Source organism: Eublepharis macularius, chromosome 4 (assembly GCF_028583425.1).
Source record: "Eublepharis macularius isolate TG4126 chromosome 4, MPM_Emac_v1.0, whole genome shotgun sequence".
In the NCBI taxonomy this organism is placed as follows: Eukaryota; Metazoa; Chordata; class Lepidosauria; order Squamata; family Eublepharidae; genus Eublepharis; species Eublepharis macularius.
The window spans coordinates 6,896,063-7,184,420 of NC_072793.1; the positions used below are offsets into that span (position 1 = coordinate 6,896,063).

General features: G+C 44.4%; 6 protein-coding genes across 13 annotated transcripts; all 6 read left to right on the forward strand.

Moving 5' to 3' along the window:
* Positions 1-16,067: 16,067 nt before the first annotated feature.
* Positions 16,068-150,873, forward strand: SCN8A (sodium voltage-gated channel alpha subunit 8). 6 transcript variants are annotated; one of them, XM_054975346.1, is made up of 26 exons: positions 16,068-16,364; positions 44,667-44,785; positions 54,150-54,239; positions 54,830-54,958; positions 56,974-57,065; positions 69,682-69,903; positions 72,903-72,966; positions 74,112-74,253; positions 86,971-87,177; positions 97,535-97,822; positions 99,564-99,923; positions 103,405-103,540; positions 104,406-104,644; positions 105,056-105,229; positions 106,435-106,791; positions 109,467-109,937; positions 116,536-116,653; positions 117,321-117,475; positions 118,980-119,153; positions 125,817-125,939; positions 137,659-137,943; positions 142,425-142,478; positions 143,924-144,061; positions 145,963-146,067; positions 147,988-148,258; positions 149,729-150,873. In XM_054975346.1, the coding sequence occupies exons 1-26, from the start codon at positions 16,089-16,091 to the stop codon at positions 150,871-150,873; spliced, it is 5,934 nt and encodes a 1,977-aa protein (XP_054831321.1). In that variant the 5' UTR covers positions 16,068-16,088. The 6 variants fall into 6 exon arrangements, with proteins under 6 accessions (XP_054831321.1, XP_054831317.1, XP_054831318.1 ...); XM_054975342.1 differs by lacking the exon at positions 56,974-57,065 and adding an exon at positions 56,735-56,826 and having other exon boundaries at positions 16,089-16,364; positions 99,564-99,956; XM_054975343.1 differs by lacking the exon at positions 56,974-57,065 and adding an exon at positions 56,735-56,826 and having other exon boundaries at positions 16,089-16,364.
* Positions 150,874-184,310: 33,437 nt separating this feature from the next.
* LOC129327226 (putative methyltransferase-like protein 7A) lies at positions 184,311-190,317 on the forward strand. Of its 2 annotated transcripts, none has more exons than XM_054975712.1 (2): positions 184,311-184,902; positions 189,981-190,317. In XM_054975712.1, the coding sequence occupies exons 1-2, from the start codon at positions 184,381-184,383 to the stop codon at positions 190,215-190,217; spliced, it is 759 nt and encodes a 252-aa protein (XP_054831687.1). In that variant the 5' UTR covers positions 184,311-184,380; the 3' UTR covers positions 190,218-190,317. The 2 variants fall into 2 exon arrangements, with proteins under 2 accessions (XP_054831687.1, XP_054831688.1); XM_054975713.1 differs by having other exon boundaries at positions 190,003-190,317.
* An 87-nt stretch (positions 190,318-190,404) lies between these two features.
* LOC129327227 (putative methyltransferase-like protein 7A) lies at positions 190,405-200,147 on the forward strand. The gene is made up of 2 exons (XM_054975714.1): positions 190,405-191,915; positions 198,908-200,147. The coding sequence occupies exons 1-2, from the start codon at positions 191,412-191,414 to the stop codon at positions 199,142-199,144; spliced, it is 741 nt and encodes a 246-aa protein (XP_054831689.1). The 5' UTR covers positions 190,405-191,411; the 3' UTR covers positions 199,145-200,147.
* Positions 200,148-218,178: 18,031 nt separating this feature from the next.
* Positions 218,179-223,739, forward strand: LOC129326911 (putative methyltransferase-like protein 7A). Of its 2 annotated transcripts, XM_054975234.1 has the most exons (3): positions 218,179-219,027; positions 222,155-222,345; positions 223,112-223,330. In XM_054975234.1, the coding sequence occupies exons 1-3, from the start codon at positions 218,524-218,526 to the stop codon at positions 223,227-223,229; spliced, it is 813 nt and encodes a 270-aa protein (XP_054831209.1). In that variant the 5' UTR covers positions 218,179-218,523; the 3' UTR covers positions 223,230-223,330. The 2 variants fall into 2 exon arrangements, with proteins under 2 accessions (XP_054831209.1, XP_054831210.1); XM_054975235.1 differs by lacking the exon at positions 222,155-222,345 and having other exon boundaries at positions 218,180-219,027; positions 223,112-223,739.
* A 26,901-nt stretch (positions 223,740-250,640) lies between these two features.
* Positions 250,641-254,914, forward strand: LOC129326913 (putative methyltransferase-like protein 7A). Its single transcript, XM_054975237.1, has 2 exons — positions 250,641-251,452; positions 254,288-254,914. Exons 1-2 carry the CDS (start codon positions 250,949-250,951, stop codon positions 254,522-254,524), a joined length of 741 nt encoding a protein of 246 aa, XP_054831212.1. The 5' UTR covers positions 250,641-250,948; the 3' UTR covers positions 254,525-254,914.
* A 25,627-nt stretch (positions 254,915-280,541) lies between these two features.
* On the forward strand, positions 280,542-284,540 carry LOC129326956 (putative methyltransferase-like protein 7A). The gene is made up of 2 exons (XM_054975288.1): positions 280,542-281,370; positions 284,208-284,540. The coding sequence occupies exons 1-2, from the start codon at positions 280,867-280,869 to the stop codon at positions 284,442-284,444; spliced, it is 741 nt and encodes a 246-aa protein (XP_054831263.1). The 5' UTR covers positions 280,542-280,866; the 3' UTR covers positions 284,445-284,540.
* Positions 284,541-288,358: the final 3,818 nt, after the last annotated feature.

The following is a 288,358-nucleotide window of genomic DNA, read 5'->3' on the forward strand; positions in this document are numbered from 1 at the left end:
TGCTCCGTGCCTGATCTCCGCTGGGGAGGTGGGCATTGCTGCCTGCCCTGCACCTGTCTGGTGGGTTGAAGGGGGGTGGGCATTGCCACCTGCTCCACTCCTGCTCCCAGCTGGGTGAAGGCGGGAGCAGGCATTGCCTCCTATTCTCGCCTGATCCCGGCTAGGTAAAGGCAGGAATGGGCATTGCCACCTGCTCTGCTCCTTAAGCCAGCTGCGTGATGGCGGGGGTGGGTGGGCGGCATCACTACCTACTCCGCTCCTGATCCTAGCTGGATGAAGGTGGGAGAAGGGCATCACCTCCTGCTCTGTGTCATGTCTGTCACCCATCCATGCCATTATTTCCAGCTGATGTGCTGCTATGAACCAATGTTTTGTGCTGAACCATTATTCTATGCTGTGTCTTGATATCATATTGCTGATGCCATAACTTGCCTTGAATTCACAGGCTTGCGGTATTCAGAGTGTCTTATCTCTTATGCTTTGAAGCTCAGTGTCTCTGACCTTGCAAACCTGCTAGTTCTCAGGGGACAGAAGAATACTGTTTCATTCTTAATCTGATGCTTCTCTCCTTTTGTCTAAACGAAGCATGTAAACTATACAGGGAGTTCTCCGAACTTCGCGCCAAAAGTTACTTTTTCCTGTTGGGAGGGGGGGATGTGTACTTGGGACCTATAAGAACTATAACTTTTACAGATCTTGTTATTCCTGTCAACCTTCTTATCAACTTGTGGACATATCTACAAACATGATTTGATTCCTTGAATAAAGCCCTTTCACCTAAGACTATGGAGTGCTTGCTGTGAGGGTACAGGTATAGCCTGTCATCCATAGACTTGACATTTTGACAGGAATCCTTTCTTCATTCCTCTGTACCTTTTACCTTGGAGGATGGCTACTGGCTTCACGTCGTCAGAGCCAGTCCTGGGGTCCACAGAGCTAGAGGACTCAACTAACCACCCAGACCTTCGGCTGGGACCAAGTGCAACTCCTGGAGGAAATTCTAGAGAACTGGTGCCTGTGACTCAAACAAAACTGGACTACCTGATGAACTCCAATAGAGTGGAGATGAAGTGACTTGGAGCCACGGGGTCTCTCCCAATGTACCGAGAATTGGGAGCAATCCCTAAAAAGGGAGCCACTCACCTTACATGGACCACTGTCCCAACCACTAGGCAATGGGCACCCAGATCCCGGGAGGAGAAAGCAAGGTGCAGAGGAGTACTGTTTGAATGCTGCCCGGAATCGATGGGGCTGTCAAATGTCTTGCTGGAGCCTCAGCTGCCCTCAATCATCAAGGATGAGTCGGGGATAGAGCCCATGGGGAACTTCTCATTTGGAACTTCCCAAAACACCTTGGGAGCAAGCAGTTGCCGGGACAAGAGTGAAACAGACTTGTGGTGGGATGATGAGCTGGGATACCATGTAAGCTCCCCACTACTGATGGACAGTTATTTACCATGGGGACTTGAACCCCCTCCGGACATTCCATTAAAAGCGGGGGAGACCCTATGTTAATCCGAAAGGATCATAAACAATGGAAGAGCCTTTGCCAAGGAAGGCTGTTCCTCACCCGAGATTCACCAGAGCTGGAGGACGGGGCTGATCTTCAAGGAGAGGATCGTTTAGATTACCTCAGTGAAAAACTTCAGGTGATGAGATACGACCTACTGGCATTAACGGGACTCACGAGGGGCTATGGATACCCAATATACTCTAACCCAAGTGGATTTACAAATACCGGGGGCGGGGCTGGATTACCCCCGGGCAATGGGCAGGACTTATTGGATTTTCCAGGTGATGATAGCACCTAGATCGAGGACTTGTGCAAGCCAGGCACCACTGCCGGGCTAGTAAACCCATCTGAGGGCCAGACCCAGCGAGATGCACCTTTCGAGACGTACACAGTTCTACCAATAATGGCAGGACAAACTTCCCAGTTAGTACCAGAAATGATGAACCTGCCAGGAGGACTGGCTATGAGACCCCACGAGGAATCCGTGGGGTTAAAGCCAGAGATTTTCATGCAGCTGTGGCTGCCCAGGGAGCGAGAGAGAGCTCTACAGATTGGTCAGGGACCAAGGGATGTTATGGGATTAACACCTTACAGGAGGGGAAGTCCGATCCTGGTGTCTTCGGCACTTCCAGTAGGAGCGCAAAGGATAACCCCGACTACACAGTTTCCTAGAATGACTGGAGTGGGAAGAGGGAGACTAGCTCAAAGTCCCATAATTGTGACTGCCTCTAATGTGCCATCCCAAGGATCAGGGGTCGGTCAAGCTGAGGGAGCTCAGCTGTTAATCATCCCAACAGCAGCTACTAGTGCAGGGGCAGCAGTCACCACAACAAGGATGAGAGTATTGCAGGACCTACGGGTTCCAGTTCAACCCCCCCTGTAATAACAGCGCCCAATTTACCACCACAAGGAGGAGCAGGTGGCCTGCAATGGGAAACACCACCAGTGAACATCCCACCTGCTGGAATAAGCACAGGAGCATCAGTTGCCACAACAGGGATGAGAGTACCCAAGGAGCTCTCAGGCACAAAGAGCCCCTAGCGTAGTCCCAATGGGGGCAGGATTACAAATGGGCCGTCTACCACTCGGAGGCCCCCTAGTATACCCCCATCAGAGAGTAACAGGGGGCCAAGCACCAGCACCGCCGCTTCAACCACCTCACAGGGTAGTGGCTCAACCTGCCCCTATTGTGTATGGAGTAAATGTGGCATAACAAATTCCCTACCTGGTGTAGGGACCTGTTCAGCCACTCCCCAGAGCGGCCCCAATCCAGCAACCAGTAGGAAATCAGAGAATAGGAGTTCCTGCCGTGGGGCTGCTGCAAGGGTGGTTTAAGTTAGAAGCCAGGTTTGATGGAAACCCAGAAGACTTGAGATTTTTTATAGTACAAGCAATGGAATTTTTCCAGGACTGGGGACATTTATTCCCAACCAAACATAGTTGGGTGACCCATTTAGGCTCACGGTTGGTGGGGCCCGCAGCCGCATGTGGTATGTGACTTTACACCAGGATTAATCCGCCCTGCCAGCTCCCCCCATGCCATGCCTGTGTTGTTCCGCAAAAAGAAGGATGGGGGGCTAAGGCTGTGTATGGACTATCATGGAATAAATGCTGTGTCTATGTCCAATGCGTACCCCCTCCCTTTGATTAAAGACTTGTTCATTGTGCTGGCGCAAGGAAAATTTTTCTTGAAGCTGGACTTAAAAGATACTTACTTCAGAGTAAGAATAAGGGAGGGGGATGAATGGAAAACTGCATTCAATACCCTCCTGGGGCAATTCGAATATCTCGTGATGCTGTTCGGATTGCAAGGGGCTCCAGGGATCTTCATGAATTTAATTAATAAAGTATTGCATGAATACCTGTACAAAGGGGTGGTTGTTTACCTAGATGACGTGTTGATTTATTCTCCGGATAAAGAATCTCATGTTGAATTGGTCAGGAAGGTGCCGACCACTTTAAAGAACCACAAACTGCAGGTAAAATTATCTAAATGTGAGTTCCACAAAGAGGAGCTAGATTTTGGGGGGTGCCAAGGGACTTAAAATAGACCCAGCAAAAGTTCAAGCCATAGTGAGGTGGGAACCCCCCAAAACAAGAAGGCAATTGCAATCATTCCTAGGTCTTGCTAACTTTTACCGACCATTCATAAAGAACTTTGCTCAAATCTCTCTCCCCTTAACGGACTTGTTGAAAACAAAGGGGAGGGGTCTGCAAGGCAAAAAGCCTAGTGCTAAGTTAGATTGGACTGTAGAGTGCCAAGAGGCTTTTGAAAAGTTGATGACTGCAGTACCCAAATGAGAACTGGAAATTTGTGGTCCAGGTAGACTCTAGTGACGTTGCTGTAGTGGGGGCCTCCTACAACTGAATGAGGAGGGAAAGTTATATCCCTGTGCATATATTTCCAAGAAATTCTCTGAAACTGAACACAATTGGGAAAAGGAAGCTTTTGCTATTAGTTAATTCTACGTTTATAATATTTTGACATTTTGATTTTTAATGAATCCCCTCTAGCGAGCTTTGTGTAGATTTTAAAAAATACTATAAATTTAATAAATAAAATACCCATTTAGAAGATTATAGCACCATATAGTGAGTTAAAATAGTCCCTACCTTCTTAAAGACAGCCATTACAAGCCTTCCCATGGAAAATGTTAAGTGAGACTGTAGAGGAATGGAATTTCTCAGCTGTAGGATGGCCACCAAGAGTGCCACTATGTAGTTTTGTAGAACAGACTTGGTACAATCCATTAGGATGTTCTTTTGAGCAGGCTTCTTCAGAATGATCAGGAGATGTGCAAAAACTCATTTACACATCTTTGTTTCATTCTTATTTGCTTTAGGCAGGAGATGTTTTCTAGCTGATTCTGCCACTGGAGCATAAATTCTGTATTGAGGAATATTTTGGAATGTCCTTCAAAATTATTGTGGCTCAGTTCAAACATAACACGAGACCATGATTTAATTAAACTCTGATTGATGTGCCTAACCAAATGCAGGCCTCTCTACTACTTAATTAGTGTCCATCAAACCAGGATTTGAAACTATGGCTTGAAGGTGGATGTCTTAACTATGGTTGTGTGCAGTGTATGAATGAAGACATCTTGACTTAATCCTGGTTTGTTTCTTAGCACTACTCTCACTCACACCCTGAGTACAGAGATGCCTGGCTAGAGCAAAGGGGATGAAACCACATTTGCTAAGGAAAACCAGGATTTGAGTTATCATCTGCAAGCCAAACCCAGTATTCATAAGCTAACTATGGCTTTGAATCTCAACTGAGCCAATGAGAGGTTCACTCTTGAAGTTAGAGATGGCCCAATGCTTTAAAGATTCTACATGGGCTCCCTTATATTATACCTAAACAGCATGGGAGCCACTTCCCTATGCCTTTTTTCCCATACAACAACTAATTCTACCACCACGATTCTACCACCAACCAGCAATCATGAAAATATGTAATGGATATAGTTGTTTGTTGACTGGAATCCTTTGTGACATATGCATTAGTTAGATTTTTCCTCTGAAAGAATTTTGGATTTCACTGTCCTGAAAATTGCTTTATCTTTTGAGCTCTCCACGTATGCCTTTTTGTTAGTTGCTATACAGCCATTCTTCTAGTCACACAATTAGAAGTCTGAAATTTTCAGTTACCATTTTGAAAAGTTTTTTTTAATTCTCAAAAAGAAACTTAGACACAATGAGTTTATGTCTTCTGGTGTCTGTGTAAGCAAAGATCGTGGGGGAATGTATTAGAGATGCAGGTGAACTTGAACAAAGTTTTATGGCTACTAATACAGAGGGTTGTCAAGTGGCCTGGAAAAAAATATCCTTTCCCTTTAATAGATGCTCACTAGGATGTTGTTTACCTCCATGTCATGAAAATGTCAGCTGCCCGTTTCCACACTTTAAACATTTATTCGGGGAATGTGACAATTTTCTTTTCTGAACTGTTTTGACAACTGATTACAGGATTAATCCCCACCCTCTCATATCATGTGACACTGAACATCTCAGATGGTGGAATGATCAGTTGACTTGATACTTTTACTAACATTGCCATGGACAAATCACTTGTCTTTTTCAGCTTTAGTGGATGATGCCTTGCTCTGCTGGCTTTATAAAGTCAGAGATGAGAATTCATCAAGACCCTGAAATGGTGGTTGAAATGGCCAAAACAACTGAACTGGTTGAACTAGGCTTGCACGAAAATAATCTTTAGGGCGCCTCATGGTTAGGCTGCCAAACAATGAAAAACTTTAGAGTTTAATCATTTGCTTTTAAACTGACAAATTAATTGAAACTCGTGTACCTCAACCAAAATATCAGTAGAAGTGCTTTGTTAAAATGCTGAAGAAACAATAAAGGTTGGCTCCCATCAGAAAGATCTGTGTGTGCAAGGAGGGGGGGGGGATTCCCAGAGCAGTAACATTTTCAGGGACATTTGGGGCTTACAATTTAACAAAGTAGTAAAGAGTAGAGATGGGCACAAACAGAAAAAAAAACCGAACATGATGTTGGTTGTTCATTGCCATCCACGAACAAGGACTTACAAACAACCACAAACATGGCCCTGTTCACAAACATGTTCATGGTTGGCTGTTTGTGGGGGCCAGCAGGCTCTCCTCCAGCCATCATCCAAGTTTGGTCAAGATCACCACTCCCAGAAAGCTGACCTGAGCAGGCACCAGGAAAGGTGCCAATAATAAATAACAGCTTGGCCCCAGAGCCTGAGAGCAGCCGTGGAACTTGAATGGGTTGTATCAAAATGCCAACAGCAACTGTCTCTCCCTCTCCACTGTCTGCAAAGTCAGAGCTGGGAGCCCTCCCTCCCCCCTGGTCTTTGCTCCCTTGTAACAAATTTGGAGCTCCACACTTGAAAGGAAGACCTGCCTATCAAGTTAAATTGGGTTTCCAGGGCAACAGCAGGAGTTCAGACAGAGTTCAGACAATTCCTGTCTAAGTTGCCAAGGGAATTGATTGCAGGTGCCAGACTGTCTGGCTTGACGAACAGCAAGATGAACAGCAATGAACGAGGCCTGCAGCGACCACCTGTTCATTTAGAATGGGGCCTCACGAACAGCTTGTTCGCGAACAGCAGATTGGGCTGTTCATGGCTTTTTTTTGTTCATATTGCTGTTCGTGTCCATCTCTAGTTAAGAATCCAGTAGCACCTTTAAGACTAACCAACTTTATTGTAGCATAAGCTTTTGAGAACCACAGCTCTCGTCAGATCCATCTTCGTCAGATGCATCATCATGCATCTGACGAAAAGAGCTGTGGTTCCTGAAAGCTTTAAGCTGCAATAAAGTTGATTAGTCTTAAAGGTGCTACTGGTCTCTTAACTATTTTACGACTACAGACTAACATGGCTAACCCCTCTGAGTTTAACAAAGAAAAGCTACCTCTAGTTTGATGGCTAGACTCTCATTCGCTTTTATTATCTTCTATTGGGGAAATGCCAGAACCAGAAGGAATTGCCAGCTCCAGACTGGGGCATTCCTGGAGATTTGGGGGGCAGGGAGCTGGGGAGGTCAAGTTTTGGGGGGGAAGGAACCTCAATGGGGTATATTGCCATAGAGTCCATCCTCCAAAGCAGCCATGTTCTTCACAGGAACTATAATTGTAGGAGACTTACCACCCCCAGAATTTGACAACCCTAGAAGCAGAAAAGACTCAGACAAGGAAGATGTGTCTTTCCTGTCTTACCTACATGAAACTGGCCCCTCAGTTGACTAATAAAACTATGGAGGATCAGCTTCTGCCTTAGGGTGAACTTGGTGGCAGAAAATCATCCCAAGGTCTGCTGGGATCCCTACACAGCCTGATATGCCACCCTTCCTTTTAGGAATTAAAACATTTCCTCCAAGTGAGCAGTAAATCTCTTGCCAAGGTTATGTTGATCTCAGGTCTCATTGGTGCTGCTGCTCAGAGAAGGAGGCAATGCAGGCTGGATATCCTAGTGAAGGTGATGACTGACGGGCTGCATACAGGAACAGCTGCATCATAATGATTTGGCCCTGTAGGGGTTCATTGGCTTCAAGGAATGTGTTGAGTCATCATTCCTTACTCAAGAGCGCTTGCAGTTCAGCTTTATACTGTAAGGTGTGCATATATGTGCGTGTGATTATTTGAGTTACAAGGTGTGTGATTTGCTGCTGTTTTTCTTTAATAAAACGCAAGCTGATGCATTTCATTTTTTGTTACTCCATCTGTGTCTAGTGTGCAGCAATGTCATTCTTTCTGCATCTAAAACACTCTGCCTGTCCAGTTGCTAGACTGCTCCCTTAAGTTCCAGAGCCCGTAGCTTTCTGTTGTATTTCAGTCTGCAATGCTGCAGTGCTGTTGCATCAGAGCACAGCTTCTAGAATTCCACTCCCCTTCCTTCAGTGTAGAAAGCTCAAGCAGGCAGCCCTCATGCCGGAAATCAAAAGATGTTCTCCTTCGTCTTTCCTCTGCAAAGGTGTCAGTCTGCAGAGAGGTGGGGGTGTCTTTGTGTGTGTGTGTGTGTGTGTGTTTCACGTAGGAGCATTATATGCAGACAAACTCCTCTTTTTTTTACTCATGCTTATTATTCAGTCTGAGAGCACGTCATACTTGGTTGGCGCCCTCTTTGTTGAGGACACTCTGCAATCCCTGATGAATGCAAACTTACTTCTACAGACTTATCCTTAAGTCATGTCTCTGGTGTTTTTCCTTTATGCTTGCAACTCCCTTTTAAGTCATATATTCTTCTTACTTAAAATGGAGGCAAACTGTCTTTAGAGGGGAATTTTTTCATTACATTTAGTTTGGCACAAGAAAAGCAAGTATGGCCTTATTGGGAAAAGCAGCTCAGCCTACTTTTGTGCCTTGAACAGCATCTTGATTGCCAAAATCAGCCAGGGAAGCCTTTCAAGAGAAGTATTATCACTTGGACATGTCTGCTGATAAAGTTGCTGTTAAAGGCATAGGAGCAGAGGTTAATAAAAAACTGACGACAACTAGTTGGCTAAAGAGATTAATTTCTTGCTCCGTGCCACACAGGACTTCAGGAAAGCAGTTCCACAGAAAGAGAAGGGAAAAGGGAAAATCTACTAGGCTGTATTAAAAATACACATTTGACAGTTAGACTTACTTACTATATTTTATTTTTACTTTATTTATACCCCTTTCTCCCCATGGGTACCCAGAGTGGCTGACATTGTTCCCCTCCATTTCACACTCAGAGGAACCCTGTGAGCAAGGTTACCAGCTCTAGGTTGGGAAATTAATGAAGATTTGAACGTAAAGCTTGGGGAGGGGAGAGGCTTCAGCAGGGTCTGATGTCAGAGTCCACCTTCCAAAATGGCCTTTTTCTCCGGCGGCACTGATCTGTGTAGCCTGAAGATCAGTTGTAATTCTGGGGGCTTTCCATCCCTCACATGGAAGTTGGGACTGTGAGATCGGTTAGGCTGAGAGTGTGTGACTGGCCCAAGGTCACCCAGCAGGTGTCCATGGCAGAGCAAGGATTCAAACCTGGGCCTCCCAGATCCTACTGCAACACTCCCAACTTCACACCACTGGCTTAATGGTCTTTTGCTTGGGCTGCTTCTTAAACCGAGCCAGTTCACTGTGTGGGGAATCATTCGTGTGTCAGACTAGGGTTGCCTCTGCAGCTTTTATTTTTGCTCTCCCATCCCAAACTGCAGCTGTTTTTTATTTTGGCTTCTGCATGACATTGTCATGCTTCCACAGATCTTTTGAGTTTCCCAGGCTCCATTGTGGGTTTCCCCCGAGTTGTTTTGGTAGGACTTTCCTGAAAGACCATATTGGAAGGCGTTTTTGGAAAGTGAGGCTTTCTACACCTCCTCACCTACATCTGGCACTATTTGCCCTCCTGCTCATCATTTCCTTTCCCCTACCTCTGGCAGACATTTTGTCAGTTTTAAAAAAAATATTTCTTGTAGGTATATCTGATTGCTCTTTCATGGTATAGAGAACCAATATTAAACAATCCCATGAGATACTAATGGGGTACAAGCAAATTTGGTAGAGTTAGTTGGTGGCATCTCATTAGAGATGATGCTGAGCCAGGCTGTGTCATTCTCCTGTTCAAAAATACACACCTGTCACCATTGTTTTATCTGTGATTGACTTGAGAAATGAGAAAAACCAATGGAATATGGTTATCCTTTGATATAAGCTCTATATAAAGGAAAGGTAAAGCCATGTTGTAGGTGGTAGTATTCTCTACCTGAAAGAGGGAAGTTAGAATGTATAGGAGGAACGAACTCCTCCGTGAAATTAGCGTGGATGAAAATACTAGGCCTGAAAAGTAACTCACAGTGCCATCCTAAGCAGAGCTAAAGCCTACTAACTGCATTTACATCCTTTGACTTAGAAGGGTGCAACTCTGTGTACCATCCCATGGGATTGCTCGTGCTTGGAAGGCATTTTCACCACCCTGATCTCACACTTTTGATCAAATGTCTGCCCAAATCTCAACAAAGCAGAAGTTTCTAGTCAAATAACCATGCCCTAGGACAGTTAGTCGTGGAGCTGACTAGAGAGGATGTTACCTTGGATTTGATCCTAAGTGGAACCTAGATCTGTTTTAGGAGGTAACAGCATGGTTTCTAAAAAAGGAAGTTGTTGTCTCATCAGTCTGTTAGAATACTTTGAAAATATCAAAATGCATTTAGACAAGGGTGACCCAGTATACTTCCAGTAAACGAAGCTGAACTTGGTTCCCAGTTCCCAGTTCCTTATTCGCAGTTCCTAGTTCCTTATTCGCAAAGCCAAAGAAAAATATTGTGGGGAAACTGAAAAGCTCTGAACCCCAAAATGAAGTTTGGAGGGGCACATATTATACACCCACAGATTTAGCAGACTCAGCCCTCGAAGTGGACCGATACTGGGTCATCCTACAAAACCCAGATCTAGAGTTAACATCTTCAAAATAGGGTGCCCCCAGAACAATTCAATAAGAAGAAAGGGGCGGAAGCTGCAGCAGAAAAAAACTTTGGATCACCTGAAATCACATAGCCCTCAACTCCAGAGACTGTCCCCTACAAGAGGACATGTGCTGGTTCTGATCCAGTCTCTACTTATGGAGCCGAGGCCTCCTATTTCACCTTTCTCCCAGAACCTTGCATTAGACATTGCTGTGAATAAGGAACTGGGAAATATGAGAGGCCTCTGCACCCCCAAATAATCTTTGGATCACCACAAATCAAACAGACCTGAGTTCCAGAGATTGTCCTCCACAGCAGGACATGTGCTGGTGCTGATCAAGTCTCTGGTTCCGGATGTAGGATTGATGTAGGATTATGTTAATGTAATGAAAGTGACTATGTATGGCTATGTAAACAAAGACATCAGTACAATTTTTTAAAAAAGGAACTGGGGACCAACTTCAGCTTCCTCCAGGAACCAAAAAAAAAAAAAGTCTGGTTCCTGAGCTGAGGCCTCTTATTTGGCCTGCCTCCCAGATCCTTCTATCAGACATTGCTGTGAATAAGAAACTGGGGGAAATAAAACCCTTCTACATAGGGTTTCCAGCTCCAAGTCCCATTTTCTCCAGCTGAACTGATCTCTGTGGCATGGAGATCAGTTGAAATTCTGGGAGATCTCCAGCCACCACCTGGAGGCTGGCAACCCTACCTCTATGCCTCAAAACAATCTTTGGATCACCCCAACTCACACAGACCCCAGCTCCAGAGACTGTCCCCTACAAGAGGACATGTGCTGGATCAGATCCAGTCTCTGGTTCCGGAGTTGAGGTCTCCTATTTGGACTGCCTTCAAGAACCTTGTTTCAGAACAGCTGTGAATAAGGAACTGGGGAAAATAAAAGACCTCTGTGCCCCAAAACAATCTGGATCACCCCAAATCACACAGCCCTGAACTCGAGACTACCCTCTGCAAGAGGACATGTGCTGGTTCTGATCCAATCTCTACTTCTGGAGCTGAGGCCTCCTATTTGGACTGCCTCCCAGAACCTTCTATTAGACATTGCTGTGCATTAGGTACTGGGGAAAATAAAAAGCCCTCTGAGCCCCAAAACATGCGCTGAGGCAAAACTGCACCTTCTGCTCATAAACAGTGGCTTAATGGTTGTCTCTGGTGGAGACAGTCAAACTGTCTTTGAGGTGGGACAAGGATGTAGGAATGTTTGATTGTGGCTTCCTATGGGGAACTACAGGTGTAAAAAGATTATCTGATGACCGATGTCTGGATGTGTGAGGCTATAGTAGGAAAAGGGTAAAGATAGATTTCTAAAGGTGTGTGAATGAATTCATTCAAGTTCTTCTGGAGGCCTCCATTGTTCTATGGTTATGCATAAGTGCGTGGTGTGGGGCTCAGTTAGTCTGACCTCTTCGCTAACATCTCATGTCTAGCAAAGCAGCTAGTCTGTTTTAAACACATAAGGGGCTTATTATGATATTGCCATATTCATAAGCCTTCTTAACATCGTGAGGGCAAATGTGACCACTTATAATAAGGCACTCAAATGGATAAGTTAACACTCTAATCCAGGCTCCAAATCTGTGGAGGTCCAAGACTAGGACTATTTTGAGACAGAAGCTGTTCCCAATATGAGCTACAGGGAGGAGACCCAAATAGGAAGTCATAGCACCAGAACCAATGTTTAGATGAGCACCACCACTTGCCATCTTGTAGGGCAGAGTCTCTGGAGGGCGGAGCTGTGTGAGTTGAGGTGATCCAAAGATTGTTTTGAGATGTAGAGGGCTTTTATTTCCCCCAGTTCCTTACTCACAGCAATGTCTGATAGAAGGTTTCAGGAGACAGCCCAAATAGGAGGCCTCAGCTCCGGAACCAGAGACTGGATCAGCACCAGCACATGTCCCATTGTGGGGGACAGTCTTTGAAACTCAGGTATGTTTGATTTGGAGTGATCCAAAGATTATTCGGGGGGTGCAGAGGCCTCTTATATTTCCCAGTTCCTTATTCACAGCAATGTCTAATACAATTTTTTGGGAGCAGGGTGAAATAATAGGCCTCAGGTCCAGAAGTAGAGACTGGATCAGCATCAGCACATTTCCTCTTGTAGGGGACAGTCTCTGGAGTTCTGGGCTGTGTGATTTGGGGTGATCAAAAGATTATTTGGGGGTGCAGAGGCCTCTTGTATTTCCCAGTTCCTTATTCACAGCAATGTCTAATGCAAAGTTCTAGGAGAAAAGTGACATAGTAGGCCTCAGCTCCGGAACCAGTGACTGGATCAGCACCAGCACATGTCCTGTTGTGGGGGACAGTCTCTGAAACTCAGGTCTCTTTGATTTGGAGTGATCCAAAGATTATTCGGGGGGTGCAGAGGCCTCTTATATTTCCCAGTTCCTTATTCACAGCAATGTCTAATGCAAGGTTCTGGGAGAAAGGTGAAATAGGAGGCCTCAGCTTCAGAAGTAGAGACTGGATCAGAACCAGCACATGTCCTCTTGTAGGGGACAGTCTCTGGAGTTCAGGTCTGTGTGATTTGGTGTGATCCAAAGGTTTTTTTTCCACTGCAGCTGCCACCTCGTCTTATTGAATTGTTCTGGGGGCACCCTATTTTGAAGATGTTAACTCTAGATCTGGGTTTTGTAGGATGACCCAGTATCGGTCCACTTAGAGGGCTGAGTCTGCTGAATCTGCGGGTGTATAATATGTGCCCCTCCAAACTTCATTTTGGGGTTCAGAGCTTTTCAGTTTCCCCACAATATTTTTCTTTGGCTTTGCGAATAAGGAAGTAGGAACTGCGAATAAGGAACTGGGAACCAAGTTCAGCTTCATTTCCAACAAGCATTTGATGAGGTGCCTCACTGAAGGCTTTTGAGTAAGCTTTTTGAGTAAGTCATGATATGATATTTTATTTATTCTGTTTTCTTCATGTGTACCCTACCTTTATCCCCAATGGGGACCCATAGCAGTTCACATTGTTCTCCTCCAATTTATAAGATGATGTGCTTTTCATGGACTGGTAACTGGTCAAAGAGGAGGAGCAGGGAGGGGGAATAAATAGACAGGTTTTCCAGAAAAGAGGGGAGCATTGGGGTCCTCCAGGGGTTTGCGCTGGGACCAATGTTATTTAATTTATTCATGAAGGAACTTGTAGTGGCAGGTGAACTGGGGTGAACTGGGATGTTTTTTTATTGTTTGGGGGGTGTTTTTTACTTCATTTATGCCCTGCCTTCTCCCCAATGGGGATCCAAAGTGGCCTATATTATTAGCCTGTCCTCCATTTTTGCCTCACAACAAATCCTGTGAGATGAGTTAGGCTGAGAGTTTGTGACTGGCCCAAGGTCAGCCAGCGAACTTCCATGGCCGAGCAGGGAATCAAACCTGGATTGCCCAGATCCTAGTCCATTGCGCTAGTCACTAGGATGTTGAAAACACAAGGGAATGTGAGGTATTCCTAAAGCAATATTTGAAGGACTGTCTCCTTCCCATATGTCCCTGTGCGCCAGCTATTTACTTTAGGCAGCCATCTGCTGGCAATCCCACCTCTTCGGGTAGCCTGTCTGGCATCTACCAAAGCTCAGGCCTTTTCCATAATTGCCCCTGCTTTGTGGAATGGACTCCCTGAAAAAGGGAGGGGAGCTCCCACCTTGGAGATCTTTAGGAGGACCTCCAAGGCCTTTCTGTTTGAGGAGGTATGACTGGCACACATCTTTTAAGGGGGAGGGAGTGATTTGGGGATTATGTTGATTTTAACAGCAGATGTTTTTAATCTATTATTGTAAGTCATCTTGAACCACAAGAAAAGGTGTGATAAAAATATTTTAATAAATAAAAATCTCTTCAAATCGGGTGAATGGGCAACAATTTAGCAAATGAAATTCAATTCAGTGTGAGAAAAATACAATGTAATGTGCTTTGGGGCAAAACATCTTAATTTCACATACACATTGGCCGTTTTCACACTGCTTACCGGCCACAGAACATCACGCCAAGCTCCTGGAATGACAGCATCTTCTTGGTGCAATTTTGCACGAGAATGCAGTTCTCGCACAATCGCACCCGGAATACGCTGTTGTTCCGAGAGCTTGGCGCAATGTTCGGTGGCCAGTAAGCAGTGTGAAAATGACCATTGATGGAGACTGAGCTGGAACTGATAGATCAAGAAAAAGACTTTGGGGTTGTGTAGGTTAGTTTGCTGAAAAGTTGACTAAATTAACAAAGGTTAAAGAAAAGTAAATTTCATGCTAGAGACCATTGGGAAAGGAACTGAGAATAAAACTGTCAGGATATAATACCCATATACAAATTGGCGCAGCCTCATTTGGAATACAATTTTGGTTGTTGACCCTCAATGTGTTGAACAGCTGGAGAAAGTGCAGAGAAGGGCAGCCAAAAGGATCACAGGGTTGAAGTGCCTGCCCTATCAGACAAGGCTAAGACATCTGGAGATTTTTACTTTAGGGGGAAAAAGGTGCCTGAAGGTGTACAAAATTACACATGGTATAGAGAGAGCTTTGTCTCTCTCCTATAAATATTAGAACCCCAGGATCACCCTACAAACCTGGGCCGATTCCAGATGGCCCTCCCCGTCCCGAAATGTCGCGCATCATCGCGCAGAAAACGCGAAATACCGCGTTTTCTCGCACGAGTTTTGCGCAACGTTGCGCAAAACTCGCGTGAGAAAACGCGATATTTCACGTTTTCCGTGCGACGACGCGCGACGTTTCGGGATGGAGAGGGCCGTCTGGAATCGGCCCTGTTTTGAAGTAGACTCAGAGCAAAAACAAAAAACAAACAAGGGGGCTCCACCCTCCAGCAACCACAAAGCAGTCGTAAGATTTACTATCTTGAAGAATCCTGGAGTATATATGTTTGTACTTGTAAAAGAAAAAAAAAACAGCAGTGAAAAAACTTGTGATAAGCTACTCACCTGTAAAGTCTACTTGGAAGTATTTCTTCTTCAGTCGGATCTGCAACATTGCGCTCTGGGTCAAGTCCAGACTCTAGTAGTATATTTAATGCATCTAGTGGTGTTTTGTAATATGATAATTCTGACAGCATATTCATTACTATTTATTATAAGGATCCAAAATTTTGTATTTATTCTGTTTATTGTATTTCAATGTTTATTGCACTCATATTGCACTTTTAGCACTTCTGCACTTTTCAAAAAATAAATCAAACAAAAATTAATTAAATATTTAGAGATAGTGAAAGCATTCTCTATCCTCTGATAAGTTTGTTTCTGTTCCTTTAACTGCATAGGCTCAGAGCAAACAAAAGGAAAGGACTACTTCACACAATGAGCAGGTGACTTCTAGAACTCACCGTAATGACTGCTGGCTTAGACGGATTTAAAAGTGGATTGAACAGATTTATGGAGGATAGGTCTATTGTTGGTTATTAACCATGATAGACAAATGTAAATGTCAGAGGCTGGGAGCAGTCAGCAGGTGAGAGCTGTTGTCAGTGGACCTGCGTGTGAGTGTCCCTGTAGCATCTGACTGGCCACCACTAGAAACATGATGTTGGACTAGAGGGGGCCCTTGGTTGTCCACCTTGATTCTGATGTGACTTGTGTCTTGTTCTCTTCCATACAGAGCTGGCCTATCCTTGGTGCAACATAACTAAAGAAGCTTCTGCAGGATGAAAAGATGGCAGCACGGCTGCTTGCACCACCAGGCCCTGATAGTTTTAGACCTTTCACTCCGGAGTCTCTGGCTAACATCGAGAAGCGCGTTGCAGAAGAAAAGAAGAAGAAGCGACCTAAACAAGACAGCAGTCACAGAGAGGACGACGAAGAGAGCAAACCAAAACCAAACAGTGACCTGGAGGCAGGGAAGAATCTGCCTTTCATCTATGGGGACATCCCAAAAGGCTTGGTTGCTGTACCACTGGAGGACTTTGACCCTTACTATATGACGCAGAAAGTGAGTCGGCAAGACCCAGCCCTTTCAAGTGCAGTCCCTTTTCTCCCTAAAGGAATTACAGGTTTGGGTGGCTGGAGTCTCGCCTTTGTGTCTCCAGTCCCATATGAAAGGGAACAAAAGTGACATGATTGAAGAAGGGCTTTTAAAATATGGATTTTGCCTTCTATTTTTGTTTATTTTTTTAAAGTTGGGTTTTGGTTGGTTTTGAAAAAAGTAAAGGAGAGATTGCTGGGTGAGCTGATAGCGCTGTAAAATGAACACACAGCTTGGTGCATAGATTAAGCCATTTTGGAAGGCAGTAAATCTAGCATGGAGGCAGAAGGAACGTGAGACAGAAGTGCTAAGAACAGGGACAATTCTCATTTGTAGGAAACATAATTAGTCTATGTCATTCAGGAGGGGGAAATGCCATAGTGTTGTTGAGTTAGTTCATTCACTTGTTTCCCATCCATAATAACTGTAATATTGCCAGTAAGAGATTAAACGGGGGCATGATGAAGGGGCTGTGAGTGCCTACCATATCTCCTGGACCATGTTTAGAGCAGCACTTCAGACACTTCACAAACATCATTTGATCTGGATGTGTGATGGAACACTTTGTCAGCCACTTCAGCCACCCAGGGTACCATCTGGAGTGACGAAAGAAGGTTCTAAAGAAGTTATGTACTTAGTTTCGCTCTAAAGCAGGAAGCCTTAAACTTTGCTGTAATAGGTGGGAAATGAATGGTTCACCTTTCTAAGATTCTAAATATGACACCTTTTTTGATCCATTTTAACACCCCTGTAATAATCAGCAGTAGGACTATTGTCAAACCCAGCTCTACTATTGGTAGCCAGCAGTTAATACAAGCCACTGGTTCCATAAATCAGTAGTTTTTAAACCACTGGTTGGGACCCTCAGATGGGTGGCAGGGTTCTACCACCTGGGTTGCAAGACCCTCTGGAGTAATCATCCTCACTTTTCCAGGCCCAGAACCTACTTTTAACCCCAGGCAGCAGAATGGTGTCCCCCGAGCTGCAAGCGTATGACAGGAAGCCTCGTGATATCTCAGTCATTTGAAGAGGAAAGGAAAAAAGGAGGATCCAGTCTCTGAACTTGCCTGTACGAAAAACGAATTCTCTCCATTGCTGAGTGACCTTGCCTCATCAGAGAGAGGCAGGAGGGATGGTGGCATTCGCTCTGTTTATGCACAGTAGTAGCAAGTCCTTCCAAAAAGTAGCAGAAAAATGACAGCCCTGTAGTGGCTCATAATGTAACAGGTAGGGGGGCTCTGAGGGTCCCAACGTACGAGTTCAAGACTCCTTGTCTAGAGCCACCATATTTTGCCATCTTTTGACAGAGCCTGCTACTAGAGAACAAGAGTACATTAGCTCCTGCTTCTCTGTACATAAAAGCTGAGATGACTAACAGAACAGTGAGATAAAATGACCCAATGGAGGAGGAGATTCCTCCTGACCTTTGGCTTGTGCTTCTAGAGTACACTTCAGCATGTGTTTCCTGTCCTTGGTTATTTTATTCTGCTGTCCCCAATCCTGACCTTGGCACTGCTGGGATCATATCTATAGATCCACCTCTTCTGTCACATGACTGTAATGTCATGAACTTGTAGCTGAGGGAGTCTGGTACCTGGAAAGGTTGAAGACTGCCACAAATGGAGGTGAAGTAATAAAGAGTCCAGTAGCACCTTTAAGACTAACCAACTTTACTGTAGCATAAGCTTTCAAGAACCACAGTTCTCTTCGTCAGATGCAGAACTGTGGTTTTCGAAAGCTTATGCTACAGTAAAGTTGGTTAGTCTTAAAGGTGCTACTGGGCTCTTTACTATTTTGCTACTACAGACTAACACGGCTAACTCCTCTGGACAAATGAAAGTGGTTCTATGAAAATTCTCAACAGTGTACATCATGTAGACACTGTACACTGCACACTCCTTCAAATGGCCAGAAAGCCACATTAGTAGTAGTGTGTTATACCTCGGAGTGCACAAAGTTCTGAGCATGCTGAGCCATCACATGACATATTCTGCTTATGGCACTCACAGTTGACAGTCAATGCAAACAATGACTCATCTGTGAGAGCTGGTCATTAAAATGGACTCAGCCAAGGATACGAGTGGGCTTTTCCTATTCTTTCATGGGATTCCGAAGGGTAAAATCAGAATACCAATTTGCAGTAGTGACTATGAGTACAGAATGGGAGAGTTGAAGGTTATTATTTCTGGTTTAAGTATTTAGAGTGAAAAACATGGAGCTTGGGGGCCCATTCACCAGCAACAGAGCCTGAGGAAGGAGTGGTTTGAAGGGGAGATGCAGCAGGCAAGCAGGTTACTTAATTCTTCCCTCTCACACACTCATTTTCCCCTGTAATATGACAACCAGAGGGAATTCTAGATGAGGGGGTAGCAAGTGGTTGGGGCAGTTGTGAGAGGGGGGAGGGGCAAAATGAACAAAAAAGGATTAACGCATTGTGTATCTTCCACATCCCCCTTACCAATTGGGCCCTCCACTACGCCATTGCAACCAGATAGCAGCAGCTTGAGCTCTCAGATATCTTACTGTGGCAATAGCTTTGGTGCATACATGGGCCAGACGTAGAGTTGCCAGTGGCCCCAGAGGCCCAAGAGGGGGTTCATGAGGCTGAGGGGAGGGGGACAATGGGGTACCCACCTCCCATGTACACGCATAGCATGCGTGCACTCCTACACTCCCTCGTTGTGCTAGAAAATGGCAGAGGAGTCATGATGCGTGCTGAAGAAGACAATGCAATCCTATGCAGAGCTACCCCGGTCTAAACGTGTTGAAATGAATGGGTTAGACCACATTAAATCTCTATAGAATTGTACTATCAATGTCCCCACTACTACTACCAAGATGCTGTCAGCTCCTGCAGGGGAGTTTTAGATCATGAACACTGGACATTAAATATCTGCTTCCCTAATCAGCAAACGCATGCAATTGCTTTGAAATTTTTAAAAAATACAGGAGGTTCTTATTAGCAGTCCCCCGCCCCATATTATATTTTGTTTGGCTCTGAGATTCAATTTAGAACGGAAGAAGTGACCGTAATAGACAGCATAAAGTGCAGCAGTGTGCAAAGGGTAACAAAAGTTGGGTAGAAATTAGTACCAACTCAACCAGAGGCTCCCCAGGGAGATGAAACTGCACAAGGAACCACAATGTCTCCCTTCGTAGATCTACAGTAACTCACAAATAATTATACTAGTTGTAAACAATTTAATACATAAAGTGCTGACAGTGAACAGAGTGCAAAATGTATCTAATAAATATCACAAATATCAACAATATTTAAAATATTTCAATAAATATTCAAGTATAAATATTACAATCAGTCAATAAATAACCCCATCAATAAATACCTGACTTGGATTTATTGAAATATTGTTGATATTTGTGATATTTATTAGAGACATTGACTGTTATTTATTAGTATAATTATTTGTGAGCTACTGTAAATCTACGAAGGGAGACATTGTGGTTCCTTGGGTAGAAATTAGTGCCAGTTCCAAAGGCACAAGTTTCTACATCAGTAAGATGAAACTTGGGAAACTTGTCTCTGAATTCTGTTGCTCCGGCTGCTCAGAGCAGAGGGTGTTTCTGTAAATAAATTATTTTTGAATGGAAAATGGTGTTACAGCTTCATATAGGGAAGCTGCAGTCCGATGGAGATAACTGTCGTCTTTCGGTGACTCTATGTAGTTTTAGTGTGGTGATTTGATTTTCCAGCATTTAAAATAAATACACATGTGGACCCATGGATCAAAATGAGTAGGCACATCAGGGACTGGGTCAGATGGATAAAGGAAGCATGTAGATGTAACCACATACACTTCTCTGTTTTCATTCCAACAAAATTCTTCAGTTTTTTTTTCTTTTTTGTACTTGCAGTGTTGAATCTTGCAGCATGCCTCAAGATGTTGCAGAGAATCCATTTAAATGTGGAAACATTTCTTACACATAGATTTGTTTTAAAAAAGAAGTCTAGATTTTTTTCTTTTAATTCTGTTCTTCTAATTCTGTAATTCCTATTCGCTAGCTATGTCATCTTTTGACTAGACTCTTCTGTTAACTATTTAGTGACTAAGTAAGAAAGATGGAGAGAGTCTGTGTCATATATGTCTGTCTACATATCTGGCACGAGTATTTTTCAGTATTCTGCGCTCTGTACTGATCCTCTGCAAGTATATGAAGTTGTATATCAGGGGCCTGTTTGGCTGGGAGTTGCTTATCTTACAAGTGCCTACTGTGATGTGTACTTTTGTTTTCGCAGCCGCTTGAGAAATGTGTCCTTGAGGGCTGGCTTGAGCCTGGGAACTAAAAATGACTTCATTTTTTGCTTCTCTCCTCCAGTCCTTCCTTGCTCCTATTTCAAAGCCCCTTCCCTCCCCATTCCTGGCTTTTTCGCACCAGAATCCTAACCGTTCATATCCTATAGGCGGGTACTTGCCCTATAACTAACCCCTCCAAAACTTTACACGTCACTTCTGCTAATACCCTTGTCTGCGTTTGCTGATACTGATGGATCTCTAATAAAGTAACTTTAACTCATACACTGGAGTGTGTGCAGTGGAGTACTATGGGAATCTAACTGCCAGGACCTGACATTTTGGCAGAAGACACCCCAGTACTTCTGGAACCGGGACCCTGACCGAGACTGCTTGCGCAATGGCGGGATTCCTTGAGAAGCCAGAAGGGACCAAACCTAAAGCCCCCACAGAGCTGTGTGGGCTTGGTGCAACCGTGCCGACAGGAAGTGAACTGGGCTTGTGGTGGACCGCTGGCTTCAAATGCTGGGTCAGCTCACCGTTGAGGAGAGGTAGTTTTCTATCATGGAGAGACATTACACACACACACACCCCGAATTGCGCCTTGTTGGAGCTGAGAACCCTGAAGAGGGGAGGTGCAGACGGAGCCATTGGAGAAGCATCTGCCGAGGGAGTTTGTTTCTCGACAGAGAATCCCTGGTAGGGGAAGGTGAACTGACGGTCATAGAAGAAGGGGAAGATTCATTAACCACCCTCCGTGAGGAGTTACACGCAATGAAATGTGACCTGCTAGCCCTGACCAGGCTCATGCGGGAATGGATGAGAGCAGCCCTACAGACCACCCCCCCCCCCGAGAGTTGAAAGGCTGATCCCCACCGAAGGAGCCTCTGGGGAAGCCCGCTGAGATGGAGGGAACCCTCCTCAAATTTGGACAAGGAATTGGACCCCGAGGACACAAATCCATTCGAGGACTTGCAGAACGTACACCTCGATAAGCAAACTGGGGAGAGTTGGGCAACCTCAAGACCAACGTGAAGCAAGTGATGGGAGGCTTACAGGAGCTAATGCCCATCCCCGGACCACCAACTGGACAGGGGCCGTAAGGAGTGCCCATCGCGCCACCTGTGATACCTCCCACTGCAGCTCCCAGGAGGGCTGAGGGCCCCACTAGGGGCTCCCCCACCTGTAGGATGGTGTAAATTAGATGCCTGCTTTGAAGGATATCCCAAAGAATCCTAGAACTAGTACAAGTGATGGAATTCTTCCACGAGTGGGGCCACACCTTCCCGAATGAACACAGCCAAGTAAGCCACTTGTCCTCGCAACTGGGTGGCCCAGCAGCCAAGTGGTATGTCACCTGGAGCTAAATGATTTGGAAGCATTCATAAGGGCTCTCCAGGCTCAGTTCAAGGATCCTTTGGAAGAAGAGCGGGCCAGAACAAAGGTGAAATTAATAAGACAAGGCAGCCAGGGTATATGAGAGTCTGCAGTGGAGTTCCGGCAGTATGCAGTCAAAGTGCGAGACTGGATGGAACGGATCAAGATCGAGTTCTTCCGGGCCAGCCTGAACCCCGACCTGGTGGCCAAAGCCCTGATACAAGATGACCCCAGAACCTTGCTGGGATGGATCCAACTCACGTGTGAGGTGGAGAACTGGGAGCAAGTAGTTAAACTTCTGAAACTGCAACACCAAGTGGGGATGCAGAGAACCCACCCGGAGGGGGCCCTGAGAGAGAAGAGGCTCCCGTAAATGCAGTCTCCAAAGATGGAGAAGGCCATCCATATGAGAAGGGTGCTTTGTCTTCAGTGCGGGGGAACTGGCCACTTTGCTGCCAACTGCCCCGGGGGGAAGAGAGAACCACCAGAGAAACCTACGGCCGTGCAGAAGGCTGGAGCATCAACAAGTAAGAACTCACGTAAACCCTCTAAGAGACAGGGTGAAGCCGCGACCAGCCTGGATGCAGGAGGAAACCTGGAACTCTCAAGCGGAGATCCTTCCGAGGAGGAAGAAAACCCCCCTGTGTGGGGGGAAATGCCACCGACTTGCCATGAGGAGGGCAGGTCATAGAGGAATCACACCCACAGTGGTGAGATCAAAAGGGGCTTTGCTTTACATGCCAGTGACTCTAGTTAATCCCTGGAGGGGGACTCACATTCAAGTGCGTGCTCTAATTGACTCTGGGTGCACTCGAGACTTGATTGCCCCTGCACTACTTACAGGCTTGGGGCTAAATGTGTGTAAATTTTTGAGCAAATGGATGGGTCTCGAATGAAAGGGGCTCCCCCCAGCTACGAGACTGTACTAACCACCCATGAGAAAGGGGAGTCATTGGGAAGCCAGGAGCTTTATAGTTAGTGAAACTACCAAATTTCCCATGATGCTGGGGATACGATGGCTATGGGGTCATGACCCATATGTAAGGTGGAAGACGGGCGAACAATGTTTTGCGGGAGGGAGCTGCCAAGACCATGTATGGAACAAAGAGTTGGGACTGACTGACCCCATCTCCCGGAGGTGGCGTTATTAAGCCGGGAGAACCAGGGGCAGATCCCTCCAGAATACCGTGACTTGAGGCAAGTGTCCGATGAGAAGGAAGCGGATAAACATCCCACCCATAGGGCTACGGACTGAGCCATTGAACTCATCCCAGGACAGAAAGTGCCCAAAGGGAAGCTGTACTCTATAAGCCCTATCGAGCTGGAGGAGCTACAGAAGTTCCTCAAAAAGAACTTGGCTAGAGGCTTTATCTGTCCCGCCAATTCCCTGCATGCCACCCCTGTACTGTTCTGAAAGAAAAAGGATGGGGGGGTTGAGACTTTGTACCGATTACAGGGGGATCAATGCAGTGTCGATGTTCAATGCCTACCCCCTTCCCCTCAACAAGGACCTTTTGTGTGTGGTTGCCGAAGGGAAGATCTTTTCTAAATTGTACTTAAGGGATGCCTACTTTTGAGTAAGAATCAAATAGGAGGATGAATGGAAAAACACCTTCAACACCTTGTTTGGACAGTTTGAATACTGGGTTGCAAGGGGCACCAGGGTTTTTTATGAATTTAATTAATGAGGGTTTGCATAAATACTTGTACAAAGGTGTGGTGGTTTATCTTGATGACGTGTTCATCTATTCACAAGATTATGAATCCCATGTCAGAATGGTGCGAAATGTATTGAAAGCTCTATTGAACAATAATTTACCTGTAAAGCTATCCAAATGCGAATTTCACAAAGAAGAACTGGATTTCCTAGGGTACAGAATATTGGGGCAGGGGCTGAAGATGGACTCCGCTAAGATAAAACCTGTAGTGGAATGGGAACCTCCCAAAGCAAGGAGACAATTACAATCGTTTCTGGGCTTTGCTAACTTTTACCGACCTTTTATAAGGAACTTTGGCCAGGTCTCTCTGCCCCTGATAGACTTGCTGAAAACTAATGGGAAGGGGAAGCAGGAAGTAAAGCCGAATGCTAACCTGAACTGGACACAAGACTGTCAGGATGCGTTTGAGCTCCTGAAAACCTTATTTACGTCCGAGCCCGCCCTTCGGCACCCCAATGAAAATCGCAAGTTCATTGTGCAAGTAGACGCGACGTAGCCATGGGAGGGTCCTATTACAAGAGGATGATGAAGGCAAATTACATCCCTGTGCTTATGTCTCAAAAAAATTCTCGGAGGCTGAATGCCACTGGGCTGTGTGGGATAAAGAGGCTCTTAAATTAGCCCTAAATACCTGGAGGCACTGGTTAGATGGGGCTGAGCCATTTGAAGTATGGACAGATCATGAGAATTTAGAAGCACTATGGACCCCGCACAGATTGAATGCCAAACAGTTGCGCTGGGCAGAGTTCTTCTCCAAGTTCAATTTTGTGTTAAAGCACCTCCCTGGAAAATCTAGTTTTCTAGCAGACACCCTTTCCCGCATGCTTAAACATGACAGCACGAGGGAGGAAAGAGTGGACACCATGTTTTCACCAGTGCAGTTGGGGGGAGTGGGGACTACTCAGGGCCAGGCAAAGTCCACAAAATCTAATACTGACCAGAAGGTGTGGGAGGAAAAGGTAAAAAGAGAGACAGAAAAAAAGGGGGGAAGAACTGCCAAAGAATGAACTGGAAAAAGGTGAAAACGGCAGCTGGTACAGACATGGTAAAATGTACATCCCAGCTAGCTTGGGGGGGAGGGTCTTAAAGACTTGTCATGATTATAAGCTAGCTGGACATTTTGGGTATGTGAAAACATTGCACCTACTGCAGAGACAGTTTTGGTAGCCCAATATGAGGCGGGACATTTTTCAGTTTGTATCTTCTTTCCAAGTGTGCTTGATGGGGGGGGGGGGAGACGAGGGAAACTACCCGGGCTACTACGACCTTTGGAAACCCCCTCCTGACTGTGAGCAACAATATCAATGGATATATTGTCGAGGGCTTTCACTGAGACTGTGACACTGAGAGATCTCTTTTTTTTGGTGCTACACCTCTGAAGATGCCAGCCACAGCTGCTGGCAAAACGTCAGGAACTACAATGCCAAGACCATGGCTATACAGCCCAGAAAATCCACAACAACGATCAGTATCAATAGATTTTATTACTGATCTTCCCCCTTCTAAGGGGAAAACTGTGATACTGGTGGTGGTGGATTTATTTTCCAAGCAAGCCCATTTCATCCCATGCTCCAAAATCCTGACTGCCCCAAAACTGGCCAACCTCTTCATGCGGCACGTAGTCAGGATGCACTCTTTTTCCGGAGAAAGTAATTTCTGACCAAGGAGTACAGTTTGTTGCCAACTTTTGGCGGGAGGTAATGAAAATGGCGGGGATTGAACAGGGAATTAGCTCCGCCCATCATCCCAAGACTGATGGTGAAACCGAAAGGGTTAATTAAGTGTTGAAACAGTTCTTACGTTGCTATATCAATTACCAACAGGACAACTGGATGGACTTCCTAGTTTGTGCAGAATATTGTTACAATAATTCAGTGCATAGTTCAACAGGGGCTTCCCCTTTCATGATCACTCAGGGCTATGAGGGCACCGCAGTGCCGTTTGTCAAGAACCCCCCTAACACAAAACCTGGGGACTTTTCAGAATGGTTGACCAAACTAACAAATCAATGGAGGTAATAAAGGAAACTCTGGATAAAGCAAAAGAGGACTTTAAAAAACAGGTGGACAAAAAGAGGTCTAATACATGGACTTTGCAAGTAGGGGACTATGTATATATCTCTACAAAGAATCTGAGGGAGAGCAACCGAGTAAGAAACTGGGCTAGAAATTCTTGGGACATTTCCCAGTAAAGCGAGAAATTAATGAGGTAACCGTAGAGGTACAATTACCAAAGAACCTGAGAAAAGTTCACCCTGTATTTCATTTCAGCCTCCTGAAGAAAGCTCCTCCTCCTGACAAATGGCACCCGAACTGGGGAGTCCCCCCCCCTCCTGGTGGACGGACAGCCACATTATGAAGTCGAAGATATTCTGGACTCTAAACTGAAATGTGGAGAACTTTTTACTTGATTCAATGGGTCCACTTTGATAAAAGTAATGTAGAATGGATAAAAGCCTTCAATGTAAAAGTCCCTAATCTTGTACGCAGATTTCATAAAGCCTACCCCAAAAAATCCGGCCCCGCATGAGGTGGGGGGCCATCTTGGGGAGCATAGGGTTAGGGTATCTGTCTGTCTACATATCTGCCATGAGTATTTTTCTGTATTCTGTGCTCTGTACTGATTCTCTGTGAGTATATGAAGTTGCATATCAGGGGCATGTTTGGCTGGGAGTTGCTTATCTTACAAGCGCCTACTGTGGACCCAAAGTGGACCCATACTTTCATTTTCGCAGCCGCTTGAGAAATGTGTCCTTGAGGGCCGGCTTGAGCCTGGGAACTAAAAATGACTTCATTTTTTTGCTTCCCTCCTCCAGTTCTTCTTTGCTCCTATCTCAAAACCCCTCCCCACCCCTTCCTGGCTCTTTCATGCCAGAATCCTAACCATTCATATCCTATAGGCAGAAACTTGCCCTATAACTAACCCCTCCAAACCTTTACATGTCACTTCTGCCAATACCCTTGTCTGTGTTTGCTGATACTGATGGATCTCTAATAAAGTAACTTTAACTCATACATATGGGGATCTAACTGCCAAGACCTGACAATCTGAATGTTCAGAGGAAACAGACACTTTGGTCCTGAAGTGATTGACCTTAAGTTTTATCAAATTATCTAGAATTGCTGTAGAGCTTCGTTGCTTGTCACTTTTTCCCTTCTGCGAAGTAATCCTGCAAGTCTTTATTTTCATCTCATTTCCTGTTTCCTTACACCAAATTGCAAAATGTATGCATTTTTAACGTTATCGTTGCATCAGTTGCATATTAGTCATGTAACATGTATAAATTATGCAAAAGTGATATCAAAATGTTAGAAGAGAAACTAATGGATCAGGAACATCAGCAATGAAAATGGGTGAAATGAAAATAGGTATGTACTTGTACATCCCTAAAGGTAACCTTGAGGAACAGAAATGAATGGCCCCTCAGCCATTATAACTTAATATGCAAATGAAAAACACACCCAAGTGACTTAAAATCCATCCCCTCAGCTTCTATGTTCTCTCACTAACATATCTTGCAGCTATCACCACATTTGTCACCAAGGTTAAGTTCCATATTCAAGTATGTGACTTGGATATCACATAAATATGATTTCTCAGTGTGTCTGTCTTTGGGACCCACATGGGACTGTATGAGTTCTTTTGGTTGCTGAAATAAAGGTGATGAGGTCCTAGGGCTATCTCCCTTTTTATCAGAGGATGTCCTAGCTACCCCTACCCTATGCTAAGGAGCCATCTGCTTAGGTGGTGTAGGACAGGTATTTACATAGTGTCTCTTTCTCCCATACCCATAGCACACACTCTCTCTCCTATGTACAGTCTAGTTTCCCTCCTTTTTGCTGGAGTGACTCACTCCTCTGGTAAAATGGTTGTTCTCAGATACCTCTTTTCTCTGTTCTTCTCTCGTACTCAAATTTGAAAAATGGCTTAAAGGAATACGGTTTTTTATTTCCATTGTCAAACCCTTCCCTGTTAGCCATCAGTCTGTCTGTCCGCTCTGAGGTAACTTGTCCTTGACAAGAATTTTGATATTGGGGGGAAATTGGTCTAGTATTGTCATATGCTCACTTTCTTTGCTGTATCTGCTTTTGCTGAGGTGATCCATTTGTTAAAAATATTTCCCAGCTTTGCCCCATATCACTCACTTTCTTTGTCCGATATGACTTCCTAGGCTGGGGTTCTGAATCTCTTTCTAAAATTATCAGGCCCTAACTTGAACCTGTATATACTGCCCATTTAAAATCTTTGTATTTTACCACTTTGTCTGAGGGGAAACTTTCATATACCTCTGCCATTTCGTCTTTTATGAGGCTAGATAGGTGTTTTATTAACTGTGTGGTAGGAATGTTCCAATTTGGGGCAGCTTTCTCAAAAGTAGCCAAGAAAATCTGGAAATCTTCCCCTATCATATATGAAGTAAAATTTTAAGCTGTCATCCTTGGACAATTTAGGCCCTCTTCTTTGATTCTCTCTCTTGTTCCAGCTGTTTTTCCTACCAAATGCCTTCATATTTCAGTTTTTCCCTCCTAAAGTTAATTTTGTTGCCTCGGGAAGACCAATAGTCTCTTTTTCTGTTTTTATCTGTTGCTCCTTATCATATTCCAACTTCTTTTCTTCAAGTCTAAGTTGCTTTGCTTCCATTCTAAATCTCTCTCATAGTTCCAGAGCTATTTATTCTGCTTTTTCAGAACTTCTGTGTACTCTGGGGATGTAGAAATTACTTCAGAACTGGCTGAGATTTCTACTTTACCACCTCCCATTGTCTGATGCTGTATTAGGGATGTGCCCTTATCCATCTGCACAGGTTTTCCTTCATGAGGGATTTCCTATTTATTTATTTATTTATTTATTTATTTATTTATTTATTTATTTATTTATTTATTTATTTTATTTGTTGGACTTATGTCCCACCCTCCCTGTGAGCAGGCTCAGGGCAGATTAAAATATCATAAGACCACAATTTCAAGAGGATATATATACAATAAATTACAGTTTTAAATCATATAAAACAAAATATCAATACATATTCTGGGTAGGTATAAGAGAACTCATTAGACAATGGAGTCGAACAAAACAGTTTTATAAACTTAGAGAGTCTCTTTACATTCCCATAAACTCTGCCATTTCTTTCTTGTATCTGTTTTCTTCTCAGCTATCAGTAAAGTATATTTCTATTTCTTTTTCCATCACGTCATTGTCCTACCTCTACCACCACCTGCAATGTTCTTTTTGTTTTTTTAACCTGCCTTGGACCTTTATTACAGCTCCTCCTTAGGTTACTTTACATTTTTACATCAGGAGCGCCTTGGCCACAACCAACACTCCTTCTTTCCCCTCACACACAGAGCTTCAAGTATTCTCTACCTTAACCAGGCCTTTTAACTTCAAGTACCCCTTCCCTTTGGGGTTTGAATCCCACTGCTAACACCACCTGTGGCATTTTGTCCCCTGTGTGTGACCTATATATGGCTGCCTCCCTGACTACTTCAGTGTTCCCAAAAATTTTTTGCTACCACCAAAGGTTATTAAAGGCTTTTGCCTTAGGTTTCTTCCATTTAACAGATATTATAGGAAAGCTTAGTTATAGATGGTAGTATGACAGAATAGTCAGTATGTGGGAGGTGGCTTGAGGGGAAAAAAGGGTTCCTATGAAATAGACAATTTGCTTAATCAGAAGTAGAATATATTTATAAGTACATAAACATGATGGCTGTACAGTATTGACAAGCATATTGGTTTCAGAAGAGGCTCATAAACTTAGGCCGTTTCCAGACGGCTTACCTGCCTCTGGAACGTCATGCCATCTTGCAGGGAAAACGCGAAATATCGCGTTTTCTTGTGCGAGTTTTGTGCGATGTCATGCAAAACTCGTGCGAGAAAACGCGATATTTCGCGTTTTCCCTGCAAGATGGTGCGACGTTCCGGAGGCAGGTAAGCCGTCTGGAAACAGCCCTGGTGGTTTCAAAATAGTTACACTAGTTTGGTGTAGTGGTTAAGAGCATGGGACTCTAATCTGGGGAGCCAGGTTTGATTCTTCACTCCTCCCCTTGAAGCCAGCTGGGTAACCTTGGGCTAGTCACAGCTCTCTGGAGCTCTCTCAGCCCCAACCACCTCACAGGGTGTTTTGTTGTGGAGATAATAATGGCATACTTTGTAAACCGCTCTGAGTGGGCATTCAGTTGTCCTGAAGGGCGGTATATAAATCGAATGATGATGATGATGATGTTGTTGTTGTTATATATTCTTAGAGGTATATCCACAGACCCAGTCACAACAACTAATTTTCCATACAGATCTCCATGAACAGAATAAACACTCCTCTCATCCACACAGCCATAGATTCACTCAGGCTTTTTCAGACAGACTGCCTGTGCAAACCAGACGGAATTAGACTCTCGTCGGCTTCCCCATAGTTTGCCTGACCTAAATAAAATAACCTCTCTCTGAGAGCCAAGCTGCAAGTGACGCCTGACACAGGTTGGACACTTGTCAGCTTCCCTCCTGTTCTTGCAGCTTGGCTCTCCATTTAATTGAAGTTTAGAGAGCAGCAGTTTATGGGAGGGAGAACATGTGGTTTGGAGAGGAGTGCAGGCGTCAGGCTCTCGCCAGGCGACCCCCTTTCCCTCCGCTGGGTGTGTGGGGGGTGTTTCTGTAAACTTCAATTAAATGGAGAGCCAAGCTGAAAGACCAGGACGCCTACATTTCTCATCAGAACTTGAGGTAAGCTGACAAGAGTCCAACCTGTGTCAGGCATCACTTGTAGCTTGGCTCCGAGACATACAGAGACTGTGACTGAAAAACTTCCCCTCCAGATCAGACTAAAAACCGCAGTTCATTCTGCCCCCTGCAGGATGGTACAGCTGCCATCCACAGCACACTTCACCTACCAATCCTCACACCCCATCTCACATCAGAAACTTGGCAAAACATTACAAATACCAACAAGCGAATAAAACAATAAAAAGTCAAGTCAATGAAATACTAAAAGGTCCAAGCTGCTGCTCTGGTGCTCCACAGTTTAAGAAGCACAGCAGTGCAGGAGGTGGCAAAGGGCATGGTTTGCACACGCCATAGTCTCCCAGACCTTCACTGCCAGCACCTAAGACCAAAGCAAGCTGGACTCTCTCCCTTTTCCTGGCTGATGGTGATAACAGAAGCAGACAGCGAGTGTAGGCTTTGCCCATCACTTCCCACGCTCATGTCTCTTGGGACTCGCCTAGGGCAGCAAAATACCTAGAGCTGGCCTTGTGATTACCCATAATCCCTACTCCCAAACCCACATTTTCTCTCTCTCTTATACACTGGACGCTAAGTATCTAATATCCATTGGCCAATAGCAGCACGACAAGCATGATATATGTTTAAACCTGCCTCCACAATAAAGCTACCATTGCAGTTTTGAAAATGATGGGATACACAGGCAGAAGTCTATGAGTGAAATTACCAGGCCCATGATAGATACCGTACTACTACCATCTCAGACATCCAAAGCTGTATATAAGCAAAGTTTGGATGGAGGCTTTTTCCTCTACTTTAAGGAATGCCAATTATGCCATTGAAGAACAACAGTGTATGCAGCGATTTCCCTACCACCCCTGCATCATCATCATCATCATCATCAAGGTTAGAAGCCCCATGTTTGCTTTAAAACATACAGTTCTTCTGGGTACCAGCCTAATTCAATAACCAATTATTAACTATTTCCTCTCTTGTTATTCTAGTGCAACGAGCCTTTGAATTTTAGGATGGATCCAGACCAGATATGGTCTGGTGCTTGAAGGCAACAATACTTAGCATTGAAGATAACACAATGTTCAAAAGGTTTCATATCTGTATGTTATCTTGTCCTAATCCTTCCACCTTAGGCAAGTATTGGACTGGATCCAACCAAATTTAACAGCCCTGTAGTTAAACAGAGTGTTGTTCTGCTATTTCAGTTATTCTTGGTTGAAGCTGGAGGTCTGGAGACTAGCAAAGTCAAGTCAAACCAATGGATAATGCTGGATGAAAATGTGAATACAAATGCTATAGTGACATTTGCTATGCCTTGAGCAAGTGGAAGACAAAGGGCTTGGATCCGGACTAGCTTTGCCACAGGACCTAGGATTTCTGCTTGGGAAGTGTGACTTTCTCACCTCCACTTTGCCTGTGGGAGCCCAAAATTCTCCCCCAAATCCTATTCCTGCGTGTCTGATGTCCCTCAGGAACAGGATTTTGGAGGAAATTTTGTGCTGTCAAGGGAGGAAGGGAGGTGAAAAAAGCGACACTCTTTGGGCAGAAATCCTTGCACCACAGAAGCGCTAATCTGGAACCAAGCCAAGAATTCGGCACAATGGGGATAACTTGGCACAAACTTTTTTCAGCAGTTTGAAAATGAACTTCTGTTTGTGCAAGAACACTTGTGCAAGCAGAAAAGGACTGTAGGATATAGATTGCTATAGGCCTACTTCATGGCCCATTCTCTTATTCGCTACACTACCTAGACTCTGGCCTCATTCAAAAGTGCAGAATTGTGCATGTTACAGTTTCTCTGAACTGTACCACTAAAGTTCCCTCTGTTTGCCAGGCCTGGCAACCTGGAATAAATAAATGTTTGAACTGAGTAGCTGAGCAACAGATCTTTCTCTGACTTCTTTACTGCACTGCACTTGAAATTCAGTTATCATGTCCTCTCTTTACTAACCTGACTTGCCATAGATCCAGAGGAGTTAGCCGTGTTAGTCTGTAGTAGCAAAATAAAAAAGAGTCCAGTAGCACCTTTAAGACTAACCAATTTTATTGTAGCATAAGCTTTCGAGAATCACGTTCTCTTCGTCAGATGCATGGAGGGCAGAAGGAAACTGGTCAAATATAGAGGAGGAGAAGAGGGGAAGGAGGAGAGGGGGGATGTAAACAACTCCTTTGATATGGAGATGCAGACAGCTCCTTTTGATGTGGGGATCAGTTTGCTTGTGTAAAGGTTCAAAGGAGTTTGCCGTGTCAGTCTGTCGCAGCAAAATCAAAAAGAGTTCTAGGTGCTGCTGCTGGACTCTTTTTGATTTTGCTACTACAGACTAACACGGCAAACTCCTTTGAACCTTTACACAAGCAAACTGATCCCCTCACCAAAACCATAAGGAGCTGTTTGCATCTCCATATCAAAGGAGTTGTTTACATCCCCCCTCTCCTCCTCCCCCCCTCCCTTCCCCTCTCCTCCTCTATATTTGACCAGTTTCCTTCTGCCCTCCATGCATCTGACGAAGAGAATGTGATTCTCGAAAGCTTATGCTACAATAAAATTGGTTAGTCTTAAAGGTGCTACTGGACTCTTTTTTATTCTGACTTGCCATAGTTTGCTCCCACTTTGATCACCTTTAATGTAGGCTGCATTTCTAAATCCTATTCAATCTTTAAATGAATAAGAAACTGACTGGCCACAGTTGTACTTGTGGTAGGTAGAATGGTAGGAGAGCCTGGTGAAGATAGGACACTGCCACTTGTCCAGTGAACAAGCAAACTGGCACGGAGGAGTCCAAGAAGAAGAATGCCTGTCTGAAAGTCAGGAATTGCCGCTAGAGAAAATACAGAATTTTAATGTGGAGAATCTGGATTAATGCACTTACTGGGCCAATTTATAATTCATCTCTGCTATGGACTTCAGCACCCTCTTTTGCCATAAGGGGAGCTCGTTGTGTTGAGTTGGAGCAATTGTAGAGCAAGTTGTTTTGCCTGTGATCGATATCAGTGCCACTCACTGGTAGGGACAGAGGCCTCCATTATGAGCGTTAATTGACTATATGGCTGGAATGTTCCCAATGAGGATGCAGATAATGTATAGTCCACTCCATTGAATGGTCTGGGGAACATACGGTGCAATCCTTAGCAGAGTAACCCACTTTTAAGTCCATTATCTTGAATGGGCTTCAAAGGATTTAAACCTTCTCTGTTTAGGACTGCACTGCAAGTTGCCCATCTACCTAATTTCCCTAAATCTATATTCTACTTGCAGAGCTCAGGCGTCACATCGTCCTTTATGTAGCTTACTGTACTATCTGCATTGCCCCTATGCCCAGGAACTGCTGCCAAGTCATGGACAAGTGTGTGCGCGTGTGTACATACATACGTGCACAAGTGTGTGCGCATGTGTACATACATACGTGCACAGGGTCCCAGAGCTCAAAATGTGAAGTTCACTTCACATCTACCCAGGCTGCCACTTAGATCAGATAGAGCCCCCAGGCTGGCCCCCTCAAACTAGGGCTGAACAGCCCAGCCCCATGCTTTCCTCAGCTTCCATTCTCACCGTTGATAGCAGGGACCCCCCCCCCCGATAGATCCTGGGTGAAGGCCTGAATCCCGCCAATCATTCCCATAGATACAAGGATTTCTGTCTGCACAGCATTACTTCCTCGACTCTCCCTCTCGCAGCATCCCAGAATGGTCCCTGAAATGTTGCTCCTGCTGGATGAGAGCTCTTGCCCCCAGAACAACATGAGGAAACCAGCAAAAAACCACTTCCTTTTCTGTCTGCAGAAATCCTCTGCAAGATCCCTTTCACACTAGTTATGAGCTGTGATGGCTGAAGACCCAGGTGACCTCCTACATAAAAAGTCTGTCTGCATCATGGGCTCAGTCCATGAAAGCTTAAGCTGGAATAAATTGTTGTTAGTCTTTAAAGTGCCCCTAGAGTCTGACTGAAATTCCAGCAGATTTGCCATATTAATCCATTGCAGGCAAACCTTAATGACTAAAAGACTCTGGCACAAGCTTTTATGAGCTGGAACGCACTTCCAGCACATTTCATCCCTAATATGTGTGTTAGTCTTTAAGTTACCACTAGACTCTTGCTTATTTTTGCTGCAGCAGACTGCCACAGCTGCCCCTCTGGAATTATAAGCATACCCAAATGGTTTTAGGACAATAGTCTTCTACTAGTCTGTATTCCAGTTCATCTCCAGTTAAAAGATCTCAAACAAGAAGGCTGGAAGACTCAGTCCAGGTTCTTAGAGAGCAAGTGGGATGTGTCACTAAGAAACGGGGTTGCAGCTCCAGCTTGGGAAATTCCTGGAGATTTGGGGGGGGGGGGGGTGGAGCTGGGAGAAGTGGGGTTTGGGAAGGGGAGGGACTTCAGCAGGATATAATGCCATAGAGTCCACCCTCCAAAGCAAGCAATTTTCTCCAGGTGAACTGATCTCTATGTCCTAGAGATCACTTGTAATTTTGGGAGCTCTCCGGCCACCATCTGGAGACTGGAAACTCTACTAAAAAAAACCCTTTATGGCAAAACTGGATTTGTTTCAGGGGTAGTCTTAGCCAACCTAGGCAACTGACCTGGGCCCCTATGTTTGGAAGGCCTGATTGCCCACAGTCCATCCACTCCCAGCACAGGGAAGACTAGAAGAAGCTTCCCACTGCTGCTTGTACCTGCTGTGTTCAGGGCTTAGGCGGCTAGTGGTCCCTTGCGTCAGGCTATGGATGACAGGCTATGGCAGGTAGATCCCTGTACCATTGCTGCAAGAATCCAGGCTCTTGGTTAAATGGCTTTATTCAGAAATCAGATCATTTCCACAGATATGTCCATAGAATTACTCAGAAGCAAGGTAAGCTACTAAGCATTAAGGATCAAGTTGACAGGAATAACAATACAAGAGAAAATCATTCTACTTAAAGACAATCACTCCTCTACCTCCTCCCACCAGCAATTATATTTTTGACGGGAACCATTCCTGAGAACTTCTCGCATATTTCAATTATCAAGTCTAGACAATGAGAAAGCAGGAGATCAAAGTTGAGACACAGTATTCATGGGAGTGAGCAGTGTACAAGGTCAGACACACTGAGAGCTTCTTTGATAAGGCATCTGCAGCTGCTGTGAAAGTCTGTGAACGCAAAGCAAGTCTGTGAAAGCAAAGCAGTTATGGCATGGCAATATGACATCAAGTTATAGCATGAAACACTGGTTCAGTAATACAGGTCAGCATCAAATAATGGCATGGATGGGGCAGACATGACATTTTGAAACAAGTCTAGGTTCATTCATATGGGATTGTTTCACCCATTCTTTATAAGCTTCATCAAAGTCTTTCCACCTGACTAGGTAGAAGAGTTTGTTGTGATCTTAGAGTCTAAGATCTCTTCCATAGTGAATCTGTCCATCTTCTAGTAATGGATGAGGGGCTCCCCTTTCTGGGTGCTGTTGGTGAGGTGGGGGAGGTTTTTTCAGAAGGTAGAAAACAGGATGGATTTGCCTTAAGTTCTTTGGGAGTTCTATTTCAACAGTGACTTCAATGATTAGTTTTTTAATAGGAAATGGCCCTAGGTATTTCCGTCCTATTTTTTTGCTTGGTTGCTCCCCTTTTATATTTTTTGTGGAGATGTACACAAAATCTCCTGTTTGCAGTGTCCATTGTTCAGAACGTTTTCTGTCTGCAAATTTTTTATAGTCCTTTGCTTTGTCCAAAGTTTTTTGTATGATTCTCCATTGGGAGGTTAAATTAGTCCACCATTCACTCAAATCTCCTGGCTGTTGGGATCCAGGTGTTGTAGCGAAAGGCAAGGCATTCCCTTCATATCCATGTACCATTTTGAAAGCAGTAGTTCCTGTAGAGCTGAGTATTGAGTTGTTATATGCATATTCGGCAAAATCAAGAAAATCAATCCAATCATCCTGTTGATAGTTAATGTAGCATCATAAAAACTGTTCTAGTACTTGATTTGTGCATTCTGATTGCCAGTTGCTCTCGGGATGGTAGGCAGAGCTAAGTCCTTGTTCAATTCCCTTGAGTTTGAGAAGCTCCTGCCAGAAGTTGGCAACGAACTGTGGACCTCTGTCAGATATTACCTTATTAGGAAAAGAGTGTAGTTTGACTACGTGCTTTATGAACAGGCTGGCTAGTTTCTTAGCTGTAGAAATTGTAGTACATCGAATAAAATGAGCTTGTTTTGAAAACAAGCCCACCTCTACTAAAATGACTGTATATCCTTTTGAGGGAGGGAGATTTGTGATAAAGTCCATTGAGATCACAGCCCAAGGTCTAGGAGGGTTTTCTAAGGGTTGTAACAGTCCAGGGGCTTTCCCCGCCTAGATTTTCCCATTATACACACTGGACATGAAGTTACATATTGAGAGACATCTTTTCTCATAGCTGGCCACCAAAACTGTCTTTGTACTAAGTGCAAGGTTTTGAGATACCCAAAATGTCCAGCAGTTTTAGCGTCATGGCATTGCTGCAAAATTTCTTAGGTTGGCTGGGATGTATAATTTGCCCATTCTATATCAGTGGCCATCTCCCTCCTGTTTCAGATCGCTTTTGGGCATATTTCCCTCCTCCTTTTCCGTTTCAGCTTTTACCCTCTCTTCCCATTCTGAGAGATTATGTTTTGGGTTGCTCTGTGTTTTCGCAGCTTGGCTGCGTGTTGTCACTGCTCCTCCCAGTTGAGCTGGTGAGAAAACTGTATCAATTATCTCCTCTTTCCGGCTGTTGTGTTGGGGCATGCATAAAAGTGCGTCTGCTAGGAAGTTTGATTGGCTAGGGAGGTACTTCAACATGAAGTTGAACTCAGAAAAGAATTCCGCCCACTTTAACTGTTTGGCGTTCAGTTTGCAGGGGGTGCGTAACGCTTCTAGGTTTTTGTGATCAGTCCATACTTCAAAAGGTAATTTAGCCCCTTCTAACCAGGTGGTAAGTGCAAATTTTACCGCAAAAGCCTCTTTGACCCATACGCTCCAATTGCGTTCCGTTTCAGAGAATTTTTTAGAAATGTATGTGCAGGGATGCAATTTCCCCTCCTTATTGAGTTGTAGGAGCACCCCCTCCTATGGCGTTGTCGCTTACATCTACCTGGACCACAAATTCCCGGTTCTCGTCAGGGTGCTGTAGAACCGGTTCAGAAATAAATAGCTTTTTTAGTTTTTCAAAAGCCTCCTGGCATTCTATAGTCCAATTCAACTTAGCGCTAGGCTTTTTTTCTTGCAGACCCCTCCCCTTTGTTTTTAACAAGTCTGTTAAGGGGAGAGTGATTTGAGCAAAGTTCTTTATGAAGGGTTGGTAAAAGTTAGCGAACCCTAGAAATGACTGCAACTGCCTTCTCATTTTGGGGGGTTCCCACCCCACTACGGCTTGATTTTTTGCTGGGTCCATTTTTAGTCCTTGATGAGAGACTCGGTACCCAAAAAAATCCAGTTCCTCTTTATGGAACTCACATTTAAACCATTTTACTGTCAGCTTGTGCTTCTTTAAAGCGGTCAATACCTTTCTGACCAATTCCACATGGGATTCTTTATCAGCAGAATAAATCAACACATCATCTAGGTAAACAACTACACCTTTGTACAGGTACTCATGTAGCACTTCATTAATCAAATTCATAAACACACCTGGGGCCCCCTGCAGGCCGAAAGGCATTATGAGATATTTGAACTGCCCCAGGCGGGTATTAAAGGCAGTTTTCCATTCGCCCCCCTCTCTTATTCTTACTCGAAAGTAAGCATCTTTTAAATCCCATTTCGAGAAGATTTTCCCTTGCACCACCACACTGAGCAAGTCTCTGATCAAAGGGAGGGGGTACGCATTTAACATAGACAGCATTTATTCCACAATAACCAGTACAAAGTCTCAGGCCCCCGTCCTTTTTTGCGGAATAGCACAGGCACAGCATAAGGGGAGCTGGCAGGGCAGATGAATCCTCACGCCAGGTTTTTATCAGTGAACTCCCTTAGTTCCTTTCTTTCTTCTGGGCTCATGGAGTACAATTTTCCTTTCTGTAACTTCTCCCCTGGGATTAATTCAATGGCACAGTCCATGTGTCTATGAGGGGGAAGTTCATCAGCTTCCTTTTCATCAAACGCTTGTTTTAAATCTCGATATTTGAGGAGAATGGATTTCTCCTCCTCGGTGGTTAATAACACAGTTTCTAACGGGGAGGGTGCTTCTCGTCCCCATACTTTAGTCCATACATGCCTTGCACAACAATCTCCTTTGAAAATTACTTCTCCAGTGGACCATTTGATGTACGGGCCATGGTCCCAAAGCCAGAGGCTTCCCAGTACTAGGTGATATTTGGCCACATTACTAACCACATATCTTCTATTCTCCGAGTGATTTCCCATGCCCATCGGGGTGGGTTCAGTTATGTAAGGGGCTGGAGTCATACTGGACCCATCCATTTGTTTAAATACTATAGGGTTTTTGAGTTCCACGATCTCTAGCCCCAACCCCGTTACTAGGGCTGGTGATATCAAGTCCCGAGTACATCCTGAAACTATTAACACTTGGACTTGCACATGTGTTCCCTTTTTTGGGTTAAGTAAAGTTACTGGCATAAACAGTAAGGCCCCTTTTTCTCTCACTGGTGGCTTGGGCTTTTTTGGGACCTGCCTTCGGGGCCTTTTCACAGCTGATCTGTCTCATTTCCCGATGGTGGCAAGAGGCTATCCTCGGCCTCATTTTTTGTGGGTTCCTCGGTCTCTCCGGGAGTCTCTTTGGCATCCAAGCCAGTCTCAGGCATCCCACATTTTGGAGGCAATTTTTGGCCAGGTGGTTTAGGAGGAGCCGCGGGTTTCAGTGTGCCTTGGCCCCTTCCCCCTCATGCTGGCCATACAGGGCACTGGGCTTGGAAATGTCCAATGCCTCCATATTTCAAACATAGTCTTTATCTCCAGAAGAATTCCCTTCCTGTTCCCAGGATGGGGTGCCTTTGCCCCAGTTGGGTACGTCCCCTTCCTTCAGTCATTGGTCTCCTCGCCCCTGACTGCTGTTGCATTCGAACAAGTTTTACAACTTGGTTTCTATTTTCGACTTCATATGCTAATTGGATCCATCCCAACAGAGTCTGGGGGTCATCTTGCCTCAGTGCTCTGTCTAGCAGATTGGCATTTATTCCGTTACGGAAGAGTTCAATTTTGACTCCTTCATGATAATCTTGAACTTTCGTGGCTAATTGCCTGGATTCGGCAGCGTACTCTTGTATGGGTCTAGACCCCTGCCTTATGTTTCTCAGCTTTGTTTGAGCCCTTTCCTCTTCCAGCGGGTCCTCAAATTGGGCTTTCAAAGCATATACAAAAGCTTTTAAGTCATATAATTTGGGTGCTCCCATTGCATATAAGGTCACATAACATGCGGCTGCTGGGCCCCCTAATCGAGATCCTAAATGGTTCACTCGACTGTGTTCCGTTGGAAACAAATGCCCCCAATCCTGAAAAAATTCCATGGCTCGTACTATGAAAAACCCGAAGTCCTCGGGTTTTACATCAAATCTGGCTTCCAATTTAAACCATTTCTGCGGCAGTCCTGCACCAGGGGCTCAGACTCCCTGATGCCCTGCTGGCTGATTGGGGCCACTCTGGGGGGTGGCTGGAAAGGTCCCTGTACCATGTAGGGTATTTGATGTGCCCGGTTCGCTCCACTGTAGGGGTGACTTGAGGCACCCTCCTGTAGGGTGCTTGAAAGACTTGTGCTTGACCCCCGATATTCTCTGAGGGAGGTATACTATAGGGCCTCCTGGGAGTGGATGGTCCATTTGTAATCTTGTCCCCATTGGGACTCCAACCGCGGCATTTCCCCTGGCAGGGGGCCCGCTCTTCCCTAGGGTGGCAAAATGGGGGCTGTGACTATTGCAGGGGGAGCTTGAACTTGTAAGTTTCCTGATACTCTCTCCCTCGTTGTAACAAGTTGCACCCCTGCACCAATTGTGGCTGTGGGAACAATCAAAGGCCGTGCTCCCCAGACGGATCAACCCCTACTCCTCACAGTGGCATATTCAACCCAGTCACTAATAGGGGGGCTGAACAGGCATTCCTCTCCCCATTCCTGTTATTGTAGGAACGTGGGTGGTCAGGGGAATTACATGAGCTCTTGTGAACTGTGCAGGAGTCATTAAAAGTGCCCTTCCTGTTGCCGAAGGCGCTAGTCCTACAGTGTTTATTGGTCCCTGGCCAATCTGTGAAGCTCTCCCTCGCTCCCCTGGCAGCGGCTGCTGCAGGGAAGTTGTTGGCTCCCGTCGCTCCTTGCGCGGCTCCGCAGCCGATCCCACCAGCAGGATCCTCATCACTTGTACTTTTTAGAAATCTCATTCCCATTCTTGTTAGATCCTAATTGCTTGGTCCTGTTCCTCCAAGAATCGATAATTCTCCGGTTCGTCTGCTGCTTACAGAACTTGTGTGCAGCCCAGTGGAGGGTACCATGTAAAGCAACTTGGTGTGAGTCTCTCCTCTGACCCTATTGACTGCGGCATCTGGCCCCCATTTGAGTTTACTGGCCTGGCCGTAGCTCCTAATTCACTTATATTCAAGGTGTCGGTTTTGTCCTCAAAGGTAAGATCCACAAAATCTTGCCCATTGCCAGGAGGTAATCCAGGGCCCCCCTATATTTGTACATCCTCAAGCACCGATTGTGCTGTTGTCTCCTGTGGCATGGGTAGCTGCAGCATGTGGCCCCAATCCTGGTTGCTCGGCCCGTCTGCAGCTCCGATTTCACACGTGCTTAACGGATCCTCTCCAGGTTCCAGCGCAAGCCCACGATACTCGGTGGCATTGCTGGGGGGTAATCCAGGGTCCCCCACTTTTTCCACACTCCATGAAGTCGATATTCAAGGATCTCGGCAACCCAGCACTCCATCAATGCGGTCTTGGGTGCACTCCTCTCCCCTGACCCCACGGGAGCAATTGCTCTTACTGATGATGGGTCGCTGGGGCCTTCCATTACTCTCAGATCGGCAAAATACTCCTCCATCTTTAGGGAGCACTGAAAATACGCCGTCCTCCCAAGGCATTGGATTTTCTCCTCTGCAGTTATGGATCTGCGAGGAGCCCACTCATGGGTGGGTGGTAAGTTCCACTGTTGGTAGGTAGACCCAGCCTTGGGGATTGCTCCCAGTTCATGATACATCGGGAGGGTCCCTACAGCTCCAAGTCCCCTCATCTCAGATATATTTGAGTCTATTAGGTAGTCCAGTCTCGATTGAGTCACAGGCATCAGCTCTCTAGAAAGTCCTCCAGGAGTTGCACCTGGTCCCAGTTGCAGGTCTGGGTTGCATGCTAAATCCTCTGATTCCGCAGTCCCCGGGTCTGGCTCTGATGACATGAAGTCGGTAGCCATTCTCCAAAGGTTAGAGGTAGAGAGGAATTAAGGAAGGATTCCTGTAAAAATGTCAGACTATGGATGACACGCTATGGCAGATAGATCCCTGTATCATTGCTGCAAGAATCCAGGCTCTTGGTTAAATTGTTTTATTCAGAAAACAAATCATTTCCACAGATATGTCCATAGGGTTACTCAGAAGCAAGGTAAGCTACTAAGCAGTAAGGATCAAATTGACAGGAATAACAATACAAGAGAAAATCATTCTACTTAAAGACAATCACTCCTCTCCCTCCTCCCACCAGCAATTATATTTTTGGTGGGAACCATTCCTGAGAACTTCTCGCATATTTCAGTTATCAAGTCTAGACAACGAGAAAGCAGGAGATCAAAGTTGAGACACAGTATTCATGGGAGTGAGCAGTGTACAAGGTCAGACACACCGAGAGCTTCATTGATAAGGCATCTGCAGCTGCTGTGAAAGTCTGTGAACGCAAAGCAAGTCTGTGAAAGCAAAGCAGTTATGGCATGGCAATATGACATCAAGTTATAGCATGAAACACTGGTTCAGTAATACAGGTCAGCATCAAATAATGGCATAGATGGGGCAGACATGACACCTTGTACCCCCCCCCCCCCCGGTCTGGGCTCAAGTAGCCAGGTCCACAGCAGGGCCTGCTTGTTCCCTCCTGGGACTTAAGCAGCTGGTTCCACAGTGGTGGCAGCTTCCACCCATATCACACAGGGCAAGGGCTGCCCTTTGCTTATCCCTGATGGGTGTAGGAGCAAGGGGTGGCAGTGATTCTTGGGTCCCATCCTGCACTTTTGCCCAGGCCTTAGAATCACTAAGGCTACCCTAGTTGGTTCGGGTTGTTAGCTAGTTGGTCTCAATCTAGTAAAGTTAATGATAAATGGCAGAATATAGCATGGTGTCTGCCAGATCAATTTCTCCACCTCCTTCCATTTTCATTTTCCTCCCATTAATTGATGTTTAACTACCCACAGATTTGGAAGACCCACTGCTTTTCTGATTCAAGAGAAGTTTTGGAGCTCAGTTTCTTTTCCCTGTTTGGGTAGGCTGAAGGTTAATACCGATAGAACACAGTGAGGGCTTTCATCTGCCGTTTCCCCTAATAGTGGCCGCGTTCTCTTCAGAGCCAGTTCTCTGCTCAAGCCTCAGTGAGGTGAGGTGCACCTGGATACAACACAGGGTTTCAGTTTTCTCCCTGCCACAAGTGGCATTGAAGAGGTGATGTGCATAGTTTACTCCCGTTATCATCTTCCAGACTTCTGCCGCTACTGTGAGGGTCTGACCTGAACCCCTGCAGCATTTGGATACATAAACATCCAAACGTCAAACACAAAAATGTCTTTGGAGTGCTTGCAAATATACTGTCAATTGGCGACCATCTGTTCCTTTAGAATGGATTTATTTCGATTCATGGTCACAGAAGTACAAGGTAAGAAGGTAAATCACAAACCAAGCTGCACTTTATGCAACTGGAAAACTCTCTATAGAGAGACCAATTGATATGGCTAATTTCGATTCTTTTTGGTTATGTATGTTGGCATGTCATTGGTTCTCTGCAGGGGAGGTGAGGAAAGAGCTAAAGTGATTAAACCAACATATATTGAGGCAAACCAGGATTTGAATAATCATTTGTGAGCTGAATTCTGGTTTCATAAACTATACATGAAACATGGCACTGTGTCAAGTTTGAACAAAGCCATTGGTTCAATTCTGCATCAATGCCTTCCAGAGCTGTGGAGTTCAGCTGCTATGGGGTATACAAAGGTAAGGCAATCTGAAGGTCTAGGTGTATGTAAATCTTGGTAGTACGGGTTTCTTTGTGAGATTTCTTTGAATCTGGTTTGAGTCGATGCCCTTTTTCATTCTGAAGATTTTTGGTTCAGGAAGCCTGATTGATTCTTCATCCCAAAATGTAGTTACATTCTTAGTTGTATGATCATTAATAGCACATCAGAACAGCAGCAAAAACAAAACACCATGAGAAGGGAATGAAAGAAAAGGAAAGAGTAGTAGTAGTGGTAGGATGATGCTGATGATGATAAAAGAATTCCTTGGCTAGGAAAGAGTAAGACAAGGAAGAGATCTGAAATATTCTTCCAACCAAATGTCTTCAGCAAATTACTGTTACTGGTTAGTTCTGTCCTCCTCTTTGAGATCCATTCTGTATCATATATAGTAGTAGAATTCTGAGATGTATGATTTCAGACTGAAGGTACTCCCCCATGTAGAAATTTCTTTGTCTTTAGTAAGCGAGCACAAAAGAGAAGGTTACATTAAAGCTGCCTCTGATACTCTACACATGGAGAATTTTCAACATTGGAAAGCATTTCAGAATATGACTAGCAGTCTAAAGTGGTAGATTTATTTCTATTACCTCCATCTATCACCTAATTATATTTAGAAACAGCTCTTAAGTTTGAAGATTCTTCAGTTATATCTTTTTTTTTTAAGAATCCTAGCTTTTAAAAATATATCCATATTTCCAACCTAAAGACATGGTCACAACTGTTTACCGTGGCCAATGCAACTGTATTGTAAAATAATATTATTAACCATATATAATGTTGAAAATTGAACCAGAAGCAGGGTTTTTTTTCTGGGAAAAGAGGGAAATGAGGGAGAAACACACGAAATTCTTTGAAATAATATTATATTCACACGCTGTTGCCAAGCATTTTCAAGAGGTGCCTGAACTCCGTTCCACCGTGTTCCCACTGAAAAAAAGCCCTGACCAGAAGAGATTATCAATAGATGGTATTTATAACACTGTATGGATGTTGTTTCTTCTTAGATGTTATGCATATAACTTATCTTTCTTTCTCTCTCTTTTTCTACAGACCTTTGTAGTACTAAACAGAGGCAAAACACTCTTCCGATTTAGTGCCACGCCTGCCTTGTACATTTTAAGTCCTTTTAATCTGCTTAGGAGAATAGCTATTAAAATTTTGATACATTCATATCCTTTTTATATTAGTATAACTTGCCCATTCGATTCTCGTATTCCCTGCTTTTGTTTGCTTGCTGTGCTGACGGAAAAAAAAAACTTACGACGCATTGTATAAATGTCTTTTATCTTATATATAATGTTATAGATACAATTCCAGAAGGATATTCAAAATATCTGGGTAACTAACAGTAAGTACAGTCTGTTGGAGGTTATATTGTTAAAAGTGGCATAGGATATGTGTATGTATGTGCATTTGTGACACGTTAAAATTTTGAGTCTGAGATTTTGTTATTGTATGTTTTATTTAGTGTGTTAGTATAAGGGTCATCATGGCCTCTGCCATAAGCCAAGCTTCATGGTCAGCCCCTGCTGTGCTTTAGACTTAATGTTAACTGTTATGTTGGGGTGTGATATTCATTGACATGCTGTGTAAAATCCTGTGTGTAAAAGATTCTGTTAGCTGACACTGTTCCTTCTCTGCAAGCAGGCAGAGAAACTATGTTGAACTTTTACAAGAAAAGAACCATTGCCATAGATACATAACCTTGGGTTCCTGTAGATATCTACTGTAGCTAGAGTCCTTCCTGTATTCGCAGTAGATAGAAGAGGACCAGAGTACATGGCCGATTCCAGACGACTAACCTGAAGGCGCTGCATGCCGCCATGTTCTGGATCGTGACGGGGAAAATGCGAAATATCACATTTTCTCGCGCGAGTTTGGCACGACATCGCACCAAACTCGCACGAGAAAACGCGATATCTCGCGTTTTCCCCGTTGCGATCCGGAACATGGCGGCATGCAGTGCCTTCAGGTTAGTCGTCTGGAATCAGCCCATATTACTTTTGGTATGAGGAAACCACTGAAAATGGCTTCCCTCTCACCACCATTACATTCCACTACCTCATTCAAACCCATTTAGTCCAGAATTCCTTGCTCCACAGTCCCACTGGTTCTGGGAAGGGGTCATAGAAGCTAGCAATATGGTGGAAGAAATTTCTGACTGTAAAATAAAGGTACTTTGGAAAGGTAATTTGGATTACCTCAGGGCTGGATGTTTTTGAAAACATTGGGTCTACAGGACTTCTTCAGTTTGGAAGAAGTTTGGGAAAGTGTTAAAATATCCAGAACAAAAATCCACCCCCTGCTGCCCCCCAAAAGCTGGTGTCATTATAATTTTTTGCTTTTAAAAAACTACCATACGTCGCTCATGTAAACAGAATCTCCCCTTTGGGGAGATTCTGAACACAACCCTGAAGTACACCTGGCAACCTGTGCAGATCGGGTGCGCTTTCTTTTTTGGTCAGAGATGGACTAGAATCCTCAAGCTCCTGTAATGTAAAAGTCACCCCTATAGTCTGCAAGAGTCAGACACCTTTGCCCTCATCCCTCCCCAGGATTTTTGCCCACTATGAGCTACTCCTGCACATTGTTTTTATCGTAGTCACATACATTGAAGACACAGTATAAATAATGACAAAAATGCTCCATGACGTGGGTCTGATGTTCTGTTTCCTCCAGTGCAAGGTGCTTCAGCAGACAGGATGGGGACAATTCTTGTCAATCCCTCCCTCCTACTGTAGACCCTGACATGTTCTTGGAGGTCTGGACCATGGGCAGAATTTCAGGAGGAGAACAAGGGGACTGAGAATGGAAGTTCTATTTCCTGAGTGGAGTTTCTCTCATGGGCTTCTTCAGGCCATGTATGATTACTCCTCCAGAGCATGTGTATCTCTGACCAGCTCTCTTGACTTCAGAGTGCCTATTGGTTAGGGGAAGACTAGCTATTTAACTTACAGGGAAATTTCTCAGTGGCCCATTACCCCAGCAGGAGAGCCCTGCTACAGCAACTCTGCCAGTGCGTCAGGCGCTACTTAGCTCAGACCCTTCAGAGACCATGGAGGTCAATGGCAGTTTACTAATGGCCTCCTTCTATTAGTGCCAGTTTGGGGGAGAAAGAAATGGATGAGCCAATGCCCCATGGTTGGTACTGCAGGAGCTGATCAGCTGGGTTTGCCCCACAGCCAGTTTCACTTCCCAGTCTGTCCCTGCTATTGTTTTCACAAACATATGTGCCCATGTAGTAATGTGAGGCGAAAGCACAGAACCCCTTTGCTTATTTTTTTTAAAAAGGTGGATGTCTGTGACAGAGCCGTGCTGATGACTCTACTATGTTTCCTGTGATGTATAGAAAAATCATGACGAATATTCTTAATTTTATATTTTTGCAATTGAACTTTGATGCAGCCAGCAGCTGGCCTTTAAACCTATCTTAATCATGTGCCAGAAAAATGCGAATTGCAACCTATGAGGAAATTAAACAAAGACCACAGAAGGAGGATACTATGAATCTAAAGAACCAATGAAGATTTTAAAAAAATTATCTAGGTCATTAGAATAAAATGGCACCGAGAGCAGAGTATTTTAAAAATTATCGAAACAGTGTGATTTCATTGATGAATGGAATACATTAGTAAAATATAATCTCGTCGTAAATCTGTTCTCCCAGAGGTCATCTACAAGTTACATATTGGATGGAATTTAACAACCAGAGAGACCCACAAAGTGTTTAACTTTTTGTAAAAATATCCATGTTTCATGTTCTAGAATTTTATGCAAATCTGGGACGTGCTCAAGTCTATAGATAACACCCCTCCCTTCATCTCACTATGACCTTATTTTTGGATTTTTCAATCCAGTTTTTTCCTGCTGTGTTCAGAATTAGTTACAATTGTTTTCCGAATTTTTTTTAATGAAAAGCAGACTTGAGTGGCTGCAATAGGCATGGCAGTATGGCACTTAACCCATTTATTTCTAGTTTTCTTTCTTACAATTGCCTCCTTTTCTGCATTTTTGAAAAGTACTGTGTACTGGGGGGGGGGGGGGGTTGAGTTTAAACAGAAAAAAATGTATGGAGGGAGAACTGTTAAGCTGCTTATTCCCTGACAATTCCTCCACTCCTTAGTGGCTGCTTTTCATTAATAAAATGTTGTATGTTTATTTCACATTTATTATGTTATCTCCAGGGCTTTTTTTCTGAAAAAAGAGGTGGTAGAACTCAGTGGGTTGCCCTTGGAGAAAATGGTCACATGGCTGGTGGCCCCGCCCCCTGATCTCCAGACAGAGGAGAGTTGAGATTGCCCGAGGGCAATCTCAACTCCCCTCTGTCTGAAGATCAGGGGGAGGGGCCACCAGCCATGTGACCATTTTCAAGAGGTTCTGGAACTCCGTTGCACCGCGTTCCAGCTGAAAAAAAGCCCTGGTTATCTCTATCTCTGCCCTCTGTCTTGCAAAAAATCTTGGGTTCATTTAGGGCCACTATGAGTAAATAAAGCAAGTATCTCTAGGGCAGGAAAAAGAATGATTCAGAATGTCCTTTGAATGCCTGGACAAAATTGTAAGACTCAGGAAACTGGTTCAATATTGATTAGAAATGCGTCTTTTCAGTATGCACTCATCAGTTGTCTCCACAAAAGTCCGGACATCTGTGACTCATGATTATAGTATAATTTCCAAACTGCACAGCATAGACTGGCCTGCTGGAGAACAAGAAAAGGTATGAACTGAGGAAGAGTGTGATATATACACACTTGATTAATTAACCATATGAATTTTGGGATACTGATGATATTTATTTTATAATGTAATGATTTTCATAGACATCTAGTGTATTTTGCATGGTTTACCAAAGTGTATTATGCAGTGGTGAATCTTTTTTGGATCTGTGTTCTTGGGAATTGCTTAGGAAATATCCCTGAATGGATCACTGTAAAGTATTATGAAATAAAATGTGAGAGGACTCTTATTTATACATCAGGTTTTCTTTGCTTATATTTCAGTTTTACAGGCTTGATATTAGGTGCTAACCAGTGATATGTGTCTGATCTTCCCAAGGTGAAAAGTGATATTTTCGTTTTCACTCCTTAATGGTAGATATATTCATATGTGGGGTTGAATCAGTTTGTAGAGTAAATCCCAAAGCCAGAGTCAAATTCCCTTCTACTTTCTATCCTGCCATAGCAATGACATAGCTCAAACATCAAAGAGTCTGCCCCAACGAAAACTACAATACCTAACACAAACAACACTTGGGGATAAATAACCTACAATTACAGTATTTCAAGCTATTAAATAATTATTTTTATAGACAAAGTGTTCAGTGCAATAAATATGAATGAATAGATATTAAATCCATACATAAATACAACAATTCATCCGTCAAGCAAAGAGGTGAATACAAGAATCCTAAACATATAAAATGTATATACTAGACCGTACATCTACAGATAAGTCCCTCGGTGTTGGAAAGCAAAGTCTCTCGTTAACGGTTGTTTGTTCTTTAATTAACCATCCGAACACTGGAGATTCTCATGTTGCTGTTGATTCAAAAGGTACGCGGGTGTTGGGAGCCTTGCAGAGAGTCTAACGGATACCTTCAGTATTAATGAATAAAGGACTCGTCATAGATACAGGGTAGGTACAGAATGTTGCTTCGACCATCAATAACGTTGCTTTCTCTTGTTATTATTATTCTACATAGGTGGAGCCAAGCAGATTGAGTGCAGGATCCCGACCATTCCTGAGGTGCGTTGAATGTCATGCACATGAGAATTACATTTTGATTAAGCTTAAAGTGTCTTTGTACGGATGGACTGATTGTTGGCCCCTGAGGAAGTTTTTGTGGGATAAAACAAGCTGATTAACATAGCTGGCCACTTGTAGGGCCAAGGACCCTTCGGGGTCCCGCACTTCATCTGCCTGGCTCCACCTATATAGAAGAATAAGAGAACAAGTAAAAGCAATGTTATTGTCAGACTATGGACTATGGAATCCCAGTTATCTAGAGTTCGTCTCCCCCCTTCTGCAAGAAGCACAAAGTTCCTTGATTCCAAAAGGTTTATTGAAAGACAATACTCAAGATACAAGTATCCATATTCCATGGATTTCAGGCCTTGGCTGAATGGAAGCTTTGTTGAGAATGACACATAAAATGAAAGTAACAACATTTCAAACACCCCTTCCCAGCCTCCCTTCTTAGTCCTGTCTAGAAGGCCTGGGAGGGCGAGGACATCAAGGTCGGCCGGGCTGATAAGAATTCTTCGTTCCCATGGATATAGGCGGCCTGGGCAGCCTATGTGTTAGAACTGACATTCTGACAGTTATTGATGGTCGAAGCAACATTCTGTACCTACCCTGTGCCTATGACAAGTCCTTTATTCATTAATACTGAAGGTATCCATTGGACTTTCTGCAAGGCTCCCAACATCTGCGTACCTTTTGAATCAACATCAATATGGGAATCTCCAGTGTTCGGATGGTTAATTAAAGAACAAACAACCATTAACTTGAGAGACTTTGCTTTCCGACACCGAGGGACTTATCTGTAGATGTACGGTCTAGTATATACATTTTATATGTTTAGGATTCTTGTATTCACCTCTTTGCTTGACGGATGAATGAATTGTTGTATTTATGTATGAATTGTATTTTTGGGTTTAATATCTATTCATTCATATTTATTGCACTAAGCACTTTGTCTATAAAAAATAATTATTTAATAGCTTGAAATACTGTAATTGTAGATTATTTATCCCCAAGTGTTGTTTGTGTTAGGTATTTTAGTGATGACATAAGCAATATAAAATTGGTTCAGAGATGATTTACAGTGCAGTCCTAGGAAAAGTCACACCTGTTAAGAATGTTGAAATCAATAGTCTTAGAAGGGTATACCTCTGCTTAGGATTGCTCTATGAATCTTTGTGTATGATACTCCCTCAGTGTATATATGTGTGTGCATGTTTTAATTTTTAACTGAAGACTTGCATTTTTTTCTTCTTCTCAGAAGAATACTAGTTCCACCTAATAGTACCCAATCTATTCAAGACTCCCAGGATTTAACACAGGATGCTGTCATGTGACTTTAAAACTGGAGCCTGAAATATTCCCCCCCCCTTAAAGCTGTTGGTAGAATTCTAAAGAAATCAAAAGCTTACACAATATTTTGTGTTATTTTGGTTAGTCCTCATAAAAGTTATTACCTGGCTTTGGGGGACGAGATTTTGCTTTGTATCAAAATGGCTACCTGCAATATTATATGTTATATAATTAATACCTAGAGGTTCCAATGGATGCTTTCAAAAGTTCTTTTTGAGTTCTCTTCCTGTGTATCTTGAGTTTTGATTGCAGGGAATATTGTTAATTAATATCAGTTTCCTTCAGGGCTTTTTTTGAGCCAGAACACCCCAGAATGGCATTCCGGCGGCTCTTTAAAATACTGACGTGACTGGTGTCAAGTGGGCATTTTTAAAAAGGCCTATTTTGGCCCCGATCAGGCCCCTGCCAGGTGGGGAAGTGTTCCCCTGCCTGGCAGCAGCCTGATCCTGGCCGTTTGAGCCCCAATCCAGGCCATTTTGGGCCCTAAATAGGCCCCAAAATGCCAAAACGGCCCAGATGAGGGCCAAAACAGGCAGGATCAGGCTTTTGCTGGGCGGGGGGAGGGTTTCCCCACCCAGCAGCGACCCAATCCAGGCCACTTCAGCCACGATCCATGCCATTTCAGCCATTTTGGGCCCATTTAGGGCACAAAACAGCCCGAATTGGGCCAGAAACGGCCAGGATAGGACCAGTGCTGAGCAAGGGAGGGTTCCTGCACCTAACAGTAACCCGATCCAGGCTGTTTTGGGACCATTCTGGCCATTTTGGGCCCATTTAGGGCCCAAAATGGCCAAGATTGGGGCCGAAACAGCCAGTATCAGGGCTGAAATGGCCAGGATCGTGCTGCTGCTGGGCAAGGAAACCCTCCCCCCCCCCCCAGCAGTGGCCCAATCCTGGCTTTTTCCGGCCCATTCCTGGTCATTTGGGGCCTGAATTGGGCCCAAAATGGCCAAAAGGGGCCCAAAACTGCCAGGATTGGGCCTCTGTCAGGTGGGGGAACACTCTCCCACCCAGCAGCATCCTGATCCAGGCCGTTTTGGGGCTGTTCTGGCCATTTTGGGCCCAAAATGGCCAAGATCGGGGCTGAAATGGCCCGTATCAGGGCCGAAATGGGCAGGATCGGGCCGCTGCCGGGCAAGGAAACCGTCCCCCACTCAGCAGTGGCCCAATCCTGGCCATTTCGGGCCTGAATTGGGCCCAAAATGGCAAAAAGGGGCCCCAAACGGCCAGGATCGGGCCCAAAACAGCCAGGATTGGGCCTCTGTCAGGTGGGAGAACACTCCCCCACCCGGCAGCATCCTGATCCTAGCCTTTTGAGCTCCTTTTGGCCATTTTGGGCCCAATTCAGGCCCAAAATGGCCAAGATCGAGCCTGAAATGGCCAGCATCAGGCCCCTGCCAGTTGGAGGAAGACTGCCCCGCATGATAGCAGCCCGATCCTGGTCATTTGGGGCCCCTTTGGGCCATTTTGGGACCAATGTGGCCAAAATGGCCAGGGTTGGGTCTGAAATGGCCAGGATGGGGCCAGAAACAGCCAGGATCTGTTCTGTGCCGGGTGTTCCCCTGCCTGGCAGCGACCCAATTTTGGCTATTTTGAGCCCCTTTTGGCCATTTTGGACCCAAAATGGCCTGGATTGGGCCTGAGACGGCCAGGATTGGGCCTCTGCTGGGTGGAGGAATGCCCCCTGCCCAGCAGATGCCCAATCCTGGCCATTTGGGGCCCAATTCAGGTCAAAATGGCCAGGATCAGGCCCCCAAAGGCCAAGATCAGGCTGCTGCCTGGTGGGGGAGTGCTCTCCCATGTGACAGCAGCCCGTTCCAGGCTGATCCGGGCCATTTCTGGCCTGTTTTGGCCCGGATCAGGCTCTAAACGGCCAGGTTCAGGCTGCTACCCTGTGGGGGAGTCCTCTCCTATGTGTCAGCAGCCTGTTCCAGGCTGATCTGGGCCGTTTGGGGCCCGTTTTGGCCCAGTTTGGTCCTGAAATGGTCCAGATTCAGCCACTGCCAAGCAGGGGAGTGCTCCCATGCACCAGAGCGGCCCGTTGCAGGCCAAATTGGGGACCCCCCCCACATGGAGCACAGGAGGGCTCCCAGGGTGGCCATGCCTGCATGATGACATCACTTCCCGGAAGTGACATCATCATGCAGTCCCAGGAGCGCGCACATGTATTGAGAGGTACACCACCTCCTTCCAGGAGTTACCCTGGGTGAGAGTTCCCCTGCCTCTTTTCCTGGAAAAAAAGCCCTGGTTTCATTCATTCACTATGTATAGAGTTGCCAATAGATCTAGAGAAAAATGTCTTGTCCCTTTAGTAGAGAATTCATGGATGTTATTTACCCAGTGATGTTTATGTCCATACCACAAAAAGCTTCTACTGTCCATTTCCACACAGTAAAGGTACAGGGTGCTTTTCTCCAGGGCCGTTCCCACACGGCTTACCTGAATCCAGAATGCTGCGCAGCATGGCGAAAAAAACGCGGAAGATCGCATTTTCTCTCGCGAGTTTTACGCAATGTTGCACAACATTGTGCAAAACTCGCGAGAGAAAACGCGATCTTCCGCAGTTTTTTTGGCATGCTGCGCAGCGTTCCGGGTTCAGGTAAGCCGTGTGGGAACGGCCCAGGACTTTTATTACCCCTTACTGTGAGTTTGCATACTTTGGCAACTTTGGAAATCTATCATCTGTATCCAGTAGGGGGAGCCTGTGGCTCAAATAGACAAAAGTTTTTTAAAAAAATACAAAAAGGTATGGCTCATCAAGAACAGAGCTGCGTGATTCTTTGGATTGCGTGTTTCAGCTGTAATTAAACATCAGCAGAAGGTCTAGAAGGAACGGTATAGCTGGTATAGCCTGAAGTGACTGTAATTTCAGAAGAGCACAATTTTGTGCCTTTTTTGTTGGTACTTCTTTAGGAATTCTAGTGTAATATTGCAGCTCAAAGTCAGCTTAGTCCAAGACTGGCCCACAGCATGCCAGATATGTATTTTGGGGCATCCCTAGGGGTTTTGTGGTGGATTGCTTCCCCCCCCCCCCCCCGACCACAAGAGAAGGCATTAGTATTACCTATAGTAGTTATCTACAAAGCCTTGATGTAATCTACTCTGTTGCAGAGGTGGGGCTGTAGCTAGCTGCTAGAGCATCTGTTTTGATTCAGAAGGTCCCAGCACCTCCAGTTCAAAGGATCAGGTCGTAGGCCATGTGGAAGACCTTTAGGTGGGAGCCTGGAGAGCTGCTGCCAGTAGGCAGGAGATAAAAATATTGACCTTAATCGATTAAGGGTTGTACTCAATATAAAAGCAGCTTCGTGTGTCCGTCTGCCAGCTGAAAATACTGGGTTTTTCTAACAGGTGTAATAAAGAGAGCTTTAGTAGGGGACTTGCCTTAATTTCGGGCTAAATATGCAATCTGTTATCTTTCCTTCTTCCTTGACTTTCCTCTACAGTATTTAGCATGATCATTATGTGCACTATTTTGACGAACTGTGTGTTCATGACTTTTAGTAACCCACCGGACTGGTCGAAGCAGGTGGAGTAAGTAACAGGATTGATTTTGTTTTGAATTTCTTAAAATGTCTTCATTCAAAGCAGCAGTAGTCAATTGTTGAGAGGGAGGCAAGTATGTCAACTCCATGGTATTAGTTAATGCCACTCTCTGCCCTTGATGTAGTTTTGTCTCTGAGCTATGGCACAACAAGAGTCTAACTTTATTCCATAGCCAGGCCGAAAGGTCCTCCTGATACCATCCAAATGTGCCCAGAAACCCACTGACTGGCCTTTACCACATACAATAGCTATGTGTCAGACTGGCCAGCCATGCTTTAAAAGTTATGGCCTATATTAAGCAATTTCTGGTGAAATCTGCCAAAACCCCATGAAAACATTGCCTAGTCAAAATTGTAGAAACCAAGGGACAAAGGCCTACTTAAAATCAAGTTTTTAAACTGCATCCACTCCAAATACCGTTTTTGTTCTTGTTGGTAGAAAGGCCACCAGCCGTAGAGAATTTCAGATTTAAAATTTTGATGTGTGTGTTTGGCCATTTCTGAGGGCGGGGAAGGGAAGCTAGGAAATACCTTGTAAAGTTGTGCTCTATTCTGCCCCACCATTCTTTGTTCTGACAGGTATACATTCACTGGTATTTATACATTTGAATCACTTGTGAAAATTATTGCAAGAGGCTTCTGCATAGACGGTTTTACTTTTCTCCGTGACCCATGGAACTGGCTAGACTTCAGTGTCATCATGATGGCGTAAGTTACATCTTTGGCTCTCTTTGTGTAGAAAGGAGCAGGCAGTTGAGGAAGTCAGGAAATCTGAAAGTGACAAATCCACCAATCCCTCCTATAATTCCAAACTAATCAGTACGAACTTCCATATATCTCAAAGTCTCATATTAAGATGCAGGAGTGAGATCATTCCCCACGCATCTGTTGCGTATTTCAGACCAATCTCATACAGTTAGTTTTAGATCATTCTCAATCAAGGTCAGTTCTAGATGGTTATTCGGTTCTAGAATATTCGTTGGTTCTGTATTATTCTTGACTCAAATGGAAAGTAAGAATAACCTTCATAAACTCCAGCTCTGCCGCGGAAATCTCTTTTAGTTTAGTTTTTAATCCCCATCAGAGGAGTAAAAATGCAATGAAATTATAGCTGAAGATGCAGCCTTATGTAGGAAGACGATTCAGCAAGCTTTTAAAATTCCTTTTGCTTAGTTTATATTTGCTTTTTTCAGCTTTTTAAATTTTTTTTAATTTTTTTTTAAAATTTAAATGTTTTAAATATTATAAACAATGAACAACCCCCAAACCTGTGAAGCACATAGATCTCTGGCTTCTTAGATACAGACACTAGATTTCTAGTGTGTTTCAAGCATTGATGAATTTGTCTGCTGTTGGCATTGGCTACTGCTGAACTGAATGTAGCATTTAAACTGAGTTTTGAAAAATCAAATTTGAAGATGTTCCTAAATTATCATTTGCTACCCTTAGGAGTTTTGAGATTGCACATCCCAATTCTGGCTTTTAAAAGCCAAAGGGAAGGTTTGACAGCTTTGGAAGGATGATTTTTTTCAACCTTTGTACTGAGTATAAGGGGGAGTGGAATCCAGGATGCCAATATAAATAGATCACTGCATCATTCTAAACCACAAAAAGTCTTGTGGCTTCTGAATGACTAGCCCATCCATTGTGCTTTAATGAAAAGTTGTTGATCTTTAAGGTGCCACGAGACACCATTTCCATCATTTGAGGGTGATAATTCATCTTATGCTATGCAACAGGATCAGGAAATACATTTATTTGTAAATATTTGAAGCTTCATGGTTTCACGCTATGCATCAGAAATTGATGAAAACTCATACAAGTTACCAAATTCTGGTCCTGCTTGCCCATCTTAGTATTCCAGGCTGGGTTTGTTGGGGTTTTTTTTTGGTAATCTCCTGATTTCCTGGTACAACAGTCCTAGTTTGTTAACATTGTCCATGGGTGAGTTTTGGCTCGGTCTTAAAGAGGGCCTCACCCAGTAAGGCCAGAGTCCATAGGTTCTGCCACAGGCAGTCATGGGACCTAGTGGTGGGCAAGAGAGCCTTCGCAGTGCAGTCGTAAGCTGAGTTATACCCTTTTAAGTCTACTGACGTCAATGAACTTAGAAAGGTGCAGCTAGAGTGGACAACTTTTAAACTGGCATTTACTATCCATTTGACCTGTAGCAATTATCAGGTGATGTTATTTAGCTCTATGCCATGAAAGTTTCAACTTCAAATTTCTGCAAATTAAACTTCTATTAAAGGGATAGGATTTTTTTCCCTGGCCAGTTGATAATCTTAGGTACAACTCTGCTTAGGAATTCAATGTTGTTATTTGCATCCTTGTTTCACTTACTTTTTAAATTCTGTTTTAAAATGCCACTTCCAAATCAATTTAAATTTTGAAAGCTGTTTTTTCCTGCAAATGATCATGAGAGTTAAGAGAAAAAAAAGACAGGTGACCCCAACTGGTGCCATTAACTCTGATTTAATTCTGCAGGTATATAACAGAGTTTGTAAACCTAGGCAATGTTTCAGCTCTGCGCACCTTCAGGGTACTGAGAGCTTTGAAAACTATTTCTGTAATTCCAGGTAAGGCAGTTGGTGTTAGGTGTCGGGTTGCAGCTCCCTGTGAGTGATGTATTGCTTTGTCTGTAGTTGTTGTTTTATTCCCCACTCCCATTTCTGGTGTGTGTTTTTGTCATTGTGTCTCTTTGTGTGTGACCTCCCTTGTTGCAGATATGTCACAGAGTTTGTGGACCTTGGGAATGTGTCAGCCTTGAGAACTTTCAGAGTTCTCCGAGCTTTGAAAACTATCTCTGTCATTCCAGGTGAGAAATGCTTCTAACCACTAAAGGCGACTTTGTCTTGCACTTCCAGTTTGTGTATTTTGCCTTCCTTGCTCACGCCTTTTCAAAAATGGCATTGCCACATTTTTGACAGGCCTTGCATTCTGCAAGAAGAAGCCCTTCAGACAACCAACTTACATTCCACTGCTGATCAAAAATCAAAGTCTCTTTGAACTTCACTGAAAAATTTCCTCCATGTTGTCATTTTAGCAATTGGAAACAATTATGCTAAGTGTTATGTTTTCGACAGGTAAATGGATTTTTAAAAAGGATTTTTTTTAAAATTGAGAAAAACCACATCTATGAGAAAACAAAACTACAGGTGTTATGAAAAGGAGCCTTTAAGAATGCAAAATAGTCACTTTTTCAAAATATGAATTTTTTTTTTTGCTTAAATTTTGCCTCTCTGAAAAATCTCAAACCCAGCTCTAGTTAACAATGACTATTAATAGCATCTTTCTCCGGTGTAGAGCTAGAGTCTGAACCTCTGGGTTTCAGATGGGAACCAATTGCAACAGTGAAGGCAGATGAATATTCTCACGGAGGTCCTGGGGTGCACGGAGGCCAGGGAGTCATGGGGACCACAGGGGGTCTTTCCCGTCATGAGGGCGATGGGCTAGTTTAGCCCCTGACAGCCCAGTCCCATGTGAGCAGTGTGGCATTTGAGCTGACAACTCACAGAATTGAAAGCAGCAATTTCTGTGACTTAATAGAACACAAAAATGCATTCCACAGTTGTTGCTGCTATACTGTATGAGTTGCTAGATCACAATGGCCGCTTAAATAAGTGTTTTAAAATGTATGGGATAGTAACATGAGCGCTTTGCTTAGCCTTGGGATTTGCTTAGCCTGTGCATGATGTAAAGTGATGGTGCTTGGGCCTGGCTCGTATAATCCAGCTTGCTTCACGTTTATGTAATGCCTGCTATATTCTGTACGATTAGCCTTTCACGCAGTCCAAAAGAAAACTTTGCAATCCCTGTGAATGCAGTAGAGTTCTAACCACCACCACCCGCAGCAGTCCTTCTGTCCCTCAACCCATGATCCTTCTGAAACAGTAGATTTTTCAACTTTTCATCTCGAGTATGTAAGGCAATCACACACTACTGCTATGATTAAAACAAGATTGACCTCTATATTGATGATGGCCTTGGCCTCCATATATTATTTAGTTATTTGAAATATTTATATGCCTCCATTTCTTCTTGAGCAAACCTCCAAACTGATTTACAATCAGAATTTTTTTAAAAAATGAACATAACACAGTAAATCCACAGAAAAGCGGTGGCGGCCTCACTCCAGCTCCAAAGGGACAACTCCCCAGTTTCCTTCGGAATTGCCCGTGTTGGACACGGGTGGAGGTGCCACGCCTCATCCCTCTTCCCCACATGCTGTTGTGTATAGTGGTTAGAGCATCAGACCAGGATATGGGCGACTCGGCTTCAGGTCCCCCGTCGGTCGTGGAAGCTGGCTGGGTAACCTTTAGCCGTTCACCCCCTTTCAACCTAACCTGCCTCTCGGAGTTCGTTGTGAGGACACAATGGAAAAGGGGAGGCTGTTTCAAGGCACTTTGGGTCCCCGTAGGGAACAAAGCAGGGCCCAAATGGAGCAAAATAAAAAAACACAAAACAGACAACGAAGGGTTTAGTTGAGCTCAGCACCAAGACGCTCCGTCCCCAGCCCATTCCACTGGACGGCTGTCAGAACAGGCCTTCATGGTATGATGTTCCGGTGTGCTTGCCAGTTCACAGCTACCTGTTCTATTCCTGCCATCCCTAGTCATTGCCTAACCAGATCAACCAAACCACTCCTCAAAAACAACACGAAGCACATGAAAAATGCCTCCCTCAAAAGCTAATCACAGGAGATCCAGACTGGCTCCCCCACCCCCACCCCACACACATTGGTGCACAGCAGGGACAGCCAGTCAACAGCACACAGCAGTTTCCTGGCTGGGCAAGGCAGAGACCCTTCACAAGGCTTCTTTCAGCCCTCCCTATAGGTTGGGCAATTAACAGCCCAGCCAGGAATGTTTCGTGCCTCCTTCGAACTCAGAGGGGCCACGATGAAAACAGCTTCCCTAGGCCTAACAGTCATGAATGTGCTTCTCTGGTCCACACCCCCAAAAGTACATCCGCCTTTTGACGGCTTAATTGCTGTACAGCTGACTGCGCTCACAGGCAGATAATGTGCTGCTGTGGAATGGTCCGGCCCTGTGAGTGCTCCGGGTGCACCTGAGGCTGTGGCAGTGCTGGAATTCAGGGGGATGCGAACCCAGTCTGTGTTCTGGATGGGAGCTGAGAACAGCTCTCAGCTTTCCAAGGAACAACAGAGTAAGTAAGGAAATAAAACAGATGAGCTGTCGATTCGAACTCATGGCAGTTGCAGGGCCACCCGTGCCCATCTCCTATAGCATGGTACCTCACAAGTGAACAGAAGTGGTGAATCAAGCGTATAACATGAATGTAAAACCCACTCAGATATAGCACTTAAATCAGTTATAAATGGCGGATTGCAATATACTATATTTGGATTTGCACTTCAATGCTACAAGAAGAGGTGTGGTGAGAGATGCTCTTATTGCCACTTGTGGAAATCCCTCTAGGAGGAAAAACCACTCTAATTGAAATGGTTTTAAAACAGAGAACACTGTTCCAAAGCTTTTTAAACTGGACCCTTCTGGGAATGCGGTGAAAGCAGCAATAAGGGGGACATTAAGTATCAATTATAGCTGCATGGAAGCTCTGAGGGACTGGAGAGGAAAAGGCTCGGAGGACGGAGGCAGTTCAAGAACTGGGACTAATAAAATGTATCTGCAAATGTTTGGAACGCTAGGTAGCTAGAGGGGGATGGAGAAACTGACATCGCAAAATGCTTAATGGTTTATTAAATGCCTTTAATTTGTATAAATTGGAGCAAAGGACAGTGAATAAAAAGAGATGGGTTATAATGGCACAACTGCTGGAGGAAAAGCATCGTAGTTGATTACTTTGATTGGGAAAATGTTTGCTATTTTGGCTGTACCAAATTTTAATGTTAATTTCAAAATTCATACAATCTGAATAGCAATTGTGTTTGGCAGTTAATTTGCTGAGTTGATTGGGGAAAATACATAGGTGGAAAGGAATAGACAAATTTTAAACAAAAGACAGATTTGAGAAATCTGATGTGTGCTCGTGGGTGCATTCAGAGGACCAGTTTTACCAAGATGTATTGATGTTTGGTTCCACAGGCAATGCTTCTTGGTGAAAATGTTAAAGTCTAGCTTATCAAACAACCATTATCCATGGAGTCCATCCAGGATTCCTTCAGGCAAATTACTTCTCCTTTGTTCATAAAACATGGTGATTGCAAATACCATGAATGGAAGAAACACTCTTAATCTGAATTAGTCCTTAAACCATGTAGTGGAACATTCAAAAACATATATTAGAACCTTTATTTTTAAAACATTTATATCCTGCCTTTCCCCATTGCTCAAAGAGGTATGCAAAACATAATTAAAACATCCAATAACAATTTAAAAAACCAATTCCAAAACCAATCTAAGAAAATGTCAGCAACTTGTGTGTGTCAAGTGCCATCTAGAAACAGCTGATTTATGGCAACCCCATAGGGTTATCAAGGCAAGCGTCTGAGGGAGGTGGTGTGCCATTGCCTGCCTCTGCATAGCAATCCTGAGCTGCTTTGGTGGTCTCCGATCCAAGCACTAAGCAGGACCAACCCTGCTTAGCTTCCAAGATCTGACAAGGCCAAGTTAACCTGGCCCATCCAGGTCAGGGCAGCAGTAATTTACATGCCATGAAAAGCAGTCATGAATAAAATAGCCTTACAGTTTCCAAGGATGTCCCCCTCATCTGTATTAAAAGTGCTGGTGAATGAAATAGCCTTACAACACCCCCTAAAAGTTTGCACTGATGCGCCCCCCCCCCATCTCCTAGAGAAGCCTGTTCCATTATGGTAGAAGCAACCACCAAGAAAGCTTGGGTCCCCGTCAATGCCAGGCAAGCCAACTTTAAGGAGGGAATACCCAGCAGATGGCAAGCTGAAGATTATAGCTGGTGCACCAGAAATTGCAGGAAGAGATTGTCCCTTAAATATGTGGGGCCCAGTTATAAGAGCTTTAAAGGACCTAATAAGCACCTAGAATTGAACTTCGAAATAATAACAACAACATTTGATTTATATACTGCTCTTCAGGATGACTTAACACTCACTCAGAGTGGCTTACAAAGTATGCCATTATTATTCACACAACAAAATGCCCTGTAAGGTCGGTGGGGCTGAGAGAGCTAGAAGCTGTGACTGACCCAAGGTCACCCAGCTGGCTTCAAGTGGAGGAGTGAGGAATCAAATCCGGTTCTCCAGATTATAGTCCTGTGCTCTTAACCACTACACCAAACTTTGTCTGTTTTAAATGGTTTTAAAACAGGCAAAATATTAATGTTGCTGCATTCTGGATGAGCTACAATCCAGTGCTGCATTCTGGATGAGCTACAATTCTGGATGAGCTACTGCCTGAACTCTGTCTGCACTCCTTCTGTTGCCCTGGAAACCCCAATCAAAGCCCAACTTAGCTTGATAGGCAGGTCTTCCTTCCAAGTGTGGAGCTCCAAATTGGTTACAATTGGTTACATGGGAGCAGAGAAGTGGGGGCGGTGTTCTGTAGCCATGGGCACTCCAATCTCATCTCTGCAAACCCTGTTAGGCAGTTCTGACTGCTAACCACAGACCTCCTGCTTTTCTCCATGGGACCTCTGGTTATAAAAGGAAGCATGCTCCAAGCTCTGGCTTTCAGTTTCAGCAAGCAGTGGAGTGGGAGAGAGCTGTTGCTAGCATTTTGGGAGAGAGACAGGGAGAGTGCATTGGAGCTTGAACTTTTTGTGTTTGTGGTGGGATAGGGATGAGCACTGGAATGAGCTACAGACCTCCATCCCGGCCGCGCTCGTCTGCACCCGGACTTGTTGGACATGTTGACCTTCATTAAGGTCAACCTCAACCTGCTGGGATATCCCTCCGTGGACCATAACCTAGCTGGGCTCTGAGCCAGCCCGGTCTACTGTGGTTCTAGGCCAAGCCCCTCTGCAGCGTGCTCAAGATCTCTGGCCTGCTGCCTGGCTCCGGGGCCAAAGATACTTACTGATATCACCTGCCCCGCAGCAGCTCAGGTCAGGTTTTTGTGAGTGGTTGGATACTGCTCTAGCCCCCCTCAGTTCTCTGGGCCGCTTCTAAGGTCCAGTGCTAAGCTCTGTGGGTTTCTCGGCTCATGGCTCGCAAATGAAGGGGTCTTCCTGGTCCTGCTCCTCGATGCACCCGGTAACCCTTTGTCCTCCTCTCCCTGGCAAGTTCCCAGTCCCTCTTTCAACCTCTCCCTCTCCGGAACTGCTCAGACACCTCCCGACCTCTCCTTTCCTGACCATCTCATCCTTTCTGCGAAGGCAGGAAAGTGGGTCATGTCAGCTGCCACCACTGTCCCACAACTCAGTGGGTTTCTCAGCTCACGGCTCGCAAATGAAGGGGTCTTCCTGGTCCTGCTCCGCAATGTGGCTGGTAACCCTTTGTCCTCGTCTCCCTGACAAGTTCTCAGTCCCTCTTTCAACTTCTCCCTCTCTGGATGGTGCCAAAACGACCCTTCCCCATGACTTGTCATTCCCATCGCATCCTCTCCCTGACAAGTTCCCGGTCCCTCTTTCAACCTTGCCCTCTCTGGATGGAACCACTATGACCCTTCCTGACAACTTCTCCTGCCCATCCCGCCCTTTACGCAAAGGTGGGAAGGTGAGTCATGTCTGCAGCCGCCGCTTTTTGGCAAGAGGGGCAGCTCAAAAGCTGTTGCAGATATGGTTGTACCACACAGTGCCCCCTATCCATGGCACCTGCTGTCCCCTCTGAGCAGGCTGGAATGGGTCCCACAACTCCCACCCTTTCCGTGAAGGCAGTAAGGTGGGTGCTGTCTGCTGCTGCTCTTGGGCACAAAGGGCAGCTCAGGAGCTGTTACACATATGGTCACAGCATGCTGCCCCCTATCCATGGCAGCTGCTGTCCCCTCTGAGCAGGGGGGAATGGGTCCCGCAACTCCCATCCTTTCCGCGGAGGCAGGAAGGTGGGTACTGTCTGCTGCTGCTTTTGGGCACAAGGGGCAGCTCAGGAGCTGTTGCACATATGGTTGCATAGCATGGTGCCCCCTATCCATGGCATCTGCTGTCCCCTCTGAGCAGGGGGAAATGGATCCCACAACTCCCGTCCTTTCCGCGAAGGCAGGAAGGTGGGTGATGCTCGCGGCAGCCTACACTACTTGTTAGTAATGCCTGTACTGCCTGCTCAGGTGCGGTGTCTCTGAGTGATGTGGATTCTGTGGAAATGCTCTAGCCTCCCTCAGTTCTCGGGGCTGCTGGACCCTCTTTCAACCACTCCCTGTCCGGAACCACTCCGACCCTTCCCAGCGACCTCACCTGTCCTGTACATCCCGTCCTTTCCGTGAAGGCAAGCAGGTGGGTCATGTCTGCAGCTGCCGCTGTTGGGCATGAGGGACTACCACGGCATTGCCACCACCTTTGGGTCCTCCCGGTCCTGCTCCGCAATGCGGCTGCTAACCCTTCGTCCTTGTTTCCTTGACAAGTTCCCTGACGGTCCCTCTTTCAACCTCTCCCTCTCTGGATGGAACCACTCCAACCCTTCCCAACCTCTCCTGTCCTGCCCATCCCACCTTTTTTGTGAAAGCAGGAAGGTGGGTCATGTCTGCAGCTGCCGCTTTTGGGCACAAGGGACAGCTCAAAAGCTGTTGCAGATATGGTTGTGCCACACGGTGCCCCCTATCCAGGGCACCTGCTGTCACCTCTGAGTAGGGGGGAATGGGTCCTGGCTGCGACACCCATCCTTTCCACGAAGGCAGGAAGGTGGGTCATGTCTGCAGCCACTGCTTTTGGGCACGAGGGACACCTCAGCTGCTGTTGCGCATATGGTTGTACAGCACGGTGCCCCCTATCCATGGGCACCTGCTGTCCCCTCTGAGCAGGGGGGAATGAGTCCCGGCCACGATTCCCATCCTTTCCGTGAAGGCAGGAAGGTGGGTGATGTTGCCAGCAGCCTCAACTTCGACACAGGAGGGCTAGGGTTAGGGTTGTGGTTAGGGTTAGGCTGGTGGGTGATGCTGGGCACATGGGGTTGTATAGCACAATGTACCTGATCCAAGGCACCCTCTGAGCAGGGGGAAATGGGTCCTGTGACCCCCGTCATTTCGTGAAGGCAGGGTGGGTGATGCTGGCAGCACTTATTAGTAGTGCCTGTACTGCCTGCACAGCCTCTGGGAGGCCTCGTGGGCAGGCACATGGGGGGGGTACCGCCAGCGAGCCGACATAACACACATTAAGGCCTTGACGGAAAGTAGCCTCTAGGAGGCCTGGTGGGCAGGCACATGGGGGGGGGTACCGCCAGCAAGCGGCCAAACCCCCACCCCCTAGAGGGGAGGCAGCCTGCCTTCAAGTCCACCGCTTGTACACTGGGCCAAAGTCAACTGGTGGTGCCAATTATATTGAATGGGAGTTTCCTGGGGGCATCGGATTTGGGAATGTATAACTCCAAGATCCGTATTGCAATCTTGACTAAACTTGAGTGATGGCTGGAGGAGAGCCTGCAGAACACTCCCTGTGAAAATGGGCTCTCTAAGTCTGAAGGGGGCTGTTCTGGCCCCATGAACAACGAACAACGAACATGTTCATTAACAGGACATGTTTTGTTACTGTGCCTCTGTTCGTGTTCGTCGATGGCAACAAACAACAAACAGCGTGTTCAGTTTCTTTCCTGTTTGTGCCCATGTCTAATTCAAACCACCCCAAGCATCAGCTTTCCTGACCATCATAACCTCTGTTTTCTCTGGATTCAACTTTATTTTGTTATGTCATAGCCACTTAAACGTGGTATTAAAACATTGGTTCAGAGCCAGGGTGTCTGTGTAATGATGACATCCAACATCAAAGCTTCGGACAATCTTTTTCAGCAGCCTTCTGTAAATATTGAAGAGCATAGGTGACAAAATGGTACCTGAGATACCCCACAAGACAAGAACCATGTTGTTCTGTGTTTGCCAAAGCTCTGATTGTAGAACATTTGTAGTAGTGTTTCTGATTGTCATATGCAACCATGTAGTCATTCCAGAAAAGGAGGAGAAAGGAGAGCTGTAAATAAGTAAAATGGACATTTGTTCTGAATGTGATTCTACGGAGAGTTTAGCCATGGCTTCTAGTTTTCAGTTGTCCTACGGGACAAAGTAAACTTCTGATTCTGGCATGGAGAGTGGAGCTTGTATTCAGAACCAAAAAGAGTCCAGTAGCACCTTTAAGACTAACCAATTTTATTGCAGCATAAGCTTTCGAGAATCAAGTTCTCTTCGTCAGGTGCATGATACAAACATGCATCTGACGAAGAGAACTTGATTCTCGAAAGCTTATGCTGCAATAAAATTGGTTAGTCTTAAAGGTGCTACTGGACTCTTTTTGATTTTGCTACTACAGACTAACACGGCTAACTCCTCTGTATTCAGAACAAGTGTCAACCAAATAAAAATGTATGAAAGTATTCTCAGTTCATATGGTGGTGGTATGTATGATAGACAATAAGACAGCACATCCCTGGGTCTGGTTTCAGGTTGTCTTAGAATCAAACCAGATATGATGGGGGCAGATCCATCTCTTTAAATTCATGTCTGCCTCCATCTCAAATCCATTGAAGACAAGAGTGAAATTTAAAGAGGTAAAGGGACCAGAGAAAAAGCAGACAGGCTTAATGACTTTTTTGCCTCTGTTTTCTCCCTGAAGAACTCAGGCACATCTAGAGAGAGTAGAAAATGTGACAGGACACCTGAGTGGCTAGTTGACATTGACAGAGAGGTTGTGGAGAGGCGCCTGGCTGCACTGGACAAATACAAATCCCCTGGGCGGGATGGTGTTCACCCAAGAGTGCTCAAAGAACTTTCTAGAGAACTTGCAGAACCCTTGTCCATCATCTTCAAGGCCTCCTGGAGGACTGGGGATGTGCCACAAGATTGGAGAAGAGCAAATGTTATCCCAATCTTTAAGAAAGGGAAGAAGGATGACCTAGGAAACTACAGGCCAGACTCTGACTTCTGTTGCTGGGAAGATATTAGAGCAGATTTTAAAGGGATCGATCTGTAAGCATCTGAAGGACCGCTCAGTGATCCGGGGAAGTCAACATGGTTTTGTCCCGAACAGATGTTGTCAGACCAACCTGGTTTCCTTCTTTGATTGAGTGACGAGCTTACTGGATCTTGAGAACTCTGTCGATGTGATTTACCTGGATTTCAGTAAAGCTGTTGATAAGGTCCCCCATGGCATTCTAATGGGTAAACTGGAAAACTGCAGACTAGACTATATGACAGTTCGGTGGATAGGGAACTGTTTAGAGGACTGCACCCAAAGAGTGGTGGTCAATGGCATTTCATCAGATGTATCAAAGGGGCCATTGCATCGAAATCGCAGGAGGTCACAGTCCCTCTCTATACTGCCTTGGTCAGGAGTACTGTGTGCAGTTCTGGAGGCCTCACTTCAAAAAAGATGTGGACAGAATGGAGAGGGTGCAGAAGAGAGTGACGAGAATGATCAGGGGTCTGGGAAAGGCTGAGGGCCTTGGGAATGCTTAGTTTGGAGAAGAGGAGGTTGAGGGGGGACATGATTGCTCTTTAAATATTTGAAAGGCTGTCACTTGGAGGAGGGCAAGGAGCTGTTCCAGTTGGCAGCAGAGGATAGGACTCGAAGCAACGGGCTTAAATTACATGCAGTAAGGTACCAGCTGGATCTTAGGAAAAACTTTTTCACGGTCAGAGTAGTTCAATGGTGGAATCAGCTGCCTAGGGAGGTGGTGAGCTCCCCCTCACTGGCAGTTTTCAAGAAGAGGCTGGACGAATACTTGCCAGAGATGCTTTAGGCTGATCCTGCACTGGGCAGGGGGTTGGACTAGATGGTCTGTATGGCCCCTTCCAGCTCTGATTCTGTGACCTGTGGCTGAAGATCCCGACCACCGTATCTATAGCTTCTCTCTCTACATCCTGTCCCTCTACATCACTTTTCTTTGCAATGGGATTTCATTTAATGCATGTGTTGTGAATAAGAATCTGTAGCATAGTGGTTAAGTGGCTGAGCTCCAAGCCAGCACTCTGCGGGTTCGACTCCCACTACTTCCCTAAGCTCTGCAGGTGGCCTTGGATAAACTACTCCTTTCAGCCTCAGCTCCCCAGCTATATTGTGGGGATAACAACACTGACTTTATTCACCACTCTGAGTGTGGCATTCATCTGTCTAGAGGAGCGGTATATAAGCACATGGTAACAACAACAACAATATCTTGGAGGATGCTTGATTTGGGAGAGTTCTGTTCCCATCCTTTTCAAAATATATGGCTATTTCATATGCAGCTCCAAGACTTTGTTCTGTATTAACAGGATAAATCTAGCTGGCAGCATCCATTCCTCAGGACAGATGAAATATCTTTTTTAAAGTCTGAAAGAGACTCAGCACAAATGAAAGACTGATTCACCCCAAAACACAAACAGTAAAAATGCCAAACTTACAACAGCTATGCTGCTTCACCTGCAAAGTAATTTGTATGTGGCACATTATGTAACAAGGTAGCATGGAATACAATCAGTATGACCAGGGCTTTTTTTCTGAGAAAAGAGGTGGTGGAACTCAGTGGGTTGCCCTCAGAGAAAATGGTCACCTGGCTGGTGGCCCCGCCCCCTGATCTCCCGACAGAGGGGAGTTGAGATTGCCCTCCGCGCCGCTCAACTCCCCTCTGTCTGGAGATCAGGGGGCGGGGCCACCAGCCATGTTACCATTTTCAAGAGGTTCTGGAACTCCGTTCCACTGCATTCCTGCTGAAAAAAATCCCTGAGTATGACAGAATCATTCCTCAAGAGACCAGACTTCTGCGATGGCAAGGAATAGAATTTGATGTCCATGAACTGAGAGAATACAAGTCAAAGAGCATCAAGATAGGAAAGTTATCTTCCTGTAGGGACTTGCATCTTATTCCAAAGGTTGTGTTTGAGGCTAAGTGGTAACTTCTTTTTATATCCAAAATGTACAAACAGGAATGGATCCTACCAGGTTTTCTGCTTACTGTTGCCCAGTTACCCCCCCCTCCCCACAGCAGCCCCCATCCCATGTGGCTTTTATTCACATGGGTCACAGGATCCTAAGCATAGCCTCTTTCATGGTGAAAAGAACATCTTTTTTGCCAGTAGAAAAGCCAGCAGAATCCAACACAATGGGCATCATGTTTATTTGAAAGAAAGTCTCACCGATTTTGATGACACTCCCACATAATTGCATATAATATGATCTTACATTCCCCTATGATCCTCTATAAAATTATGATCTTAAATTCCATGAACATCTATGATATTAAATTCCCCTAAGAAAGGGGCATTTTACCATGGCTCTGGCCTATATATAATACTCTCTGGTACTATGTCATAGCAAAATACCCTGGAAAAGACACTACTGGTAAAAAAGTCTACCCCGCCCCCCGCGCTTTTCTGGCTGTACATTTTTGCTCTTTCATTCAAGCAGTATCAAACATCTCTTCACTCAGTCATGGGACTCTTGTTCCAAAAAGGTGCTATTTCTTAGAAGCATGGCAATGCAAAAGGGTCAAACAGTTCACTTAGGATCGTGAATATGCACTTTCACATATAAGACCCAAATCAGAAGATTTTCAAGACAGCAAGAGGCTGTGAAACCCTTGGTATCTTTCCCTGCTAACCAGAGAACACTGCAGTCAGCCTTGACAGTGCTGATTGGCTAGGGAGGTGTGAGAGGATGGAGACGATGTCTGCATTCACCCCCGCACACCCGGATGCTAGGATGCTGGAATCCCTGCACAGTCTTTCCATTCATGGATTTGTCTTACTGGATTAGGGCAAGGGTGTTTAGTTGCAGGCACTAATGAATCTGGTCTATTCTCTTTCTTCCTATCAACATACCTTCTCTGCATGAGCATTTTTAAGGATCTCAGAACATTTTGTTAACTATCATCGGTTAATGTGAATAGTTTCCACCGCTCTTAGAATAGCTGAGGGGGTTGGATGGGGGAGGAGGCACAGCTTTTTAATACCATTTTTTTTAAAATAAGGGACAGGAGTTTTTTTTTAATATTTGAAAAGCTTCCAAGTGTTGAAAAAGAAGTTGGGGAAAGAGAGCAAGATTTAAATTGGCTGTTCTTATTGCTTAATCTACTAACAGGGAAGGTCTACCTTGAATGCAGCAGTACAGCGCAGACTGATATTTGCCTACCTTTGAGTTCCTAAAAATGCCTTTTCACAGTTGGCCCATTTGTTTTTGTTTCTTTATGTTAACTTACTAGATGAAAATCTCAAGCCACGCTTGCCTTCACTGGGCTAATCTTGGAATACATGGCTTGAGGACTTTCTTCCATAGGTCAAAATTCTGCCAAAGCCCATGATCAATTCTCCTTGGCTTCACCCTAGTCAGGAGGACAACATAGGTAGCTTATATAATTCTGCCTAAGTATTTTTTTTCCTAAGATTGAGCGGGAGAGTTATAACTGGTTTCCTGTTCTCTAGGTTTGAAGACCATCGTGGGAGCCCTGATTCAGTCTGTGAAGAAGTTGTCAGATGTGATGATTTTGACGGTGTTTTGTCTCAGTGTATTTGCTTTAATCGGGCTGCAGCTGTTCATGGGGAATCTAAGGAACAAGTGTGTCATCTGGCCCATTGACCTCAATGAGACGTACTTGGAAAATGGCACCAAGGGCTTTGACTGGGAAGAATACTCCAACAATGTCTGTAGGTTTTTCCTCCAGCTGTGCATAGTGCATGCATATTATAAGACTCATTTGCTTATCCTTGTAATCACAAATTTCATTGTTATTCTCTTGAGAGAGGGGGGGGAGGGGGTTGACTAACATATTTATCATTGGCAATCCATGTTTGTCTTGAATTAACATTTGATCTCTTTCTTATCCTTGGAAAGTCTACTGTGCCTTAATCCTAAAACTCATTGAGCACAGGGCCATTTCAAGAAAATCCATCCCGTGGGCTGCTCCCCAGTGTTCAGTGTGAATTGGATATCGCTTTAGTAATCATTCATTCAGGACTCCCAAAATGTTCCATTATTTCACAAATAAAAAACATTATTTCAAAAACATTGTTTCAAAAACCATGAAGCTACTTCATACTGAGTCAAAGCATTAATCTTTCACAGTATTGTCTGTGCTGGCTGCCAGTGGTTCTCCATGGTTTCAGGTACTGGTCCTTTCGCTTGGGGATGCTAAGAGCCTGAGCCTGAGACCTTCTGCATGCAGAGCAGATGCTGTAGCAGTGAGCTATAGTCCCACTTTCAAAGTGCTGTCCAAAAAGGGGGGGGAAACTCGGACTTCCGGTTTGGGATCCATGGAGGTCTAACGCAGCTCTAAATGTGGAGCTGACCGGGCTGCCGTTTCAGCGGCCGGCGGGGCAAAAATAGCCCGCGGCCACCTGCTCTCAGGCGGAGAACAGGCAAAGAACGCTCAAGAACCTCAGGGCGCGTTGATCTCAGGCAAGGGGGGGTTCTGCGCTAAGGACTCTCTCCCGACCCTTGAGGTCCCACCCTTTGACAGGTCGGCATAGATCTCTGCGGCAGACCCGGGGCCAGTGCGGCTGGCATAAGACCTTTGTGCCCAAGCTTCAACAGGGGGAAAACAAACGGAAAGAGAACTTAAGATTGAAGCAGTGATTACAACCCAGAAAGACGTTTGAAAAGGTAAAGATCACTATCTCCTGAATTGGGATGGACTGTTAAGAGTAACGAAGTTTTAAAAGGACTTTTTAAACTGCAACAGACTTACTATAAGGAGGGGGAAACCCGGCAAGAAATAGATTGGAAAAAGGACTAAGTAAAAAGAAGTAATTTAAGAAAAGGGACATTTGTTTATCATACCTGTGGTTGAGAATCGATAGCAGGCTGTGGGAAAGCTTCTACCATTGCGAGAGCTGCAGCGGAGAGTCGGGAAACAGGAAGTACGTAATAGTGATAGAGTCGTCAGAAGGAGACGGCCCCTACTGGAAGACAGGAAGAAGGGCATCGCCATTTTTGAACAGGGAAGGGCTTTGGCTTCAGTAAGGGTGGAAGTAGGACATCTTGGATTGCAAAAGGGTACAGAGAAACCATAGAGAAAAGACGCCCGACATTTTGGATTTTCGGAGCGATTTTTGTTTATTTAAAGGACCGGGACTTTTAAATTAGTTAAAAGGATTATCAATTTGGACGCCACGGAGCTAAGAAAACGTGCAGACTCGTGGGAGCAAGGCAAATCAAGCCCCACGATGTCGAAGAAAGAGTGGCAAGCAGCTATAGAGAACTTGGACAAAAAATTTTGTGAAATGTTAAAGGAGCTTAAAGAAACAAAATTGGAGTTGGTGAAAGAAGTCAAAGATGTTAAAGAGACAGTTAAAAATGAGTTGGCAGAAGTAAAAAAGGGAATGGAGACGATACAAACCGACTTGCAGGCAGCGCATCAAAAAGTTAACGATGTGGAGAAGGCGATGGATAATCTTACAGAGACGCAGCGAACGGATATGAGAGTAATGAGGGGAAGAATGGCAGTTGCGGAGAGTAAATATATGGAGAAGCAGCTGAGGTTTCGAGCTTTGCCGGAAGTAGAAGGAAAGACAGCACAAGAACAGGTGACTGAAGTGTTAGCTGAATACCTGGAAAAGGAGGAGGAGGAGGTTGTGGCTTTCCTGGATGTGGTGTACCGAATAAATTCCAGATTTGCGACCCAGAGAAAGGTACCAAGGGATGTGATAGTGCAATTTACGACAAGGAATGTAAGGGAAATGATAGTGACTAAGCAATTTCAAGATCCACTGACAGTTGATGGCAAGACAATTATTATTATGAAGGAGTTACCCAGATCGGTGCTCTTGGACCGGAAAAAATACAAAGTGTTAGTCCAGACTTTGAAAGATATGAAAGTAAGATATAGATGGGAATTACCGGAAGGGATATCTTTTGAATTTGGAGGAGTAAGAAAGCGCATCAGATCTGAATTGGAAATGGAAAGGTTCATGACGGACAATGAAAAAGACTTACCAACAACAAGGCTTTGAATATGGAGTGCAAAGTTTTATCGTGGAATGTAAATGGACTCAACTCACCTAATAAGCGAAAAAGTATTTTCCACTGGCTATTAAAACAGAAATGTGATATAGTTTGCTTACAAGAGACTCATATTAGAAATCAGGACGTAAAATACCTTAAAGTAAGTAAATTGGGCATTGAATTTGTAGCGGCCTCAAAAAAGAAAAAAAGGGGAGTGGTATTATATATAAAAGAAGAGCTGCAGCCAAAGGTGATAATTAGAGATGGGGAAGCCAGATTTATAGCAGTGGAATGTATTTGGAATTTAAAGAAAGTGTTGGTGATTGGAATATATGCACCTAATGGAGCTAAAGAGTGCTTTTTTGAGGATTTAAAGAAGCAACTAGATGAACTTTCATATGATCAGATAATACTTGCAGGAGACTCAGTGACTGTCAAGAGATGTAACCATGCCTATCTTACGTGGAGCTACAACTACACTCTACAGTCCACAGACACAAAGTCATTCAGTCATTTAACACAAACCTCCACCCCAATTGCATTCTGAAATGGTAGAGTTCCAAGACACCTTGTGCCTTTGCCACTAAGATGGTTGAAATGCTAGTTTCTCAACTTACTGATCACATTCTCATTGTTTGTGCTGTTATTCCTTATCGCTTGATCAATTCTTACTTGTTTTTCTCCCTTTCTCTACCCACTCTAGCAAATTTTTACACATTACCTGGGTTTCTTGATCCTTTGTTATGTGGGAACAGCTCAGATGCAGGGTAAGTTCTCAGCTCATAATTAATTTCTTTCTCTCTCTCAAATCTCCAGGAGGCCATTTGACAAGCCTCTGATGGAAGAAAAAAACCAGTACTGATGGATGCCATCCCAAAAGCTCTAAAATGGCTTCATTTGCAAAACCTTGTGGCTTTTCACCTTGGACTGTTTGAAGTTATATCATTTTTTATGGGAAAGCCTGTTGCATTATATTATATAAAGTACTGAGCAAACATGTTTTGAGCCTGCATATGGCACAGACTTGGGCTCACATGTACCATCCAAACACTGTCATGCCTAGTCATTGTGTTTGAATAACAATCTATGCATGTAGTGCCCCTCCCCACGAGTAGACCTTGTCCACACAGTAAATACATATGAAACACAGGGATCAGTCTTGTACATATTGAGCTCTGTGCTCAGAGTTTCCTTCTCAAGTACAAAGTCCTGTTTGCTCAGGGCTGGGGCATAGGACTCCGATTCTAATCGTCTAGCCATGTCTAGCCTCTGTCTATATAGACTTTGTTTATCGAATACGCACTTGCCAGTCTGGCATCCTGACAGCGCCTTCCTAAGCAGAATTGCACCCTTCTAAGCCCATTGACTTCAATGAGTTTAGGAGGATGTAACTTGGTTTAGGATTGCAAATTGTCTTATGTGGTTGATCTTCCAGATGTAGAACTGAATTCTAAAGGAGGTTGATTGGATGTCTTGCTCTGTATTTGGTGGCCGGAGAATATGCCACTCAATCCTTTCTATGGCAATTGTCAGCATTTGATCTCTAGCTTGTCACTCCTGCTGTGAAGTTCATGACATACTTTGTAAACCGTTCTGAGTGGGTGTTAAGTCGTCCTTGAAGGGTGGTATATAAATCGAATGTTGTTGTTGTTGTTGTTACTAATTGAACTCACATGTGGTAAGGGTTCTTTTTGGCATCCAGGGGGTTAATATTGATGCAGTCTGCTTGTGTGTACATGCCCAAAAGATACATAGATGCAATTGTGTAGGTAAAATAATTGTTCTGATCATTCAAATCACTCTGCCAATGTACACATTCCATTAAGACTTATTAAAAGGGGTCCATTTTCCTCTTTGGGGTCTGATGCTCCTGTCATGCCAACATACTGAACTTCTTCCCTCTTGTCTGCAGCCAATGCCCTGAGGGATATACATGCATGAAAGCAGGGAGGAATCCAAACTACGGTTACACCAGCTTCGACACTTTCAGTTGGGCTTTCTTGGCCTTATTTCGCCTTATGACTCAGGATTTTTGGGAAAACTTGTATCAGTTAGTAAGTAATTTACAGCCCCATCCTTTATTATTTGTGATTATTATCTTTTCTCCCAGAGGTCTGAAAAATATGAAAGAATGTCATTGTATACAATTTGTCTGTGAAAAAATATAGCAGCATCTCCTAGCACTAGAAGAGTTAGCAGTAAAACATGGGAAGTAATTCAGCGCTCTTAAACACAAATTATTGCTCACTTGATGCTCTTCATTGTTTATAGACATGGGCACAAACAGAAAAAAACAAACATGGTGTTTGTTGTTCGTTGCCATCCACGAACAATGAACGTTGACAAACATAACCTGTTCACAAATATGTTTGTTTTTCGTTGTTCATGGGGGCCAGCAGGCTCTCTTCCAGCCATCAAGATCCTTACCACGTGGCTCCCAGAAACCCTACCTGAACAGGCAGCAGGAAATGTACCAATATAAATAATAGTTTGGCCCCAGAGCCTGGCAGCAGCCCTGGAACCTGAAGGGCCAGATCCCTACCGCACCACTCCCAGAAACCTTACCTGAGCAGGCAGCAGGAAAGGTTCCAGTAATAAATAATAGCTTGGCCCAGAGCCTGGCAGCAGCCCTGGAACTTGAAGAGGTAGATCTCTGTCCCACCACACACAAAATTCAAGCTCCAAAGCACTCTCCCTGTCTCTCTCTCAAAATGCCAACAGCAACTGTCTCTCTCGCTCCACTGTCTGCAAAACCAGAGCTGGGAGCCCCCCTCCCTCCTGATCTTTTCTTCCTTGTAACAAAGTAGGAGCACCACACTTGAAAGGAAGACCTGCCTATCAAGCTAAATTGAGCTTAGATTGCGGTTTCCAGGGCAACAGCAGGAGTTCAGGCAGAGTTCAGGCAGTCCCGTGCCTCCAGTTGCCAAGGGAATTGATTGCAGGTGCCAGATTGTCTGGCTTGACGAACAGCAACAAACAAGGCTTGCAAGGACCACCTGTTCATTTAGAATGGGGCCTCATGAGCAGCTTGTTCACAAACAGCTGATTGGGCTGTTCGTGGCTTTTTTTAGTTCGTATTGCTGTTTGTGCCCATCTCTAATTGTCTATCACTGAACTGTTTATTGCCTGTTAAGTGGTTAAAAAACTGGCCCTGACCTTGAGAAGTGTGAAATCCTTAGTACTGGTGGGGTCTCCACTTGCTGCTACAGGAACATATGACAGTAAGGGAGATAGGGAGTATGTGCCCTGTTTCCCCCCTCAATTGTGAGAAGAGGCCTTGTGGGGAGAACTGAATAAGAACATCAGTATGATTTGTTAGGAAAGAAGTAGAATGTCATGTATCATTGTAAATACTATTGTAGAGATTATTGAAACTTGTAGTTCTGGGGGATGTGGAATTGTATGGTATAACCCAGTGTTGTCAGATCTTGTAAGCTAAGCAGGGTCAGTACTTGGATGGGAGACCACCAAGGAAGACCCTGCAGATGAAGGCAATATATACAGGGCTTTTTTTCAGCTGGAACACAGTGGAACGGAGTTCCAGAACCTCTTGAAAATGGTCACATGGCTGGTGGCTCCGCCCCCTGATCTCCAGACAGAAGAGAGTTTAGATTGCCCTCTGTGCCATGCGCCATGTGACCATTTTCTTCGCGGGCAACCCACTGAGTTCTACCACCTCTTTTCCCAGAAAAAAGCTGTGTATATATATACATATACATATAGACACAATTAATAATTTAGCAGTAATTGAATATATTCTCCCTCTTTCTCTCCTTGTGTGTGTGTGTAGAATAATAATTATTAATAATATAATATTACAATATTATATATTATAATATTATATAATGATGTTATAATTATTGATATTTTCTAATATTTATTAGATAATAAAATGTATTATCTATTTTTTTTCAAATAACAAAATATCAAACCAAATAAATATTACTTAAACATCAAAATAAAGTTCACATCTAAAGTTTACTTTCAGTGTGATATTTGGGCTTTTTTAGTTTTGCATGAATGTTGAATTCTTGGCCAGGTTCTCACGGGACCTCAGGGTTCCATGGAACCCAGTTGGGAAACGCTCTACTGAGCACACAATTGGTTTAAAATAAAGTTTTGTTGTAGGGCTGTCCATCAGAGTAGAAGTTTCACACATGTATGTGTGCACCCTAAACGCATTCTGATTTAGGGTGCATTTGCACCTGCTCTTTGCAACAATGGGACTTTACTCAAACTAAACAAAAGCCCATGCTGGAATAAATTTTGTTCGTCTTTAAGGTATCACTGGACTCCTGTTTCATTATATTTCATCTTAACATACCAGCGTTAACAGGAATAGTTTACTTCAAACTGCATTGGCAGTATGAATAATACAGAAGTACAGTGTTGCTAAAATTTATTTATTTATTTATTTATTTATATTCTGCCTTTCTCACTGAGACTCAAGGAGGATTACATAGTGTGAGATTAGTACAATTAGTGGCAAAAACAAGGCATTTGCGTACAGTGTCTGTCAGTCCTTGGCCCCAAGTCCCTCACAGCAAGCACTCAGGTGCATTGGTTGAAGAAGACTTAGATCTGTTCTGTTCAAGGCACTATGAAACAGATATTGGCAGAAGTGATTATTCAAACTTGGTCACTTGTTTTCCACTTGATATACAGGTCCCAAAGCCACCTGATTCCCAACACCAGTGGTTATTTGGTGGCAGCACTGACAACAAAAGTTCGGGACTCCCAATGATCCCCCATGCCCTGTGGGACTGGTTCAGTTTGATAGTTAGTGGGTTCCCCTTTCATGCATGACCCATCCATTTGTTCAAACACAATGGGGTGCTCTAGTTAATTTACATTCAGTCCCTATCCTGTGACTAAGGCTGGAGCTATTAAATCTCAAGTGTACCCAGAGTCAATTGGAGTTTGCACTCACATATGGGTTCCCCTCTTGGGGTTAACTAAAGTCACTGGCATAAAAAGTAGGGCCCCTTTTTGTCTCACCTTAGCCGGCGTCGTATCCTTCGGGACCTTCTGTCAGGGCTTTTTAATGGCAGGTCATCGGAGTTTTCTGCTGGTTGGGTGGGCTAGTTCCCCTCTCCCTCTGAGGGGCTCTCATTCCCCAAATCTGGGATCTCGGCAGCTTCAAGGCCCATCTCGGTCCCCACCCCTCAGCTTTGGTGTTGATTTGGGTGCTGCTTTTGCTGGCTGCACAACATTCCTCACGGGACAACTCCTCTCTGTGATTTCTCTCCTTCCTGGACATTCAGATGCAAAGTGGCCCTCTCTTCCACATGTTATGCATAGGTCTTTTCTCCAACGTATGGCACTCTCCGTTACTGGGGAACGAGGCTTGAAAGCTTTTTGGTCTTTTCCATCTGGTTCCAAGTGTGGTTTCTTGGCTCCCCCCTGTTGCTTTATCTTTAGGAGCTTCTCCACTTGGTCTCGGTTTTCGACCTCACACACCAGCTGGATCCATCCCAGCAGAATTCTGGGGTCATCTTGCACTAGGGCTTTCGCTACTAAGTCCGCATTTAGCCCCTCTCGAAAGAATTCGATTTTCATTCCTTCAGTCCAATACCTTACTTTGGCTGCATATTGCCAGAATTCAGCGGCATATTCACACACTGGTCTGTGCCCTTGTCGCAGCATTTTTAACTTTGTTCTGGCCTGGTCCTCTTCCAGAGGATCCTCAAACTGGGCTCGCAGGGCATGTACAAATGCATTGAGGGTCTGGAGCTTGAGTGCGTCTGCTTCATATAGGGTCAGATACCATTTGGCAGCTGGTCCACCCAAACGTGATCCTAGGTGGCTTACCATGCTGTGCTCATTAGAGCAAGTGTGACCTCAGTCCTGGAAAAACTCTTGTGCTTGCACTAGGAAGAATCCTAAGTCTTCTGGGTTCCCGTCAAACCTAGCATCCAGCTTGTGCAATCCTTGGCGCAGTCCCATCGCTGCAAGCTCTTCACCTGGGGCAGCTTGCATCCTGAAAATCGGGGCCGCAGGGGGAGGCTGTGGTAGGTAACCTCCCCAACCTGCAGAGGGTAGCAGTATGGCACAGTGGTGGTGGCAATACGGTGGTTCGTAGAGGGGTGGGGCCACTAGGTACGAGAGCACCAGTGGCTGTTGGAACAACTGTGGTTGCCTTATGGGTGCTCCAGCTGGAGGTTGCAGGATTGGGGTCCCCTGAGGTGGCAGGCCCCTTGGTAGTCCATCTCCTTCTGGAGCGTACTGTATTCCCGCTTGTGGTATTTGATGTGGGGGAAAAGGGGAGAAGGTAGCGGTTGTCCCCCCCTTTGTGGAAGCGGCAGCAGCTCTGCCGCCATTCCCTGCAGTGGCAGCCTGAAGGGGGTCCTCTGGGAGATGATCCCATTGGTATGCCATCCCATGGCTGGCCGACTTGTATTCTGACTGGTATTCCCTGTGGTGGCCTCACAGAGGAGGTATGCACTGGTGGTCCCCCCATACTCATGGCCCGGCGGTTGTGAGTGCTGCTGCCCCGAGGAATGATAGATCAATCGGTTGCTCCCACTGGGGACGCTGTGCTCCCAGCTCCTGTGAAATGGCAGGAATTATTTGTAATCCACACAGTGGCGGCTCCTTGGGGCCGCTCGTAAGAAGGGATCCCTTTAGTGGTCCAACTTGTGAAGGGGTCAAATAGGAAGTTGTTCCTGTGTGGGAGGCTGTGCTCCCAGCCCCTGCGAACTGGCAGGAGCTATTTGTAATCCATGCAGTGGCAGCGCCTTGGGGCCGCTTGGGAGATGGGATCCCTTTGGTAGTCCAAGCTGTGAAGGGATCGACAAAAGTGGTTGCTCGGGTTAGAGTTCTTGTGTCTCTTGGAATTAGTCCACCTCCACCTGATTGTGCTCCCGGAGGGACTCCACATTAAACGCACTGCATATCATTTCCTGTACTCCTTGTATTACTTTTTCCATGTCTCATTGCAGCTCTTCCATCTGGGCTTGCAGGGACTGGCGTTCCTGGGACTCAAACGCCTCCTGGGTCCCTCCAGTGATGCTTTCTCGGGCTCCCAGCCCGGCAGGATCATCACCTCCCTGTTGGGCTTTAGGAGGGTTGCCTAATTTCCCTCCAGATAGGATGATACCTTCCATCAGCATCAATTCCCTAGTATGCTGCTCCAACGTCATCGTCCAAAACTGGTCTACCGGCACTGCCGCTACTGCACCGGGCCCACACAGTCCTGCAGGGTCTTGCACTGTAGCCAACTCTGGTGCGACTTGTGTACTCCCGAATGGTAGCGCCATGCTGCCTAGGGGTTCACGCGAATCACTAGAGGTATCTCCCTCCTTGGTCTCCTCTACCTTGAACTCCTCCAGTTCCACTTTTTGGCAGTAGTTCCATGCCATGATGCCTTAACTTTTTCTCCCTCATACTCCAGGTCAACAACTTTCATGGTGCCCACTCTGGGGGAGTAGTTAAGGTCCAGCTCAGATGAGTAACTCCGCTCTTCAGGATCGCTCCAGGCTCCTGGTACATCGGAACAGCGCCTCCTGCCCCGAGCCCACTCATTGATGTGGGGTCTTGGTTTAAAGTCCAGTCCATTAGGTACGCCACACGAGGCTGGGCTAGAGGTACTAGTTCATTAGAAAATCTCTCAGCCATCCCCCCTCCCTGGTCGGAAAGCAGCTGGGGTTGTAGATTGGTGTGGGGCTCTTCTGGCTCCATCGTCCCTGGTTTCAACTCGGACGGCATGGCACCGGTAGTTGACATTCAGGAATCCTGGGTTGAGAGGAGTAAACGGACTTCTGCCAAAAAGTCAGTCCTTGGCAGTTAGACCCCAAGTCCCTCACAGCAAGCACTCAGGTGCATTGGTTGAAGAAGACTTTATTAGAGATCTATTCAGTTCAAGTCACTATGAAACGGGTATTGGCAGAAGTGATTATTCAAACTTGGTCACTTGTTATTATACAGAAACTTCCTGCCCTTTAGGGTCTGCTGGCATTCTGGCGCGAACCCCAAGGAGTTACATAGGAACGGATTAGTTTAGACTAGACATATTACAGAATGATTCATAGCAGTCTCTGAGAACGAGATACAAATGCTCCGCGCTCCCAGCGTGGTTTCAAGGACACTTGCTGCAGAAGTGAAAGAACGTTCCTTCCTACAGTTAACAGTCACCAGACACCTCACCACCACCAGCAGGGTACATCTGTGAATACATCTGAATACATTTTACACTCTCTCAGATTAACAATACATAACACAGAATACAATTCATGAACAGAGCAAAACATATTAATGGCAGGTATGCAGGAGGCATACATGACAGTGTCAAGACTATTTCCATAAACAATGTCATGGGATAAAAGAATATAAGTTTACAAAGATATAGTATTAGCAAGGATCCAGTATGGGGTTGAGGAATTACTGAAACAGAACATAATCAATTCTAGGACTTACATTGAACAACATAAAGCGCAGGTAGGATGTTTAAAACAACACATAATATGTAAGGCAACATAGTGGTAAAATCTATGGTTTCTAACTCATTAGCTAAACATTTGGGATCCCTTTCCTACAATACCACCCTCTTAGCTGAGAAAAAAGGCCTTTTTGAATAATTCAGTTTTGCATTGTTTGCGGAAACCAGGAGGGTGGGGGCTCTCCTGACCTCCTCAGGCAGGCCGTTCCATAGGGTAGGGGCCACCACAGAGAAAGCCCGTGTACAGCTGCTGTTGATTTCGCCCAAGTACAGGCAGGCACCTGCAAGAGACACTGTTCAGATGAGCGAAGCTGCCGTAGAGGGACATAGGGAGAGAGGCAGTCTCATAGGTATGCTGGACCAAGGCCATGAAGGGCTTTGTATATAATGACCAATACCTTGAACTGAGCATGGTAACTGATAGGTAGCCAATGAAGCGACTGTAGGATGGGAGTGATGTTCATGCTCCTGCTTGTTCCTGATAATAGTCGAGCCACAGCATTTTGCACCAATTGGAGCCTCCTATTTAACTTAGATGGGAGACCAGTGTATAATGCATTACAATAGTGTGGGACCCCACAAGGTAATTCCCATTCTGGAGATAGCTGATCTCCGACGGCAACCTTTTGAGTCCATTCCATGAGAAACGATTTAAACCAGTCCAAGGCACATCCTTTGATGCCCACTTCTGTTTCTAAGCACCTCAAAAGGATGGCATGGTCTGCTGTGCCAAAAGCTGCAGACAGATCCAGGAGGAGCAATAAGGAGGTGTGGCCTTTTGTCTATATTTAGACGGAGATCATCCACTAATGCTACTAGTGCCATCGCTGTCCCATGCCCTGGTCTGAATCCAGACTGGAAAGGGTCTAGAGCACTAGAGTTTTCCAAGAAGATCCTGGAGTTCGTCAGCTACTGCTGTCTCAATCACTTTGCCCAGAAAGGGAAGATTAGAGACTGGACGATAATTGGCCACATCAGTTTTGTCTAGAGATGGCTTTTTAATTAGCGGATGGATAACTGCCTGTTTGAGCAGCCGGGAGAAGGTGCCCTGAGTTAGTGACTGATTTACAATATATCTCAGTGGTTCACTTATGTGATCTTTACTTGATTTTAACAGCTAAGATGGGCAAAGATCAAGTGCGCAAGTAGTGGCTTTCATAGATGCCAGGATCCTGTTAAGGTCTGTCATTGTAATTGGTTCAAAGCAGTCAAAATATAGGTCAGATGGTGTATTAAGCATTTCTTCTATCTCGTTTGTATTGCAGCTAGCATCTAGATCAGAGCGTATTCATGCTATTTTATCAGCAAAAAACTTAGCAAAAGCCTCACAGCTAATTGTCTGTTCTTTGGTCTGTAAAAGTTCAGATTTAGGGGTTAGGTGCAAACATACCGGAAAACCTTAAATGCTAGAAGACTGGAGAATGAATGATAGTAAGTGGACTAATATAACTATATCCTGTGCTTTCAAAAAAATTCTGGGACGTTCAGTTATGACCACTACTAGAACATACCATTCGTTTTACACTATATTTTTTGTGTTTTCTCTTTTCATGATTATTGTGGAAATAGAAACGAACATGACTCATAATAACCTGGAGGACCCAGGTGCTCCAAATCTCATTAGATCTTGGAAGTCAAGCAGGTTTGGCCCTGGTTAGTACTTGGATGGGAAACCACCAAAGAAGTCCAGGGTTGCCACACAGAGGCAGGGAATGGCAAACTGCCTCTGTTCATCTCTTGCCTTGAAAAATCCTGTGAGGCGTTAAAGCCCCCAAGCCAGCTGCAACTTGACCATAAGCCAGGTGCAACTTGACTGTCAGGTTCTGGCAGTTAGATCCCCATAATACTCCACTGCACACACGCCAGTGTATGAATTAAAGTTACTTTATTAGAGATCCATCAGTATCAGCATACTCAGACATGGTCATTGGCAGAAGTCACGTGTATAAGGTCGGTGGGGTTAGTTATAGGGAAAGTTCCCGCCTAGGATAGGAACGGTTATGCTTCTGGTACAAAGGAGCCGGGGGGGAGAGGTTTTGAGACAGGAGGCGAGAAGAACTGTAGGAGAGATGAAGTTATTTTCGGTTCCCAGAGAGAAGCTGGCACTCAAGGACACATTCTCAAGTGGCTGTGAAAACGAAAGTAGACATCATGGCAGGCACCTGTGAGATAATCACCCTCAGCAAGACAGGCCCCAAAATGCCACTTCCCATACCCTCAGAGGTTCAGCACATAATACAGAGCACAAAAAATACTCATGGCAGATATGTAGACAGACATATATGACATACTGCCCCCAAAGATGACCCCCCCACACACACACACCTCATAAGGGGCCAGGTTTCTCAGGATATGTTTTATGAAATTTGCGTACAAGCTTGGGGGCTTTAACATCAGAGGCTTTTACCCATTCCACATTACTTTTATCAAAGTGAACCCATTGGATCAAGTAAAATAGTTCTGCACGTTTCAATTTAGAGTTCAAAATATCTTTGACTTCATAATGTGGCTGTCCATCCACCAGGAACGGGGGGGGGGGGAGTGACTCTGCAATTCGGGTGCCATTCATCAGGAGGGGGAGCTTTCATCAGGAGGCTGAAATGAAATACAGGGTGAACTTTTCTCAGGTTCTTTGGTAATTGTACCTCTACAGTTACCTCATTAATTACTTGCTTTACAGGGAAAGGCCCAAGAATTTCCAACCCAGTTTTTTACTTGGTTGTTCTCCCCTCAGATTCTTTGTAGCGATATACACATAGTCTTCTACTTGCAAAGTCCATGGATTAGACCTCTTTTTGTCAGCCTGTTTTTTATGTCCTCTTTAGCTTTATCCAGAGTTTCCTTTATTACCCCCATTGGTTTGTTAGTTTGGGCCACCATTCTGAAAAGGCTCTGGGTTTTGTGTTAGGGGGGTTCTTGACAAATGGCATTGCGGTGTCCTCATAGCCCTGAGTGATCATGAAAGGGGAAGCCCCTGTTAAGCTATGCACTGAATTATTGTAACAATATTCTGCAAAAACTAAGAAGTCTGTCCAGTTATCCTGTTGGTAATTGATATAACAACGTAAGAACTGTTCCAACACTTGATTAACCCTTTTGGTTTGGCCATCGGTCTTGGGATGATGAGTGGAGCTAATTCCCTGTTCAATTCCTGCCACTTTCATTAGCTCCCACCAAAAGTTGACAATGAACTGTACTCCTCGGTCGGAAATTACTTTCTCTGGAAATGAGTGCAGCCTGACTATGTGCTGCATGAAGAGGGTGGCCAGTTTTTGGGCAGTCGGGACTTTGGAGCATGGGATGAAATGGGCTTGCTTGGAAAATAAATCCACCACCACCAGAATCACAGTTTTCCACTTAGGAGGGGGAAGATCAGTAATAAAATCCATTGATACCGTTGCTCACAGATAGGAGGGGGTTTCCAAGGGTCGTAGTAGCCCAGGTGGTTTCCCCCCTCTTTTTTTCCCCATCAAGCACACTTGGTAAGAAGAAACAAATTGAGAAACGTTCTGTCTCTCATTGGGCCACCAGAACTGTCTGTACTAAGTGCAATGTTTTCACATACCTGAAATGTCCAGCTAGCTTGGAGTCATGACCTTTAAAACTTTCCCTCTAAGGCTAGGTGGGATGTACATTTTACCATGCCTGTACCAACTGCCGTTTTCACCTTTTTCCAGCGCACTTTTTGGCAATTCTTCCCCCTCTTTTTCTGTCTCTCTTTTTACCTTTTCCTCCCACCCCATCTGATCAGTGTTATATTTTGCGGACTTTGCCTGGCTCTGGGTAGTCCCTGCTCCCCCCAACTGCACTAGTGAGAACATGGTGTCCGCTCTTTCCTCCCTCATGCTGTCATGTTGGGGTATGCGGGAAAGGGTGTCTGCTAGGAAATTAGATTTCCCAGGGAGGTGCTTGAACACAAAATTGAACTTGGAGAAGAACTCTGCCCGGCACAGCTGTTTGACATTCAATCTGTGCAGGGTCCCTTCCCATTAGTTTTCAGCAAGTCCATCAGGGGCAGAGAGACCTGGCCGAAGTTCCTTATAAATGGTTGGTAAAAGTTAGCAAAGCCCAGGAACGATTGTAATTGTCTCTTTGTTTTGGGGGTCCCAATCCCACTACCGCTTGTATCTTAGCGGGGTCCATCTTCAGCCCCTGCCCCGATATTCTATACCCCAGGAAATCCAGTTCCTCTTTGTGAAATTCACATTTGGATAGCTTTACAGGTAAATTATTGTTCAATAGAGCTTTCAGGACCTTTCGCACCATTCTGACATGGGATTCATAATCTTGTGAATAGATGAACACGTCATCAAGATAAACCACCACACCTTTGTACAAGTATTTATGCAAACCCTTGTTAAGTAAATTCATAAAAACCCTGGTGCCCCTTCTAATCCGAAAGGCATGACCCAGTATTCAAACTGTCCCAACGGGCTGTTGAAGGCAGTTTTCTATTTGTCCCCCTCTTTCATTCTTACTCAAAAGTATGCATCTCTTTAAGTACAATTTAGAAAAGATCTTCCCTTGGGCAACCACATTCAGAAGATCCTTGATGAGGGGAAGGGGGCAGGCATTGGACATCGACACTGCATTGATCTCCCTATAATTGGTACAAAGTCTCAACCCCCCATTCTTTTTCTTTCAGAGCTTTACAGGGGCAGCATGCGGGGAATTGGTGGGATGGATAAAGCCTCTAGCCAAGTTCTTGCCGATGAACTTCCATAGCTCCTCCTGCTCAATAGGGCTCATACAGTACAGCTTCCCTTTGGGCAGTTTCTGCCCCAGGATGAGTTCAATGGCACAGTCCGTGGCCCTATGGGGGGGGGGGAGCTCATCCGCCTCTTTTTCATCAAACACTTGCCTCTAGTTATGGTATTCTGGAGGGATCTGCCCTTGCTCCTCCCGACTTAATAACGCCACCTCCGGGAGATGGGTGGCAGTTGTCCCCACTCTTTATTCCACACATGGGTCTTGGCAGCTCCCTCTTGCAAAACATAGTTCACCCGTCTTCCACGTTACGTATGGGTCATGATCCCATAGCCATCATATCCCCAGCACCATGGGAATTTTGGTGGTTTCACTAACTATAAAGCTCCTGTCTTCCCAATGACTCCCTATTTCCATTCAGTCTCGTAGCTGGGGGGAGCCCCTTTCTTTGGAGACCCATCCATATCAGTGTACATATTCTGCAAACTTATTTCCACCATTGGAAATGTTCTAGTGGATCCAAGCCATGTCATTCCAATGACAACATATGTACAGTGTATGTAATCTCCTGAGTCCCGACAGTAGGTTCAATTTCTAAAGTAATGTTCACAAATTCAAAATGTAGATCCAATTTATTTAAATATAACAACACAACTGTGAAAAACGTTCCCAAAGCTATCAATAGAGGTTCACTAACCAGTGTCTCCAGAGCAGAGTCCTACTCACAATCCACTTTGTAGAGGGTGCCATTCGGGGCGGTGTGACAATGTCACTTTCCTGGAGTGACATCATTGTGCTGCCTTGAGAGCGCTCCTGCACTTCACAGAGGGCCAATTTGCACAATGACATTGCCCAGAAGTGACACAAAGAAGGTGAGTATTGGGTACCTGTCCTCCCGCCAGGAGGGTAAGGGGACCTGGCAACCCGAGTAAGGAATAGGGGATCCAGTGTCAGCGTAGAGGAGATATTTGTAGTCAAGGCATGCAATACCCTGTGGAAAAGATGATGGAAAAACTCTCTCCATGATATAAAATGGAGGAGGGGAGAACCATAAACTGAGTTTTTCAGGAAAACAGCAGAATATGAATGTGCTGAACTGAAGGATGACATACATACCTGTACTAAGTGGCATGTATCCTGACACTCCACTGAGTAAAAGTCTGAATGAAATCTTCCTCCAACTTAAGGCCATTTCCACATGCTCTTAAAGGGACAGCCTGCTTACCAAATGCTGGCGGCTTTTCTCCAGGAATCCAGATGGCTCCATTTGCAAAATGGCTGCAGGCCATTTGGCTTCCCTTTTTTCGGCACCTTTTCTGGGAATGCATGTTCTGTGTTCCCAGAAAAGCACGCTGAAAAAAAAGGGAAGCCAAACAGCCTGCAACCATTTTGCAAACGGAGCTGTCTGAATTCCTGGAAGGAAAGCCACCTGTATTCAGTGAATGAGCCGTCCCTTTAAGAGTGTGTGGAAATGGCCTAAGTGTCTCTTTTTCCAACAGAAGAGCCTCCTATGTTGTAGGTGGGTTTCTTAAGCTGGTAGGGGGAGTGTTTCTTTTAGCCTAAGGTAGGATGCATGCTAGGATGTGAAGTATCACGTCATAATATTACATCTCTTTGTTCTTCACAGACTTTACGAGCGGCAGGAAAAACGTACATGATATTTTTTGTCCTGGTTATCTTTGTTGGGTCATTCTATCTGGTGAATTTGATTTTGGCTGTGGTGGCCATGGCCTATGAAGAGCAAAACCAGGCCACACTGGAAGAGGCGGAGCAAAAGGAGGCAGAATTCAAGGCCATGTTGGAACAGCTGAAAAAACAGCAGGAGGAAGCCCAGGTTAATTCTTTTTCCTATTATTCAAATGCATTGGTGTCTGTGCATTGTCTTTTTCTCATACAGAGCAAAGGCTGATATAATCTTTACAAATAAGCCATCCTACTAGCCACAGCCTTTAATGGGACAGATTAAAGCTTGAGGTGGAGGCAGTAAATAGAAAGAACTTTATTTCCCTCTTCCATAATACTAGAACTCTGGATCATCCAGTGAAGTTGACTCAAAAGGGACAAAAGGAAGCACTGCTTCACATGGAGAATAATTAAATTTTGAAATCCACTGCCAGTGGCTGTACTGTGGGCTGCTAGCATAGACGGCTTCAAAAAGGGATTCAGGTAATCAGTGTTTACTAGGCCAGACGACTGAAGGGGACCACCACATCTAAAGGCAATGAATGTTAGGTGGCAATATCAGGAGGGGGGAGCCTTGGTCTCTGTGCCTTTTTTTGTGGATGCCCAGGGCAACTGGTTGGCCTTTCTAGGAAACAGGTTGCGGGACTAGATGGACTACTGGTCTGATTCAGCAGTGCTCTGCTTATGATCTTATGAGCTGGAAAGAATTTTCTCCCAAGTGTCAGAAAGGGCTAACCATAGGGATCTTTTGGTCCACCTTGCAGGTTATGGCTTGGATTGTTTGCATAACCTGAGCTGCATGTACCATAAAAACCCTCTGCAGTATGTTGTGGATTCTGTGGATACTCTTGTTTTGTAGCAGAGTTAATAATATTAAGAAGAGGATTGATATTGAATTCAGTGTACTTAGAAGTATATAACTCAAGTTAAGATTGTACTGTTGGGTGCCTTCTAACTCAATGGCCGTTTCCACATGTTGTTAAAGCAAAGGGCTACTTACTCAGTGTTGGCGGGTTTTTTTACAGATTCCAGATGCCTCCAGTTTCAAAGCGGAAGCAGGCAGTTTGTCTTTCATCTGATCAGCGTCTTTTCTGAGACTGGGATTTCCCGCTCTTTCCTGTGCCGGGTCAAGGACGCTGATCAGGCAAAAGACAAACCTGCCTGATATTTCACAAACGTGATTTATGGGAACAAAATTTCCTACTAGATGTTTTGTCTCAGCAAAATAACATTATTTTTCATGTATTTGATATGACTGAAGTTGAACTGTACATACGACCGTCTAAATTATGGCCTTTGCCATCATTTGTGGCTGCATCAACAGAAGTGTCATCTCCAGATCATGAGAAGTAATGATATTACTTTACTCTGCTCTGATTAGACCTCATTTGGAGTACTGTGTTAAATTTTGGGCACCAAAGTTTAAGAAGGGTATTGACAAGCTGGAATATGTCCAAAGGAGGGCTACAAACAAGGTGAGGGGTCTAGTGTCAGGCTATGGATGACAGGATATGGCAGACAGATCCCCGGACCATTGCAGCAAGACACAGGTTCTTGGTCAAATGGCTTTCTGTTCAGAAATCAGATCATGTCCATAGGTTTACTTAGAAGCAAGGAAGCCTCTAAGCAGTACAGTTTCCTTGAAAGGAATAGAAGCTTGAGGAAAGTACAGGACTAAATACTCAAACATCTCCCTCTTCCCTAACTCACCAGTTTTGAGTGGGAAGAAGTCTGGGAACTTCTGCTGGAGTTTATACATCAGCTAGACAAGACAGAAAGAAACGGTAACATTTCAGACACTACAAGGTCATTTCGATGAGCTTCAAAGAAATACACAGATTACACAGCTGTGTTCTCAGGCAGGGAGGAAGAGAAACGAAAGTGATGCACACAGCATTTGCAGTATGAAATCAAAACACAGCAGTAGCAATTAGCATCCCCTGGAACAATGACATGGATGGAGGGGTTACAGACATGACATCTAGAGACCAAGTTCTATGAGGAAATGTTGAAGGAGTTGGGTATGTTTAGCCTGGAGAGGTCATGACAGGGAGGTGATATGACAGCCATCTTCAAATATTTGAAGGGCTATCACATAGAGGATGAATATGAGTTGTTTTCTGTTGCTCCAGAGAGTCAGAGAAGAACCAACATTGAAATTAACGCGAAAAAGTTTTTGGCTAAACATTATAAAGAACTTCCTGATGACTGGAGCAGTTGATCAGTGGAACAGGCTTCCTTGGGAGGTGGTGGGCTCTCCTTTTTAACTCACCACATTTTGTTATATTATGGGGGTTGGACTTCATGAACCTAGAGGTACCTTCCAACCCTATGTTTCTATAATTCTATGATTAAAAATGAAGCAACATTTCTAAATTTTCAACATTTCAAATTCAGATATTGTTGCCAAAATTTTACACTAGCATGTAGTAGCTGTCACATCTAGTCTATATGTGCAGTAGAATGAAGTATGAATGAGGTGCTAGATTCCTGAAGTGGTTGTATGAATTGTACACAGATTGTAGGTGGTAAAGCGTATCATGTTTGAATGCTCCCTGGGTCAAATGCTCCCAGCAAGTAGACCACTCAGCAAATGTGAAACCCTCACAATTTACTGATTTTTTTACTCGGAGGTAAGTTTTTATATGGAGGAACATTCTAAAATGGCACCTGTCACCTGCAGCCTGAATTGTACTGTTCAGTCTACCACCTCCTTCTGCTGCACGTATAGGCTAGGCCTCATCTATCAAATGTTATATTCTAATAGTCAAGTATGGCCCCATCTGTGGGTACTTAAATCCACAGATTGGGCCCACTTGGACAGATTTTTCTCCAAACTTGGGAGGCAGGAGGTTTGCAGAAGAATCTGAAACCTTAAAAAGGTGGGAGGGTTTCCTCATTTGTTTACATACTGGCACAAAATAAGCCCTGGTTTCCTGTATCTACTTTCTTGGGACGGTGTAGGAATGCTGAATTATTGGATGAAGGGAGACTTCAGTTAAGGAAAGAATTAAACCACCGCTTACTACAGAGGGCACCACATCAGGACAAGCTCCCTAAGGGAACCATAACCCCTGGTTATTTATAAAACAGCCTGAGGTCTTGCCATTGAGGAAGAAGCCTGCCTCCATTGGTCAGACCAGGGTTTTTTTTTTTCCAGCTGGAATGCAGTGGAACGGAGTTCCGGCACCTCTTGAAAATGGTCACATGGCCGGTGGCCCCGCCCCCTGTTCTCCAGACAGAGGGGACTTTAGATTACCCTCTGTGCCACAGCATGGAGGGCACTCTAAAATCCCCTTTCTGGAGATCAGGGGGCGGGGCCAACAGCCATGTGACCATTTTTGACTAGGGCAATTTAAACTTTTAAAAACTCCCCCTTTGTTCCAGCTGACCCAAAGTGATGTCACTGTGTGGTCCTGAGTTCCACCACTGAGTTCCACCACCTCTTTTCCCAGAAAAAAAAGCCCTGGGTCGGACCAAGCAGGGATGCAGTAATTGGAGCTTGATCTCTGACCTATACTGCTCCTCAAGAAGCAACGCCTGGTGCTACTTTATCAGGACATGTGGTTATTTTAACTGAACCTGGATTAGACTTTAAAGGCATGTTGAGCTACTTCAGTGGGTTTGAAACCATCTGGTGGTATATATTATCTTGTGCCTCCTCTTTCCCCCTTGGTGAGGTACGATTCCTGTAGCTATCTATAATTCATGTGTAAAGCTCACATCAAAAAGTCTCTAGGTGTGGTTTCTGAACTACTCTTTCTGTTCTGGACTGTATGTCTTTTGTTTGCTGGTTAGAAAATGTGAAAAAGAGCAGCACGGAGGCTCAGCATTTTTTAGGAGGGTTGTCTTTTTTACCTAGTACCATGTTATCTATGAACCCAAGTCCCATGCTGCCTTCTTCTTCCAGGTTGGTGCAGGAAGTGAGATGATTCCAGTGCTCTGAAAATATTCCCCAGCAAATCATCAGAGAACAGTTTTGAAAGCAGATTGGTTTCCTGTCTATTACATCTGTATTTATTTGATAGTGTTTAATCCCTTAAAGGGCTTACTGATAAACGAATGTTCCCCACTATCAAAAACTTCCTGCCTATACAAAGCAAGCAGCTTAGAGAGAAGAGTTTTAACTTAGCCTTCACACTACTGAAAACAGACAAACCTGAAATGGTATATCCTCTTTGACCTAACTAAACAGAGGATTATTATAATTCCATTCCTCTGACAATCAGGATAGATTTATGGGGGTGGAGTGAAGCTCTCAAAAGACATGTGTACCTCACTAATTGGGGTTCTTCATGTAAAGTGACCCTGAGACCCTCCACAGAAGTGAAGGAGTAGCAAAATACTCTTTAAAAACCATTGACTGAACCAGGGACAGGGACTTAACTGTGTTTTAAATCGAAAACTGAACTAAAATGGGAGTGGGGAATAGGCAGTGATGCCAAAGTGGTAATTTGGTGAAGGAAGGGGAAATCCTAACAGCATAGGTTATTCATTAAAAGAACCAAAGTTGAAAGGAAGCGTGGCAGGGCATCCTTCAGTGCCTAAGAACTCAGACTTCCCCCTCAATTTCCTCAGCATGTCAAGCAATAAAATAGACAAGAGAAAAGTCATAATCTCATTTTAATTGCCACTGCTACTCTGCAGCTAACAGGAGCTTGTGGGAGGGGGGATAGAATCATAGAATTAGAGAGTTGGAAGGAGCCATACAGACCATCTAGTCCATCCCCCTGCCCAGTGCAGGATCAGCCTAAAGCATCCCTGACAAATATTCATCCAGCCTCTTCTTGAAAACTGCCAGTGAGGGGGAGCTCACTACCTCCCTAGGCAGCTGATTCCACTTTTGAACTACTCTGACCGTGAAAAAGTTCTTCCTAATATCCAGCCGGTACCTTTGTGCATGTAATTTAAGCCCATTGCTTCGGGTCCTACCCTCTGCTGCCAACTGGAACAGCTCCCTGCCCTCCTCCAAATGACAGTCTTTCAAATACTTAAAGAGAGCAATCATGTCCCCCCTCAACCTCCTTTTCTCCAAACTAAACATTCCCAAGGCCCTCAGCCTTTCCTCGTAGGGCTCAGTCTCCAGACCCCTGATCATCCTCGTCGCTCTCCTCTGCACCCTCTCGATTTTGTCCACATCCTTTTTGAAGTGAGGCCTCCGGAACTGCACACAATACTCCAGGTGTGGCCTGACCAAGGCAGTATAGAGAGGGGCTATGACCTCCTGCGATTTCGACGCTATAGCCCCTTTGATACAACCCAAGATTGAATTAGCCTTTTTTGCCACCGCATCACACTGACGGCTCATATTTAGTTTACAGTCCACTCTTACCCCAAGATCCCTTTCACATATACTACTGCCCAGAAGTGTATCCCCCATCCAGTATTTGTGCTTCCCATTTTTGTGGCCCAGATGTAATACTGTGCACTTGTCTTTGTTGAATTGCATCCTATTTACAGCTGCCCACTTCTCCAGAGTATTCAGATCTTGTTGAATTTTAATTCTATGTTCTTGGGTGTTTTGCTACCCCTTCCACTCCTTCATCCAGATCATTGATAAAAATATTGAAAAGTACCGGGCCCAAAACCGAGCCCTGTGGCACCCCACTGGACACCTCCAATCTGATGTGGGCCTTGGTCACTAATTCAGGTCTCTGTGGTTTGTGTCACATCTGCAGAGAAAATGTTGTCTTATTTGAGTTGTGCCAGTTTCTCTTTCCAGCATTCTGCAAAGGGGACAGTTGTAGGAGGGCTGTACCAAAGGCTTGGATACTCTTGAGTGTTTGCACGGAAAGGATTTTTGCCCATGGCATATGACTTTCTCACCTCCCCCCCCCTCCATTTCAGCCGCAAATGATTCTGGAGATGCTGTTCTAGGGGGACAGGGGCTTCCCCCCACCCAGAACAGTGTTTGGGAGGCTTTTGGGGCTACAGAGAGAAGTGAGGAAGTCTTTTGAGAAAGTACTTTGTAGAGGGTGATTGTGAGTCCTACTCACAATCCACTGTGTAGAGGGTGCAGACAGTACTGTGGGTTCATCCAGAGGCTATGCCTGGAAGAGAGTTCCAGATATCCGGGAGGACTTTTTGCAAGAGCAGAAGCTCTTTTTGTGAAGACGCTGGATCAATCCTCAAGCTTGCTCGTTGCCCGAGGAGCAGCTCCCCTTTCCTCCTGCTAAGATGGAGTGGGGCAGTTCTGTACTAGGGGGTTGACCTCAGGCAATGAAGAGTTCAGCTGTCAGCATTTCTTGATCTTTGCTCTTCCCCACTTCTTCAGCTCTTCCCAGCCACTGCTGCTGTCCCAGGAAGAAGTGTTCAATACTTCCCAGCAGTGTCCTTTTCATATCCAGAAACAATCTTTGCCTTTCAAACAGTATGTCCCCGTTGTCCTCTCTTAGTCATGGTGACCCTTTTCAAAAACACACCCCATGAACCTTTGCTAAGTATGTAAATCAATACAAGCCCATGTACACATCAGCTACCTGCTAGTCAGGTCTGGCGTAAGGTCCAGCTAGGTATCTGCAGTCTACTGCAGTACAGGCCTACACATAGATATTTTTCAACACTGCATTTCTGATTTGTGTGCAGGCTCTCTATGTTGCCCCCCCTAGTCGGAATGAAGAGACAGACACAGGTGTTAGATCTAAGGGCCACTTTATTCAATTAACCTCAACATGAATATTAACCAAAACTGTGGCAAGGGTAGAAGCGGTACAGGTCAAGCCACGAGGACACCCCTAGACCTCCACCTTGACCTGTCTGGGTGAGTCCCGAAGCCCCGGGTGCTAGCCCTCCCTGTAGATGGCTAGGACCCAGCCGGCCGGGCAAATTGGTCCCCCCCCTTCCAAGCTCCTAAGCCTCAGCCATACATCAGTGAGGGAAGGACTTCCACATGGAGTTCCCCCAGGCAGTCTGCCCACGCATGCCGGCAGCCATCACAAGCAGTACCAGCTGCTCCTAGGGAAGCGCCAACGGTGCTCACCGGCCCACTGCCTCTCACCAAACTGTATCCCACCACTGCGAGGGCCAAGCCTCTGCTTAGGCCCTTGTGCCCCACTATTGGCCTAGCACCAACCTAAGCCCTTGCTGCAAATCGTTGAGGAATATCTCATTGCCAGTTTCCAACAGGTGGACCCCGTCACCTCGGTAGAGGCTGGCAAATCCTGGGGTGGGGCAAATATACCCCCAAACCCTCACCTAGGGCCTTCTGAATGGCCCTGTTGGCCTTCATCTTAGCCCACTCAATTGCCTGACTGTCCACCACCTCCCACCAAACCTTACGAGGTAACGTGGCAGACCACGTAATAAGCACTCCAGGCCACCGCTGGAGTATCTCCTGCATGTCCCATTTGGCCTGCAGAGACAGAGCCCTACCATGGACAAACCCAAATTCATTCCCACCCAATTGAATGACCAATATATGGGGTGGAGGGCCCTGCCACTCCATAAACAACAGTGGCAACAAACCAGACCAACAGAGGCCGTGCCGACCTTGCCACTCCACAGAAGCCCATTTGCTCAAACCAAGCTGGGACCCAAAATGCATCCTCCTGGCTTGATGAGCAGTCCAAAATATCATACTGTGCCCGTAGATCAAAATCTGTCGCTTCTCCCAGCAAGACACAGCACCTAGGAAAACACCAATTAGTATAACATTTAAAACCTCTTCAAGGGATGAACATAGGACGGATAGGCGGAAGACTTCCACCTACCCACTCCCTGAATAGCCTGCACTGAATACCGCATAGCTGCAGCCATAGATGCTGCCCCAATCCTAAAGGAACGGTGCCGAATTTGAAGCCTGTCAACCCTAACTTGGCCAGTGCCTGCTCAGTCATGGCCTAAAACTGATAGCGCATCAAGGGAGACCCATCCTCATGACAAAACAAAACCCCTGGATCGTCCCACCGAACCCGCAGGTATTTACGGAGAGCCCGGACTGGACACAACTCCAAGTCAGCGCAGGTCCCCAAACTGATAACCACCTCCGTTTGTGTCTGATCGGTTTTGGACTTTTGAATTGTGAGGGAAACCCGACCATCTACTAACTCAACATCCTGCACCATCAAGGCACAACCAGACTTGTCCATCTTGGACTGGACAACCAGCTCACTAATGCGCAGTGTCCCCGAAAAGGCTACTAATGCAGCCACGTGAAATAATCTAGCCTCAAATCCAGAGCTGCAAACTGTACCCCAAGCCGTGATAAGTCCTTTCAGGACTGTTGGAGAAATAGGCTCCCTAGAGTCAGCACAAGGTACGTTTTCGTGTGACCACCCCTCTAACATTTTTCTAACCCGGAAGTCTCCCCTGGCCTCAGGAAACCCCCGGGCCTTGGTTATAAAAGCCAGTGCCACCAACTGACCCCGAATGGACTTAACCGCTACCCCGCGACCTTTCTGATGCACGCAGAAGCGCTTCAGATGCTCCACAGGGATGGACCATACCTGCTGAAAGCCCACATCCCTCTTAAACTCTGCAAATTGTCCTACTGCTCTTTCGTAGGATCGCTGCGTGCTAGGAGCCACCGTGAGCCTTATGGCCCGGTACGCTTTGGCCTCCCAAGCTGCCATAACTCCAGGGGCATCTGTGCCAGTTCTGGATCGGCCTCCGGGGCAAGCTGCCAAAACCACTCCATCTGTTGGTGAGACAAAGTGTCTGCCACACTAGGCGCTGCCCAGGGGTGCTGGCCTATAGCCAGCCAGGCAGCAGGAAACTCAAGGCTGGTCCCCGAAGCCACCACTTGAGTCCCTTGAGATGTTCCCTGCCCCCAAGGCCAATGGAAACTGGTCTGTGGTGCAGCTTCCTTACCTGCACCCTCCACAGGATCCACTGCCACCACCACAGGCGCGGAATCCACCACTACTTCCTGCTCCGGGTCCACAATCGGCATCTCACTGCTCTGGCCCACCGATGACTTGGTTCCACTGGACTCGGCCACTGCACCTGTGGCTCCCTCCAAGACAGAAAGACGTCTCAGAATCTCCCTATTATCTGCGTCCCTGGAAGCCCCACGAATAGGCCAAGCCCGGCCTTTACTGGACGCAGACCCGATGGCAACCCCTTTGTCCTGCTCAAGGGCAGCCAGACGCTGCAAAATCTTCTGCTGACTGACTTGCTCCTCTTCCTCCTCTGAAGAGGAAAGCACAGGAGCAGGCCTCTTAAGTGGAGCCCACTTAGCAGGCCCCTTGCCCTTAGAAGGGTCAGCACCCATTTTTGGAGGCAGAGTGGAACAAGAATATGCTACCCAAGCACAATAGCAAAATTCCCATAAGTGGGTAACTGTGTGCAGCAGTGCCAATCAAAGGGCTGCCACTAACAGCAGCACACAAGGGCCCAAAATGGCCGCTGGCATGCAGGCAGAGACAAAGCCCCAAAATGGCCACCAACCAATTTAAAATGGTGTCGCAATCTCAAAAAGGGGGGACGGCAAAGGCGTGCAGGACAAAGTAGGCCACCACTAACGTGCAAAGGCGAGAAGGCTGATGGTACCCTCCCCCTACAATTACCACCAAGGATATCCCCTAATAAAGTCTGTTCCCCAAAAAGGGGGGGTAAAGCTATAGCCATGAAGGGGGGGCAACTCACAGGCCCCACGTGCCCTCCTTTTACTACTACACCCCAAGGCCAAAAGAGGAGTAAAACAGGGCACTCTCTGCTCCCCAAGGCCACAACCACTCAGCCTACATGGGGGGGAGCCTAGCCCAACCACCCAGATAACCCCCCCAAGAACCAAGCAGCCATCGCCACCTCGCCAACGAAGCTCCAGCCCCGTGGCCAAGCCTCGCCACTGCCGCACCTCAGCCGCTGCCGCGCCCACGAAGCCCAGGGAAGCCCTGAAGTCTCAATGCTGCCACCGAGGCTTGCTGCCGCCACTCCTTGCTCGCCACTGTGCCTCCACAGGAAGCTGCTGCCATCGCTGCCGAGACGCCACCGCCACCAAGACTCCGCCGCCACTGCCTCGCCACTTGGGAGAAAGGACAGCATGTCTCCTTCTTCCAAGCATTGAAGGCAACTGAAGCCAGGCAAGCGGAGCCGCCTGAAAAGGCTCCTGGCTCCGCCCGCCCAGCAGAGACCCGGATGCCCGGGAAAGTGCACTTCTCTCCCTCCTTCCAGGGGAGCAATGCATGACCCCCTCCTTGAGCAGCTGAAGCTGCCCAGAGGTATGGTCGTATAATCATGGTTTTTCTGTATTTTCAGAAATAGTAAAGAATTCTAAGAAGTTTAACATCTGCTTTCACTCTGCTTCTCATTTTTTCCAAAGGAGTTAGTTGTGTTAGTCTGTAGTTGCAAAATAGTAAAGAGTCTAGTGCACTCTCTCTTGATGAAGAGAGCTGTGGTTCTTGAAAGCTTATGCTGCAATAAAGTTGGTTAGTCTTAAAGGTGCTACTAGACTCTTTACTACTCATTTTTGTTACTTTTAGTTTTATTGTGTTCCTTTGCATGCATTATGTGGAATCCATGCAATGATACATGAGCTAAGTTGTTCCTTCCCTTTTCTTTTTTCACAGGCTGCAGCTATGGCCACTTCGGCAGGGACGGTTTCTGAAGATGCTGTGGAAGATGATGGTGGAGGAAGGATGTCTCAGAGCTCCTCAGAGTTCTCCAAGCTCAGCTCCAAGAGTGCCAAAGAGAGAAGAAACAGGAGGAAGAAACGGAGGCAAAAGGAGCTGTCAGAAGGAGAAGAGAAGGGAGATGTTGAGAAGGTGTTTAAGTCAGAATCAGAAGATGGGATGAGGAGAAAGGTCTTCCGCTTGCCAGACAACAGATTGGGGCGGAAGCTTTCCATCATGAACCAGGTAAATTTTTAATCCTCAGTAAAAGAAACACCATTTTATGACAGGTTGGAAATGTCAAAGGAAAAGATGGGGTGGATTAATTTTAAATCTCTGGCAACATTTCAGCTTTTTTGCATGGTGTATTCTGTCCACATATGGGGTGGGGTCATAGTTCAGTGATGAAGTATTTGCTTTGCATGCAGAAGGTCTCAGGTTTGATCCTTGGCATCTCCTGTTAAAAGGATCAGTGATGTAAAAGATCTCTTCCTGAGACACTGGAGACCAGCTGTCATTCAAACCAGGCAATATTGACCTTGATAGATCAGAGGTCTGCCTGAGTAGAAGGTAGCCTGATATGTGCCTGTGTCAGAGTTTGCTGCAATATGGCCTGGCTGCCTCTGAGCCATAAATCAGTCTACTTATCTCAAAGGAATGCAGTTGGAACTCGTGGTTTTGGTTTCTAATGGGCAGGTTTTCCATAAAATGGAATAAAAACAATGCCATTTTACAGTTTTATTGATATGGTCCCTACTTCATTCAAGCACCAGTTCGGTCCATTCAAAATACAAAGATCATAATTGATCTGATTAGTTTCTATTTAAAAGATTTTTATTAAAATGGCCAAGTGCTGTTGTGCATTGCAGCCTGTTTCAATACAACCAAAGTTCTCAGTTGGGCAACTGTCTGCTCCCTTCATTACTCCAGCTTTGTTTACATTTGAGTGCTGAAAAGCAATCAAGTTTCAGAAGACAAGAGTGGTATCAATTTTTTATTAAACATGTTCAGTGTTCCACCCTCAACTTGCGGAGGAAGAGAAGTGGGGCTATAAGAGGACTGATTTCTTTATCACAATAATCAGTCCTCATGTATCCCCACTTCTGTTACTCTGCAAGCTGGGAGTGGAACACTGAACATGTTTGATAAAAATTTGATTACCTAATGAAACTCATGATATCATGCCCATTGGAAGTGTGGGTGGAACAGTAATGACAGCTGGATGGAAAGAAAAGGAAAGTGTCAATTTGGCTGGGATAACACCTAGGAACAGGAATAGCCTCGTGGGGCGAACTAAGGATTAGGAAGAGGACCCAAGAGGCAAGGAAGTTAAGAGCCAAGCAGCTCAGAGGCAAAGTATTGAAGGCAGCTACAAAATATATGGTAGAGTGAGGGAAGTCTAGGCAGAGGGAAAGGAGGCCAGAGAATAAAACCAGAGGAGACAGGAATTGAGGGAGGGTGGGGGATAATGTGCCAGGAAGAGGAGGCAGGAAGGGGAGATTTACAGTGCCATCCTAAGCAGAGTTGCACCTTTCTAAACCCGTTGAATTCAGTGGACTTAGAAGGGTGTAACCCAGTTTAGGATTACACTGTTAGAGGGATAGGCGAGTTAAGGATAGTATTTTAAGTCTAGGCCTTGGTAGGCCTGATGTGCCTTGCAGAGAAAGAGAATTCTATCCGTAGTGGGTTTTTCTGTGACCTGGCAACTTGGCCGGGGGGGGGGGGTTGGTTGGTTAATGAGACGGAGAAGCAGTGAATGATGGGATGGGGTTCAGCTGCATTTCACATATTGAACAGAAGTAAAGAGACAGTGCCAGGCGGCAGATATCTGATTTATTTCTGATATATTTACATGGGGAATTCAGCCCTCTTTTTCGTGCCTGTTCACTTAGACAAAACTGTTTTTTCCTCTGAGGAGGGTGCTTTGCTATTTCTCCGTGGCCTTGTGCCCTTCCTATTCCGACTCCTTGTTTGCCTTCTCTTCCAGTCATTGCTTAGCATTCCTGGATCCCCCTACCTCTCCCGACATAACAGCAAAAGCAGCATCTTCAGCTTCAAGAGAGGCTTCCGGGACCCGGGTTCAGAAAACGAATTTGCTGATGACGAGCACAGCACTGTGGAGGAGAGTGAGGGCAGGAGGGATTCCCTCTTCATCCCTATCCGTGGTCATGAGCGGAAAAGCAGCTACAGCGGTTACAGCGGCTACAGCCAGGGAAGCAGATCATCCCGCATCTTTCCCAGCATCCGTCGGAGCATAAAGCGGAACAGCACCGTGGACTGCAATGGCGTGGTCTCCCTGATTGGCGGTCCAACCTCCAATATACCCAGCGGACGGCTTCTGCCTGAGGTGAAAATAGATAAGGCAGCTACTGATGACAGCGTAAGGAAGTCAATGAGTAGATAGTCTAGGCATGGCGGTCTGTCCTTCTCTCTGCTTTCCTGTATGCCGCCAAACGGATCCCTGACGGAATGAAAGTTGGTTGGTCTAGCCATAAATGTTACAAATCTGAAACCTTCTCCCAAACTCCTCTGCTTTTAATCTCCTTCACTTCTCCTTGTTTCTTGGATTAACCTACTCACACACTTCCCTCTTCTGGCTTCTAAGAAAAAAAATGGCTTGGAACAATAACAATTAAGGGAGGAAGAAAGAATAGTAATAAACAGGGCTTTTTTCTGGGAAAAGAGGCGGTGGAACTCTGTGGGTTGCCCCCGGATAAAATGGTCACATGGCTGGTGGCCCCGCCCCCTGATCTCCAGACAGAGGGGAGTTGAGATTGCCCTCCGCGCCGCCGAGCGGCGTGGAGGGCAATCTCAACTCCCCTCTGTCTGGAGATGAGGGGGCGGGGCCACCAGCCATGTGACCATTTTCAAGAGGTTCCGGATCTCCATTCCCCCGCGTTCCTGCTGAAAAAAAGCCCTGGTAATAAATATACTTGGCTTGCTTAAATCAAATGCCAGATGTTCCCGTTTCACCTGGCTGTGAATGGGATAAATCAGAATTTTTCTAATCCCACTCACACAGGCACAATTAATTTTGTGTAAATCTTTCTTGGCAGAATATTATCCTCCCTGTTTTTAAGGAGTTCCAGTACATGTCTTAGCAAGGAGATGAATGTGAAAAATTCTAGTATACACAGGTAAAAAATGAAGCTCTGCATAGAAATCAAATATTAAAGGTTTTTCAAGACAGCGAGACGGGGACTTTGTTCTCAGTAAGACCATAAGGCTTCTGAGCTATAACACTTCAGACTGCAGGTGAGGTCTCGGATGACTGATACAAATTCCTATACGTAGAAAACTAGATTTCAGGAACAAGGCTTCTAGCCTATCCTACTCCTACTGTTTTCTTTTGTTAGTAGAGTGCCCCCCCCCCAAAGGAACATTTATTCATGTGAGCCCTTACCTGCTGTCTGAAATGACACTGTCCAGACACAAGCTTACGACATCAGTGAGAACTATACCAGACACTGAAAACAAAGATTGTCAGCCACTAATCCTAAATGTACTTGCCTCTACTGAGATTTAACTAAATTGCTCCGAAGTTAGTATATATAGGAATAGCCTACTTGTCTTTGGCTGAATTGCACAAGAAAAGCTTTGTTCCTCTGTCTGTAAATTCCAAGCTTTTTTTTAAACACCCACCTGTCTTAATTCTTGCAAGCTAATTGAAACTCCCTCACCTGGTCCTTTCCCCTTCCTTAAGAATGTTTTAAATTCCTTCCTAGCTATTTTGAGCTTCAATTATTACCACTTTCTCTAGTTAGCATGTCAGTATACTTTCAGAATTCAGTTCTCTAACAGCATGGAAATATCAGAGATTGTAGCATGATGCATGTATGAAAGACAAGATACTTTTCTGTATTGTATGATTGATAGTTCTTTGCAAGAGCAGCTATACTCTGGTTTTTGAACATTATGAATACCCAGTGAATCTTCACTGGAGGGGCCACATAAACAACACAGCTATTGCTGAAGCAATTTTGTTTCAAATATCTATGTTGAACCCCAAGGCACCCAAAATGTGGTGCACTGGTTAGAGTGTTGGACTAGGATCTGGTCGACCCAGGTTTGATTCCCCACTCTGGCATGGAAGCTTGCTAGGTGACCTTGGGCCAGTTACACTCTCCTAGCCTGACCTACCTCAAGAGCTGGTTGAGGGGATAAAATGGATAAGAGGAGCTACTTTGGGTCCCCATTGGGAAGGAAGGCGGAGTATATGTGAAGTAAATAATAAATAAATGTTTTTGGGTGCTGCAGCCATCACTCATTTCCACATTTATCTGTTCCTGCTTCCCTTGGCAAAGAAAGAGGTAGATTTTCCTTTCCATGGAAAGGGATGCATTTTCTGTTGTTTGCATCCACAAAGAAAAAGGTTACCTGTTTGTTTATTTACTAAAATATTTATGCCCTATCTTTCCCATAGCCCAAGGCTGCTCACACATTCAAACTTTTAAAAATACAAACTGCAGTAAAGTCCCACGTAACCCTCCTAAAAATGCTTGCAGCCTACAGTCTAAGTCATAGCTTATGAAAAGGTAAACTTCAGGAAAACACCGTTGAGTGAAGACCTAGTGCTATATGGGACCAAATTCTGTGCAGGCTGTCTCTCAGTGGTTTTTGTTGTTGCTTCAACGCAGCCTTTGAACGCCACAAATTTGAGTGAAGCAGCAGCTGGAAGAAGAATGTCCCGTCTTCCCCGTAAAAAATGCTGCCCCTACTCTTTCTGAGTTTTTTTTCCCTGCAGTAGGAAAGATATATGGTCCTAGAATCATTTAACCTGCTTGAGAAAGCCTACTTGAGGAAAGGGAATTATTTTGATCAGAAAAACCACCTTTTCTCACCACTGTGTTAATCAGATTTGGAACCCTTTAAAGTAAAAAGCACAACTATTAGGAGACATTCCAGGTGCCTCTTGGAAGATACCTGGTTTGAACTTCCTGGCCCAGTCTACTGAAATGAAAATGTGAGAGTGAAGTGTGGGAAGGACAAATTCTTCTAGCATGAACGTCATTTCCCTTTCTTATGCCTATTTATATGTACATTTTAAAATGTCACTGGTAAAAAAACACAAACACAGTTTAAAAGGTCACGTTGGGACAACTGACAAATCCTAAAGCTATTTCTATTTGTTAATGTAGCTGCCAACATTTGGATTTCATAATTGTCAGCAGTTTTTAGATGCAGAAAAAATTACGTATCAGCAGCAAATGGGTTTCAGTGGGACAAGCATGCACTATGTTCTATAGACACAATTTAATTTTTTCGAATTGGCAAACCCTTCTCCCGGGTTCCAAGCTCTGCAGATGATTGCTTTGTGTCCGTGTGTTCTTAAACAATGAGAGCCGTTGCCCGTGGCACAGACTCTGTGTGCATACTTATAATTGGATCCCAAGCTCAAAGAATTTACAGACTAAATGAACATATTTGATAAATAGCTCACACACAAAAAAAAGTTATCAAAGGAGTGCAGAAAACAAGAAACCTTTCCCAGGAATTCTGTACACTAAACAGGAAACCATTCTTCCACAGCTAGTTCCACAAAAGCTTCAGACAAGTTTCCTTTCATTAAGTTTGAAAATGCTCATTGTAATACCCTCAACATTAAAAAGCCAACCTTACGTAGCATGCACAGCTTTTGATCAAAGCAAAATCCCTCTGCACTTTGAGGAAGGTCAGGTCAGGAAGGTCATCATGTCATCTCTACTGTATTTATAGGGACAGAGATCTGCAAAACAAGCCCTACCTTTGTTTTGCAGCTAAAAGCCTATCACATTTCACTCCACAGACAGTAAAGAGGCTGTACTAACAGGACGTTATGAATTTTGCAGGGAACCACCGAGGTGGAAATTAAAAAGAAACCTGCTGGCTCTCTCTTAGTATCCATGGACCAGCTGAATGCATCCTATGGAAGGAAAGACCGAACCAACAGTATAATGACTGTTATAACAAATACTCTTGTAGAAGGTATGTATGAACTTGAGATTTCGTGTGTTCCTGTTGCTGCTACCCCAGAGCTTCCAAAAGTCAGTATTCTGTTTCTAACTCATGCGATAACTCCGGACACAAAACCACTGCTGCAAAATTGCCCCTTTGCGTTTGCAAAAAGCCTGAAACCCTGGCCTGTTGGTCTCTAAATACTAGGTAAATGCCATGTGTCAGAAAATCTATCACCATTTTGCATTCAGAGGGGCAAAGTCCGTGATTTGTATAAAGCCTGCAGACTAAGCATATATAAAATGGTAAAAGCAACAGACATCATTATAGGCCACTCCACATCTAATTCATTAACACGTGGCTTCAGAATTAGTGTGGTGTACAGAGTGGGACTGGTAAAACATGGATTCAAATCTCAGTGTTTCTGTGAATGTCCTTGAATGGCCTTGGCCATTCACTCTATAAGATTATTATCAGGATGCAATGAATGAGTAGAGAGCCATGTGCTCTCCTCTGAGCTTCTTGGAGGAAGGACAGGCTAAGAGTATAAAAGATAGGTTTAACATTCATACATTATAATCGCACAATATGTAACATATAGTTCATTTTCATTCCATCAAAAATAGTAATTGTATGACTATTTAGATTAATCAGATATACATAACATTTACTCCCATGTCTGATTATTTTTCTGACAGATGATTTGATCCATTTATTTGTAAAATGTGACCAGCATTTGCTCTAAAACAAAATAATCTGCATACCTGAAATTCTGGCCAAAAGAATTAAGTTTGATTTCAACCTAGCATTAAATTTCCAGTCTCTTCTGGATTTTACAGATAACACTTTGAATCCATAAATGATTTCTTTTTCTTATATTGTTGTATTGTTACAGAGCTGGAAGAATCTCAGCGAAAATGCCCCCCTTGCTGGTACAGATTTGCCAATACCTTCCTCATTTGGGAGTGCCACCCACACTGGGTGAAGTTAAAAGAGATTGTCAATTTGATCGTCATGGATCCTTTTGTGGATTTAGCCATTACTATCTGTATTGTTTTGAATACTCTGTTCATGGCAATGGAACACCATCCCATGACCCCACAATTTGAACATGTCTTGTCTGTAGGAAATCTGGTAAGCAGAGTGAGGGTGGAAAAGAAAATGTTTCTCCAAACAGATGAATGATACACTGAATAATTGATAACTGCTTTTTTAATTCTGTGAAACAATTATTCATGTTGCCCAACTACTCATGAATACTAGGAAAAGATTACTGATGCAATCCATATCTAGATTTTTGTGAGGGTTTAAGTAGTATTACTGTCAGTTTTGAAGCACTGAAAAAGAAACATGTTGGGGAATTTGGTGAAATGTTAAGTCAGTGTAATGGACCAAACACTAATAAAAGGATCCTGTCTATCTGTCTAAAGTACTGATGCAATATGGCCCATCCATTTTTTCCCCTTTTCCTCTTTTGATGATGATAATCTGTACACCAAAATTAAAGGGGAGATTTGCACATTCAGTTCCCTTTATTCTCCCCAGGTTTTCACTGGAATATTCACAGCTGAAATGTTCCTGAAGCTCATTGCAATGGACCCCTACTATTATTTTCAAGAAGGTTGGAACATTTTTGATGGATTTATTGTGTCTCTGAGTTTACTGGAACTGATGCTAGCAGATGTAGAAGGGCTTTCCGTGCTGCGATCTTTCCGATTGGTATTGCTAATTTTCTTTGTTTCCTTTCTTTCAGCTATTATAAAGTCTTTGATATATGTTTATTGGGAAAATAATTACATTGTTGGAATAAATTTTGATAGTCTAAGGTGCTACTGGACTATTGTTTTATCATGCTGGTATAGACTAGACATGGGCACGAACAGAAAAAAAACCCGAACATGGTGTTGGTTGTTCATTGCCATCCATGAACAATGAACATTGACGAACATGACCTGTTCACGAACTTGTTTGTTGTTCATGGGGGCCAGCAGGCCCTCCTCCAGCCATCAAGATCCCTACCACACCACTCCCAGAAACCCTACCTGAGCAGGCAGCAGGAAATGTACCAGTAATAAATAATAGCTTGGCCCCAGAGCCTGGCAACAGCCCTGGAACCTGAAGGGGTAGATCCCTACCGCACCACTCCCAGAAACCTTACCTGAGCAGGCAGCAGGAAAGGTACCAGTAATAAATAATAGCTTGGCCCAGAGCCTGGCAGCAGCCCTGGAACTTGAAGAGGTAGATCCCTATCCCACCACACACAAAGAAAATTCAAGCCCCAAAGCACTCTCCCTGTTTCTCTCTCAAAATGCCAACAGTAACGGTCTCTCCCTCACTGTCTGCAAAACCAGAGCTGGGAGCCCCCCTCCCCCCTGCTTTACCCCCCTCCCCCCTGCTCTTTACTTCCTTGTAACAAATTTGGAGCTCCACACTTGAAAGGAAGACCTGCCTATCAAGCTAAATTGGGCTTAGATTGGGGTTTCCGGGGCAACAGCAGGAGTTCAGGCAGAGTTCAGGCAGTCCGTGCCTCCGGTTGCCAAGGGAATTGATTGCAGGTGCCAGATTGTCTGGCTTGACAAACAGCAAGGAACAGCAACGAACAAGGCTTGCAATGGCCTCCTGTTCGTTTAGAATGGGGCCTCACAAACAGCTTGTTTGTGAACAGCTGATTGGGCTGTTCGTGGCTTTTTTTAGTTCATATTGCTGTTCGTGCCCATCTCTAGTATAGTCTAACACGGTCACACTTTTGAAATTATTGAAGATACTAAATTCTGCCCATGGAGGTCCCCTGTTTAGTTCTTGGTTTGTGGGTCATCAGTTAATATATCTGAAAAAATGAGTCAAGTTTTTTAGAAGTGTCCTTCTGCTCTTATTTTTTAATCAAATATACATTATCTCTGTCTCTCTTAACCATCATCTTCTAGTTGAGGGTCTTCAAGCTGGCAAAATCCTGGCCAACTCTGAACATGTTGATCAAAATCATTGGTAATTCAGTGGGCGCCTTGGGTAATCTGACTTTGGTCCTGGCTATCATCGTTTTCATCTTTGCTGTGGTTGGGATGCAGCTTTTTGGCAAAAGCTACAAAGAGTGTGTCTGCAAGATCAACCCTGACTGTGAGCTCCCACGATGGCACATGAACGACTTTTTCCACTCTTTTCTTATCGTCTTCCGGGTACTGTGTGGAGAATGGATTGAAACCATGTGGGACTGTATGGAAGTTGCAGGGCAGGCAATGTGCCTTATTGTCTTCATGATGGTGATGGTCATCGGAAATTTGGTGGTGAGTAAATGCCCGTGGGGTTTATTTTAATGGCTCTCTTGAAGTACAGTGAATAAGAACTCACTCTGTTGCAGATTCTGCAACTAATGTTCTTTGCTGGCTGTGAAACCCAATCCTAAGTATTGTGCATCAGATAAGTAGCAGCTGGAACGAGATGTAATGACTGTTTTACAAGTGCAATATCATAGCTGAGATTGTAAGAACCATCTGGTCCAGCATCCAGTTCCTAGATGCTTAGGTGTCTCCAGGAAGCCCACAAGCCCAGCATAAAGCTAACAGCCCTCCCTTGCTGAATCCCCACTCCGCAGCTGGTGTTCAGAGGCCTTTTCGGCTTCTACCAAGAAGATCCACTCGCAGGCTGGACCTTATGAGGTGAGACTTCCCTGCTTCCCACTCCTGTTGAAGTTTAGTGCCCCCCGCCACACACACACACACACACACACTTTACATTTCTGGAGGACAGTGGACTTTCAGGAACAGCATGGTTGCAAAATGGAGGTCTGCAGTAGGGCTAGCAGGCCTGTTGGCCAATCTTGCTTTTTGGACCTCAGTCTGCACACTACGTGGGATTCTCTATTGCCATGTCTTCACGCCTGAAAAGGAAAAACATAACTTTATTGCTCATCTGGACTATAAAACTTAATTTCTATCAGGTCTGTCAGGAGTCGATTGGTGAATCTTGTTGAAAAGTATGTGATTAACATATGGTTATTTCTAAATATGGTGTGTTAGTTATTGATGGTGAATTTTGTTAAGTTTTTTTAAGTAATGAAAGTAGGAATTTTGTTATTGAAAACTATATAGAGATTTGCACTTAATTTGTAACATGCACTCATAGCGCTTGCACTTTATAGACACAAATTTGTAAAAGGTTTATCTAGTCAATTTATCTAGTCTCCAGTGGAGGCTTCCTCCTATTGTTGTTATTTCATTATTTCCCAGAGACTTCTGTGTAGTTTGTAGCAGGGAGATTGGCATTCCCCACCCCACCCCCCCGCCCACGGCTTCTGAAGACAGAAGTGCTTTCCTTGGGAACCAAGTGGTAGGATACTAAGCCACACACCCTGCTTCCGAGTCGTTAGCTCTGCTCTGGCATTGCAAGCTACTCCGTGGCAGAAACATATGCTAACAGTAGCAATCATCCCCCATTTCTGGCACTGGAACAAGTGTATGGTAAAAGAGTACGGAGTAAGGTAAAACTGGACATCACCTGTCTACATGAAACCTACTTAAGGACATCTTGTTCACGAGGGACTTAGCATGTGCTATCTCAGAGAGGCGGGCGGGAGAGAAAGAAAGAATGATATACATACATTTTTACCAACCTAATATAACAGTGTAAGTGCTGTGGTCCTAGCAGAATAGGTTTGTCCCATTTTTTCATGCAAAATGCCTCTGTTTTATTTATTTTATTTCATTTCATTTATACCCCGCCTTTCTCCCCAGTGGGGACCAAAGCTGTTGACATCATTCCCATCTCCTTCACAACAACCCTGTGAGGTAGCAAAATCAAAAAGAGTCCATTTTGCTACTACAGACTAACACGGCTAACTCCTCTGGACCTGTGAGGTAGATGAGTTGAGAGTAGGAGACTAGCCCAAGGTCACCTAGCAGGTTTCTAGGGCACAGCAAGGAATCAAACCTGAAGTCTTGCGGATCCCAGTTCCTCACTCTAGCCACTGCACTGCACTGGCCCCCTAAACTGCACTGCACTGGCCCCCTGTGTAACTTTGTTGGCTGTAATCACTGCGCAGATCAGATAGCTTCTGCAGGTGAATTCCTTTACTATTGCTTACATTGGAATTATTTTCTCCGAGCTTTGCATAAGCTTTGCATAAGCTTTTTATTTTTTAAAAAAGAATGATTTTTTCCCCGTAAAAAGTTAATTTTCTCACACTAATCCTTTTAGTTGCTCTCTGAAACTCTGATCTTTCTACAAAAGACGAAGACCAGGTCCTTTAAAAACTCCATCTTTTTTCCTTTCAGTAGTGCAAAGGGGTGGGGGTCTCAGTAAGCAAAATCATCCAGAGCTTGATGGCTTCACCCCCCCCCACCCCTCCCCATGCAGTTCTGATCAGAATCCAGGCCACACACTTGCAGTTTCCCTTATCCAGATGACCAGAATTCACTGACCTTTATCATGTCACAGATGTGCTATCAAGTCGCAACAGACTAACAACAACGCCAGGAAGGGGCTTTCAAGGCAAGTGAGAAGCAGAGGTAGTTTGCCAGTGTCTTCCTCTGCAGAGTTTTCCTTGGCGGCTGCCTATCCAAGTACTGACCCTGCTTAGCTTCCCAGCTTTGGTGAAATTAGGCTCTACCAAGCTGCCTTCCCTCCCCATATCACAGATGCACCTCCAATAATCAGCTGCATATAAAGGAAGAACTGCAGACAGGAATAATTCAGAGTGTGCCACCCTGAAGTGGTTAGAAGGAAGGCCAAGATAAAAATGTGATAGGTATACAAGGCGGCAACTATGTGGGGAGGTTTCACATTTCTCCCCAGTAACCAAAATGGACATTCTCTGGGGATGGTTTCCCCTACACTACTGAGGAGGAGAGAATAGAGATGCAGTGTCTCTGTGCTTTTTTAACGCATGAGGTTGCTCTGGGGAACATACTCTGAGCAAAAGTTTTTGGTAAGATTGTCATAGAGGCTTTTCCTCCTCTTTCAGGTACTGAACCTGTTCTTGGCCTTGTTGCTGAGCTCTTTTAGTGCAGACAACCTAGCAGCAACTGACGATGATGGTGAGATGAACAACTTACAGATCTCTGTCATCCGAATCAAGAAGGGCGTTGCCTGGGCAAAGATCAAAGTGCATGATTTTGTGCAAACCCACTTCAAGCAGAGGGAGGCCGATGAAGTCAAGCCCTTGGACGAGCTGTATGACAAGAAGATGAACTGCATTGCCAACCACACTGGGGCTGACATCAACCGGGAGATTGATTACCAGAAAAACGGCAATGGAACCACCAGCGGCATTGGCAGCAGTGTGGAAAAGTACATCATTGATGAAGACCACATGTCTTTCATCAACAACCCCAACCTCACTGTGCGAGTCCCCATAGCTGTGGGTGAGTCTGACTTTGAAAACCTCAACACAGAAGATTTCAGTAGCGACACTGACCCCGATGGCAGCAAAGAGGTAAGCACCCATGTATTGCATTTGCTCACAAACCACGTTCTCACGCCACGGCTTTGAGTAGTCATATGCATTACAAGAGAAGCATACACGGGCTTATGTGTGGGCTTGTTTAATTGTTTATAACACCAGGCCATCAGTTTGTAAGACTAAGGAGGACCAAATTCGATGTGACTGTGTGAAAGAATCGCACACGATTTTGAAAGGAAAATAGCTTCAGGGCTTGAGCAGGATTGAGATCCGTGCTCAGGAGGGGACGGGATGTTTTAACCCTTCCACACATGCAGTTTAATCAGTGGAAACCAACCTTCCCACCAGCAGAGGCTGATCCATGATGGAAAATGGGGTGGTGCCCCACCGACTCCTGCTGCCCTTCCCTCCCTCCTGCCTCTTTAGCAGGCAGCTTAGGAAATGGCAGGCTGTCTGTATTTTGTCTTTATTTAACTCAGCAGGCAAGCTGCTTCTTACAAAGACTGATACTATTTTTCCTGCCTTTAAGCCATAGGCCCACCCACACTAGTGCATTTGTTTTGGACAGAAAGCTTCCTCTGAGTCCATGACTGGTTAGTGGAGCCATAAGAATCCATTGACCAAACCTGTCGATCTTTTGTCTTTCCAAAGGAGGAGGAAAGCAAAAACTGAACCATCCTTCAGATGCAGACTTGTATGACTACCAAAGCGCCAGTGAACTGGAGCACTGTCTCTTTGAAGTATCCATTTTCCTTCCCTATTCAGAATTAGGCCTGCACATTAAAAGGAATCCAGGGAGTGGGCTTCTTTTTTTTTTTACATGGGCCTATTGAAGCCAGGAGATTTGTCTCTGCTTCTTGAGGAGGAAGCAGGTACTTTCTCTTGAGGGGAAAGCCTAGAGAAAAAGAATTTTCCAAACACGTGTTCCACAGTGAAATCTTGCTGCGGCAGCAACTTTTTTCTTAGTGTGACATAGAAAATATGGTTTTTCAGCTAGGGTTGTTAGCCTGTCACTGGCAAACAATGGAGAGTCTGAGAGCCAAACTAGACGAGACGAATTACATGAGGTCATGCAAGTGTCTAGAATCATGTCTGTTCCTACCTGCCCGTGTCCATTTTACCCCTGGTGACACATGTCCTGTAGCCCTAGTCCGGGCACATGTCACGTAACTGGTGTAGTTGCGGTTGTGAGTGTCCATATTCATAATCAGCAAGTCACCACTGCATAGCGTCAATTTTGAGCAGCTTCTGCTTCCCTCTTCGTTCTTTTTGCCCTTAGATCCGGCTTACACTCAAACTGTTTTGCTTTTAATCTGGCAAGTTTTAAATTCTCTCATTTTCTAGTTGATGCCACCGCCTCCCTACTCCTCCTTCCTGCACCCTCCTTCCCTCTTAACTTCCTCCTCCTCTTCATGCAGCATCTTCAGTCGGGATAAGGAGGAGGTGGGAAGAAAGATCGTGGCAACACAATTAAGCATCTGAGCAAAACTTCAGAAACATGCCTGATACATGAACCTGAAAAGGACGGGGTGGGGGATACTCATTCTCCAGTTCAACTCGGCAATACAGAGCAAATTGGGTAAAATTTGGCCCTTGTTTCCAATGGGAAATGTGATATGGGGCTTTCCAGGGGTCTGGGGGGCATTTTAGGACTGGATTTTACCAAATATGCTGGAAACCTACTTAGAGCTGTTCTCTAAAGACTCCTCAAGTTTCATGAAGATTGGACTTTGGGGGGCCATTTTACGGGCCCCAAAAGAAGGTGCCCCCAGCCACTTTCAAACTTCATTATTCCCTGTGGGGAAAACTAGGGGAGCTATCTAGGGGGATAAGGGTGGCATTTTGCAAGCAAAATCCACCAAATTTGCAGGGGAACTAGTCCTATCTATCCCTTAAAGACCCCACCCCCCAAGTTTCAGGGAGAATTGACCCCGGGAAAGGCATTATCTATGGGTTTCTCCAGTTCCTGTCAGTGTTTCTTCACAATAGGAAAAAATGAGGTGACTGATGGTACCTTCTTTAGGGGGCTCTAAAATGACCTTCCCAAGGTCCAGAATCCACCACATTTGCAGGGGAGCTATTCCTGTCTGTCCCCTAAAGACCCCAGAAGTTTCAGGAAGAATTGACCCCAGGAAAGGCACGATCTATGAGTTTCCCCAGTTCCTATCAATTTTTTTCTCACAATAGAATCAAATGGGGAGGAACCTTTTTGGAGGGCCAAAAAATGGCTCCCCAAGGTCCAATCTCCCTGAAACTTGGGGGTCTTTAGAGGACAGTTAGAAGTAGATCCCCTGAAAATGTTGTGGATTTATTTTCCAAAATGCCACCCCCATCCCCCAGGATAGCCCTTTTAGTTTTTCCTATCCTAATATATAAAAGGCTAAGCGTATTCAAGACAACTCACTTCCTACCCTGGTGTGTCTCCAGAGGATGTTGCTGTGGAGGGAAGCTCAGATGAGGCAACCAAACCTACAGAGAGCATGCTGTGGTGGGAAGCCCAGGCTGAAATCAGGCGTGGAGAAGGTGGCAATACCCGACCCTGCCTTTACCCAGCTGGCATCAGGAGCGGAGCAGGTAGCAATGCCTGTCCCCCGCCTTCACCCAGCTTGGATCAGGAGCAGAGCAGGTGACAATGTCCATCCCCCGCCTTCACCCAGCTGGAATCCAGAGTGCAGGAGGTGGCAATGCCTGCCCTCCACCTTCACCCAGCTGGCATCAGGAGCAGAGCAGGGATCAGGAGCATAGCAAGTGACAATGCCCATCCCCTGCCTTCACTCAGCTGGAATCCGGAGCAGAGGAGGTAGCAATACCCACTCCCCGCCTTCATGCAGCTGGGATCAGGAGCGAAGCAGGTGGCAATGCCCACTGTCCGCCTTCACCAAGCTGGGATCAAGAGTGAAGCAGGTGCCAATACCTGCTCCTCATTTTCACCCAGCTGGGATCAGGATCAGAGAGGGAGCAATGCCAACCCTCCACCTTCACCATGCTGGAATCAGGAGCAGAGCAGGTGGTAATGCCCACCCCCTGCCTTCACCCAGGTGGGATGAGGAGCAGAGATGGAGCAATGCCAACCCTCCGCCTTCACCATGCTGGAATCAGGAGCAGAGCAGGAGATAATGCCCTCCCCCTGCCTTCACCCAGCTGGGATAAGGAGTAGAGAGGGGCAATGCTCTCCCCCCACCTTCACCCAGCTGGGATCAGGAGTGGAGCGGGTGGTAATGCCCACCCACCCCTGCCTTCTCTCAGCTGATATCAGGAGTGGAGCAGGTGGCAATGCCTTCCTGCCTTTCACCTGTCCAAGATCAGGAGCAGAGCACGTGGCAATGCCCACCCACTGCTTTCACCCAGGTGGGATCAGGAGCGGAGCAGGTGGAAATGCCCATCCCCTCTTCACCCAGCTTGGATCAGGAGCAAAGCAGGTGTCAATGCCCGCTCCTCCTTCACCTGACCAAAATCAGAAGCAGAACAGGGGGCAATGCCTGCCCCCCCCCTTCACCCAGCTGGGATGAGGAGCAAAGCAGGTGGCTATGCCTGCTTCCGCATTTACCCAGCTGAGATCAGGAGCAGAGCAAGTGGCAATGCCCACCTGCCCTTCACCCAGCTGGGATCTGGAGTGGAGTAGGTGGCAATGCAAGCCACCCGCATTCATCCAGCTCAGATCAGGAGCAAAGAAGGTGGCAATGCTCACTCCCCCTTCACCCGGTCGAAATCAGGAGTGAAGCAGATGGCAGTGCCTACATCCCGCGGTCACCCAGGTGGAATCAAGGGCAGAGAAATTGGCAATGCCCACCCCTGCCTTCACCCAGCTGGGATCAGGTGTGGAGCAGATGGCAGTGCTCACCCCCCGCCTTTACCCAGCTGGTATTAGGAGCGAAGCAGGTGGCAACGGCCACTCCCCTTCACCCAGTTGGGATCAGCTGGGGAACAGGAGGAAATGCCTGCCCCCCTTCATGCAGCCAGGATCATTAGCGGAGCTGGTTGCAATGCCCGCCTCCCTTCACCCGGCCAGGATCAGGTGAGGAGCAGGTGACAATGCCTGCCCACTTCACCCAGCTGGAATCAGGTGCAGAGTAGGAGACAATGCCCGTCCCTTCTTCACCCAGCCAGATCAAGTGCAGAGGGGGTGGCCATGCCCGTCCACCCCTACCTTCATCCTGCTGGGATCAATGACAGAGGAGAGAATGCTTGCCTGCCTATCCTCCCCTTTCTAGAGCCCATTGTATTTTTTCCCACAATGGGCTTTGGTGCTAGCAGGTAATAATGGAGATCGGATATAGCTGGGGACAAACAGGCAGGAAACAGTTGCTTTTGGCTGACGCAAGAAATGCTGCAGCGGCTCCTGAAGTAGGGAGCGGCCACCTCCCTTTGCAAAGATGCTCCTCTATTCCTGGTGGGCCAAGCTGCAAGATCCCAGCAGAGCTGTGGAACTCCCATTTTTAGTACACACACACCCAGGAAACCCAGTGTGTTTTTTCCTCTGATATGTCCAATTGAGTAAACAAGTCTCCCTCTCCAAAAAGCTATAGAGGAAGGTTTGAGCATGCACAAAGAGAAGGTGCATCATGGGATACCATCTCTTGTCTGGGAGGAATGGGGAAGAAACAAGTGCCAGTCCAAGCATGGGATCAAGTACAGATGGAGTGCAGTGTTGCTGCGGTGTGCAAGTGAACAGGAAAGCAACGGGGAAACACGTGTAAGTGCATTCACGTGTTGTACACATGTAATTCATCTCGGGTAGTTTGGCTCTGAGACTGGCATAATAGCGTCTCATGACACCACAGCATCATTTCCAGACCAAACCCCCAGAAGTGAAACTGTGACATCACTTCCAGGTCTTTGATCAGAAACAAAATTATGGTGTTGTTTGACACCATTCCCTTCTTCCTTTTTTGTTCCCACTAACCATTCAGGCAGCAGTGGGGACCTGGAACAATAGGTGAGAGGTTTCCCACCAAAACAGAACCCCTGCCTCTCTCCGTTTTCATCCTTTATCTCTGGCTCTGAGAAGAGTGATGGAAGGTAACTTCTTCAACAATTCAGTTGTTGAACAGAAAGCTCTCCCCGCCCCGCATATAAATTTCCTTGCCTACAGAAAAGCAAACCTTCAATCTGCAATCTTATACATACTTGCTTGAGAGTGAATTCTGCTGAGTCCAATAGAACTTACTTCTGATGCAAAACGTGTAGGATTAGTGGAAAATTAAAGGCACTCTGCCTGTGTTGTCAGTCATTTTATTACCAGAGCTTCTGAAAGGTGTTGCTCCCTCAAAAACAAAGGTGCTGAGGCTCATGGAACTCTTTTTCTAGGACCAACAAGTCTCACTCTGATTTGGGCTGGTTGCATGTAGTTAATTACCCAGCGGTGAGGGGAATGCCTTTGAGTTGTGTGTGTGATCTCGGGGGTCTCGAGTTAGGGTTTTGAGGAGTCCTGAATCAATGAGACCTGCCATGCTCGTAGCCCTCTTTATGTCAAGAACCACTCTCTTCTGATTAGTGTCTTCTGTAGTGGGTTTTGGGGTAGGGGGCACATGGATTTCTCACCTGCATGGGGTGTCCCTACCGTTATTGCAAGCGTAATATCAAAAGGAGAGGTTGCATTAGGGTTGCGTAGAGACCAGGTAGGAATTGTACTTCAGAACTTAAATGTATTCTTGTATCCTTGCAAGGGAGGAGGAGGGGGCAAAATAAAAATTAGATGACTCCACTTACCATTGATGGTTTGCTTCACCAGCCACATTGGTTACTAGCTGCCCCTGCGTCGTCGTCCCCCACACACACACATGTTATTAGACCTGAAAGGGGGGAAAGGCAGGCTATGGAGCTAAAGAAATCCCCGTGAGGACTGGTTTCAGTCAGAGAAACCATAGATGAGGGAAGGTTCAATCTCTCTGCTAGTTCAGGTCTGTGAGGCTACTATTTCTTTTTTAAAACACTAGGAAGATCCATTCACAAGTCTTTTGGGCATCTTATCTAGCTTGGTCATGAGCTGACCAGATACATGGGTGCCTCTGTAGAATAATCACACAGGCCTGGATCCCTGCTAAAATCTCCATGGACAGAATTATTCCAGTCTGGAAAAGCGTGACTTCCCCTCTTCCCTCCTGCCGACTGGAATGTTAAGTCCTGGGGGAATGCTGGTCCAGGAGAGCTTGGGGGAAGCTGGAAGTCTGCTGTAGGAGCAGGGAATCAGCAAAATACGGGTGGGGTCTAACCTAGTGCTGAAAAGTGAAGATATCCCTCACCGCAACTCTTGTATCTTTTAACTTTATCATGCTTGTTTATAGAAACAGTTATTGACTCATGCAGAGCCTTGCTATGCTTCTTGCGGCCAAAGTACTTGCAATAAATCAGGGGGTATGATTGTGGAAAGCTTTAGAATTCTTATTACAGCCTTGTTAAGTCACACATATTTGACACAATGCTGCTATTTGTTCACAGATGTTTCTCCACATTTATAAGGGGAAAAACAAAATATGATTTCATTTCCTTGATAGTTTTTTTAAAGCCTTGTTCAAATGATACAATTTGGAGGAAAGGGTTTTTTCTTTGTTAGGAAGTTGTTCAAAAACTCATTTCATTTCACTTGGTATATAATATCTCTGTTTGTGACTGGCGGTCTTTATTGTTTAAGAAACTGGATGACACCAGCTCATCCGAGGGCAGCACCATTGATATAAAGCCAGAGGCAGAAGAAGTTCCCGTCGAAGCCCCAGAAGAATATCTAGACCCCGATGCATGCTTCACAGAAGGTAATCTTGATCATAGAGGGTGGAAGAGAGCATCAAGGTTAGGCTCTAAAGTTAACTTAGGGCAGCACGGACCCAACTTTAACCCTCGGGGACAGCATGGTGCTCACCGAACTGCAAGATCATGACTGGAAGTTGTGTTACAGAGTCATGTGACAGGAAAAGGAAAAGCTAGGATTATGACGACCTAACTAGAGGAAAAGAGAGGAGGCAAGGGGGAGAGCTTTCACCAGGATTACTTCAGGACTTGCCTGTGTTGAAAAGGAGTCTTCACCTCCACTTTGCCTCGCTGTCCTTTCAGCTTATGTGCAGAGAGAGGCTGGAAGTATTCTTCTCTTGCTCTCTATGCCTGGAGGCTTCTCCAAAAAGCAGCAGGAAATGGTGGGCCGTTAGGGGCTCGTGTGTAGACAGAGTTAAGGCTCTACAACCCACCCAAGAGGCCTAACTTTGCAGCCTACTCGTGCTACTATGACTATGTTTAACCTTAATGTGCCACCAGATTTCTTTGTTTACCTCCAGTAGACAGTCACACAACTGAAAACCATTTTTAGCACAATGATGCTTTTCTGTGATGTTTTGGAATTTAAAGTTTTGTAACAAGTTATTATTTTTCTCTATAGCCAAAACTGTTTCCAGTCTCAAAAAAGGTTATGTTAACTTGTGTTTGCAGGCTGTTTTGAACGGTTTAAGTGCTGCCAAGTCAACATTGAAGAGGGAAGAGGAAAGTCTTGGTGGAATTTAAGAAAAACTTGCTTTCTAATTGTGGAACATAACTGGTTTGAGACATTCATTATCTTCATGATCTTGCTAAGCAGTGGAGCTCTGGTGAGCAACGTTACATTTTTCTTGGATCTTGTTTGGAAGGACATGGTGAGGGTGGGACTTTCCTCCATTATTGGTAGCCTCCCATTGGCAAGTGAGTCTGGATCCCTTGGAAAGTCCACAGCCTCCCTTCTGGGTGTTATTGTTCCAATATAGGAAATGGAAGCAGAGTCAAGCAAGTCAGTTCTAGTAATGATTTTTCAGTATTGACCAGCAGCCGCTCATATGGTTGGTCACTAGGGGGACTTGAACTACCACCACAAAAGGAGGAAGGGGATGTAGCGCCTTTACTGGTACTGTCGGTGCTTTGCTGGAGGATGTCATGAGGAGAGTGACAGGAGCCATGGCTGCAGCATCAAACAGGTGGACAGCGGTTGAGCAGATGTTTATTCCTGGTATGGGTAATGGTAATGGCATCACTTTCCGGTGCCAGGTTTTGTTCTTCACTGGGTCGTGCACCTGAAGTGTCTCAGTGTCTCTGTCACAGCCTCCTGACATCCTCAAGAAAAGATTATCTATAAAACAGATAATCTCGTGGATTTCTTTGGTGCTTTAAGATCATACCAGACATTAAAAGTTTTGTATGAAATGTCTTTCCTAATAGACCCTGTTTGCACAAACATGCTCATTATTTAATGACTGCTTCATCCAAAGATACTTTTAAAAAAAAAAATGTGTATCTTTCTTTTCTCCCTGAGCAGGGATGCAAAACAGCTTTTCACATTGTTCCCCCCCTCCTCCACTTGATCCTCACAACAACCACCTCGTGAGGGTAGGGTAGGCTGACAGATTGTTATGGGCGAAGGTCACCTGCTGAGCTTCCATGGCAGAGTGAGGGGTGTAACTTTTAGTTTGTTAGACTGTTAGACAGCCAACCTATTTGTTTGTTAGATGGGTTTTTTAAATTAGATATGAAATACACTACATGGTATATAAAGAAAATCAGAATCTCAAAGTTAACAAATGGCAAACCGACCAATAAAGAAGATACAATAGCCTTTCTAAAACCAGCAAATTCAAACTCAATGAAGTTAAACCAAAGCCTATCTTAAACAAGGCTGTCTTTCAGCCTTACTAAGAACAGGCAGAGAGGGAGCACTCCTTACTTCAAATAGTGGCTTGATCCAGAGGGTTATCACAGAAAATGCCGTGAAAAAAAGTGCTGCTAACCTCACTTCTCTATGAGAAGGGACAGGAAAGGAAAACTGCTGGTTCCCTTCTATAGACATTACCGGAAAGCCATGAAATCCAGGTTCATGGAAGCAATTTCTGTGCCTTACCAGTAATATCTGAATATCATTTCATCCAATGAGTAATCCAGGGATGAGAGATATTGGCAGCCAATATAAACGCTTGTGTGAACTGGCTTCCAAGGAGCATCCTTTTAAATAATAATACTCTATATCTTCCACAAAGTTTTAAACCCATTTTTTATTTGGGTTTTATTTGTATTTACTGCCAAGTGTAGACAAAGCGCAGTAATGATCATTACCTTATTATTCCTTAGGCTTTTGAAGATATTTATATAGAACAGAGAAAGACCATACGGACTATATTGGAGTATGCCGACAAAGTCTTCACCTATATTTTTATCCTCGAAATGTTGTTGAAATGGTGCGCCTATGGATTTGTGAAGTTCTTCACTAACGCCTGGTGCTGGCTGGATTTCCTCATTGTAGCAGTACGTATTTTTTTTTCCCTTGTTTCCCTTTTTTGAGGAGGCGGTGGCCCTTTTTGCTTCTACCTATCAGTGCATTGCTTTCATGGGAAAAAGTCCTAGCAAGATGATATGTGTTCCTGTTCTAAATCAGGTATTGATTAAGCTTGGAGTTATCAAAGAATTATTCCATGTTCTCTGTACGAGCAATTTATATTGTAGAAAATCAAGGGGTTCTAGAGTTTCCATCCTTGGGCTTTCAGGACTACTTTCCCCTGAGGTCTGAGAACATTCACTGAAACTGGAAAAAAAGAGAGAATTATAAACAAAACAAAAAATCTCACAGGGGAAGGCCATGGCAAACCACCCAGTAACAAAAAGTTTGCCAAGAAAATGATGTGATGCGACGTTCCCCTATAGGTCAGTAATGACTCGGTGCTTGCACAGAGGACGACCTTTACCTTTTAAGCAGCTCTATATGCTCTAGTTCCCAAATATACAAGTTCATTATTCTTGTACAGAGAGCCATTGTTGAATGTTGTAATGAACAATATTGTCTTATTCAGAAAAGCAGTAAAATGTAGAAGGTAAAATTCAACAGATTTGAGCACTTTAACAAGCTAAAACCCAACATTGAAAATTAGCCTGGTTAGCAGAGGATATTGTCACGTTTCATGTTATGCTCCCTGACCTGATTGCTGAAGTCAAGTCTTGATCAAAAAGTAGATTTTGATCTAATTTCACAATTGGACAATGCATTGTACTGAAGTTGCTCTAATTTCACAATTGGACAATGCATTGTACTGAAGTTGCTCTAAAACCTGGGTTCTCAAAGTGTAAGATAGATCTCCACCCTAGTTGCTAAAGGAAGAGTTGAATACATGTTTCCTTGGATGGGTTTTTTCCTGTTCTCACATTCCCCTTCTGCCACCATCACTGTAAAATGCTCGACTGTATGCCTGCATCCATGTGTTACTTGCCACAGGGAATATTTGCTTCCTGTTACTCCTCACAGAGTGGTAAGCTGCAGTACTGCAGCCCAAGCTCTGGTCAAGACCTGAGTTCGATCCTGGCGGAAGCCGGGTTCTAGTAGCCAGCTCAAAGTTGACTCAGCCTTCCATCCTTCCGAGGTTGGTAAAATGAGTACCCAGTTTCCTGGAGGTAATGTGTAGATGACTGGGGAAGGCAACGTCAAACCACCCCGTAACAAAAAGTCTTCCAAGAAAACGTCGTGATGCGACGTCCCCAGTGCTTGCACAGGGGGGACTACCTTTACCTTACCTATTCATCCATATACTATATTTCCTCTCGTTTCATTGTCTTACCTGTCCCACATGAGAGATAAGTAAACATTTATGGCTGCCTGAAGAATACCACCAATACCACCAAAAACAATCTCTCCATTGCAAGTTATTTTTATCTGTCCTATTATGTTTGCAAATGCTCATTAGAAGATAAGTAAAGTAGCAAGTATTTGCAAACATTACAGCTGTGAGCTCATAAGGAATGGTAAGGAGGATTTAAAAAATTGGAAATCCCATCTTGCCCCTCAAAATCTTCACCTCCAATATTCTCCAGTCCCTTAGCAACCTGAGAAGGCTAATATGCCCTCCTCTTCTCTTCCCTTTATCTGATTCTCAGCTACCCTAAACTAGGTTTGCCAACTCCAACTTGAAAAATTCCTGGAGATATAGGAACAGTGCCCAGGGAGGACAGAGTTTGGGAAGAATAAGGAGCTCATTAGGGATGTGATGATGATGATAACAACAACATACGATTTATATACCGCCCTTCAGGACAACTTAATGCCCACTCAGAGTGGTTTACAAAGTATGTCATTATCATCCCCACAACAAAACACCCTGTGAGGTGGGTGGGGCTGAGAGAGCTCCAGAGAGCCGTGAGTCCAGCTGGCTTCAAGTGGAGGAGTGGGGAATCAAACCCAGCTCTCCATATTAGAATCCCGCACTCTTAACCACTACACCAAACTGGCTCCCATAGAACATACCATAGAGTTTCGCTTTTGGAGTTACCATTTTATCTCTGCAGTTTGGAGATCAGTTATAATTCCAGGAGAACTTCAGGTCCCACCTGGAGGCTAGTAATCCTACTATAACCCTACTATAAATGTACTGGGTTGGATCCAGCAATCCATTAGCAAACAGACGACAGGAGGAGGAGGAGGGAGAGATTTCACTCCCTTCCCCTTCCTCACTGTGGCTAATACTCTGGGTGCGTCCTGCAGTCATGGGAGTCAACTTTTCCAGGTTCAGAAATGCCTCCTGCGGGAGGAGGAGGTTGGAAGATCTCCAATCTTTGTGCAAGCACATCACGGGATTCAGCTCACTGTTTCTCAGAGAGCCTATTTCTTCCACACCAGGCTGGGTTTTTTGGAGCAGAAGAGAGGTCTTTTTTCTTTCAGTTACTTTAGAAGGTGGCATACCTGAGCTGTCCCTGAGAAAGAAAAGCCTGTGCCTTGTGCATAGTTAACTGGACTTTGCTGCTTTCTCCGACTACACAGGGGCCGGCCAGCTTACTATTAAATATAGTTCACAACAAGGAGAGCTTTTTGGTGGAATTCTCATGGTCGCCCAATCCTCTTTGCCTTTTTCTTGCACTTAGGGAAGCTAAGACTGTTTAATACTAATGGGGAGGCCCTCCTGACAATATTTGAGAACTCCTGCTGACTGAGATTACAGAAGCATCTTGTAAAATATTTGCCTTTCTTTATGAGGTGGTATTTTAGATAGCTAATGGAGTTTATGGGTAAGACTAGTATGGGAGCGAAAGAAATGAGATGATTTAGCAGAGATAGCTGCTTAAATGTTTTGAAATATTTGGCTTAAATGCAGTCAAGTAATACTGGTCTTATAAAAAAAAAAAAAGACCTTCCCTAGTCATTCTGTCCCAGTAACCAAGGAGGTTTTTGGGGTTTTTTAAAAACTTTAAAACTCTTACTTGAACTTGGGTTATTGATTGGGGGAACAGTACTCATTAATGTTGATTGTTTTCAGGTTTGTGGACAGCTTTGACCTGTAGTCTTTTTCTGATTCCCAAAAATCTCAAATATATTTGTGTGTCTTTTTTCCTGAGTAATAAGAAGTTTGTTTAGTGCAGTTCTGTTATGTTTTGATTGTTTTAAACAAATATGGTTGTTCTAAACTGACTTCTAATACCCACCATTATACATTTTTCTGAGATTATCTTCTGAGAATGAAAATCGTAGCCCCAGTGAAAATGGCCTTTTGAGTTTCGTGCCAAACTTCCAGATTTTAGAGGGAAGCCAGATATGTAGTGCAACTTGTCCTCTTCCTCCCTTGGGTCTTTTTCAGAAGTAATAAGTGTTAAATGTCTGCTTTTGTGTTGAGGAAGTATAATATCTGACATAGCTGCACTTAACAATTCTCGTATCATCTAAAAAGGACATCAAACTTGCAGATTTTTTAAAACTTTCTTTTTGAGTCCTGAATGATGCAATGCATAGGTACACTGAAAGATCATATACTAATTTCAGCGCCTGAAGATGTGCAGTGCCAAGTTCTGTTGCTGCTGCTGTTAAACATCAGTCCATAAAATGGGGATATTGCTTTATTGTCGAGATTGCCTTGACATCATAGGCTGCAGTCATTTTGAGTGATGAAGGGGAATTTCAGATGCCATCTCTGATGGCGTCTCTATTATAAAACGCTGATATAAAACAGTTGTGCTTACCTGTAATTGGTATTCTTCAAGTACTCCTCTTTAGAGTAACAAATCTGGAACTGCCCATGTTCAGCCAAAGTCATGGAAGAGATGAAGAGCTTCAGGCATTCACTTCCAGAGCTGTCAAGAGGGAAGACAACATTCCCAGGGCCAAAGTTACTTTGTCAACCCAGAAGACTAAGCAAGGCACCACTGAAATGCATAGGTTAGCATGCATGTGACATCACATTTGTATTTGCATAGCAGCCCCCCCTGATTGTCTGTTGCTCCTTGATTCACCTCTGGGCAGGAAAGGGAAAGAGGTGGGAAACAAGCTATTGGCAGGGCTTCACCCTGTCCTGTGTCTCTTTTTAAAGCAGGTGTTCTGAGAACGAGTCTGTGGACAGCCTAGCCAAGTAGAGAATAGGAAGTGCTGGCTTCTCTTTTTTTTAACTTTGAGAGGAGGTTAACAGGTTTCTCATGAATCCCCCTCCCCCGCAGTCAAGGTGTAGGTAGGACACTATTTTGCTCAGTCCTCTGACTGTACCTTGGGGAGAGAAGCTCCTCAGATGCCACATTCTGTCCTGAATAGGCCCAGGCTTACACACTGCACACAGGATACAAAGGACATTTATATTTTTAAATCTCTTAAAAAGATGAATATGACCAGGACTTCTTTTCAGGGGGAACGAGGGGAGACGGAGTTCCAGAACCTCTTGAAAATGGTCACATGGCTGGTGGCCCCAACCCCTGATCTCCAGACAGAGGGGAGTTGAGATTGCCCTCCGCACCGCTTGGCGCTCGGTGGCGCGGAGGGCAATCTAAACTCCCCTCTGTCTGGAGATCAGGGGGTGGGGCCACCAGCCATGTGATCATTTTCTCTGAGGGCAACCCACTGAGTTCCACCACCTCTTTTCCCAGAAAAAAAGCCCTGAATATGACTACTTCTCCTTTTAACCAGTTTCTCATTATAAGAGGCCAAATATTAAGTAGGAATGAGCAACTAATATCTGTACTGGAGTTGGAAGACCTCCCGCTAAGGATGGCTAAAATACATATTTTCAGTATACATTGACAAAGTGAAATCCATTTACATTTAGGTGTGGTGATTTAAACATATGCTTAACTCTCTTGTTGAAATTATCGGGGTTTAAAAGTGTTTAACTTTGTTTGGATTATGTCACCTCTGGTTCAAAACACACTATTTACGTATCTATTGCATTATAATCCAACATTCCTTTAGGGAGTTAAGAGTAGTATACATGGTTCTGCCTTCTCCACTATTATTTTTTAAAGCAACATTTTTGAATCTACTAATATATGGACTTTTTTATATTTTTGCTTTGGCAATGAAAAACATGCTGTAATACACTGACAAAAGGCTGTCTCAACATTAAAAAATGTTCTGATAGCATGGATAACATCTCTACAAAAGAAACTATGTTTCTCCATCATTGATGCATTTTGAATCACCTATTCCTAATTTAATCTATTTTTGTAATTTTTAAATGAATCTTTCCACAGTTTTTCAAAAACTTTTCTTTAAAAAACATACCTTTCCCATCCCTGCACATTGAATTCCAATTTGAAAAATGGACAGAAATCTTTAATAATTAGGGAGATGAGGGGTATATAATATTTCGGTTATTAAAGTAGCACATACACCACTTGCACTGTACCTCATAAGAAGGAAACTTGAGCTTTTTATTATGGATATTCTACAGGTATACACTATGGAAAGCTAAAATAGGTCTTAGGTCCCTATTGAATACATAGTTCTAATTCATAGGTTAACGTAACATTGTAGTTGCCATTTTTCTATAATATGCCGGACCTGTAACTGCAGGAACCAAATGGGATGGACAAATGACTGGGTAATCCTCACAAATACATCAACAAAGCCCCTACATAACACTGCTGGTGCAGCATAGGGCCTGTCCACATGGAAACATCAACAACGCTCCTAATGTATGAACTAGGTCATAGTGTACAGACAATGCAAAATTTTCTTCTTTCACATTAGGTTACCTTGGAGATTTTCTAATATGTGAGATGTGATGTACTAACTAATTTAATGAAGCAGCCCTCTATCCCACCATTTTATCCTGTGAAAAATCTCCACTGATGAAAGGATTTTTTGTCAGCGAAGCAAAACTTCTCCATTTCCCCCCTCCTGCTGCGGACCAAAATTTTCCTGGAAATGCTGCTTCTGGGGGACAGGGGAGAATGACATCGGAGTCCAAGACTGAGGGGAATCAGTAGAAATTTTCCTCTGGATTGAACCCATTGCCTCTCAGTGTTACAACAACAATATTAATGATGATGATGATGTTATATTATCATTATAATATAAAGTTTCCATCAGAATAATTGACTGTTTAGCTTCATCACAATCCAGTAAAGAGCTGAATAATTTATCCCATATTCATGCTACTACTCGCGGTTAACTTCTCAGAGGAGAAAAGACCTAGATGTTTATCTTTCTCACTCGTGTCTCTGTGACACCACTGCAGTGGGGATGAGCAAGGCAGGCCCTACCCAAATGAGAGGAGCAAGGCAGTTTGTGCAGTGTGTGTATTTATCTGTATTCTTTTTCATAGGTACCTTTAAAAATTTGTCTGGCTTAATTTAATGGGAGCTGCTGGGATCCTGCAGAGGGTAAGGTTCTTGTCATCCGTTTGGGCTCCTAACCTTCCAACAGACCCCGTTTCCGTCTGTGTGTCTCTGCCTCTCTCTATCTCACTTATTTTTTCCTCTTTTGTTTTATTCTTATGCCTCTCTCAACTGCATTATTTCCTTCCAGGTCGTTTCAGTGAAGTGAAGTAGGCAGCTGGTGGTCATGTCTTCGGTATCACTGTAAACGGGGGCGGGCGGGGGGGTGACCTGGGGCCTGCAGTCCAGTTTGGGGGATGGAAAATGATCAGTGCTAGGGGATTTATTCTAACAGTCTGGAACCTTTTTTTTTTCCTTTTCTTTTTGTTTCTTTCTTTTCTGTTTTCTGTGTAGGTCTCTTTAGTCAGCCTCATAGCTAATGCCCTGGGCTACTCGGAACTAGGTGCCATTAAATCCCTTAGGACACTCAGAGCTTTGAGGCCTTTAAGAGCGTTGTCACGATTTGAGGGGATGAGGGTAAGATGCCATTAGCGAGCTGATCCTTCTGCATGCCTGTGGACTACGGGATTTTTTTTTTAAAAGCATGCTAGAACCGATCAAACTGGTAGAAAGACATAACTACAAACAGAATCATGATGCAGCTGCTGACTTGCTCACCTCCCTCTGTCTATGACTCACCTTCACCCTGCTGCACATTTCTCCCTTTCTTTTTTAAATTACCCACAGCAAAAAAAAAAAAGGGAGACGTATTGAGCTGCCTCATTATTGGCCCAAACCACATGTCATTCATAGATTCTCTGTTGGCACTTGGCTGTTCTTCTTTGGCCTGGCTTCTAATACCTCTAGCATCTGAGGGGGCATTTCTGGCTGTAAGTATTGAATAGGGAGAATCACCAGGTGCAAAGAAGCAGAATTTGAACCACCTCAATTTTCTCCTTTCCTTAAAAGTAATAACCAAAGGAGGATCAAAAGGGTTCTAAATATTTTTTTTAATCTTCATCTTTTGTGGGGTTAATTCAGCATGGTAGGAAAGGGCTGGGCTGTGGGAGGAACTTAGCCACCCCAAAAGAAAACAGTTCTGGTTTAATTCCTCTCATTTGCACCTAGTTGTTCTCAGTCCAGTCCAGTCGTGACTGGCAGCCTTGTATAATAGTTTAGCTTTCCTCCCTACTCTCCGTTCCCCCGTTTACCATGCTTTATGGCCCCCTGGTCCTGTCACTGTAATGTTAACAACAAATCACAGAGCACAAGATATGAACTTTATTGAAATAGCTAAAAGGCACTGTTGCCATGTAACCTTTTTAAAGGAAATTGCCAATTTTTTTTTTAAATGAACTGTTATACTTGAAATAATCTCATGCTAACCAACCCAGGGAAATCTATCCTGGTCTGTATTTATGTAAATGAAACAACACAATGATTTGTTTTAAATTTAGGAACCACGCAATTACAATTAATATTAGGGTAAAACTGAAGGAGGAAATGGAGAGGGTACAGAAAAGAGCTATAGCCATCATTCAAAGACCTGAAAACATGACTGATTTCAAGATCTAAACAATGCAGACTTCCCAAAAGGGCTAATAGGAAGATGAAACTTGGTTCTGTATTGGCTTGTGGCAGGAAAATGTATCCTTACCCCATTTTATTTTCAGGAAATATTGTCAAATTGATTGCAAATATCTGACTGGCTTATTTTATAGTTATTTCCTGTGTGCGATTGATTGTTCAAAATAATTCAAAAATAATTTAGATTTATTGTGTATTTCCAATAAATGCATCTTTTTAATTTTAGGTACTATGGTGATGGTAAAGTAGATTTAGAAGTATCTTACTGGAGTACATAGCTTCTAGTTTGTTTATGAACAAATTCTGACTCTCAGCTTTTCTCATAACCCCTGTGTAATTCACAGTTTCAGCAGAGGTGAATCAAAGCATAAATTAACTGCTCCACAGACTTTGAAAGAAATTGGTAAGGAATTATGCAAGAATTATCTCTGTCATTGAACAAGGCTCCGGGTTAGGGAAAATGTATCTGCTGCCTGAAGGTACCATCAAAATAATGACATAACCAAAGAGTACCTTGTCTTCTTCCAGGAGGATTTCTCTTCCATTACTATTCCACAACTTTCTCCTTCTATATATTTTTGAATGTTTTCAAAAATGTTCATTTTTAAGACATCATGGAAATTCTTCATTGGTGGGCAGCTCTCAAGTCTCTCCATTCCAAAATAGGCGTTACTTTCCTAGGCTTCATATGCCTATTTTATGTTTCTACTCTGAAATAACATGCCCTGCGAAAAGAATTGTCTCTGCTGTGAAGAAAAATCACAGCTTCCTTATCTTTTTCAATCCTTGGTCTGTACACCATTGCATGATAAACATCTGATCTGTCCTTCTGCACCATTTCTCTCATCTGATTTTTGAGTTCTGTCATGAATGATATGATACTTCTTCACTGTAGGAAGACTCTTGATGTACATTTCCAGCACATATTTTTAAAGAAATCTATGGGTTGAATCCCACAGAGCATTTCCTCTTGCTCACAAGGTCTTGCATTGTAAGTAGCCCTTGAATTCACACAAGACATAACACAAGGTATAGTTCCGCAATACACACACACACACACACAATAAGGGCACTCAGTCAAATCCTATCACAGTTCCAAACTGGATTGTAATGACTGCTTCAGATTTTTGTACACAAGAACATTGATCAGAAATGAAATATCGGTGCTTGATCTTGCAGTAGCTGTTGGGCAGTGTCTTGTGTAAATGGAACTACATTAAGTACAACTTCTTTTCTGCTGTTGAATGGCAGGATCTAGCCACGTGTGGTTTTATTTACTGTCGTTTCATAACTTAGGCATAGTGAACATAATTCATATGCAGGGGCCCTGGTTCAAATTTAATAGCAGAGGTTGAGAAGACCTCTTCCGGAGACATTGAAAAGCTGCTATCAGCTGGAGTAAGCAACAGAGGGTTTGATAGATTTCTGTCTGACTCTGTAAGGCATCTTTATCTTCTTACATGCTGTCACCTCATTCATTCAGTCAATAGGAGTGGATCCGGAGAGATTGATGCCAGAGATGAAGTGAAGAGACATTCCACTGAATTATTCCTTTGGTTGCTAAAATATTTCTATAATTCTAATAACCATTGACAACTGCCTATGGGAGGCTGACAGGCAGGCACCTATCAAGTTCACCTTGTTGTGAACAAAACTCCAGAGGGTAGGGCAGCAAGAAGCATGGATCATATTGCAATATGATGCAACTACCAGACGCTTTTCTCAGAGCATGCAGTAAGGTCTGCAAGTCATTTGCAATCATGCCCATATTTAAAATGCTGACAGGTCTCAATGGAGATGATGGAGATGCTCCAAAAATCTGTTCCAAAAGTCTTGTATTTCTAGATGTGGGCTCTGCAGGAAGCTCTCAAAGTCTTTCACTACAAGTTTTTATCCAGCTCAATCACTTAAAACTGTTGAGAACAGTTTTCACTTTTTCCTGCTCTTATCATTCTGGTTCATCTTCAGTGAGGGAATGAACTACATCCAGGGCTTTTTTTCAGCCAGAACGCAGGGGAATAGAGTTCCGGAACCTCTTGAAAATGGTCACGTGGCTGGTGGCCCCGCCCCCTGATCTCCAGACAGAGGGGGGTTCAGATTGCCCTCTGCGCCACCGAGCGGTGCGGAAGGCAATCTCAACTCCCCTCTATCTGGAGATCAGGGGGCGGGGCCACCAGCCATGTGACCATTTTCTCCGAGGGCAACCCTCTGAGTTCCACCACCTCTTTTCTCAGAAAAAAAGCCCTGACTACATCTAAGTGAGTCTCAGTGTCGCTTTCTTACATGACCTAAGCAAGTTGCTATAGCTGAGCAAAGGCCTTGGAGTAAGGAACAATACATTGGCCATCTGAAGGTTCCGGCCATGTACTATCGATATAACGTGACCAAAGAATCCTGCACGGGCTTAGCTGCAGCATTGTACATCTTTGTTGTACTTTCAACAAGTACAGTTACTGCCCCTATTCCTGTTCCAATGAAAAGGTAGGGCAGCCAGAATTAAAGAATTGCCAGGCCATAGCCAATCCCGTGAAATGTTACCACCAGTCAAAGCATGATACATTTCACATTTCACAGCATTGAAACAGCACAGGCAGCCTTTCTTTGGACTGCTCGGTGGTTTCCATTTCATTGGAATACAGAGGTTGATCGATTACCGCTTTTGTTCCCTGCAATTGCGGCAAATGAGATCTGACTGGTGATGCTACTGGGAACAGAGTAGCTTGGCAAGATCCAGTGGCATCCTATAAAACTGTAACCAAGACCTAATATTACAGGGCACAGTATAGCTGGATCTTTTCTGTTTTATTGCATCTGCCCTGCAAACAACCCCTCTCTTCCAATCAATCAACATTCACTTTCTCTCAGTATTCCATTACGGTGCAGTGGCTGTTCGTAGCTATGATCTGCACATTCCGTTTTCTTCACAGTGAATTGTCACAGTGCTCTGCTTCTGTTTCTCAGTGCAAGTAGGGGAGGCTTTGGGAGATGCAGTCCATAGGCTTTGGTTCTATGAAAGGTTTCTATGCCATTCAGAATCTCTCCCAGCCTATCAATTTTTTCCCATGATAGATTTGTGAACATAAGGCTGAATGTTCTTTGGAAGAACAATTCGATTATTCACAGTAGTGTCCAGTTTTTTGGTTATACAAGATTATGCCACTTTCCTCCAGCTATGAATATGAAATACTATGGAATCAGGGCTTTTTTTCAGCTGGAACGCGGTGGAATGGAGTTCCGGTGCCTCTTGAAAATGGTCACATGGTCAGTGACCAGGGGCGGGGCCACCGGCCATGTGACCATTTTCGCCAAGGGCGATTTAAACTTTAAAAAACTCCCCCCTTGTTCCAGCTAACCCAAAGTGATGCCATTGTGTGGTCCTGAGTTCCACCACTGAGTTCCACCATCTCTTTTCCCAGAAAAAAAGCCCTGCTATGGATGATTCAGTGCTGCTAGTAATTGTTGTTTCTATATAGGAGAGTATTAAATATTTGGAATATCAGACACTGAACTCTTCTTGATCAGCATTAAAAGGATAGCAAATCTGTAGTTTTGGTTTTCATTTCATTTCTTACTGCTGCATTTGAGTGTGATAAGTTACATCTGCTTCCGTGATCTTATTGCCATTTGTTTGCTTGGTTTTCCAAACTGCAAGTTCTCTTTTCAAATTGTGGTCTTCTCTGACAATGTTTTGGCAATGAAAAATTATCAGGTGCAGCCAATAATTCCTCTGTGATGCTTCGAGAAGAAATTAAGGTGGTTGCTTACCCCAGATTCCAGTTTGTACAGAGATGCAAGGTTTTCTATTAAAAAGTGGGTTCTGAGTATAGTTCAGGTTTCTCTGTAATGAACGATGTACTCCTAAACCTACTTCATCACCTCCAAGTTACCTAAAAGCAAAAAGAATATACCTCTTCCAGCCTGGCCATAATCTATCTCACAAGCTGAGATGGATTATGGCCAGGCTGAAAGAGATATATTGCCACCACTGACTGGGTAGGGGGGCAACCCTTTCCCTTCTGGAAGATAAAGATGTAGCAGGAGTGCCTTAGAGGGGAAGAGGAGGTGCTGAGGCAAGAAGCAAGGGGAACTCAGTTCTGTGTTGGTATTTAACTTGTTTGAGTTGCCTCAGTCAGGGAAGGAGTGCTGGTCTGAAGCTTTGCCTCCCCTTAACGCCATGAAAGGGTTGGTTATTGTAGTGAACAGAGAAGTATCAGCCATAGACTTCCCAAAGCATCCTTAGACCTTGTAAAAAAAAGAGAATGGAATAAGCAAGCAAGCCAGTGGCCAATCAAATTAAGTGTCTCCATGCAAGCCAGGTGCCTGCCTGATGAGAGATTCATCATCCCTTCCCCCCTACAGGACATCTCACACAGTTTTTACAGCTATCCCACAAATCTAAATTATCTACAAATTAAAATAGATTTGTGAATATGGCAGATGACAGGCACCAATTCGTGTATCAGAATTAATGTGTTATCATTTTAACCAAGCAGAGAGTACATGAAAGGTATTTAGGGTTGGATCATAAGATGTCGTAGAGAGCCACATGACGCAGAGTAGTAAGATACGGTACTGCAGCCCAAGCTCTGCTCACAACCTGAGTTCGATCCTGGCGGAAGCCGGGTTCACGTAGCCGGCTCAAGGTTGACTCAGCCTTCCATCCTTCTGAGGTCGGTAAAATGAGTACCCAGTTTCCTGGGAGTAAAATGTAGATGACTGGGGAAGGCAATGGCAAACCACCCCATAACAAAAAGTCTGCCAAGAAAACGTACTGCGACGTCTCCCCATGGGTCAGTAATGACTCTGTGCTTGCACAGGGGACCACCTTTACCTTTTACATAAGATGTCATTCTGCCACTATAAAGGCACTTAGGCCAGCAATGTGGCCCTTCTGCTGGTGGAAGAGAGGAAGGTGATTTCGGACAATTTGCCTCATCCAGTTGCAAATCATGATGTTTGTGCCCCCCCCCCATCAGAAATTTGGGAGATTCAGTGGGAAGGAGGAGGCAAGGAGGTCCCACTCCATGAGCTTCACTTTGCTGGCAGGATCCAACCAATAAAATAAAATAAAATAAATCTCTTGTGGAAGTATTTGAACTCAGTTTGACAGTCTGACAGTGCAGTTCTAGACAGTGACACCCTACTAAGCCATTGACTTCACTTAATTTAAGAGACTCTGCTTAAGATGGCACTATTAGTGGGCTAATGATACAGCCAGAAAATGGAAGCCAGGATATATTTTCTTATCATAAGCATATTAATACAGCACCAAGAAAACCACACATGGTCTTTCTTTAACCTGGAAACATTACTAAATATACAAATGCATTATAAAAGTAGCTGAGATGTTTGGATTAACTGTAAGCTTGGATTTTCATTTCCAAACAACAATAAGCGAAGGGTTTTTTAAAAGCTGCTAATGGCAAATCAGTGATGGTAACAAAATGTTATTTGTTACACTAGAAAATATATCTTAGCTTAGTTTAAATACTCTGGCTTAACCAATGAGTATTTTAGAGATTAATATAGAGACATGGTATATTTATAGCATTCTATCAGTCAGGAAACTCAGGTATGGTTGAGAATGTGGTGAAAGCACAAAGATGCTGAAGTGTTATCACCTGTTTTCCATATCTCGGGATCCAGAGATTGCCAAAACTAACAATCAGTCTTTCATCCAAGTAGGTGAACACTTGAACTCCTCCTGACTCATGGATAAATTGTTTCAGTGGTATTTTTTAACCTGGTTAACTAATAGTTTGCATCTGTTTGCATTCGCTGCCAAACCATGGGTTTTGATGTGTTACCCTGGGTAGGCAGCTTCTCTGTATATTAGACCTAGTATATATTGATTCAAAAACTTTAACCATCTCAGCAAGAGTATGGAGAGAATCTGCAGAGGATGATGATAATTTATCTTTATAATCAGAGACTTGTGCAGTGAACTGCAGATTTTGAATTACTGAGTGAAATCTAGGGTGCCATCGGGTACAGCATAAATGATTGAATGAATGGCTGAGAGGTTCAGAAGATAAAGACAATAAGCGGGAAAGTTTGAGATCTAAGAATAACAAGATTGGAAAATGATCACTTCCCAGAAAATCACCCACCTCCATAGCCTTCACAAGTGAAGCCAATCTTGTTGATGGAACAAAATAGTCTATGATACTTGCGCCACTTGCACCAATATAAGTATAATTTCCCTTGGACTTAAGACCTGATCAGCCATTTATTGGAATTAAATTTCTCTGAATAGAAAGGTTTGCTAAGTCTAGGCCATTTGAATTAACAACTGTATCTTTAGAAACTCTTATCAACCAGTAAGAATTAAGGATATCTTCGTTACCTGGACCAATTAATTTTGGTTAACTAATAATGCAATCCTATGCAGTTTCTCCAGTCTAAACTCATTGATTTCAATGAGCTTGTGCTTGGGTAATTCTGCACAGAATTTCACTCTAAAATATTAGTAAAGCAGGCATATTTCTTTCTTTCCTGATTAATTACCTGTAAAGCAGTGTACAAGTAAATGAAATTACAAGTAAATGAAAAATGATATAACCAGAGGGAGTAAAAGCTATTCTGAATCTCTTTCAATTAGATATTTTAAAAGAGCCAGAGCAGAAATAGAAACATCCACCAAATTGTTCCCCCACTGCAACCCATGGGCCAAGATAGCAGATCTTGTAAAACAAATGAGAATATGCATTCCTATGGAGTAATGCAGATGAGTTCGCAGTAATGACTCTTCCAGCTCCTCATCAAGATTTGGAGAATCTGCATTTATTTCGGATCTGCACAGGTGATTTCTAATCCAGCGAGAAGTCATGAGGACAAGCCTGTTTCCATGCGTGGATGTTCGTTCCTGAATCAAGGCAAGAATGTTTCAAGGAGGAACTGAGCATTTCTTGTGGGAAATCACTTTTTACCCCTATAACAGAAGTTATTAAATCTCATACATTTCAGTTAACCTGGAACTCCTTCAATTTCCCACTATCTTCATTGCTAGATATTCGGCACTGATGGAGAAAAGTTGATGAACTAAAATGGATTACAGTTCTGATGAAGTCTAGTTGCCTATTTCCTTCTAAAATTTTTGAAGACGACAACAGCCACATATAGTTTGAGTTTGGCAAAACAACACATGAAGAGAATGAATTTTCTGAGCCACACTGCAACTTTTCCTGTTACTTGTAGTAGAGATAGAATAATGCAGTCCAAAAACCAAGTTTACAGGGACAGATGACCAACTGTGGTTTTAATATCCTAGAAAGGTAGAGCAGTGAGGTCACTCTCCCAAAAATTTGAGGAAAATTTGCTAGGTAGGCAATCACTACCCTGAGCTTCTGGGAGGAAGAGTGGGATAAAAATATCCTAAATAAATAAATGTGATGGTTCCTAGCTGCCATTAACTTTAAGATATTTTTTGTTGCAGAAGTTCTTGGAAAAAGCATTTTGGGGATCTAAGTAGAGGCCCATTGGGTTATGAAATCATTTTTTTGAAAATGTAAAACCATCCAGGAAGACTTCTACAGGTTATTGCACGTATTTTTGTCATTGAGATTTTGTAATTTTGTTTTTGTTGCTCATGGTGGTATCATTTATAATGAAATTATTTTTGTTATTCTCAAGGACCTCAGAGTGTCCTGCTACTTTACTCTGCTCAGGGAAGGGTGGATCATTCCCAAAAAGAAGAAGCCTTGCTCCAGAAAAGGGTTCCAACAACCCCGATAACTGGCTTGGGAGGGCACCCAGGCTGGCTGACCATGGGCACCAAAAGCCCCTGGGCTGGCCCTGACCCTGAAGATCAGCACGTGCTTGAGAAATTTTTGTGCAAATTAATCAAATTATATGTCGTATACGATGGTCAAATGAGGCTAATTTCACCAGCCAAAGTGTTCTTCAAACACTTGTCAACTGACTCACCAGAGTCACCACTGATGAATAACTTGTTCAGTAGCTTCCAGGTCTTAGTTTGTCATACATTGTTGTGCTCTAGTTCTTGTGGAAAAGAACTAGACCTTTTGGGCTAATTTTGTTTCCCACTCTTTGTGCCTGAAGTTTGTAAGAAAAGCTGTAGTAGTCCTTAAGCAGACCTGGGAATGTTTTTGTGTCCATTCAAATGTATTCAGCAGACGAGCTTGAAGAACATTTGCTGAATTTCGGCAGATTCTGTCATTGTGCATTCACCCGGCTCTTTGATTACAGTGATAAGTTGTTGCTTGCGACATATATGTTACAATAAAAATATTGTGCGAGATCCTGATTCATGATACAGGCTCAGATGAACCAGATGATGGTGATTTTTTTTTTTAGCATTAGCAACACAAGCAACATTTACCTTGAGCAACACAAATATAAAATTACAGATTACTTCAATGAAAAAATACGTAAAATGAAAAAATTCACAAATGCTCGAAATAAACAAAGGTAGATGCTTAGAAGTCTATGCATGTTTTATGTTGGCAAAACTGATTACCTGACCTGAAATACCAATCGCAGAATCCTTTGACTTCTGTATGGAGAAAAAATATTAAATGTGCTATATGGCAAGACATATTTTAGATTTCTTCATCTAGCCAATTTTCCTCAATTTGGGGGAAGGGTCACCCCAACCAATGTATTCTCCACCCTTATATGGCATCTAACCAGCTGGTGGACTTTTGCACCGTAACTGAACTTCAGAACCCTGTTATTTTGCTTCTACTATATTTCTGATTCACTCTGACATCTCCTCAACAAATCATCTAATATTTTAAAAAGAAATGAAAGAAATGCCAAGAAACATTTAACAATTATATAATATTTTTTCTATGCCCTAATAAGTTGGCATTTTAAGGAATTTATTCTGTCTTTTTTAAAAGGAAGTCAATAAGGAAGTCATGCTCTGGAACATGCATGTACTTCTTGACAATTTCCAATACGCCATCTTCACATAAAAAGCCATGTTCCATCTCTTGTAATAGCTGGGGATGGTTTTAACCATCTGTTTAGATGAAAGTATGTTATTTGTTACATTTATCTAAATGACTGGAAGGGCAGAAAAAAGTTAGGCTTATTAAAGAGCAAAGCAAAATGGCAATATTATTTCAAGTGACAAAAGATGGCGAGTAATTGGTTGGTTTATATATTCTCTAGTGCTCCTGTTTCAAATTCTTTAGGTATCCTGGAGGAGGCGGATTTTTCTGAATTTAAAGGGCTTATGTCATTTCTTGGCACGCCCATACAGAGAATTAATGGACTGTGGGTTGCAGTAATTTTAATGCACTCTGAGGGCAGCCGCACAATTAACCCGTTTTCTGCAGAGTTACGCACTTACATATAGCTTGTCGAGTATGATGCAGCCACCATTTAAATGGTTCCTTTTAGTAGAATTATTTAAAGCAATAGCACCACAGAGCAATACTGCCCAGCTAATCCTAATTCATATGTTGAAAAAGCCTCCGCTGCTGGCTGAGGTGTGAATGCCTTTGGAAGAAATGCAAATGCCTGATAATAGAGCTTTAATTGATATTGCACAGAGAGTGAAAGCAAGCGAATCCAAGAACAACTCCCTTTGCAAGAATGAATGAACTATGGGGTCTTTCTTATACAGATAGGAAGATCTAGATTATTTTAACTCCCTTGGGTTACATTCAACATTAAACACTCCATGTCTTCTGGAATTAAATACACAGAATGATACTGTAGAGTTTCACTTGCAGGATTATAGCAAGAGAATATGCATGTTAACTGCTTTGTCAGTGCTAAGTCAAAAATCATCAAGTAGACCTACATAGTTTTCCATTCAAAATATGTAAAAGGAATGGAGAATATAAAATCTAACTCAAAACAAAAATCTGAATCCAAAATAGCCACAGAAGTCTGAAGAAGTATTTATTTAAAAGGAAGACTGAAGGGGAAGAAGTTTTAAATCTTTTATTAGTTTCTAATATAGACAATTCCAATAAAATATTTAAATGGCAACTAGCCTAGCTATGTTCAAAAAAATTAAAGGAAAGAGGAGGGGAAACCCTATAAACTGCTATCATTTTTGTTTGACATGGTTTAGAGCAGGGAATATGGCTTTTCTTTTTTGAGCTTGCAAACGTGCATGCTCAGCTCTTTGGACATGGTTGGCCTTGCTTACAGAACAATACGTACAACCTTGATCTTCTTTTATGCTAAACCAATGCTTAGTATTAGAAAAACATCTTTAATATCCATCTCTATTCCCATTTAAAATCAATGGCTTAAAATTCCCCATTTATCTTTATGGGACTAGGAGAAACAGGAGGACCCATGTCTGGCTTTAAAGTGGGGAATGGTTGCCAGATTATTTCCCGCTGCCCCCACAGGGTTATTCTCAAACCTGGTTATTCAAAGCAACCAGGAATTCTTTTGAAATCATTCATGACAGAAGCGTCTACTCTCTCCAAAGTCCATACTTCTTCCATCAAATAGTTATGGTATGACAAAAGAAAAAAAAAGTTGCCAGAAATTTCTGCTGAAATGTAAAGATTTCATGGGAAAGGATGGAATATGGGATATCTTTTTGGATTAAAATGTTACAAGTCTGAATTTATGACTAGGCTTCCATTCCCCCACTAAAACTAGGCATGTTTTATTTGCCTCTAGTCATCTTTTCTGTACTGAAACTCTCTCCTCCCTCCTCCCCCTTCCACTACAGGTGGTTGTGAACGCCTTGGTGGGCGCTATCCCATCCATTATGAATGTGTTATTGGTCTGCCTTATCTTCTGGCTGATTTTCAGTATAATGGGGGTTAATCTTTTTGCCGGGAAGTACCATTACTGCTATAATGAAACGGCTGAAGAGATTTTCGATATAGAAACTGTCAACAACAGGACAGACTGTGAGAGACTGATGGAACCCAATTCAACAGTGATCCGATGGAAGAATGTAAAGATTAACTTCGACAATGTTGGTGCAGGGTACCTGGCTCTTCTGCAAGTTGTAAGTCCTGCCTTTGTGTCTAGGCTTTTCTTGGAGTATATTACATACAAAGACTCTCTAGCTAGATCAGGGGACCCAATGTGGTACCCACGGGCACTATGGTGCCCGCCAACATCTTTCCTGGCACCTACCGGGTATTTTTAGAAAATGGGCAGGGCTTTTGCCCAGCATTGCTTCTTATTGGCCATTGGAGAGGTACTTGACTGCAGATTTTTAAAACACTTTATGGCAGTAGCTGCTACCTTGGCACAAGAGTCTTCCCTGAGTGACTGAGGGTAAGCTGTGTGTACACAAGAAAATATTTTCAAACAATATGTTTAAAAAGCATCCTGTTTTCAAATTCAGATTTATTATACGGTCAAAGACCAGCATAGAAGAAATACTACAAAATTATTAGTAAAAATAGCACAAATTTAGTATTAGTGATTGAGGAAATTATTATTAAAATAGCACAAAATTAAAATTTATTTATATTTTATTTTCTTCAATTTATAGTCCGCCCTCCCCACACAAGTGGGCTCAGTTAAAGCATTGTTAAAGCATCCTGTTAAACAGACCTTCTGCAAGATATATTGAAGAGTTATTGCTAAGTGTTATGGATAACCTCACTCCCTGACATTTTGTGGTTGATTTTGTCTCCTGTGACACCCATTTTGTGGTTGTTCTTGCCACCACATGTCAGGATTCCAAAGTGCCTGCAGGCTTCAAAAAGTTGGGGACCCTTGGGCTAGATACTCTCACACTTCCTTAACTGGGCGATAGAAAAGAGCCTACTAAGCACTGATATTAATCTTTAGACAAGTTACATTTCTGGGAAGACCAGCTGTTTCCACCTGCCTACATTTATTGGGTTTTTCTTGCTGCACTCTGTGGGTGATAAGATAATGAAGGCATGAAAGGGTACATCATCTGTAGGGGATGAAAGTTTGACCCAGGTGTATAGCTCTAGAATCCCCCACTCCACCCCCTGACTGCTGAAACCAGCCAGCTCAAGACCTCCAGGAGTACCTGGGGTCCGTAGTCCATCAAGAGAAGCCTCCCCCGGCCCTTATGTCCATGCTAAGTGTGTGCACATCTTTGGCAAGCAACTCAAAAGTCAATGAATAAACATAACATAATTAGTTTATTAGAAAACAATATCATAGTATATACAATAGCAGTAATCACCCTTCATCAACATTCTGGCAAGGCCCAAAATAAATAAGACTTTACTGCTCAAACTAAAACCTAACAGTCTAAAATTCTACAAATTACCTCTCTAGCATCCACTGAATCAATTCCAAATTAACAGCTCTCATCAAAGTTCCATCAAAAGTCCATTCTTGCCAGACCAGGCTAAAGTGTCCAGCTGAGAGGCAAGTAGGAAAAGAAAGCTCTTTCTTGCCAAGCAGGGAGTTCTTCCATCCTTCAAAAGGTCCCCACCTTCTCTTGCTAATAGAAGGAAGAAGCAGCCCTCTTCAACTCCCAGGAACCAATCAAAACTCGAACCTTTAGTTAGAATTACCAGCATATAATGCTAAGCGGAGTGCTGAGTACAATTAACTTCAGCTCCCAGTATCAGGCTTCTGAAAGCCAATTCCCAAGCAAGGCAGCCCACAGCTGTGTCTGAGCACACACAGAGGGAAAACAAGCCTCATCTAGGATCCGCCTAAGCTCACAGCCTGAAGTGTTAAAAAGGCTTGGCATTTTAAAAGGGCTGAGAGAGAGCTGTTCCTTACACCAGGTAGACCAGTACCTTAAATTGTGGGGTGGCTACATGGGGATAAGGGAATGGGAGGTACTTTTCTTCAACTGCTAATAATCTCATGCAACAGCTGGAAAAGATTATTCTTTTGTTCTCCTCTTCATGTAAAGCATTATCTATCACTGACACAAAATACTGCATTCCCCAAGCCCAGTCCCTTTCTCCAAACTCTTCCTTTAGTACAACAAAAGAGAGGTAAAAATACTCTACTTGTTCACACAATGCATCCAATTCACACAACGCATCCAGCCCTAGAGCTCAGCAGTGTTATGCTATTGCGGTCCCCAGACTGAAGGTTTTCTCATCATTCACTCTGTCACCAGACATCACCTTGTAAAATCAAACTCATAAATATGTATTCAACAAGAGAAAAAACATGATTATTTAGCTCATAGCCACCTTTGGCTTCCTGATAAAAGCTCTTAATGCAAGGATTAAGCTAAGAATTAGAATGAGTAAAAAACCACCAGTTGAAAGATACTGATACAGATATGGGTCCTATAAAATCAAGGAGTACCCCAGAGCTGTTCTTTGACAGCATTCTTGTTTAACTTTATGTTAATAACACTTCGGAATTGCAAAGTAATCCTTTAATGTCAATCTTGATAAGATTTTAAGTGTCCCACACACAAATGGATCTTAAGCATTTTTAGGAGTATATTCTGAATAAGCATACAAGATACTTAATCATACAAAAACTGAAGTGATGGTCTTGAGACTAGACATGGGCACAAACGGAAAAAAAAACCCAAACACCCTGTTCGACGTGCCATCCACGATCAATGAACATGGACGAACATAAACTGTTCCCAGACATGTTCGTTGTTCGGTGTTTGTGGGAGCCAGAACCACCCCCACACCAAACCCCCCATTTAGCCCCCCTTCCCGTCATATTCGCTTCCCTGGCCCTTTAAAGATCCCTTTAAACTATCAGCTGGCAGGTGGCAGGGGGGGAATTCCCCCTGCTGACTGCCAGCTGATAGTTTAAAGGGCCAGGAGAGCAGTCGCACAGCCAGGCTGCCTGCCCAGTGCGAGAGAGGTGAGGAGATTCTCCCCATCGCTCTCGCACCCGGGAGAATCTTCCCAATGTCCAATACCCACTAAATATGCAGGGGATATCGTCGTCACTGTCCTCTGAATACCCCCCCCCCAGTTTCAGAGAGATAGCACCCCAGGAAAAGCATGATCCATGGCTCTCCCCCTTTAGTCCTCACTGTCCTCTGAAGACCTCCCCAAGTTTCAGAGAGATTGCACCCTGAGAAAGGCATGATCCATGTGTGTCCCCCCCTTTCTGTTATTTTCTGTTCACAGTGGCAAAAACGGAACTGCCTGTTGGAAGGCAGCTACTTTGAGGGGTTACAAACTGCCCTTCCCAATGTCCAATACCCATCAAATTTGCAGGGGACATAGTCCTCACTGTCCTCCAAAGACCCCCCAAGTTTCAGAGAGTTTGTAGCCCGGGAAAGGCATGATGCATGGGTCTCCCCCTTTGTTGTCATTTTCTCTTCACAGTGACTAAAACTGGACTCTCTGCTGGAAGTACTTTGAAGGGTTAAAGCCAGAAGGAGTTCAGACAGAGTTCAGTCCCTCTCTCTCTGGTTGCCAAGGGGATTGATTGCAGCAGGCTCCAGACTGTCTGGCTTGCCAAACAGCTGCCGAAGGGGCCTCCCGAACAGCTTGCTCACGAACAGCAGATTGGGCTGTTCGTGGGTTTTTTCTGTTCGTAATGCTGTTCGTGCCCATATCTACTTGAGTCTGGCTTCTAGATGGCCATTAAATGAATATCTTGGAATCTAGATCATCTATAAACTATGAGCAGAGGCAGCAGGAGTGGGGGTCTGTGTCCTTCAAGGAATTTTAATTAGTAATCAATCTTTTAATAAAATAAGGATAATAGGAGTCTTGCCAGTTTTGGGTCTCTGGTTGAATCAATATTGAAGGAGGCTCATGGACACAAATTTAGTTCATGGATGTGTAGCAGCAAAACACAAGCAATACGTATACATTTCTCTTTGTATAGTATGTTCTGTTTGTGGGAAAGATTTTCCTGCAAAGAACAAGTTCTGGGGGCCCAAAAGGGTATATAGTTTAATCAGCCACCTAGTACCTGAAATGAAGAACTAAGTTGTATGTTTTTGCTAAGGAGCACATATTGAAACCAGACAACACTCTGAATCACCCTGATTCATAAGGATATGGTATGACCAAGCAAGAGCAGGCCAGAAGTCTTTCTTTCACCCAAGTCATAAAGGGCAAGAAAGGTGATCCCCCCCCGCCCCCCCAGTGTAGTCAGGATAAAAAGAAAAGAGGGAAGAGTTCTTAGGAGGGCAAAGGGTATAATAACTTTCAGTAAACCAGACTGAAAACCAAGTATGATTAATGTCAAAATTTAAAGAATACTTTATCTAAGCGGCCAAATAATATATAACATTTTCAATGTATAGCATTTTCAGTCATCACAGTGTTTCTTGTAATGTTTACAACAGCTCTCTAAGGGTAGGCTCTTATTGTCCAAACATAGGCTGAGACAAACATAAGGTGAGAGACAGGGACTCGTCTAAGACCCCTAGTGAGTTTGAGGCAGAGGTGACAACTGAACCAGGGACCAGGAGTACAGTGCCCTTAACATTAGCTCTTCAGATGAGCGATTCAGTGTTTCACACAGTTCTCCTCATTGCTTCTGTATTTTTTTAGGAAATTCACTTTCCTCTAAAAGAATGTGTGCTTTCTTCCATAGGCAACCTTTAAGGGATGGATGGACATAATGTATGCAGCAGTAGATTCTAGAAAGGTAATACATATACCTCCTGTCATTGTATTTATTTATTTATTTATTTACTTACTTACTCACCCATGTTACTCACTGAAACTCAAGGCAGATTACAAAATATGTTGGGATTTTAGCAAGTGTTCTACGTTCAGTCATGAAAGTGTTAAATTGTTGTTGGGTTATTTAGTTAGTCAACTAGTTTGTATAGGACCTCTTAGCTTTCCAGTTAAGTTTCCCATCATAGAAAGGGGAGTCTCTATGCTTAATTAAGAAGATCTGGGATTCACCATTGGGCAGCCAGTTTATGGGGGGGGGAGCAATTAGCTAGCAACATATACTAAGGTTTTATTGCTCTTTGTTCAGTGTTGTGAAGTATTGTTCTAGTCTGACCATCAAGATGTAAATAGATAGTTAGCTATTCTTTATTTTCTCACCAATGTAACCTTTTTACCCTGATATTCAGTAAAGTATTTTTCTGGAGCTAAACACGAGAGTCTGTTCTTATTATATTCTAAAGCACAATAATCTACTCTGCTAATCAAAATCCCACAAAAACACTGCAGTCAGATAGAATAAGATAACCAGTGAACAATGCGATAGGAATAGGATTACAGAATTAGAGAACAGAGAAAACAACAAATGAAGGAAAGGGACAGTATAAGCAGTACAAAAAGTGTACGAGACAGTGCAGTAAAAGCAGGTGATACCTACGATAATCGTTGCAGCAAGCTACAATCCTATTCCATTATAAATAGATCCAGAGGAGTTAGCTGTGTTAATCTGCAGTAGCAAAATAGCAAAGAGTCCAGTAGCACCTTTAAGACTAACCAACTTTATTGTAGCATAAGCTTTCAAGAGCCACAGCTCTCTTTGTCAGAGAGCTAATGGACTCTTTGCTATTCCATGATAAAAGTGCTCTTCTGGGCTGTTCCGTTTTACTACAGATCTAATCTCTTTCTTTAAAAATGTCCTCTTTTTTCTGTACATTCTGTGAAATAAGAGAATTGTGGGGGTCTTCCATCCTGACCTCCTCAGGCAGGCAGGCCACTCCCCAAAGTGGGAGCCACTACTGACAATGCACGTGAAAGGGCAGATACTGATCTTATCCATTTGTAAGGTGGCACTTTTAGAAAGCTGAGCAAAGCTGTCATTGTGAAGCATAACACTGGCTTGCAGGGCCAAAATTGTCCTGGGTTTGGCCATTGCCCCAACCCCGCTGCTCCTTGGGAATGTGGGAATTGTATGCTATGCACTGTAGGCGCCGTCATCATGGAACTGTGTGGCAAATCTCACTCCTGCAGAAGCTTTGTGTGCATTTTGGGTCCCCATCGAGGTTGAGATCAAGGGACAATTGTGAAACTGCATCTAATTAATCAGATTGTTAATAAGCCAAAATATTTTCAAGCCTTGAACAGTCTCTTAAAGATTACAGCTTCCAAAATATTTTTTTCCTATCGCACATACAGCAAGAAGAGCAACCTAAGTATGAGGACAATATCTATATGTACATCTACTTTGTCATCTTCATCATCTTCGGATCATTTTTCACCTTGAACCTCTTCATCGGTGTCATTATCGACAACTTCAATCAGCAAAAGAAAAAGATAGGTCAACTTTTCTCACTGTCTGGCATACAGGATGCAATTGGCTTGAGATATGAAGTTCAGAGTTTCCTCTGAATTATCTTCTAATTGTCTGTGGCGTACCAGTTTTTAGATTTGGGATTTAGGTAACCAAGGACTGGTGCTCTCAACCAAATCCTTACTTGAAGCTGCAGTGAAGCAGCCTTCTCAGGCATACAGTCGTCTCTTCATTCTGGCCTGTACTCACTCTGTCTTTTGAGAAGGCTCGTGCACAGTGAAATATGTCCCAAAGGCGATGCTGCTGCCATCACGGAGCAAGGCAGAAGCGGGGCTTTCCTGCTTGTAGAGGCAGTGGTGGTAGTTATAGCACTCATGCCACAGGCTCTGGTCCTGGAGGAGGAAAAAGCACACCCTGCCTCTGCGTTCTGCAAGACTGGAGTTTCTGCTGTTTTTGCACAGCTGAATCAGGAGAAGCATCACATTTAAGGGAAGATTTCTAGTTTCATGTAACAAAAGGCTTCACATAACAGGATCAGATAATGTTGCTTCAAAGGTATTGGATTTCTGAGCAGAAAGTGTTTTAAAAGGGTGTATTGCTTTAGTTTTTTGCCACACGATTTTGGTTGGCTCTTCGCAGAATAAGCAGTGGCTGCTGTCCAGGGTCCCATGTGCCGACTATGGCAGGCAGAGGTCTGTGAGTACATGGGTCACTAGTCTTTTTCAGGTGTTACATTCAGAGGTACGCAGTCGTGTGCGCCAGCCACACTCCTCCTGATACCTGTGGTTGCCATTTTGTCCTAAATGGAATCTGGAAAGTATGTGTGGTGCCTTATTCAGATAAAATGGCAACCGTGCCGATCCCAAAGATCACAGCTGGCATGCTGGCATGGTGTGTGTGGTTCCTTCACATGTACCACCTGAAAAGGTCTACTGTCTTTTACGGTTGCTGGCCATAAGAAGCCCCCTCTTATACACCAGGACCCCCATCATTGGATCCTATGCACCGCCTACTAAAAGGCTCCCCTGTGGAACTTGTGGTTTTTGCAGTGCAGGTGGTTGGAGGCAGCTTCAAACTGGTAAACTCTTTATGTGAAGCAATTTTCACATGCTATTATGATGTTACTTCACATACATGTGCTTCACATATATGATGTAGCATTAAGAGCTGTTTGGTTGTGGCTCCGTTTTGTATAGCCACTGCACTACATGTATTAGCATGTATCAACTGGACTTTAGCTTTAGAAGGTTCTACAAGTGAATTAAATAGACATGGTCATTTGCAGCACCAGAGCCCTCAGCTACAATGCATTCATTGCATTTGTAACACACATTATAGGATCTGGGTGGCCGGGGGAACTTGTTTTCTGCTTTGATACAAAGCTGGCTTTGTGCAGTGTTAACTGGCTGAACCTTGTGTCAGTTATCATGTACCCTGCCCCTTTCTCAAAGCAGAGGTGTGGATCATGCTAATTGTTGAAGAAGAAGCTGCTTCCTGTAGCCTTAAAAAATAAAGCTCCAAACAATATTTGAATCAGACAACCATGTCGGTGCTTTCAAAACAAAACCAAAAATGAAGAGGAAGAGCAGGCTAGAGCTAGGTTTCCCTCCAGAGCTGGGTACATCTATCAAAACAGACATGAAGGTTGGAAAAAGCAGAGTTCACCCCATAGCAAAAAGCTCCTCACCTGTTCCCGAGTATGCCTGTATGCCTTTATGTGAAGCAATTTCACATGCTATTATGATATTACTTCACATATATGTGCTTCACATGTCTCCCATCTTCTTTCGGAAAGATAATGTAATTTCTTCCATCTATTACTAGATGCAATCAGGAAATGTGTTTGCCTGCTTCAGTTTTACCTTCATATTTAAGTTCTGATGAACAGATTGTAACCAGCCTTCTTTCCTTTCTCTTCCTTTACTTTGGAGGCCAGGATATTTTCATGACAGAGGAACAGAAGAAATATTACAATGCCATGAAAAAACTAGGTTCCAAGAAACCTCAAAAGCCTATTCCTAGGCCTTTGGTAAGTTTTCAGATGTAGTCCAAGCCATTTTCCTTGTACCCTCCGGTAGATTCTTCATATTTCTCAGCAGTCCTGTTTTTTGAAGTAATCTTTGCTATGCCAAAACAAGTCTCATCCTCCTTTCTTTAACATGCTGATTTAGTACCTTGGTGTAAACAAAGACAATGTTGAGACCATTTTGAATGTCAGTCAGTCACTTTATTCAAAGAGAGTCCAAAAAACAAATCGGCTGTTGAACTTCCAAAATGTAGCCGTTGGCCTCTGTTACACAAGAAGACTATAAAACAACATCTCTAATATATAAAAGGCTAACCGTGTTGCTGACGACTCACTTTTTATCCCCACACATATGCAGTATCCCACAGGGATAAGAAGTGAGCAGGGGCAAAACAGTTTGCCTCCCTGCTGCCTCCTCGGAGCCTCCACAGGCCCGGAAAGGCCCAGCAAAGCAGCAGCTGTCTTGGGGCTTTCGGAGGCCCAGGAAGGCCCAGCCTAGCTGCAGCACTGAGCCTTCCCACTGCCGAGGATCCTGCCACCCGCCACTGAGGAGTCCATCACCGAGAAGCCTGCTGTGGCGGGCTTCTGCAGCACAGTGGCCCGCTGTGGCATGGGGCTGCCCTGCCTGCTGCGGCGCAGAGCAACCAGACCCAGTGGCCCGCTGAGGCATGGGACTGTCCGGCTCGGGCAGCCTGGCCCGTTGTTGCACGGCTCGGTGGCGTGCTGCGACGTGGGGCTGCCCTGCTCGTTGCAGCACGGCCTGGCCTGGCCAGGTAGTGTGCTGCAACCTGGGGCTGCCTGGTCAGTTGCAGCGTGGGGCAGCCCGGCCCGGCCCATTGCAGCGCAACCCAGCCCGGCCTGGCAGTATGCTGCAACACAAGGCTGCCCGGCCCGTTGTGGCTCCAGCTGGCTCAGACAGGCCCGTTGCAGTGTGCAGCAGAGGATCCTGCCTGCTGCTCAGCTGGGCAGAGAGAAGGTTGAGTGGTGGGTGCTCCGCCACCCCCCTTGCCCGTGGATCAGCTGGCCCATGGCATGGGGGGGCGGCAGCATAGCGCCTGCCCATCCATCGCTCAGCTGGGCAGGGAGAAGGCTTGCCTGTCTTTCTTCCATCAAGGGATAATGACAGTGTGGGGAGGACTGAACTGAGGACACATGAAACTGCAATTCAATGTTAAGTCACTGGGAAGTTTCAGTCATGGATGTCCTACCATCTCATTCAAGCTTAACCTTTAAGTGCAAGGGAAGAGCCCTAACAGAATGCAAAACTGATGAGTTCTTGTGTTCGCTTTTTGCCAGCACAATATCCTTAGTGCTTTATTGCAAAATAGGATACAGAAGTCTTTAACCTTGCAGTAAAGGATTAAGGATATCGTGCTGGTAAGAAGTAAATGCCGAAATGGATCAGTTTTATACTAGTAGTTTATGGAACAGCCTAATAAAGGACACAAAATCCTGTGCAAATTTATGAAATAAAACCATGCTTTGTGATCCAGCTCATGAGCTTTCTGGTGGTATAGGTGTGTATACAGCACACACACACACATAACACACATCATAAACATGAGGCCCGTACATTCCACTGGTCCATAAAACTCAGTTCTGTCTACTTGGACTGGCAGCAGCTCTCTAGTGTCTTGGGCAAAGAAAGGTCTTTCCTTTCCCTAACTGGAGATACTGGGGACTGAACCTGGGATCCTTGACATGCAAAGCATGAACTCTTCCACTAAGCCACAATCCCATTCTGCTCCAGTTGACTCCACGGGTGAAAGAAGAAGATCATTGGGAAGAAGATCTTTGAGTCATGAAAGCATGCAAACGAGATGCGATGTGAGGGAAGATGTGTAGAACTCTTAACGATTTAATTGAGTAAGGCTCTCGGGCTCGTCCATTTACTGTGTGGGTCTTTCCCATCTTGTGTTACAGAACAGAATCCAAGGGGCTGTATTTGACTTCGTCACGCAGCAAGCATTTGACATATTAATCATGTTGCTCATCTGCCTCAACATGGTGACCATGATGGTTGAGACCGACACGCAGAGCAAGCAGATGGAAGAAATCCTGTACTGGATCAACCTCGTCTTTGTTATCTTTTTCACTTGCGAGTGTGTGCTGAAAATGTTTGCCTTGCGCCATTACTACTTCACTATTGGCTGGAATATTTTTGATTTTGTGGTTGTGATTCTCTCCATTGTGGGTGAGTACAGATATCTTCTGTGATACGAAACACATGCAAAGGTCCATGTTTTTAGAAGAGAACAAAACAAAATGGTGGGGGGGGGGGAGGGAGCTGAACATGATGTTGGAATTGAGTTCCATCCGAAGTTGAAATCTGAACTTTTCAGCCTTATGAACCAGTAGAGGCAAGTAGCCAATGCACAGATTGTGGGCCAGGGTAGATCATCACCTGCTAAACCTGGTTTTATCTGTCAAATCAGGCAGCTCGTTCTTACTGTTTGTCATGAAAATGATGTTAGGTTTGTTTCAGGGCAACACTTCCACCTGATATGCTATTGGTTTCCAAGATTCTTAAGAATTGGACGTTATTGTTTAATTGGGGCTTTTCTGAGATGAAAGTCCCAGTGAAACTCATCTTTCCACTTTTTCCTGGACAGTTCATGTGAACACAGAAGCTTCGGTGAGCTCTGCCATTCACATAAGAGATCCAGAGATGCAACTCTTCAGCATACATTCCGTTGAACACATTAATGTATTTCCGTTGAAATACATTAATAGGAAAACCTGTTCTTTACAGCAATGATCTTCAACTTTTCCAGACCTGCAACCCACTTTTAACCCTAGGTGGTGGCCTGGCCTCCTCTGAACGTGACATGACATGTCACTTACTCCTTTCAGCATGCGTGCGGGTGCAGGAGGAGTGGGGCCATTACTGTCTCTATATGTGCACACTTGAAGCAGGTCCTTTCAGAAAGAAGCAAAAAGAATGGCGATTCTGTAGGGACTCATGATCCAATAAGGGAGGCTCTGCTGGCCACCGAAGGTTCCTGACCCATAAAGGGGGAAAGCATTGCTTTAGAATGACTGCATCAGCACCTAGAAGTGAACCACGTTCTTGAAATACTGTGCAAGCGCACTGAATTTAAATTTTATTGAGAGAATTCCAGTCATTGAGAAAACATTCATCTTTTTTAGTTTAAAAAAACAAGTTCAGGTAAGGGGGAGGTCCCATGAAATAAATCAATGCTTAAATTTGCCAATAAACTTTCCTCATGTTTATTGTTTATCCAGAAACAGCCTTCAGAAGCTACAAATGGAAAAACTGGGGGGGGGGGGAAGCCTGCTTTTATCCCCCACTGCCTCCGAGTAGATCAGAGTGGTGCATTTCGTATCCTCACAGCAATATGTTGAGGCCAATTAGGCCAAGAGAGTATGACTGCCCCAAGGTCACACTACCAAAGGAAGTTACTGTAAAGGGAAGTTCACTGATCAAGTTGTTGAGTACTTCCTTAAGTCTCGGATCTTAAAAAACACAAATTCACAGATACTGCTAGTGCTGATCAAACGTCTGGCCTGTCTGTTCTAGTACATTGTCTTCAGGCGCCTTCGACAAACATTGCATGCCTTTAGAAAAAGTGTACAAGAATACCTGAAGGTAGGATCAGCCATGGAATTATAACACTGTCTTTTCTCCCTCATCTTTTTAAAGGTATGTTCTTGGCTGAAATCATAGAGAAATACTTTGTGTCACCTACTCTCTTCAGAGTCATCCGCCTGGCCCGGATTGGCCGTATCCTGCGCCTGATCAAAGGAGCCAAAGGGATCCGCACCCTGCTTTTTGCCTTAATGATGTCTTTGCCTGCCCTGTTCAACATTGGCCTCCTGCTCTTTCTAGTTATGTTCATTTTTTCCATCTTTGGGATGTCAAACTTCGCCTACGTGAAACACGAGGCTGGCATTGACGACATGTTCAACTTCGAGACCTTTGGCAATAGTATGATTTGCTTGTTCCAGATCACTACCTCAGCAGGGTGGGATGGATTGCTTCTGCCCATCCTGAACCGGCCTCCAGACTGTGATTTGAACAAGGAACATCCTGGGAGCGGCTTCAAGGGTGACTGTGGGAATCCCTCGGTGGGGATCTTTTTCTTTGTCAGCTACATCATCATCTCCTTTCTGATTGTGGTAAACATGTACATCGCCATCATTCTGGAGAACTTCAGTGTGGCAACAGAGGAGAGTGCTGACCCACTGAGTGAAGACGACTTCGAGACGTTCTATGAGATCTGGGAGAAGTTTGACCCTGATGCCACCCAGTTCATAGAGTACTGCAAACTGGCAGACTTTGCCGATGCTTTGGAGCACCCCCTCCGTGTTCCGAAGCCCAACACCATTGAGCTCATCGCAATGGACTTGCCGATGGTGAGCGGGGACAGGATCCACTGCTTGGACATCCTGTTTGCCTTCACCAAACGTGTATTGGGTGATAGTGGTGAACTAGACATCCTGAGGCAGCAGATGGAAGAGAGGTTTGTGGCTTCTAATCCTTCCAAAGTGTCTTATGAGCCGATCACGACCACGCTACGGCGTAAGCAGGAAGAGGTCTCTGCAGTGGTCATCCAAAGGGCTTACCGGGCCCGCTTAGTAAGGAGGGGCTTTATTTACCGAAAGAACATCTCCAATAAGATGGAAAATGGGGGGACAAACCGAGAGAAAAAAGAAGGCACCCCGTCCACAGCATCCCTTCCATCCTATGACAGTGTAACTAAGCCTGAGAAAGAGAAACAGCGGGCCGAAGAAGGGAGACGGGAAAGGGCAAAAAGACAAAAAGATGTCAGGGAATCCAAATGTTGAGGTGATCCGTACTTATAATAACCGTAGAGAACTTGTGAGCGGAAAAGATTGTTTACAAACTTTCTGATAAAAAATATATTACAATAGCGAACAGCTGTGGAGACACTTTACCCGAAGATCTTATACCAAACATAGTCTGCTTACTGTGTGACCACGTTGCATCTCAAAGCAGCGATCCACCGCCTGTTTAAAGGACCCATCTAGACAAACATATTTAAAAAAAAACAAAAGCAGGAAACAATACAAAGGCGAAAAAAGGATTTTATACGGTTTGGGCAGGTGGATACTGCATGTTCCACATCAGTCAATGCAACTTAGGACAAACAAGCAAAATAAAACACACACACACTTAAGGGGGGAAATGCTGCTTTAGGATTCATTTTTTTTTTCCCAAAGCAGCCAATATGGATTTTTATTTTCTCATTTTATGGAAAGGAACCCAGGAAAAAAAAAATCATCATTTTGAAGGGTTTGTTTGTTCATGCAGAACTAGATTTTCATACCTGATGTTTAGTTTAAGCAGCAAAACAAATTAGAACAAGGGGGGGAAAGTCAATCCAATCAAGCAACAACAAAAAGCTGAAAAGAAACGACACACATAGCCCATGTCATTTAATTGTCATAGTTTCTTTGGTATTTATTATCTGCATACTTCTTCATTATATGGGCTTCACCGTGGTTTGGGAGATGGGGGTAATCAGGTGTTTTCAGCCTGCCAAGCTCACTCAGGCTGGTTCCAAAAATAAAATAAAATTGTGCTCGTTCAATGCATAGAAATGATTTGCATGATGGCATGCTGTGATCAGGAATCATGCATGAGGAATCATAAAACCACAAGACACTCAATATGCTGTCCAGGCCGTGCGTTAAGCCATATGTTCAAGGCACTCCACTGACTACAGCACACTGTATTGGGAGAGTTACTCTCTTAGCTACTATGCCCTTCACCAAGATACCAATTCTTAATCTTTCCATACACTCTCCAGTAGAAAAAAACAAACAAAAGTGAAACCAACCATTGAAAAGTTGTTTGCGTGTCTGTTTAACAATTCTTCATGGCACTCATATATATAAATGTATTTTGCACTTTTAACAAAAGAAACACAGAACAAACCCCCCAAAATGCTGCTGTAAAACCCATCTGCTGGGAAGTCCAGGCGAGAATGGTTTCTAATGCCGCGTCACCATCAAAGAGAACTTCAGGCCTTCAGGAAAACCCATCCGGCAGTTCTGTATCCTACAGTATTGATGATGTGGCTCTTCAGCCTCCACGGTGCAGTTCGGGCACTCCCTCTCCCCCTTTCTGTTAGACATAAGAAGTGCTATCGGAAACGACACCTTATATTTTAAAGGTGCAATTTTGAACAGTTATCTAAAGCAATCTTCTAAGAGTGTTGGGTGATATGAAGGGGGGAGTACAGCAACTGTGCCATATTTCCATGCAAATTGTTGCATTCTTTTGGGGTGTTAGGATGCAAGTAACCTAATAACAGGGCACAAGCTGACATCTGGAAAAGTGGACTCTACCTAACTTTTTTTCCACTGATAGATTTCCTACAGCTTGCATTCTGATGCTGCATGGGTATCATTTGCTTCTCTAGCTGCAACTTTCTTTTTAAGAAAAGCAAACCAACCAACCCCCCCCCTGCCACGCACACACTTTTTAAAAATAACCATTAGTATAGTGACTTTGGACAAGTAGAAGTAGCAAAATGATGTGGGCGCAGAGCTGAGAGGAAGAAGTGTCATAAATGCTGTGTGCCTTCTACCATTTTTCATTTCATCCACATGGTTATACAGTCATAATTTTTACAGTCCGGCAAATTCAAATAGGGATGAAGAGCTACCTCTCAACTCGTCTTAACTCTAAATTGATGGGAGTCTCACTCCCGCGCCCCGCAAAAAAACCCCTCTTTGAAATGTCCCGTTACATCATTGCCATTCAATAAGTTAATCATCACTGTGAATTCAGTTCTTTGTCTCTCCCTTCCCCCCCCTCCCACCCCGGGGCACAGGTTTGGGGACTAGTTGTTTTCTTTTTTTCCCCTGTTGGGCCAAAGGTAGTGTTGCATCATAACCAAGACTGTGTTTCATCTTAAGGAAGACGTAGAAGTACTGCTAATGGTTCAGAATGCCTGGTTGTAAAGGAAGGATATTGAACCTGATAAAAGGAAGCAAACTGTTTGAATGTGGACCAAATAAATTGTATCTATAAAAGGCAAAAAATATTTAAAATAATCACTTGAAATATTCAAAAAGCAAAACAAGCAAGCAGAAAAGATAGCAACACCTTTTCGATGAAAGGTAGAGGCTTGATTTATAGCAACCTAGATGCCTGCTACCAGGGCCATGCAGAAAGGAAGTCATTTGATAGACATTTGTGCCAAGTTGGATTTTTTAAATGCATAGTCTAGCTGTCATGACATCAGTGGAAGAATTCTACTGTCTCAGACACCGCAAAGAACAAAACATTTCTCTCCTGTTAGACTTACCCCACTTTCTCCTACAATGTGTATAATATTTAAAAGAAATGAAAACTGACATGCAGATGTAACATTGTAAACAGCACAACAACAGCAAAAGCCTAAAAAGTGTGGTTGAACTTTTTAAAAGAATATTATAAATACTGTAATATATCATTTTATTTTATTGGCATGCCTTTTTGTAAATAAGAAAGGACTACAAAAATTAAATAGAATGGCTTCTGGCTTATGCCACTGTCCATGTTTAATTTATATATATATATATATATATATATATATATATATATATATATATAAAATACATTTTTTTCTTTTTTCCACTTTTGAGATGTCAACCTATGTACATCCCCACTATGGGGGAAATAAATTCTCCCAAACAGACACAAAGAAAACCTTTATTGCAAAATTACTTTTACAACAATAGAAATATTTAGACTATATTTTGGTTCTAAGGTGCAATATATTTTGACCACTTCTATGCAAGATTTGGCTCAATGTCATAATTGTTCTTTAGCTGGACTACTCTATATGGAAAGCTTGGTACATATAGTGTTTGTGCTGTTGAATTTTATTAAGCAATTTTTAGTAAAAAAAAAAAAACAAAATGCCCTGCAATCTATATTTACATTGGGTCATGATTTAGCTATACTTGAAAATTTCTTACATTACGATAGTTTTGCTTAAGAATAAAAGTTGTTAACAAACAGCTTCAGAGCTGTGGGCTATATCTTTCTGCTAAAATGAACAGGTTAATTTTTTTTCTACTTTATTTTATTTCTTCTATTTTTTTCTTGATGTGTTTCCTTAAACGATTGTCACAATCAGCCACACCTCACAGACGGAAGATTTTCTCTGCATTTTATATATAATTAGTAAATGAAGCTTTGAATGTTAGAAGAATCTTGAGCAGAAATTAACAAGCACTCTGTAATCTGCCTTGAGTCCTAGGCCGATTCCAGACGGCCCTCTGCCTCCCGAAACGTTGCGCGTTGTCGCGCGGAAAACGCGAAATATCGCGTTTTCTCGCGCGAGTTTTGCGCGAGGTCGCACAAAACTCGCGCGAGAAAACGCGATATTTCGCGTTTTCCGCGCGACGACGCGCAACGTTTCGGGAGGCAGAGGGCCGTCTGGAATCGGCCCTAGTGAGAAAGGTGGACTATAAGTAACATAAATAAATAAATAAATAAATAAATGGAGATAGATGTCAGTACACTGAGATATACAGATATAATGGGTAAAGATATATAGATACGGGGAATACGGAAGTAAATGGCCTTCAGAGAAAAGAAAGGAGCTGCTAGAACGGTTACAAAATCATTGTCAGCAATTTAAAATCGTAATATTGTTGACATTTTTAAGTTCAATCTTTTTCTATCATCACCACTCCCAGAAATACTATTGGATAGTTGATGAGGGTATTTAAACCACTTTTTGCTTATCTTTTCACTTATGATGGGAGAACTGATAGAATTCGGAAGGAATTTTCATCTACCTAGCTTTATGAGTGTTTAACTAAATGGGCTATGTGATTTCTAATGGCAATGAAGAGAATGGTGCCCTGTGAGTTTGTCATGGAAAATTTTCAATCTAGTCACAATCAGTAAATAAGTGTTCGTTTAGCAAAACTATTGTGGTTGGGCACTGTTCATAATCTTATCCCATCCACCCTAAGAAAACCAGAATTGTAAAAGTATTGTTGATGGAACGCATCTGCAACTGAAAAGGCAGAAATTACCAAAGGCCTCAGATGAAAGCATAACTTCAGAAGTGCAAACTTTTAGTATAAATAAAATTCTTAAACTATTGTTTAGGATATTGATCAGAATGTCAAAATTTCCACTATCTAAAATGCTAAACATTTTGAATTATGACTGTCTTGTCTTCTTTTGCTTTCCTTGTATATACATTTGTGGTGATTTTTATGGAGACATCAAAAATATTTTCTTTAGCCATCGAACAGATTTTGCATATGGAATCAAACCCCTCAAAAAGTGAGTTTTATATGGGGGGTGGGTGGGAATCTAGAATTTAAAACACTACTGTTTAGACAGTAGGGCTTTTTGTTCTGTTTTGTTTTTGTAAACTACCATTAAACTGGAAAGCATTATATTATGAAAATCCTGTTTAATTACTATTGAGGATTTTGAAAGGGGAATGAGTACCAAAGTAATTGCATTAGGTAAATTTTTGCCCTTAATTCAAGCAGCTCAACCAGTACAATAACATGTAACCAATTCCTGATTTACTGGAATCATTGTTAGGAAATTGGGGTGTTGCATAAGCTTAGGCAGGAGTAAATTATTTGTCTTGCATGTGGAAAATTGGCATTTGATTTCAGTTTAACTTGCAACTTTTTCGTTTCTTGATTTATTTTCTAAATGCCTATGGCAAAATTGATGTAGCTTAGTTTGACTCAGTAATTAGTCTTCCTGCTTAAGTTTTCTAATAGTGAGTAACTGCAAGAGATTCATACACATAAAGGCCTCATCTATGTTTTCAAAGTGCTGCTGCCATTTTTATTGGCTCTAACCACTATGAAGAGTGTAGGAAGGCAAAAGAGAAGGCTAGTGCTACTGCCAGTCTGGAAATTCCTGGAGATTTGGGGGTGGGATCCTGGGACCTCAGCAGGCTTTAGTGCCATAAAGTCTACCCTCCAAAGCAGCCCCTTTCTCCAGGGGATCTGACCTCTGTCGCCTGAAGGTCCTCCTGCCTCCACTCGGAGGATGGCAAGCCCAGTTAGATGGCTTGGTAGTTCCTCCTGGTCTTTATAAGAAAACATCCTTTTGCAAATTTACATAGCTGCCACAAGCCAAAGAACAGAAAATAAGCATTCCCAAGCACAAGAGAAAGTTGGCTTGTTTTCTGTTTTGTTCCATAATTCAACAGAGTTAAGGGATCATCTAAAGCAATCATGTCAACTATGTAACAAAATGATGTTGGATCGGGTATTGGGAGTCTGGGCTACTGCATAGATAATTTGCATGAAGTGACTCTTTCAAATGGATGGGTTGTGGCAGCTGTCCCACAAGCTGGGCCTGGCAATATAGAAGTGATTGGCCGTGGCTCTGATTCATTAGTGCTTTGATGGGTGCATGAAAACCCTGGAGTGCTTTTCTCTGAAGCAATCTACTGCTAAACTATTAAGGTTAGTACCATCCTACAAAGTGCCATTAAAGTCAGTCATTTATCTTTTAAAGTTTAAGAAAAGAAAGACAAAATAGTGAACAACCTGTACAAGTCTGATTTGCCAATAATCAATAGCGATTATACATTTGGCACTGAAAAAGAGAGGAACAATTCCTTACTTAGCTACAAATTCTCTATTGTGCAGGGTACATTCAGGTGAAAGGCAGCTGGCCCAAATTTGGCCCAGTGTGAATATTCCCTGGGAGCTGGTTTTCTAATGTCTAAAACTAGTCACTCAGCAACGAACACAGGCAAAAAAGGGGATCAAGTCAGTTAACGCTGTCATGTTGGGATAGAAACGTTTGTGGCCACTTCACATTTCTAAGCATACATTTCCCCCAGAAGTTTATTAAGTGCCACTTGATTTCATGCGTGGAGGGAAAAAAACAGTTTATACTTCTGAAAGTGCACATACGGTTCTTTGGGGGCAGTCGGATTGAGAGGGCAGCCCTGAGCTGGCTTTTGTTTCCTGTCCGAAAGGACTCAAATGCATTGGTGATGACCATAGAAATAACTCTAGATTCAAGCACCGTCTGCTCCATCACCATCTTGAGGACTTCTTTCTCAAAGCTACACACCAGCATGAAATTCCCTTCCCTGGTATTACAGGTGAGCTCCCACAGCAAATGATGTCTCCTTCAGCATTTGATGTATTACTTCTTCCAAGCTAGAAGGTACTTGGGCTGATGCTGTCTTGCCTTGGCAATAGGAAATGGGTAGTTCTGTGGTACTGTGTCCACATCCTATTCTTTCTCTGCCTTCCGCATATTGGTCATGCAGAAGTCAGAGTAAAAATCTCCAGTAAAAATATGTACTAGGGTTCTTGCTGTATGTAGGTTGGTGGACACCCAGACTTCAGCTAATAAATGTTAGGAATCCATTAACTGGACAGCCATAGTATGTATAAGCATTGCACTTTAAACTCTTGGTTCCAATCAGCTTTGTACATATCCTTTCAAATCTTTCCATCCAAAGGGCTGAGGTGTAATCCCTTCACTTCATGTGCTAGCCACGTCTCTCCCACTGCCAGGTGGTTGAGAGCAAAAAAAGATGTAGGTATTGTGTTGAAAGTGGTTCTCCCAATAAGAGACTGTTCATTGAGCACTTGCTTTTTTGTAGTCCCTGTGAAAGGGCCGCAAGGGGAAGTTTCATATATGATATTTATCCCACAGGGATGGTCGTTTCCCCACATCTTAAAACTAGCGCCCCACTCACGGAATGCTGGCAGCTCTTTCACGTGATTTCTGATGTCACCGTTTCCAAAACGGAGGCAGGCAGTTAACGATTCTGTTTTCGTGGAAACGGTGACGTCAGAAATTGTGTGAAAGAGCTGCCAGCGTTCCGTGAGTGGGGTGCTAGTTCTAAGACATGGGGAAATGGCCGTAATCTGGTTGGAGAAACTTTGCATTTCTGTGCAAATGTATGTTTTGCCATGCCTACAAAAATAACAGAAAAGTAGGAGGGGAAAGGGAACCACAGCATATAAGGGTCTCGTACCTGCTCAGCAACGCTCTTCGTGCAAGCTTTTAAAACAATGTTTAGGGGGGTTGTGGTAGAATGGGGGGAGGGGGCTTAGAACTGGCTCAGTCTTGGCCGGATTGTTTGCATGTGGTTGATCAGACAGCTGTGCTGATTCCATTATCCTTATTGTTCCTGTTGGGGTTTGTGATTTGTCACATTTTGTATTCCAGACCTCAGAGAAACATACATACATGAGATTAGGCCCGGAGGGGGAGGGGCAGTAAATTCAGTCCTGGTTCTAGGAAATCACGCTGGCAGCCCTGGTCAGGGAATGGTCTCCAATGGTTTCGCAAACCATGTATCAATAGCAAAACAAACCCTTTGCAGTTCCAAAGTGGCCAGCGTCTGGCTTTCCCCTACACAAGTTATTTCCATGTAGGAAAAATATTGTGTGAAGCAACTCCAGGATGTGAATTAAGCAGAAATCCCCTCACCTCCACTCTCAAAAGGCAAATCTAAACTGAAAGGGAGAGCCTCCGCCATCACGCTAGCTTGGAATTTTGTAGTGTGGCTGATTTCAGCAGAGAAGCTTACACACAATGTCTCAAAATTCACTAGAATTTGTTGAAATGACGATATACAAATTTTACCCAACAATGTTGCTGCACGTTGCATCTGTATAGAGAGGGTGTATGTTTGTGTCTGTAGGCGCAATTAGTTTCCAGGTGATGCAGCTGGATGTTGGGAAACAGGTCTCTGGCAATTTCTGTTTTCAGCTCCACTGCTGCTGTTCGCGTGTGTGTATGTGCGAGAGAGAGAGTGTGTGACCTTGGGTGAGTCACCTGACCTCTCTATGTGCCTCAGTTTGACCCATCTGCAAAATGGGCAATTACCTACCTCACAGGGGTGTTGTGAGGCTTAATTTAATTCGCGTCTTTTCAAATGCTTTTCTGAGGTTTGCAACTGAAGTGCTGTTCTAGGTGTGCACAGGACAGAACTATGGACTAAGGGGAAAGCATAATGAGATGGTGCCATTAATGCTGCTAATTAAGAAAGTCACTGCTACAGCTTTTTCTCAACAGATATCAGGGCAAATATTTTCTTTTCTTGCTGCACTTTGCTTGTTCTCCCTTCCCCCTTCAATAACATATTTCTGACCCTTTAAACCTTGATTCTAAATTTTGTTCTGTTCTAAGAAGGGGAGAGAGAAAAGGAGGAATGTTAGGAGAGGGGAGGGGAGAAAGAGAATGTGTCTTTTAAAAAACTACTTCAACAAAAATAGTTAACGTCTGACTTATTGATTTCCTTTGTACTGTACATCTTTTTACTTTGGAATTTGCAATAAAAAAGGTTTGTCCATCTTGTTTTAACATCTTGGATGAAATGCCGTTCTGTCCCTTTTGCTGATCCAATGCCATTCTGGTCATATTTATCCTTTCCGCCTCTATTCATTTTATTTTGTAAAGGCTAGAAGTGGTTCAAGGCCTTTTAAAACTAAGCTGCTGGTGCTCGTTGAAGAAGTAGATTTGAATAAAGTCATTTGGTATTGAACAGAGTGGCCTAAATATTAAAGAACGGTACCAGAAGACTGTGGAAAGCTAACCTATCCTAAAGATTCCCGAACAAGGTTCCAGGGTACATGTATTCTACAAAAGGTAGGGTTACCAGGTACCAGGATTTGGCTCTGAACCTCAGGTTTTGCAGTTCATTCCCAGAGCTGAAGCTTTATAATTTCAGGGGGGGGGGGTCTACTAGCCCAAATACTGAATGATTCATTTAAAGACTACGCCTGCTTGCGTCCGGTAACTGCTACAGAGGCAAACTAATAAAGAGATGCAAGAATCTGACACTACCTACACTTTAAAGTTAGCAAGAGTTGGTTGTTGTGGATAGCAAGAGTTAATTCCCATGTTACTTTTTATTATTCCATTTTTTGTGTGTGGTGAATAGTTCATCTCAAAGTCACACACATTGAAAGATATTATGTGGTACAGTTCCTAGCAGTGGGTGGAAATATAACTAATGGTATTGCTATACAGCAATTTATGTGGTGCAACATAGCCCTAAGAGGGCTTGCTTACTTAACTACCCAGCAGATGGCGAGTAACATCTACCCAGTATGGGAAGAGACACCAGCCATAAGTGAAAGACTGTTTCCCCCACCCCTAAGTATCAATTGCAATTGCTCCAGCTACTTCTGCAGCCAGTAGGTGGGGATGTAGTTAGCTTTTTCTTGCAACTTCGCAGCCCAGAATGTAGCTTGGTGTTTCGGTCTTCACCTAGCAATCAGTTTGGGAGAAGGGAGTGAACAGTTATATCAAGTTCCCCCTCCCTCCCTGTTACCAGAATTGGTCTCCTTGTAAGTAAAAGAATTTGTGGGGGGAATTAGCAAGCAAGGAAGACAGCTATGCGAGAGGCTGGTAACCGCAGGGATCTATCACCAATTTTTACGAGGTCCCTTCCGTTGTAACAAACGAGGCTGGTGCTTAAAGTTAAACAACTTTTATTAAAGAACAAGACCATGCACATACACACACAGAATTACTGGGTTAAAATGGTTACACACACACACAGTGTCCTAGAAAGCTTAGCCAGAAATTGGGAATAGACAGAACAGGCATATCTATCCGAAGAGTAGTCCAGTTTGCAGGAGAAGAGAGTAGCTTCAAACATCCAGCATTCTTGGCCAGGAGAGCAAGAGGCTTAGGGCAAACCTCAAGGGAACAGTGGTTTGGATCCAGTAAGGATGTGCGAAGAGAGAAAGGCTTAGGGAAACGACCCTAAGGAAGCAACCAGGAAGCATGCACACTTTGAATCAGGACAGGGCCCTACCTTTATAGGTAAAATGTGCCCTGAGGTGGGAGAACCCACCTAGAACAAAGACTCCAATGGTCACTTCCTGGGATTGACAAAGGGTTTGATTGCCTTGATGGGTAGCTGCAGGGGCATGTGAATGTAAATGCAAAATTTGTTCTAGCGCTGCACAAAGGGGTAGTTTGTTAATGAAGTCCACCAGAGCTAAGTTGATTAATTTATTTGGGGGAATGTACCTTCCCAGGAACACTGCAAATACTTATAAATGCCATTTGATTAGCTCCTCAATCAAGGACAGGAGATCTCACAGGAGGAGGAAAAGGGGGGATGACTCTGCGAGACCTTTGTTGCACTGATTCCTTAGGGGCTGGAGAGACTGCAAATCCAATCACCTCTAATCACTCTGCATTCCTGCTGGGGTCTTCTGGGAGGGACTCAGAAACTGTTAGCTGGAGGTCCTCTGGCTGCAATACAAACTGCCATTTTAAATCCAGAGGCCTGATGCCATTTACTATCACTGGCAGCCATATTAAAATGGCTATAAAAGATGGCGGAGGCTGGGCCGACTGCTTACATCCCATGCTGTATTTGCTTCTTTACAGCAGGTGACAGTGCCAAGGAAGGAGCGCATGCCCCACCTCCCATTCTGGGTAGGAAAGACCTCAGTGTTTGTTTATTTATTTAGAAATTTATGTGCTGCCTCTCCAGAGACCTGCTAAAGGCACCTATTAGCAAAGTGAATAAAGTAATATATATTAATAAACATACTTAAATACTAAATTTATTTACATTACAGTTTGCCTTTCTCACTGGGACTCAAGGTGGATTGTGTGTGTGTGTTATGTGCTGTCAAGTTGCTTCTGACTTATGGTGATCCTGTGAATGAAAGATCTCCAAAACGTGCTCAAATCCTGCAAACTGGAGGCCGTGGCTTCCTTTATTGTGTCAAGCCGTCTCATTTTGGGTCCTCCTCTTTTCCTGCAACCTTCAATACAATTAACAGGATTGGGCATCCAGTAAACAATGCAACAGGATTGTAGAAATCTGTAGAGCCTTGTCCTGAGAGCCAAATTCAGAACTGCCAATGCAGACATAGCTACAGTGCCACTAGGTGGCACTGTAAGGATATCCCACAGAAGGGAAATTTTATTTATTTAATTAATTGATTAATCAATCAATTAATCAATTAATTCAATTTATATTCTGCCCTCCCCGCATCAGCAGGCTCAGGGTGGATTACAATTAATAAACTAATATAAAATACAAGTACCTTTAAAACCAACAAAACTCCTGAAATATTTTAAAACACACAACAGACAATACAGCAGCAGATTTTAAAAAGATATATAGCAGCAGATTCCTCCAGGAACCACCACCCAACCACCTCCAGAAATATATGGCAAAGGCTAGGTGGTAGCTACCCTTTGTAGGGGCACAGTTACCTCTAGGTGGCCGGCAGGGAGGCCCAGAGTGTCAACCATATGCCTGGCGGAACAGCTCTGTCTTACAGGCCCGGCGGAAGGATAGCAAATCTGGCTAGTCCCTGATCTCTTTAGAGAGAGCATTCCACCAGGTTGGAGCCAGGACCAAAAAGGCCCTGGCTCTGGTCGACACTAAATGGGCCTCCCTGGGGCCAGGGGCCAGTAACAACTGTTTATCACTGGATCAAAGCATCCTCCGGGGCTCATACAGAGAGAAACAGTGACAGAAACGCTCCTCAACAAGCCACAGACAGCACAAATCATGCCAGAGTCCATTCTAGCCCCACCAATATGCACCAAACAAAGAGCAGCATGCTGCCTAGTGAGTTACAACAAGGCAGAGCCAGCAAGATGATACCGCCAGTAGAGGTGTGCACTGGAAAAATTTCTGTTTCAGTTTGAATCCAGGGTTTCAGAACGAACCTGTTCTGTTATTGGTCTGTTCTGGTTGGGCCAGTGCCGGTTTGGATCTAATTCATTTGAGTTTTGTTATCATGAGCTTCAGCCTGCGTGTGCACACTAACCAGGTGTTGGCTGCGAATGCGCACACTCACACTGTTCTTTTCAAGGAGGTTAGGGAAATGAAGCTCTGGGCTAGCTGTTTTTGTATGTAACGGCACCAAAAGTGCATAGAATGGAGTCCTCCCTCCCGATCATCAAACCAGACACAATAACAGGGTTCGGTGTTTATGGACCCCAAAGAATGTTTGGAGAAAGTCATCAAGGTGTTTGGCAGCTGTGTACACACACACTTCTTTTCAAGGGAGGTTAGGGAAACAAAGCTCTATTTGCATTTAATCAAAACTACATCATTACAAACCATGAGTGCCCCCTCCTAGTCCAAAAACCCATTATTCCAGCAAGTTTCTCCTCAAGCACAACACACACACAACAATGGACCCCCAAAAAGGTGAGGGTTGTTGTGCACACACAATGGTGGGAAACTGGTTGGCTGGCACCCAAGCAAGAAAGCACTCCATTGCTAACCAAATAGTAAAGAGTCCAGTAGCACTTTTAAGACTAACCAACTCTACTGTAGCATACGCTTTCCGAGAACTGTGGTTCTTGAAACCTTATGCTAAATAGAGTTGGTTAGACTTAAAGGTGCTACTGGACTCTTTACTATTTTGCTTCTACAGACTAACACGGCTAACTCCTCTGGATCTATGACCATTGCTAACCAAAACAGCTCAGTGATTTTTTTTTAATTCTTGTTTTATGATATTGTGAATAAATTATCTTTGCATCCTGCTGTTGCCTGTTGATGCCATGTTTCCCTGTTCTTTGTAGTTTCATTCCCACAATGCAGGACGAACCCTTCCTTTTGATGCTCAGAAGGAGCCACCCACCAGAGTCAATGTGGGTGGATCTGACCAAACTCTGTCTTCAGTTCTGATCTGGACTCTGGAACCGAACAGCCCAGAAAGAGCATTGTAGAGCTCTTTCCAGGCAACAAAGGTATACGCAAAATGTTCCCATAAAGGCCTTGCTTGTAGCAACAGATTTCGTGTCACAGTAGACTCACTGTCACAGTGGAAAGACCTGATGGCCCTGTGGCTGGCACTTAACTCGATGCCCTCTGCCTGTTGTTACTGTGTTTTGGAGCAGAGTAGACCATGCATACCACATTACCATGATCTCGATCTATCTTGACTTGACACTGGGTCAGAATGTTATTTCACACCATATCCAAAAAGTGATAACAGCACCTGCAGAGAAATGTTGGGGGCTGCTGCTGCGCCATCAACGCAGGAGTGAGTGTGAGATTTCGCTCATAGCCTCCCACACCAGCGAGCTCTCTCCTTCCCCAAACAGTCCACCATGGTGAGATTGGAGGGGGAGGAGTCTTTGGTTTTGTTAATAGGGTGTTGAGGGAATGTGAGATGACTCTCTTTTCTCTATTTTTGACCAATAATGTTGGGAGACCATTTTCTGACTAAAACCGTTAACCTGGAGTTGAACAATGAAGGAGGAGTTAAACTGAAGCCAAAGCTACAGTCTCAATAAAGAAAATGAAGGGAGCCCAGTCTTTATCCAACTGGTCTAGGTGGAATACTGATCCGGAAAGACTTCCGTGTCTGCGTGGAAATGTGCATCGCCCGGCTATCTCTGCTCATGAAGACGAACCATTTCCTGGGGCTCCTTGACCCATTATCTTAGGTCGACTGCTACAGTCACAGTAGGTTTGTGGTGGCACCTAAGCAAAGGACAGCAGCAGCAGAGGGTGAATGAATTGGCAGCAACTTGGCCCATGTGCCTGGGTCCTCCTCAATGTGGCTCTCCCTTAATAATTCTTTATTATTTCCAATTTTCACCGTGATCTGCATAACGTAAGTCTTTGTGGCATCCTGGGACCTGGAGGCTGGAGGAGACCCCTCCCTCCTCAAACCCACATGGACATTGGTTGCTTGCTGGCCTTTCCTTGCATTGTGTGTAAAAGTGCACAGAAAAGAATGGGTGGGGCAATGCCAATGGCACCATGCCATCTGCTGCTCCGCCCCCGCCCCCCGCCCGGCACAAAGCAAGCGTTTTGCAAATTGGAGTCAATCAATGCCAATGCCATTGTCCAGGAAGCGCTGGAGAAAAAAATGCATCCATGCACAACATGCACCTTCCCTTTTCTGCCAACGGAGTGATGCTACACTAGGGCTCAGTCTCTCCCCTGGGATCCAATTGGTTGGTTGCCATTAAGGAAAACAGTTACAGATGCTGCCACCCGCCACTGCCAATCCAGTGCCTGCCTGCACTGCCACTGCATGGTAAAGAACTGAACCAAAACGCACAAATGTTTCCGGGGTATGTGGGAGAAGTTGTTACAGTTTTGTTTCATGAATTAGTTTCACCATTCCAGAAGCCGCTTTAACAAACCAAACCAGCAATTTCTAGGTGTATTTCCAGTTCGTTGTTTCACTTTGCACACCCCTGGTAGTCACAGGCACCTGACACCAGGCAGTCACCACCCAGGCATGGAATGCACTGAAGGAGAGCATAAAGGGACATAGCTCCCTCTGCCCACTGGAAAGAGCAGCACAACGTAACCAGCAGGAGCCCTTATTAACGTATTTCAAGGAGCCCACAGATGTGGGTTAATCCTTTAATAATTTATTATTATCAAAGACCAGCAGAATAAAACATACATTAATGAATAGTTATGAGAATATATATATACAACCATTACGAAAGACACATAAAAAGAAAGCAACAAATATGTGTCACTGAATCAGCACTGTATCTCAATAGTCTTTGGCAGCTGTACGGAATCTACTATCTGAGGTTCCAGGCTCAAAACCTAGCAGCAAGGAAGTATATCATTCCTCCAATCTTCCAATATTTTTGGAGAATAGATGTGATAAATATATATCTAAGATCTGTGGGTTCAAATCCCAGGCAGCGGCCCAGTTCCCCTTCACAGGAAGTCATATAGAAAAGGAACCACAACCACTCCAGCCACAATATTCTCACACTCCAGTAGTTTACTCTGCATAGGCAACTGCAATAAAATAGACATGGGCACGAACAGCAATAAGAACGAAAAAACCCACAAACAGCCCGTTCATCAGTTTGCGAACAAGCCATTCGTGAGGCACCATTGTAAACGAACAAGTGGTCATCGCAAGCCTTGTTCGTTGCGTTCATCTGCTGTTCATGAAGCCAGTCAGTCAGGCACCTTCAATCAATTCCCTTTGCAACGCAGGCAGGGACTGCCTGAACTCTGTCTGCACGCCTTCTATTGCCCTGGAAACCCCAATCAAAGCCCAACTTAGCTTGATAGGCAGGTCTTCCTTCCAAGCATGGAGCTCCAAATTGGTTACAATTGGTTACATGGGACCAGAGACCAGGGGGGAGAGGGGGGGAGGGGGTGTTCTGTAGCCATGGGCACTCCAATCTCATTCCTGCAAACCCTGTTAGGCAGTTCTGACTGCCAATCACAGACCTCCTGCTTTTCTCTATGAGACCTCTGCTTATAAAAGGAAGTGTGCTCCAAGCTCTGGCTTTTCAGTTTCAGCAAGCAGTGCAGTGGGACAGAGCTGTTGCTAGCCTTTTGGGAGAGAGACACGGAGAGTGCATTGGAGCTGGAATTTTTTCTGTGTGCGGTGAATGGGATAGGGATCTATCCCCTTTGGTTCCAGAGATGCTGCCAGGCCCTGGAGCCAAGCTCAGTGGGCACCACGGCTGAGGGCTCACACTGATTATTAGAGCCTGATCCAATCAGGTATCTGGGAGTCCTGGGCTAGGGCTCTACCCCCTCCCTCTTGTTCCAGGGCTGCTGCCAGGCCAAGCTCAGTGGGCACCTTGGCTGAGGGCTCACATTATTATTAGTGCCTGATCTAGTCAGGTTTCTGGGAGTGCTGGGCTTGGGCTCTAGCCCCTCCCTCTTGTTCCAAGGCTGCTGCCAGGCCCTGGGGCCAAGCTCAGTGGGCACCTCAGCTGAGGGCTCACCCTGATTATTAGTGCCTGATCTGGTCAGGTACCTGGGAGTGCTGGGCTAGGGCTCTAGCCCCACCCTCTGGTTCCAGGGCTGCTACCAGGCCCTGCAGCCAAGTTCAGTGGGTGCTTTGGCTGAGGGCTCACAGTGTTCTCTCCTTTTCTTTCCTCCTTAATCTTTGTTTGCTGGCACAATGAGGCTTTGGATGGGGGCCAAGGGTGGTCATGAGGGGAAGTGCAAAGATTGTCCCGGTTGCCCCACAGGAAGCAATACTGGACAGTGCTCTGGGGCAGCAGAGACTCCTGCTCCCCAGAAATCACCTGTGAGGGCTGTGGAGGAGCTCTTGAGGCTGAAGAGCTCTTGCCGCCGGGGGAAGAGGAACTCTTTAAACTGTTTGAAGAGGAAGAGGGTGAGGGATCCATGGAGGAATGGTTGGGGTTCAATCCATCCCATCCCCATCCCAAACTCCTGGTACTTTCCATGCCTGCAGTCCATCCCTCACACTGTCTTCCATTGCCAGCTCCGCAGTGCAGCCAGTAACCATTCGTCCTCCTTCCCCTGGAACAGTAAGTGGGCCACGGTTCAAAATCTCTGTATGGAGGCACTTTTGGGCCCTTCCAAATGACCCCCCTGTAGTGTGGTGCCGTGTCTGTGGTAGTCTGGTGCACAGGGGCAATGACCCAAAGCACCTGTCATTGATGGTCCTGACCAGGCACCTGAAGATGCGCCACCTGAGCCTGTAGTCTCCGTCCTCGGCCAGCTAAATATCTGGAGAGGGGAGACAAAGGGCTACCAGCTCCTCTGAGTCGGGAACAGTGGGAGGGTCACTGGAATCCACCCCAAGCAAGAAGCCTTGCCCCGAGGGTGCTGCTGGTGGGAGTGGAACAGTCAGGCAGGATGCCCTTGGGGTGGTTGTTCCCTCGGGGACGGGGATAGTGCCGTTGAAAAGGGTGAAGTCCAGGGCTCAGGAGGCAGGCATTCGTGTTGTGGCAGAGACGATTGCCCTGCAAGGATTCCCCCTATCCGCCGAGGAGGGCATGGGCTTCCAGAGGATGCTTCCACACTTTGCCCCATGCCATCACAGCGCACCACTGGATGCCAAGTCCTGCCTGACCTCTACCAGTCTGTGCGAGACATGGTGCTCAGGGAGCTGTTGGCCGCCAAAGGCCGTACAGTACTCTTCACGGCCAACCTCTGGAGTGGCTGCCATCACGGCTACCTTGCCATCACTGCCCACTGGTGGCAACCAGAGGACCTCCGCCACCCCAGGCCAAGAACTGGTACCCAGAAAAAGGTGCCCTGCTTGACACCGGGCTACAGGGTAGTTCTTCTCCAGGCCCAGGGGATGGACAATGTCCATACTGGGAAGAACATCGCCACCAGTGTAAAGGTGGCTCTGAGGGAGTGGACAGCCGGGGAGGAAGGATTTGTCCATGGCTTCATGGTGATGGATGCAAGAAGCAACATGTTGGCAGCCCTGAAAGAGGCATCCCTCCCGGGCCTGGTGCATGGCGCACAAGCTGCACCTGGTGATGAGGGACATTCTTGGGCTGGGGAGCATGCCAAGGAACAGCTGGGACAAGGGAACCTTGTGGATGCGCAACCTGCTGGACAGCTGCCGGCGCATTGCTTCCCACTTTGTGCAGAGGGTTCAGGCATGTTTGGCCGAGCGCTTGCATCCTCTGCACCACAAGGTGCCGTACCAAATGGTCTCCCTCTGTGACCCCCCTGATCAAGGGCAGCATCGCCCTGTGGGCGGGTCAGATGCAGTGCTGGAAAAAGGAGCTCCGCACAGCAGTGCTCCGTTACCAGAAAGAGAAGGCAAGACAGAGGGAACTGGGCAGGGGCGAGGGGTAGGTGGTGGAGAAGGAGGGGGGGGGAGGGGAGGAGGGGGGAAGAGAGCCACACCAGGAGAGACCCACCCAAACAGCCCCACTTGATCTCTGGGCTTCGTTAGTGGTCTGTGTGGTTGGCTGCAGCACAGTGGGTGTGTCTCTCGCAGTGGAGGACTCAATGGGGGCTATGGTGCGAGAGTACCTCGTGGAGCCCACCAAGCCCCCCCCATTCCAACCCGTTAGAGTATTGGGTGAGTAACTCTGCCGTATGGCCGGATCTGTCTATTGTGGCAACCAACATCCTGTCCTCCCACCAGCGTGCAGAGTGAGCGGGTGTTCTTCCACCTAGGAGACCTCCTCCGTCCCTGCTGCGCTCATCTGAACCTGGACCTGGTGGACATGTTGACCTTCGTCAACCTACTTGGGTATCCCTCCGTGGACCTCGACCTACCTGGGCTCTGAGCCACCCTAAGTCTACTGGGTGATTTTCACTCTGCTTCTCTCAGTTTGTACCGGATATCAGGCTTGTTTTTTGCACAGGCCCTTTCACCAGTTGGCATTTGAATATTCTCTAGGAATGATTTGGTTCTTGAGTGTTGGTTGTTATAATTGTACTGTATTACTTGGGTATAGAGAATTGCATGATTTATATTTCACACTTTGCACTTTAAAACACTGAAAAAGATTTTGGATAAATATCTATATTGTGTACACATTTTTTATTCCACCTCCTTGACTTTGCAGTTGTTTCAGCTTGTTGTTTAAGGAGGTGCCTCGATGTTTCAGGCTCATCTAACTTTGGCGCCATCCATTCTCTCCCAAAGGACTTTTGGGAAGGAAATATGCTGCCTGGCAAGTCTGGCCAGCCACGCCCAGCAGAGCACGCTCTCTCGTTCCCCTGGAAACCCAGGCAGCATCCACCTATTGTAGGGAAGTTGCTATTGACAGCTCCATGAGTGGCAGGCCAAGGTGGAGCCCCTTTGTGGACAGATCGCTGCCACCTGTCAAGGACACTTCGCTCCTCTGCAGAGACCTGGCAAACAAGACACAAAGACCCCTCAATCAAGCTGCACCTGAACAGAGGCACCTGGCTCAAGAGGAGACCTCCCCGGCTCAGGTGAGGGGACACACACCTAAGCAGCAGACAGGGCTCCCACTCCATTGTTCGCAAGGGCTGGGCTGGCAGGAAGAGCACCTCGTGCTTTCAATTGCCCCCTCCCATCGCTCTGAGACATGCACACCCCTATCCCAGAAAAGTAAAAACTGAAAGACTAGTGGTCCAATAAATCATTGGTGAGACTTGAACCCACAGCCTCCAACCCTCAAGACAAGCCCCCAGCCCTGCATCCGGGAGAGGTAGCTCTCTGGAAACATACAAGGAAGGAATCGAGAGCCCCCAGCAACTGTGACATCACCAGCAGCTACATGGGCCTAGGGAGAGAAGGGCTGACCACTTCCAGGAGCCATGGGGGCGAGGCCTTGCACGCAGCCCACCTCAGAGACAAAGGAAGGGTGGGGCCTGCTGTTTACTTTCTACCCCCCAAAGGTGCAGACTGCTGTCAAACAGGCACAGGATGACAGATGGATCTGTTTGGAAGGAGTCAGTTTGTCTGCAGCAGATGGGGAAGAGCAAACCGAACCAGGGGTCCCCTGGTATATTCCCCAGGAGAGGGCTGAGAATGCAGACACCAGGGCAGGGCCTCTGGTAGAGGAGAAGGGCTAAGCCTGTGCTGTGCTCACCAGTGGGAGCATCTCCCAGTGGGCCACCTTCATCATCGGCCATCTTGCAGTGTACCCTGGACCACCCCTGCAAGCGGTGGAATAGGAAGGGGGGCTGGCACTGGGCCACAAGCCACAGCCACCAACTGCCCAAGCAGCCACTCAATGCATGCCTGACCATTGTGGGACAGCTACCAGGTCCTCCAGTAGCTGTTGCCACAGATGCTGCCAACCCTGTCATGCACTCGTGTCCCTCCACTTGCAGTGGGTCTCCAGCAGCTTCCTCTCAATTACAGACCGTATGGTAGAGAGGGTGGGAGGATTGAACTGAGTCAGGTGAGGGCTTTAACCCCCCCTTGCTCCAGCTGACTGGCAGGCCCACCAGTCAGCTGGAGTAAGGGGGGATTTAAATGTTAAAGTGCTCCCAGCGCTGCTTGCGGGTGGCACCAAGAGCACTCTAAACCCCCATCCCCCCGAGCCCACCAGTCAGCTGGAGCAAGGGGTGGATTTAAATGTTAAAGCACTCCCGGCACCACTTGCCAGTGAGACAGGGAAGCTTTAATGGACCACGGACCAACGGATCGGCAAAAAGTCCGTGGGGTCTGTGGAAAATGGTATCCCACAACCCACCAGTTCATGAATGCTGAACCGGCCCAGTCCGTATTGAATTTTGGTCCATTCTCCGGTCTGTGCCCACCTCTAGTTTTGGGGAAACAATAGACTATTCATTGTCCATTAAGGCCACTGCTTGGTTTTTCAGGTGTGTCAGATAAGCCCCAGCATATCTGCCATGTATTAAGTGTTTCTTGCAGAGTAATGTGCCTCTGACCACATGCAGAGTAAAACCTGTCTTCTGGTGCATTGCTGCTAACTGCTTATCTCACAGGCAAGGTGTTTTCGTTTGGTTCTGGGCAGGTTTGAATCCAGACCTGGTGCTGAAAGCAATGATGCAAGACGACCCTCCAAGTCTGCTGGGTTGGATCCAGCTCACCTGCGAGATCAAGAACTGGGAGCAAGTTGTCAAGCTACAGAGACTACAGCATCAGGTGGGGCAATGCAGGTCCCCTTCGGAGATCGCAGCCCGAAAGAAGAAGTGCTCCCGGAGCCTCCTCCCAGTGGTGGAGCGGGCCCTCCATCTTAAACAAGGCCTTTGCCTGCAGTGTGGGGGAGTGGGCCACTTTGCAGCAAACTGCAAACTGCAGAGGGAGCAGAAGCCCCAGAGCAAGGCTGGAGGAACAAGAGGACCCCAGGAACCCCCCAAAAGACCAGTAAGCAGCCGATGTGCCCGAGGGAGGAAGCAGCAGCTGGCTTGGAGGTGGAGGATGAGTCGGAGTTGTCAAGCGGAGACCGTTCCAGAACTGAGGAGGACAAGCACCTGCCAGCGGGAAATGAGGAAGACCTGCTGTGAGGGGAGGGGGCCCACCAGCAGGTTGCAGAGGAGCCACCACCACCCCAAGAGGTGAGACCGAAAGGGGCTCTGTTCTTTTTGCCTGTGACTTTAGTAAACCCTCGAAGAGGGACTCACATCAGGGTAAGAGCTCTGATTGATTCAGGATGTACTAGAGACTTAATCGCCCCAGCGTTAGTGATGGGACTGGGGCTGCAGGTCAGAAAGCTGGCCAACCCCATCATTTTTGAGCAAATGGACAGGTCCTGAATGAAGGGAACTCCTGCCAGTTACGAGACTGAACTTGCCCCCCTGGGGATGGGGAGCCACTGGGAATCTCGGGAGTTTGTAGTCAGCGCAGCAACTAAATTTCCCTTGGTACTGGGAGTGCGCTGGCTGTATGGCCACAACCCTTATATATGGTGGAAGCCCGGAGAGCTGTTTCCCAGGGTGGGGAGTGTCAAAATCATGTGTGGGATGAGAAGTGGGGGAAGACAGCCCCGTCAATCCCTGAAGCAGCTTATCTGACCCAGGAGGAAAGGGATCAGATACCTCCTGAGTACCGGGACTTGAGTCAAGTATTTGATGAGAAAGAGGCGGACGAGCTCCCCCCCTCACAGAGCCATGGACTGTGCCATCGAGCTGATCCCTGGCCTGAAGTTGCCGAAGGGGAAGTTGTATTCAATGAGCCCAAGGGAGCAGGCAGAGCTGCAAAAGTTCATCAACAAGAATTTACAGAGAGGTTTTATTAGGCCCGCGAGTTCCCCACATGCCGCTCCTGTTCTCTTCCATAAGAAAAAGGTTGGGGGGCTAAGACTGTGTATGAACTATAGGGGGATCAATCCAATATCAATGTCTAATGCCTATCCCCTCATCCGAGACTTGCTGGGAGTAGTGGCCCAAGGGAAGATCTTCTCTAAGCTGGATTTACGGGATGCTTATTTTAGAGTATGGATAAAGGAAGGGGATGAATGGAAGATTGCATTCAACACCCCTTTGGGGCAATACAAATACCTAGTGATGCCTTTTGGATTGCAAGGGGCCTGGAGGGTTTTATGAGTTTGATTAACGAAGTCCTCCACAAACACCTTTACAAAGGGGTGGTGGTGTACTTAGATGACATGTTATTGTATTCACAAGACTACGAGTCTCACGTGAAATTGATGCAGAAGGTACTGCAGACCTTGCATGCTCACCAACTACCTGTTAAACTGTCTAAATGTGAATTTCATAAGAGAGAGTTGGATTTTCTGGGCTGTCAAGTATCAGGCCAAGGGCTGGGAATGGACTCGGCAAAAGTTCAAGCAGTGGTCAGGTGGGAGGATCCCAAAACATGACGGCAATTACAATCACTCCTGGGGTTTGCTAATTTCTACCAACCCTTCATAAAGAACTTTGCCCAAATCTCACTACCACTGTCTGATTTACTGACGACCAAAGGGAAGGGACCCCAGGGGGTAAAGCCTAGTTCTAAGCTAGCATGGACCACAGAATTCCAGAAGGCTTTCAAGAACTTAAAGCAATTGTTCACTTTGGGGCCGGTCCTGTGCCACCCCGATGAAAACTGTAAATTCATGGTTCAGGTAGATGCAAGTGATGTGGCAATGGAGGGGGGGGTGATCCTCCAGGAGGACGATGAAGGGAAATTGCGCCCCTGTGCCTACATGTTGAAAAAATTTTCTGAGACAGCGCTACTGGGCGGTGTGGGATAAAGAGGCCGCCACAGTTAAATTGGCTCTGTGTACTTGGCAACATTGGTTAGAAGGAGCTAAGTTGCCATTTGAGGTGTGGACTGATTTGGAAGCATTACACGCCCCTTGCATATTGGGCACCAAACAACTAAGATGGGTGGAGTTTTTCTCTTGATACAATTTTGTACTTAAGCACCTCCCAGGCAAATTGAACTTCCTGGCAGACACCCTTTCACACCGCCCCCAACATGACAGTCAAAAGGAGGAGGTGGTGCAGCCTGCTCTCACGGAGTGGGAGGAAAAAGTGAAAGCTGAGGTGGAAAAGGAGGGGGAGGGAAATGCCCAAGGATGAACTGGAACAGGGCAAGCACGGGGGCTAGTACAGGCTAGTACTATACGTTCCTGCCAGCCTAAGAGGAGAGGTGCTGAAAAGTTGTCATGATGCTAAATCGGCCAGGCATTTTGGATACTTGAAAACCTTACACCTAGTGCAAAGACAATTTTGGAGGCCCAAAATGAGGCAAGATGTGTCACAATATGTGGCCACCTGCCAAGTGTGTTTAATGGGGGAAAAGAGGGGAGGGAAGCCTCCAGGTTTGTTGCAGCCTCTTGAGACTCCAGCTTGGCCTTGGGGTGCCGTGTTCATGGATTTCGTAACGGACCTTCCCCCGCTCTAAGGGAAATTTTGGTGGTGGTGGATTTATTCTCAAAAAAAGCTCATTCAAACCGTGTGCCAAACTACCTTCAGCCAAGAAGTTGGCCACTTTGTTCATGCAACACGTGGTATGTTTACATTCATTTCCTGATAAGGTGATCTCCGATCGTGGGACACAGTTCATGGCCAAATTCTGGAGGGAATTGTTGCAAGTGGCGGGGATAGAGCAAGGGTTATGTTCCATCCATCATCCCGAGACTGATGGACAAACCAAAAGGGTTAATCAGGTGTTGGAACAATTTCTAAGGTGCTACATCAATTATCAGCAGAGTGTCTGGACTGACTTTCTGGTTTTTGCAGAATATTGTTACAATAACAGTATACATAGCTCCACAGGGGCATCCCCCTTCAAAATTGCACAGGGGTTTGAAGGTAAAGCCATGCATGAATGAGAAGAAAGGGGGGCACTTGACTGAATGGTGGACTAGGCTAACGGGCCAATAGGAGGTGATTAAACAGACACTGAATAAAGCCAAAGAGGATTACAAAAAGCAGACTGATCGGAAGCGCTTTCCCACCTGGGACCTGAAAGTGGGAGATAAGGTCTATGTGTCCACTAAGAATCTGCGGGGGGAGCAACCAAGTAAAAAGCTTGGGTGGAAATATTTGGGACCATCTGAAGTCCTCAGAATGATCAATGATGTGACAGTGCAGCTTAAATTGCCAAAGAACTTAAAACATATTCACCTGGTGTTTCATTTCAGCCTCCTGAAGAAAGTACCGCTCCCTGACGTGTGGCATCCAGATCCAGGGTTTCCACACACACACACACCCCATCGTGAATGGTCAACCTCACTACAAAGTGGAGGCTGTATTGGACTCTAAACTGAAACGTGGACAGCTTTATTACTTGATCCAATGGGTTCATTTTAATAAGAGTAATGTGGAGTGGGTGAAAACTTCTGATGTGAATGCTCCCAAACTAATCTGCAAATTTCACGAGGCATACCCGGAGAAGCCAAGGGGCTAGAATGTCAGATAAGCCCCAGCATATCTGCCATGTATTAAGTGTTTCTTGCAGAGTAATGTGCCTCTGAGTAAATGCAGAGTAAAACCTGTTTTCCAGTGCATTGCTGCTAACTGCTTATCTCGCAGGCAAGGTGTTTTGGTTAGGAGTTCCTGACAAGTCTGGGAACTCGACCTTGAAGTCAATGCAAAGACTGCACCAAACTACACAGAGACTGAACTGAGCTCATCTCTCCCCTCCTCCCTTCTTCCCAGGCTCTGCCCCCACCTCAAATCCTAACAGACTCTCTTTCTCACTGGGGGCGGGGACATTCACCTATAATTAACCTTGATTTACTACCTTTAGGCATTCCAGCCAATTCCACTATCATAGTAGCTGGATACTGGTATCTTTCTTTAATAAAAGCAATTTTAACTCATACACCTGAGTGATGCAGTGACGTGTTTGGGGAAGTGATTCCCCACTCCTCCACTTGAAGCCAGCTGGGTGACCTTGGATCAGTCATAGTTTCTAGGAGCTCTGTCAGCCTCACCCACCTCACAGGGTGATAATTGTTGTGGGGATAATAATGACATACTTTGTAAAGTGCTCTGAGTGGGCGTTAAGTTGTCTTGAAGGGCAGTATATAAATCGAATGTTGTTGTTATAAAAAGTGTGAAGTACAATGTCATTCAAGATCTCTGCTTTCCCCTTCAGAATTACCTCAGTCATTCCAGGCTTTAGTTTCAATTTGTTCACTCTTAATCAATTCACCACAGCTGCCAGGCAGTTTTTAAAGACTATCACATCTCTAGGAGATTTGTATAAGGATATACAGTGTGAGTATCATCAGCATATTGATGACAGCTAATCCCAAAAGTATGCTTGGTGACATTTTGGATGGTCCTAATGAAAACACATGGCGAAGTTTCTGTGAACCAACATTGCTTCCTGCATTTCTTTCTCTACTAGCAGCTTCCCCCATTTATCTCATAGCCTGCTCTTCAGCCTACATCACATTTTAGATCTGGAGATGTGGAACTTGGGCCATTTCCACACATCCTAAAAAGAGCACCCCACTCACCAAATGCTGGCAGCTTTTTCAAAGAATTTCTGACATTTCCATTTCCAAAACTGATGCAGGCAGTTTTGCTTCCGTTTTTGTGGAGCTGTGAAAACTGCCTGCATCCATTTTGCAGAATCCCATAAAAAGCTGCCAGGGTTCAGTGAGTAGGGCATTTCTTCTTAGGATGCATGGAAAGGGCCTCTGTTACACGACAGCATTATAGTGGTTTAAGAAGTAGCACTATAGGTCATGCTGGCCATGCACAAGTCCTTCCCCATTACACAATGATTTCTATCAGTCTTTAAGTCCTTGAATGGCTTTAATGTTTATTTTTAATGTTTACTGAGCAAATGTTACGACGAACTCTTTGTGTTACCTTCTGATGAAACCGGGGTGGCAAGGACTTTGGATATCACCAAGTGAGGAAAGAGGCAGGGCAGCATCACTGAGCACAGTCTGTCCACATGGAAGAATTTATTTCACTTATTGCACTTTTAAATCAGTCTGGACGGAAGTCATTCAAACCAAATGAACCAACTTAATTGTAGTATAAGCTTTTGAGAACTACAGCTCTCTTTGTCAGATGCATCTGATGAAGAGAGCTGTGGTTCTCGAAAGCTTATACTACAAATAAGTTGGCTCTTCTTAAAGGTGCTACTGGACTCTACTATTTGGCAACTACAGACAAACATGGCTACCTCCTCTAGATCTATCTTCCCATTTTGCTCACCCTTATTTGCATCCATGTGGCCATCTAACTGGGCTGATGCCCCACCCACAAGCCTCCTGCTATTGCTGGAGACATGAGGAACTGGAAGGAGCCAGCCCCCGGTAACCAAATGTCTCAATAATATACAAAAACTCTTACAAACAAATTATTAAATATTTTTATGTATTTTTGCTATTTATCAAAAAAAAATTAATATTAGAAGAAAATGCAATGTGCTGATAGTGCTCAAGAAAATAAATACAATAAATATACACAAAGCTAAATATTATCCAAAAATTTTATCCATCAATAAATATTAAGACATGTACAGTAATCAATTCCTAACAGGCACAATGGCCCCAAGTCCAGCTTGTGAAGAGAAATAATACGAGTCCACAAGGTAAGTAATTAAATACGCATAATCTTTTCTTATTGTCTTTCTAGGTGGACCCTGTGTTAAAAGAAGGTGATTCTCCGATGTCATGCCGAAGCTGGAGTGCTACTGGAAAAAGTCACAGCCAGCATTTTAATTCCCGTTTTGTACTCCACTTTATCAAAGCCTCATTAATCAATATGAAAAGCACTGTAATAAAAATATTTTTCAGTATATTATGTGTTACTTCTCTAAACAATCACTCCCAGTCATTATATTACTCACGTACACCCATAAGTGGTCTGTGTCATAACACTGAGAGCGGGACCACAAATGACAAAAGGCACAGATTGGACACTTGCCAGCTTCCCTCAAGTTTTGATGGGAAATGTAGGCAGCTTGGCGGAATGTTGGACAAGTGACAGTTGAAAAGTCCATTGGACAGCAGTCGGAGAGCCAAGCTGCAAGACCAGGATGCCTACATTTCCCACCAAAACTTGAGGGAAGCTGACAAGTGTCCAACCTGTGTCAGGCGTCACTTGTGGTCCCGCTCTGAGTCGGTATAATCCTGACAGTCTATTTGCCACAGGGGGCCTTCTAAAACAACTACAATTATATACAGTTACAACTCAAACGATTAAAGAGACAGTGCTGCAAACACAAACCAGAATGTTACATTCATAAGCAACGTTGTTACATCCATGAAAAACAGGAGAACTCAATCTCATTATTCAAACCATGTGGGAATAAGGTGTTAAATCTATTAATCCATTCACATTCACACCAGGGAGGGGCAGGGACCAGACACAGCTATGAAGGTGTGGCTAAGGGAATGTTGGAGGGGGCTGAGCAGAAGGGGAAAGAAAGCAGGGGAAGAGCTAGGATGGAGGTGAAACCGGGGTGGGGCAGGGGGGCAGTAGGCCCTGCTGTGCTGATAACCTCCTCAAACTGAATCAGAATTGAATCCATAATTTCCACTAGCAGGAGATCCGTGGCTTGAACTGGAAACCCCACAGTTCGCAGCGCAGGATGGTTCATACTTGGGGAGCTCCAAATGGTACTCTGGTGGCTGTGGAGGAGAGAAGAAAGAGAATGCAACTCAGAGGCAGTGCATGCTGGGAATAAATTTTTGTTACGTTTGTTATATACTGCGTCAATACACCTAGGAAGCATCTGCAGGTACATGGCACTCACCCATGTGTGATGATGTTGCCATCTTTGTGCCTTTGATCTGTGATGTCTAGGTGTAGCATGTAACTCCAGGTTGGCCTTATTGTGTGTATCTCGGTCAACTGTCTCTGTTCAGTAAAAACAGTCCCTAAAAATTCGAATCAAATGGAAGGTTGTTATGCAGGAGTCTAAGAGGCCGGGTCTCCCACATAACTTCTCATATGCGCGTGCAAGCCGTATTCACAGAAAGTGTAACAAGCATACCTGTGGCAAGCTTTTCCAGTCAAGCATCTGTAAACAGCCACTAAAAGCTCAGAAGCACATTTTAATGCCATTATATCAAATGCTTTAAATAGGCTTAAAGCTGAATGTGTTCTCTTGACTGCAGGGAAATAGATAATTCCCTTTAATGAGTATAGAGATCAAATGCAGTTTTAAGCCAACTACCAAAGGGCTATCAATCATCTGTCCAATTTCCCGCACTTTCCTTGTATGCAAGGACACAACATACAGTGTCCTGAAATGCTCTTTTAGAACAATCTGGTGTGTAATAATAACTGGTTCATAATATCATTGCAGACATGGGCAAAAAGCCAGCTCAGTTGGCAGGAGAGCAAAAGCGAGTGAGCTATAATGGTTCTAGTCTTCTGTGAATGCCTCAGCCTAGAGGGGAAAGCATTTCTTATTGCCTGCTCTAAAATAATGTCTCACCCTAACCCCCAACCCCCCATTAACGGTCAGTGTCCTAAAGGTGGGAAGATTCCCTATAACTAACATTGCTAACCCCACATACGTCACTTCCAGTTGAAGCAATTTCCACTGTCTATGCACCTTGTACTGAATGGATCTCTAATAAAGTTACTTCAACTGGAACACCTATGTGTTAACTGTAGAGAACTTGGGGACCTAACTGCCAGGGACTGACACATAGCTGCCTATTTTGAAGGTATGAAGCAAGTTAATGTTCCCTGTGCCACCCACAGATCGCAATTTGTATCTTTTGGAAGAACATCCCTTTAATTGTGACTTCATGTATCCTAGGAGTCACATAATCTGCCTTGTACAGAGAGCGATAGTTCAGATTCCAGATCCAGCACTCCAAACCATCATCAATATATCTAGTTTTCAATTTTAAATCAGAAGATACTTAAATGCAGAAATTGGAGCCATGAACAGACAAGACAGATCTTCCTATAATCTTGAGAAATCTAAAATCTAAAAAAACAAAATTGGGAGGAGGCGGCGTAAAGAAACACAAAATAATAGAAGCCTTGCCTGTAACTTTAATAAATGAATGCCATCAGCGGTCGTTGGGAGAGGCCAGGGTCTTTTCCAGGGCTGTTGGCTTTTGAGGGAGAATCAGGGCCAGGCCTGGGAGCAATCACAATGCAAGTTCTTTGACTCTCACAGGCACCTAGTTAATAAATAATAAATATATATCTGAATATGAAGGGCAGATAAAAGGCAGGTGGGTGGGGATGGGTGGGAAGGGAAGCAGGGAAAGATGGGGATATGGGGTCTGCTGGGTGGAGGGAAAGAAAAATAGTGTGGGGAGGGGATACAGGGGAAAGTATAAGACCACACAAATCCCTGATGATTCACCACCACAAAACTGGGCCTGGCAGCTGGCAGCATGCAACTCAGCCATAGTTTTCCCAGATAGAGTTTGGGGGGATGAAAGGAGGGAAATCTGAAGAAAGGGAGGCATATAAAGGTAGGTTAGCTGGTTGGTGGGAAGGAGAGAAAGAGGCAGGAAAAAGGGAGGCTTTCAGGGAAGGGAAATAGGGGGAAGGGAAATGAGATGCCCCCTGCAAATCCAGGAGGGTCCCCTGATTGCTACAGTGACTTTTGAACCAGGGTGTCAATCAACCCCAAAGGTCCACCTGTTTCTAAAGCTCTGAACCAGTTCTTGGGATCCCACCCTCAAACAAGCTCCAGAGAATGACCAGCCAATCAGAGCCCCTGGAATTTCCCTGGTTGGGAGGGGGAAGAGGCACCTCATCTTAAAGAGGGGCACATTCTTAGATTTTCCTTTGGACAGGGATATCACAGCTATGGATAACAGCATACACTGAAATAGGTTTTTTCTTTTGGGCTTTTTAGTTAAGATTTTGTAGATCAGGATACGGTGGGAAACTAAGGAAGTAAACAAGCACCTTCTATAGTGCCCTCCAAAATCTAACTTTTCTGGTACTGAGGCCACTTTTTCTGAATGTTTAAAAGAGCAGCCTAGTATATGAATAGAAGCCTGTAGTCAGTCCCTGGCAGTTGGGTCCCCAAGTTCTCCACAGTTAACACACAGTTTAAGTAACTTTATTAGAGATCCATTCAGTACAAGGTGCATAGACAGCTGAAATTGGCGGAAGTGACGTAAGTGGGGCTGTCAGTCCCTGGCAGTTAGGTCCCTCAAGCTCTCCACAGTTAACACACAGGTGTTCCAGTTGAAGCAACTTTATTAGAAATCCATACAGTTCAGGGTGTTCACACAAAGGTGGCAATTGGCAGAAGTGACAATTCAAACAAAGGCATTACTAATTATAGGGAAACTTCCCTCCCTTTGGGACCGTGGACAGTCCTTGAAGGTGATTCAAGGACTCTTGAAGATAGACAGATAACAGAGAGGCCCCAGTGCCTCTCCTGCATTTTATGTTAGCAGTTAAGACACTCTCAGATGATCTATACAGTATACAGTATCAGCACAACCTGCACAACACAAGAATGGCAGGTAATGACAGGGGCTAGCAATGTTAGTTATAGGGAATCTTCCCGCCTTATGGCAGAGGACCGTTAAGGGGGGGGGGCGTGTAGCAAGACATTGTTTTAGCACAGACAGTGAGAAAGAAGAACTTATCTTAAGTTCTCAGGAGAAGCACACCATGAGCCAGCTTTGGCTGGCTATCAAGGACACTTGCTCAGCCGAGCAAGAAAGTGAAAGTAAACATTTGTAAGATAACCCTTTGGCATGTAGTAATAAAGAACTTTCCACACTCTCAGAAGCCAGAGGCAGAACCCATAGACATTCATGACAGATATGCAGGGACCATATATGACACCTGTCAGCTTGTCAACTGTTTTAAAGAGGTTACAAATGAACCTTAAATGCTGAGGATCCCTGTCTGGGAGAAAAGCATTAACTTCTTCCCTCAGCATCTGTATGTTAGATTCTGTAAGAATCTAATGTCCCTTCTTCCTGGTCTCAGGTTACAGAGGGGACTTACAATAGAATCAGAAGAAGACACACTATACTGCTTTATCTGATGCTATTCCTTTGATGTGTAGATTACTACTCTCACAGAACTTCCTTCCTTCCATCTTTCCTTCATCTTCCTCACTTGCACACATACTCTCTTTCCATCTTGCGAGCACAGTGAACACAGGGTTTGCCCCCCATATCCCCCAGCATCCTAGTTTAGATGAGATTAGATTCGATCTCTCCTCTTTACTATTCTGAATGGAGTTCCTAAATAAAAGGACTCTTATTTTCCTTACTGAAGGAAGTGGACTCCGTCTGAGTTTATTGCCTCATCAACATGCATGCCCAAGCACTTTGTTCTCTGAATTGCTTTGCTTTATTTATTTACTTATCTCTGACCTGGATAGCCCAGGTGAGCCTAATCTCGTCAGGTCTCAGAAGCCAAGCAGGGTCGGCCTTGGTTAGTAATTGGATGGGAGACCTCCAAGGAAGACAAGGGTTGCAGAGGCAGGCAATGGCCAACCACTTCCGTTAGTCTCTTGCCATGAAAACCTTGCCAGTGAGTTGCCATAAGTCAGCTATGACTTGAGGGCGCGCGCACGCACGCACACACACACACACACACACACACACACACTTGTTTACCTATTTATTCTACATTGCCAACAGATTCAACCAGGTAACTCCTCAGGGCAGGGGAGCATAATCTGAGGAGTGGAGTTGCGAGTCAGTCTTACTCTTTATTCCACACAAAACCTGTAACTGTTGGTATAACTTACGTTCTCTAAATAAATCTTTGGTTGTTTTCTGTTCCATCTGTGGACTGTCTGTCTTGTCCAAATAGCTGTGAGAAAGGGGTTTCTAAGAGCCAAGCTACAAGTGACACCTGACACAGGTTGGTCACTTGTCAGCCTCCCTCAAGTTTTGATGGGAAATGTAGGCAGCTTGGCGGAATGTTGGACAAGTGACAGTTGAAAAGTCCATTGGACAGCAGTCGGAGAGCCAAGCTGCGAGACCAGGATGCCTACATGGTTTGGTCGAGATACCTTTGTAAACTCTTCTGGGGAGATTCAGCATAGCTGACTGACTCCCAGGTAAAATCGGGTAAGGACAGAAGCTTGATTTCCCCAGACTCTGTGCTAGGACTCAGTTGGGGGAAATGGTGGCAGTCTACTGAATTTTGCTGTGTTCAAGGGAGGTCTGGTAGGATTCTGCAGAACCAATGAACCACTGGGCCTTTGTTTCCCTTTGTTCTTTCTCTGCACTGCCCAATGTGTGTTTTTTTAAATTTCACATTTTTCTGCAAATCTGGGGTTATTCTCAGGCTTGCAGCAAGGTCTGTCTTGTTTGTCCATTGCTCCAATCTCTGAGTTTAAAATTTTGTCATGTCAAGAATTAGATATACGGATGAGGACAAGGAAACCACTAAAAAGTGAGTTCCTGTGAGGGTTTGATGATGGTGGTTTGGGAGGCAGCTCTAGAAAAACTGTCTTCCCCAGTCAGGAGAAGGAACAAGGTGGTGTAACCACCATACTTGACTGGCCACTGAGGGCAACCAGCAGGATGGTGGAAGGCCGGACAGAGGAGCCATTGAGGGAGGAGTGTCAAAAAAGTATTCCTTTGTTTGGGGGAGGCGATTTAAACCTCCCTCCATTAAAAAAAAGTTTTCAGCCCTTGAAGGCTGGAGTTAGCTGAAAGGTCTTCCTTCCCTCTCCATGGCCTCAGTCCATAGATTTAAGTGTCCACAGATGGAGCCATCTTGAGAATTAGATATATTGATGATTGGCAAAATAAAATCTTTTTATTAAGATATCTTTGGCAGATCAAATTGGTAATGTCTTCATCTGTGGTGTCATCACAGAGCCCTCCTTCACACTTCAGTGATTCTCTGATACTAGAAGTTATGCTGCTATCCGATTCTCTGCCCATTTCTATGGCTGCTCTGTTCTAAGCATCGTTTTTCCTGCTCTCCTTCTTTTCCACTCCCAGGAAATGTGTTGAGCTCCCAGGAGCCATCAATCCACTCTGTGGGCTGTCATTCCAGGCTCCAAACATTTATTTTGGTTCTTATTTTGGGGGCTGGGGCTGTCATTCCTGTCTCAGAGTAGTTTACCTGATCCCAAGGACTGTCATTCCACTCTGGGGGCTGTCATCCCAGCCTCTACATGGTTTATATAGTCCCTGGGGCCATCATTCCACTCTGGGGACTATCATTCTAGGCCACAGAGCAGCATTCTCCAAGCTTGTTCTGCATTTTTTGGGGGGCAACTTTTGTGTGCTGTGATGTATTCCAATGGAGCCCATATAAGTACATTGGCATATAAGTACATTGGCATTGGCATTCCCGACTCCCGATGTCCAGTGGGCCTTCAGGCATTTTCCATTATTCTCAGTGGGCATTCTTGTCATTCATTTTACTACATTCCCACAGAGACTGCCATGAAATGCCATTCTGCCCCCCCCCCCCATCACTGCACTGGCTCCATCCTGAGGACCTTGGAGGAAGTCAGGGCGGGCTAAAAACTGCAACAGGCACGTGGAAAAGAGAATGAATTCTAAACCCATCTCAGTTTGCACAGCAGATGTATGCTCAGGCAACCTTCTTAAATAAACAGGGCAGTGGGCATTCTTATCCTAAGATCTTTCAAGTATTTATTCAAGTTTGCATAAGCAAAGTATCTTTCACTTCTATCCACAGAGGCTGCCTTTGACTAAATGAGTCACGGCTGCTTTAAGAGAGAACTATGAAGACAGCCGGCAGCACAAACCGGATGTGACCAGCTCAGTTCCGAAGCTGCCTTGGGAGGACCAGGACCGGTTGGCTGGAGAGCTTTGCCGGGGCTGGCCGCAAGATGACCGAGGCAGCTGCTGCGGGGGGGACGATGCTGGTCCCCCTCTTCCAGGGCTGCGTCAAGCTCCTGGCGCTGCCCATCTACGTGCTCGCCTTCCTGGGCTACTGGGATCCTGTTTGTAAGAGAATCTTTCCCTATTTCATAAGCAAGTTTAGCAAACGTTACAACCAAAAACTTCACAGGGAAAAGGAGCTGCTCTTCAGCAACCTGGAAGACTTCACCGGATCCTCAGGCCAGCTCCTGTTGCTCGAGATCGGCGCAGGCAGCGGGGCCAACTTTCAGTTCTACCCACCGGACTGTCAGGTAACGTGCACCGACCCTAACCCGAACTTCAAGCGATATCTCCGGCAGAGCATGGCCGAGAACCAGCACCTCCAGTTCGAGCGCTTCGTAGTGGCCTCTGGGGAGGATCTGCGCCAAGTGCCCGACGGCTCTGTGGACGTGGTGGTCTGCACGCTCGTGCTGTGCTCCGTGGCGAGTGTGCCCGCGGTCCTAAAGGAGGTCCTGAGAGTACTCAGGCGGGTAAGCAAACGAGGGCGGGAGGTGCTTTTTGTTTGGGAAGGAGTAAAATGTACCAGAAAGATTGAGGGGGAACAAGCCGGAGGACAGGAGGCAGAATGGCATCTTATTTCATGTTTAGATATGATTTATTACATATGCCCTCTGTGTTATGTGCCCAGCTTTCTTAAGCTGCCAAATGCAAGCTTTCTGTCCATCTGTTGGAAATTTGGCAAGGATAATTCTTTGGCTCGGAGGGGTTCAATCTCTGCAAGATTTCCCATCCCAACTGGATGGGAAACGACCAAACAAAAAATTACAGCCAGAACTGAAATGAAACTGAAACTTATAACAAAAAAATGAGTAGGTGTAATCATTAATACAAGGAAAATTGATTGGTTTTTTAAAATGAAAATGAAACCCAAATGAACAAAAACCTCACACCTGTAATAAAAAGATGGAGTCTAGTCCACATTCTTAAAGAGTGGCTGGCTTGGAACACCCATTCATTCCAATTAAGCCAGTACCAGAGGTCTCCCTAAAGGATTTTTTCCACAGTGTGCGGCTGTTCTTTATTATAATGATTTCAGTTACATCTTGCCACTTGCCATGATATTGTGAATCCTTGCATACAGGGAATACACCCTGCCCCCCCTCTCTTCCCCGTCCCCTGCCAAAAACCCCCACAGATTACTGAATTTGGGCCCAATTACTCGAACCAATCCCCCCCCCCAGAAAAACTCCATGTGATCTGAGAGTATCTTTTTTAATTAAATTTATTTGAGCAATATACAATAAACATAAAAGATAAGAAAAAACACAATTGTCTAATAACTAATCCAAACTAAATCTGAAAGAGAAAACAGAAAAGGCAACTAAAAAGAAGAGGGAGATGTTAAGAAGAAAAATAAAAGAATGTCTAAACTATAAGCTGGGTTCCAATTTTCTCCACAATAAATATATATCATTTTCAAATTCTCACTTATTCTATGTTAAGAATAAAAGCCTTCTTTTTTCTATAGCTAATATTCCTTAATCCATAAATCCACATACCAAATCATTATTGTCTATTTCATGTAAAAAGTCTATAAACGGATTCCATTCAACCCAAAATGTAAATACTGTCCTCTCTCTAATCAGTGAAGTAAGTTTTGCCATCAATGCAAATTCCAAAACTTTTATCCACCATTCCTCCACTCTAGGCAATGTGGGAGTTTTCCATTTTTGTGCACACTCTTGCTGCCGTGATCAAATATAAAAACAAAGTTCCAAAGCTTCTTTCCAACGGACTGTCCATTGTTCCCAGCAAGAAAGTCTCTGGCTTCAACTGGATTTTAATCTACAAAATCTTCTGAACTAATGATTGTATCTGCAACCAGAAAGTTTTTGCTATCTTATATGTCCACCACATACAATAGAATGACCTTTCTTGTTTAGCACATTTCCAACATACATTCGATGTACATTCTAGCCAATTTTTCAGGAGCCATATACCAACAATACATCATCTTGTAAAAGCCCTGCTTAATACTAGAGCTCAACCCTTTTAACCACACATTTTCCCATTGTTCCATTAATATGTCCACATTTTTGCCCATTTAATCATATATTCTTTTACTTGCTTTTCTCCTGTCTCAAACATCAACAAAAGTTTATACATTTTAGAGATAACATGTTCATTGCTTGTACAAAGGGTAGTTTCAAATTCAGTCTTACATTGCTCAAAGTCATAGTGCCTCTTGTCTAACTTAAATCTTTCCAAAATCTGCATATAAGAAAACCATTGGCAAACATGTCCATCTGCTACTAAGCCCTCTCTTGATTTAATTTTAACCAGACAAAGACTCCTTGACATCGAGATTCAAAATCTCAGGAGTCTTGCAATAGGCAGATGTTCACCCCTAGGTTTGGGGGTTTTACCCCATGGGTATAGGGCAGAATATCTCACTTGTTTAGTGGCCCCACATTATCGCAGAGCTTACTCGTTAGCTCGGTTTAATGTTCTACCTTCTGCGATACTTTATGGGAGATTCCATAAAACGCCATATGCTAACAGGTTATGCACCTGTGCTCAGCGAGACATAGAAACCCTGGAACATGTTTTTCTGTATTGTACTTATTATTGTGATTTATGTCCCACACTCATCGACCCGCTGTTGAGAGAGCAAATTGGAAAATCTGATAAATGTAAAGTTATCTTCCTATTGGCTACTCAGAACCAAAAAGTTATCAAAACTGTAGCTAAATTTTTGTATCTTGCAACTATGAGGCTAGTTGTGTATTTGTAGACTGAGTTCTGGTTGTGTCGAGTGTTTTTGTTAACATGGATGTAATGCCAATAAAGGTTGCTGAAGTGAAAAATTTTAACCTGACCTTGAGAAAATCCCAACAAATCATGATACGTGAACCATTTGACTGGACTCACCATTTCCCTTCTAAAATGAACCTCCTGCAAAGACAGCCTCAGAAGTATTTTTAAGCAAAACCTAAGTTTACATTTATTCCATATTCTCAAAATATGGAATATAGAGCCAAGCTACAAGTTACACCTGACACAGGTGGGACACTTGTCAGCTTCCCTCAAGTTTTGATGGGAAATGTAGGCGTCCTGGTTTTACAGCTTGGCTCTCCATTACAGCTGCAAGACCAGGATGCCTACATTTCGCATCAAAACTTGAGGGAAGCTGACAAGTGTCCCACCTGTGCCTGGCGTCACTTGTAGCTTGGCTCATAGAGTATCGTTTTGAACAGTTTCACTTTTTATAAATGAAGGCTCTTGCTCACTCACAAAACCATGTTTTCTATCTAAAAACTCTCAGCAAAAATCATATAGGAAGGGTAGCATATTTGAAGAAAAGATACCAAAATGACAAATGCATTTGCAAGGCAAACTTGCAAAGACTTGAAACATTGAGTATGGATCTATGTATCTGAAATGCCCATGAATGCCCGTGAAAAGGGCAACCAAAGGCCATCCTGTGCAGTTCTTTATTTCCTGATACGATTACGGCGGGGCTTCCCCAGTCCTCATGCCCATCAGTCAGTGCTGCAAACAAGAAGTGGAAAAACAGCATAATACTATTGTCGGAGCATTGGGTATACTGGACTATACATTTCAGAGTGGGAAAGGGTAACTTATTTGACATGGGACACCCAGTTTTGACAACAGGCCTGTGTTTCTATGTTCTCGAATTCACAGAATGTTAAGGTTTACTGCAAATCTTCCCTGATTTTGATTCAGACATGTAACTTCTATCCTAAACACCTGTACCCATTTATTCAAATAGTGTAATTTTGTTTAACATCTTTGCTCGAAGCTAAAGTTAATAAGCCTGTTTACCAGGTTCTCAGTAATGCTGAACTCAGTGGGATTTACTTCCAGTTTTTAGGATTTTTACTGCAACATGGGTGGAGTCAGGGTACAACCTTTGGTATACAATTGTGGGGCCAGCTGTAATGTTTACTAACCGTTCACACCTTGATACTTTCCAAAAGGTAATTTTACTAAACAGGCTGATAAGAAATCTAAATTATGTGTTAAGAAATCTAAATTATGTGTTAATTTGTGTTAATTTAGAATCCTTTGATTCTGTTATGTGGAAATACACTGAACTGATTTTGGTTCCTGGCAGTCAACCTAGTTTCAAAGCCTGTAGCCATGAGATTCCAGAGAAGCAAACTTTCCTGTAAAACAGGAACTTTTGACAACTGTAAATCATTAATAATTGAATTGCACAAGCATTTTCCCCATTTTGCAAGATGAGTCACCGCCAGAAACTTCTGCGATTAAATCAGTCTTACTGTACACATATATTCCATAAGAGTAGAACTATAAACTCACTATATTTTATAGATTGGGGAAGAAACTTTAGGAAGTTAAGCGATTTACTCAAAGGTACACCCTGTACATAAACCCTCAAAAATCTTGGCAGCTTTTATCACGCTTAAGTCCCTTTCCCCCATGGACCCTTCCACATAACCTCTGAGATCTTCAAGAAACTAGAACATAAGCAGTGCAGGCAGATGAACAGTATCCATTCCAATGGCTCTGTGTAAGTTTGCACTGTTAATCTCCATTCAGGTTTATAATCAGGCCTGGGCTTCACATGGAGCAGAATAAGGAGGTAGATTCTTAATAGTGGTGAGAGGAATTCAGTAGTAAGTGCCAATTCAGACTGCAGAGAAGGACTACATTTTTTTAATGCTCCTCTACATGAAAAAAATCTCTGCAAGCAGAAAACTAGCACAATAGATGCTCCTTGTCAAACATACTGTGCTTGCAAGAATTTTTTCCACATTCAAAAAACATTTCTCCTGTTTCATCCTGAAGTGGTCCAAGCAGAAAACTTTGGGAGGTTCCACAAAACGTTAGCAGACACCAAGCCAACATCCTCTTAAAACTGACAGTTGTTCTCAAATTAGTGTTCCCTGAACATATAAAGGTGATGCTTCCTGAGCTTTTTTTTTAACCACCACCTCCTGCTTTGAAGTCCCGGAAAGACAGGACTGACTCTTTGCTTGGTGGAAGAACGTTAGTGGCACTACTCTGGCAATCATTGTTCTCGTATTTCATATTCTGTTCATTTACATACTGCTTTGATCATGTGATTTGGATTGACCCAAATAATATTGGGGTTATTTTTACAAAAGAAAGGTCAAGGAATCCCGAGATCTGTAAGACTGAAGAAAATTCTTTCAAGACTTTTATAGATTTTGGACCCTTAGCTAGGTTAGGGAGGGACAGGCATTTAAGCAAAAAATAACTCTGTACAACTCACCGATTCCCCTCCCCGCAAGAACTGCCAGCATCACAGCGTTCCAGGGCCGCTGCTGCTGCAGCACTTCCCACCTGATTGTACTGCAGAGGCACCCTGTAGCGTGGCACTCCAGTGATTCTTAATTGGACATAGGAGATGGGGAACAGAACTCTGGTGCCTTCTAGGCAGCGTTTGTTCCCTGTTTCAAACTCGCTAAACTACATTTTTAAAGGTCATTAGGAATCTGTTTCCATTGTTGATCACCCTCAGGGGTAAATTGTGGCACTGTCATTCTCACGTACCTGTTTCCGTAGATCATATTTAAACATTTTATTTCATTTATAGGGTGGTGCATTCTATTTTATAGAACACGTGGCTGCGGATCGGTCCAGTTGGAGATACTTTTGGCAGCAAGTCTATGATCCTACCTGGAAATATTTGGGAGATGGTTGCTCCTTGATAAGAGAAACTTGGAAGGATCTGGAGAATGGGAAGTTCTCTGAACTGAAGCTGCGGCACATAGATGCCCCCCTGAACTGGACCCCAACTCGTCCACATATTATTGGTTATGCTGTGAAATGATTGCTCAGTGTATCTCTCAAAGAGCAGCGGCTAGCTGACAGTTCACACAAATTAAGGTGTTGGGTTCTTCAAGGGATTAAAGAATGATGTTTACAGACCATCCAAAGCATGCCATAATGAGGAAAATCTTTCTTGTATCTTCTGTAGGATCACACAACAGTAATAGATAGCCAGGCTAAAGTGAAGTGAACACTACGGAAACTCCAGAAGCCGCAATTACTGTTGGTTAACAAAACAAGCAATTTTGATCACGTTGATTGCACAGATAAGCTCTTATTGGTACAAAGAATGGCTACATCGTTCATAGTATGATAGTTACTTAACGTCTACTGCTCATAGAGTTCGCCCAAATGTTCCGGGCACGTGCACAGTTCAAACATACAGTTAGTTAAACCCAAGACGGATTGTTTAAACTGAAAATTTTGTCTGTAGTATGGAGAGAGACTTCATGAATTCCTGTAGGAACTGGTTGGTCTACAGTGAAAAATCTAAGCCCGCTGAAGTCAGTGGGGTGCAAAAAAGTTGTAATAACCTTTTTAGAACTGCATTGCAATGGAATGGAGAATTAGCGGGGCAAGGAGAGTCGTCCTGTTTCACTGGGAAGCTGGATAAGATTTCCTGGCCTCTTCTCACCTTCTGTAAGGTCATTGGAAACTACTAGGCATATGAAAAATTATTAATAAAGGGGAGAATTAAATTAACATAACTGGTATAACTGGAGAATCTGGGGAAACCATTAATGAATCAATACCAAAATTCATATCCGGTAGGTTCAATATCACTGGATACAGATTTGCCCACAGCACAGGCAGAAAGAAGTTAAATACCTTTCTACAGCATTTATATGGGGCTGCCTACTAAACTGTTGAAGATTTTAATTATAAATCTCCCATCTTATGTCTGGCTTGACCCTAATCTAAAAGGAAAACATTAAACAGTACAGTAATGTTTCGTATCTGCCAAGATCAGAAGTTCTAACGAGAGAGACCCCTGCAGCATTGAGGTCATGGACAAATGCTTTAAATGATAAGTAAGCTATTCCTGTATCACGCTATTCCTGTCCCGTGGCTTCATTTTTCTTGGCTGCTCGTTAACAACTTGCAACAGCAGATAAAGCAAACTCCTCCCCAGACTATATAAAACCATCTTCTTCCCCTGAGCCTTGCTTGTCTTGGTCTCTGCTTTTCCCTGAACATGGAAGTGAGCTGGTTAGTTGTCCTGCTTAGGATATGCATCCAGCTCTTAGCTCTCCCTCTTTACGTCCTCTGGTTCCTGGGCTTGTGGAGGCCCTTGTGGAAGAAGGCATTTCCACATATCATGGCCCGGTTAGCTGTCAATTATAATGAGAAGATGTCTGCCAAGAAAAAGGAACTTTTTAGCAACCTGAAGGACTTTGCAGGCCCCTCAGGGGTGCTCACGCTATTGGAGATTGGTGCAGGAAGTGGAGCTAACTTTGAGTTCTACCCAGCAGGATGCAGGCTCATATGCAATGATAGCAACCCCTACTTCAACAAATTTCTTTCCAAGAGCCTGTCTCAGAATCCACACCTGCAGCTGGAGAGCTATGTGGTAGCACCAGCTGAAGACCTGCAGCAAATACCCAATGCATCGGTTGACGTTGTGGTTTGCACTCTGGTCTTGTGCTCTGTGGATTGCGTAGAAAGAGTCTTAAAGGAAGTTCTACGAGTGCTGCGACCAGTAAGTAACTCAGGGAGTTGGAGGAAGGGGGGAGAACAGGTGAAGCTGAATCCATGCAAGGCAGAATGGTACCACTGATAGGGAAGTCTGATGCCCTAGAGGGGATTGATTTGAAGCTAAATAGTTTGGTTGGTCTTGGTTAGTACTTGGATGGGAGACCTCCAACGAAAACCAGGGTTGCAGAGGCAGGCAATGGCAAACCACCTCTGAGAGTCTTTTGCCATGAAAATCCCATCAGGGGTTGCCGTAAGTCAGCTATGAGGGCACTCTTCACCACCACAGAAATCTAGAGATCTTGTTTGACTCCCAACTTGTTAGAAGAATGTTGCGGAGGTGGGTGCCTTATTCCATTACACCTGAGCCACAGGTGATCAACCCTCCTGGACAGAACTGATCTTGCTGTGCTGCTGAATGTTTCTGTAACTCCTAGGCTGGACGTCTGGTTGATGTGGGACTGCCCTTGAAGGCAACCTGGGCACTTCAGCTAGTTCAAAATGTCACCATTCAGTTGTTAACAAAAAGCAGTAGCTTCTTCCATTTTACTTATTGGTGGGGGGACTCCACAAATTGCCTATTTGTTTCTATGTTCAGTTCATGGTTCTGATTCTTACTTTGAAAGCCATTCATGATCCTGGGACCCACATATTGGAAGGAACTTCTTTTCCTGTATGAGCCTACCTGTGCACCTCAAACTAAATTTTTGAGCTATGCCTTCCCTGAGGGGAACACACTATCTTGCTGTTCATCTTCTTTCACACAATAACACACACTTGCCAGCATAGAGTTGGAATTCTTACATACTTTTCCTTGGCCAAACTTTTCCTGAGAACCCGGCGCTCTGATCCTCCTTGCCCAGGTTGTGGAACAGAATCAAGCACATCTCTTTTCATCCTTTATTTTGCCATTTGCTCATGTGAGTGATTACTCTGTCTACATGTTGTGCTGCATGTTAATCTGTATGTCTCACTCTGGGTGCTGGGATGATTTTTAAAATGCTACTGTATAAAGAAGAATAGCTGCCTTGGCTGCTTTGCTTACCATATGCATTGGAATGTGCTTGTCCTTCTCATAGCAGATGGTGGGCTAAAAGACACAATGCAGTGTAGCATTTTCCTTCTGGCAGGGTACTTGAATTGCTGCTGCTAGAACTGTATAAGCGCCCCTCCACACAACCCACCTAAAGAAAGGGGATTTAGATTCATTTTTAATACTAGAATGCCCACTGCTGCATTTGCTGCTCTGGTCAAAACATACACTGGAACGTGCGTTTCTTTGCTGTACCACACAAGAGTTGGCTCCAGAAGCCCAGTCCAAAAGACACTCCTCAAGGTACCAATTTCCCTGTGATACTTGCCCTAGACTGGGGGTTGTGTAAGTGATTCATTTGCTGTGCTCTGCAGCCTCTCCTATTCCAAAAGTTGACATAACATGATTCAGATCCATTTTCCCCTGTTCTTTGTTAAATTGCATGCAAATGCAATTCAGTGTATTTACTTTACCATCCTCTTCTTTGCTTATGGGAGATAAAATTCTCCTGCCAATTGACCATGCCTGAAAGAGAAGTCCAGAGGTACCAGGCATGGAAATTGGGAAAAGTAAGCTAACCTTTTGAGAACCAGCATGGTATGGTGGTTAGGGTCAAGGATAGTGAGAAGTTTGATACAAACAGAATCACCAGACAGATCAAACTCCTTGTTTAGACATGAAGTGGACTCCTGATCATATTGCTTAAATGTTTGCTCTCAAACACCATGCTGAGAACTTTTTCCAGTGCAGTAGCCATTTGTGTTACAAGGTAAGAACCAGGCTGTGCCTTGGTAAATGAGTAATGAAGCAGCATGTAGCCACTTGTGTGTTTGCATAGTACTTAAATTAATCTTCTTAATCACCAGAGAAGATATATGTATTCTCCTGGGTAATGGCTAGATACTTCTAGTGACCTTGTATCAGCACAATCACTTCATCTCACATGTGCAGTTGGATGCCTCTTTAAACAGCTCCACAGAGGATATCTAGCCCATATTGTCCACTTGCACAATCAGAAGTGACCACAAGAACTGTTCAGATTAGTCACCCAGGTTCATGGGTAGACAGTGAGTCTGTTAGTAGACAGAGAGAGACACCAAAGTAGTAAGTCTCATCTCAGTTCCCCCCCCACACACACACACACTATGCCCTTCTAACAATTGGAGATGGGGGTTGCAGACATGTGGCTGGGCCAGGCAGTGGCTGTGAGAATGCAGCAGGATATTTAGCAAATGAGTGCTCTGGAACGGTTGAGATGCAGTTACGGCCTTCCAAATGATCAAGTTCCGGGCTTTTTTTCTGGGGAAAGAGGTGGCGGAACTCAGGGGGTTGCCCCCGGAGAAAACGGTCACATGGCTGGTGGCCCCGCCCCCTGATCTCCAGACAGAGGGGAGTTGAGATTGCCCTTCGCGCCGCTGAGCAGCACGGAGGGCCATCTCAACTCCCCTCTGTCTGGAGATCAGGGGGTGGGGCCACCAGCCATGTGACCATTTTCAAGAGGTTCCGGAACTCCGTTCCCCCACGTTCCCCCTGAAAAAAAGCCCTGATCAAGTTCCTGATCACAATAGATGAGGGGCCTGTGAGCTGACCTGTCAAATGAGCCAGCATCTCTCATTAAGAGTGGCTGATTCCACCCAAGGGGGGAGATTGATGTTGCCAATGCAATTGTTGCTCAATTTGCACTTGCAACAGAGCTTCCACATGGCACACATTAATCCATTTTTTCATCCTTGTTAACCACGGGTTCCCTTTTGCATTAAACGCAGATTGCATTGCCCCCCACCACTGATATGATTCTCTGCTCACCTTTTTTTAAAAAATGTGCATGTATAATGCTGCACAAGAATAATGTATATCTTTTTTTTAAAAAAAAAACCTGCCTGTTTGCCTAGCAATGCACAAGATAAGGCGATTCTTTAATCCTTTGGAAATGTGAATTGCTGGAAGATACCGTGTATTCCCACTACAGCCATCAAAACTGAAGAGAAAAAATCTCACCCCACCCCCACTGCTTGTGAGAAGGGGAAAGAAAGTACTTCAGAAAATTTTCAAATGCTAATGAAGAGAGTAGAGAAAAACATTTGCTACTCCTGTTGTGGTCATTGTGATGGCGCTTTGCTCCCAAATGCTGTCAAAAAGGACAGCGAGGAACTTCATGGCGAAAATGCAGAGGGAGGGGGTATTTCAAACAGAAGCTTTGCCTTCCTTTTCAGACACGTGAAAAGATGCAGAGGGTCCCAGGCTCAGTGCCCAGCATCACATAGCAGGTGAGACCCTGGGAAGCTGAAGACCAAAAACCACTGCCGGTCAGAGTAGGCAAAGCTGACTTTGATGGCCCACGTGTCTTATGCAATAAAAGGCATCTTCTTACGTTCATCAAGTGCATTTGGAATTTAACTAATCAAAACTTGCATTGAGTACACCCCATTCTTTCATATTGTTGTTACTACTAATCAGGGCTTTTTTTCTGGGAAAAGAGGGGGTGGAACTCTCAAGAGGGAAATGAAGGAGAAACAGGCCCCCTTACAAAACGGCCATTTCCTCCGTGGGAACTTATCTCTGTCTGGAGACAAGGGGGAGGGGCCACCAGACATGAGAGGTTCCGGAACTCCATTCCACTGCATTCCCGCTGGGGGAAAAAGCCCTGCTACTAATCCAAATTAAAAAATTAATGACTGTTAGCAATATTCAGATTTTTCTGGCCATTATTCTGTTGCCAACTATCTGGCTTAGAATTCAAGAAGAGGGAGAGGGAGACAGTGAGCAGATATGTAAATGGCAATAATGTTTACCAATCAGCAGTTAAGATACTAATCCTGTACATGTAATGAACGCCCCCCCCTCCACATGTTGAGTGACTTCATGGAGAGGAAGGGTTATAACCACAGCTGTGTATTATGTACCTAGAGGAGCCAGGGAGTTCTACAGAAACGAGCAGATGTTAGGTAATGGTGGCCCCAGAGGGCAATTCTGAAAGAAATGGGGAACTTCCTTTCCTTTCTTGCTCAACTTGTTACTTACTATTTAACTCATGACAAGCCCTGTATTTTCTATTTTCCACATCCTAATTTGCCCCTCTTCTTTTGTTATTTTTCCATGTGTGGTCAGAATTTTGACAAATAAATCTTGAATGTGTATGGTTGCTGTAGATAAGTGAAATTATCCAATGTTTAATTCTGAACATTGCCACAAATTGTGGATCAATGAATCTACATGAGGCCATGTACAGAGAAGGGGTGTTTTTCTACAGAACTGGAAAAAAGTCCACATTTTCAGAAAAATACTATTTTTTCAAAAAAACAAAACAAAACCTGAGGCTTTGAATCTCCCCAATGGAGAATGCCAACTGAGATCTTGCAAAATCTCACATGTGCGATCACATTCAGCAATGTCAGGCTGCCAAGCAACCAAGATACTAGAGTTGCCTTAGGGACAGGAACATGAAGTGGGGAGTGGGACAAAATTTTTAAAAAAGGCTAGGAATACAGAGTGCACAAAGCAGGCAGAGGCCCTTGGGGAAATGGGAGGAGGTGGGGAGGTGGATAAAAGCCTTTAAAGAGAAAGAAGGAGGGGAGATGTGAGGGGAAACATGCGTGGAGGGTGCAGGGACAGCTGCACTGGCCCAAAAGCACTGTCCCTTTTTGTTCTGCTCTCTTGTTCCTGTTGTCACCACTCGGCCTTTGTGAGAATTGCGCACAGGGAGGGCCAAGAAAACTCCCCACTCCCCTAGCTAGGCTTGCTGCTCTGACCCCTGCCTTGTGTCCAATCTCCCGCTACCCAGCACTGCACATTTAAGAGGGGGCTGGGGGCCTCTCGCAGGAAATTCTCTGCACTCTTCACCAAGCTACATTTCCCAGATTTTTTCAGAGAACCCTTTGAGAACGGATTTAACCAATACAAATGTAGGTGTTATTTTAGTTTTGCCCTATTATGTATATACAGTGGTTAGCTAATCAGAAAGACAACAGAACTTGAAGAAACATATTACAGCAAACTGGGCCTCAATGAATGATTCAGCAAAAGTGTCGACGGGGGAAAAAAAACCCTTAAACTTTTGACCTAATCTTTAGCACAATCCTAAGCAAAGTTACTGCAGCCTCACTTCATTGATTTCAATAGGCTTAGACTGGAGTAACTCTGTTTAGGACTGCAATGGTTATGTAACACCACAGACAAATTTCAACTTCTTCTGACATGCACACAGAATCTGATGTAACATGGGCCTCTTGGCAAGGTGGTAGGTACCTTCTAACATCCTGCTCCAAGGAGGAATAACATCTATTTTAAAGAAAAAGAGATCCTGCTTTAACACACACTGTATACAGTAGTGGCTTTTGCCAACATATAAACATGGGCTGTTTATATGTTAGGCAACTCAGTTCATTGAGCCTCATATCCCTTGGTGCCTCCTTCTCACGTGTCAGCTTATGAACTGTGCCCCTACACGAGCAGGCTCTTCGCCTTTGCCTGTCTGCCCATCTCCATGAATCCTAAGAGGTCCACCTCCATGTTCCAACAATGTGGCCCTATAATCAGTAGAAGAGTTTGGACAAGTGGGGGACCCACAACAACTTGAAAGGAGCGTCACATTTTCGCCTCCCCCACCAGTTCCTCTTTCTCTGCCCCTGCCCCCATAGCCGTTCCCCCTTTTCCGGCTTCCTTCTCTCCTCCATATCTACCTTTGTCTATCCCCATCTTTACCTCCCTGCCCTGACATCCTCTCCCCTATCACCCAGTTGCGTGATGCTGGCTGAGCCGGGCACAGCCAGGCCTAGTTGCATGCAGGGAACATGCAAGGACTTGCACAGGGGGGTTACTTCGCTCCCCCCTGTATCCCTTTCCCTACACCAGTTCCCCTTTTCCTCCTACACATGCTCACCTTGCCCTGTTTCCTTCTCGTCTTCAAACCCACGAATCAATTTACCTTTTACCTGCCCCTAGCTTCATGTATATTTATTAATTTTTCCATTTATATGCTGCCTTTCTCCACAACGGGGACACAAAGCCCTCTCCTTGCCTCCATATTATCCTCACAAAGGGTTGCCAGCCCCGGGTTGGGAAATACCTGGAGGTTTACAGGAAGGGGGGAAACCTGGGGAGGGCAGGGTTCGGGGAGGGGTTGGGGGTCAGTAGGTTATACTGCTACAGAGTCTCCAAAGCAGCCATTTTCTCTAGAGGAATGAAATCTGTTGCCTGAAATTTGGTTGTAATTCTGGGAGATCACCAGGCCCCACCTGGAGGTTGGCAACCATACCTCACCACAACCCCAACCAGTAGATTAAGGTTGCGAGTGTGTGGCTAGGTCAAAGTCACCCAATGAGCTTCCACAGCAGAGCGGTTATTTAAACTTGGCCTCTCAGATCCTACTCTGAAACTCTAACCAGTACCCTGCGCTGGCTTTTGTGGGGTGAATGCTCTTGAATAGTAGCAAGCAGTCAGGCTCTGGTAAGTAATACAAGTACCATGTTATTTGATGGTTGCTTCTCGGCCTGTCCCTAAGGAGACCTCCCTCAAAGGCCCAAATAGACCTGGAAAGAGCCGTGCTCCATCTCCCTGCCTTTTACTGACAGAAGCCAAGCCTGGAATACAGAGTAAACTGTTATGGCTGCCTAGCAACAACCACTGGGGGGCATCTGGTTAAAGCTACAGGTGGTCCTTTTATTGTTTTGGGTTTTTTTAAAACCTCCCAGTGGCGTTGTTTTTTGTTTTTTTTTAAGATTTCAGATTTTTCTGCAAAGTTGGGATTTTTTCAGGTGTGTAGGAAGATCTGTCTTGTCTCTTCATGGCTCCATTTTCTGGATTTGAGTATCCTCAGATCAAGGCCACTTGGCTATTACTGTGTAAGATGAGACACTTCAGAATCCATCATTTATTTAAACCCTGATTGCATAGATAAGATACACTGAGGATACTCCTCCAGAGGCAAATGAAGAGTAACAAGTGTCCTCACTGTTCTGTTTATCCAGGGTGGTGCTTTCTACTTCATGGAACACGTTGCTGGTGCGCCTTCTAGCTGGAGTCTCTTCTGGCAGCAAATCTATGATCCAGCTTGGCAAGTTTTGACTGATGGGTGCCACTTGGCTAGAGAGACCTGGACAGACCTGGAAAAAGCTGGATTCTCAGAGCTGAAGCTATGGCATACACGCGCCCCTTTAAAATGGCATCCTACGCAGCCTCATATCATTGGCTATGCAGTGAAGTAACTCAATAATAAAGACAATTATGCAAGATTTTATAAACAACGATGCATGACGATGACTGTGTGTATTTGTGTGAATCTCCCTGAAATGAGAATGCATGGCATGTGGACCTATACTTCTTGGCAGACTAGCCCCATTAATTTCACCATCAGGTACTATTAATGCTATTCTCCATCAATATGCTGAGCCCCAAGGAAGGTTTGAATTTTAGCCATAAACAAGCTTTTTTTAATTGGCAGGTGAATGACAATCATCCTATATTTTCTGCAGTGCCCAGGGCTTTTTTTCAGGGGTAATGCAGGGGAACAGAGTTCCGGAACCTCTTGAAAATGGTCACATGGCTGGTGGCCCCGGCCCCTGCTCTCCAGACAGAGTGGGGTTTAGATTGCCCGCTGTGCCGCTGAGTGGCACGGAGGGCAATCTCAACTCCCCTCTGTCTGGAGATCAGGGTGCGGGGCCACCAGCCATGTGACCATTTTCTCTGAGGGCAACCCACTGAGTTCCACCGCCTCTCTCCCCAGAAAAAATGTCCTGCTTGCCCTAGACCGGGGGCTGTTTAAGCGAGTCATTCGCTGTGCTCTGCAGCCTCTCCTATTCCAAAAGTTGACATGACATGAGTCAGATCCATTTTTCCCTGTTCTTTGTTAAATTGCATACAAATGCAATTTGATGTATTTACTTTGCCATCCCCTTGATGGCACATACTTGACATTGGGCCTAGTCTGGCTTAGTGCTGCTAAAGGAGTATACTGATTGATCACAGGCAGAGCCAGAGGACATTTGATCAACTTAACTTGTTTAACTCTTCTGACACACTTGTGCCTTGAACATCATACTGCAGCATTGAAATAGGCCAATTAGCTTGGATTACCATATATGGAATAGGCTGCCTTCAGTATAAAAGGGGCAGCAGCTTTGTTTTCTGTGAGGAACCTGAGGTAATTTTCTTTGTGTTAAGAACCTGGTCCTCCTTTTATTGCAATAAAGACTTTCTGTACTCCTTCTACTCCAACTGCCTTCTTCTTAATTGGGCCAGGAGTGGGTGGGGCCCTTGTGGGCTAACAGTTTCTGGCAACCACGAAGGGACTTCTGCTGAACTAATGGGTGCGGCGGGATGGCGAGGGACGGCCAGGCTGGTGGTGCACACCACGGATCCACTGATGTCCAAGGCTTGGAACTCCCTTGACTAGGTCGTGGCTCCTGTGGTGCGGCAGACGGTCCCCAGTGAGTAGAAGGACTGACAGACTCCCAACTACAGGGATTGGTGGTAGCTGACTGGAAAAGGTAGGCCTTGGTGGGAAAACGGGATCCTGGGCAGATCTGCATAATCCCACTATAAGTCCTCAGGTACCAGAAGAGACCCTGGTTGCAGATCACAGGATGGGAGGAGGGCAGTCTAAAAAGGAGAAGTGTACTCCTCTAGGGTGTATAGTAAAGAACTGGGATCAAATTGTCCCCCAACTGTACCCTGAATTACCCCCATATCCAGGCCCATGTGATACTACCACCTCACCAGTTTCAAGTGCCCCTTCAGCGGAGCCATCACCGCCCAAGACCCCAACTTCCACTTTTATTGAAAAGAAAAAGCACATCCTTGAATTGGTGGAAGAGCTTGAGTCCCCAATTAAGGAAACTCCCCTGGATATGGGACTCAAAGGAGAAACCATGACTCTGAGGCCACCAGAGGCCCGTCACCCTCCCGATAGACTACAGCCGGGACTCCAGTGTCCATTAAGGGAGGTGATTGAGGCAACAGGTCAGACTTATGTTTATGTACCATTTTCAACTAGTGACCTGATGAATTCAAAGAAAACCATCCCCTCCTTGAGAAAGGACCCCAATATTGTCCACAGGGAATTTAGTAGTATTTTTCAAATGTACCAACCTACTTATCAAGATTGCCAGTTGCTACTGAATAATATTCTTACACCGGAGGAAAAGAGATTAGTGATTGAAAAGGCAAGAGATATTTATGAGGCTAGACAACAAGCGTCAGGGCTAGCACCAGGGGACTATAGTGTTGACCAGGTGGTGCCAAGAACTATTCCAAATTGGCCACATGATACAAATATAAGATGGGGCCTTCATGCAGATTACTGTGAGTTAATTTTGGAAGGGTTGAAAAGGCAGTTCCCCGTGGAATAAATTTGAATAAGGTATATCAAGTAAAACAGAAAAAGGAGGAAGACCCCAACCAATTCTTGCAGCGATTAATGGAGGCTCTTTGGGCCCACAGAGGATTGGATCCAGAAGCCCCAGAGAATCAAAGAATGCTTAATGCCTTGTTTGTGGGACGAGGATTTGATGATATCAGAAGGAAGCTGCAGCAACTGGAAGGCTGGGAGACGAAGGGAATTTCAGAGCTGGTCGAATTAGCATAAAGTAAAATTAGCATATAAGGTTTATTTAGGAAGGAGTCGGGAAGAGAAGAGGAAAGAAATGAAAGCACAGGCAACAATGTTGGCACAGGCTATTGGGGGCATTCACTTGAGGCAGTCTGGATACAGAGGACCAGAGAAAAGAGAGAGGAAAGAAGGATGAAGGCCCCATTGGGAAAAAGCCAGTGAGCCTTCTGTCGACAGGAAGGGCACTGGAAATGAGAGTGTCCAAATCGAAGGCCAGAAGACAAGTTACAAATGCTAGAAAAGAAGGAAAGTGAATCGGGAGGGGGGGGTCAGGGGCATATACTAATTTTAGCCCCCTACCCTGAGCCCCTGGTAAATATGATGGCGAGGGAAACAGCAATACCTTTCCTTGTTGATTCCGGAGCAACCCATTCAATGGTGCCTCAACCCCCAAAAGGAACAAGAGTTACTAGAAAGCAAGTTCATATTGTTGGGGTCCATGAAAAACGAGTATCCCAGAGTGTCCTTACCTCCTCTGATTTTGAAGTTTGTGGAACCTAGCTGCATCATGAATTTTTGCTTACCCCTACTTGTCCTATTGCCTTATTGGGAAGGGATGTGTTGTGCAAACTACAGGCAACTCTGGAGTTCTCTGATAAAGAGGTGAAGCTGACAGTGTCTAAAGGCAATGGATCTGCATATTTGATGGCTTTAATGGAACAGAAGCCGAATACCTTAAGTGAGCATCTACCAGAACGTATGTTTGCAGAAGTGGAACAGAGTGTATGGACACAAAACTGCACTGGCCAGAAGCACTACCTATTGCCCTGACACAATTGCGGGCCACACCTAAGGGAAAATTAGGGTTGAGCCCCTTTGAGCTATTATATAGAATGCCCTATCCCATATTCCCAAAGGGGGGGAGTATTAGATTTTGAGATAGGTGACATACAAATGAAAGAACATGTTATTGCTTTGCAGTCTGTTTTGCATTCTCTCCACAGGGCTGCCCTTGTTGAACAGCCTCTGCCCTATGACTCTCCAGTCCATTCCTTCCTGCCAGGTGAGTGGGTGTATGTTAAGAAATGGAAGCATAGTCCCCTGACTGCAGATTGGGAAGGACCCAAGCAAGTGCTCCTCACCTCACACAGTAGCTCCAAAGTGGAGGGTCGTGATCCTTGGATACACCACACCCGATTAAAGAAGGCATCAGCTCCTGAGATCTTGGATGAGGCTGAATCTCCGGTATCCTCGACTGTGAATTCAATTAGTGATCTCAAGTTCTTGTTCCGAAAAGTGCCTTGTTGAAGTCAAAAGACTCTAGTAACTAGAGGAAGGGAGGGAAATCTTTCACACTTCCATTTCAATAAGACCTAGGCCAAGTATGTACTCCCCTTGCAAGGTGGTATTCTTAATAATCAGTCTTTTCCAAGTGTCAAGAGTCATGGGGGGAGAATTGGGAACATATGGAGAAGAAAATTTGTTCCTCCTTTTCATTATGAGGGCCAGTGAATTGCTAAATGTTACTGAATGCTGGATCTGTGTCTAAATGCCTGGAAGTTCTAATCTAGGTATGCCTTTAATAGTCAAACCTTTGACGGCTGCTGAAATGGCTGTAGCTCCCAGGCCTTGGCTAAATGATACTACTGCCCAAAATAAAACTTGGCAACAGGTAGGGTATTAAAATTTAGGATTCCTCCAGGTAGTCCGAACCCGGGGAGAGTGGTGTCTTTGGAAGAATGCATTCTCGCCACAGGGTAAGAGGTTGGGCAGATCTCTATGCGACCATATTTTTCTGGAGGAGGGGAGATATGATGCGTATGAAAATGGATCAAAACTATGGCATAAGGGTGTTATATGGAATCCCATAACCAACCTATCTGAGCCCTGGTGGTCCTATAAGGATGAGACCGTGAATGATACAGATTCATCAGATGTATGGTGTGAACAAGAAGGTATTGCCTGGAAATGCTACTACAAACATCCTAATATATCTACAGTGGAGCCAGGTACCTTTGGAACAGGGTATTACTCACCTCAATGGATGGGGGCAAATTCCTCATTAGATCCTGTACAAGCGCTAGCTGGTCACTACTGGGCGGAGGGCTTACTCTGCGTTACTAACAAATGGAACAGGGATATGTTATTTAGCCCTTGTTTTGCCACCCTTGTTTGTTACTTCATCTTTGAGCACCAGACCACACATCTGGAATTACAGAGATGTAGAAACAGCTCAGCAGTATGTGAAGCAATATTTACCTCTTACACGGTTTGGGCTATTTCAAGGACTTAATGAGGCTGTTTGGCGTTTACAAGCAGTGGTCGAAATAGTAGCCAATGAAACTGCTAGTGCCCTGAGAGACCTTGCCACAGAACAGGCTCATCCGACAGGTGGCCCTGCAGAATCATATGGCTCTGGACCTAATTTTGGCATCGAAAGGGGGCACTTGTGCCTTAATTAATGCCACATGCTGTGCCTGGATTCTAGATAATCGCCAGGCAACCTTTGATAGGGTTGCTCACATATTGCAGATAGCTTATGTACCTCCTTATGAGTCATGGTGGCAGACCCTCTTTGGATCATGGTGGCCAAATCTTGGGAACTCCCTTAAGTCAGCCTTGGCAGTTGGAGTTTCCATACTTTTCCTTGTTATACGTTTGTGTTTGTGGCCAAACATTGCCACTAGTTATTGCAGGATGTATTAAGAGCTTTACATTGAAAACTATAGAAGAAAGATTTGTAATGCGTCAACAACGTTATTGAAATCAAGGTGGCCCAAGTGGCTCACTGTAGGTTAGGCCTTGGGCCAAAGGGGGGACTGATGGCACATACCTGACGTTGGGCCTAGTCTGGCTTAGTGCTCCTAAAGGAGTATACTGATTGATCACAGGCAGAGCCAGAGGACATGTGATCAACTTAACTTGTTTAACTCTTCTGACACACTTGTGCCTTGAACATCATACTGCAGCATTGAAATAGGCCAATTAGCTTGGATTACCATATATGGAATAGGCAGCCTTCAGTATAAAAGGGGCAGCAGCTTTGTTTTCTGTGAGGAACCTGAGGTAACTTTGTACATGGAAGAGGGAATTCCTTCATGGGTGGTTCCGTATGAAGTAATAGATCCGAGAACTGTTGATAATGAACAGCAATGTTTAACATACAAGGAGATTACACAAATACAACATTCAAAGCTGAGAATAAAGACAGAAGAATTGTCTCCTTGTTATGGATGGTTTCAGTACAGACAGATCAGAGATCTTTATAATGCGGACTGCCTGAGAGGAGGTATAAGATTGGAAAAATCGGAGCTGGAGGAAGTGTTATTACAAGAAGGCAAGAAAGAAATATCTAAGATTTACAAATTACTTCTAAAATGGTTTACGGCAGACGAAACAGTAAAAGTCCAGATGGTGAAGTGGGCAATAAATTTTCATAAAGAAATAACGATGGAGGCGTGGGAGCACCTATGGAAAAATACAATGAAGATCTCAACTTGCACGAACATTAAAGAGAATGTGTACAAAATGATTTACAGATGGTATTTAACACCAAAGAAAATTGCGCTAGGAAATACTAATATGTCAGACAAATGCTGGAAATGTAGAAAGCATGAAGGATCACTATACCATATGTGGTGGACTTGTGAAGTAGCTAAGCAGTACTGGGGAGAAATAACTGAAGCAATCAATGAGATTTTGCAAATTCAAATTAATAAGAACCCAGAACTGTTGCTACTGAACCTTGGAATGGAGACTGTTCCAGTGCAGTATAGAACATTGTTATTTTACATGACTGCAGCAGCAAGACTTTTGTATGCACAGAAATGGAAGATACAAGAAATACCAACTGTAGAAGACTAGATTTATAAATTGCTGTACATGGCGGAAATGGATAAAATGACAAGGAAACTTAAAGATCTTGACCTAGGACAATACATTGTTGATTGGGGGAAATTGAAACAATTTTTGGAAAAAAAATGGGATGTAAAAGGAGAACTGTGGCAGTTTGAGAATTTTTAAAGAAAAATTAGGAAAAGGGAAGAGAGAAGGGATCTTACCATTTAGGGGGAATGTAACTACAATCTAAGCTAGTATAAGGGTTAGGGGAAATTTATTTAGAATATATGACAATGAGAGTAGTTAAATAGATATATCAATGTGGTATATTATATATAATACATCATGTTAGCGGATCAGATTGTATACTATATTATGTGAATGTGTTACATGGTGTGGTGTGCTGTGCTACATTGGTGGCATGGCACACAGTAGGGGTTTTATAATATACATTATATTGATAGTAGTATATTTGATAGAATATATGTTTAAAAGAAATAGAATACGCTTAAACTAAGATCCTTGTTATATATTATACTACATTATACTGTTATGCTACATTGAGGGGCATAAGATGTATACTATATTGATAGTATATTTGATAGAATATTTGTAAAAAGAATTAGAATGTGCTTAGAGTAAGGGATATTATTATATGTGGTAGGAAAGTATAAATGAAATAGATTTAAGTAATAAGAAGGGTTAAGGGTTGGAAAACTGTTGGAAGTCGATAGGGAAGGGGGAGGAAAAGGGTGGGGGATAGGGTTCATTAGATATTAAGGGAATGCATGTATTAAATCTGGAAATTATACTCACCAATAAAAATTTTATTAAAAAAAAAAGGAACCTGAAGTAACTTTCTTTGTGTTAAGAACCTGTTCCTCCCTTTATTGCAATAAAGACTTTCTGTACTCATTCTACTCCACCTGCCTTCTCCTTAATTGGGCCAGGAGTGGGTGGGGCCCTATTTGGGCTAACACCCTTGTTTGCTTATGGGAGATAAAATTCTCCTGCCGATTGACTATGCCTGAAACAAGCCCAGAGGCACCAGGCATGGAAATTGGGAAAAGTAAGCTAACCTTTTGAGAAGCAGCATGGTATGGTGGTTAGGGTCAAGGATACTGAGAAGTTTGATACAAACAGAATCCCAGACAATGGTGGTTGTGGGTTTTCCGGGCTGTATTGCCGTGGTCTTGGCATTGTAGTTCCTGACGTTTCGCCAGCAGCTGTGGCTGGCATCTTCAGAGGTGTAGCACCAAAAGACAGAGATCTCTCAGTGTCACTGTGACACTGAGAGATCTCTGTCTTTTGGTGCTACACCTCTGAAGATGCCAGCCACAGCTGCTGGCGAAACGTCAGGAACTACAATGCCAAGACCACGGCAATACAGCTCGGAAAACCCACAACAACCATCATTCTCTGGCCGTGAAAGCCTTCGACAATACATAGAATCCCAGACAGATCAAACTCCTTGTTTAGACATGAAGTGGACTCCTGATCATATTGCTTAAATGTTTGCTCTCAAACACCATGCTGAGCACTTTTTCCAGTGCAGTAGCCATTTGTGTTACAAGGTAAGAACCAGGCTGTGCCTTGGTAAATGAGTAATGAAGCAGCATGTAGCCACTTGTGTGTTTGCATAGTACTTAAATTAATCTTCTTAATCACCAGAGAAGATATATGTATTCTCCTGGGTAATGGCTAGATACTTCTAGTGACCTTGTATCAGCACAATCACTTCATCTCACATGTGCAGTTGGATGCCTCTTTAAACAGCTCCACAGAGGATATCTTGCCCACATTGTCCACTTGCACAATCAGAAGTGACCACAAGAACTGTTCAGACTAATCACCCAGGTTCATGGGTAGATAGTGAGTCTGTTAGTAGACAGAGAGAGACTCCAAAGTAGTAAGTCTCATCTCAGTTCCCCCCCCCCCCGCACTATCCCATTTTAACAATTGGAGATGGGGGTTGCAGACATGTGGCTGGGCCAGGCAGTGGCTGTGAGAATGCAGCAGGATATTTAGCAAATGAGTGCTTTGGAACGGTTGAGATGCAGTTACGGCCTTCCAAATGATCAAGTTCAGGGCTTTTTTTCTGGGGAAAGAGGTGGCGGAACTCAGGGGGTTGCCCCCAGAGAAAATGGTCACATGGCTGGTGGCCCCACCCCCTGATCTCCAGACAGAGGGGAGTTGAGATTGCCCTCCGCGCCGCTGAGCAGCACGGAGGGCCATCTCAACTCCCCTCTGTCTGGAGATCAGGGGGTGGGGCCACCAGCCATGTGACCATTTTCAAGAGGTTCCGGAACTCCGTTCCCCCACGTTCCCCCTGAAAAAAAGCCCTGATCAAGTTCCTGATCACGATAGATGAGGGGCCTGTGAGCTGAACGGTCAAATAAGCCAGCATCTCTCATGAAGAGTGGCTGATTCCACCCAAGGGGGGGACTTGCACTGGGGGGTTACTTCGCTCCCCCCTATATCCCTTTCCCTACACCAGTTCCCCTTTTCCTCCTACACATGCTCACCTTGCCCTGTTTCCTTCTCGTCTTCAAACCCACGAATCAATTTACCTTTCACCTGCCCCTAGCTTCATGTATATTTATTAATTTTTCCATTTATATGCTGCCTTTCTCCACAACGGGGACTCAAAGCCCTCTCCTTGCCTCCATATTATCCTCACAAAGGGTTGCCAGCCCCGGGTTGGGAAATACCTGGAGGTTTACAGGAAGGGGGGAACCTGGGGAGGGCAGGGTTCGGGGAGGGGTTGGGGGTCAGTAGGTTATACTGCTACAGAGTCTCCAAAGCAGCCATTTTCTCTAGAGGAATGAAATCTGTCGCCTGAAATTTGGTTGTAATTCTGGGAGATCACCAGGCCCCACCTGGAGGTTGGCAACCATACCTCACCACAACCCCAACCAGTAGATTAAGGTTGCGAGTGTGTGGCTAGGTCAAAGTCACCCAATGAGCTTCCACAGCAGAGCGGTTATTTAAACTTGGCCTCTCAGATCCTACTCTGAAACTCTAACCAGTACCCGGCGCTGGCTTTTGTGGGGTGAATGCTCTTGAATAGTAGCAAGCAGTCAGGCTCTGGTAAGTAATACAAGTACCATGTTATTTGATGGTTGCTTCTCGGCCTGGCCCTAAGGAGACCTCCCTCAAAGGCCCAAATAGACCTGGAAAGAGCCGTGCTCCATCTCCCTGCCTTTTACTGACAGAAGCCAAGCCTGGAATATAGAGTAAACTGTTATGGCTGCCTAGCAACAACCACTGGGGGGCATCTGGTTAAAGCTACAGGTGGTCCTTTTATTGTTTTAGGTTTTTTTTAAAACCTCCCAGTGGTGTTTTTTTTTTTTTAAGATTTCAGATTTTTCTGCAAAGTTGGGATTTTTTCAGGTGTGTAGGAAGATCTGTCTTGTCTCTTCATGGCTCCATTTTCTGGATTTGAGTATCCTCAGATCAAGGCCACTTGGCTATTACTGTATAAGATGAGACACTTCAGAATCCATCATTTATTTAAACCCTGATTGCATAGATAAGATACACTGAGGATACTCCTCCAGAGGCAAATGAAGAGTAACAAGTGTCCTCACTGTTCTGTTTATCCAGGGTGGTGCTTTCTACTTCATGGAACACGTTGCTGGTGCGCCTTCTAGCTGGAGTCTCTTCTGGCAGCAAATCTATGATCCAGCTTGGCAAGTTTTGACTGATGGGTGCCACTTGGCTAGAGAGACCTGGACAGACCTGGAAAAAGCTGGATTCTCAGAGCTGAAGCTATGGCATACACGCGCCCCTTTAAAATGGCATCCTACGCAGCCTCATATCATTGGCTATGCAGTGAAGTAACTCAATAATAAAGACAATTATGCAAGATTTTATAAACAACGATGCATGACGATGACTGTGTGTATTTGTGTGAATCTCCCTGAAATGAGAATGCATGGCATGTGGACCTATACTACTTGGCAGACTAGCCCCATTAATTTCACCATCTGGTACTATTAAAGCCCTGGCAGCACCTAGTAATGTGCTCTATCATCTGGCCCTTAAGTATGTAGGGCTATGAATACATCATTACAAATATAATTATTAACTCCCTCCACAAAAATCCATGAGACAAATCAATTATTTCTTGAAAACATAAACATAACATAAGAATAAAATCCACACATTGCAAAGTAGTTCCCTTTTTTCTACTAGATTCTAGATATATTAACCAAAATCAGAGAAGTTATTGTAAAGTTAAGAAAAGGTCAGTAATTACACCTGCAATCATTCTTAGCTTGGCAAAAAAAACTCACCTTGAAAAGGGAACCTCTTGGGTTTTTCTGCACACTCGACTTATTCCTTATTTTCTTAGTAGTCGATCCCCGAGCATTAGAATCAATTTGGGCACGGTTCTTCTGCATATCTACCCCCCCCCCCTTTGAAGTTGTACAGTTGCAGAGTTGGTTTATTTTATTCTGCTCATGTCTTAAACAATCAAGATTTTCAAGCTAGCGTGCTGTTGTCATCAATGGCATCATTGATGAAGTCATAGCACGCACGCACGCACCTTTTTATTTTTTGCACATGCTTATATCAATAGATCAATTTAAAATCAAGACTGAAAATGAAAACATGGGGAAGTATTTGCATAGGGAAGGCTAAAAGGGGAGCAGCTCCACCACTCATACCTAAGTCCTCCACCCTGTCCAAACCAAGGTGACTCAGAGCCAGGAGGCTGAGGCCAGCACCAGTGAAGCAAACCAACCTCTGTTGAGATGGAGCCTCGAGCAGCAGCATCTACGTTAATTATTTATTTATGACATTTATAGTCCGCCTTTCTCACTGAGACTCAAGGCGGATTACCCAGTATGAGGTTAATACAATGAGTATTAAGTACATTTCAATACAATACCATAAGGTAAACAGATACAAGTTTAAAAGACATAGCATTAGCAAGAATCCAAGACAGAGTAGAAAAAATACTGGAGCAAAACATAATCAATTCTAGGACTAACATTAGACAACATGGAGTGCTGGTGGTACATAGGAGTACATATTTAAAGCAACAGAGAATATATAAGGCAAAAATAGTGATGAAGTTTATGATCCCCAACTCGTTAGTGAAGCATCTGAGACCCCATCTGTAATGATTTCAAGAAATGGGTGCATGTATCTTTAAATGCTTGGTTTGAGCTAGGTGAAGAGAGGGGGTGAAAAAGAGGAATGAGTGAGTGATATGATTGGTTGACTGAGATAGTGGGCGGAGTGAATGGAGTTTAGACTGGGAGAGAGAGAAAAAAGTTTCAGTCAGAAGAAGGCAGGCTGGCTGTGTGCTGCCTGAATATATTGAAGTGCTTATGAGAGAAATATGACCTGTGTGGAACCTGAACTGAGCCTGTTTGTGAAAGCACACTCAGTCAGGGAAAGGGAGGCCAGCTGTGTGCTGCCTGAATATGTTGAAGTGCTTATGAGAGAAATATGACCTGTGTGGAACCTGAACTGAGCATGTTTGTGAAAGGACAGTCAGTTAAAGAGAGGCCAGCTGTGGGCTGCCTGAGCAGGTTTAATATTTATGTGAATAGCAGTCAGAGGAAAGCAGGCCAGCTGGGTGCTGCCTGAGGAATTTTAAGCATTTCTGTGAGACAAATATTGAGTTAGAGAAAGAGGCCAACTGTGTGTGAAGCCTTAGAAGAGATCTGTGTGAATGAGAGTAAATGAAGTAACTTTAAGAACCAAGAACTACTTTAAGGAACCCGGTACGCTTCTTGACTAAATAAAAGTTTATTTTTGTTTTGTTATATCCCAGTGTAGCTGTCGTCGCTATATCCCATTCCTATCCTCAGGGTCACATAGAACCACGAAGGAGCCTGACGCTTAGGAACGTTACCAAAAGGGAAAATTTAAATAAAATATCTTGGAATAATATATTCCTGGTGGCAGCAAACTACCCAGAGGGTGTAAGGGAAAGATTAAAAGAAACAACTACCCCAAGGAAAGGAAAGGTCATAACAAGTGGAGGCATAGAGGTGGGATCTCAAACATCCTGAGGAGGAGAAAATATTTTAAGGGGGATATAATAGCCTGGGAGGAGGGAACATTCTGAGAGAAAGGCATTCTGAGGGGACAGATAGCCAAAGAGAGAGAGAGTGTTCAGTTAAATCCTATGAGGAATACAGAACTGTTATAAAGGAAAGACACAGAAGAACTTGTAGGATTTATAAGAGAGAACATAATCTGGTGAAGTTTAGTAAAATTGTAGAAGGAAATACAAGTAAAAGAGAAGATGGCAGAGTTTATGGGGATGAAAAAGGAGGCTCTGGTTCAGAAGTGCAGTGAGTTAAATTTACCTCATGAGGGGAAAAGTGTAGAAGAACTGAGAGTTATACTGATACAAAGCAGTGTGGAGCCAAGTAGAACTGCAGAGGAGAGAGACCCTGAGGGAATGTACAACCCTAGTCCAGAATATTTAGAGTTTCTAAAGGAAAAGTTGAAAGTTGAAGCAGAACAAAAACAGCTTGAATGGGAAAAGTTGAAAATTGAAGCAGAACTTAGAAATCGAGTGTAGTAACGACACGAGACCAAGATCCAGATGCAAAGTCTGTCCCTCCTTTCGGAGGCAAGGGCTTTATTGGAAAGTTTTCAGGAAGTCCCCAGAAAAGAGCAATGACCAAATATGTCTATAGCAGCAGTTACACATTCTAAACCAGTCACAGCTAGCTAAGCATCATGCACTGTGATCATGCTTTTGTCTTATCTATGAAGCATAGCGAGAGGAACACAGTGGACCTTAAGACATGTAAGAATATTACTTAGAGTGTATGGGAATATTGTGCTCTGAGAAGGATGAGATACTTATTATGCTCAGATGAAACATATTGACACTACTTTCCTGGTTCCTGGGTGGTGTGCCAATCGACCAGGAATCAAGAATGCAAGAATGCAGAGAGTCAGCATGTAGACTGTGTGGTGTGCCAACTCCAGGCCTACAATCGAGAAATAGAACTTAGAACTCAAGAGATGGAAAGGCACACCAGTTTGGAAGCAGAAAGATTACAATTAGAGAGAGACTTAAGAATGGGGACAAAAAGCAGGTAAACTCTGAACCCAGAGCTGATTTTCCAAGATTTTATGGTGTATGTGTCAGGAGATGATCCACAAATTTTCCTGTCCGCTTTTGAGAGATCTGCTCAGAACTGGGAAATACCAGAGAGACAATACATGAAGTATTTACCCAGCTTAATTAGTTCCTAAGGGTTGGTTTTTTACCAAATAGCTAGTGTGTGCAGTAACACACTAGTCCAAGTGAACTATAATTTTTTTTTCTTACAAATTTTTTTCTACAGTTTTATAATTGAGCTGTTATTAATAAGATTTGGGAGAGGGAAGAGGGGTATAGTGTTAAATGGTTAAGGGGAGATAATAGACACTAACAACAGTAGGGTTTATATTAAGGACAGGGACAGTGAAATGAAGCTTGTTATTTATATATATATAATAATAATAATAACATTCGATTTATATACCGCCCTTCAGGACAACTTAATGCCCACTCAGAGCGGTTTACAAAGTGTTATTATTACCCCACAACAATCACCCTGTGAGGTGGGTGGGGCTAAGAGAGCTCAAGAGAACTGTGACTCGCCCAAGGTCACCCAGCTGGCTTTGTGGAGGAGTGGGGAATCAAACCCGGCTCTCCAGATTAGAGTCCCGTGCTCTTAACCACTACACCAAACTGGCTCTGTAATGTGTACAAACTGTAATGTATACAAACTGTAATGTGTATATATATATACACATTACATAAAAAGAGAGAGAGAAGAGAGAGGGGGGGAAAAGAAAAGTGGGGAAAGAGGAAAAAGGAGAGGGGAGGGAAAGAAAGGGGGAAAATATAGTACATTATAGGGACTTCCTTTGATTTAATTGCTAAGACACGTTATTGTAATAGTAATCAGAGTTACTTTGAATAGAATTTATTTGGGGAAGCGGGGAGGGGGGAGGGGGGAAAGAGGGTGTGTAATAATTTAGTTGATACTCAAAGTTCATTTGTTATACTACATTTTGTCTAGGTATTAGTAAACAAAGTTAGTGTTAATAATTTAGTAGTGACATTATATATAAAGATACATTTTTGCATTTATCTTATTAAAAGAGAAGTTCATTGATAATAACAAATTTTTTATTTAACTTTTTTTCTTTTAATAGATATGCTGAATTTAAACTTATTTTTAAGTTACTGGTTTGTTAAAAACCATTGTGATTGAATAATTATTGCCTTAAGACAAATATATAAACACTTAACAGGTTTTTTTTATTTAACTCAATTTACTATTTGCAGACATGCCGACTGATCTTAAAATCGTTTCGTGTAATGTTAGAGGGTTAGGAAACCCGATCAAAAGAAAACGCATCATTACCAACCTGACAAAAGCAAGAGCAGACATCATATTACTTCAAGAAACCCATTTTCATCCTAGGAATACACATATCTTGAAGTCTAATTACTTTCAACTACAGTACCTTGCAACTGGTACTTCGAAGGCAAGAGAGGTCTCAATTTTAATTTCAAAAACAGTCCCATTTCACCTTGTTGACATAATAAAAGATCCAAAAGGAAGGTTTATATTCATTAAAGGAACAGTAGAAAATCAGTTTTTCACTTTTGGATCAGTCTATGCACCAAACCAAGACCAGTTGTCATTTATAGATTCTGTACTGTACAAACGTTCTCAATTCCAAGAAGGAACCCAAATTATAGGAGGGGATTTTAAGTACATAGTAAACAACAAATTAGACAGATCTTATCCAAGAAAAAATACACCAAGAGGGAGGAATATTTACACTGGACTAGCTAGAATATTAGACAACAATCACTTAATTGATATATGGAGATATAAACACAAAAATGAAAAAGATTACACATATTACTCACCTAAATATGGAATTTATACCAGAATTGACTATTTATTAACTTCAGATACAAACATAAATAAAATAAACAATTCAGAAATTGGCAGTATTACTCTATCTGACCATGCTTGGGTGGAATGCCCTATAATTATTAATCAAGATCCACCTAAACCAAAAAATTGGACATTGAACAAATACCTATTGACTCAAAACGAAACAGCTCAAGAAATCTATAAATATATAGAACTGGCTATTGCAGACAACTCTACAAAAGAAATTACTCCAAGCTTACTATGGGACACTATCAAAATAGTTGTAAGAGGTCACATTATATCTCTTTCATCCCATGTAAACAAACAGAGAAATAAAACAAAACAAGATTTGCAGGAGAATATTAGGTTACTGGGAAATGCCCATTAAAAAACAGGGAACAAGAAAACCTACAAAAAACTACTGTCCCAACGTAAACTTCTTGAATCATTAGAAACAAACATTATAAAGAAAAATCTTCAATATGTTAAACAAAACTATTGGTTTCATTCACCTAAATCATTACGCCTTCTCTCCTATAAAATTAAAGAAAAGAAAGCATTAAACTTCATTTAAAAAGCTATTGATGATAAGGGGCAATCACACACCAAGACGAAAGAAATTTTAGGAATCTTTGAAAATTATTACACACAGCTCTATAAATCTAAAAATCCAGCATATGTAAAAACAAAACAATGTTTACAATCTCTTAAAAGTTTAAGCAAATTAAAGGAGATCCATAGAAATTTATTAGATAGAAACATTACTCAACAGGAGGTGACAGAAGCAATTAAATCTCTGCAAAACAACAAAGCACCAGGCCCAGATGGTTACCCATCAGAATTTTATAAAAAATTCACAATGCTTATATGCAAACCCCTAACTGATGGTTGCAATGGTATTTTAGAACATGGTTCAATGCCCCCCTACCTGGACAAATGCACTGATTACAGTTATTCCCAAACAAGGTAAAAGATGTCACTAGACCTAGCTCCTATAGACCCATCTCTCTTCTTAACCAAGATTATAAGATTTTTACTACCGTGCTTACTAGAAGACTTAATTCCTTTATTTCCCAATATATACACAAAGACCAATCTGGATTTATTCCACATAGAGATTTAACTAACAACATCTATAAAACTTTAAATTTAATTTCATGTTGTCGAAAAAACCGTTTAGAATCAGCTTTTTTATCTCTCGATATTGAGAAAGCTTTTGATTCTATTGAAATCCAATACCTCAAATTAATATTACAACATATGGAGTTTGGTAGTAATTTTCTTAGAATCATAAACACTATCTATGCACAACCCTCAGCACAGGTCAAGATTAATGGGTATATGTCTAATAAAATTCCTATTCAGAGAGGTACCAGACAGGGGTGTCCACTTTCACCCCTTTTATTTGCTATAGCCATAGAGCCCTTAGCAGCAACTATTAGAGAAAATATAAGTATACAAGGTATTAAAACAGAACGTTATAATTTCAAATTTAGTCTTTTTGCAGATGATATGTTGATTTATCTTACAGACCTATAAACTAATTAAAACACCTTCAGACCACACTCACAAATTTTAGTTCAATTTCAGGTCTAACTATTAACCAGTCCAAATCACAACTACTCCCGGTATTCATTCAACCTGATATGATTAAAATTATAAAGCAAACGAATAAATTTCAATGAGCATCTAACCAACTTTTATATTTGGGCATAGTTATCCCAACAGATCTGAAACAGCTGCAGAAGCTAAATCATGATAAAGTTATGAACCAAATTAAAATAAACTTAGATAAGTGGAATAAAATGAACCCTTCATGGTTAGAGAGATATCATCTAATAAAAGCCTTTGTATTACCTAAACTTGTTTCACATGCGAGTGATCCCTTTAAAGATACAGCACTGAAGCCCTGTTCATGTGTTTGTAAAAATAAGCTATCACATGCTCACTTTACAAATGAAACTGGGGACCAGTACCTGGATAAATGTGGGGTTTTGTTCACACATTGCACTGTATGTGTGTTGAATGGAATATGAAAAAATCAAGCGTCCACTGTACATGGATTGTATGCAAGTTCATTGTAACCTGTAACTTGTAAACAGGATTACAACTACCGCAGACATGGAAAATAATTTGTGCTGTACATGCTCTGCAGCTGGGTGGTTTTTCCATTGTACATCTGTTGCATTTGGCTAGTCTGTTTTTTTGACCAGAAATCAGAAACAACAGAGCAGGGAAACCCCGGCTAGTCAGAAACCACAAAAAGCAATACCGGGAATATCTAGTCAAAGAAACGTTCAGTTCTAGTAAACAATATATTAGTGCAACAAGTGCAGAAGTGTAAAGTGCTAATGGAATAAATACAATAAATACAGTATTTAACAAGTAATAAATACAATACAAAAGACAATTATGTGTCTGTATTCCTTACAATGTTCATAGAAATTCATCTAAATGGGAGCTGCAGTGAAGCTCTCGCTGAGATGTAAGCAGAGAGTCCCAAGAAGAAAGGGGGAAGGAGGAGGGGTGACCACAGCAGTTTTCAACGGACATGTGTTGAAATGGTGATTCATGCCAGCAATGAAAATATCATTCGGTGAGCTGTTTAAGTAAGAGACCATCAGGAAGGTGACCATCCAATAATTGTGCCTAGGAAGAAGTTGTCCATACGAAACGGGAATGGTATAATATGCACGCATAATCCCGTCGGCACATCAGCATTACATCTCGACTTGGACTGTGGTCACCCCTCCTCCTTCCCGCTTTCTTCTTGGGACTCTCTGCTTACATCTCAGTGAGAGCTTCACTGCAGCTCCCATTTAGACGATTTTCTATGAACATTGTAAGTAATATGGACACATAATTGTCTTTTGTATTGTATTTATTACTTGTTAGATACTGTATTTATTGAACTTATGCCCAGGCTCAGACCACCTCAAATGCTCTGTGGAATAGTTCTGTTTTATAGCCTTGTCAAAAAGCCAGGAGGATAGATAGAAGCCGCTGCTGCCGCCCCCACCCCATGTGTTCTGTAAGCACAGGACAGCCACAGAAAAAGGCATCCCCCATTACAGAACGTGCCTTAGATAAAGGAGTGTACTAACTTGCAGGGAACATAAGGTGACTAACCTCCAGGTGGTGGCTGAAGATCAGTCAGATTGACAACTGATCTCCTGGTAACAGAGATCAGTTCGCCTGGATAAAATGGCTGCCTTGGAAGGGAGATTTTATGACATTGCACACAGCTGAGATCTCCCCAAACCCCCTGCATTCCCCAGGCTCCACCCCAAATTCTCCAAGAATTTCCTAACCTGGAGCCCTGACAGAAAAGTAAAACTGCTGTACAGGAACAGGCAGGGAATCCTTCAGGCACGTGAGCCGCTGGTCATTAAGGGCTTTAAGAGTGAGCACCAGAACTTTGAATTGGACCAGGAAACAAATAAGCAACCTCTGAACGGTCCTCAGAATAGGAGTAACTTAGTCCTGCCAGCTGGAAGTTCTGGGCTGAAAACAAAGGGACATCAACCTGAAAACCTAGACGATGTTGTCCCGTAAGCAGGAGGGAAGGTACATGTGAAAAAAATCAACTTGAGTAGGGCAATTTTGAGCAGTAAAACAACCGAGAGAAAGAGTTAAGCACCCTCCCCCACTGTACCCTTCTCCCATTCAGATACAACCACCCTTTGTTGTTCATTTTGGGAAGGTACATGTGGAAAAATATATTAGTTTCAGTAGAGCCACTTTAACAACAACATGCTGCCCTTCAGGACAATTTACTGCCACACTCAGAGCAGTTTACAATGTGTGCTATTATTTCCACATGGCAATCACCCTGTGAGGTGGGTGGGGCTGAGAGAGCTCTGACAGAACTGTGACCCAGGGTCACCCAGCTGGCTTCAAGCGGAGGACTTCTCCAGATCAGAGTCCTGCCGCCTCTTAGCCACTACACCAAACTGAGCTGGAAAGCAGAGAGGAAGGAGTTACACTCCCTCCCTTGGTACCATTCTTCCATTCAGGTGCAAACAGCCTAGCCTGTTTTCAAAGGATCAGGCAGTTTACATAATTTGAGTCATAGGGACACTGTGAAACTGGAGCGTAGTATTTCATTACTACTTTGCCTGGGCTCCTTATTGGAAGCAACGAATAAAACAAATGTGAGTACTTAACTTTTTGAAGGACTAGGAACTTCAAAATTGTTTCAGCAGCTTCTATTCTTTGACATAAACTTCAAGGAAACAAAAACGAAAGCTATTGATTCTACGTCTGATTAAGAATGGCAGAAGTTATGGTTTTGTTTCTCACACTCTGCCTCCAGTTGCTCGCCCTGCCGGTGTATGTGCTATCCTACTTGGGACTATGGGAGCCCTTCTGCAAAAAGTTTTTCTTTCCTTTTTCTATGGAGAAGTTTGCTGTCATCTACAATTGGAGAATGTCAAGACAGAAACAGGAGTTGTTCCGTAACATGATGGAATTTGCAGATCCTTCAGGGAAACTGACCGTGCTGGAGATAGGCTGTGGGGCCGGCACCAACTTCCAGTTCTTTCCGCCCAATTGCAAAGTCATCTGTACAGACCCTAACCCCCGCTTTCGGCAGAGTCTAACTAAACGCATGGCCCAGAATCAGCATCTCCAATTCGACCAGTTCATTGTGGCCTCAGGAGAGGACTTGAGTCAGGTAGCCGATGCCTCTGTGGATGTTGTCGTTTCTACTCTGGTCCTGTGCAGTGTGAAGAACGTAGAAGGTGTTTTGAAAGAAGTCTGCAGAGTGCTCAAGTCGGTAAGTATTTGAAGAAAGACATGTCAGGCAGCAAAAAAGGCCGTGTGTAGATTTTGACGTGCCTTGCCAGCTTTTTTTTTAAACCATAACTTCAATTTATATCATATCACTGCTAAAGTGGTCTACCCATGTTCTGACAATGTTTGAATCAATAAACTATGGTTTGCGATTGGCCCGTAAATCAGAATCAGAAGCCATGGACTGAAATGAGTTTGTAAACGACATTTCGGTACATTGTCTGAACTGGCAAGCCGTAGCTGCCACTGGAGATCTGCCTCCAGAAGTCTCTGCAGTATAGAAATCTGAATAATGAATAGGTGAGAAAAAAATAAAACAGCAGCTGTTTTATTTATCCTGATTTGCCTGTATTTTTTGATGCTCAAACCACAATTTGGTTTCTAAATTGTGGTTAATTTATTTGTATTTATTTACTTCAATTATATCCCACCTTGCTCCCCAGTGGGGACCCAAAGCTGCTTACATTGTTTCCTCTCCATCATTTTATCGTCATAATAACCCTGTAGGGGTGGGTTAGGCTGAAAGTGTGTGATTGGCACAAGGTCACCCAGCAAACTTCAATGGCACAGTAGGAATTTGAATCTGGGTTTTCCAGATCCTAGTCCAACATTCTAACCAGTACACCAGACTGGACACCTGCCTCTTTATAGATCTGCTAAAGGGGTGGGAGAAGAACAGTAATGGAGGCCCAAGTTATATCTGATGAGCAGATATAAATTCAGCAGCCCTTTTTTTTATAGGAACAAAGGTGTGACCTTGCAACAGTCACTCTCTCTTAGCCTAATCTACGTCGTAGTGGTTATAGTGATAAAAAGTATATGTTACCCCAAGTCCCTTTAGAGGAAGTGTGGGATACAAATGTGAGAAATGGAATGTGGTGTGGGGATGTATGGTGCACATGGGCATAACCAATTATTATCCAATTTCACACTAAGAGCAAATCATGTGATTTGGTTCCATATTAATTTTTGTATAGGAGTGGTGGAGACCCAGAGGAAATTTGGGCGGCGGGGCAGGGGGGCGTGTTTTGCCAAGGGGCAAACAGTTCTTTTGGATTTGCTGACAACAAGCACGTAAGTGTTTGATGCAGATTGATTGAAGCAGATTGATTAAATCCCCCCAGTAATTTCTAAGAAGGAAAAATGTACAAAGCAGAGAATAGACATAGAGTATACTTACGTCCCTATACTCCTGTCATGAACCCCTGGAGACTACAATGGGTGGATCCCTGCTTCTGACTAACACTTACATAGATTTTTAAGTTACTTGGCTGTATACGTGCTTGCCCCTTAATTGTCCTTGGACATGAGTGATATATTCAAGGCCCACTGATAAACAATACGCGGGCAAGCATCCAATATGAAGAACGTTACTTATCCTCTTTAAAACCCTTGTACCAGGTGCACAGTTTAAACAATCCCACTCCCAAATGTATTAACAAGATACAGTAATTAGATAAATGGACATTAAGGGGGAAAAGAGACTTCTAAGATGTTTATATTGCCGGAACAGAAAGGAACAAGAACATAAGAGAAGCCGTGTTGGATCAGGACAATGGCCCATCCAGTCCAACGCTCTGTGTCACATAGTGGCCAAGAAATAGATGTTATCAGGAGGTCTGCCAGTGGGGAAGAGACACTAGAAGCTAGAGATGGGCATGATCCACATTACGATCGGGAAAAACCCACGATAATGGCAATCGCGCAATCGTGACCCAGCAGATCGCGATCGGCCACGCCCAATGATCCAGAAATCGAGAGGGGCCTGTATCGGGGCGTTCGCGCTCGGATCGGGGATCCAGACACTCAGGTGCTAGCAATCACAGCCTGAGCAGTGTTTGCCCTCCTTCTGTCGCCCTGGAAACCCGAATGGAAGCCCAGCTTTCCTTGATCAGCAGGGCTTCCTTCCAATCACAGAGCAGCAAAGTACTCATCAGTTGGGAGGAGACACCCAGGGGAGGGAGGGGGAAGGAGGTGTTCTGTAGCCATGGGCACACAAATGTTTTTTGCTTTTTTAAAAAATGGGACTTTTTAGGAGGAATGGCTGTTTTTCCGTCTGTCACTCTCTGTTTTTAACCTGCTTTTAAAACACTGTATTTTGTGGGAAAACCTCATTCATGGCTCTGTGTGTGTGTTTATGCTTTTGGAAGACCGGCTGCTTGCTTTTAAAATCAAGTGGGGAGGAATGGAGGATTCTGTCCCTGCTTTTTTTAAATAGCTGCCTGAAACATGTTAACGGGGTCTCTCTCTCTCTCTCTTTTTGGAGAGGCAGGGAAGGGTTAAAAACGTTTCTGCCCCATTACTCTAAGTGTGTGTGTGTGTGTGTGTGTGTGTGTGTGTGTGTGTGTGTGTGTGTGTGTGTGTGTGTGTGTGTGTGTGTGTTAACGTCCTCTCCCTGAGGGGAGGTTGCTCATTGCCAGGTTAAAAACTTTCCCCCGCTCTGCTCTAAATGTGTGTGTGTGTGTATGTGAACATCCCCTCCCTGAGGGGAGGCAACTCATCACTGTCTTCCTGGGCCCGCTGGGCCCGGCGGCCACCACCACCACCCACCTTCCCACATAGCTGGGAATAGCAGCGCGCCCCCCTTTGGCCTCCACGATCCACGATCCACAGAACGGGAACTGGAGATGATCGGTGTGGATTGTTAATTCGGGATCGTCGCCGGCACTGATCCACGATCAGCCGGATTGTTAATTTTTTGGGAATCATGCCCATCTCTACTAGAAGCCCTCCCACTGATTGCCCCCCCCCCAAACACCAAGAACACAGAGCATCACTGTCCTAGACAGAGAGTTCCATCTATACCTTGTGGCTAATAGCCACTGATGGACCTCTGCTCCCTAAGTTGATCCAATCCCCTCTTGAAGCTGTCTAAGCTTGAAGCTGCCACCGCCTCCTGTGGCAGTGAGTTCCATGTGTTAATCACTCTTTGGGTGAAGAAGTACTTCCTTTTATCCGTTCTAACCCGACTGCTCGGTACTTTCAATGAGTGCCCACGAGTTCTTGTATTGTGAGAAAGAGAGAAAAATACTTCTCTCTCTACTTTCTCTATCCCATGCATAATCTTGTAAACCTCTATCATGTCACCCCTCAGTCGTCCTTTCTCCTAGCTAAAGAATGTTCAGGCCTGGTCTGCAGAGCCATCTGGGCACGGGATGGAGGAACTGTGGCAGACTGCACTAGCTCCTCGAATTAACAAGAGTCTTCTGCGTGTGCCACTATGGGGGAGCATGGTTGGCCACAGCAGCCCCCCTGACGCCTTTCTTCTGCCAAAAGAAGAAGCGAAAAACCAAGAGCAGAGGTTTGTAGTACCAAAGGCAGCAAAAACGTCCTGACTCTTCTTTTCTTTCTTTTTTTTTTTTTTGCTACCTCTGGTAATATGTACCTTTGTTCCTTACTTCTGCCCAGGGCTTTTTTTTCTAGGAAAAGAGGTGGTGGAACACAGTGGGTTGCCAGCACAGGACCACACAATGATGTCACTTTGGGTCATCTGGAACAAGGGTTCCACCGAGCGGCGGGGAGGGCAATCTAAACTCCCCTCTGTCTGGAGATCGGTGGACGGGGCCATCAGCCATGTGACCATTTTTGAGAGGTGCCAGAACTCTGTTCCACCGCATTCCAGCTGAAAAAAAGCCCTGCTTCTGCCCCAACACCTTTCTCTAGGCATCACTGTTCTGGCTTTAATGCCTCTCGCCTTTCTGCTTCATGTGCATAATCCCTCTTGCCTCTAGGCTCTGTGCAAGATATTTTTTTCCCTTCAGAGATCAGCAGACTCACAATTACTACCTTAACTGCAAGCACATTTCATAACTGTCCTACCCCTTCACTTTGTGAACATTCCAGGAGCTCAGCCAACGGCCAGAGGATGTTTACTAGAGATAGGCAACCAACATATGGGAGAAGTTAGTAGATGTTGTCTAAGCTTGAACTTTTGGTGTTAGAAGAAAACTTGGGGGAACAGAAGTGCCTCATAAGCATAATTTTAAAGCACACCAAACAATTATATAATGCACAGGATATCCTGGATTTGGCATTATTTGGTTCAAACATTCCATTGCTTTCCTCAGGGTGGAGCTTATTTTTTCCTGGAACATGTCGCTGCTGATCGTTCAAGCTGGACCTACCTCTGGCAGCAAGTCTGGTCTCCAACATGGAAACTTATATTTGATGGCTGCTCGCCAATGAGAGAGACCTGGGTTGCGATTGAAAAGGAAAACTTCTCTGAAATAAAGCTTCAGCACATACATGCCCCTTTGTTCCGGGCACCCGTTCAACCACATATACTTGGTTATGCTGTGAAATAACTCTCAGTGTAAAAACAATTCTTTATGTCCGGATCTCATATAATGTGCAGTTTCTTAACCAGAGTTACGCCATGTTTAATCTGTAGTTGTTTAGCCTTTCTCTCTCTCCAGGTCCAGATGTTGTTTTGACCGCATTTTCCATGGGAGAGAATACCTCTTATCTGTCTCTTCAGCCAGATACCTTGACGGCCCGAGCCTTCCCACGTCCACGTTCTCATCATACAGAACTATGGGGGGAGGCTGGGAATGAAGGGTTTGATGTATCACAGGTTTCGTTTTGTATCTCATTCTCAACAATGCCTTGGTTCAGTCAAGTTCCGTTTAGGCCTTGAAATATGGACACTTGTATCTTTGAATGCTGTCTTTCAATAAACCTTTTGGAATCAAGAAACTTTTAGCTTCTTGCAGAAGGGGGGAGACGGACTCTAGATAACAGGGATTCCATAGTCTGACACTATACACATTTTTCAGAACGTAAGTCCCGCTGCATTCTTAAGCACTGTAACCTGGCAGTTAAATAGCCCCATTTATTTTACTGAAGGATTGCTTCCAAGTAAACATGAATGTATTCTAAGGCCACAAAACCTACAAACACTCACAATGTAGCAAGTTCTACCAAGCTGTAGATCAAGAATCTGGAAACAACATGGACTTCCTGTTTGGGATCCATGGAGGTCTAACACAGCTCTGGGAGCAGAGCTGACCGGGCTGCCGTTTTTAGTGACCAGCGGGGGTAAACAAGCCCACGGTCCCCTGTTCTCAGGCGGAGAACAGGCTTTGAATGCTCAAGTACCTCATGGTGCGTTGATCTCGGGCGAGGGGGGGTTCTGCGCAACGGACTCTCCCCCGTCCCTTGAGGTCCCACCCTAAGACAGGTCGGCCTATATCTCTGCGGCAGTTCTGGGGCCAGTGACGGCTGGCATAAGATCTACATGCCCAAGCATCAACAGGAGGAAAGAAGGTGAAAGAGAACCTGAGTTTGAAGCAGTGATTACAACCCAGAAAGACGTTTGAGAAGGTAAAGATCACTATCTCTTGAAACGGGATGAATTACTTAAAGTAAAGAAGCATTAAAGGGGACTTTTAAACTGCAACAGTTTGATTAAAAGTAGAGGAAGACTCGGCAAGAAACAGATCAGTAAAAGGACTAAGCTAAAAGAAGTAATTAGAGAAATCGGAGGATTGTTGTTCATACCTGTGGTTGTGAGGAGATAATAGACTGTGAGAAAGCTTCTACCATTGCGAGAGTTGCTGTGAGGAGACGGGAAACTGGAAGTACGTAATTGTGATAGAGCTGCTGGAGAGAGACGGCCCTAAGGCAGACAGGAAGAGGGCAATCGCCATCTTTGAAGAGGGAAGGGCACAGGCTTCAGCAGAAGAGGAAGTATGCCATATTGGATTACAAAAATATAGAAAAACCATAGAGAAAAGACGCCCGGCATTTTGGATTTTGTAAGGGCTTTTTTTTCCCTTTTGAAACCGGGACATTTGAATTAAATTAAATTAAAGGGACACTTAGCCAAGCGCCACGGAGTTAAGGAAATGAGCAGAGTCGTGGGAGCGAGGCAAGTCAAGCCCCACGATGTCGAAAAAACAGTGGCAGACGGCTATGGAAAATTTAGACAAAAGATTTTCGGAAATGTTAAAGGTCCAGCAGGAGCTGGTGAAAGAGGTCAAAGAGGTTAAAGAGACAGTTAAAAGTGAATTGGCAGAAATGAAAAAGGGAATGGAAGCAACACAGCAAAAAGTTAACGTAGTGGAGAAACCTAAGACTTTACTATGAGGCAATCTGCTTGGTTTGGCAGAAGGACTGGATGATGCTTAAAAATCGCAAATTGCTGGCCTTAGAGGGATATAAAAAAATATTTGGTTGGCATGCATACTTATGGTATGATAAAGTAAAAGCGGACTCTATGTTTCTACACCATTACATTCGGAGAAGCCTCTTCACAATATGGAAAAAGTACAGAGATTACCTACAAGAAGGAATTCCCTCCTGGGTGGTTCCTTATGAAGTGATAGATCCAAGAACTGTTGATAATGAACAACAGTGTTTAACGTATAAGGAGATAACACGAATAGAATTTTCTAAATTAAGAATAAAGACGCAAGAAGAGTTGTCTCCAAACTATGACTGGTTTCAATATAGACAGCTCAGAGACCTTTATAAATCGGATTGTGCCAAGGGAGGGATAAGAATGGAGAACTCGGACTTGGAGGAAGTAATTTTACAAGAAGACAAAAAGGAAATTTCAAAGGTCTATAAAGTGTTGTTAAAATGGTATACTGAAGAAGAGGTAGTTAAGGTGCAAATGGTGAAGTGGGCTATAAATTTTAATAAAGAAATAACAATGGAGGCGTGGGAATACTTGTGGAAAAATACTTTGAAGATTACGACATGCACTAACATTAAAGAGAATGTCTATAAAATGATCTATCGTTGGTACCTGACACCAAAGAAAATTGCGCTAGGGAATGTGAACACGTCTAATAAATGCTGGAAATGTAAAAAGCATGAAGGATCTTTGTACCATATGTGGTGGACTTGTGAGGTAGTCAGGCAGTACTGGGGGGAAATAATAAGAGTAATAAGTGAGATTTTACAGTTTCAAGTTAATAAGAACCCAGAACTCCTGCTACTGAACTTGGGAATGGAAGATATTCCAGCACAACATAGGACATTGCTTTTTTACATGACAGCAGCGGCTAGACTTTTGTATGCGCAAAAGTGGAAAGTACAAGAAGTGCCAACTATCGAGGACTGGATTCACAAATTGCTGTACATGGCGGAGATGGATAAACTGACAAGAAAACTGAGACCTTGATCCAGGACAGTTTAACACAGATTGGGAGAAGCTGAAACAATATTTGGTGAAAAAATGGGAGGTGGGAGGAGAACTGTGGCAGTTTGAAAATTATTGAAGAAAAACAAAAGAAGAGAGAAGTGACTATACCGGGGGGAGGAGAGTTAAAGAAGAATTACTAAGCAATTATTCTATTTGATTATTCTATACAGTATTAAGTAATAGTTATTATGTGATATATAAGAATAGAAATTAATTAATTAATTATGTTGCTGGCAGATAGGGGTGTAATTGAGAATTAACAGAATTAAAATTCATGAATACAAGAAGGGGGGGAATGAGAAGTAGCATATAGAATATAGGTTAAATTGATTGACTTATGCTGAAGGTATTTTTGGTTATAGCGGTATTTAGAAATGTGCAGAACATGGGTCAAATTGATTGACTTATGTCGAATGTATATTGTGTTTATAGTTATATTTAGAAATGTGTAGAATATGAGTCAAATTGATTGACTTTATGTTATAAAGATAAGAGATATAAGAGGAAGTAAAGAGTAACATATAGAGTATAAGTTAAATTGGTTGACTTATAAATGTATTCATCACTTATGAGTACTCAAGCTATGTATAGGGGGGGATAAATTGTTTGTCCCATATTGACATTAGAATGAATAAGTTAGAGTACAGGATATTGAGAATATTACCAGTATTATTACTATTGAATAACATGCCAGGAATGTATTAGTTAGTTGATAAGTGAAGGGAAATTGACTTAGCACTGTGTTATAATAGACTAGCTTAGAAGAGTGTGAAAGTATATGTTTAATTGACAAAATAAGTTGAAATGAGTAGGGGAAGAATAGACAAAGGGTTGGAAAACTGTTGGAAGTCAACAAACGGGGGGGGAGGGAGGGGGTTAGAACTGGAATATTAAAGTAATTTGATTGTTATAAATGACAAAATATTTCTAATTCCAATAAAAAAAAAATTTAAAAAAAGAATCTGGAAACAACATGCTGCACGCATTGGGCATAACAACATCAATGGAAATCAAAATGAACTCACGAAAAAGGAAATGCAGCCAACCATCTACCCTGCAGAAAGGAAGCAAGATTCCCATTAGAAACAACTGTGTGTAAAGAACAGATAAAGGAAAACAAAATTCATCTTTTTCTTTTCTTTCTTTGTTATTTTTATTTTCTTGCTCTTTTTCTTGTAGAAAGCCTAAAAATGTGATTGCCTATACAAGCAATAGGCTGTGGGGGTTTGGGGGAGGGGGAGGGTGGAAGTCAGACTGCTCTCAGAACAGTCAATCCCTTTTACTGTGCCATATGCAATAACCCTGTTGAAGAGGTATTCACAGGGTTATAAGGGATTGTTTAGCAATTACAAATTTTCTTTATCTAGAAGGCTAAATATTAGCATCAAGATAAGGGTTTTTTTAGTTAATAAGTGACAAATATGTTCAGATGAGAAATAGAAAGTTTGAAATACAACAGAAACAAGCTTGCTATAGAAATAAAGTTAACGATTGTTAAGTGTTAAATTAGCAAATTGAACTAAGAATTATCTAGAAAGAACTATAATTACTAATATATTTAATTTTTTAGTGGATCAAAGTTCACTGTTGAACATATAAGTTTACTCAGTGTTGAATTTAATTGTAATTTGAAGTGGATTGAAATAAGAGCATACAACTTACTTTGAAGAAAAATAAGGAAGTGTGTACAAGTTATAATAGGGAATAAAGAAAGGGAGTTGAACTAATTGGTTAGTCTTAAAGGTGCTACTGGACTCTTTTTGATTTTGCTACTACAGACTAACACGGCTAACTCCTCTGGATATAGTACAGTCGTAACTCAATTAGTTAAGTGAAACCTTTTATTAACTCTTATTAAAGAATATTGATTTTTAATCTCATTTTGAGGAAAATTGTGACTCTCTATCGTGGTATCCAACATCTACAAATTTCACAAAGGTCATTTTATTTTATTTTTTATATAAACAGATTAAGGAGAAACAGAGGGAAGGCATAATAACTTCAAAATATAGAGTCTACACAGAAGAAACAAATGGCCTCTCCCTCAAAATTAAATATAGTATCTCAAAATACACATGGTCTCAACAACTTGATTAAAAGAAAACGAATTCTAACAAATTTGGCAAAGCTCAATCCAGACATAGGCTTGTTACAGGAACCCCATCTACACTCTAAGAATGATGAAGAACTGAAAACTAAGTGGATTCAAATGCAATTTCATGCCAAAGGCACCTCTAAATCTAGAGGAGTTGCAATAATCTTGTCTTAAAAAATCCAATTTACACACAAAGCTACTTTAAAAGACTTAAGGGGTAGATACATCTTTGTAAAGGGATCAATAGAAGGACAAATGTATACATTAGCTTCAATTTATGTACCAAATTCCAACCAATTAAATTTTATAGAAGAGACACTCAAGGAACTACAACTTTTCCAGGAGGGTTCAGTGATAGCAGGAGGTGATCTTAACTACATCATGAACAATAAACTAGACAGAACTCACTTCAATAATAGGAAAAAGAACAAAAACAACACTCATTTAGTATCAATATTAAAGCACTATCATATGGTAGACATATGGAAAGTATTAAATGAAACAGGAAAAAATTACACATACTACTCCACAAGACATAATGTATACAGAAGACTTAATTAAAAAAACTGCACATGCTGAAATAGGGAACATTGACTATTCAGATCATGCATGGGTCAAATGCACAATATCAACAATTAAAGAAACAGTGAAAGAAAAACACTGGACATTTGATAAAAATCTACTGTATAGTATAAGAAATATAGAAAAGATTGAACAACATATTAAGCATTATCTAAAAGAAAATCAAACAGATAATATAGCTCCACACATTTTGTGGGATGCATTAAAAGTGGTACTAAGAGGACAATTAATAGCTTTAACATCTTATTTAAATAAAAATAAAAATCTCCAAAAGCAAGAAATAGTGCAAAAAATCCAACAATTGGAACAAATTGTACAAACAATTATTAAATAATTATTATTAAATAATTATTAACAATTACTAAATAAACAAAGTGTACAAACAATTATTAAATGAATGGAAACTGCTGGAAACTATAGAAGTCAACAAAATTCATAGAAATCTATTATATTTAAAACAAAAATATTGGTGCAATTCCCCAAGAACACTACGTACAATCTTCTGGAAAATAAAGGAGAAAAAACCAAAAATTATCAAAGTAATACAAGACGAGGGGCATGGCGAGGGTACCTTCGGAGCCAGACGCGTGCTGAGAGAGCTCTGTCCCTCCCGACTCCCAAATCTTCATTAAATAGCACACAACGAAACAAGATTGACAAAAAAATATGCATAAGCCGTCACAAAAAAAGAGGAAAAACAACTCCAAAGTGACAAGGAACCTACAGATGTTTTTTTTGAGTGTTAAAGAGCCGGTGCTAGCAGACGGTAGCGGGGAAGAAACATCCCAAATGGCGGACGATCTTTTTAACGACGCCACAGAAAAAGTAAATCAAAACGAAATAGCTTTAAGCCCGCAGCTAGCAAAACTGAGACAGGACATTATTCTGCATATGACTAATCTAATCAACCCGATGACTAAACAGCTTACCGAAATAAAGCTTGACTTGCAAACTGTTAAGCAAAAAGCCGAGAAAGCTTTAGACTCTAGTTTGCAGTCTCAGGAGGATGTAATTGTTATGCAGCAAACAATTGAAATTCAACAGGACAGAATCCTTACATTCGAGGTTGCAGCCAGGAAAAATTGCCTTAAGCTAAAGGGGCTTGATGTATCAAGTACCCATAATGAAGATCTCACAATGCTCCTTTCAAAGTGGCTTGCAAACTATTTTAAGCTGGAAAATGAAACAGCCCCGCTCATAACTAATGCTTACCAAGTTGGCAGAGTATTACAAGCTAAAAGTAAAATGACTCCAAGAGAAGTTATTATCAAAATACCAAATCAAAGCATAAGAAGGAAAATATTGGAAGAAGCAAGATTAAAAGGATCAATACCATATGAAGGCACGCCAGTCTCCATATTTGTGGATCTCCCAAAAGAAGCTCTTGCTAAAAGAAAAGAATTAAAGCCTGTAACTGAAGTGCTACGAAAGACCAATACTCGCTGTAAGTGGCTAAACTACACTAAGCTTTTGGTGATATATCGTGGAAAGCATTATGTTGCTACAGACACAGACACAGGAATGGATCTTTTAAATTCTATTGAGTAGGAAATTCCTATGGAAAGAGAATTGAAGAAATCTAATCAGAAAAGGAAATCAGTTGACCTGCTTTCACCACAGAAAGGAAGCAAGATTCCTGTCAGACATATTTGATGTTCCCTTTTATGCCTGCAAGAACTTTAGGAGGAAATTTAAGCATACGTTTATATATATATAGTTCGTTGTAATACCCATTGATTGCCTTAAAACAAATGAAGGTTTGGGGGAAGGGAGGTTACAGTCCTCTCAGCATAGCTCCCCCTGTTTTATACCTCTACCTGTTTGCGGGGGGGGGGGGGGGGTTAAGTAGTGTCCCCAAAATTGGTGTGTTAAGTAACACACTAATTCAGTAGAGCTATACATACAGCTAATAGATATTAATATATTAAGATTATATACTTTAATTATCAATTAAGATGCAAGGTTTACTTTTATGCAAAGGTGTAGTGAGGGATAGGGAAGGGGTGGGTAGGTGGTTTAGGAAGTATATAATTAGTATTATAATTAAATCAATAAACATCTGAATAAAATGTTTACAAGTTAAGTGGCTAAAGTAGATTTAAAAGAGTAAAAAGGTAAAAAAGATTGGCTTATATATAAATCATTGTTGGTATTGTTAACAGTCAAAGATAACATAGAAACTTACTTTGGGGGAAATAAACAATGATCTGTATAATAAGGAATATTTTTTAAAAATATGCCATTCCTCTATTTGTTAAATCTATCTTCAGATGTAATGTGGAAAATTTCTCTCATTGTTGTTATGGTTATGTTAAATGTTACTTTATTTTCTTAATACTAATACAATTTTTTTTAAAGTAATACAAGACCACAAAGGTAAAACATTTACAAAAGCAACAGAAATTGCCTGTGTTTTTAGATATTTTTATTTAAAACTATATTCATCTAGCAAACCGAGTGAAAAGGGTAGGGCTTTCCTCTGACGCTACGTGTTCCTCAGCTAATTGAGGGACGCTTGGGTAGAACCGCATTGTGCCGGAGGAACAGGTTCTGCATCAGAGGAGACACCTTGCAACCGGGATGGTCTTTGTGTTTGCTGGGCCATGGGCAAAAGTTCACGATAGGGCCCAGATTCACTACCATCCCAGTGCTTCCACCCACCCACCCCATCCCTCCTGGGTCTGAGCAAGGGGCATGCATGAGGTGGACGAGAGCCACTGCTGCCAAGAGATACCCAACTGCCCAAATCCCAGATGGGGTGGCAGCAAGGCCACTCTCGCCAGCCATACCACTGAAGACCATCCACCACCCGTGCAGGAGCTCATAAGTGTGGCGCAGGGCATGATGCAAGAGCCAAGCCTTGTGCCTAAAATGCTGTATTTTAATATTTATTCCTCCAACCAAGAAATTTCATTGTACATAGAGTTTTAATGTTTGGAATAGTGTTTTAATGTTTAGTTATAATACTTTTATAGTTTTTAAAATGCATGCTACAAATTGTACGCTGTTACACCTCCCTGAGCCTGTCTGATGGGGAGGGCGGTCTAGAAATGCAATAAAATAAATAAATAAATAGACTGCTCTTCTTGAACACACGAAGCTGCCGGGTGCCGAATCACAGCGCCTGTCAAAACCCACATTTTGACTCAGACGGGGACGGGCTCTCCACAGCTTCAGGGAGAGGCAATTCACATCACTGCTCCTGTTTAATTGACGATGTTGGGGACTGATCTTGAGAATTTCCATCTCTCATCCAAGCACTGAGGAGTACGCAGGGAACACCAGTCAGATACTTCTTCATGGTTCAGAAGCCACCGGGCAATTCTGAAAGCCCCTCTAGGCTATGAACATTGGTTAATCCAGATAAGGTTAAAAAAAATATCCTGGAAGGTGAATCATACCGTCATGACTTCAAAAGAAACAAATGAAGACATGGGGGAAATACTTTCCACACGCATGCAGACACACTAAGACACACAACAAGGATGTGTATTTTTATTTGGAAAATAATAATAACATTCGATTTATATACCACCCCTCAGGACAACTTAACACCCACTCAGAGCAGTTTATGGAGTATGCAGTGATGATGATGAGTATTAGCAGTAGTCTTATCAGCAGAAGGCTTGGGATTGTTTGTATCTTAAACATCAGGAAAAATGGCCTTAAGGTAGCAATTTGAGAACAGCCTAAAAATGCATCCTTCTGGAATGTACCTGAGGAATGTTGACCACACCTTCCAAGGGGAGATGTCCCCTCCCCTCATGACCACCTGCAGCACCAGGTAGATGGGTGGGGGAAGGTGACGTGTCTTGAAGAATATTACTAATCAGCAGGCAATATTGGGTCCTTCATTAGTTCTTCTTAATTTTTGTGTCCAAATATTCATGATCAACTGCCTAGAACTGCTTCAAGCAGCAAAACCCTGGGATGTGTCTGGGGAGGGCTTGTGGCTCAATGGATGAGCCTCTGCATTATATGCACAAGGTCCCAGGTTCAATCCTCGGCAGGGCCGGCGCTAGAGTTTCTGGCGCCTACGGCCACTTGTGCACGCACGCACACCACGGACTGTGTGATGATATCATGATGACATCATCACACAGCGCAGGATGGCTGGGGCAGCGCGCAGAAGCTGCTCCGTGCTCCGCACGCCGCCCCAGCAGCAGCTCGCGGCTTCTGCACCCAACTGGGGCGTGTGGCGGCAGCAGCGGCACAAGGCTGGCTGGCTGCAGCTCCTGCTGCAGCTGGCCACACCAGCTCTGCTGCGCGCGCCTCTGCCCCCGCCTACCTGGCCTCAATGAGTGCGCTGGGCCTGATTCTTGGCATCTCCAGGTAAAAACAGACCTAGCCCAGGCTGTATATAAACAGAATCAGCAAAACTGCACTAAGAACACCCACGATGGGCCCTGGAAGAACTGATTCGGCACCATCCTGGACACAGGGGCTCCCTCTCACCCCCAGCTAAAGTTCATTCTTCCACTGCAAGCAACAGTCTCCTGGAGGCAGATGGATCTAAAGTCTCTCTTTGCCCACGCTGAGGACAGTTCTCTACAGAGCAGCGCACTTTGAAGGAGGCAGCTGTTGGTAAAGGTGCCTTGGCACAAAGGGCACTGGACTGAGAGGCTGATCTCTCTCTTCCCAGGCTGGAGACAATTCTCCTTACAGCAAGGCAGTTTGAAGGAGGCCAGTGTTGGTAAAGGGGTCCTGGCACAGAGGATGCTGAGCCGAGAGGCTGGTCTCTCTGCCCAGGGTGAAGACAATTCTCCAAACAGCTGGGCAGTTTGAAGAAGGCAGGTGTTGGTAAAGGGGCCCTGGCACAAAGGACACTGGGCTGAGAGGCTGGTCTCTCTCTGCCCAGGTTGGAGAAAATTCTCTGCACAACAGGGCAGTTTGAAGAAGGCAGGTGCTCCAGGCACAGAGGGCACTGAGCTGAGAGGCTGGTCTCTCTCTGCTCAGGGTGCAAACAATTCTCCACATGGCACAGCATTTTGTAGAAGGTAGGTGTGGGTAAAGGGACTTGGGCACAGAGGGCACTGGGCTGAGAGGGTGGTCTCTCTCTGCCCAGGTTGGAGACAATTCTCTTCACAGCAGGGCAGTTTGAAGGAGGCAGGTGCTCCAGGCACAGAGGATGCTGGGCTGAAAGGCTGGTCTCTCTCTGCCCAGGCTGGAGACAATCCTCCGCACGGCAGCCCAGTTTGAAGGAGGCAGGTGTTGGTAACGGGCTCCAGGCCCAGATGACGCTGGGCTGAACTGCTGGTCTCGCTGTCTGCCCAGGTTGGAGGTAATTCTCCACACACTGCAGCACAGTTTGAAGAAGGCACATGTTGGTAATGTGCCTCAAGCACTGAGGAGGCTGGGCTGAGATGGAGGTTGCTGCCTGCCCAGGCTGGAAATGGTTCTCCTACGGCCGCCTCTCTGATGGAGCCCGACAGAGGGAGCCGAGGAGTGAAGGCAGAGGTGAGTAGCTGGTGTTTCTCAGCACAGGAGTGAGGAACCTCTCTCGATGCCTCCCAGAGAAGCTTCCTTTCAAGTGCTTGTGGTATGTGAAATGGCTTCTCTGCGCATCCTTGCGTGGCCTACGAAAAGCAAACCAGAAACAGAAGTTTTTAGTCCACTGGTCCAACCTTCTGCATGCCATGTTCCTTCAGAGAACCACGCCCTTGTGAAGATGCCTACAGTCAAAGGAAATGGTACCAGAACATGGGCCGGTCTAGGAATGAATGAGGGATTGTCTCCCACTCCACAACTTTTTTTTTTTTTGAAAAATTTTTATTGGGTTAGGATCAATTATTTTCACATTACAATCAATTCTCCCATTTTCCAGTTTCTAACCCCCTCCCTTTCCCCCCCTTTTTGTTGACTTCCAACAGTTTTCCAACCCTTTGTCCCTTTTCCCTTACTCCTTTTAAATTCCTCTATCTAACAAATGTATATTCTCCCTTTATTCTAAGCAATACTTCTTTAACTATTTTTAATACTCTGTACCCTAACTATGAGTCCTTATTTCCATATTGGATAAACAATTTATCCCATTTTTCCTAATTCCAATTTCAAATATTTCTATAGATCATAAACCATATAAACCATACATTCATATAAATCAAGCAATTTAACTTATACTCTATGTATTACTCATTCTATCTTCTTCTTTCTGTTTTAGTTATATTTGATTACATTAGTATTTCTATTCCCCTTCAATAGTAAATCTATATAACTGTCATCATATGATGTCAATCAATTTGACTCATATATATCTTCAGATAACCATATTCAGTTTGGTACATTATACAAATCTTACCAGAAAGAAAATATTATTAGTTAGTCAATCCTTATAGTTAACCCTTATGATTAGTTATTTTCTATCAATATTCTGTTTGTTATTCTATATATATCAATCTAATACCATAACTGCTTAGAGATTCACGTTTACCTCTTCTCCCCCCCGGTAAAGTCACCCCCCTCTGCATTTTATTGTACTTCAATAGTTCTCAAACTGCCACAGTTCTCCTCCCACCTCCCAATTCTTCACCAGATATTGTTTCAGCTTCTCCCAGTCTGTGTTAAACTGTCCTGGGTCAAGGTTTCTCAGTTTTCTTGTCATTTTGTCCATTTCTGCCATATACAGCAATTTGTAGATCCAGTCTTCAATAGTTGGCACTTCTTGTACTTTCCATTTTTGCGCATACAAAAGTCTAGCTGCTGCTGTCATATAAAATAACAATGTCCTGTGATGAGCTGGAATGCCCTCCATTCCCAAGTTTAGTAGCAGGAGTTCTGGGTTCTTATTGATTTGAAATTGTAAATTCTCACTTATTACTCTTATTATTTCCCCCCAGTACTGCCTAGCTACCTCACACGTCCACCACATATGATAGAGGGAACCCTCATGTTTTTTGCATTTCCAGCATTTGTTAGAAGTGTTCAAATTCCCTAGTGCAATCTTCTTTGGTGTCATGTACCAACGGTAAATCATTTTGTAAATGTTCTCTTTGATACTAGTGCACGTCGTAATCTTCATTGTGGTCTTCCACAAGTATTCCCATGCCTCCATTGTTATTTCTTTGTTAAAATTTATGGCCCACTTCACCATTTGTACTTTAACTGTTTCATCTTCAGTATACCATTTCAACAATACTTGGTATACCTTAGATATTCCCTTCTTGTCATCTTTTAAAAGCGTCTGCTCTAGTTCCGAATTCTCTGTTCGTATACCTCCCTTTAAAGAGTCCGAGTTGTAGAGATCTTTGATCTGTCTATACTGAAACCAGTCATAATTAGGTGATAGCTCTTCCTGAGTCTTTATTTTAAGTTTAGCTGATTCTATTCGGGTTATCTCCTTGTAAGTTAAACATTGTTGCTCAGTATCGACAGCTCTCGGATCTATCACCTCATATGGAACCACCCACAAGGGGATTCCTTCTTGTAGATAGGCTCTGTACTTCTTCCAAGTTGCGTATAGACTTCTCCGTATATAATGGTGCAGGAACATCGAGTTCGCTTTTACTTTGTCATGCCATAGGTATGCGTGCCATCCAAATATCTTTTTATATCCCTCTAGGGCCAATAGTTTCTTATTTTTCAACGTCATCCAGTCTTTCAGCCACACTAGGCAGATTGCATCATGATAAAGTCTTAGATTGGGTAGTTGCATTCCGCCGCTTTCTTTTGCATCTTGTAAGACTTTCATTTTCACTCGAGGCTTCTTGCCTGCCCAAACAAAATCTGATATTTTCCTCTGCCATTTTTCAAACTGCTTGGTGTCCCTGATGATTGGTATTGTCTGTAGCAAAAACATTACTCTTGGTAACACATTCATCTTAACTGCTGCAATCCTTCCCAACCATGACAAGTTCAATCTATTCCATTTAATCAGATCTCGCTCTATCTGAGTCCATAATTTTTCATAGTTATTTTTAAATAAGTCTATGTTCTTTGCAGTCAGTTCAATTCCCAAGTATTTCACCTTACTTGTTACTTCACAATCCGTTATTTCCATTAGCAATTGTTGTTTTTGCTTGGTCATGTTTTTGCATAATATCTTTGACTTCTTTTTGTTAATAAAAAAACCTGCCAAATCTCCAAACTCCTTGATCTTATCTATCACTTTTGGCATGTTCTCCATTGGGTCCTCTACAATTAACATTATATCGTCCGCAAATGCTCTGACCTTATAAGAATAGTCCTTTATTTTTATTCCACGAATTTCTTCATCTTGTCGTATTTGTATCATCAGGATCTCCAATACCAAAATGAACAACAGTGGAGACAACGGGCAACCTTGTCTTGTTCCTTTGCTTATTATCAATTTCTTAGTAACCTCATCATTCACCACAATTGCTGCATTCTGGTCTCTGTAGATTTCCTTAATTGCTCTAATGAATCTTTCTCCCATTTGTAGCTTTTCCATGGTGGCAAACATAAAGTCCCAGTTTAAATTATCAAACACTTTTTCAGCATCAACAAAGAAGAAACCAACCTCTTTATCACAACGCTTATCATAATATTCAATAGCATTGATCACTGTCCTTAAATTGTCTCTAATTAGTCTGTCTGGCAAAAAGCCTGCTTGTTCCTCCTCAATAACTTCCAAAAGCCACCCCTTCAGTCTCTCCGCCAGTATCTTCGCAAAAATTTTGTAGTCATTGTTAAGTAACGATATAGGTCTGTAGTTTTTCACATTAGTCAAGTCTTGGCCCTCTTTGGGGATCAATGATATATTCGCTTCATTCCAGGTATCTGGAATCCGTTGATCCTTTAAAACTCCATTGATCGCCTCTTTTAGGAATGGTGCCAGTTCATTGGCCATTACCTTATAAAATTTAGCCGTAAGTCCGTCTGGCCCTGGCGCCTTTCCCAAATTTGCAGATTGTATTGCCTTGCTTAATTCCTCATCCGTTACTTCATTGTTCAGTCTATTTCTCCAAGCTTCCGAAATTACTGGGAGTTTCACTTTCTCCAAATATGTCGCCATTGATTCTTTGTTTACCTCTTTCTTGTTATACAACTTAGCGTAAAATTTGTAAAAGGCTCTACTAATGGTAGTCTGTTCCAAGTACGTTTTATTATCTTCACAAATTTTATTTATTATTTTCCTTTCCCTTCTCTTTTTCAATTGCCATGCCAAATACTTCCCAGGTTTATTTGCACCTTCAAACATTTTCTGATTCAGTCTTTTAAGGTTCCACTCCAATTCTTTATTATTCATTGCTGTCAGCTGTTCTTGAAGTATTTTAATATCCTGATATAGTTTCTTTTTCCCTGGTCTCTTTTTTAACTGTATTTCTTTGGCTTTTATTTTCTCCTCGATCTCTTGTCTCTTCTCTTCTTTCTTTTTCCTGGCTCTACCATTTAAGTCCATTAGTATGCCCCTTATTACCGCCTTGTAAGTATCCCAAACTTTATTAGTTGGTACTTCTTTGTTCAAGTTGTATTGTATGAAGAACTTTGTCTCTCTTCTCAGCATCTCCATATTCTCTCCTTCCTGTAACAAGTCCTCATTTATTCTCCATGCTTTCCTTTTTCTCCTTCTCCCTAATTTCCACATGATTGGAACCCTTCATTATAATAATCGTCTTGCCATCAATCTCCAATGGATCTTGAAACTGTTTAGTCACAATCTTCTCTTTCATATTTCGAGTCGTAAACTGCACAATCACGTCTCTTGGTAATTTCCTCTGGGTTGCAATTCTCGAGTTTACACGATATACCACATCTAGGATAGCCACAACTTCCTCCTCCTGCTTCCCCAGGTATTCAGCTAACACCTCAGTCATCTGTTCTTGCGCTGTCTTTCCTTCCACTTCCGGCAAGCCGCGAAACCTCAGCTGCTTCTCCATGTGTTTACTTTCCGCAACCGCCATTCTTCCCCTCATCAGTCTCATCTCTGTTTGTTGCGTGTCTGCTAAATTCTCCATCGCGCCTTCTACTGCTTTAACTCTCTGCTGCGTTCCTTGTAATTCATTTTGTATTGTTTCCATACCTTTCTTCACTTCTGACAGCTCCGATTTTACTGTCTGTTTAACCTCTTTAATCAGCTCCAATTTCGTGTCTTTAAGTTCTTTAATCACTTCTAAAAGTTTTTTATCCAGGTTTTCTATTGCCGATTGCCACTCTTTTTTCGACATCGTGGGGCTTGCTTTGGCTCGCTCCCACGAGTCCGCTCTCTTCCTTAACTCCGTGGCGTAAAATTTAATGTCTTTTTTAGTTCAAATATCCCGGTCTTCTTGCAAAAACTAATTTTTAAAGAGTCCAAAATGTCAGGCGTCTTTTCTCTATGGTTCCTCTATGATTTTTGTAATCCAAAATGGCTTGCTTCCTCTTCCGCTGAAGCCGCGACCCTTCCCCTTTCAAAGATGGCGATTCCCTTCTTCCTGCCCTCCAGCAAGGGCCGCTTCTCTCCAGCAACTCTATTGTTATTACGTACTTCCTGTCTCCCGACTTCCCACAGTAGGTCTCGCGATGGTATCTTTTTCTCACAGCTCCATAACCGCAAGTATTCAAAACAATAGTCCAATTTCTTTAATAACTTCTTTAAACTTAGTCTCTTTTCTAATACAACTCTTGCCGAGTCTTCCCCTCCTTGTTATTAGTCTGTTGCAGTTTGAAAATCTACTTTTATTCTTCTTTACTTTTAACAATCTGTCCCGTATCAGAAGATAGTGATCTTTACCTTCTCATTCACTTTCCTTGGGTTGTAGTCGCTGTTTCGATTTTAATTTCTCCTCTCCACTTCTTCCCCCAATCGAAGCTTGGGTATGTAGGTCTTATGCCAACCAGGTTGGCCCCAGAACTGCCGCAGAGATCGTAGCCGACCTGTCGCAGGGTGGGACCTCAAGGATCGGGAGGGGACCCGTTGCGTAGAGCCCCCCCTCGTCCGAGATCAAACACACCCTAGGGTCTTGAGCGTTCTTTGCCTGCTCTCTGCCTGAGAGCAGTCGGCCGCGGGCTATATTTCCCCCGCCGGCCGCTTAAAAACGGCAGTCCGGTCAGCTCCGCAAGTGGAGCTGCTTCAGACCTCCATGAATCCCAAACCGGAAGTCCCACTCCACAACTTGTCTGTCAGGATAAGCCCCAGACGGCCTTAGTTCACGCAGGTCAGCATTGTCTTGAGTAACTGGCCGGCAGGGAAGGGTCTTTGGGAAGACTGGCTTCCTCAGCTGTTTCAGGAGAAAACCTGGGCTTGAATCCAGGCAGCAAATATGGCTCTTTCCTCCTTCTTTCCCCCCGTCACAATAACAGAGCAGAGCACAGGGAGAGATGGTGTGACTGGCCCAAAGTCACCCCATGTGCTTCTCCATTGCCAGACTGGCAAACTAAGCCCGACGCCAGAGTCAAAGGCAGGCAGCAGCCCTTCCCTGTTCTTGCCCCCCCCCCCGGGTTCTTCTCTGATCCCTTTCTTGGGGTTTCATGGTTGGGAAAGCTTTTGTTTTAAGTAACAACAATAGCTCTCAGCTTCAATTCAGGGCAGGACCTGCCGAAGAGATGCTCTTTCTATCTCTTTCCTTGTTTCCAGTGGGAGAGAGGCAAAGGGCTATGGCTCAGGTTGTTGACTGCTTGGAGGGGGGGCATTTTCTCCAGTCATGTTGGCAACTGTCCTCAGCAGCTAAGCCCCAGCATGCAGAGGTCGGGATCACTGTCGGGATCTCCACTCAAAAGGAGCAGGCGGTGTGACGCCCTCCCTTCCCTCCCTCATCTGAGTCCCTGCAGAGCCCCTGCCAGGGAGGGCACAGACCGAGGGTCTCCTTTCTCAGGAGAGGCCGGCTTCTTTCTTCCTTTCCACCTCTCAAAGGGAGAAAATAACGAGCCTCAGCTGCGGATGCCAGGCAGCACCAAGAGACCCCTTCCTCAAGGGCGCGCTACACTGAGGACCATTTTTCTGACAGAAAACAAAGCAGATCCATCTTTGGCCTGGGCAGGGCTGATGTGTCAAGGGTCGGTTTCAGCCATTGGGCCGAGGGGAGGGGAGGGGGCTCCCGTGGACCAGGGAAAACGTCCAGAGAGGGCCTTGCTGGGGAGCAGCACTCCTTTGGGCTGTTGGGGCTGTCTTCATAACCCCCACCCACCCATTCTGTGGGGAAATGGCCTTACCTGCTGGTTAGAGGAGGAGGAGGAGTTCAGGAGGGATGTCAGTGCCATTACGGTAGTCGTATGCGACTAGAGCAAGTCCCGCCCTGTGTTCTCTTTCCTGTAGATGTGAACCCAAAAGACCCCGAGTCACCCCAATTCTTCTTTTCCATCGCATTGGGAGGGGTCTGCTTCCACCGACCCCCAAGGCCCCTCACCAGGTTGACCCCCTTACTCACCTCCTCCTCCTCATCCAAAACTGCCTCGGCCTGGCTGAGGAGGGAGAGGACCACGAAGGCAACTCCCTCCCTCACCCAGTCCAGGCCCAGGCAGACGATGAAGTCCCAGCAGGCCAGGAGGCATTGGGAGAGCTGCTCCTCACTCAGGCAGGCCTGGAAGTGCTGAAAAGAGAAGTCCCCCTCAGTGGCGGCTCACTCTCTCCCGGACACAAGGGAAGCTGCCCTGACGCCTGACCCTGTGGAGCCCCCCCCCTTGGCTTCTGCCCCCCACCTTTGCCTAGCCCCCTTTCGACAGAGAAACCAGAAGCTCCACCTCTTATCCTGCTACGCTCTTAACGGCAAGGTAAAAGGATGACGACGCGCCCTCGAAATGTAAGCTTGTAGAGGGTGAGTCTTAAGAGCAAGCGAGGAGAGGCCAGTGTCTCTTTGCATCACTGGCTAAAGAATTCCTGCCCGTGGCTTCCATGCTCTCTGGTGGGGAAGGGAATAAGGGCACCCTTCGCCTGAGACCCTCCCTTCTCAAGAGAGCTGGCTGGGGAAAAGAGCCCTGCAGCACTGACAGAACCTTCTCCTTACCTTTCCCGTACAGCTGACATTCTGGTACTGGTGCTTCCAGGCCTGCCCATCCTCTGCCTTCCACCTCAGGCAGCGGCCCCTCCCTCCAAGCCCTGGCAGGAAGAAAGCACAAGTTCAGGCTTGGCTGCCCTGACCGGCACAGCTCTTTCTCCTCCAGGGCTCTCTCTCTCTGTCTCCTCACCCCCTCTGAGCCCCCCCCCGTCCCTCCAGCCCCCCTTTCTCCCTGACCCCCTCCTGAATAGCTGCGGCAGTGCTCTGAGGCAAGAATAGAGAAATGAGACACGGATGAGGGAAAGGCCAAGGCTGCGGGGGGGGGGGGTGCGCGCGAAGTTCCCCCTTCTGTTTGGGCTCAAAGCATGGGGTCTTGGGAAGAGGGTCCCTCTTGAGGGTCTGGACTCAGCTACAGTAGACGAAAAGAGCCACATTTTCAGAAGATGCATTCTTGCAGAAGGGGCATGAAGTCCATGGACATGAAAGGAAACTGCAAGCATAGTTGGTGGAGTGATCTCAAAAGTCGGCTGGCCTCCTCCATCCCTGTTGACTTACCCTTCTGGCCCAGCAAGGTGTTATACAGCTCAGCCACAGACTCCCTGTCTTGATCCCGAACCCTGGGTTTGGGATCCACCAGGGAGAGGGCCAACGGGGCCAGAAGGTGGCCGATGTCAGACTCGAAGAAGTCCTAGAGGGAGGGAAAAGAAGAGGCATCTTTTGCCAATCCACAAAGAGCCCTGGGTTTGACTCTGAGGTCCCGCCTGGCGGGCCTTTGAAGGTCTGAATGGAGCCCCAGTTCCTAGCACTGAGCACACCCATCCTGTCAAGGCAGCCCAGGGACAAGGCAGGGCTCTCTGTCTGCTCTCTGGATTCTCTGCTCTGAAGCGGCCTCTGCCGCCTCTCTTTTGGAACCCGGAATACGATTCTCAGGGAAATCAACTTGGTCTATAACCACCACCTCCCTTCTCAGTCTCTCTCTCTGTCCTCCTGTTAGAAAGCCTAAGAGAATGCCTGCCCAGCCTTTCGTAGCAGATTTCTTCAGTCATCAAGATCAACCTTCCCGTCTAGGGCAACCCCTGTGGGGTGGACAGGGGTCTAAGGCAGCTCCCCCTCTAACCGCAGCAACCTTCTGCAGCCTCATTTTGGCTGCCGACCTGCACTGGCTCCATCCGCTCTGCTGGGTTCCTCTGCACTGACCCCTCCCCCTTTGCATTCCCTACCTCCCACAGAGCCTTGTCCTCTGCTCCAAAGTCTGCCCATGGAGACCCCTGGTGCTCTGCCCCCACTTCAAACACAGCAGAATGGCTCCTCTTCGGATTCTGTGCTGCAGGCAAGCAGAGGGCAGCCAAGCCTCTCCTGGGAGGATTCTCAAGGGGCTGGGCAGGAGCATGGGCTGAGAGCCAAGACAAGGCAGCTCTCACGTAGGCAAGGTGCTTGGCAAATGAGACCAAGCCTCCCGGCCCTCCCTTCAAAACCCAGGCAGAGTGGGGTGGAGTGGGGACACTTACGTGAAAGGCGAGGAGGCGGCAGGCGTAGGAGAGCAGGCTGCTGTATAGGAAGAGGGTGTTGGCTCTCACCCCTGCCCGACTTCTCTGCATCCAGTAGGACAGATACTGTGGAGAGAAGCAACGCTTCTGAGTCAGGCCCTGAGCTCTGTGCCCACAGCTGTGCCCACCCAAGACTTTGCTCCTCTGCAGAGAAATCCCCTGCACGCATTCTGGGACTGTTTTTCCCGGTCCCCGGGGAGCCTCTCTTCCCTGTTTGCTCCATCCCCTCTTCTCCCACACACTTATGTCAAGTAGTCCCACTAGATGCAGAACAGTGGGCAGCCCCCTATACAGCCCCTGCACCATTTCCAGCACAGCCTCCTCGGACTGGCGCTGCAGAGTCTGAAAGGAAAGGGGGGGTCAGGAAACGCCCTGGGTTGCCTTCCTGTCAAAACAACTGCCCGTTGGAATTTGGCTCATGGCTGGTGGAGGCACTCCAGTGGAGGCCCCTTTCCTGTATCCCCTTGGGGAATCGGAGAAGCGAAAGAGTTCCTTGGGAGGCCGGAACCCGTTTGGAAGCAAGGCTCCCAACTGAGAAGGAACTGCCTGTCTCCGGAGTGGTTCGCCTCTCGCCCAGCTCTTGCATTCCCACCAAGGAGCGCAGGGCTTCTTGGGACCCACCCCCCACCCCAAGGATTTTCTTCTTCCCTCACTCATGCAAGGAATAGGAACTGCCGAACTAGTCTCGGAGGCTTGCCCTCTAACTTACGGGCTAACTTTCAAAGAGAGCCTTTTCGGGACTGTCAGACTATGGAATCCCAGTTATCACGAGTTCATCTCCCCCCTTCTGCAAGAAGCACAAAGTTTCTTGATTCCAAAAGGTTTATTGAAAGACTATGCTCAGGATACAGGTGTCCATAATCCAACGGCTCAAAGGCCCTTGTCTGAACGAAAGCCTCGTTGAGAATGAAGACTTCTGTTGGACGACCTGGAGACAACCGAAGGCCCGGGTTGGGAGACCGACCGGATGCCCACTTTCTCCGTGGGCGCTGCAAGAATCAGCACCCTTCCCCAGTATCGCTGGGATGAAGCTGCGGGTTGTTTAGTGGAGTGTGTACCGCATGGGGAGACTGGTAGTCTCCAGGATTGGACTGCGCCCCAGACGGAGCTAATGAGCTGGGATTATGCCGACGTAGGTTAGGTCGGAACCTGGGAGAGTGATGCGGGAGTCCCGGCGGGAGAGGAGTGTTGGAGCACCTTGCAGGACCAAGCCCAGGTGCTGCAATACGGAATGCTCGCAGTGACTGGCATTGTCAAGGGCTGGGTAGCCAGTGCCTCAGAGATGCCGGGCTCGTCCGCCTCTGGGACTTCCACTGCAGTGGATCCCCAATGTGGGAGCACCGGGTTTTCTGAGGAGGAGGTGGAGAGGGCCGATCGCCGTCAGCAAGCCTGGGAGGAAAGTTTGCTCCAGCAAACCTCCCAAACTGGATGGGATGCTAAAACGGTTCCAAGCGGCCCGGAGGAAGACTGCTATCGAGCCTTGGAGGTGCAGATGGAAGCGATGCGAGAAGAGTTACCACAGGCCGCCTATCTTATAGGACTGATGGTACAGGGGCCTACGGAAGATACGAACGGGGCTGCGGGAGATGGTACGGGAGCGTCAGGGCTGCAAGGTCCTAATGCTGCCTTGCAATTCTTCAATCATTGGGGCCACCTCTTCCCAAATGAAGAAAGTCGAATAATGCATCTGGCGGCCCGCCTGGAAGGCATAGCAGCAGAGTGGTATGTAACGCTCTATGATATGGGGGCCCCAGAGCTGGGAAGTTTGCAAGCCTTCATAACGGTGCTGAGAGCCCAGTATGAGGACCCGCTGGAAGGCGAGAGGGCTCACACCGAACTCTGAACCATACAGCAAGGATCCCAATCCGTGTGAGACTATGCTGCCAAATTCCGCCAGCTGGCTGCCAAGTGCCCACATTATGAGGAGGGAGTGAAAGTGGAACTGTTCCGTAATGGTATGAATCCTAAACTTCTAGACTGGGCACTAATGCAGGATGATTCCCCAACGCTCCTGGGATGGATTCAACTGGCGTGTGAAGTGGAAAACCGCACCCAAGTAGTCCGTCTGGTAGAGCAACAGCAAGCCACAGGATCGCGGCAAGCCCCTCCAGCTCCAGGAGGAGGACGGGACGCCCCTGCAGTGAGAGGGGCCAGAGAGGCGTGATGGAGACAGGGGCTTTGCCTACAATGCAGTAGTAGCGGGCATTTTGCCGCACAATGTCCTCGCTGGGCGCAAACCTCCCAGCCACCACCAGCCCATCCAATTCCATCACCACGGGCTGGCTGGGGGAGAGGACAAGCTAAGAGAGGACGCCCAGAAACTGGATTAGAAGCTCAGGAGGTACTCATGGAGTTTGAAGTCCAGGCCCAGCACAGAGGGCAATCTCAACTCCCCTCTGTCTGGAGATCAGGGGGCGGGGCCATTGGTCATGTGACCATTTTCAAGGGGTTCCAGAACTCCATTCCACCACATTCCTGTTGAAAAAAAGCCCTGTATGCCCGGCTTCCCAACCAACTCAGAGTTGGGTTTTTGAAAAATTAAGCAACAAATATAAAATACATTAAAACCACATTGAAGCTACAACCTCAAAAGCATTTTCCTGTGAGTATTCCAGACTGAATAAAATTGGTCTTGCTTCTAGTAGGCCTGCTTATGGAACCCCCTTGAGCAGAGAAATATCTGGATCTGGGCAGCTGAGGAAAGGGCTGGCGGCTGGGTGCCTGATAACACTTGGCATGCTCTTATCACCTTGAATAAGGGCTGTAAATTCCCCAAGAAGAGAGCAGAAGCCTGAGTTCCCGCTGCTTCATAATGGGAAGGATTGTGGCAAAGGACTCTTATTGCTTGGTGGGATCTAACAAGTTGAACTTGCTGACCTTGAGCAGTTTCAAAGACAGGGTTGGGTGAAAGTTTCTGGTTTTGTTGCACTTATTTTATTTTTATTTATTTATGTTAGTTATAGTCTGCCTTTTCACTGAGATCCAAACTACAAGCGACGCCTTACACAGGTTGGACACTTGTCAGCTTCCCTCAAGTTTTGATGGGAAATGTAGGCACCCTGGTTTTACAGCTTGGCTCTCCATTACAGCTGCAAGACCAGGATGCCTACATTTCCCATCAAAACTTGAGGGAAGCCGACTAGTGTCCAACCTGTGTAAGACGTCACTTGTAGTTTGGCTCTGAGACTCAAGGTGGATTACACAGTATGAGATTAGAACCATCAGTATCAAGGACATTTCCATACAGTATCAAGGACATTTCCATAAACAATGTCATAGGGTAAATAGATACAAGTTTAAAAGACATAGTATTAGCAAGAATCCAATACAGAGTAGAAAAATACTGAAGCAGAACATAACCAATTCTAGGACTGACAGTAGACAACATGGAGCACTGGTGGTACATAAGAGGACATATTTAAAGCAGCAGATAATATGTAAGGCAATATAGTGATGAAGTCTGTGGTCTCTAACTCATTAGCAAAGCATCTTCCCTACAATACAGCCCTCTCATTTGAGTAAAAAGCATTTTTGAATAGTTTGGTTTTGCATCGTTTATGAAAGACCAGGGGAGTGGGGGCTCTTCTGACTTCCTCAGGCAGGTCATTCCACAGGGTAGGGGCCACCACAGAGAAAGCCCGAGTATGGGCTGCTGCTGACTTTGCCTGTGTGCAGCCTGGCACCTGCAGGAGACCCTGTTCAGATGAGCGAAGCTGTCGTGGAGGAACATAGGGAGGGAGGTGGTCCCGTAGGTATGCCAGACCAAAGCCATGAAGAGCTTTGTATGTAATAATACCTTGAACTGAGCATGGTCGCTGATGGGTAGCCAATGAAGCGACTGTAGGATGGGAGTGATGTTCATGCTCCTGCTTGCTCCTGATAACAGTCGAGCTGCAGCATTTTGCACCAATTGGAGCCTCCTAGTTAACTTAGACGGGAGACCTACGTATAGAGCATTACAATAGTCAGGCCTTGATGTTACCGTAGCATGGATCCAAGCGGCCAGGTCAGCCGTGTCAATGTAAGAACCCATCTTCCAGGCTAGAGTGAGGTTGCAGTAAGCATTTTTTGCCGCTGCCTTAACTAGTTTTTATGAGTTTGAGTAAAGAAAAGAAAAAAAAATAATTGTATTGTTCTAATTGTTAAAAGGGCTGGTGAAAAAAAATTCTGAACTTACATTTGTGTGAAAGTTTGCTTCCTAAATTAGCCCCATAGAACCCATACAAAAGAGGTTACACTTAGGCAGGGCTTTTTTTTCTGGGGAAAGCGGTGGTGGAACTCAGTGAGAAAATGGTCACATGGGTGGTGGCCCCGGCCCCTGATCTCCAGACAGAGGGGAGTTGAGATGGCCCTCCGCGCCTGAAAAAAAGCCCTGCACTTAGGTTTGCTCCCTGAAGCACCAATCTATGCTTCTGTGACGGACAGGCCCTGTTTGAGTGACAGGTCCTGAATAGAATGTTGAGAGAGAGTGGCAGTGAAGAGCAGTTAAGACCGTTTAGAATAGTTAGTTGGGAGTTTGGGCAGTTAAGGGAGACTCTGAAAAAGAAAGTGGAGGGCTAGCAACCAGAGAAGGCAGATGTGTTTAGAGAGTTCTCTCAGGAGGACTAGTTAATGAGGTATCTGGAACGTTTAACCGTTTAAGGCTGTGCAGGAGGAAAATAAAATGTGTTTCAGTAAAGTTAATTTGTTCTGTTAACCATCTGAGTCAGGTTTGATCATTCCTGCCTATCTTATACACCCTGAGGGGAACCAGCCCTCAGCCTGTCAGACTAAGTGGCAGCGTTTGAGGAGGTGCTGGTGCAACGAAGTGACATTCTAGTTCGAGTTTGTGTCTGTGAGAGCTGAGGAGGGTTCCATTCTGTCCAGAGAGTGAACCCGCTTCCAGCCTGAGTTCTAGCCTCATGAGGAGAGGTCTACAACACACCTACTGAGCCGGAGTGTAAGTGGTCCCTATTTCTATTCCCTGTCAGAAGGGTCCCTCGACCAGTGAATACTTCACAAGTGGTGACAGGAGCTGTGAGATCCCAAATCAGAACCGTCCTAAGCTAGCAGAATCATTCACAAGGGGTGGCATCGAAGGGTGTCAGCCAGATAAGGCTGGGGGGATCCGTCGCAGCTTCCCTTGCAGGATATTCTCCTTAGGCCCAGGCTCAGACCACCTCAAATGCTCTGTGGAATAGTTCTGTTTTATAGCCTTGTCAAAAAGCCAGGAGGAACCCCACGTAAGTTGGGTTTCTTTGAGGTGCAAGCCTTGCAATTCTTCAATCATTGGGGCCACCTCTTCCCAAATGAAGAAAGTCTAATAATGCATCTGGCGGCCCGCCTGGAAGGCATAGCAGCAGAGTGGTATGTAACGCTCTATTATATGGGGGCCCCAGAGCTGGGAAGTTTGCAAGCCTTCATAGCGGTGCTGAGAGCCCAGTATGAGGACCCGCTGGAAGGCGAGAGGGCTCACACCGAACTCTGAACCATACAGCAAGGATCCCAATCCGTGTGAGACTATGCCGCCAAATTCCGCCAGCTGGCTGCCAAGTGCCCACATTATGAGGAGGGAGTGAAAGTGGAACTGTTCCGTAATGGTATGAATCCTAAACTTCTAGACTGGGCACTAATGCAGGATGATTCCCCAACGCTCCTGGGATGGATTCAACTGGCGTGTGAAGTGGAAAACCGCACCCAAGTAGTCCGTCTGGTAGAGCAACAGCAAGCCACAGGATCGCGGCAAGCCCCTCCAGCTCCAGGAGGAGGACGGGACTCCCCTGCAGTGAGAGGGGCCAGAGAGGCGTGATGGAGACAGGGGCTTTGCCTACAATGCAGTAGTAGCGGGCATTTTGCCGCACAATGTCCTCGCTGGGCGCAAACCTCCCAGCCACCACCAGCCCATCCAATTCCATCACCACGGGCTGGCTGGGGGAGAGGACAAGCTAAGAGGGGACGCCCAGAAACTGGATTAGAAGCTCAGGAGGTACTCATGGAGTTTGAAGTCCAGGCCCAGGACCACAAAACCTCCAGCCAACAGTTGGGAAACTGTAGCGAAGAGCCAACAGGAGATGAAGTCCGGATGCAAGTCTGACCCTCCAACTGGAGGCGAGTCCTTTATTGAGAAGTTTTTCCGGACGTCCCAGAAGAGAGCAAGAACAATTAAGGCAATAGTAAAAGTTACAATATTCTGAGACCGTCACAGACAACTGGGCAAACATGCTGCAGTCAGCCTTTTTGTCTTATCGGTGAAGCATAACAAAGCACATTGTGAGCTGTATATGGTGCAGCTCTGTGAGGGATGAGAGAATATGTTGAGATATGCTGAGAATGGCCCCAGGCCAAGATGTACTCAAATGCTCTGTGGAATAGTTCTGTTTTATAGCCTTGTCAAAAAGCCAGGAGGATAGATAGAAGCCGCTGCCGCCGCCCCCACCCCATGTGTTCTGTAAGCACAGGACAGCCACAGAAAAAGGCATCCCCCATTACAGAACGTGCCTTAGATAAAGGAGTGTACTAACTTGCAGGGAACATAAGGTGACTAACCTCCAGGTGGTGGCTAAAGATCAGTCAGATTGACAACTGATCTCCTGGTAACAGAGATCAGTTCGCCTGGATAAAATGGCTGCCTTGGAAGGGAGATTGTATGGCATTGCACACAGCTGAGATCTCCCCAAACCCCCTGCATTCCCCAGGCTCCACCCCAAATTCTCCAAGAATTTCCTAACCTGGAGCCCTGAGAGAAAAGTAAAACTGCTGTACAGGAACAGGCAGGGAATCCTTCAGGCACGTGAGCCGCTGGTCATTAAGGGCTTTAAGAGTGAGCACCAGAACTTTCAATTGGACCAGGAAACAAATAAGCAACCTCTGAACGGTCCTCAGAATAGGAGTAACTTAGTCCTGCCAGCTGGAAGTTCTGGGCTGAAAACAAAGGGACATCAACCTGAAAACCTAGACGATGTTGTCCCGTAAGGAGGAGGGAAGGTACATGTGAAAAAAATCGACTTGAGTAGGGCAATTTTGAGCAGTAAAACAACCGAAAGAGTTAAGACACCCTCCCCCACTGTACCCTTCTCCCATTCAGATACAACCACCCTTTGTTGTTCATTTTGGGAAGGTACATGTGGAAAAATATATTAGTTTCAGTAGAGCCACTTTAACAACAACATGCTGCCCTTCAGGACAATTTACTGCCACACTCAGAGCAGTTTACAATGTGTGCTATTATTTCCACATGGCAATCACCCTGTGAGGTGGGTAGGGCTGAGAGAGCTCTGAGAGAACTGTGACTGACCCAGGGTCACCCAGCTGGCTTCAAGCGGAGGACTTCTCCAGATCAGAGTCCTGCCGCCTCTTAGCCACTACACCAAACTGAGCTGGAAAGCAGAGAGGAAGGAGTTACACTCCCTCCCACGGTACCATTCTTCCATTCAGATGCCAACAGCCTAGCCTGTTTTCAAAGGATCAGGCAGTTTACATAACTGGGACACTGTGAAACTGGAGCGTAGTATTTCATTACTACTTTGCCTGGGCTCCTTATTGGAAGCAACGAATAAAACAAATGTGAGTACTTAACTTTTTGAAGGACTAGGAACTTCAAAATTGTTTCAGCAGCTTCTATTCTTTGACATAAACTTCAAGGAAACAAAAACGAAAGCTACTGATTCTACGTCTGATTAAGAATGGCAGAAGTTATGGTTTTGTTTCTCACACTCTGCCTCCAGTTGCTCGCCCTGCCGGTGTATGTGCTATCCTACTTGGGACTATGGGAGCCCTTCTGCAAAAAGTTTTTCTTTCCTTTTTTCTTGGAGAAGATTACTGTCATCTACAATTGGAGAATGTCAAGACAGAAACAGGAGTTGTTCCGTAACATGATGGAATTTGCAGATCGTTCAGGGAAACTGACCGTGCTGGAGATAGGCTGTGGGACCGGCACCAACTTCCAGTTCTTTCCGCCCAATTGCAGAGTCATCTGTACAGACCCTAACCCCCACTTTCGGCAGAGTCTAACTAAAAGCATGGCCCGGAATCAGCATCTCCAATTCGACCAGTTCATTGTGGCCTCAGGAGAGGACTTGAGTCAGGTAGCCGATGCCTCTGTGGATGTTGTTGTTTCTACTACGGTCCTGTGCAGTGTGAAGAACGTAGAAGGTGTTTTGAAAGAAGTCTGCAGAGTGCTCAAGTCGGTAAGTATTTGAAGAAAGACATGTCAGGCAGCATAAAAGGCCGTGTGTAGATTTTGATGTGCCTTGCCAGCTTTTTTTTTTAAACATAACTTCAATTTATATCAAATCACTGCTAAAATGGTCTACCCATGTTCTGACAATGTTTGAATCAATAAACCATGGTTTGTGATTGGCCCGTAAATCAGAATCAGAAGCCATGGACTGAAATGAATTTGCAAACTACAGTTTGGTACATTGTCTGAACTGGCAAGCCATAGTTGCCACTGGAGATCTGCCTCCAGAAGTCTCTGCAGTATAGAAATCTGAATACTGAGTAGGTGGGAAAAAATAAAACAGCAGCTGTTTTATTTATCCTGATTTGCCTGTATTTTTGATGCTCAAACCACAATTTGGTTTCTAAATTGTGGTTAATTTATTTGTATTTATTTACTTCAATTATATCCCACCTTTCTCCCTAGTGGGGACCCGAAGCTGCTTACATTGTTTCCTCTCCACCATTTTATCATCATAATAACCCTGCCGGGGTGGGTTAGGCTGAAAGTGTGTGATTGGCCCAAGGTCACCCAGCAAACTTCCATGGCACAGTAGGAATTTGAATCTGGGTTCTCCAGATCCTAGTCCAACATTCTAACCAGTACACCAGACCGGACACCTGCCTCTTTATAGATCTGCTAAAGGGGTGGGAGAAGGACAGTAATGGAGGCCCAAGTTATATCTGATGAGCAGATATAAATTCAGCAGCCCTTTTTTTTTATAGGAACGAAGGTGTGACCTTGCAACAGTCACTCTCACTTAGCCTAATCTACTTCCTAGTGGTTATAGTGATAAAAAGTATATGTTACCCCAAGTCCCGTAGAGGAAGCGTGGGATACAAATGTGAGAAATGGAACGTGGTGTGGGGATGTATGGTGCACATGGACATAACCAATTATTATCCAACTTCACACTAAGAGCAAATCATGTGATTTGGTTCCATATTAATTTTTGTATAGGAGTGGTGGAGACCCAGAGGAAGTTTGGGCGGCGGGGCAGGGGGGCGTGTTTTGCCAAGGGGCAAACAGTTCTTTTGGATTTGCTGACAACAAGCACGTAAGTGTTTGATGCAGATTGATTGAAGCAGATTGATTAAATCCCCCCAGTAATTTCTAAGAAGGAAAAATGTACAAAGCAGAGAATAGACATAGAGTATACTTATGTCCCGATACTCCTGTCATGAACCCCTGGAGACTACAATGGGTGGACCCCTGCTTCTGACTGATCGCAGTGCTGCCTGCAGTTCAGCAGAGGAGCGTTTCTCTAACACCACCACCACCACCACCCACCTTCCCACATAGCTGGGAATAGCAGCGTGCCCCCCCTTTGGCCTCCACGATCCACAATCCACGGATCGGGAACTGGAGATGATCGGTGTGGATTGTTAATTCGGGATCGTCGCCGGCACTGATCCACGATCAGCCGGATTGTTAATTTTTTGGGAATCATGCCCATCTCTACTAGAAGCCCTCCCACTGATTGCCCCCCCCAAACACCAAGAACACAGAGCATCACTGTCCTAGACAGAGAGTTCCATCTATACCTTGTGGCTAATAGCCACTGATGGACCTCTGCTCCCTAAGTTGATCCAATCCCCTCTTGAAGCTGTCTATGCTTGAAGCTGCCACCGCCTCCTGTGGCAGTGAGTTCCATGTGTTAATCACTCTTTGGGTGAAGAAGTACTTCCTTTTATCCGTTCTAACCCGACTGCTCGGTACTTTCAATGAGTGCCCACGAGTTCTTGTATTGTGAGAAAGAGAGAAAAATACTTCTCTCTCTACTTTCTCTATCCCATGCATAATCTTGTAAACCTCTATCATGTCACCCCTCAGTCGTCCTTTCTCCTAGCTAAAGAATGTTCAGGCCTGGTCTGCAGAGCCATCTGGGCACGGGATGGAGGAACTGTGGCAGACTGCACTAGCTCCTCGAATTAACAAGAGTCTTCTGCGTGTGCCACTATGCGGGAGCATGGTTGGCCACAGCAGCCCCCCTGACGCCTTTCTTCTGCCAAAAGAAGAAGCGAAAAACCAAGAGCAGAGGTTTGTAGTACCAAAGGCAGCAAAAACGTCCTGACTCTTTTTACTTTTTTTTGCTACCTCTGGTAATATGTACCTTTGTTCCTTACTTCTGCCCAGGGCTTTTTTTTCTAGGAAAAGAGGTGGTGGAACACAGTGGGTTGCCAGCACAGGACCACACAATGATGTCACTTTGGGTCATCTGGAACAAGGGTTCCACCGAGCGGCGGGGAGGGCAATCTAAACTCCCCTCTGTCTGGAGATCGGTGGGCGGGGCCATCAGCCATGTGACCATTTTTGAGAGGTGCCAGAACTCTGTTCCACCACATTCCAGCTGAAAAAAGCCCTGCTTCTGCCCCAACACCTTTCTCTAGGCAACACTGTTCTGGCTTTAATGCCCCTCGCCTTTCTGCTTCATGTGCATAATCCCTCTTGCCTCTAGGCTCTGTGCAAGATATTTTTTTACCCTTCAGAGATCAGCAGACTGTTTCTCTCACAATTACTACCTTAACTGCAAGCACATTTCATAACTGTCCTACCCCTTCACTTTGTGAACATTCCAGGAGCTCAGCCAACGGCCAGAGGATGTTTACTAGAGATAGGCAACCAACATATGGGAGAAGTTAGTAGATGTTGTCTAATCTTGAACTTTTGGTGTTAGAAGAAAACTTGGGGGAACAGAAGTGCCTCATAAGCATAATTTTAAAGCACACCAAACAATTATATAATGCACAGGATATCCTGGATTTGGCATTATTTGGTTGAAACATTCCATTGCTTTCCTCAGGGTGGAGCTTATATTTTCCTGGAACATGTCGCTGCTGATCGTTCAAGCTGGACCTACCTCTGGCAGCAAGTCTGGTCTCCAACATGGAAACTTATATTTGATGGCTGCTCGCCAATGAGAGAGACCTGGGTTGCGATTGAAAAGGAAAACTTCTCTGAAATAAAGCTTCGGCACATACAAGCCCCTTTGTGCCAGACACTCGTTCAACCACATATACTTGGTTATGCTGTGAAATAACTCTCAGTGTAAAAACAATTCTTTATGTCTGGATCTGATATAATGTGCAGTTTCTTAACCAGAGTTACACCATGTTTAATCTGTAGTTGTTTAGCCTTTTTCTCCCTCCAGGTCCAGACGTTGTTTTGACCGCATTTTCCATGGGAGAGAATACCTCTTATCTGTCTCTTCAGCCAGAGACCTTGACGGCCCGAGCCTTCCCACGTCCACGTTCTCATCATACAGAACTATGGGGGGAGGCTGGGAATGAAGGGTTTGATGTATCACAGGTTTCGTTTTGTATCTCATTCTCAACAAAGCCTCTGTTCAGTCAAGTTCCGTTTAGGCCTTGAAATATGGACACTTGTATCTTGAATGCTGTCTTTCAATAAACCTTTTGGAATCAAGAAACTTTAGCTTCTTGCAGAAGGGGGGAGACGGACTCTAGATAACAGGGATTCCATAGTCTGACACTATACACATTTTTCAGAATGTAAGTCCCTCTGCATTCTTAAGCACTGTAACCTGGCAGTTAAATAGCCCCATTCATTTTACTGAAGGATTGCTTCCAAGTAAACATGAATGTATTCTAAGGCCACAAAACCTACAAACACTCACAATGTAGCAAGTTCTACCAAGCTGCAGATCAAGAATCTGGAAACAACATGCTGCACGCATTGGGCATAACAACATCAATGGGAATCAAAATGAAGTCACGAAAAAGGAAATGCAGCCAACCATCTACCCTGCAGAAAGGAAGCAAGATTCCCTTTAAAAACAACTGAGTGTAAAGAAAAGACAAAGGAAAACAAAATTCATCTTTTTCTTTTCTTTCTTTGTTATTTTTATTTTCTTGCTCTTTTTCTTGTAGAAAGCCTAAAAACGTGATTGCCTATACAAGCAATAGGCTGTGGGGGTTTGGGGGAGGGGGAGGGTGGAAGTCAGACTGCTCTCAGAACAGTCAATCCCTTTTACTGTGCCATATGCAATAACCCTGTTGAAGAGGTATTCACAGGGTTATAAGGGATTGTTTAGCAATTACAAATTTTCTTTATCTAGAAGGCTAAATATTAGCATCAAGATAAGGGTTTTTTTAGTTAATAAGTGACAAATATGTTCAGATGAGAAATTGAAAGTTTGAAATACAACAGAAACAAGCTTGCTATAGAAATAAAGTTAACGATTGTTAAGTGTTAAATTAACAAATTGAACTAAGAATTATCTAGAAAGAACTATAATTACTAATATATTTAATTTTTAGTGGATCAAAGTTCACTGTTGAACATATAAGTTTATTACTATTTACTCAGTGTTGAATTTAAATGTAATTTGAAGTTGATTGAAATAAGAGCATACAACTTACTTTGAAGAAAAATAAGGAAGTGTGTATAAGTTATAATAGGGAATAAAGAAAGGGAGTTGAACTAATTGGTTAGTCTTAAAGGTGCTACTGGACTCTTTTTGATTTTGCTACTACAGACTAACACGGCTAACTCCTCTGGATATAGTACAGTCGTAACTCAATTAGTTAAGTGAAACCTTTTATTAACTCTTATTAAATAATATTGATTTTTAATCTCATTTTGAGGAAAATTGTGACTCTCTATCGTGGTATCCAACATCTACAAATTTCACAAAGGTCATTTTATTTTATTTTTTATATAAACAGATTAAGGAGAAACAGAGGGAAGGCATAATAACTTCAAAATATAGAGTCTACACAGAAGAAACAAATGGCCTCTCCCTCAAAATTAAATATAGTATCTCAAAATACACAACTTGATTAAAAGAAAACGAATTCTAACAAATTTGGCAAAGCTCAATCCAGACATAGGCTTGTTACAGGAACCCCATCTACACTCTAAGAATGAGGAAGAACTGAAAACTAAGTGGATTCAAATGCAATTTCATGCCAAAGGCACCTCTAAATCTAGAGGAGTTGCAATAATCTTGTCTTAAAAAATCCAATTTACACACAAAGCTACTTTAAAAGACTTAAGGGGTAGATACATCTTTGTAAAGGGATCAATAGAAGGACAAATGTATACATTAGCTTCAATTTATGCACCAAATTCCAACCAATTAAATTTTATAGAAGAGACACTCAAGGAACTACAACTTTTCCAGGAGGGTTCAGTGATAGCAGGAGGTGATCTTAACTACATCATGAACAATAAACTAGACAGAACTCACTTCAATAATAGGAAAAGAAAAAAGAACAAAAACAACACTCATTTAGTATCAATATTAAAGCACTATCATATGGTAGACATATGGAAAGTATTAAATGAAACAGGAAAAAATTACACATCCTACTCCACAAGACATAATGTATACACTAGAATCAATTATATTTTAGTTTCAGAAGACTTAATTAAAAAAACTGCACATGCTGAAATAGGGAACATTGACTATTCAGATCATGCATGGGTCAAATGCACAATATCAACAATTAAAGAAACAGTGAAAGAAAAACACTGGACATTTGATAAAAATCTACTGTATAGTATAAGAAATATAGAAAAGATTGAACAACATATTAAGCATTATCTAAAAGAAAATCAAACAGATAATGTAGCTCCACACATTTTGTGGGATGCATTAAAAGTAGTACTAAGAGGACAATTAATAGCTTTAACATCTTATTTAAATAAAAATAAAAATCTCCAAAAGCAAGAAATAGTGCAAAAAATCCAACAATTGGAACAAATTGTACAAACAATTATTAAATAATTATTATTAAATAATTATTAACAATTACTAAATAAACAAAGTGTACAAACAATTATTAAATGAATGGAAACTGCTGGAAACTATAGAAGTCAACAAAATTCATAGAAATCTATTATATTTAAAACAAAAATATTGGTGCAATTCCCCAACAACACTACGTACAATCTTCTGGAAAATAAAGGAGAAAAAAACAAAAATTATCAAAGTAATATAAGACGAGGGGCATGGCGAGGGTACCTTCGGGGCCAGACGCGTGCTGAGAGAGCTCTGTCCCTCCCGACTCCCAAATCTTCATTAAATAGCACACAACGAAACAAGATTGACAAAAAAATATGCATAAGCCGTCACAAAAAAAGAGGAAAAACAACTCCAAAGTGACAAGGAACCTACAGATGTTTTTTTTGAGTGTTAAAGAGCCGGTGCTAGCAGACGGTAGCGGGGAAGAAACATCCCAAATGGCGGACGATCTTTTTAACGACGCCACAGAAAAGGTAAATCAAAACGAAATAGCTTTAAGCCCGTAGCTAGCAAAACTGAGACAGGACATTATTCTGCATATGACTAATCTAATCAACCCGATGACTAAACAGCTTACCGAAATAAAGCTTGACTTGCAAACTGTTAAGCAAAAAGCCGAGAAAGCTTTAGACTCTAGTTTGCAGTCTCCGAAGGATGTAATTGTTGTGCAGAAAACAATTGAAATTCAACAGGACAGAATCCTTACGCTCGAGGTTGCAGCCAGGAAAAATTGCCTCAAACTAAAGGGGCTTGATGTATCAAGTACCCATAATGAAGATCTCACAGTGCTCCTTTCAAAGTGGCTTGCAAAATATTTTAAGCTGGAAAATGAAACAGCCCCGCTCAGAACTAATGCTTACCGAGTTGGCAGAGTATTACAAGCTAAAAGTAAAATGACTCCAAGAGACGTTATTATCGAAATACCAAATCAAAGCATAAGAAGGAAAATATTGGAAGAAGCAAGATTAAAAGGATCAATACCATATGAAGGCATGCCAGTCTACATATTTCTGGATCTCCCAAAAGAAGCTCTTGCTAAAAGAAAAGAATTAAAGCCTATAACTGAAGTGCTACGAAAGACCAATACTCGCTCTAAGTGGCTAAACTACACTAAGCTTTTGGTGATATATCGTGGAAAGCATTATGTTGCTACAGACACAGACACAGGAATGGATCTTTTAAATTCTATTGAGCTGGAAATTCCTATGGAAAGAGAAATGAAGAAATCTAATCAGAAAAGGAAATCAGTTGACCTGCTTTCACCACAGAAAGGAAGCAAGATTCCTGTCAGACATATTTGATGTTCCCTTTTATGCCTGCAAGAACTTTAGGAGGAAATTTAAGCATACGTTTATATATATATAGTTCGTTGTAATACCCATTGATTGCCTTAAAACAAATGAAGGTTTGGGGGAAGGGAGGTTACAGTCCTCTCAGCATAGCTCCCCCTGTTTTATAGCTCTACCTGTTTGCGGGAGGGGCGGGGGGGGGGGGTTAAGTAGTGTCCCCAAAATTGGTGTGTTAAGTAACACACTAATTCAGTAGAGCTATACATACAGCTAATAGATATTAATATATTAAGATTATATACTTTAATTATCAATTAAGATGCAAGGTTTACTTTTATGCAAAGGGGTAGTGAGGGATAGGGAAGGGGTGGGTAGGTGGTTTAGGAAGTATATAATTAGTATTATAATTAAATCAATAAACATCTGAATAAAATGTTTACAAGTTAAGTGGCTAAAGTAGATTTAAAAGAGTAAAAAGGTAAAAAAGATGAATCATTGTTGGTATTGTTAACAGTCAAAGATAACATAGAAACTTACTTTGGGGAAAATAAACAATGATCTGTATAATAAGGAATATTTTTTAAAAATATGCCATTCCTCTATTTGTTAAATCTATCTTCAGATGTAATGTGGAAAATTTCTCTCATTGTTGTTATGGTTATGTTAAATGTTACTTTATTTTCTTAATACTAATACAATTTTTTTTTTAAAGTAATACAAGACCACAAAGGTAAAACATTTACAAAAGCAACAGAAATTGCCCGTGTTTTTAGAGATTTTTATTTAAAACTATATTCATCTAGCAAACCGAGTGAAAAGGGCAGGGCTTTCCTCTGACGCTACGTGTTCCTCAGCTCATTGAGGGACGCTTGCGTAGAACCGCATTGTGCCAGAGGAACAGGTTCTGCATCAGAGGAGACACCTTGCAACCGGGATGGTCTTTGTGTTTGCTGGGCCATGGGCAAAAGTTCACGATAGGGCCCAGATTCACTACCATCCCAGTGCTTCCACCCCCCCCCCATCCCTCCTGGGTCTGAGCAAGGGGCATGCATGAGGTGGACGAGAGCCACTGCTGCCAAGAGATGCACAACTGCCCAAATCCCAGATGGGGTGGCAGCAAGGCCACTCTCGCCGGCCATACCACTGAAGACCATCCACCACCTGTGCAGGAGCTCATAAGTGTGGCGCAGGGCATGATGCAAGAGCCAAGCCTTGTGCCTAAAATGCTGTATTTTAATATTTATTCCTCCAACCAAGAAATTTCATTGTACATAGAGTTTTAATGTTTGGAATAGTGTTTTAATGTTTAGTTATAATACTTTTATAGTTTTTAAAATGCATGCTACAAATTGTACGCTGTTACACCTCCCTGAGCCTGTCTGATGGGGAGGGCGGTCTAGAAATGCAATAAAATAAATAAATAAATAGACTGCTCTTCTTGAACACACGAAGCTGCCGGGTGCCGAATCACAGCGCCTGTCAAAACCCACATTTTGACTCAGACGGGGACGGGCTCTCCACAGCTTCAGGGAGAGGCAATTCACATCACTGCTCCTGTTTAATTGACGATGTTGGGGACTGATCTTGAGAATTTCCATCTCTCATCCAAGCACTGAGGAGGACGCAGGGAACACCAGTCAGATACTTCTTCATGGTTCAGAAGCCACCGGGCAATTCTGAAAGCCCCTCTAGGCTATGAACATTGGTTAATCCAGATAAGGTAAAAAAAAAAATCCTGGAAGGTGAATCATACCGTCATGACTTCAAAAGAAACAAATGAAGACATGGGGGAAATACTTTCCACACGCATGCAGACACACCAAGTCACACAACAAGGATGTGTATTTTTATTTGGAAAATAATAATAACATTTGATTTATATACCACCCCTCAGGACAACTTAACACCCACTCAGAGCAGTTTACGAAGTATGCAGTGATGATGATGAGTAATAGCAGTAGTCTTATCAGCAGAAGGCTTGGGATTGTTTGTATCTTAAACATCAGGAAAAATGGCCTTAAGGTAGCAATTTGAGAACAGCCTAAAAATGCATCCTTCTGGAATGTACCTGAGGAATGTTGACCACACCTTCCAAGGGGAGATGTCCCCTCCCCTCATGACCACCTGCAGCACCAGGAAGATGGGTGGGGGAAGGTGACGTGTCTTGAAGAATATTACTAATCAGCAGGCAATATTGGGTCCTTCATTAGTTCTTCTTAATTTTTGTGTCCAAATATTCATGATCAACTGCCTAGAACTGCTTCAAGCAGCAAAACCCTGGGATGTGTCTGGGGAGGGCTTGTGGCTCAATGGATGAGCCTCTGCATTATATGCACAAGGTCCCAGGTTCAATCCTCGGCAGGGCCGGCGCTAGAGTTTCTGGCGCCTACGGCCACTTGTGCGCGCATGCACACCACGGACTGCCTGATGATATCATGATGACATCATCACACAGCGCAGGATGGCTGGGGCAGCGCGTAGAAGCTGCTCCGTGCTCCGCACGCCGCCCCAGCAGCAGCTCGCGGCTTCTGCACCCAACTGGGGCGTGTGGCGGCAGCAGCGGCACAAGGCTGGCTGGCTGCAGCTCCTGCTGCAGCCAGCCACACCAGCTCTGCTGCGCGCGCCTCTGCCCCCGACACCCCCTCCGGCGCCTCTCCAGTGCCCTCGCTCCCGAGGCCACCGCCTACCTGGCCTCAATGAGTGCGCTGGGCCTGATTCTTGGCATCTCCAGGTAAAAACAGACCTAGCCCAGGCTGTATATAAACAGAATCAGCAAAACTGCACTAAGAACACCCACGATGGGCCCTGGAAGAACTGATTCGGCACCATCCTGGACACAGGGGGTCCCTCTCACCCCCAGCTAAAGTTCATTCTTCCACTGCAAGCAACAGTCTCCTGGAGGCAGATGGATCTAAAGTCTCTCTCTGCCCACGCTGAGGACAGTTCTCTACAGAGCAGCGCACTTTGAAGGAGGCAGCTGTTGGTAAAGGTGCCTTGGCACAAAGGGCACTGGACTGAGAGGCTGATCTCTCTCTTCCCAGGCTGGAGACAATTCTCCTTACAGCAAGGCAGTTTGAAGGAGGCCAGTGTTGGTAAAGGGGTCCTGGCACAGAGGATGCTGAGCCGAGAGGCTGGTCTCTCTGCCCAGGGTGAAGACAATTCTCCAAACAGCTGGGCAGTTTGAAGAAGGCAGGTGTTGGTAAAGGGGCCCTGGCACAAAGGACACTGGGCTGAGAGGCTGGTCTCTCTCTGCCCAGGTTGGAGAAAATTCTCTGCACAACAGGGCAGTTTGAAGAAGGCAGGTGCTCCAGGCACAGAGGGCACTGAGCTGAGAGGCTGGTCTCTCTCTGCCCAGGGTGCAAACAATTCTCCACATGGCACAGCATTTTGTAGAAGGTAGGTGTGGGTAAAGGGACTCGGGCACAGAGGGCACTGGGCTGAGAGGGTGGTCTCTCTCTGCCCAGGTTGGAGACAATTCTCTTCACAGCAGGGCAGTTTGAAGGAGGCAGGTGCTCCAGGCACAGAGGATGCTGGGCTGAACTGCTGGTCTCGCTGTCTGCCCAGGTTGGAGGTAATTCTCCACACCCAATAAAAATTTTTCAAAAAAAAAAAGTTGTGGAGTGGGAGACAATCCCTCATTCATTCCTAGACCGGCCCATGTTCTGGTACCATTTCCTTTGACTGTAGGCATCTTCACAAGGGCGTGGTTCTCTGAAGGAACATGGCATGCAGAAGGTTGGACCAGTGGACTAAAAACTTCTGTTTCTGGTTTGCTTTTCGTAGGCCACGCAAGGATGCGCAGAGAAGCCATTTCACATACCACAAGCACTTGAAAGGAAGCTTCTCTGGGAGGCATCGAGAGAGGTTCCTCACTCCTGTGCTGAGAAACACCAGCTACTCACCTCTGCCTTCACTCCTCGGCTCCCTCTGTCGGGCTCCATCAGAGAGGCGGCCGTAGGAGAACCATTTCCAGCCTGGGCAGGCAGCAACCTCCATCTCAGCCCAGCCTCCTCAGTGCTTGAGGCACATTACCAACATGTGCCTTCTTCAAACTGTGCTGCAGTGTGTGGAGAATTACCTCCAACCTGGGCAGACAGCGAGACCAGCAGTTCAGCCCAGCGTCATCTGGGCCTGGAGCCTGTTACCAACACCTGCCTCCTTCAAACTGGGCTGCCGTGCGGAGGATTGTCTCCAGCCTGGGCAGAGAGAGACCAGCCTCTCAGCCCAGTGCCCTCTGTGCCCGAGTCCCTCTACCCACAGAAGTTTTTAGTCCACTGGTCCAACCTTCTGCATGCCATGTTCCTTCAGAGAACCACGCCCTTGTGAAGATGCCTACAGTCAAAGGAAATGGTACCAGAACATGGGCCGGTCTAGGAATGAATGAGGGATTGTTTCCCACTCCACAACTTTTTTTTTTTTTGAAAAATTTTTATTGGGTTAGGATCAATTATTTTCACATTACAATCAATTCTCCCATTTTCCAGTTTCTAACCCCCTCCCTTTCCCCCCCTTTTTGTTGACTTCCAACAGTTTTCCAACCCTTTGTCCCTTTTCCCTTACTCCTTTTAAATTCCTCTATCTAACAAATGTATATTCTCCCTTTATTCTAAGCAATACTTCTTTAACTATTTTTAATACTCTGTACCCTAACTATGAGTCCTTATTTCCATATTGGATAAACAATTTATCCCATTTTTCCTAATTCCAATTTCAAATATTTCTATAGATCATAAACCATATAAACCATACATTCATATAAATCAAGCAATTTAACTTATACTCTATGTATTACTCATTCTATCTTCTTCTTTCTGTTTTAGTTATATTTGATTACATTAGTATTTCTATTCCCCTTCAATAGTAAATCTATATAACTGTCATCATATGATGTCAATCAATTTGACTCATATATATCTTCAGATAACCATATTCAGTTTGGTACATTATACAAATCTTACCAGAAAGAAAATATTATTAGTTAGTCAATCCTTATAGTTAACCCTTATGATTAGTTATTTTCTATCAATATTCTATTTGTTATTCTATATATATCAATCTAATACCATAACTGCTTAGAGATTCACGTTTACCTCTTCTCCCCCCCGGTAAAGTCACCCCCCTCTGCATTTTATTGTACTTCAATAGTTCTCAAACTGCCACAGTTCTCCTCCCACCTCCCATTTCTTCACCAGATATTGTTTCAGCTTCTCCCAGTCTGTGCTAAACTGTCCTGGGTCAAGGTTTCTCAGTTTTCTTGTCATTTTGTCCATTTCTGCCATATACAGCAATTTGTAGATCCAGTCTTCAATAGTTGGCACTTCTTGTACTTTCCATTTTTGCGCATACAAAAGTCTAGCTGCTGCTGTCATATAAAATAACAATGTCCTGTGATGAGCTGGAATGCCCTCCATTCCCAAGTTTAGTAGCAGGAGTTCTGGGTTCTTATTGATTTGAAATTGTAAAATCTCACTTATTACTCTTATTATTTCCCCCCAGTACTGCCTAGCTACCTCACACGTCCACCACATATGATAGAGGGAACCCTCATGTTTTTTGCATTTCCAGCATTTGTTAGAAGTGTTCAAATTCCCTAGCGCAATCTTCTTTGGTGTCATGTACCAACGGTAAATCATTTTGTAAATGTTCTCTTTGATACTAGTGCACGTCGTAATCTTCATTGTGGTCTTCCACAAGTATTCCCATGCCTCCATTGTTATTTCTTTGTTAAAATTTATGGCCCACTTCACCATTTGTACTTTAACTGTTTCATCTTCAGTATACCATTTCAACAATACTTGGTATACCTTAGATATTCCCTTCTTGTCATCTTTTAAAAGCGTCTGCTCTAGTTCCGAATTCTCTGTTCGTATACCTCCCTTTACAGAGTCCGAGTTGTAGAGATCTTTGATCTGTCTATACTGAAACCAGTCGTAATTAGGTGATAGCTCTTCCTGAGTCTTTATTTTAAGTTTAGCTGATTCTATTCGGGTTATCTCCTTGTAAGTTAAACATTGTTGCTCAGTATCGACAGCTCTCGGATCTATCACCTCATATGGAACCACCCACAAGGGGATTCCTTCTTGTAGATAGGCTCTGTACTTCTTCCAAGTTGCGTATAGACTTCTCCGTATATAATGGTGCAGGAACATCGAGTTCGCTTTTACTTTGTCATGCCATAGGTATGCGTGCCATCCAAATATCTTTTTATATCCCTCTAGGGCCAATAGTTTCTTATTTTTCAACGTCATCCAGTCTTTCAGCCACACTAGGCAGATTGCATCATGATAAAGTCTTAGATTGGGTAGTTGCATTCCGCCTCTTTCTTTTGCATCTTGTAAGACTTTCATTTTCACTCGAGGCTTCTTGCCTGCCCAAACAAAATCTGATATTTTCCTCTGCCATTTTTCAAACTGCTTGGTGTCCCTGATGATTGGTATTGTCTGTAGCAAAAACATTACTCTTGGTAACACATTCATCTTAACTGCTGCAATCCTTCCCAACCATGACAAGTTCAATCTATTCCATTTAATCAGATCTCGCTCTATCTGAGTCCATAATTTTTCATAGTTATTTTTAAATAAGTCTATGTTCTTTGCAGTCAGTTCAATTCCCAAGTATTTCACCTTACTTGTTACTTCACAATCCGTTATTTCCATTAGCAATTGTTGTTTTTGCTTGGTCATGTTTTTGCATAATATCTTTGACTTCTTTTTGTTAATAAAAAAACCTGCCAAATCTCCAAACTCCTTGATCTTATCTATCACTTTTGGCATGTTCTCCATTGGGTCCTCTACAATTAACATTATATCGTCCGCAAATGCTCTGACCTTATAAGAATAGTCCTTTATTTTTATTCCACGAATTTCTTCATCTTGTCGTATTTGTATCATCAGGATCTCCAATACCAAAATGAACAACAGTGGAGACAACAGGCAACCTTGTCTTGTTCCTTTGCTTATTATCAATTTCTTAGTAACCTCATCATTCACCACAATTGCTGCATTCTGGTCTCTGTAGATTTCCTTAATTGCTCTAATGAATCTTTCTCCCATTTGTAGCTTTTCCATGGTGGCAAACATAAAGTCCCAGTTTAAATTATCAAACGCTTTTTCAGCATCAACAAAGAAGAAACCAACCTCTTTATCACAACGCTTATCATAATATTCAATAGCATTGATCACTGTCCTTAAATTGTCTCTAATTAGTCTGTCTGGCAAAAAGCCTGCTTGTTCCTCCTCAATAACTTCCGAAAGCCACCCCTTCAGTCTCTCCGCCAGTATCTTCGCAAAAATTTTGTACTCATTGTTAAGTAACGATATAGGTCTATAGTTTTTCACATTAGTCAAGTCTTGGCCCTCTTTGGGGATCAATGATATATTCGCTTCATTCCAGGTATCTGGAATCCGTTGATCCTTTAAAACTCCATTGATCACCTCTTTTAGGAATGGTGCCAGTTCATTGGCCATTACCTTATTAAATTTAGCCGTAAGTCCGTCTGGCCCTGGCGCCTTTCCCAAATTTGCAGATTGTATTGCCTTGCTTAATTCCTCATCCGTTACTTCATTGTTCAGTCTATTTCTCCAAGCTTCCGAAATTACTGGGAGTTTCACTTTCTCCAAATATGTCGCCATTGATTCTTTGTTTACCTCTTTCTTGTTATACAACTTAGCGTAAAATTTGTAAAAGGCTCTACTAATGGTAGTCTGTTCCAAGTACGTTTTATTATCTTCACAAATTTTATTTATTATTTTCCTTTCCCTTCTCTTTTTCAATTGCCATGCCAAATACTTCCCAGGTTTATTTGCACCTTCAAACATTTTCTGATTCAGTCTTTTAAGGTTCCACTCCAATTCTTTATTATTCATTGCTGTCAGCTGTTCTTGAAGTATTTTAATATCCTGATATAGTTTCTTTTTCCCTGGTCTCTTTTTTAACTGTATTTCTTTGGCTTTTATTTTCTCCTCGATCTCTTGTCTCTTCTCTTCTTTCTTTTTCCTGGCTCTACCATTTAAGTCCATTAGTATGCCCCTTATTACCGCCTTGTAAGTATCCCAAACTTTATTAGTTGGTACTTCTTTGTTCAAGTTGTATTGTATGAAGAACTTTGTCTCTCTTCTCAGCATCTCCATATTCTCTCCTTCCTGTAACAAGTCCTCATTTATTCTCCATGCTTTCCTTTTTCTCCTTCTCCCTAATTTCCACATGATTGGATTGTGATCTGAGCCTACCATCGGCATTATTTCTACCTCCTTAGTCCATAACGCTAAGTCCTTTGAGGCCCAGATCATATCAATTCTCGATAGTGCAGAATGCCTTGCAGAATAAAAAGTAAATTGTCTGCTTTTTGGATTTTCTCTTCTCCATACATCTTCTAAAGTCTCCTGTTGTATCAGCTCAAAAAAGAGCTTTGGTAATAGTCCTCTTTTCTTTTGTGCCGTTGATGTCTTTTTATCTAATTCCAAGTTTGTCACTCCATTGAAGTCTCCAGCAAGAATTATCTGGTCATATGAAAGGTCATCTAATTGCTTCCTCAAATCCTCAAAGAAGCTTTCTTTTGCCCCATTAGGTGCATAAAGTCCGACTACTAATACTCTCTTTAAATTCCACGTACATTCCACTACTATAAATCTAGCTTCCACATCCTTCATTACAAATTTTGGCTGTAGCTCCTCTTTTATATACAACACCACTCCTCTTTTTTTCTTATTAGAGGCCGCTGCAAATTCATTGCCCAATTTTTCCAATTTTAGATATTTTACATCCTGCTTTCGAATATGGGTCTCTTGTAAACACACAATATCACATTTTTGTTTTAATAGCCAGTGGAAAATACTTTTTCTCTTGTCCGGTGAATTTAGTCCATTTACATTCCAAGATAGGACTTTACACTCCATATTCATGGTCTTATTGCTGGTAAGTCCTTTTCATAGTCCCTTAAAAATCTCTCCATCTCCCGCTCAGATCTGATCCGCTTTTTGGCCCCTCCAAATTCGAAGGACACACCTTCTGGTAATTCCCATCTGTACCTGATTTTCATGTTCTTCAAAATCTGAATTAGCACTTTATATTTTTTCCGATCTAGTAACACTGATCTGGGTAGTTCCTTCATTATAATAATCGTCTTGCCATCAATCTCCAATGGATCTTGAAACTGTTTAGTCACAATTTCTCTTTCATATTTCGAGTCGTAAACTGCACAATCACGTCTCTTGGTAATTTCCTCTGGGTTGCAATTCTCGAGTTTACACGATATACCACGTCTAGGATAGCCACAACTTCCTCCTCCTGCTTCCCCAGGTATTCAGCTAACACCTCAGTCATCTGTTCTTGCGCTGTCTTTCCTTCCACTTCCGGCAAGCCGCGAAACCTCAGCTGCTTCTCCATGTGTTTACTTTCCGCAACCGCCATTCTTCCCCTCATCAGTCTCATCTCTGTTTGTTGCGTGTCTGCTAAATTCTCCATCGCGCCTTCTACTGCTTTAACTCTCTGCTGCGTTCCTTGTAATTCATTTTGTATTGTTTCCATACCTTTCTTCACTTCTGACAGCTCCGATTTTACTGTCTGTTTAACCTCTTTAATCAGCTCCAATTTCGTGTCTTTAAGTTCTTTAATCACTTCTAAAAGTTTTTTATCCAGGTTTTCTATTGCCGATTGCCACTCTTTTTTCGACATCGTGGGGCTTGCTTTGGCTTGCTCCCACGAGTCCGCTCTCTTCCTTAACTCCGTGGCGTAAAATTTAATGTCTTTTTTAGTTCAAATATCCCGGTCTTCTTGCAAAAACTAATTTTTAAAGAGTCCAAAATGTCGGGCGTCTTTTCTCTATGGTTCCTCTATGATTTTTGTAATCCAAAATGGCTTGCTTCCTCTTCCGCTGAAGCCGCGACCCTTCCCCTTTCAAAGATGGCGATTCCCTTCTTCCTGCCCTCCGGCAAGGGCCGCTTCTCTCCAGCAACTCTATTGTTATTACGTACTTCCTGTCTCCCGACTTCCCACAGTAGGTCTCGCGATGGTATCTTTTTCTCACAGCTCCATAACCGCAAGTATTCAAAACAATAGTCCAATTTCTTTAATAACTTCTTTAAACTTAGTCTCTTTTCTAATACAACTCTTGCCGAGTCTTCCCTTCCTTGTTATTAGCCTGTTGCAGTTTGAAAATCTACTTTTATTCTTCTTTACTTTTAACAATCTGTCCCGTATCAGAAGATAGTGATCTTTACCTTCTCATTCACTTTCCTTGGGTTGTAGTCGCTGTTTCGATTTTAATTTCTCCTCTCCACTTCTTCCCCCAATCGAAGCTTGGGTATGTAGGTCTTATGCCAACCAGGTTGGCCCCAGAACTGCCGCAGAAATCGTAGCCGACCTGTCGCAGGGTGGGACCTCAAGGATCGGGAGGGGACCCGTTGCGTAGAGCCCCCCCTCGTCCGAGATCAAACACACCCTAGGGTCTTGAGCGTTCTTTGCCTGCTCTCCGCCTGAGAGCAGTCGGCCGCGGGCTATATTTCCCCCGCCGGCCGCTTAAAAACGGCAGTCCGGTCAGCTCCGCAAGTGGAGCTGCTTCAGACCTCCATGAATCCCAAACCGGAAGTCCCACTCCACAACTTGTCTGTCAGGATAAGCCCCAGACGGCCTTAGTTCACGCAGGTCAGCATTGTCTTGAGTAACTGGCCGGCAGGGAAGGGTCTTTGGGAAGACTGGCTTCCTCAGCTGTTTCAGGAGAGAACCTGGGCTTGAATCCAGGCAGCAAACATGGCTCTTTCCTCCTTCTTTCCCCCCGTCACAATAACAGAGCAGAGCACAGGGAGAGATGGTGTGACTGGCCCAAAGTCACCCCATGTGCTTCTCCATTGCCAGACTGGCAAACTAAGCCCGACGCCAGAGTCAAAGGCAGGCAGCAGCCCTTCTCTGTTCTTGGCCCCCCCTCCCCGGGTTCTTCTCTGATCCCTTTCTTGGGGTTTCATGGTTGGGAAAGCTTTTGTTTTAAGTAACAACAATAGCTCTCAGCTTCAATTCAGGGCAGGACCTGCCGAAGAGATGCTCTTTCTATCTCTTTCCTTGTTTCGAGTGGGAGAGAGGCAAAGGGCTATGGCTCAGGTTGTTGACTGCTTGGAGGGGGGGGGCATTTTCTCCAGTCATGTTGGCAACTGTCCTCAGCAGCTAAGCCCCAGCATGCAGAGGTCGGGATCACTGTCGGGATCTCCACTCAAAAGGAGCAGGCGGTGTGACGCCCTCCCTTCCCTCCCTCATCTGAGTCCCTGCAGAGCCCCTGCCAGGGAGGGCACAGACCGAGGGTCTCCTTTCTCAGGAGAGGCCGGCTTCTTTCTTCCTTTCCACCTCTCAAAGGGAGAAAATAACGAGCCTCAGCTGCGGATGCCAGGCAGCACCAGGAGACCCCTTCCTCAAGGGCGCCCTACACTGAGGACCATTTTTCTGACAGAAAACAAAGCAGATCCATCTTTGGCCTGGGCAGGGCTGATGTGTCAAGGGTCGGTTTCAGCCATTGGGCCAAGGGGAGGGGAGGGGGCTCCCGTGGACCAGGGAAAACGTCCAGAGAGGGCCTTGCTGGGGAGCAGCACTCCTTTGGGCTGTTGGGGCTGTCTTCATAACCCCCACCCACCCATTCTGTGGGGAAATGGCCTTACCTGCTGGTTAGAGGAGGAGGAGGAGTTCAGGAGGGATGTCAGTGCCATTACGGTAGTCGTATGCGACTAGAGCAAGCCCCGCCCTGAGTTCTCTTTCCTGTAGATGTGAACCCAAAAGACCCCGAGTCACCCCAATTCTTCTTTTCCATCGCATTGGGAGGGGTCTGCTTCCACCGACCCCCAAGGCCCCTCACCAGGTTGACCCCCTTACTCACCTCCTCCTCGTCATCCAAAACTGCCTTGGCCTGGCTGAGGAGGGAGAGGACCACGAAGGCAACTCCCTCCCTCACCCAGTCCGGGCTCAGGCAGACAATGAAGTCCCAGCAGGCCAGGAGGCATTGGGAGAGCTGCTCCTCACTCAGGCAGGCCTGGAAGTGCTGAAAAGAGAAGTCCCCCTCAGTGGCGGCTCACTCTCTCCCGGACACAAGGGAAGCTGCCCTGACGCCTGACCCTGTGGAGCCCCCCCCGGCTTCTGCCCCCCACCTTTGCCTAGCCCCCTTTCGACAGAGAAACCAGAAGCTCCACCTCTTATCCTGCTATGCTCTTAACGGCAAGGTAAAAGGATGACGACGCGCCCTCGAAATGTAAGCGTGTAGAGGGTGAGTCTTAAGAGCAAGCGAGGAGAGGCCAGTGTCTCTTTGCATCACTGGCTAAAGAATTCCTGCCCGTGGCTTCCATGCTCTCTGGTGGGGAAGGGAATAAGGGCACCCTTCGCCTGAGACCCTCCCTTCTCAAGAGAGCTGGCTGGGGAAAAGAGCCCTGCAGCACTGACAGAACCTTCTCCTTACCTTTCCCATACAGCTGACATTCTGGTACTGGCGCTTCCAGGCCTGCCCATCCTCTGCCTTCCACCTCAGGCAGCGGCCCCTCCCTCCAAGCCCTGGCAGGAAGAAAGCACAAGTTCAGCCTTGGCTGCCCTGACCGGCACAGCTCTTTCTCCTCCAGGGCTCTCTCTCTCTGTCTCCCCACCCCCTCTGAGCCCCCCCCCGTCCCTCCAGCCCCCCTTTCTCCCTGACCCCCTCCTGAATAGCTGCGGCAGTGCTCTGAGGCAAGAATTGAGAAATGAGACACGGATGAGGGAAAGGCCAAGGCTGCGGGGGGGGGGGGGGTGCGCGCGAAGTTCCCCCTTCTGTTTGGGCTCAAAGCATGGGGTCTTGGGAAGAGGGTCCCTCTTGAGGGTCTGGACTCAGCTACAGTAGACGAAAAGAGCCACATTTTCAGAAGATGCATTCTTGCAGAAGGGGCATGAAGTCCATGGACATGAAAGGAAACTGCAAGCATAGTTGGTGGAGTGATCTCAAAAGTCGGCTGGCCTCCTCCATCCCTGTTGACTTACCCTTCTGGCCCAGCAAGGTGTTATACAGCTCACTCACGGACTCCCTGTCTTGATCCCGAACCCCGGGTTCGGGATCCACCAGGGAGAGGGCCAACGGGGCCAGAAGGTGGCCAATGTCAGACTCGAAGAAGTCCTAGAGGGAGGGAAAAGAAGAGGCATCTTTTGCCAATCCACAAAGAGCCCTGGGTTTGACTCTGAGGTCCCGCCTGGCGGGCCTTTGAAGGTCTGAATGGAGCCCCAGTTCCTAGCACTGAGTACACCCATCCTGTCGAGGCAGCCCAGGGACAAGGCAGGGCTCTCTGTCTGCTCTCTGGATTCTCTGCTCTGAAGCGGCCTCTGCCACCTCTCTTTTGGGACCCGGAATACGATTCTCAGGGAAATCAACTTGGTCTATAACCACCACCTCCCTTCTCAGTCTCTCTCTGTCCTCCTGTTAGAAAGCCTGAGAGAATGCCTGCCCAGCCTTTCGTAGCAGATTTCTTCAGTCATCAAGATCAACCTTCCCGTCTAGGGCAACCCCTGTGGGGTGGACAGGGGTCTAAGGCAGCTCCCCCTCTAACCGCAGCAACCTTCTGCAGCCTCATTTTGGCTGCCGACCTGCACTGGCTCCATCCGCTCTGCCGGGTTCCTCTGCACTGACCCCTCCCCCTTTGCATTCCCTACCTCCCACAGAGCCTTGTCCTCTGCTCCAAAGTCTGCCCATGGAGACCCCTGGTGCTCTGCCCCCACTTCAAACACAGCAGAATGGCTCCTCTTGGGATTCTGTGCTGCAGGCAAGCAGAGGGCAGCCAAGCCTCTCCTGGGAGGATTCTCAAGGGGCTGGGCAGGAGCATGGGCTGAGAGCCAAGACAAGGCAGCTCTCACATAGGCAAGGTGCTTGGCAAATGAGACCAAGCCTCCCGGCCCTCCCTCCAAAGCCCAGGCAGAGTGGGGTGGAGTGGGGACACTTACGTGAAAGGCGAGGAGGCAGCAGGTGTAGGAGAGCAGGCTGCTGTATAGGAAGAGGGTGTTGGCTCTCACCCCTGCCCGACTTCTCTGCATCCAGTAGGACAGATGCTGTGGAGAGAAGCAACGCTTCTGAGTCAGGCCCTGAGCTCTGTGCCCACAGCTGTGCCCACCCAAGACTTTGCTCCTCTGCAGAGAAATCCCCTGCATGCATTCTGGGACTGTTTTTCCCGGTCCCCGGGGAGCCTCTCTTCCCTGTTTGCTCCATCCCCTCTTCTCCCACACACTTATGTCAAGTAGTCCCACTAGATGCAGAACAGTGGGCAGCCCCCTATACAGCCCCTGCACCATTTCCAGCACAGCCTCCTCGGACTGGCGCTGCAGAGTCTGAAAGGAAAGGGGGTGTCAGGAAACGCCCTGGGTTGCCTTCCTGTCAAAACAACTGCCCGTTGGAATTTGGCTCATGGCTGGTGGAGGCACTCCAGTGGAAGCCCCTTTCCTGTATCCCCTTGGGGAATTGGAGAAGCGAAAGAGTTCCTTGGGAGGCCGGAACCCGTTTGGAAGCAAGGCTCCCAACTGAGAAGGAACTGCCTGTCTCTAGAGTGGTTCGCCTCTCGCCCAGCTCTTGCATTCCCACCAAGGAGCACAGGGCTTCTTGGGACCCACCCCCCACCCCAAGGATTTTCTTCTTCCCTCACTCATGCAAGGAATAGGAACTGCCGAACTAGTCTCAGAGGCTTGCCCTCTGATGGGCTAACTTACGGGCACCCTGCGGGCAGAGCGCCTTTCAAAGAGAGCCTTTTCGGGACTGTCAGACTATGGAATCCCAGTTATCACGAGTTCATCTCCCCCCTTCTGCAAGAAGCACAAAGTTTCTTGATTCCAAAAGGTTTATTGAAAGACTATGCTCAGGATACAGATGTCCATAATCCAAAGGCTCAAAGGCCCTTGGCTAAATGAAAGCCTCGTTGAGAATGAAGACTTGTGTCGGAAGACCTGGAGACAACCGAAGGCCCGGGTTGGGAGACCGACCGGATGTCCACTTTCTCCATGGGTGCTGCAAGAATCAGCACCCTTCCCCAGTATCGCTGGGATGAAGCTGCGGGTTGTTTAGTGGAGTGTGTACCGCATGGGGAGACTGGTAGTCTCCAGGATTGGACTGCGCCCCAGACGGAGCTAATGAGCTGGGATTATGCCGACGTAGGTTAGGTCGGAACCTGGGAGAGTGATGCGGGAGTCCCGGCGGGAGAGGAATGTTGGAGCACCTTGCAGGACCAAGTCCAGGTGCTGCAATACGGTATGCTCGCAGTGACTGGCATTGTCAAGGGCTGGGTAGCCGGTGCCTCAGAGATGCCGGGCTCGTCCGCCTCTGGGACTTCCACTGCAGTGGATCCCCAATTTGGAGCACCGTGTTTTCTGAGGAGGAGGTGGAGAGGGCCGATCGCCGTCAGCAAGCCTGGGAGGAAAGTTTGCTCCAGCAAACCTCCCAAACTGGATGGGATGCTGAAACGGTTCCAAGCAGCCCGGAGGAAGACTGCTATCGAGCCTTGGAGGTGCAGATGGAAGCGATGCGAGAAGAGTTAGCACAGGCCACCTGTCTTATAGGACTGATGGTACAGGGGCCTACGGAAGATACGAACGGGGCTGCGGGAGATGGTACGGGAGCGTCAGGGCTGCAAGGTCCTAATGCTGCGGTCGGACCAGCGCAGCCAGCTGGCCTAGCCCCAACGGTGCCTCGCCTGCTACTTGCCCTGCTGGCTCCACCAGTTCCTGCTCCGCCGCCTGCTCCACCTGCTCTGAGGGTGCCAATTCCGTTGCCACCGCCACCAGGACCCGCTGCCCCACCGCACCTGGAGGCCCAGCGCCAGCAGTTGCAACACCAGGGGGTCCAGCACCAGTCGTCCCCGCTGGGCCAGCTGGTCCCACAATTCCTCCAACAGCCCTAGTGTTGCCAATAGCGTCAGCCACCTCAGCGGGACCAGGCCCCACTGCTCCGTTGGCTCCCACTCCTCCGCCCCAAGTCCCGGTGCCTCATCCACCGCTGCCAAGGCCACAGCTACCACCCGGAGGAGCAGGGCCACATGGTTGGCATCATGCCCCATACTGGCCACCATCACCCCAGTATCCGCAACCGCGAACAGGGGCCCAAGGGGTTCTGCTAAGACCTACGCTGAGAGCAGAAGCGCTGTTCCAACTGCAACAGCCAGCTCCGCCACGAGCCAGGGGGCCGGCGCCTCAGATGCTGCCCCATCAACCAGTACAACCAGTTGAAGCATTAGCTGCCAGTGGAACCGAGCTACCCATGGGATGGATTAAACTGGAGGCGACGTTCGATGGGGAGCCACGTAAGTTGGGTTTCTTTGTGGTGCAAGCCTTGCAATTCTTCAATCATTGGGGCCACCTCCTCCCAAATGAAGAAAGTCGAATAATGCATCTGGCGGCCCGCCTGGACGGCATAGCAGCAGAGTGGTATGTAACGCTCTATGATATGGGGGCCCCAGAGCTGGGAAGTTTGCAAGCCTTCATAGCGGTGCTGAGAGCCCAGTATGAGGACCCGCTGGAAGGCGAGAGGGCTCACACCGAACTCTGAACCATACAGCAAGGATCCCAATCCGTGTGAGACTATGCCGCCAAATTCCGCCAGCTGGCTGCCAAGTGCCCACATTATGAGGAGGGAGTGAAAGTGGAACTGTTCCGTAATGGTATGAATCCTAAACTTCTAGACTGGGCACTAATGCAGGATGATTCCCCAACGCTCCTGGGATGGATTCAACTGGTGTGTGAAGTGGAAAACCGCACCCAAGTAGTCCGTCTGGTAGAGCAACAGCAAGCCACAGGATCGCGGCAAGCCCCTCCAGCTCCAGGAGGAGGACGGGACGCCCCTGCAGTGAGAGGGGCCAGAGAGGCGTGATGGAGACAGGGGCTTTGCCTACAATGCAGTAGTAGCGGGCATTTTGCCGCACAATGTCCTCGCTGGGCGCAAACCTCCCAGCCACCACCAGCCCATCCAATTCCATCACCACGGGCTGGCTGGGGGAGAGGACAAGCTAAGAGAGGATGCCCAGAAACTGGATTAGAAGCTCAGGAGGTACTCATGGAGTTTGAAGTCCAGGCCCAGCGCAGAGGGCAATCTCAACTCCCCTCTGTCTGGAGATCAGGGGGCGGGGCCATTGGTCATGTGACCATTTTCAAGGGGTTCCAGAACTCCGTTCCACCGCATTCCTGTTGAAAAAAAGCCCTGTATGCCCGGCTTCCCAACCAACTCAGAGTTGGGTTTTTAAAAAATTAAGCAACAAATATAAAATACATTAAAACCACATTGAAGCTACAACCTCAAAAGCATTTTCCTGTGAGTATTCCAGACTGAATAAAATTGGTCTTGCTTCTAGTAGGCCTGCTTATGGAACCCCCTTGAGCAGAGAAATATCTGGATCTGGGCAGCTGAGGAAAGGGCTGGCGGCTGGGTGCCTGATAACACTTGGCATGCTCTTATCACCTTGAATAAGGGCTGTAAATTCCCCAAGAAGAGAGCAGAAGCCTGAGTTCCCGCTGCTTCATAATGGGAAGGATTGTGGCAAAGGACTCTTATTGCTTGGTGGGATCTAACAAGTTGAACTTGCTGACCTTGAGCAGTTTCAAAGACAGGGTTGGGTGAAAGTTTCTGGTTTTGTTGCACTTATTTTATTTTTATTTATTTATGTTAGTTATAGTCTGCCTTTTCACTGAGATCCAAGCTACAAGCGACGCCTTACACAGGTTGGACACTTCATCTTCCCTCAAGTTTTGATGGGAAATGTAGGCACCCTGGTTTTACAGCTTGGCTCTCCATTACAGCTGCAAGACCAGGATGCCTACATTTCCCATCAAAACTTGAGGGAAGCCGACTAGTGTCCAACCTGTGTAAGACGTCACTTGTAGTTTGGCTCTGAGACTCAAGGTGGATTACACAGTATGAGATTAGAACCATCAGTATCAAGGACATTTCCATACAGTATCAAGGACATTTCCATAAACAATGTCATAGGGTAAATAGATACAAGTTTAAAAGACATAGTATTAGCAAGAATCCAATACAGAGTAGAAAAATACTGAAGCAGAACATAACCAATTCTAGGACTGACAGTAGACAACATGGAGCACTGGTGGTACATAAGAGGACATATTTAAAGCAGCAGATAATATGTAAGGCAATATAGTGATGAAGTCTGTGGTCTCTAACTCATTAGCAAAGCATCTTCCCTACAATACAGCCCTCTCATTTGAGTAAAAAGCATTTTTGAATAGTTTGGTTTTGCATCGTTTATGAAAGACCAGGGGAGTGGGGGCTCTTCTGACTTCCTCAGGCAGGTCATTCCACAGGGTAGGGGCCACCACAGAGAAAGCCCGAGTATGGGCTGCTGCTGACTTTGCCTGTGTGCAGCCTGGCACCTGCAGGAGACCCTGTTCAGATGAGCAAAGCTGTCGTGGAGGAACATAGGGAGGGAGGCGGTCCCGTAGGTATGCCAGACCAAAGCCATGAAGAGCTTTGTATGTAATAATACCTTGAACTGAGCATGGTCGCTGATGGGTAGCCAATGAAGCGACTGTAGGATGGGAGTGATGTTCATGCTCCTGCTTGCTCCTGATAACAGTCGAGCTGCAGCATTTTGCACCAATTGGAGCCTCCTAGTTAACTTAGACGGGAGACCTACGTATAGAGCATTACAATAGTCAGGCCTTGATGTTACCGTAGCATGGATCCAAGCGGCCAGGTCAGCCGTGTCAATGTAAGAACCCATCTTCCAGGCTAGAGTGAGGTTGCAGTAAGCATTTTTTGCCGCTGCCTTAACTAGTTTTTATGAGTTTGAGTAAAGAAAAGAAAAAAAATAATTGTATTGTTCTAATTGTTAAAAGGGCTGGTGAAAAAAAATTCTGAACTTACATTTGTGTGAAAGTTTGCTTCCTAAATTAGCCCCATAGAACCCATACAAAAGAGGTTACACTTAGGCAGGGCTTTTTTTTCTGGGGAAAGCGGTGGTGGAACTCAGTGAGAAAATGGTCACATGGGTGGTGGCCCCGGCCCCTGATCTCCAGACAGAGGGGAGTTGAGATGGCCCTCCGCGCCTGAAAAAAAGCCCTGCACTTAGGTTTGCTCCCTGAAGCACCAATCTATGCTTCTGTGACGGACAGGCCCTGTTTGAGTGACAGGTCCTGAATAGAATGTTGAGAGAGAGTGGCAGTGAAGAGCAGTTAAGACCGTTTAGAATAGTTAGTTGGGAGTTTGGGCAGTTAAGGGAGACTCTGAAAAAGAAAGTGGAGGGCTAGCAACCAGAGAAGGCAGATGTGTTTAGAGAGTTCTCTCAGGAGGACTAGTTAATGAGGTATCTGGAACGTTTAACCGTTTAAGGCTGTGCAGGAGGAAAATAAAATGTGTTTCAGTAAAGTTAATTTGTTCTGTTAACCATCTGAGTCAGGTTTGATCATTCCTGCCTATCTTATACACCCTGAGGGGAACCAGCCCTCAGCCTGTCAGACTAAGTGGCAGAGTTTGAGGAGGTGCTGGTGCAACGAAGTGACATTCTAGTTCGAGTTTGTGTCTGTGAGAGCTGAGGAGGATTCCATTCTGTCCAGAGAGTGAACCCGCTTCCAGCCTGAGTTCTAGCCTCATGAGGAGAGGTCTACAACACACCTACTGAGCCGGAGTGTAAGTGGTCCCTATTTCTATTCCCTGTCAGAAGGGTCCCTCGACCAGTGAATACTTCACAAGTGGTGACAGGAGCTGTGAGATCCCAAATCAGAACCGTCCTAAGCTAGCAGAATCATTCACAAGGGGTGGCATCGAAGGGTGTCAGCCAGATAAGGCTGGGGGGATCCGTCGCAGCTTCCCTTGCAGGATATTCTCCTTAGGCCCAGGCTCAGACCACCTCAAATGCTCTGTGGAATAGTTCTGTTTTATAGCCTTGTCAAAAAGCCAGGAGGAACCCCACGTAAGTTGGGTTTCTTTGAGGTGCAAGCCTTGCAATTCTTCAATCATTGGGGCCACCTCTTCCCAAATGAAGAAAGTCTAATAATGCATCTGGCGGCCCGCCTGGAAGGCATAGCAGCAGAGTGGTATGTAACGCTCTATTATATGGGGGCCCCAGAGCTGGGAAGTTTGCAAGCCTTCATAGCGGTGCTGAGAGCCCAGTATGAGGACCCGCTGGAAGGCGAGAGGGCTCACACCGAACTCTGAACCATACAGCAAGGATCCCAATCCGTGTGAGACTATGCCGCCAAATTCCGCCAGCTGGCTGCCAAGTGCCCACATTATGAGGAGGGAGTGAAAGTGGAACTGTTCCGTAATGGTATGAATCCTAAACTTCTAGACTGGGCACTAATGCAGGATGATTCCCCAACGCTCCTGGGATGGATTCAACTGGCGTGTGAAGTGGAAAACCGCACCCAAGTAGTCCGTCTGGTAGAGCAACAGCAAGCCACAGGATCGCGGCAAGCCCCTCCAGCTCCAGGAGGAGGACGGGACGCCCCTGCAGTGAGAGGGGCCAGAGAGGCGTGATGGAGACAGGGGCTTTGCCTACAATGCAGTAGTAGCGGGCATTTTGCCGCACAATGTCCTCGCTGGGCGCAAACCTCCCAGCCACCACCAGCCCATCCAATTCCATCACCACGGGCTGGCTGGGGGAGAGGACAAGCTAAGAGGGGACGCCCAGAAACTGGATTAGAAGCTCAGGAGGTACTCATGGAGTTTGAAGTCCAGGCCCAGGACCACAAAACCTCCAGCCAACAGTTGGGAAACTGTAGCGAAGAGCCAACAGGAGATGAAGTCCGGATGCAAGTCTGACCCTCCAACTGGAGGCGAGTGCTTTATTGAGAAGTTTTTCCGGACGTCCCAGAAGAGAGCAAGAACAATTAAGGCAATAGTAAAAGTTACAATATTCTGAGACCGTCACAGACAACTGGGCAAACATGCTGCAGTCAGCCTTTTTGTCTTATCGGTGAAGCATAACAAAGCACATTGTGAGCTGTATATGGTGCAGCTCTGTGAGGGATGAGAGAATATGTTGAGATATGCTGAGAATGGCCCCAGGCCAAGATGTACTCAAATGCTCTGTGGAATAGTTCTGTTTTATAGCCTTGTCAAAAAGCCAGGAGGATAGATAGAAGCCGCTGCCGCCGCCCCCACCCCATGTGTTCTGTAAGCACAGGACAGCCACAGAAAAAGGCATCCCCCATTACAGAACGTGCCTTAGATAAAGGAGTGTACTAACTTGCAGGGAACATAAGGTGACTAACCTCCAGGTGGTGGCTGAAGAGCAGTCAGATTGACAACTGATCTCCTGGTAACAGAGATCAGTTCGCCTGGATAAAATGGCTGCCTTGGTAGGAAGATTTTATGGCATTGCACACAGCTGAGATCTCTCCCCAAACCCCCTGCATTCCCCAGGCTCCACCCCAAATTCTCCAAGAATTTCCTAACCTGGAGCCCTGAGAGAAAAATAAAACTGCTGTACAGGAACAGGCAGGGAATCCTTCAGGCACGTGAGCCGCTGGTCATTAAGGGCTTTAAGAGTGAGCACCAGAACTTTCAATTGGACCAGGAAACAAATAAGCAACCTCTGAACGGTCCTCAGAATAGGAGTAACTTAGTCCTGCCAGCTGGAAGTTCTGGGCTGAAAACAAAGGGACATCAACCTGAAAACCTAGACGATGTTGTCCCGTAAGTAGGAGGGAAGGTACATGTGAAAAAAATCGACTTGAGTAGGGCAATTTTGAGCAGCAAAACAACCGAAAGAGTTAAGACACCCTCCCCCACTGTACCCTTCTCCCATTCAGATACAACCACCCTTTGTTGTTCATTTTGGGAAGGTACATGTGGAAAAATATATTAGTTTCAGTAGAGCCACTTTAACAACAACATGCTGCCCTTCAGGACAATTTACTGCCACACTCAGAGCAGTTTACAATGTGTGCTATTATTTCCACATGGCAATCACCCTGTGAGGTGGGTGGGGCTGAGAGAGCTCTGAGAGAACTGTGACCCAGGGTCACCCAGCTGGCTTCAAGCGGAGGACTTCTCCAGATCAGAGTCCTGCCGCCTCTTAGCCACTACACCAAACTGAGCTGGAAAGCAGAGAGGAAGGAGTTACACTCCCTCCCACGGTACCATTCTTCCATTCAGGTGCAAACAGCCTAGCCTGTTTTCAAAGGATCAGGCAGTTTACATAACTGGGACACTGTGAAACTGGAGCGTAGTATTTCATTACTACTTTGCCTGGGCTCCTTATTGGAAGCAACGAATAAAACAAATGTGAGTACTTAACTTTTTGAAGGACTAGGAACTTCAAAATTGTTTCAGCAGCTTCTATTCTTTGACATAAACTTCAAGGAAACAAAAACGAAAGCTACTGATTCTACGTCTGATTAAGAATGGCAGAAGTTATGGTTTTGTTTCTCACACTCTGCCTCCAGTTGCTCGCCCTGCCGGTGTATGTGCTATCCTACTTGGGACTATGGGAGCCCTTCTGCAAAAAGTTTTTCTTTCCTTTTTTCTTGGAGAAGATTACTGTCATCTACAATTGGAGAATGTCAAGACAGAAACAGGACTTGTTCCGTAACATGATGGAATTTGCAGATCGTTCAGGGAAACTGACCGTGCTGGAGATAGGCTGTGGGACCGGCACCAACTTCCAGTTCTTTCCGCCCAATTGCAGAGTCATCTGTACAGACCCTAACCCTCACTTTCGGCAGAGTCTAACTAAAAGCATGGCCCGGAATCAGCATCTCCAATTCGACCAGTTCATTGTGGCCTCAGGAGAGGACTTGAGTCAGGTAGCCGATGCCTCTGTGGATGTTGTCGTTTCTACTCTGGTCCTGTGCAGTGTGAAGAACGTAGAAGGTGTTTTGAAAGAAGTCTGCAGAGTGCTCAAGTCGGTAAGTATTTGAAGAAAGACATGTCAGGCAGCAAAAAAGGCCGTGTGTAGATTTTGACGTGCCTTGCCAGCTTTTTTTTTAAACCATAACTTCAATTTATATCATATCACTGCTAAAGTGGTCTACCCATGTTCTGACAATGTTTGAATCAAGAAACCATGGTTTGTGATTGGCCCGTAAATCAGAATCAGAAGCCATGGACTGAAATGAATTTGCAAACTACAGTTTGGTACATTGTCTGAACTGGCAAGCCATAGTTGCCACTGGAGATCTGCCTCCAGAAGTCTCTGCAGTATAGAAATCTGAATACTGAGTAGGTGGGAAAAAATAAAACAGCAGCTGTTTTATTTATCCTGATTTGCCTGTATTTTTGATGCTCAAACCACAATTTGGTTTCTAAATTGTGGTTAATTTATTTGTATTTATTTACTTCAATTATATCCCACCTTTCTCCCTAGTGGGGACCCGAAGCTGCTTACATTGTTTCCTCTCCACCATTTTATCATCATAATAACCCTGCCGGGGTGGGTTAGGCTGAAAGTGTGTGATTGGCCCAAGGTCACCCAGCAAACTTCCATGGCACAGTAGGAATTTGAATCTGGGTTCTCCAGATCCTAGTCCAACATTCTAACCAGTACACCAGACCGGACACCTGCCTCTTTATAGATCTGCTAAAGGGGTGGGAGAAGGACAGTAATGGAGGCCCAAGTTATATCTGATGAGCAGATATAAATTCAGCAGCCCTTTTTTTTTATAGGAACGAAGGTGTGACCTTGCAACAGTCACTCTCACTTAGCCTAATCTACTTCCTAGTGGTTATAGTGATAAAAAGTATATGTTACCCCAAGTCCCTCTAGAGGAAGCGTGGGATACAAATGTGAGAAATGGAACGTGGTGTGGGGATGTATGGTGCACATGGACATAACCAATTATTATCCAACTTCACACTAAGAGCAAATCATGTGATTTGGTTCCATATTAATTTTTGTATAGGAGTGGTGGAGACCCAGAGGAAGTTTGGGCGGCGGGGCAGGGGGGCGTGTTTTGCCAAGGGGCAAACAGTTCTTTTGGATTTGCTGACAACAAGCACGTAAGTGTTTGATGCAGATTGATTGAAGCAGATTGATTAAATCCCCCCAGTAATTTCTAAGAAGGAAAAATGTACAAAGCAGAGAATAGACATAGAGTATACTTATGTCCCGATACTCCTGTCATGAACCCCTGGAGACTACAATGGGTGGACCCCTGCTTCTGACTGATCGCAGTGCTGCCTGCAGTTCAGCAGAGGAGCGTTTCTCTAACACCACCACCACCACCACCCACCTTCCCACATAGCTGGGAATAGCAGCGTGCCCCCCCTTTGGCCTCCACGATCCACGATCCACGGATCGGGAACTGGAGATGATCGGTGTGGATTGTTAATTCGGGATCGTCGCCGGCACTGATCCACGATCAGCCGGATTGTTAATTTTTTGGGAATCATGCCCATCTCTACTAGAAGCCCTCCCACTGATTGCCCCCCCCCAAACACCAAGAACACAGAGCATCACTGTCCTAGACAGAGAGTTCCATCTATACCTTGTGGCTAATAGCCACTGATGGAACTCTGCTCCCTAAGTTGATCCAATCCCCTCTTGAAGCTGTCTATGCTTGAAGCTGCCACCGCCTCCTGTGGCAGTGAGTTCCATGTGTTAATCACTCTTTGGGTGAAGAAGTACTTCCTTTTATCTGTTCTAACCCGACTGCTCGGTACTTTCAATGAGTGCCCACGAGTTCTTGTATTGTGAGAAAGAGAGAAAAATACTTCTCTCTCTACTTTCTCTATCCCATGCATAATCTTGTAAACCTCTATCATGTCACCCCTCAGTCGTCCTTTCTCCTAGCTAAAGAATGTTCAGGCCTGGTCTGCAGAGCCATCTGGGCACGGGATGGAGGAACTGTGGCAGACTGCACTAGCTCCTCGAATTAACAAGAGTCTTCTGCGTGTGCCACTATGCGGGAGCATGGTTGGCCACAGCAGCCCCCCTGACGCCTTTCTTCTGCCAAAAGAAGAAGCGAAAAACCAAGAGCAGAGGTTTGTAGTACCAAAGGCAGCAAAAACGTCCTGACTCTTTTTACTTTTTTTTGCTACCTCTGGTAATATGTACCTTTGTTCCTTACTTCTGCCCAGGGCTTTTTTTTCTAGGAAAAGAGGTGGTGGAACACAGTGGGTTGCCAGCACAGGACCACACAATGATGTCACTTTGGGTCATCTGGAACAAGGGTTCCACCGAGCGGCGGGGAGGGCAATCTAAACTCCCCTCTGTCTGGAGATCGGTGGGCGGGGCCATCAGCCATGTGACCATTTTTGAGAGGTGCCAGAACTCTGTTCCACCGCATTCCAGCTGAAAAAAGCCCTGCTTCTGCCCCAACACCTTTCTCTAGGCAACACTGTTCTGGCTTTAATGCCCCTCGCCTTTCTGCTTCATGTGCATAATCCCTCTTGCCTCTAGGCTCTGTGCAAGATATTTTTTTACCCTTCAGAGATCAGCAGACTGTTTCTCTCACAATTACTACCTTAACTGCAAGCACATTTCATAACTGTCCTACCCCTTCACTTTGTGAACATTCCAGGAGCTCAGCCAACGGCCAGAGGATGTTTACTAGAGATAGGCAACCAACATATGGGAGAAGTTAGTAGATGTTGTCTAAGCTTGAACTTTTGGTGTTAGAAGAAAACTTGGGGGAACAGAAGTGCCTCATAAGCATAATTTTAAAGCACACCAAACAATTATATAATGCACAGGATATCCTGGATTTGGCATTATTTGGTTCAAACATTCCATTGCTTTCCTCAGGGTGGAGCTTATATTTTCCTGGAACATGTCGCTGCTGATCGTTCAAGCTGGACCTACCTCTGGCAGCAAGTCTGGTCTCCAACATGGAAACTTATATTTGATGGCTGCTCGCCAATGAGAGAGACCTGGGTTGCGATTGAAAAGGAAAACTTCTCTGAAATAAAGCTTCGGCACATACAAGCCCCTTTGTGCCAGACACTCGTTCAACCACATATACTTGGTTATGCTGTGAAATAACTCTCAGTGTAAAAACAATTCTTTATGTCCGGATCTCATATAATGTGCAGTTTCTTAACCAGAGTTATGCCATGTTTAATCTGTAGTTGTTTAGCCTTTTTCTCCCTCCAGGTCCAGACGTTGTTTTGACCGCATTTTCCATGGGAGAGAATACCTCTTATCTGTCTCTTCAGCCAGAGACCTTGACGGCCCGAGCCTTCCCACGTCCACGTTCTCATCATACAGAACTATGGGGGGAGGCTGGGAATGAAGGGTTTGATGTATCACAGGTTTCGTTTTGTATCTCATTCTCAACAAAGCCTCTGTTCAGTCAAGTTCCGTTTAGGCCTTGAAATATGGACACTTGTATCTTGAATGCTGTCTTTCAATAAACCTTTTGGAATCAAGAAACTTTTAGCTTCTTGCAGAAGGGGGGAGATGGACTCTAGATAACAGGGATTCCATAGTCTGACACTATACACATTTTCCAGAACGTAAGTCCCTCTGCATTCTTAAGCACTGTAACCTGGCAGTTAAATAGCCCCATTCATTTTACTGAAGGATTGCTTCCAAGTAAACATGAATGTATTCTAAGGCCACAAAACCTACAAACACTCACAATGTAGCAAGTTCTACCAAGCTGTAGATCAAGAATCTGGAAACAACATGCTGCACGCATTGGGCATAACAACATCAATGGGAATCAAAATGAAGTCACGAAAAAGGAAATGCAGCCAACCATCTACCCTGCAGAAAGGAAGCAAGATTCCCATTAGAAACAACTGAGTGTAAAGAACAGATAAAGGAAAACAACATTCATCTTTTTCTTTTCTTTCTTTGTTATTTTTATTTTCTTGCTCTTTTTCTTGTAGAAAGCCTAAAAACGTGATTGCCTATACAAGCAATAGGCTGTGGGGGTTTGGGGGAGGGGGAGGGTGGAAGTCAGACTGCTCTCAGAACAGTCAATCCCTTTTACTGTGCCATATGCAATAACCCTGTTGAAGAGGTATTCACAGGGTTATAAGGGATTGTTTAGCAATTACAAATTTTCTTTATCTAGAAGGCTAAATATTAGCATCAAGAGAAACTATAAAGATAAGAGTTTTTTTAGTTAATAAGTGACAAATATATTCAGATGAGAAATAGAAAGTTTGAAATACAACAGAAACAAGCTTGCTATAGAAATAAAGTTAACGATTGTTAAGTGTTAAATTAGCAAATTGAACTAAGAATTATCTAGAAAGAACTATAATTACTAAGATATTTAATTTTTAGTGGATCAAAGTTCACTGTTGAACATATAAGTTTATTACTATTTACTCAGTGTTGAATTTAATTGTAATTTGAAGTTGATTGAAATAAGAGCATACAACTTACTTTGAAGAAAAATAAGAAAGTGTGTATAAGTTATAATAGGGAATAAAGAAAGGGAGTTGAACTAATTGGTTAGTCTTAAAGGTGCTACTGGACTCTTTTTGATTTTGCTACTACAGACTAACACGGCTAACTCCTCTGGATATAGTACAGTCGTAACTCAATTAGTTAAGTGAAACCTTTTATTAACTCTTATTAAATAATATTGATTTTTAATCTCATTTTGAGGAAAATTGTGACTCTCTATCGTGGTATCCAACATCTACAAATTTCACAAAGGTCATTTTATTTTATTTTTTATATAAACAGATTAAGGAGAAACAGAGGGAAGGCATAATAACTTCAAAATATAGAGTCTACACAGAAGAAACAAATGGCCTCTCCCTCAAAATTAAATATAGTATCTCAAAATACACATGGTCTCAACAACTTGATTAAAAGAAAACGAATTCTAACAAATTTGGCAAAGCTCAATCCAGACATAGGCTTGTTACAGGAACCCCATCTACACTCTAAGAATGAGGAAGAACTGAAAACTAAGTGGATTCAAATGCAATTTCATGCCAAAGGCACCTCTAAATCTAGAAGAGTTGCAATAATCTTGTCTTAAAAAATCCAATTTACACACAAAGCTACTTTAAAAGACTTAAGGGGTAGATACATCTTTGTAAAGGGATCAATAGAAGGACAAATGTATACATTAGCTTCAATTTATGTACCAAATTCCAACCAATTAAATTTTATAGAAGAGACACTCAAGGAACTACAACTTTTTCAGGAGGGTTCAGTAATAGCTGGAGGTGATCTTAACTACATCATGAACAATAAACTAGACAGAACTCACTTCAATAATAGGAAAAGAAAAAAGAACAAAAACAACACTCATTTAGTATCAATATTAAAGCACTATCATATGGTAGACATATGGAAAGTATTAAATGAAACAGGAAAAAATTACACATACTACTCCACAAGACATAATGTATACACTAGAATCAATTATATTTTAGTTTCAGAAGACTTAATTAAAAAAACTGCACATGCTGAAATAGGGAACATTGACTATTCAGATCATGCATGGGTCAAATGCACAATATCAACAATTAAAGAAACAGTGAAAGAAAAACACTGGACATTTGATAAAAATCTACTGTATAGTATAAGAAATATAGAAAAGATTGAACAACATATTAAGCATTATCTAAAAGAAAATCAAACAGATAATATAGCTCCACACATTTTGTGGGATGCATTAAAAGTAGTACTAAGAGGACAATTAATAGCTTTAACATCTTATCTAAATAAAAATAAAAATCTCCAAAAGCAAGAAATAGTGCAAAAAATCCAACAATTGGAACAAATTGTACAAACAATTATTAAATAATTATTATTTAATTATTATTAACAATTATTAAATAAACAAAGTGTACAAACAATTATTAAATGAATGGAAACTGCTGGAAACTATAGAAGTCAACAAAATTCATAGAAATCTATTATATTTAAAACAAAAATATTGGTGCAATTCCCCAAGAACACTACGTACAATCTTCTGGAAAATAAAGGAGAAAAAAACAAAAATTATCAAAGTAATACAAGACGAGGGGCATGGCGAGGGTACCTTCGGGGCCAGACGCGTGCTGAGAGAGCTCTGTCCCTCCCGACTCCCAAATCTTCATTAAATAGCACACAACGAAACAAGATTGACAAAAAAATATGCATAAGCCGTCACAAAAAAAGAGGAAAAACAACTCCAAAGTGACAAGGAACCTACAGACGTTTTTTTCGATTGTTAAAGAGCCGGTGCTAGCAGACGGTAGCAGGGAAGAAACATCCCAAATGGCGGACGATCTTTTTAACGACGCCACAGAAAAGGTAAATCAAAACGAAATAGCTTTAAGCCCGCAGCTAGCAAAACTGAGACAGGACATTATTCTGCATATGACTAATCTAATCAACCCGATGACTAAACAGCTTACCGAAATAAAGCTTGACTTGCAAACTGTTAAGTAAAAAGTCGAGAAAGCTTTAGACTCTAGTTTGCAGTCTCAGAAGGATGTAATTGTTGTGCAGAAAACAATTGAAATTCAACAGGACAGAATCCTTACATTCGAGGTTGCAGCCAGGAAAAATTGCCTTAAGCTAAAGGGGCTTGATGTATCAAGTACCCATAATGAAGATCTCACAATGCTCCTTTCAAAGTGGCTTGCAAAATATTTTAACCTGGAAAATGAAACAGCCCCGCTCAGAACTAATGCTTACCGAGTTGGCAGAGTATTACAAGCTAAAAGTAAAATGACTCCAAGAGACGTTATTATCGAAATACCAAATCAAAGCATAAGAAGGAAAATATTGGAAGAAGCAAGATTAAAAGGATCAATACTGTTGCACAAAAAAGTGCTCTTTCCCTTTGCCCCTTCCAATCTTCTGAGCAAAAGAGAGATGAGACAGACAAGGGCTGTTGTAACAGAGTATATTTGCAAATATAGGGTACCAGCTTACAAAATGAGCTTAGAATGTACCACCGAACAAAGGAGCACATGCTTCTTTTAAGGGCTCAT

Excerpts from the sequence above, each read along its gene's own strand:
- LOC129327226 (XM_054975712.1), top strand. The coding sequence starts at position 184,381 with ATGACCGAGGCAGCTGCTGCGGGGGGGACGATGCTGGTCCCCCTCTTC. Across the intron at positions 184,903-189,980 it reads TCCTGAGAGTACTCAGGCGG|GGTGGTGCATTCTATTTTAT; the intron begins GTAAGCAAACGA and ends TTTCATTTATAG.
- SCN8A (XM_054975342.1), top strand. The coding sequence starts at position 16,089 with ATGGCAGCACGGCTGCTTGCACCACCAGGCCCTGATAGTTTTAGACCT. Across the intron at positions 105,230-106,434 it reads TGCTGCGATCTTTCCGATTG|TTGAGGGTCTTCAAGCTGGC; the intron begins GTATTGCTAATT and ends ATCATCTTCTAG. Across the intron at positions 146,068-147,987 it reads AGCCTATTCCTAGGCCTTTG|AACAGAATCCAAGGGGCTGT; the intron begins GTAAGTTTTCAG and ends CTTGTGTTACAG.
- LOC129326913 (XM_054975237.1), top strand. The coding sequence starts at position 250,949 with ATGGCAGAAGTTATGGTTTTGTTTCTCACACTCTGCCTCCAGTTGCTC. Across the intron at positions 251,453-254,287 it reads TCTGCAGAGTGCTCAAGTCG|GGTGGAGCTTATATTTTCCT; the intron begins GTAAGTATTTGA and ends TGCTTTCCTCAG.
- LOC129327227 (XM_054975714.1), top strand. The coding sequence starts at position 191,412 with ATGGAAGTGAGCTGGTTAGTTGTCCTGCTTAGGATATGCATCCAGCTC. Across the intron at positions 191,916-198,907 it reads TTCTACGAGTGCTGCGACCA|GGTGGTGCTTTCTACTTCAT; the intron begins GTAAGTAACTCA and ends CTGTTTATCCAG.
- LOC129326911 (XM_054975234.1), top strand. The coding sequence starts at position 218,524 with ATGGCAGAAGTTATGGTTTTGTTTCTCACACTCTGCCTCCAGTTGCTC. Across the intron at positions 219,028-222,154 it reads TCTGCAGAGTGCTCAAGTCG|CTAAAGAATGTTCAGGCCTG; the intron begins GTAAGTATTTGA and ends CCTTTCTCCTAG. Across the intron at positions 222,346-223,111 it reads GCGAAAAACCAAGAGCAGAG|GGTGGAGCTTATTTTTTCCT; the intron begins GTTTGTAGTACC and ends TGCTTTCCTCAG.
- LOC129326956 (XM_054975288.1), top strand. The coding sequence starts at position 280,867 with ATGGCAGAAGTTATGGTTTTGTTTCTCACACTCTGCCTCCAGTTGCTC. Across the intron at positions 281,371-284,207 it reads TCTGCAGAGTGCTCAAGTCG|GGTGGAGCTTATATTTTCCT; the intron begins GTAAGTATTTGA and ends TGCTTTCCTCAG.